Source organism: Panthera tigris, chromosome A2, assembly GCF_018350195.1.
Source record: "Panthera tigris isolate Pti1 chromosome A2, P.tigris_Pti1_mat1.1, whole genome shotgun sequence".
Lineage (NCBI taxonomy): Eukaryota > Metazoa > Chordata > Mammalia > Carnivora > Felidae > Panthera > Panthera tigris.
This window is the reverse complement of record NC_056661.1, coordinates 55717687-56003499: the sequence shown is the minus strand read 5'-3', so window position 1 is coordinate 56003499 and position 285813 is coordinate 55717687. Positions and strand designations below refer to the sequence as shown.

Sequence of the window (285813 nt, the reverse complement as noted above, 5' to 3'; positions counted from 1 at the left end):
ATAATACCTGTACCTCCTGCAGTTCAATAACAAGACAACCCAATAAAAACAGTGAGCAAGAGACTGGGTGACGCATTTCATAAGGGGGAAGTTCTAACGGCTGCGAAAGCTTCGACAAGGTACTCAAACCAAACCACAGTGAGATCCCAGCATACTCTCAGAGCAGCTAAGAGCCAGAAGGCCGACAACCCCAAATGTGGTTGAGACTCTGAAACAACAGGAACCCTCATTCTTTGTCGGGGGAGTGCAGAAAGCAATCTGGAAAACTGTTTCTATGAGAGCCCTTTGCAATTCTACTCCCAGCGCATACCCAGCAGATACCTGCGCGTGCATCCACCAAAAGACACGGAATACTGACGGGCCGTGAAAGTGAACCGGCCACGGTTATACACAAAAATTGGCACCTCTCTCACAAAGGTGCGTGCAAGAAGCCAGACAAAGGGCTATATAGCACACGACTCCATGTATGTTAAGTCCCAAATCACACAAAACTAATCCATGCTGCTGAGAGTCAAAACAGTGGTTGGGGTGGGGAGCCAGTGGCTGGTCAGGGGGACAAGAGGGTCTTCTGGGGCCCTGGAGAGGCTGTCGGTTTTCATCCCCATGGCAGGCACACAGGTGTACATGAAGGGAAAAACCAGCTAAGATGTGTGCCCTTTACTCTCTGCAAATATACTTTAATAAAAATTGTAAAATCATAGGAAACATTAAAAAAAAACTGGGGCACCTGGGTGGTTCGGTCGGCTGAGCGTCCGACTTCGGCTCAGGGCATGATCTTGCGGTTCGTGGGTTCGAGCCCCACGTCAGGCTCTGTGCTGACAGCTCGGAGCCTGGAGCCTGCTTTGGATTCTGTGTCTCCCTCTCTCTCTGCCCCTCCCCTGCTCGTTCTCTCTCTCTCTCTCTCTCTCTGTCTCTCTCTCTCTCTGTCTCTCTCTGTCTCTCTCTGTCTCTCTCCCTCAAAATAAACATTAAAGAATTTTTTTTAATACTTTTGTGTGCATGATGTACTAAAACAAAACCAAGGTGAGGGTTAGACACAAGACTGAGGACAGCGGTCACCTGGGTCATCCCGGCGGAGCTAGGGGTAGGAGGAGCACGTGTGTAGGTACAACTCACTGATAATATTCTCAATATTGCTGCTGTTTGCTGTGCAAACCTCATCTCTCTCAGGAAGCCTTCCCTGACCCCCAACAAACATCCCTGCCACCCTAGTCGTGTTGTCACATCACCCCGTGTGCTCTGCTTTGACTTTTTTTTTTAATGTTTATTTATTTTTGAGACAGAGAAAGAGCATGAACGGGGGAGGGTCAGAGAGAGAGGGAGACACAGAATCTGAAACAGGCTCCAGGCTCTGAGCTGTCAGCACAGAGCCTGACGCGGGGCTCGAACTCACAGACCGTGAGATCATGACCTGAGCTGAAGTCGGACGCTTAACCGACTGAGCCACCCAGGCGCCCCTCTGCTTTGACTTTTTACTTACTTGTCGACTCCATTTACCTACAGCATAAGTCCCAGAGACAAGAGATCTTTCTCACTGCTATATTCCCAGCCTGGCACACAGTAGGTGCTCAATAAATAGATCGTGAATGAATCTTGAATGAATAAGTCACTGAATATATATATATATATATATATATACGCACACACATATATATACATATATAAATAAGAGATTTTATTTTTAATATGTTATATATATTTTATTTTTAATATACATTAGCGTACAGGTTTTATTTTTAACGTATATTATATATATATATATATATATATATATATATATATATATATGTACTCTGACTCACCAAACACTTTGCCAAATCACACAACTTTAAAATTCAGGTTTTTAGAAGTATCTACTAGTTTGGAACCTAGTGAAGTTTGGGTGGGTGGGTGGGTGGCCAGAGAGGGATATGAGCAAAGTAAAGAGTGACAGTTAACTAAGCTTGGAAGAGCCACTCAAGGCTAAACTGAACTGGTCAAGCTGGAGAATAGCTCGGCAGAATAAATTCTTCCCAGGTTTACAGACAACTTCCCAGCTTTCCACTGCTGCAGCCAAAAGCACCACGTCCAGAGGGACCACGGGGCCCTTCAGCATCTGGCCACCAGCATCTTCTCCCTCCCAGTCCCCAGAGCTCTTCTCGGACCCTAATGTCATTGTTTACCCTCCCATGCTGTTCCCTCTGTTCCCTCTCACTCCCTGTCCACCGGGTGAACTCCTATTCACCTGTAAGAACCCAGGCCCAGGAACCCACCCGGGATGCCTCCTTTCATCTTTCCCAGCCCAAGCCCCTCAAACACACCCATGCCTCCATGCCTGCACCCAGGCTTTCTTGCACAGGTTCATTCATGTCCACCTTCCCGGTCAGCTCACGCCTGACCCACAGCCAGGGCCAGATAAACAGCTCCCGCGTGAGGGAACAAATGGAGGGTTTCCAAAGCGAAGTAGGTGGCTGAACTTTCCCCACCGTCCAACGGTGTGCTGATTCGGGCGAGCCTCTCCCCTCGCTCCTGTGTCTTATCCGCCTCCCTCCCCAGGCTGCCCACACAAGCCCCACACTGGTTTTCCAGTTGCTTCATATCCACCTCTTGAGGGTGGGGAGCTGGCAGGATTTGCCCTCTGATCCCTTCCTCCCGGGGAGGCAAAGGCCACATCTAAGTCAAGGCAGGGCAGCTGGACCAGGGTCACACCTGACCAGAAGGCAGACGTGGGGACAAGAATCATACCTAGACCAATGCTCTATGGGAAAAACAGCGTGTGAGTCACCCGCAAAGAGCGGCTTCCAAGGATGCAGTGCGCAACCCTGAGCATCGTCTACAGGCTAGCTGTCTCTGGCTGAAGCCAGGTGAAACAACATTCAGGGGTCAGAGCGCGTGTTGTCAGACACTGGGGCCACACTTGGCAGTCCACAAGCTTGCAGCACGCGGGCACCTGGAACCTAGAGACGCCGCTTCCCGACTCTGGACAGGAAAGCGCCAGGAGAAGCAGAAGCGAACAGTGTCCACTCTTTAAGTCGTCCTCTGTCTTTCCACCCCTCCCCTCTCCTCCAGTGTGGTTAGAGGAGCACAGACTAAACATGCCTGTGCTGCGATCCCCTGTAATGCATTCCTTTCTGGGTCCAGTTAAGCAGCCGGGCCACAATTTGCTGACCGCCTGTGAAATCATTCCCTGGGGCGTCTGTGGAGAAGCCAGCCTCCCTGAGCCAGCTGGGCTGGGCCCCTCTTGACCGGTTGAGTTTGGATGGTCTGGTAGGGTATCAGCTCTGGCAGCCTGGCCCACCCTGATGCCCTCCCCTGCCCACAGCTGCCCCCACCTCCACAACCTTCCTCGGGGAACCACACAGGAGTCTTTCCGGTGGCCTGTGCTGTGCGTTGCTCATTCCAGCAGCCTGGCGGCGGGGGGCTTTTCCAAGCTCACGGCACCTCCTCCTAACAGCCCAGGGCGGGTGGGCCTGTGCCAAACACCGCTGGGTTTTCTCCGTCGGCAATTTTCTTTCCCACTCTCCAGGTACTCTGCACGGGAGCCACTTGGTCCTCACACCCCCTGAGGCCACGGCTCCCATCCCCTTGCCACCTCTGGGTGTCGGAATGGAGCAAGGACATCATCCAGCCTTCACTAGACACGCTGCAGTGGAAGCTCACTGAGCAACGTCATTCGATGGCTGTGTGACCTTGAGCAGGTCGCTTCACCCCTCTGAGCCTTGGATCCTCAGCCGGGGTGGGGGAGCCTGGCAGGTGAGCATCCACCAGGTTTCGAATCCTGGCTCCGCCAAACGCCAGGGATGTGACCTGGGCAGAGTGGCTTGACCTTCCCAGCCCTTAGTCTTTGCATGAGTAAAATGGGGGGTTTAATAGCCACCCTCAGCTGGGGGATCCAATGAAGCAACACACGTGTCAAGTGCCTGGCGTATTCCCAATGAAGGCAAGTTGCCCTTATCCCCAGGCGACACACACAAGGACCTCAGTTCTGCCCCCATCTAGTCTCCCACATGCTCATGGTGGGAGGTGTTGCATGAAGCTGGCGGGGTCTGTACCTCCCTGTGCTGCTCTGGGAAGAAGGGGAACCCCAAGCCCCCCACCCCAACCCTGCAGAGGCACCAAGCTGCCAGGCCACCTGCTCCTTCCCTGGGATGATTGTGCTGAGCCCCAGGGAGCAGGAGCTAATCAGTGCTAGGGTACATTAACCCCGGGAGCCCCAGCTACTACTCCAGATGATTCCAATTTACAAGATGAAGCCTGGCCTCTGAAAACTGTAGGCCGACCCTGTCACAGCATCCAGAGCCTGCTACAGCCCTCAGGCACCTCTGCTCTGACTTTGCCTAACAAGGAGGAAGGCTGGGTGGCAGATCTCCAAGAGGCACAGTGGACACTCAGGGATCCTCAGGTACCATGTAGGGGCGTTCTTCGTATATTGCATCCCAAGGGAGACATTCCTGGGAGGAGAGGGTGAGGAGACTGGCCCCAAGGCCCTTTAAACAGATGCTGCCGTGTGGAGGGCTTGGCCTGCTTTGGACTGAGATGACAATTGCCTGGTTAATGAGGCAGGTCCGGGAGGTCTGGCGGGAGGGGAGCAGGCTGTGAATCGACAATCACGGTGGCACAGACAGCAGATACATCCCGCCTGGTAACATTCTCGCTCAACAAACATTACCAATCTGTTCCCAGTGCCCAGGGGGTTGGCCTGAGGCTGGAGACTGGGGACAAAGAGACAACAAGAGTCCCCTGATATAGAAGGACTTTGGGTGCTCTGCTCCCCGTTGTAGCCTCAACGTCCAGCACAGTGCCTTGCACATATTAGGTACGCAGTGAAGGTTTGTTGAATGACTAAGTGACCTCCACCCTCAGGCGCTCACAGTGTGAGGAAAAGACAGAAGAGCAGGAGAGCAGTGCGCCTCCATTTGATCACGGCATGCTGGAAAAGCACAGCGTGGAGAAGTGGGGGTCCAGCCCCTGCTTTCATACCTGTGGTGATGAGGGCCTCACTACCTACTGGACAGCAGTGAGCTCTTCTCTTCATCTTTTTGTTCCTGAACCCATTATTCTCAATAATGTTCGTTCCATAATACTTACTGAGTTAGGAAGGGAGGGAGGGCCTATCCCTGCCAGCGGTCCCTACCCTGCGCTCTGGGCCCCCACAGACCCACCTGCTCCCTGGCCCACATCACCTTACAGAGACCCCGACGCTGGGTCTGGGGCCCCTCTGGTGTCCATGCTCTGATTCCCTTTCAGGATTAGGGTCTTCGGCCATCCCCCCCTGACAGGTCCCTCCCAACCCAGGGTGGGTGGATGAGGCACTCTCCTCGGCTCTCCAAGGGCCCCAAAAGAAGGACTAATCCCCTTAGCACATCCCTGAGGGCCAGGCCAGGTCCCAGGGCTCTGTTACCACCTCAGCCCTGCTCCGTAGCCACCGACAACTCAAATAGAGCCGCCCTGCCGCCAGGCCTTTGCCCTTGAAATTCCCTCCTCCTGGAATGCCTGGCCAGAGCCTCCAAGGGGTGGGGGTGGCCGCGGCCCCAGGCCAGCTCCCAGTTTCCCTTTAGGGCACTTTTATAAGAATCTGCACAGGCAGCTACGCTCCTGTGACCCGGCTGTCCTCCTCCCTGGTCCTACTGCCCCTTCCGTCCCTTCTGCCGCCCCTCCCCCAGCCTCTCCCCTCCTCCTCCCAAGACTGCACCTGCTCCTCCTGGGGGCCTTCTGGCCCTATGTCAGAGACCTTCTGAGTTAACACTAAACGATCCCCTCCTCTGTGAGGCCTTCCCACCCCTGACTGGGAGTTCTTCCTCTCTTTCCGGCCTCCTTCTGCTGGAATGGGTGGTAAAGTTCCAACTCAGAGCCGGCCGCCAGCCTCCCACTCTCCCTGCACCTGGATGGGCAGGCCTGCCGTGCATCCACACCCGACGTGCACAGGTCTGGCGTGGAGTGGGTTTGTAGCAGGCAGGCAGGTCGGAAGGATGGAAGAGAGAACAAATGCCCTCCCATAATGGATAAGCCAAAAAGCAAGACAGACGCCAAAGACATCACATTTCTACCCCCTAGTCCCAACAAGAAATCACACATACCTCCCCCACTGCAGGGCTAGGCTGCAAACCCAGTGCCTTCCCTGATGACCGGCAAAATGCAACTCACCAGGGAGGTTATGTTTCACAGGGGACACCTGACGGGTGCCCTCCCTCAAGTACTAGGCAGCCTAGAGGTCACCACGCCCGCCACTGTGGCTCCGCCCCCCCAGAGGTACAGCTGTGTGTGTGCTCACCTGAGACACAGCCCTGGCCGAGCAGGCACGTGCCGGCCCCTCCACATCACTTGTGCTGTCTCTGGGGCCCAAGCATCTGGGGCTCTCTGTCCACCATGGAAATGGTTCATTGAGTGTCCATACAGCCCACTCCTCCAGCTTCTACATCGACAGGCCTGGGGGAGGCCAGGGTGGGGGGGAAGGGGGTGGTGCTCATCTGGCCTGCCCCAGATGCCAGGGAGAGCACAGCCATCTCCACAGCAGCGACTTCTGGCCCAGTGGCCAGGCCTGGGGCGTCTCCATGTGCCCCTCGCGATGGCTCCACTGTATAGGGTCATCCCTGCATGTTGCGGGCGGGGCGGGGGGGGGCACCAAGTGAAAGGAAGGGCCTGGCCAGCAGAGAGGTGTTAGACTCTGCACAGCTCCCTCCATAAAGCTCTCAGCAACCTCACTGTACATATAAGGAAACCGATGCTCCAGGATTTTAGAAAACCAGCCTGTGGGATGTAGGCCACGTGAGGTCGGAGGCCCATCCACATCTGTGTCCCCAGGTTCCCACGGCCAGCTTCAGCATAACCTAGCACGTGTTTACTGCCCCAAATACATCATTAATCCCATTGATCTACTGGTCAGCAAATCAAAGAGGTCAAGGTCACAGGGATCCCCTGTGGGGCTGGGAAAGATTGAAAAGTTGTATCTCCATAAAGGTGTTTTAAAATGTCACCCATCCAACTCCCAACAAGGCCAGGCAGGAATCTCCTCTACAGGGAGCCATGAGATGCTTCTTGAACACCTCTAGGGACGAGCAGCTCACCCTCGTTCTTTTTTGACAAACGCTTGATTGAAGTATAATTCGCATACCGCATAATGCACCCATTTAAAATGTACAAGTCAGTGGTATTCAGTTGATTCAGAGTTGTGCAACCATTGCCCAATTTTAGAACATTTTCATCATCTCCAAAAGAAACCCTCAATTCCCCCCGCCCCGCCATTTCCCCCAGCCCGGCCCCTGGTAAACATCAGGCTGCTTCTGTCTCTACAGATATGCCGCTGAACATTCCACATACAAGTGATCATATCGGACTTTTGTGCCTGGCTACTTTCACTCGGCATCGTGCTTTCTAGGTCCATCCATGTTGTAGCATGTGCTAGCACTCCACTCCTTTCCGAGCTGAGTAATATTCCATGGTATGGACAGGTCATATTTTTCTATCCATTCATCCGTCACTCACCATGGACACTTGAGCTGTTTCCACGTTTTGACTACTCTGAATAATACTGGCGTGAACATTTGTGTACAAGTTTGTGTGTGGACATAGGGTTTATGTCTCTTGGGTCTACACCTAGGAGTGAAATTGCTGGGCCATATAACTCTATGTTAAACTGCTTGAGGAATTGCCAGGCTGGTTTCTGGAGTGGTGACACCATTTTCCCTTCCCACCAGCAGAGTAAGAGGAATTTCTCCACATCCCAACACTTGTTATATTGCCTGTCTTTTTGATTTGAGCCATTCTATTGGGTGTGAGGTAGTCTCTTATTGTGGTTTTGATTTGCATTTCCCTGATGCTAATGATGTCAGACATCTCCTGTGCTTACTGGCTATGTATCCTGCTTGGAGAAACGTCTATTCAAGTCTTCAGACCATTTTAAAAGCCGGCTGGGTTTTTTGTTATTGTTTTGCTCACGTTTTAGTTAGGTTACATGTCTTCTTTTTTTTTTTAACGTTTACTTATTATTATTGACAGACAGAGAGACACAGAGCATGAGCAGGGGAGGGGTAGACAGAGGGAGACACAGAATCTGAAGCAGGCTCCAGGCTCTGAGCTGTCAGCACAGAGCCTGACGCGGGGCTCAAACTCACAAACTGCAAGATCATGACCTGAGCCGAAGTCAGTTGCCTAACCACCTGAGCCACCCAGGCGCCCCAGGTTATATGTCTTTTTAATATTCAATTGTAAGAGCTCTTTATATATCCCACATACAAGTCTCTTATGAGATCCATGAGATCCAAATATTTTCTTCTGTTCTGTGTGTTGTCTTCTCACCTTCTTGGTAGTGTTCTTTGAAGCATAAAAGTGTTTTTTTTATATTGATGGAGTTCGATTAAATTTATCTGATTTTCTTTAGCTGCTCATGCTTTTAGTATCATATATAAGAATCCCTCGGGCACCTGGGTGGCTCAGTCAGTTAAGCATCTGACTTCAGATCAGGTCATGATCTCACAGTTTGTGAGTTCAAACCCGGTGTCAGGCTCTGTGCTGACAGCTCAGAGCCCGGAGCCTACTTCGGATTCTGTGTTTCCCTCTCTTTCTGCCCCTCCCTGCTCATGCTCTGTCTCTCTCTGTTTCAGAGATAAATATTAAAAAAAAAAAATCCTTCGCCAAAACCAAGGTCACACAGATCGACCCCAAGTGTTGTTGTTTGTTTGTTTGTTTTGTTTTTGTAAGAGTTTTATCATTTTTCGCTCTTACATTCAGGCCTCGGATCACTTTGAGAGAGTCTTTGTTTATGGTGTGAGGTAGGGATCTGACTTCATTCTTTTGCATGTGGGTATCTAGTTGTCCCAGCACCATCTGTTGGAAAGACTCTCTTCTCCCACTGAATGATCTCAGCACCCTGTGGAAAACAGCTGGCCACAGATTTATGCATTTGTTTCTGGACTCTCAGTTCCATTCCATTGATCTATATGTCTATCCTTGTGCCAGTACCATATAGTCTAAATTACTGTTGCTTTGTAGTAAGTTTTGAAATCAAGAAGTGTGGGTCCTCCTCCTTTGCTTCTTTTTCAGGATTGCTGTGGCTCTCCTGGGCCCCTCGCAATTCCACGTGAATCACAGGGTCCACTTGTTACCCTCACTCTTGATCAACCTGCACCTGCAGGAAGGATTTCACCCAGGGCTCCTTTAAAACTTCATGTCCTTCACTTTGAGTCAAATGTTCAGCCATAAAAGATCCTATTAAACCTGATCAAATCCAATCAGTCGGCACATTTAGTAATGACCACACTGCAAATTAAAGTGACCGATGCCGCCCAGCGTGGGACTGAGAACATAAAGCTGTAAGAGATGGCTGGATGGAAAACAAACAGACGCCCGGGCCATGTCAGGAATGGCCATCACCCCCCACTCCCACCCCAGGCACCCAAACCGGGGACGAGCACCACCACAGACTCCAGCGTCCGCCTCCTACTGCCAAATAGCCCCAAATCCCCAACCTGACAAACTCCTCTCTCAGAGTTCATCTCTTCTATTTATGCAGCGCCCGAGTCAGGCAACATCAGTACTGGGGATACAGTGGTGAAAAGAGCTTCCTCCTTCATGGGAACTCCTTTCTGGCAGGTAAGACAGCTCACAAGTAGACACCTGAACCCAAGGAGGCGGGGGCACAAAGCACCCGTGAACTGAACGGGAGGAGTAAATGGCAAACAACTTCACCAGCCTTGTTGCTCTTGCCCCTGCAGAGGCCTGGGGGCTGCCCTGGCTCTTCCTCCTCACCAACTCGGTACAATCAGTCAACATCCTTCATCTTTCCTTTCCTTGATTACAAATGAAATCAAGGACGTCTTTGTTTGTTTCCCATGCATTTGCATATCTCCTTTTGCAAAGCCCCACCTTCCCCCGGCCCCAGGTAAGGTTGACTGAGTCCTTACACACTCTGTGCCCCCCAACTCACCCACAGAAACCTTCCTCAGAGGATCCATAAATGCATATCCCCCTTGGCTCTCTGCTGCCCACACCGCGTCTGCCAAGGGCCATTCGGCAGTTCTGTGTGCCCCGTCTGCTGCGACAAACCGCGGTTGTGACTTTTGGCCGTGACCTCGTTGCCAAGTTTGGGGGAACTTCTCTCCTTGTCAGCCTTCCCTTCTCTGAGGCATAAATGAGAAACTCGCTCTCAGAGACCCCACCACAGCTCAGGCACAGCACGGCGCCCTGCTCTGCCAGTCGGGCACACCTGTGCAGGAACTGGGCCAGAAACACCTGCCAGGTGAGGAATCCATCCCAGCAAGAGGACAGAACGTGACAGGGGAGACAGCTGGAGACCAGAGGGGCAGGGTTCCCAGGGGGCAGACGTGCCGTCTCACTTGGGTGCTGTCCCTGACCATGCAGCCAGATTCTCTGGGCCTCCCGGGGGGCACAGAGCACCCGACATCCTTCAACAACTTCTCTGCTTAAACTTGAAAGAACAGCTTCTGCCGTTGAATGAATGGACGGGTATCTCACTACACTGTGAGCCCCAGGGCCTGGCACGGAGTAGCCCCAGGACATGCTTGAGGGCTGGCGGGATGAAGAGGGAGTGCCTACAGAAGGTTCGGGGATGCTTCCCGAGGGCTGAGAGGAGAGGAACAGATGGCAGGGGCTCAGCTCCTGGTTCACCGTCTGGCAATAGAAAAGAAGGTGACTCCTGACTCGCCCGTCACTCCCATTTGCACCTACAGAGCAGGCAGTATGGCCTTCGTCCCCGAGAGACAGTCCCAAGGAAAGGCTCCCACAGCACATAAGACAGGAACGTGGGGAAAGATGAGCGAAAACCCTCAACCTGGGGAATGAAAGAGATTCCAGAATAAGCCATCGGCCAAGGTGCAGAAGGGCCAACCTGCGGATGTGCCCAGAGGACAGGGCGTGCCACACGCTGCCACCCGGTGAAATCAACAAGGACGTTAGTGAGAACAATCAGCTCAGCACCAAAAGCACCACCCAGGGCCTGTGCTCTGGACACACACACACACACACACACAGTGACAACGATCCCACCGAGCAAATTCGAGGTCATTGTGAAGATCATCCCGCAAACAGCAGGATTTTTATTTTAAAATTATTTGAAGCCCAATGGCTTCCAAGTCATAAAGAGCAGACGGAGTATTCTGCACACGTGAGGGTGTTGATAAGCGCCTCTTTGAGGCTGGGGCAGGGGGAGGCAAAGCCACAGAGACACCAAAAAGCCGATATATTATAACACACTGTCAGCAGCATAGATATGTGGACGTGTCGACAGCTCAGAAAAGGCACACACACATCCCCTGTATCTTAACCGCCAGTATGGCTGGGCAAAGGGCTTGGCACGGCCCATTCATTTCAACTGGCTCTACAATTCCGCAAGGCTTGGAGCTCAGAGCGGAGCCCTGGACCGCCAATGTCACATAGCTGGAGCGTGAGCTCCTTTCTACCTGGGCTTCGCCAGGTCCCTCCAAAACACCTGTGATTTACTGGCGCAGGGCGCTCGAGGCAAGGCCTGCGCGTGAGCTCACGGAACAGGCATCATTAAGGCTCCCGAATAAACTGGTCCCCCAAACCAAATTGCTGTTTTCAGTTGTCACAGCTGGAGCCCGTGTTCCTAAGGGACTCGGGGGACCCCAGGGGGTCCCAGGGGACCGTGCCTTGCAGTGGTGCAGTCACACCCCTGAAGCTGGGCCACCTTCAAGAGCTCTGTCCAATACCTCCTGGAAATACATTTAAGTGGGCATTCCTTCAGACATTCTAGGAATCTATCCAACGCACATAATCATTGCCCAAAGATGCAAAAAAATATTGGCAGTGGCCAGCTCTTCAACAGCAGAAGATTAAATATATAACGATACCACACGCGTGGTATGGGAAATGGTATGTCTACTTAAACGCTGCTGTAGAATGACCTTTCCCAAACGGAAGTCCTACACACCATCAGCCCATCTGCTCTCCTGGAGAAGAAGCACAAGGTCAACTACATTTAGGGTATGACACCCATTAGGGAACACAAGGCCCTCAAAAGGGAGGGTCATTGGAGCAAGCTATTTGAAGGGCTCAGGTTAGGGGAGCCAACCAGAGAGGATAAAGCTCGCAGGGATGGCACAAGTGGGGAGCTGCTAAGCCCCTTGTCCTAAGAGACAGGGGAGGGAGCATTTACAGAGCCTGAAAGGTTTGCAAGGGGAGACCGTCTCCACAGCGGCTGTGGCTGGACACAGAGGGACACAGCCGCACCCTACGCCTGACCCAGCAGAATGAATATTCCAGCCTTTTCTCATCCCGCCCACTGATCTTGCATCCCCGCCTCCCTGGGTGAGACACACAGGAGGTCAGTGGGCACAGGAGCCAGTGACAGAGGGTGTCCTTCCTGGGCACAGAGCATAGTGGAGGGGAGAGAACAGAGAATATCCAGGTGGATGGATCTCTTCCTCTCAGAGACTCAAAGCTCAAGTTCATCAGTGCATACACATTTCACTTTGTTTTTCCTCCAGCCTCTTCCCAAAGTTTTTGACCTGGGGCCTTTGGGTGACCTCAACCTAGAATAGTTGATGTCAGACACAGCATATCATTAAGGAAGCAAAATGAAGGAAGTACAAAACGTCACTGATGATGTGAGCTTAGTGTGGGGACAAAGTATTCGCCCAGGAGAAAAGCTCAAGAGGCAGTTCTCCCACATTATGGACGACTAAAGATAATTTTCATTTTGTTCTTAGTGATTTTCTTTATTTTTTCAACCCAAGCCGAGTGAATGTGACTCAGGTTTGTTGGCTGGTTGGTTTGCTTTCTTTTACACTTCAGTGATTTTTAGTAACATTGCCGAGTGGTGCAACCGCCCGCATAAATCAGTCTTAAAACATTCTCTTGCTCCAATAAGATCCCTCATGCTTAATTACATACAACCCATCCCGTTCCCATCACTGGTCCCTGGAAACCACGAATCTACTTCTGTCTCTACAGACTTGCCTAGTCTGGACTTTGATAGGATGGAGCCCTAAGGTACGTGGCCTTGTGTGACTGGCTTCTTTCACGGAGTATAAGGTTTTCAAAATTCATCCATGACATAGGATGTATCAGTAAGTAGTTCATTCCTTTGTCAGGGCTGAGTAGTGTTCCACGGTATCGATGTACCACATTTCACCTATACGTTTACACTACTTTCCAGACCATTTCTACCAGAAGCCACCAGGAGGGACCCCAAGGCCCAGAAAGAGGGCAGAACAGGGGCACCTCCACACCTGTCCAAGCAGCATTGGACCTACGCACTTCTGAATTGGGTGGCATTCACAACACCTGCTTCCCCAGCAAGAGGAAGGCAACCATCAGCGGACTCAAGAATGGATCATTCAACACAGTCATGGCGCCCACTTTGTCCAGGTGCAGAAATCCCTCCCTGGAGTTGCTCAGAGTGATGTAAGCCACACACACCCTCCCCCTGTGACCCCCAGGGACTTTCCCAAACTGGAAAACTGCCTGGTGACCCCAAGATGGCATAACCATGTGGCCTTAGAGGAAGTGCCCCCCCCAACCCAACCCTACCCTGGTGGGAAGTAACATTAAGCAGACACACCGTACATAATGCTGCCTCGTTATTCATTACGACCTCACCAAATGCCTGCCCTATCGGAGGGCCCTGGGGGAACTAGTGGAGGACGTGAAAAATGGACTCATTAAGATGTTAAATAATTCAACAGCAAGCAGACATTGCCAAATGCTCGGCAGCCTTTCTGCTCGGGCAGCAGCACCAATGCTTGTCCAGGGACTGGCCACCACGGCAGGACCTGCCCAGCCTGGGGGACTGTCCATGCCAGTCATGTGGCTATAAGAGAGGGTTGGCACCCTTCACGGGGAGGGGGATGGCACTTCTTTGTCCAAAGATTAACACTGGTTTCAGCAAGGCCCCTGGAGCTGCTCATGTTCATTTCAGTAACGCTGAGGCCGCCCAAAACAGCTGGGAAACTTCACTTTGGGATGTGAATGTGTTTGTGGATGACAGAACCAGGCCCGGTGGGGCCTGGGGACGCAAACCGGCCCTCCCAAAGGGACAGCACCGCCCAGCTCCGGCACCATATCCTTCCATCTCAAGCCTGGAAAACATCACAGACGATAAAGGCGGCCTCTCACCAACATCTGGGTCCCCAAGAAGGAGGATGCCCTAATAATTACCTCTTGAAGTGAACGACTAATTAATAACGGAGCCTATTTTCTGGTCTAAAGCAAGGGACAGCCTTAAAACAAAAGCTGGCTTACTCCTCTGGTGGACGTTATTACCTCGGGAGCTGTTCCCTGAAAAGCAGCCTCGCCTGAAATGTTCTCCGTCACATCTCAACCCTCGCAGACAGCTAACCTACTCCCCAGGTGTGAAGGGCAATGCCCATCTGGATGCCCACATCCTGGGACGTGTGGCTCCATCGGCCTCATTAACAGTCTGGCCAAACCACTCCTCACATATCCCTTCATCGAGATCCGCATGGATGGGTTTGGCTGCCAAACTCCTGTTACTATTAATAGCTACCAGCCGTGGGAACGCTCCACAAGCACTTACTCCACTTATGTTTCAAAACCACATCGTGAGCTGCTTACCCCATCCTTGGGTGGGGAAAAGAAGGAGCAGAGAGAGGCAGTGATGAGTCTGGGCGAGGCAGGGAGGCCAGGATGAGCCCAGAGCATCCGGCTCTGAGGTCATGCTCGAGACCATGCCCCAGGATCGGTCACCAGAATGACCCTGGGATGTCAACACCCTAGGAAGCCCTCAGGCGAAGCAGGTAAGACTGTGAGACAAGACGCAGGTGCTCGTGCCCCTGAGCACTGTCCCAGGCCCTGTGGGCAGAGGCAAGGCCTTCCCAACCTGGTCAAGGTGGGATCATCTCAAGGGTGAAGCCCAGAGGGTCCTGCCTGCCTGGAGATGGCCCCTGGGGGCATACATGGGACCCCATGCTTGCCTGCTCTCTGGCCCACTGCCCCTCTGCAGGCCCACCCGGCTCAACCGGAGGGATGACAGTTTTTACAATAGGTTCAAGACCCTCAGGGAGGAGCCAGAGAAAGCACACACAAAAAAGGGCAGCGACTCGGGACACAGGCGCCTTCCTCACAACTCACAGCACCTCTGAGAGGCACACGAGGAAGCTTCTGGGCAAGCCCGGGTGAAGGGCCCACCTAGTAAGCAGCAGAGCTGGCCTTCCCATCCCGCCAGCCCACCCTGGCCACCTGGCACCCAATTAGCTCACAAAACCCGGGCTCCCTGAGCGTCTGGGAACAGATGCCTGGAACGGGTGGTGGCCTTCCTGAGCCCCGCACAGCGCTTCCGTAGCTACAGTCAGGGCTGCATATGGCTCGGGGACGGAATCAAAGGGGCCGGGCCACCTCCGCGTGAAGCTGCTGGCACCGGCATCTGCCACAAGACGGGACATTCCACCTTGAGTGAGCGATCTGGAAAATGCAGCTCGGCGCCTATGGTGACCAGATTCATTTTAAAGGACCCCAGGGCCAGGCAGCTGCCTGGCCTCACAATTTATTGTGTTCCAGAGATGATTTGAGTTTCCTCGGCCAGGCCCAGTCCCTGCCCAGAGACGCAAGTCCCCAGAGCGGAGGGGTGGGAGGGAGGGGGAGCACTCTGCCCAGCCCCACACCCCTGCAACCCCAGAGGAGTTTCTTTCTTTTTCCTTTTTCTTTTTTTTTTTTTTTAAACCGTGGTTACAAGATGCCCAACATGAAATCTGCCATTTTAAGCGTAGATTTCAATGGCACTAAGCACACTAATATTGTTCAACTGTCCCCACCATCCATCCCCAGAACGTTCTCATCTTCCCACACTGAAGCTCTCCCCATTAAACACCGTCCCCCATTTCCCTCCCTCAGCCCCTGGCACCCTGCATCCTACTTTCTGTCTCTGTGGATTTGACTGCTCTCGGGACCTCCTCACCCCTTGTGACAGCTTATTTCACCGAGCACCAAGGCCTCAAGCTTCATGCTACGGCACATGTCAGAATTTCCTTCCTTTAAGCCTGAATGATATTCCATCGTATGGGGAGACCGCGATGGACACTCGGGTTGCTTCCACGTTTGGCTGTTGTGAATGATGCTGCTGTGAACATGGGTGTGCAAACAGCTGTTCAGATCGCCGCTTTCAACTATTTGGGGTGCAGACCCAGAGGTGGGATTGCCGGATCATACAGTGATTCTATGCTTAACTTTTTGAGGAGGTGCCAGACGGCTTTCCGCAGTGGCTACGCCACCTTGCATCCCCACCAGCAGTGTGCGAGGGTTTCCATCTCTCCACATCCCCACCCACCAGAGAAGAGTTTCTCGAAGCTCACTCTGAGGTATGGGAGGAGCTGTGACCGGCCATGGAAAAGCTTTCCAAGCCCAGCCAGGTTTGGCAACCGGTGAGGATGTTTCTTTCCCGCAGGGCTCCTCAGAACTACTAAGATGCCGGTGAACTCAGGGACCAGACAAGGGACAAGGTAAGTGGAGCTGCTCCAAACTCTGCTCGCTTCAGACCTATCAGGACCTATCAGTCCCCATGCCACAGGACAACAGCAGAGAAAGTACAGAAACCCGGGGTCAGCATCATTTGCAGAAATGTTTACAGCCATTCTATAGTGTTCTGACATCCTATGTGGGATTTTGTATTTGGCCAAAGTATCAGATGCAACAGATTGGTAATAACAAGAAAGGGGGTCTTTTTTTCAGAGGGAGAAGTTGAGAACTACTGTTTTAGAAGATGCTGTTACAGAGATTTGGGCAGGGGTGGGGGAAGACAGAACTCCCCAGACCCCTCGGCATTCCCACAGTGCTGTGATGCACTATTCTACCAGGCTCTCCATACTCTGTAAATAATTCCCCCGAATGTCATCGCTTCACAGAAAAATTAGTGCTTCTAACTTGGGCCTCTCCTGGGCTCAAGACATGGGCTGCAGGAGGAAATCCTAGAAGGACAGAAGCGCAGCTGTGGAAGGAACCCTACAGACTCAACTGCTTCCAAGAAGGAGAAAACTCCAGATTTCAGCCAAGTGGTACCCGGGCCCTGCTTCCCTGCCCGGAGTGAAAAGCCTTTCCCGCACGCTAAGCTGAACCCTCTCCGTGCACAGGGACTGCTCATGACCGAATTCCTTGGGGCTGGCAGACCTTCCAGGCCAGGGAGAAGCTGGGGATGGACAAGAGGGACGGGCGAGACCAAGTCCAGTGTCCCCGCGGAAGGATGTGCACACTGGCCTCCCATCGTGCCCTCCCCAGCCCTCCCTTGGGCACTCCAGCTCTGAGAATCTGAGCTGGGGATGGACAAGAGAGACGGACGAGCCCAAGTCCAGTGTCCCCGCGGAAGGATGTGCACACTGGCCTCCCATCGTGCCCTCCCCTGCCCTCCCTGCTGGGCACTCCAGCTCTGAGAATCTGAGCTCCTGCCTACCAGAGATATGTTAGGCTACCAGGGAGACCATGGCTGTCCGCAAAGGAAGTCAAAACAAAGACATTAGAGGGAAGAGGAAAAGCTTATTAATTTTTGGGCCCCATTCCAGATTTGACACCTGGCCCATTTCAGCATTTTCAGAACTGACAGATTCAAGCAGAAGGAGGGAAGGAAGGGGGACATCTTGTGCCCTAGAAATTTACTGCCCAGAGCCACCTACTAAGGCAGTGTTGATTTAGAATCACAGGACATTAATTAGCTTGGGAAGAGAATGGGAGGTCAGCACAATGCTGGATTCAGAGCCAGGCTCCAGAGCTGGATGGCTGGGGCTGAGTCCTCACTTGGCCACGTGCCTGCTGAGCAACCTTGAGTGAGTTACTTAACCTCCCCGAACCTCCAGGCCTTTACCCGAGAAACAGAGAGGATAGGGTGCTGACCTCCTGAGGCCAGTGGGAGGCTTAAGTGGGGAAAGAAGATGGAATCCAGGATGCAATCCAGGGCTGGCATGGAGTGAGAGCAGGTGAGGGGGGGGCCATTAGAACTTGCATCCCTAGCCCCCGACCCTGGCTGGGAGTCCCCTCCACAACCCCATCCAGGCAGAGGGAGGGAGATAACAGAGGCCCGTCCCAAGCCCCTCAGTGTCGCCAGGAGCAAACTTACCACACCTGGTTAGCAGACTGCAAGGGAAGCAGTGGAGAGGCCTGTAAGGGGAATTATTTCTGTACTGGGGGTCAAGGCCAAAGCCACAGGTCCTTACCAGTTCTAGGCCCAGTCTCGGCCAAGGCGAGGACCGCCTGCCCTCTGGGATGCGGTGGGGAAAAGGGGGCTGGACGCAACATGGGCCCTCTTCAGCCTCATGACTACCATGCAGCCAGACCATGCAGCCTTCTCTTTAGACTCCCAAGTGTTCATTAAGCACCACCTACTGACTCTCCGGTACCGAGTTATTAGGCAAGTGTTACAGTAGGTTTTGGCTATGGCCACCAGAGTGTCTGGAGTTCAGACTCAATGTTTGGGATCCCACAGCTACCTCAGGCCACCCTCTGCCCAGAAGGGCACGGGACAGGAACACAACCTGCCAGCAGGGTAGTTTCAAGCATCCCCCCCTCCATGGCAGCCCCCACAGCCACCTGGGGGGCCATCTCCATTGTCACCTCCACCCCTAGGTAACTGCTCAGGTGCGAGGAGATGAGACACAGCAGGCAGGTGCAGGAGCTGCGCTGGCATAAAAGCTCCATGCCCCACGGGAGCCAACAGCTCTATGAATAATTCCATCAGCAAAGTGTCCAGGCTCCCCGCAAGGGATACAGCCAGCACAAGAGCCACTGTGCTCAGCAAAGCCCAAGCACGGGGGCCCATTCAGAGCCTTAGCCTGTCCAGATGCAATTTACCAACCAGGGGACATTTTTCCATATGCAATGCTTCCCAGGGACAGAAGTGATATTCTGCTTTTATCTGTTCCCAGGGAAACAGCTAGAAAGTTAACCAGAGGTCAAATTCTCACATAGGAGAAAGGGTTTTGCTACTCACTGTCCACACCTATGACCTTTGGCTAACACCTTTCCATAGAAGTTAATTCACTTTATGACCGCCAGGATTTGCATTACCCGAGTGGGACATTAATGTCCCTTTTATCCCCTAACCAAGTAGACTTTGCTTGTGGCCAATTAGTTTTATAGCCCTCACAATATCTTTCGATCCTGGGGACCTAATGTAAATTTACATCGGGTAACATGAAATGTTTGTGTTTTACACACCAAAGCCAGAGCAGTATTCTACCAGAAGCATCTTGCTCTGAATGAGTGACGTGAAGAGTCATCATGAGACATGATTTTATGAGATTTAGTTATGATGTGGGCCCATTTTTCTCTCTTTGAAACATATGGACAGTGTTAAAATGAAGGTTCATCATAAACAGGATTGAATATGCATGTACTCACTTGGCAGGTGGTAAGGGCCAGAAACACTGCTAGTCACACATTCAACAAATATTTATTAGGCCCCTGACGTGTGAGACACAGGCTGGGAGACACAAAGAAAGTAAAACAAGGTCCCTGCCATGAAGAGACTCAAATTAAATAGAGATTCAGAAAGACACATAAATAGGTAGATTCTAAGGAACCTGACCAAGGTATGTCCACAGAGCAATGAAAGCAAGGAAGAGAGAGGAATTAAATACCTGGTAGAGGGGTAATTTAGCTTGGGTTTTGAGGAATGAATAGGAGTTCTCTACAAGAAAGAGCATCCTAATAAGCTGCAACAGCATGGCAAAAGAATGGAGGTGGGAAGGAGAATCAAAAGCAAGAAAAGGTTTGGTGATCCAGTGCACAGGGTGCAAGAAGAATCTAGAAAGGATAGAGAAAGTCACCAGTGGTTAATTAGACAGGCAATATAGTTTAGGAATTAAAAAGTCTGCCATTCAGGGCCTGCGTGACCCTGAGTTAGTTTATCTCCCTGTGCCTCAATTTACTCATCTGTAAACTGACAATAACCGTACCTATCTCCAATCATTCATTATTCATTCCTGAATAATTATTGAGCACCCACTTTTGCCAGGAATTGTTCCGGGCACTTGAGACACGTCATAATGAAACAAAGATTCTTGCCCCCTCTTGTAGCTCCCATTCTAGTAGGAAATAGTAGAAGAGAAAAAGGAAGAAGGGTAAGGCATAAGGTCACAGGGGAGACAGGGACAGATTATGCAAGGCCTGTATCCCTTTGCCCTGGTTGAAGCAGGAGTCATGGCAGGTGCTGAGCAGAGAGAAACAAGGGCTGACTTGGGTTCTCTCAGGATCTCTGTGGCTAAGAGTAGAGCAGAGAGACCTTTATAAGGCCACAATCAAGAGAGAGCTGGTGGCCCGGGAGGGGGCCGTGCAGGGGTGGGGAGCGGTCCAACTCCGGGCGGATTCTGAAAGGTGAGCCACCAAGATTCACTGACGGAAAAGATGAGTGTGTGAGGGACAGAAAGCGGTCGAGGACATTCAGAGGACTAAATAAGTTACTATGTAAACAGCAGACAGGGCAGGGCAGGCATGTGGCCAAGCCCCCAGGACACGGCAGGAAAATATTCACGGGGTGCTTGCTTTGTGCCAGACTCTCTGCTACATGAAGCCCTGAAGAATTCGGACAGCTCCCGTCCGGAGGCGAAGGGCAGGCTTCTGAGCCGGCCGTGCTGGGCCCAGCTCCAAGTGCAGGCCTGGAGGGGTGAGACCAGAGGCCAGGCAGGCCAAGTCAATGGCCACGGGGACTCTCGAAGGTGGCCTTTCACAGGAAGGAGTCCACACATCGGGAACAGGAGGGGTCACAGGCCCAGCTGGAAGCTGTGTGGGCACAAGTGTTGGGCACGGTTCCCTGTGTGGCTGCGGTGGCGGCCGGGGCCTGAGGTCTGACACCTCTACCCTTCCTCTGCTCCCTGCTCCTCACCCTGGAGTCCAGCCCCAGCCTCAGCGGCCTGGCCTCAGATTCCAAAAGGGATAAAGGCCAGAAGAAGATGCTCTGACTCTGACCTTCATGACCTTCCCTGTGTGCCTACAGCCGGGCTCCCCTCATTCTCCGGGTAGGGCTGGTACTCACCTCCCGACTGGCCGCAGTGACTCGGCGGCTGTAGCAGGAGCCGTGATGTCCTCATCCGCGAGCCCCACACAGCCTGGCTCCCACTACTAAATGACCTTAGAGGGCCACCTTTTCCGCTCCTGGACTTCCTGAGTGTCCCAGACCCCATCTCCTGGGCACAAGCTGATGTTTCCATGCCATCTGCTAAGAAGTTCAGAGTTGCTTTTTCATCATAAGGCTTGCAGGATCACACTGGTGTGAGAACTTGCCAGAAGCTGCAAGTTCATGAAAGGTCCCCATTTAACAGACAGGAAACAGAGGAGCAGAGAGAAGGACAGATTCTGCAAAGGGCTTGGTGGGCTGGAACCTGAGCTGGGCCCACCTCTCCCTCCAAACGGCTGGCCTCTCACTGGTCAAGCCCTCACATTTGGAAAAAGAATGTGGAGAACGTGCTTGTCACAGCCCTGAGCCCAGCTGTGTGGCCACGGGCAACTCACTGTGCTTCTCAGAGGCACTCTTTCTCATCCCTACGCTGCAGACAATAAGGACCTACCGTGCAGGTGTGGTCAGAGTGAAAGACCATGTGCGTAAAATGCTCGGTGAATAGCTGACATTAATAATTACAGCAATTAACAAAATTATAGCAGTTATTTTTATTGATTTAGTATTGAAATCTATTGCAAACTTTGAAAAGCCAAAACTATTTAAAAAAATTTTTTTAATGTTTACTTATTTTTAAAGGAGAGAGAGACAGAGTGTGAGTGGGGGAGGGGCAGAGAGAAAGGGAGACACTGAATTGGAAGCAGGCTCTAGGCTCTGAGCCGTCAGCACAGAGCCCCACGCAGGGCTCGAACCCACAAACTGCGAGATCATGACCTGAGCCGAAGTCGGACGCCCAACCGACTGAGCCACCCAGGAGCCCCCAAAAAAGCCAAAACTATTTTAACTTGCGAAGATCTTAACATCTTTAAAGAAACTGAAATCCTGTTTCAAAACATTACCAAACCCTTTGAATGGCCTTACACGTGCCAAATAATTGGTTCCTGCTCCCTTCTCCCTTCCCACCTCCTCTCTCGCACCCTTGCCTTGCATACTCCAACCTCACTGAGCTATTAAGTCCTCCAAACAAGAAAACTTAAGCTCACCTCAGGGCCTTTGTACATGCTGTTCCTCTGCTTGGAACACCAGTCCCTTCACTTGATACCTGGCAATTCCTTCCCTCTCTTTCCTCAGGCTTCAGTGTAAATGCTACTTCTTCACCAAGGCCTTCCATGCTGGAAATTTCAGCCCCTCCCATCTCACTGAATTTTCTTCTTTTGGCACTTGGACAATTTCTGCTTTGTCTGAGAACTCCCCCTAAGAGCGTCTGTTTGTCCGTCTTTTTCTTTTTACCAGTAGAGCCCAGCCTGGTTCCTGACACAAGGTAGGCACACAGTTCAGAACACAGCATAAATCAATGAATCTGGGATAACAGTTGGCATTATTTGTTTCCACACACACTTACACACACACATACATACAGTCAACATAGCACGGCATGGAGTCGAGTCCCAAGTTCTAGACTGCCTAGGTTCAAATTCCCCTTTTGCCCTGAAGAGCCCTGATTAACGTAAGTTTCCTGCAAATTTTAAGGCTAGAATATTGTTTCAGTTTGCCAAGATCTCAGCATCACGATATTATACCATGACCGTATGCCGTCTGCACACGGTACAGGTGATAACGGAATCTGACACATACTAACGGCTACGCAAATGTTAACTGTCGTTAGAACTGCGGTTCTCACAGACACAGACCGTTCAGGCCCTCAGTATCTACTGAGTGTCCACGGGCCAGGTACTGCCATCACGGGGACACGGAGGTGGCAGTTCCCCTCCCAGGCCCCTCAGAGTGCGCTCGTGGTCTCCTGTGTGACAACTTAAACACCAGTGCAAGAGATGACGGAGCGATTGAGGCAGCGAGGCTGAGCTGGGCCAAGCTGCCGGGGACTGACGGTCGCGTGAGTGATTGCAGACCAGCGCAGGGGACAGCGGGGGAGATGGCGGAGGGATCGGGCAGGGGCGTCTCCGAGGAGGAGAGTCGGCAGGGGACTCACCTTCATTGACTCACGCACCCACTCTTTTCTCAAGCTTCTGTTGCTCCAGATACCAAGCAGAGGGGCTCTGGTGCCCAACAGCGGTTGGTGGTGACAGGACAGACAGCAGAGGAGTGGCACCAGGGGTTTGGATCCTGCACTTGACCCTGGCCAGCCACGCGTTCTCAGATCTCGTCCGTGACGTGCGGATGGAATCCTTTGCCAAGGATTACACGTATTGGGCAGGACACCAGGTACAGCGATGCAGCATCGCCACCCTCTCCACCAGTGTAGACACCCCCCCTGCCCTGCAGTGAGGTCATGAGGGCCGGCAGATGGGGTCATGACTCTCGACATATTCTCCTAGTCTGCGGAGGTGATGACCCTGTGGTCTCTCCTGTGGGGCTGACTCCAGACCACCCTCCTGGCCATTCCATCATCACACCTGCCACCTGCCTGCTCCCCACAGGTCACCGCCCTGCCCAGAGACCTCCGTGCCTTGCCTCTCCCAACTGCCTTCCCGCCTGGCTCAGGAACGTGGGGATCTCACCCGTGGGTTACGACTCTCGTTACTAGCCGTGCTTGAGGCAGCCTCCCACCAGAAGGGCTGAGGCCACGGGGAGGAGGAGCGGCACAGTGGGGTGAGCCAGTGGAACCCGCTCCCAAACAGAGAGGATGGGCTGCGGGCAGGCCGCCAGGGGCGACCAGTGGAAAACACCCAATGCCTGTGTCCTCAGACCCGAGCTTTTCCCCCCAGCCAGCTGGGCACGCGGCCCATTTTCTTGGCCTCTCCGGGCCTCAGTTCCCCCCCCCCCCCCATCATGCAACGGTGGTGGGACTGAGGGGCTTGTGCACAACTCTCAGCCCAATCCGACTGTCTGGGATAGCAAACATTTTATGCCCCTGCTTTAATATCCTGCAAGAAAATCACAGCTGAAAAAGCATGCCGGCCAAATGACTTTTTAAGAACCAGTACGGTGCCCTAACTGTACCATAAAGTAGAAATCAAAGTCAAATGATTTATGACAAAAATAATACAGGTTTTAGGAGGTCAGCACACCATGTGCCTAATATGACCCTGCTGTGGGACAAAGTAAAGAAGCAATCACATCTACACGTGGCCGCTGCAGAGACCGTCAGGAACGGGCAGGTGTCCAACGGGGGCTCCCACGCCATTCAGGGCGTTGCCAAGGCGATGTGATTTTCCGAAATCAGGAACAGCTCCCAGTCAAGATCAAAACAAAAGAAAGTACAACTTCTCACAATTTAGAGACCAGCTGTGCTCCTGGGAAAGTCGGCACTTAGGCGGAAACCAGGTGGTAGTCTCTGGGGATTAAGGGCGGATTTTTCCCTTCGTGAAGGTCTGACGGAACCTTCCAAAGTCAGAGGCATACAGGATAATTCTCTACTCTGGGGATTGCCCCACGCATTACTGTATGTCCAGCATGTCCACCCCCATGAATGTCGGTCACCCCCATCCCCTGGACAGGCAAACAGCCCTGCCAGCACCCCTGCGATGGGGGCCACCTGGCCCCTGTAGCAGGAGTCGGGTAACGGAGGCTGACGGCCACCCAAAGGCTGCTGCTCTCCCCAGAGCCCTGGGAACAGGAAGGTGAGGGGTGAAGGCAGAGGCAGGGAGACCAGTGAGGAGGCTTCGAGAATAACTCAGGTGACAAATAAAGGGGTCCTGATTGCAAGTAGTGCCGGGCAACAAGGAACTATGGGGAAGGTGCAGGGGGCTCGGGGGGATGTTAAGGACCCATAACCCAGTGGTGAGAGAGAGCGGGGGACCCGACGACTCCCTGGGGCTGGCCTGGATGAGTGGGTGGGTGAGGCAGTTACCCCGAGGAAGGCGCAGATCTGGGGAAGCGGATGCCTGGCCGTGCCTAGTGCAGCCTGCGTGCAGGTGCCGGCAGAGGGGCCCCAGACTCAAGAGACCCACAGCCCCACGCCCCCACCGGGCGCCCAGCCCATTGCGAATATGCATAAAATATCACTACTCTCCCGACCCCTGCATACTGCCCCACTGAGTAACCCTGTTCCCATGTTCCACCCTGGGGAACCTCGGCACCTGCCCCACCCGCCAGCCCCCTCTCGCCATTTGCCGTGAGGATCTGCACCCGTGTCACCACCATCAGCCACGGGCAGGAGACCAGCCAGCCCCCGAGGGACAGGGCTTACAGAAGGGTACATGGAGGGTACTCAGCTCAGTTTCTCTCCCGCTCGCTTCCAGCCAGAGCCCGAATCCCAAACCCAGGACTGAGACGAAGCCAGAGTCCCTGGAGCCACGAGGAGGACTTTGTTCATAGGCATCAAAGCCACCCTGCTTGGCCCCAGCTCTCAGAGCCACGTTTCTGGGTCTGATTACCCACAACTAAGGCTGCCCTGCCAGGGCCCTGGGGTGGGGGAGACGGAAGGCGAGAATTCCTGGGGCGAGGTACAAGAACAGGGTTCCCAAAGGGCAGAGGGGAGCAGGCTCTGGGACATTAGAGCCCAGTACAGCGGTTCCTAAAATAATTCCACAATTACTGTATGAGCCGCCCGACAATCCTACTTCTGGGTATTTATTTACCTGACTGAATCGAAAACAGGGACTTGAAGAGAGATTTGTCCATCCACGTCCATGGCAGTGCTGTTCACAAGAGCCAAGACTGGGGGAAACCTAAGTGTCCATCGACGGATGGATAAACAAAATGTGGTCTATTCGTGCGGCGGAATATTATTACTCAGCCCTTAAAAAAAGGAAGGAAATTCCAACGCGTGCTACAATATGGATGAACCTCGTGGACACTGTACTCAGTGAAAGAAGCCAGTCCCAACAGGACGAACACTGGATGATTCCACTTGTGGGAGGCACCTGGAGTTGTCAAACTCACAGAGACAGAAAGCAGGACGGTGGTCCCCGGGACTGGTGCGGGTGAGGGGGGTGGGTTGGTGTTTAAGGGGGGACAGAGCTTCGGTTTGGGAAGATGGAAAGGTTCTGCAGATGGATGGTGGGGACAGCTGTACAATAGGAGTATACATAAAGCCCCTGAACTGGACACTTCAAAATGGCTACAATGGCCCAGCCTCTCCCCTGTCCCAGCCCCACACTGTCACCCCCTCCCCACAAAAGCTTCCTTCCTTCCTTCCACTTTCCTGACTTTTCTCTCAGCCCGTCAGTAAAATCCTCAACAGATTAGCCCAGAGTAGCCTGTTGTCTTATTTTCCAGTTCTTGTCTTAAAGAATCCTTTAAAAAAAAAAAAAAAAAAAAAAAAAAAAGCCAAGAGGCACTCAACTCCCCAGGGAAGAGCGTGGGCTCTGGGGCATACCCCTGGAGTTCAAATCCCAGCTCTGCTGCTTACAAGCTATGTGGCCTTGGGCAGGGCACTTGAACTCTCTGTGCCTCCCCTGCAAACTGGGAGTAATTCTAGTACCTAGCAACCCATACAGGGTGGCCGGGAGGGTTAAACGAGGTAAGATGTGCACAGCGTTCAGAACAGAGGCTGGCACCGGGTGAGTGCTATTTAAGGGTCTGCTGTTATTATTACTGACAACGTGAAACAGACGCTCTCCGAATGTTACTTCCGGGATCTTCAAAAAACACAAGCTTCCTCTAGCTCTTGAATACTGGGTTTATCTTAATATTAGACTTCAGAATTTGGCACAGATTGTGTGTGTGTGCCTGTGCGTGTCCCTGTGTCTATGTGTCCCCGTGCCTGTCTACAGGTGCACATATTTGCATGTGGTCTTTCTACAACCATGTTGGCAGGTGTCTTCCCAGGGAGGATATGTCTGCCACAAGCCTGCTACCAGCAGGACAGAATTGAGACACCACACCCTGCCCCCCACCCCCCATGCCCTTTTACATGGAGCCTGCCTTCCCTCCCAGGCCCCACGTCCTGCCCTGTATGCTGTGCTCGCCCACCACACACACACACACACACACACACACACACACACACACACGCACACACGCACACACACGCATGCACAGAGGCAGAGTATTGTCGCCTCAACATGGCAGGCACCATCAGGCCCTACCTTTGCTTGTGCTGTTCTTAATGAGAACCCTTTTCTCAGTCCCCCGGAAGATCCTGACTCCCTCTCCCAGAACCACCTCCAGAGGCCCCGCGGGCTACCCAGCCCTGCTCTGCCCACACCTTCCTGGCTCCGGGGCACTTCCTACACATCCCTCCTCTGAGAATCCTCCCCACAGCCCCTCCTCCCAGGGTAGGTACCCCTCCATCCTCTGCACTGTCCATCCCGCAGTGCTGTGGGGCTCCTGGAGAGACCCTGTGCTCAGGGTGGGGTGCGGGTGCCCCAGCCATGGACCGGCAGAGTTGTCCCTGCCTCTCCTGAATGGTCACAACCTCACGTGCCCTCTGCACCACGGGCCCTCCCCACCCACCCGTGCACCTGGGGCGCAGCTCCACAAGAAGGGACCCAAGACCACAGCTAAAGCTGCTCGTGGGTGTACCTCTCCGAGAGGAAGCCCACACACTTTCTCTTCCCTCCAGGAGTCCGTCCCCATCCTCCCTTCCTGGCAGCACACTGCATTTCCTCTAAATCGACTTCTCCCCTCCCTTGGTATCTTGTCCTATTGCTGGTGACACTAATTTATTCCTGCAGCTGGACTGGAGGGATTACCGCGGCGCCCCCAAACCATCCCTTCCAGGGGCTGGTCTGGCTGGGATAAAAAAAGAAAAAAAAAAAAAAATCCCGGGCAAGTTGTGTCTCAGCAATGACAAGAGGTGGGGCAAAATGGCCCAGCGGGGGCCCAATACCCAAGCCACACATGCAAAATCCGCTTTTCCTTCCTTCCCTTCCCCTGCACGCACCTCACAACTCTTGTTGTGCTTGATTAAAAACAGAAAATATTAGTGTTCCTTAATTCTTTCCCGGCATTTACAACTAATGAGAAATGTATCCTATTATTTCCAGTGCTTGCAGTTTCTCACCCCATGAAAGCTAATAAATCTCTCGCGTGCTTTCCCCGACCATTGCACACGGTGTTTATTTTGAAATGTGATTTGAGTTTGCCAGCAGTCAGCTACAAGATGTGGATTATGGCTGAGGCGCTGGGAAAAGACGGGAGCGGAAGGGGCTCCGTGTGTGGATTGGGGGCTCTGGGGCCAGGCTCTGGGGAGCCGATGAGGTGTACAGGCTCTGTGTATGTGTGTGCATTTGATTTTTCAGGGCTAAGATCCCCTGGGTTCTTCTGTGGGATCTGGGAGCCAGAGAAGGATTCAGAGGACTCCCCCCGTTAGAAGTAGGGCTGGGCTGCCCCTCTGCCTCAAGTATGGGGGAGGGGGTCTGGTGGGTGGCTTGGCTGGCACTCCCTCCCACCCCCCGACCCTGACCTGGCTTTCCAAGGAGGCTCCAGGGCCCAGCACCTGCATCCTGCTGTGGCCTCAGAGTGATGCACCTGTCTCCAGTGGATGCCACGGTTATGCGATCTGCCTCATTTACAGGTGCTGGTCCTGAGAGGACCTTAAGGCGCCTGTCTCCAGTGGCTCAGAAGTGGGGAGAGCCCAGATCCATCCCAAACATCCCTGCTCACAGTGGGGTCTGTGCATCCCACACCACCCCAACAGCAAAATCCCCGGATGAGACAGTCCCAGAGGACTCTCTCTGGGTACACGCCCCCTGCTCCAGGGCCTGTATCTCCAGGGTCAACCAGTATTCCAAGTTGGTCATGGGGTGATAGGGGCTGGTCGCTGCACCAGATGGGGGTGTGAAAATACGAGGAGGAGGGGATCCCCTCTAAAAGTGCCCTTCTGAGGAGGGAGGCTGTGCTGTCCACTGTAGCTGAGGCCAGCACCTCTCCTAAGGCTTGGAGTCTGCTGGTCCCTGCCTGCAGACATTAATCCAGGACCCCAAACGGCCTGTGCAGCCAAGGACCATGCTCCCTGTGCTGCTGACAAATGTCTGAGCCAGTTATTCTTATGTCTGTAAAATGTCTTCAGTCCCTGCTGCTACGGGCTGAATGTAGAGTGCTGGTTACTTGAAGGCGTGTGGCAGTAACCTCGAGAGAGAGGCAGGGAGGGGGGTGTGCACAACCAAGGACAACCCTGGTGGCTCTTGTCTTTACATCCTGTTCTCACACTGCCTCTCCATCCTCTGAAGCAACTGGCACATCTGAGGACATCTGAGACAGCGAGCTGGGGTAGAAGGAGCAGGGGCTTCACAGGCAGAAAGTCACTGCTGTCACTAGCCTGACCCCATGAACTCAGGAATGACCCCCTGAACTCAGGACTGACCCCATGAACTCAGGGCTGACCCCATGAATTCAGGACTGACCCCCTGAACTCAGGGCTGATCCCATGAACTCAGGACTGACTCCCTGAACTCAGGACTGACCTCCTGAACTCAGGACTGACTCCCTGAACTCAGGACTGACCTCCTGAACTCAGGACTGACCCCCTGAACTCAGGGCTGATCCCATGAACTCAGGACTGACTCCCTGAACTCAGGACTGACCTCCTGAACTCAGGAAACTCCTAGAAGCTTCTGCCTAACTGTCAATCTTACCTTTTAGAGACTAACGAACTGCTGGGACAGAAAAAGAAACATTTGAGGAAGACGCCTGTGCAGATGAATCAGAAAGTGCCAGAAAGTGCCTCAACCTCATTATAATGTTAAAATCCCCCTCTGAATATTCATCCTAAGCCCTAATGAAAGGAGTCTGCTTTCCCTAGTCTGGGGAGTCATGGGCTTGGGAAATTATCCCCTGTGATCTCCTTATTTGTACCAATAAAGTGACCTCATAAGGCAACTCTACCTGCTGCAGTCTCTTGTCTGCAGAGACCCACTCTGGTCCCGTAACACCACCTTCTAGATGGGGGCCCCCAGCAGGAGACACAATTTCTTTATGCCTTTGCTTCCCGCCAGGTGAGGCAAACGGGTCTCCCCTCCAAGGACCTGGTGAGGGTAGCCGTGACCATGCATGGAGAGCCCCGCACCGGGCTGGGCACTGCCGACATTCTCTAACTGTGGTTCTGTCGCTCCAGCTGCAGAGTTCAAGGGAGAGAGACCTCACGGCAAGTTCACAGCCAGAGAGCCGAGACATAAGCCCTCCAGAGGGGCCGGCTTGGTTTAGCAGATGAGTCCAGATCTGCAGCAGGGGGCCACAAAAGCTGATGTCTCAGGCACCCCGGCCCCCAGGGCTGTATCCTTCACAGTCTGGCCAGGCTGGACTGGAACCCCTCTGACAACCCCTATCACCCAGCTTTCTAAATGAAACTGGCCACCCTGTCTGCTCAGCTGACACTTCCAGGAGCTGGGCCCCCCACCGAGGGTGGGGCCCAAGTCTGCCCTACTTTCACTCATGGGGAAACTATGGTTCCAGGTGGTTCAGGGGTACCCCAAACTTTTCCTCCCACCTCACATCACCCGGGAGGTCTGGAGAGATTTCAGAAAAGAAGAAAGCTAGTGTCCTGTGTGTTTATTAATTCACTCCACCCTCACATCAGCCCTATGTGGTGGATCCCACCTTTACCCCTATTTGTCGGACGAGGAAACCGAGGTCACAGCATGGGTGGTGCCAGGATTGGTACCCAGGCCAACTGGCTCCAGACTCAGGTTCTAAATAACCACATCACGCTTCCTCTGGAGAAGAGCTTGGTGGAGAAAGCGGAGGAGAGGGAAGCTAGGCCTCCTGAGGCCCAGGCAAATACCTTCCAAGCCTCCACTCCTCTGTGCTGTGGACATGCGGCCCTGCTCGCACACACTCCAGTGACGGGAGGCTCACTAGCTTACAAAGGCTCTCACCCCATCTTCAGGCACTTTCAAATTGCAGAACCTTCTCCCATTAAGCCCCCTGGCAACCCACCCTCTCAAGGCAAGGACAGATCTTTTCCCTCTGCCCGTGACCGGCCCACAAAGATGCAAACCCATGAAGGGCCCCACTCCATGCCTGGCCTGGGCTGGGAGTGGGGATACAGTGGAAGGGGTAGAGTTGCTGCCCTCAGCCCCTCGGGCCGGCTCTCTGTATCTGGTGCCTCTGGCCTCTGCCAGAAGCAGCCCATGCTGTCCCCCACCCCCACCGGCTGGGCCTTGAATATCCTGAGGGCCTTGTGAGACGCTGTGTTGTAGATGTGACAAAATGCTCCCCAACCAGGTTTTGAGGGTTGATCTGCTTGTCCAAGGCTAAGGGCCTGATCTGGAGGGCCCTGGGTTGGCCAGAAGCTGCCCCAGGCCTTGCTAACCACTCCTGATGCTCCTGCCCAAGCAAGAACTTCCTAATGGTGGAGGGATGTTCCACTGTGCTACCCTAGATCCTGGGTCCAGGGGTGGGGCCGCCTTATGGGAGGCCTCCCCCCTGTCCCTGTCCCTGTCCCAGAGCATGTCTGCTGTCCTCTGCTTTATGTATCCTGGTTTCACACATTTGGAGGGAGGGTTCTGCTGATAAAAAATTTTTAAATATAAAAGTCTGGAAACCACTTCCATGGAAGATCCATCTGTATGGGGCAGGACAGTGCTGAGTCAAGGGTAAGCCAGAACAGTCAATAGGCTAACAGCGACTGCCCCATGGAGGGTGGCATCAGCACCCCTCACCCTCCTGTGGCTCTGGCCAGGCCCCCCATCTACATACAACTGAGTACCACTGGCCTCCCTCACAGAGTCAGGACTCAGGGACCAAATGCAAAACATTCCCCATTCTGAATTTTTCCTCCAACAGTCTTTGTTTACCCCTTCGGTCATCGGCCACCAATCATCTCTGAGTGAGTGCACCCAGATGACAAAATCATCCACCGAAAAACAAACATTAGGGCTCGCTCTGGAACAGCTTCAGGGCCTGGCCCACCCTAGACACGGTGTCGGACTGCATGCACAGAGTCTTCTGTGGCATGATGGAAAAGGAGAGGCTTTCAAATTAGCAGAACTGCATTTGGGCCGCAGCCTTGCCCTTGGAGGTGTGTGTGCTTGGGAAAGTTGTTTAGCTCTGGGTCAGTTTCATCATCTGTAAAATGGGGTTGGTACCTACCGGAAAGTACTCTGTGGAAATCAGATCACAGACAGTACCTCCTTTGGTTTCTGAGCAGATGTTTCTAACCCCAGCTCAGTTTAGTTTTAAGAGGAGGTGGGGAGCTCAACACCGGCCCCCAGAGTCAGAGGCAGCCCTGCCGTAGCTTGGCAAGCCCCCAAACGCTTCCTTAGTCACTCCCAGACCTGCCATGAGGAGCACCGACCTGTGGCTCTGCCACTCATATCCTGGTGCATCTGGGGCACCCCTGAGCTGAGAGTCCATATGCAGACGGGACAACCGTGGTTTGCAACCAGGCGGGCTTGCATCAACCCTGGCTCCCCTGTACCCTGGACCTTTCTGCACCTACCCCTGCTCATCTGGAAAACCAGCTACCCACCTGCCTCAGGGGTCCAGGACACAGGCACTGCCCGCGACCTGCTCTCCTCTCCTGGTCCTTCCAAGACACATGTCGGAGTCTATCATGCCTCCATGCAACCACAAGGCATGCACACACCTCTCTCTCCCTCCCTCCTGCCCCGTGTTTTCCGGGGGGTAGGGCATATGCTGGCCGCACTCTCCCCTCACCCTCAGTGGGCGACTCGAGCACAGTGACTCCGTGACAACCCTTCGCCCCGATGGGCGCTCCTGCTTCTTCAGTAAGCAGCTCATTTTGAAAATGGAGTATTTTGCTTCTGCTGAGCTCATTCACGGGCTTTACTTTCCAAGACTGGACTGGAGTCTCGCCTTGGGCGGATGCCAGGTTTTAACACCCACGCGTGAGGTGGGGTGCCACCGTGAAGTCATGCACAGGCAAAGAACCCTTGAAAATTCCTTAAATTACCTTCTGGGGGGGTGGGGGGAAGGGCTTATCTCCGGGCAGGTGCTGGGGCCTGACAGGAAACTTTAAATCCCCCAGCAGCGATGGGGATGGTGAAAGAAACGGAAAGTGTCCCAGTGGCCTGCACGGTTGACTACTTCTGGATAAGTTAGGTCTCAAAACCGTCCTGCACATAAGCTGGGAGCTAGTCTCGTCCCTGCGAGAGCTCAAGAGAAAATACAGGTAAGGGCCCCTAGCACAGGCCTGGGCTCAGAGAGGTGCTTAAAATGTTTCCTAACTTGCACACTCACCTCGCGGGGCCAGGCCCTCTGCCACAGTGCCTCGGTGGCCGCCTCTTCCTGCTGCCCAGTGGCACTCACACCTCCTTGGCCAGGGGACTCATGATGACCGTGGCGTGCCAGCTTTGAGGAAGGAAGAGGTTCGGCTGCCCATGAGCAAGCTCCAGACTGTCCGCCAAAGGCTGCCATCCGGCCAATGACCAGACGGAGGGCTGTCTGGACATCTGGAGCTTGCCGGGGGCCCCCTAAGCCACAGACTATCCCCCCCCCCCCCACACACACACACACACGCCGCCATCCAAGGCCAGCTAAGAGCTTCTTTGAGAGTGCACTTCTGACAGACCCTTCTGGAGCAATACCTTCCTCCTGTGGGTGGTTCTCGGATCCAGATGGCTGGAAGGAGGGGCTGCTGGCCTCGCACCCACCCTTGTCTCTCTGACGCTCACAGAGGCACCTGTACCCGGTGGAAGCTGAAGTCAAGCAGATGTGCTCAGCCGGGAGGTGGCTGGGGACTGACAGCTGGGCAGCCCCACTCCCCCAGCACTGGCCCCTGAGGACCTAAGACAAGTTCCAGGAACAGATCTGACCGTGCTGGGCCGGTTCACTTCCTGCAGAGGCATCCTCCTCACTGCCTGGGATAAACCGACGTGGATGGTCCCCTTACCCTCCAGTCTCCCTCCTAGAAGTGTCTGGATCTGTAGCTGTTCTCTGGGCGTTCTCTAGACTTCTGGGGAGGCAGCTCGGCAGAGCGGGACGTAGCCAAGGGCACCGGGGTTCCTTTCTGCTGCTTCTCCATCCTCATCATCCCTCTGGGCCAGGGCTTCCTTGTCTGCCGAGGAGGCCTCGCAGGCCACACTTGCAGATTCAAATTCAATGACACGTGACATCCTTTCATTTGCTCTGCACACATCTGTGCTTGTGTGTGCTCTGTGCCAGGCACCGTTCCAGGTGCCGGGGATACAGCGGTGAGCCAGGCAAAAGGTGGCCCTGCTTTGTGACCGGAGACCAGCCCCCAGCCTGTCTGACTCTGCAATACGCTGTTGCTTTCTTAAAAAGCAGCTGATTTTCAACCCTCTGCCAACTGCAGACCCCAGCTTCACACACCACTGATGTCTCCTGAGAACCTCGCTGGGGACACAGCCCAGAGTCCAGAGTCTTAGGAAGCACGGTGCATCAGCTCTCTGTTGCTAAGATGCCGCTGCCCCACGAGCTGCTCCAGAACTTAGTGGCTTAAAACAGCCACTATTTGTCATCTTTCATGAGTCTACAGGCTGGCTGCGTGTCTTGGGCTCATCCCGTCGTGTGTCTGTGGTCGCCCCGTGGCTCAGTGGGAGCTGGCCAGCCCTGGATGGCTGAGGTCCCATGACCCAAGTCAAATTCACGGAGACAGAAGTCAGGGTGGTGGGTGCCAGGCGCCAGGGAGGGGCAGTGGGGAGTTACTGCTTAACAGATACGGAGTTTTACTTCTGCAAAATGAGAAAGTTCCGGAGATGGATGGTGGTGATGGCCGCACAATACGAGCGTATTTGGTGCCCAGGACTGTACGCTTAAAAATGGTCAAGACGGTAAACTTTATGTGTATTTTGTCACAATTAAAAATAACAAAACAGGGGCACCTGGGTGGCTCAGTCAGTTAAGCGTCTGACTTCAGCTCAGGTCATGATCTCACAGTTTGGGAGTTCGAGCCCCGTGTCGGGCTCTGTGCTGACAGCTCAGAGCCTGGAGCCCGTTTCACATTCTGTGTCTCCCCCTCTCTGTGCCCCTCCCCTGCTCATGCTCTGTCTCTGTCTCTCAAAGCTAAATACACATTTAAAAAAATTAATTTTTTTTAATAAAAATAGGGGTGCCTGGGTGGCTCAGTCGGTAAGCGTCTGACTTCAGCTCAGGTCATGATCTTGCAGTTCGTGAGTTTGAGCCGCACATCAGGCTCTGTGCTGACAGCTCGAAGCCTGGAGCCTGCTTCAGATTCTGTGTGTCCTTCTCTCTTTGCCCCTTCCCCACTCATGCTTTGTTTCTCTCTCTCTCTCTCTCTCTCTCTCTCTCCCTCTCTCTCTCAAAAATAAACATTAAAAAATTAAAAAAAACAACAACAGATATAGTAGTCCAAATAGATAGAGCAAAGATCGTGATGGCGGTTTTCAGAAGCCTCTTAGTACAGACATCACCCCTATCCTATGAAAGTCAGTGCACTAACTCAGAGAGGCCTGCTCCAGCATGGCCAGCCCACGTGCAGTCACAGGCCACACTTCCGAGGTGACCTCCGTGTGTGCCCCAGCTCTCTGCACCTGCAGTCAAGTCCAGAGGCATTGCTAGTTAGCACAAGGCACGTTCAGGAGCAGGGGCTCGCAGATGAAGCCAGCGGCTTACTAACCAGCATGGCTGCAGTGGGAACAGGCTCAAGCTGCACCAGGGGTGGTCCTGCAGATGCACTGCCCTCCCGCACATGAAAGGGTATGAACAGCCAGCAAGCGGTGTCCTTGCAGGGAACGGGGGTACCCAGCTGGGTCCGTACACAGACCTGGCTCTGACGGGCGAATGGAGAGGATTCTCCCTGTTCTGCTGACCTGGGCTGCGACCGATCACCGAATCCTTTCCCTGGAACACTGACCTGCTTGCCTTCGGTGAGCCTTTCAGGTGAGGAGGTTCCACATGCCCAAAAGGACTTCTTGAGCTTTCATGGTGGGCTGAGTGACTCCTGGTGCCTCCTTGCAGCAGAATTTGGTCTAACACCCACTAGTGAAGTCTGCGGAGGGGCCTGCTAACTCAGCCTTGACCTCCGAAATCTACTAAAAATTACTGAATAAATCTGTCTGCCCCGACTGGCTTTGCCCGGGGTCCCACACCCCCACCCCCAGACACCCCAAGGGTGCCCTGGGACTCCATTCCATTCTCTCGGATAACATGACCACCTGATGGCTTGTCCTTGTCACCTCCTCCACTGGCTGCAGCCCCTCCTCTGGTCCTCACAGGCCGAGTCCTCACCCTCTGTCCAGGGTCAGCCCAAGGCGCACACTCAGGCCCCAGGATGAACGCGGAGGTGCCTGCGGCCTCACCACCCTCCAGGGCCCCCACGAGCCATGGGTAGTAGGGGGCTCACCCGTCTCTGCCCTCACTGTGTCGAGTGAGCACGGAGCACTTCTTTTCTTTCACATAAAGCTGGGCCAGATATTTATCTCCGATAATTTTCACTACATGAGCTTTTGCCCAGCAGTTAGGGGTGTCAAAACCACTTACAGTCTTCATTCCATCACATTATCTGCCTTCTCAGTTCTGTGTCAAGTGCAAATTTGATAATGAGCTTCTGTGGTCTCCGTTTGGATCTCCCAGGAGAGGCTCCAGGGCCAGGAGGGGGCGGGTTCTGGCGGCTTCCTCTGGACTGGCCCGGCCACCTCCAGAGCCACACAAGGCTCAGCCCCAGCCTTCCCGTGGAGGCATGACTGATGTGACAGCCTGGCTGAGGCCCTGGGAAAGCCACCTGCAGGGGCTGTGTCCTCCGGGTCCCAGGGCTCAAACTGACCCTGACCCTTCGGCCCAGGACCACGGCCATCTGCTTAACAGTTCTTTCCAGCATCCCACCTGAGGCCGAGGCCCAGCTCACAATAGCACGGGTGTTGATGTCCGAATGCCCCAGGTCGGGAAACAGTGCTCCCTGGAGTCTCCAGGATTGGGAGGATCCCCCTCTCCATCTGCCTTTTAGAAGCACAGGAAGGGAACGCTTCAGGCTTAGAAACTGGCGCTCTTTCCAAATTCCCCACTGCTCCTCTGTGGCCACTGGAAAGTCAGGGTGTGCACTGGTGCGGGAGCAGGGGGCTTCTCCCTCTGAACTTCTTAACGACGGCTCTCACCACATCACTGTGTGCTGAGCAAAATGGAGTTCTCCGTGGGCATTTGAAGCTGTCCTGCTCTGGCCTTCTGGCTCACCTCCCCTGCCTCCCCCCGGTGCCCAGACCCCAGGCAAACAGGCTCACATGTCTGCTCCCCAAACGTGCTCCTGACTCCCCAGTAGAATAACCACCTCTCTCTGCTGCGCTCCTCCCCACCCTCAAGGGGGCCTTTCTTGTCCCCTTATCCGGGGGGCTACAAACCACACGCCGTGACCTGCTTCCTCAGAACCCTTCTTGACCCTAGTAATGATGATGGCCAACATTTACTGAGTGATAAGTACACACCTCACTCACAGTATGTTACTCTCTACCATGACTCTATGGGTCCTTTTGTCATCTCCATATTATACACCAGGGACTGAAGCAAAGAGAGGTTAAGTGACTTGCCCGAGGCCACACAGCTGGTCAATACAGAGCTGGGGTTGGCCCCAGGTCCTCAGGCCCCAGCATCTGTACCTCTGACCCCTCTCCGCCTCCTGCCTCACGCTGGGGGCAGGTGTCTCGCTCTTCACTGAAATCACTGGTTGGGTCACAATCCCACCTCCTTCAGGGTAGGGCTTCAATGCATGGTTGTGAGAAAGGAAAGGTGAAATTCCTTTGGGGCATTTCACTGAACGAAATGTACTTCATGGATATTCTTCCGTCATTGTCGTCAGTCTATCCTTGCTTCTTTCAGTCGACCACAGGACAGTGTAGAACAGTGAAGAGGAGCTCAGCTCCTGCTGTGTGACCCTAGGCAGATGACTCCACCCGTCTGGGCCTCGTTTTCCTCTTCTGAAACATGGGGTAGAAGAGCCTAGGGGATGTGGGGATGAGATGCGAGGACGCAAGCACAGAACCTGACTCGGGGGAAGCAGGACGGTCAGCACAGCCGCCTTCATTCTCTCAGGTCAGGACAAAGACCCCCAGATTTCCAGGGCAGTTCAGCTTTGGCTCCAAACAGCCTCACGGCAGCTCACCTCTCTGGGGCTGTGTCTCAGTCTGTACGGTGAGGTCCCCCTTCTGCCTCCTGCACGTCTGAAGTCTGGAGATTTTGTTTTGCCCTGTGGGAGCGTCGTATTTGCTCCTGCCATAGCTAACTAGCTCACAGCAGGCTCCACGCTGCCCCAAACATCGTACAGGTAGGATATTTCCTTCTTGGCCTTTCTAGGGCTTGTCACAAGCTTTCAGGGGACAGAGCAAATAGCAGAAGGTCTGCAGATTCAAAGAAGACAAGCCAGGTCCCCCCAGTTTGTAGCAACCCTGGCGGGGATACCCCACTTGCCAGCCACCATCATGGCTTGCCTGGATTACCACAGTGGCCCTCATTGGTCTCCTGCCCTCCACCCTCATGCCCTTTGGTCTCTCCTCCACACAGCATCCAGGGAAGTCCAGATCCAGATCAGGTCTCTCCTCTGCACAGACACTTCCATGGTTCCCCTTGTCTGGGAGCCCTACACAGCCCCATGTGGACTCTCCTTTGCTTGACCTCTGTGTCCTCAGCTCCACTTCCCTCCTCTCACTCACCCTCAGCCGACCAGCCTCCTCACCATCCCTCCTACATGCCGGCCTCAGGGCCTTTGCACTGGCTGTGCTCTCTGCCTGGCTCGCTCTTCCCAGAGATAGACAGAGCTCACTCCTCTCTTCCTCTGGTCTTTGCTGTTCACTCTGTCCAAAATTCCAACAACATCCCACCCACCCCCAGCTCTCCTTGCCCTTGCTTTCTTTTTCTCCTAATCACGTCTCTTCTCGAACACACTAAATATTAACTATATTTATCTCAATTATCTGTTTCTCCCCATTGAAATGTGAGCCCACGAGGGCAGGGATTTTTGTGTTTTGTATACTGCTGTAACTGCTCAACAAACTGGAATAATGCCTAGCACATGTAATGCTTAATAAATATTTCTTGAATGAACAAATGAATGATGTTTGCTGAAAAAAAACCTAAGCACTCAGGAATATTTTAAATGTTGCCGCAGTTTACAGCCAGCAAAATGCACAGGAAAACTCTGAATAGCTGTCACAGATATTCAGAGGACTGAAATCACAGCATTTACACACTAGCATCTGAAAGAGTGAAATATGCCAGCTCAGAGCTGGAGCCTGGCTAAGGAAGACAAAGGTCCTGATAAGGACTGCAAATGATTCTTGAATCAAGGGGCAAGGAGGCTTCACCAAGGAAGGTTGAGCAACAACTCCCCCCGCCCCCCCATGCTAGAATTAGAGGCCAGGCAGGAGATTCAACAAAGGCACCCCTTCAGGGCTGAGTGCTGAGACTGTAAACTCCCAAACAGGGGGAATTCTGACCTCAGGCAGCTCAAAGTGTATTCAGTACAACAACAGCAACAGACAGGAACCCCAGGGCTCACTATAGGCCAGAAGCTATTCTAAGTGCTTTGCAAATATTAATTCAGTTAAGCCCTTATGGGGTAGGTACCGTGATCATCCCCCATTTTACAGATGTGGACACTGAGGCACAGAGAGATTTAGGAACTTGCCAAAGGGCACAGAAGCGAATACTATAAGTAGCAGAGCCAGGACTTGAACCCGGAATGTCTGACTCCACAGGGAGTGCAAAGCCCGGCGAAGGGGCATGGCACCCACCGGGCAGCTGACTCCTCCCCGGGAGTGATCACCTCACTCCTGAACAGCACAAGATGCACATCTACCCAACTGAGCTTGGCTGGCGGTGACCGGGAGGCGCGGCGGAGGAGGTTGGAAGGGCTTGCACCAAGGCCGAATGCAGCCTCGGTGGTACTTTATTACAAATGTCTTTCAACGCTGCCACGGAGAAAACTAAATTCAACTCTGTTTTCGTAAGAATTCCATCCATCAAAATATTAGATCAGAACAGTCAGCCTTTGATTTCGAAAATGCAAAATGCAAGAGCACACAGGGCGATAAACGTAATGATACTCTTAAGCGACTCTATTTTTGAAGTATCAATAGCCTCATTTTCTGGGTAGATGACTGTGTGTAGGAGAAGCACAGACGCCCTCAAGGCTGCTGCACGACCAGCGTCACGGGGGGGGGGGGAGGGGGGACAAAAGGCCAGGATTTATGAGACTAAAAGGTAACCCAACACCGGTGCCTTCCCAAGCACGGTGACGATCACCAGAGTCAAATGGCTCTGGTCCCCAGAGCCTCCCTGGAAATGGGACACCATCCCGACAAGGGAGCGACACGCACTGGGCTAGGGTCCCCAGTGCCTCCCGCTGCCACATGACGTGAGCATCAGAGCTACGGCTAATACAGGACTGCAGCCCACCTCTCGGCTTCTGGTCTAATGCGAGGGGCTGCATATGACTGTGACGGCCTGTGTGCATTTACCTACGCGTCCAGCCCAGCTTCCCGGGTCCTGTCTGTATTCTTTGCAGTCATTTGCTGACCTGCCCACGTTACAGAACACAATGGCCCTGGGGCATCTGTACACTCAGCAAACACACCCCCCCCCCACCATCCCCCTGGTGGGCCAGCGGATCCCTCCCGGCCAGAGGTGCTGGTGGCCGCGCCCGGAGGGACAAGTGGATGGGGACACCCCAGCAGTGCCCTGGGGGACACTGTGGGCCCCTGCCGGCTGCCTCAGCCACCTCTCCCCCACCGCCGCTGGCTCCAGAGCACCTGAGTGGTTCTGAGCAGAGGCTGCCCCAGTCACCGCGAATAAATGTGTCAGCGAGACATCACTGCGGGGAAAGAGGCCAGGATGCGGGATTAGGCAGCAGCAAACCCCGCTGGAGGCTAGGAGGATGGACAAGCTCACGTCCGGCACAGTGACAGGCTAGAGGGCGTGAGCAAAGCACATAAGCCTTTCAATGACAGGCCTCCGTGAGAGGCTCCTCCCATTAGGCCAGGTACGGGCTCCACTAGAGTGTGTGCCGATGCTCCGCGTGTGGGGCAGCAGAGCCCGACCCCCGGACTGCTCTCCGTGACCCCATCCACCCCCACGCCAGACGAGGAAACTCAGGTCCAGGGCTCCCCGGCTTTCCCGGGCCATAGGTTAACCACCTGTCACAACGGCACACGGCCTTCTTTAGGTCACCCGATATCCCGGCCAAGCTCTGCCCGGCCCTCGCCCTGGCTCCACTCCAGAGCAAGCAGAGAAACTGTCCCAGACAGCGGGCATGCTCTCAGAAAGCTCTAGAACCATTCGGAACCTCCACTTAGGGCAGCTCTAGAAGGTGCCTTCATTTTTATGAAAGACTAAGTTTCTGGCAACGAGATAAAAGCCAGAAGTTGGTCCTTTTCTTTCCAAACCAGCTGGGTTTACCCGACAGCCGGCAGGTGGGGGGCAGGCGGAGGTGTCTGGCCCGAGGGAGGGAGAGGGCACTGTGTCAGTGCCACAGCCTGGGTCCCAAGGACGGTCTGCCGTGTGCGATGGAGGCCTGTCCCTGCCCATCCGGGGACAAGGGGTGTGTAGCTGCAGGTGGGGGCGGGGTCACCCTGGCCCAGGGCCTGTGCCAGGATTTGAAAGGAAGCATGTGTGCCTGAATTCGAAGGCCCCCAGCACCGGCTCACCATCTCAGTCTGTGGCTGCCTCAAGGCCAAAGCTAACTAACACAGGGCAAAGTCCACACAAAGGGCCACAGGGCTCGAGGAGCCAAACAGTAAGGAAAGGGCTCTTCCTGGTGTCTGAAAAAGCTCTACCACGTGCCCGTGATTGATTTGCTCCCCCCCAAATGGGCTGTCTGGTTTCCCGCCGGCTAGCTTCAAGCTCATAAGCCAGTGGTTGCCAGCCAGAGGCAACCTCCAACCTAACCCGGGAAGCGCTGGGCGATGTCTGAGATATTATCTTCCCATTTATCTATTTTTAATGAAAAGGCTACATACGAAGGTGCACAGCGTGTTGATTTGGCATCCATTCACATAGTGAAACGATTACTACTGTCGGGATGATTAACACCCCCGCCCCCACCGCTGCCATTTGCGCGTGTGGTGAGAGCACCTGAAATCCCTCTCTTAGCGTATTTCCAGCATTCAGTGCACGCGACGAGACTGAGGACACTCTTCGCTGCTGCACGTCATTAGGTCTCCAGACTCACTCATCCCACATTACTGCATCTTTGTAGCATCTGGAGACGTTTTTGACCGTCAAGGTTGAGGAGGGGGCTCCACTGGCATCTATAGGGTCAAGGCCAGGGATGCTGCTCGACACCTTACAGTGCACCAGATGGATCCCACAGCAAGGAATTATCTGACGCAGAACATTAACAGAGCCAAGGCTGAGAACCTCTCTTAAACAGGTGGACACTGAGCTGATGTCACCTCAGGAAAAAAAAAAAAAATCATCGTGGACTATTATAATACAGTGCATAATGTCTGTTTAGCAGGGACAGGGCTTCTGTCGGGGAAGATGTAAAAGTTCTGGACATGGATGGTGGGGACAGTTGCACAAGAGTGTGCTCAAGAATGTCTTAATGCTAGGGGCGCCTGGGTGTCTCGGTCGGTTGAGCGTCCGACTTCGGCTGAGGTCATGATCTCACGGTTCGTGGGTTCGAGCCCCATGTCGGGCTCTGTGCTGCCAGCTCGGAGCCTGGAGCCTGGAGCCTGCTTCGGATTCTGTGTCTCCCTCTCTCTCTGCTCCTCCCCCACTCATGCTCTATCTCTCTCTGTCTCAGAGATAAATAAATATTATCTCTGTGTCTCCCTCTCTCTGCCCCTCCCCCACTCGTGCTCTATCTCTGTCTCTCAAAAATAAATAAATGTTAAAAACATAAAAAAAAAAAGAATCTATTTAATGCCACTGAACTTGACGTTAGGAGATGGTTAAAATCGTACCCTTTATGTTATGTACACTTCACCACAATACAAATCCTATAATTTGTCACTTAATGACATCATATGGTTATATACTACATGATTACAGATGTGTAATAATGTCCAGTGCTGACCATACACCCATCCCTATTATAACCCATGACTTTTATCCCTCCCTGTCCCCTTCGGAAGGTGAGCAACCTGAAGTCACTGCACAGACTGGACTGACTTGCCCACGGCCACTGACTGTAAGTGCCTGGGCAGGGCTTTGGACTTGGGCATCTGGCCTCAGAGAAAGGCTTGTATTCCTAGGGCTCTGTTCTCAACCCATCTGACCTCACCAACCCCAATGCAGCCTTCAGGATAGTCTGTTCAGCAAACAGGCACCAGGCACTGGCTCTGTGTCCGGCCCTGGGGCTGCAGAAGGAACTAGACATACAGACACCCCTCCCTCAGGGAGCCAGGCCAAGGTGGGGGGACAGAACATGAACCAGGAACAAAACCCATAGGCACACATTGGGAGGCAGGTCAGACAGTGCCATGGAGGCAAGCTAAGCTCTCAGAGGTGACAGACACCCCTGGGGAGAGGCCACCTACTGCGAAGGCATCATCCAGGGAAAGAGCTGCAGGAGGCCAAGAGCCCTACCCCACCCCCAGGGAAGCAGCCCCTCCTTCCTTCTCTGCTCCTCAACCAAGAGAAGGCACTCTGCACTAGATCCCAGCCAATCTGCTGTGTGTTCACAAGCAAGTTCCTTAACCTCTCTGTGCCCAATTTTCTGTTTATGAAAGTTTATGTTCTGAAAGTTTCTGTTATGAAAGTTTATGAAAGCTGAGACGGCGTGTAAACTACCTACCACGTTGTTGGTGTGCACGGGGTTCATGGGATGCGGTGCCTGATCATCTAATAATGACAAGAATGGCAATGCCACCCTCGCATAGGGGTACACCCCACTGTGGCTGGGGACTCAGGACCAACATCTCCAGATGAGTGGTCTCTTATCGTGATATCCGTATATAAGCTGTCCATGACGAGTTTCATCCTTGAGTGTACAAGACAGACAGACAGACATTACCCTGGCAAGCCCGGGTGTTTCCAAGGACACCCCCGGCTATTTCTCAGACCTTACTAAGTAATTGCCCACACCGTAGTCTCCTGTGCTGGGTGACTTTGTCCCCTTATGTAGCCCCCAACGGAGCAAGCACCTTAACCTTGCCTCCAAACAAGACCAAACACAGGCCAGCACCCATTGATTTTCCCTCCAAGCTTCCCTGCTCCCAGCCCAGTGGGACCCAAGAAAATTCAGAGACTGGGACACATTTTCCTTGTTTGTGCTTGCTTGAGACCATCACGTTCTGGTCTCCATGCCATCCACGTGGCTGGGGAGACTGGAAGGGGGCTCAGAGGGGTGGGGTGGAGAATGTACTGGGGGGGGGGGGATCTGTGAAGTTCTCAGAACAAGTACAGCCCCTTAAAGGGGTCGAAAATCTAGAACCCCAGGAGCACAAAATGGTACGGCCACTTTGGAAGACAGTTTGGCAATTTCTTACAAAACTAAAATTATTCTTACCATACGATCCAGCAGTCAAGCTCCTTGGTATTTACCCAAAGGAGTTGAAAACTTACATCCAAACAAAAACCTGCACATGGGTGGTTACAACAGCTTTATTCACAGTTGCCAAAACTTGGAGGCAGTCGAGCCATCCTCCAGTGGGGGAATGGATACACAAAGTGTGGTCCATCCAGACAATGGGATGTTACTCAGCACTAAAAAGAAACGAGGTACCGAACCATGAGAAGACATGGGGGGAACCTTAAATAATATACCACTAAGTGAAAGAAGCCAGTCTGAAAAGGCTACAATACCGTAGGAGTCCAACCATATGATACTCTGGAAAAAGTAAGATCAGTGGTTTCCAGGGGTTAAGGGGAAGCAAGGAGGAGCACAGGGGACGTTGAGGGCAATAAAAACACGCTGTATGACACCGTTAGGGGGGATCCATGTTATTACACATGTCCAGCCCCACAGAATGTACAACACTGAGAGTGAACACTCAAGCAATCTGTGGACTTCAGTTACTAATAACGCAGCAACACAAGCTCATCAACTGTAATGCCCGCCAGGGTGATGCAAGAGGTTAATGACAGGGGAAACTGGAGGGGCAAGTTCTAGCAATACCCTGTATGGACTGCTCTGTTTTCTTGTAAACCCAAAATGTTCTCAAAAAATAAAGCCCTTAAAAAAAAAATCTAGAACCCAGAGAAGATGACAGAGGCAGGGGACTCCAGCCAGTGAGCCGCACAACCAATAGGGAACGTGAAACATCTCACACACCCCCTCCTCCCGCCCCCTGGAACTGCCCTGACCCCCTCCCCCCATGGACGTGCCTGCGCCCAGTAGTGGCACCAACCACCCACTCGGTTACTCGAGCCAGAAGCCTAGGGAGCCTTCCACGATTCCAGACATCACCCCCTGGCCCATCTGTGAGTCTTGTGGGCTCGCAACACCCCCAAATCTGGGCTTCTGACCAACACCCCCTCCCCCACCTCTCTAGCCCAAGCCCCATCATTTCTCTCCTGGGTCACTGCTACAGCCACGTCTTGTGACCCTGTGGTCAATTTCCCACTACGGCTGGAGAGGTCTTCTAAAATGATACCTGGGACCTTGTTCCACAGCAACCAGAGCAAAACCCCAACTGCCCCAGGTCCCTGCTAACCTCTCCTTTTCACCCCGCACTAGCACGTGGTGTTTTCCACTAGAATAGGAGCTGACACACAGTAGGTGCTCATTAAACCCTACTGACTATACTACACAATAAATAACCCTGCAGTGTTCTGGACGGATGTTATCATCTGCGTTCCGTAAATGGGAAATCGGAGGAGTATCGCCAGTTCCCCTGGGGTTGGAGGCTTGCTGACGAATGGACCCTTTAAGCCACAACTGTTTACTAAGTGCTTATTATTAACTTGACGATCGCAGAAGACCCATTGCGCTTGTCCGTTGCCATGCAAAACTCACCCCTTTGGAGCCATCTCTTCTGGTCCGCAGCCCCACCCCACCCCAGCCCACTTCTGCCCTACCCCTCCTATGGGAAGCGTCCCTGGCTCACCTCCACCTGCTGTCGTCCTCTGATCACTGACAGACGCCTGAGGGGCCGGCAGACACCCCCGTCCAGCCGAGGCCACCCAAGAGGCGGTCAACTGGGCCCAGCTGCTGTGGCACTCAGCGGGAGAAGTTTCTGAATATATGGTTATTAATGACTTTATTTATATACCAATATTTAGTACTGCTCGCAATTAAGCAGATCTGCTTTCAAAATATGACTAATTAGAACAGTCGTGCTGGCAGGGAGACCTCAGCAGGGAACGCACTGCCTTCTAGCAAAAGTTGCCCCCTGCCAGCCGCAAAACCAGGTGCTAGGGCTCAGGAAGGAGGATAGGGAGGCAAGGGGAGGGAGAGGGAGGAAGAGGGCAGAGGAAAAGAAAGACGCAGCCTCCACCCAGAAGCCTTCATTTGTATGATGCTAGTTAACTACGTTCTCCGGCCTGACATTTTCTGCTACTTGGAAGCCAACCAGAAGGGTCTGGGCTGCCTAACTCCCCCGGCTGACATTTTGCAGGAAGCCAGAGGAGGGGGAACCTGTTCGGTGATGCGGAAACCCGGATCGATACAGGTTGATGTGTAAAACTTGCCGTTAATCACCCGTGAGCTCCTGTCCCCATGACACGCTCATGGATTTATACCCAATAAGGGTCAAGACTTCCTGGTTTTTCCCCGAGTGACCAGTTTTGGTCAAAATAGGCACATCCAGGGGTGCCTGGGTGGCTCAACTGGTTAAACACCCGACTCTTGATTTCAGCCCAGGTCATGATCTCTCAGTTCGTAAGTTCGAGCCCTGTGTCTGCACTGTGAGTGCAGAGCCTGCCTGGGATTCTCTCTTCCTCTTTCTCTGCCCCTTCCCTGCTCTCTCTCTCTTTCTCTCTCTCTCAAAAATAGCATAAACATTAAAAATAGGCACATCTGGCAAAGGGGCCAAAAGCTCAAGTTCCTGAAGACTGTTCCAGCCCTGGTGTCCCAGCAGACTGAAAACCAGCGTCCCTCCAGGGCGACTCCATCTAACTTCGCCTACCTGACCCACAGCCGCCTCCTTCCTGATGTCCAACTCGGGTCCCTATTCTGTGCCAGCCATAGAGTCCAAGACTCTGACCTTGACCCTGAACCCAAGGTCCTCAGGTGTGTGACACAGGCATAGAAACAGACAACCATCCTGCCCGGTGACCCTGGGGACAAGGCCCAATGGGGAGGCTTCCTGGAGGAGGAGGCCCAAAGCTGAGGTGGGGGGTGGAGTCTGCACTGAGCAAGCACAAGGCAACAGGAAAGCCCCATGGTGGGTGCAAAGAGTCTCCAGAATGGCAGGCCCTGGTCCCCAGGGGGCAGCTGCTGAGAGCAGTGGGGCACCCCTAGACCCCCACACCTGTCACCCCTCACTTCTGTTGCTCTCTGCTCAAGGTCACCCACCAGAGGCCCTCCCCAACCAAGTCGCCTAAGACCACACCCTGTCACTCTCCACCTCCTTGCCCTGCTTAATTTTTCTGTCTAGTGCCCGCCTCTGCTGGACGTTCCAATCCACGCTGACCTACTTCTCTCTCTAGTGCCTGTACCCCCACTAGAATGTAAGTTCCCCAGGACAGGGGAGACCCAGGCAACAGTGTAGAGCCTGGTACCCAGTCGGAACCCCACCCCCACCCCGCCTCCAGCCGCCACAAACATGGGCTGAGTGCATACTGAGGAGTAAAGAATGGAAAATTCATCTGCAGCCTGCAGGGGCATAACCGCAAAGCCCCTGGCAGGACCTGAGGGAAGCCAGTGGCTGCGGCCGTGTGAGCCGTGCCATCTAGGCATGGTTTGGGCCACCCTGCAGCCAGAGCCCCTCCCGTGCAAGGGCGGGGGCACTGCTCAGTGTTCAAGAAAAGCTGGAAATCTCAGGCTTCGCGTGAAATCTCCTGATCTGTAAACGTTGGCAACTAATGCAGGTTTTAAAAATACAGATCTATCATCTGGGCGTAGTCCGTGGGGCCGGATTTGCCAACTCAGAGGAAAAGAACACAGGAAAGGTTTTCAGAGCAGAAGGGATGTCCTCTGCTTTGCACACGGAAAGATCTGCCTGCCCAGATACAGTGGATGCTGTGGTGGCCACCAAGGTCCCACCTTGGCAGAGGGCTCGCATCCCACACCTGCCAGTGGGGCTGCTGGCTGGGGCCTCTCGCCTACGTCCCTTTCTGCAAGCCGCTTTTGACCAAGGTTAGGACTCGCTTCCCCAGGGGCAACCACATCCAACGTCTGGTCCATGCAGAGGGACAAAGGGCCAGTCTCCTTGCCTCAATTAGAGGCATCTCTGCAGGGTCATCCCAGCTCTGGAGCTGTCACTGGCATTGGTTGAGGAAGCCCTCTGCTGGAAGGGCCTCTGCATGGCCCAACATCGCCCCGGCCCTCCCTGCCCTCTGTAAACTCCCCACTGTGGCAACATGGGACCGTGCTCCTGTCCCCTGGGCTCCTGGGGCAAGGGGGAGATGCCAGGAACATGGGGCCCCACAAGAGCTGAGAGCCAAAGCCTTATCCCCAAGGTCTGCGGTGAATCTCCCGCAGGGTGAATCGTTAACGCCAGGGCCTCTGTGCTCACACTGAATGCCTTCCCCCTCCACAGTCTTCCGAAGCACAGCCATTGCCCCTAGTTTACAGATGAGGAAACTGAGGCACAGAGGAGTTAAGCGTGCCAAGGTCGCACAGCTGGCCTTGGACTGCAGGCAGTCTGGCTGCAGGGTGGACCCGCCCAGGTGGTCCTTCCGTGAACAGGTAGGAGCAGGTCTCCCTGAGCACCTACAGGGCACTGGGCCCTCCTGACACTCAGTAACCCACTGGGTCCTCCTTCCAGCCCTACGGGGTGGGCTCATTTACCCCCACTGAGCAGCAGGCAGGAGGGGAGGCGGGGGCACCCCAAAGACGGCTTTAAAGCCAGAAGGGGATGAGAAGCAGATAAACAGCAGGGAGGGGGACGATGCTCGGCACGGGTGTGGGGACACAGCCCTGCAACAGGAGCACAGCCTGGGCCGCCTTTCTGGAGAACCACCTCACCCTGCTGGGGGTGCTGCCCCTGCTACATGTCTACTCCTGTGAAGGAAATGCTCACACAGACCCCTGAGGGGACACTCAGCAGGATGGCGCTTCGTAAGCATAACCTGCTGTGGACGTGGCCCAGTGTCTGACCCCACGGGAGGGGCTGCTGGATCATGGCAGACACCCCACTCCCCGCCCCGGGGGATTCTGTACAGGGAGAAGCAACCAGTGGGGTGCACGTCAGCCTCACCACGAACCTTGAAAACACAGAGCTGAGGGGACACGAGAAGGGTGAGATGTTCAGGGCGGGCTTCCGGCAGCAGGGGCCCCGTCAACTGAGGGGGGCTCTCAGGGGACGCCAGGCAGGGTGGGGGCTCCAGGAGGGGCCACGGGGCCCAGACAGTAAAGTCACCGGAGACGTCCTGCCTGGAGGCAAGGCATGGGCCACTGGGGCCGGGTGGGGTGAGCCTATCTGGGTGAGGCCCCCCTCACCATTTCTTCCAAGAAGACCCGCCTCCCATCGGCTGCAGCCCCTGGGAGTGAGGGTGTTAAGGGGGTCTGCCCACAACTAACCAGACCCACGTACAGAAATCGTTATGGGTGCTGACGGCAGACACAGAGGGGCAGGGGCCTAGAAGAGCAGACGGCCACCACACCAGGGGCCAGGGGGAGGGGACAGTCCCACACGGAGCGGGCGCAGGGCGGGGGGAGAAACGAATGGATGAAGGCAGAGAGCGGCCTTGGCTGGACGGCGATGATAAATGCACCACGCCTGCTGAGTGTGATTAACTCTCCCTCCTCACGGGAGGTCAGCCGCGGAGCCGGGAGGGCTGTGGCCGCAGTCACTGTGCTGCGTGCACGGTGGGGACGCCCGCACACTGCAGATGGGGTCACTGCATCGCAGACGCTCTCAACCACCAAATAGCACCCCTGAGTCTGGAGCAGCCAGAGCCCCGTCGGAAGCCGAGTTAATAACCGGAGCGGTAGAGGGATGTTCGTCACCGTCAGCCCTGAGCGCAGGGCCAGGCGGGGACCTGCGAGAGGCCACCAGGCCTGGGCTGCCCTTGGCAGCTGCTCCAGGTGCAGAGGAAGGAGCTCCGTGAATGGGGACACAAGGCCAGGCGTCCCTGCAGGTGCAGGGCCCCTCAGCTGGGCTACCAGGGGCTCCCGCAGGGCCAGGGCTGTGCAGAAGCAGCAGGAGAGGGAGAGAATGCCCACTGTGTGCAATCGGTCACTGAGTATTTCCTGAGGGCCTACTGTGTGCTGCTGGGGCTTCAAGAATGAGCAAACAGGGACGCCTGCGTGGCTCAGTCGGTTAATTGGCTGACTTGGGCTCAGGTCATGATCTCATGGTCTGTGGGTTTGGGCCCCGCTTCGGGCTCCATGCTGACAGCTCAGAGCCTGGAGCCTGCTTCAGATTCGGTGTCTCCCTCCGTCTCTGCCCCTCCCCTGCTCACGCTCTCTCTCTCTGTGTCTCTCAAAAATAAACAAACATTAAAAATTAAAAAAAAAAAGAATGAGCAAATGGAAAATCCTGCCCCTATGAAACCAGCATCCTTCAGGGTAATAAGCAAACACCTCCAGAATATGGGGTGCAGGGCTCTGTGCCCAGAGGGAGAGCAGGGCAAGGGGGAAGGATCTGAGGGGAGAGCCAGAGGCTCAGACAGGGTGCTCAGGGAAGGCGGACCCCCAGAAGGAAGAGGGGGAGGGAGCCATGCACCTCCCCAGAGAAGAGCCAGGAAATGGAGGCATCGTATGGCTCCCCTCCAACCATTCCTATCTCCACCTGCCTTCTGCCCACTCTTCTGCCTCAGTTTCCTCATCTGTAAAACACAGACAACACTTACCTCAGCAGTTACTCAACAGCTCAGTTCCTGTATCTGAAAGTCTCTAGGGGCGCCTGGGTGGCTCAGTCGGTTGAGCACCGACTTCGGCTCAGGTCACGATCTCGCGGTCCGTGAGTTCGAGCCCCGCATCGGGCCCCTGTGCTGACAGCTCAGAGCCCGGAGCCTGTTTCGGATTCTGTGTCTCCCTCTCTCTGACCCTCCCCCATTCATGCTCTGTCTCTCTCTGTCTCAAAAATAAATAAACGTTAAAAAATAAAAATAATAAATAAATAAATAAATAAATAAAAATAAAAGTCTGTAGGGGTGCCTCATTGGCTCAGTCGGTTGACCACCTGACTTCAGCTCAGGTCACAATCTTGCAGTTTGTGAGTTCGAGCCCCGCATCGGGCTCTGTGCTGATGGCTCAGAGCCTGGAGCCTGCTTTGAACTCTGTGTCTCCCTCTCTCTCTACCCCTCCCCCACTCATGCTCTCTCTCTCTCTCTCTCTCTCTCTCAAAATAAATAAACATTGAAAAAAAATTGCTTTTAAGTCTCCAGCACATGCCCATAGAACCCAGAAATTCCACTCCTGGGCAAACACCCAAAAGAAGTGAAAGTATGATGTCAATGTCCACAGCAATATCATTCACAGTAACCAAAAGGTGGAAGCAGCCCAAGCATCCATCAACGAACAAATGGACCAAGTGTGGTCTCTCCGTACGGTGGAATATTACTCAGCCTTAAAGAGGAAGGAAGTCCTGACGCAGGCCACAGCATGGATGAACCTTGAGGACATTACGCCTGGTGAAGTCAGCCAGTCACAGAAAGATAACTATGGTACGATCCCACTTACACGAGGTCCCTAGAGGGGTCCGATTCCTAGAGACGGAAAAGTAGGGTGGTGGGTGCCAGGGAAGGAGTGGGGAGCTAGAGTTCCAGTTTTGCAAGATGGAGAGAGTTCTGGAGTCGGCTGGTGAGTACTGTGTGTGTGTGTGTGTGTGTGTGTGTGCGCACAACGCTGTGTGTTTAATGCCACTGAACTGGACACCTAAAAATGGCTACAAATGAGAAGTTTTATGTCATCTGTATTTACCATAGCTTTTAAAAATAGGGGCTCCTTAAAAAATAAAATAAAATAAAATAAAATAAAATAAAATAAAAAAATAGGGGTTCTGGGTGGCTCAGTCAGTTAAGCATCTGACTCTTGACTGTGGCTCAGGTCATGATCTCGCAGTTTGTGAGATTGAGCCCCACGTCGGTCTCTGCGCTGACAGTGTGGAGCCTGCTTGGGATTCTCTCTCTCTCTCCTTCTTCTGCTCCTCCCCAGCTCATTCTCGCTCTCTCAAAATAAATAAATAAACATGTAAAAATTTAAAAAATATTTAAAATAAACCACACTCCTCTGGACAAGAAAAGTACCTGGCACATAATAAGTGCTCAACTAATGCCTGGTCCCTGGCAGCGCCCCACCCCTGCCTCCCCCCTCAGGACAGAGAAACAGGAGCACAGGGCTTGGCACGCACAAGCTGGTGACTCTGGCCAAGTTCTCGGCCTGCCTGAGTTCAGGTGTGGATGAAGAGGTCCTTCTAGCCCTTCTCTGAATTCAGTCCTCGTCCCTCAGCCTGTCGACCCAGGGGGCCGGCGTGTAGAAGCCAGCACAACTCAGCTTTGCGCAGGATCACTGAGATCAAAAGATTTGCTGGAGTGGATATAAATAGCCCCAAAGCTCTGGCTTTGCTGCTGAGCCGGGCACTGGTGGGGCAGACCAGGGGGCCCCCAGAAAGCCCGGCAGCAAACTCGTCTACCCGGAGCGGCCACTGCACGGACTCCGGCTGCTGAGGCCGCATCCTCCTGTGTTCTCAGGGTTCAGGCTCCTCACGACCTATCACAATTCCTCTTTTAAAACTCAAATTGGCTTTTAAATCAAAGTAGTCTCTTCCCCTGCCCGTGGAAAACACCTGGTTTCCTATGTAAGGACACCTGGGGCACAGGGAAGGGATGGGGCTGGGAGCAGACAGTAAAAATGTACCCCCTTTCAGGCTTGCTTTTACCCCAACTCTTATAATGATTCTAATTAGTCTCAGAATCTTCTGGCACATAAGGCACCTCCAGAACAAGAGGCAGAGGCATTTTCCGATGGCTGTGCAGCAACCCTCCCCACCCCCACCCCGTCCACCTCCTCCCTCCCTCCCTCCCCCTCCCTCACACCAGCGGGCATCCCCCTGAGGGCTGACTCCAGTGTCACAGGCTGCAGGCTGGCACTTAGGAGCCTGGGTGAGTGCTGGTTAAGTGAATGAATAAATGAATAAATCAATGACTAATTCAACACACGTGGGAAGAAAAGAAGGCAGTGCGAGAAGGACAGTCCCAGACATGTGCTTGCCCACACATCTCGCAGCCTCTGCCTCTCCCTGGGTCTCCCTCTGTCCCTCTGTCTCTATTTCTAAACCCCGCCACAACCCATCAGGATCTGTCAGCCTGTCTGCCTCTCTCCCAGCAGGCAGCTGTGTTGCCCCTTCTCCTTCCAGAAGGTCTGTCCATCTGCCCACCTCCCCACTTTCCGAAAGGCCAGCCTCTTGCCCCTCTTCTTGGCCTGAGCAGCGGCCACCCAGCTAACCCATCGAGTCTTACCCTGAGAGAACCCTGCTGGCCCCAGCACTTCCCGTGGGTGCCACCATCCACCAGCGTCAGGGTCCACGGGCCTCAGCCAATCCTCTGCCTCTGTGACTCATCCTGTATGAAGTAACTGGCCTTCATTCACTCAATAAGATTAAATTTAGCAACTACCCTAACACTAGGGTCCCTGGGGGACCCACCTCCATTCCGAATGACTCAAACTCTGAAGCCTCAGGCTCTCAAGCATCTTCAAATCACGGCTGTAAAACCACCCTCACTGTAACCTTAGGACTGATGAAGAGAGGCCAAAACCAAAGACACTAACACGGCCTTCCACACATGGTTTTAGTCTCTCATGTAAGAGCCTCGAGGTGGGCAGTCCAGGGTGTGTGCTGTGGTTCCCCCAAGTTATCAGGGGCCCAGGCTCCCTGCAACTCACTGCATCCCTGTGGGGAAGCCCTTGTCCTCACAACCCATAATGGCTGCCTATGCATCAGCCATCACATTCTTACTTTAGCCAACAGGAAGGAGCAAGGGGCCAAAGACCCACCCCTTCCTTTTAAAGACACTTCCTGGAAGCTGCACACCACACTTATGCTTTCCTCTTTTTGGCCAGAACAGAGTCACACGGCCATCTCTAAGTACCAGTGAGGCTAAGAAATGCAGTCTGTATTTCTGATTGGCCTCGTGGCCATATTAAAAAACAAAAAACAAAACACATGCACACACCCAACAGAAGTTTCAATGTTAAAGAACACAAGGGAAAGCAGACCCTGGAGGTAGCTGTCTAGCTCATACACACCATCCTCATGCAGTACAAAGATCACCCCTTTTATCACCTCCAAGACCCCTTGTACCATTTCTCCCACAATTTCCCAAACAATAATGGCTGTGGGCTGTCACAGCCAGTGCTGGACTTCCTGGAACGACAGCGCCGTTCCCTATCATTGTGCCCCCTTTCCGGAGGAGGAAACTCACCCCAGCTGCTCAGGACAGAGCCAGCCTCCAAACCCAGACTTGCAAACACCCACCACCTCAGCGATTTTCATTCATCAAACTGCACTGGGCAAACGGGGCAGGCGAAGTGACAGTGTTCCATCCCAACCCCATGGCCCTTGACATCCCCCTGTGCGATCGAGACCACATCTAGGCCACTGCCTGAGACAGCGTCTCAACCGTGGAAAATAACCGAGGACCCAGCATGGGTCTCACTACAGCAGCACTGGCCTTTTTCAGACAGAAAGCCAAGCTCAGCCTGCAGCGTGAGAGGCACAGACCCCGGCCGGGGACTTTTCCATTGAACCCGGGAGCCCAGGCTGGCCACCAGCTCATACGTGGGGAAGGAAGTGGTTTGTTTCAATCAAATTAAAGCAAAGGAGAACCATTCGGGGAGAAAAATCGCAAGCTTCAGCTTCAGCTGTCACCTTGAGAAGAAAAAGAAAGTCAACCCTCCCGCCTAGAGGGACACAGGTAAAACCCAGGATGTGGGGTCCCTGAAGGGCAGTGTGGAAGGGCGTGCTAAGACTATCTGGGGCTCCCCGTCCCTCCTAACACTCTCCCTCACCTCCCCAGCCCAGCAGACTTTCCAGCAGACTCTCCTCACAGATGCCTGCACAGGGGAGAGGCCACCTGCTTCCCTACCAGGCCGTGAAGCCACCTCCCTGTGCCCTCAGACCTGTCCCCCTCCCTGGCACACATCTGCATGCACAAGGTTCCATAACCGCTTACTGGATTGGACCTCAAGTTCCAGTTCAGTAGAGAGATTAAAGACACTACCTTGTACAATAAAAACAGTCCTTACAAAGAAGAGGGGCTGACATTCTGACATGATAAAAGCTGCCGTTCCCATCCCTCTGGTCTCCTCCAGCCGAGGCGGACAGGGCTTTTGGCATCTGGTGAAGCGGAATCTGGGAAGACTCGATGAATGAGCTCCCGCCATCTCACCCCCATGCCGCCCTGAGCTCCCGGGGGCCGGAGTCTGCATGTTTCTTAAACAAGAGGGCCGTACCCAACAGACGTTCCTGCTGAACCACTGTCCTCCAGATCTGTCCGTGTCCTCTCCTCCTGGGCCCCTGCTTTCAGGTTTCTGGGTAGACGAAAGAGACCACGCTTGTGGAGTCCCGTCCACGAGGGAGAAGGCTTTGCATGCCACATCCAGACCATGGCTAGCAGGACCACCCCTCTCTCCCGGAGGCCACAGAAACACAGAGGAGGCCAGCTCCCATCACTGCCACCGCCCCACCACAGGCAGAGCCCGAGAGCTTGGCCAGCGGTGGGCCTCGGGGCCACCAGACACAGAGCAGAAGGGAAGAGCACTGGTTTGGGAGTCACAGTTCATGGTGGGCCCTGCCCTTACTAGCTGTGCAACCGCAAGCAAGATGCTTCACTTCTCTGAGCCTCAGGGTCCTCATCTGTAAAGTGGGGCCATGCAGATAAAGAGGGGATCAGCCAGCACATAGCAGGTGCTCAAGAAAGGCTTATTTCAACCGGTCTCACGGTGGAGGCCAGGAAAGTAGCTGCCTGGAGGAGGAAAGCAGTAGAAAGTCAGACACTAGACTTTTTAATGAGAGTCTGAACACACGTCCGCACAATAAACGTAAGCCCACTGATAACACACACATCGCCAGTCCACCAAAATGACATTGAAGGATGAAATTAAATAATCAAGGGAAATAGAAGCTCCAACATTTTTGTCCTGTACCTCAAACGATGGTGGTTTTTGCCCCCAAGGATGTGCCCACTCCATTTTGGAGACCCTGGACATGTCCACATAACAATCGAGGATTTATCTAAAATACCCGATTTTAGGAGCGCCTGAGTGGCTCAGTCGGTTGAGCATCCGACTTCGGCTCAGGTCATGATCTCACGATTCGTGGGCTCGAGCCCCGTGTCGGGCTCTGTGCTGACAGCTCAGAGCCCGGAGCCTGCTTCCGATTCTGTGTCTCCCTCTCTGTCTTCCACTCCCCTGCTGGCACTGTGTCTCTGTCTCTCTCAAGAAATGAACAAACATCAAAAATATGTCTATACAAAAAAGAGAGCACTGATTCTGACGTATATGAAATTATGAAGAGTTCTGAGATGGGAGCCTGTCCTTAAAGGACACGTGGGGTTTCTGGAGGCAGCCGTGGAGGTGTGGGAAGGGCATTCCGGGCAGAGGGAGCAGCGTGGGCAAAGGCACCAAGGTGTGACAACAGCACAGGTGGGCGTGGGTGGCAGGTAGCCGCCTGGCCACCCCACCTGGGCAGGTTTCAGAGCAAGAGAGATCCCCGTGCCTGTGGCTAGGACAAACAGGATCGGGGGAGGGTACACGGCCCCTGCCTGCTCATTGAGTGGCGGCTCAGGCCTCAGTGCACTCTGGGGCATCCTCTCCCAGGAGCTAGTCCAGGACGTGTGTGACTGCCCTGCCCAGAGAGTCCCCTGAGGTCCCCAGCAAGATGGGAGCAAGTCTGTGGGAACCCCCGCCTGCCCCCGCAGGACGGCAGCCTCTCCAGGCAGGAGTGGTGCTCACACAAGGCACCAGTGGGGGGGGGGGGGCAGGAGTGGGGGGAGATGGTGGGAGGAGAACGCCACGCTCTTAATTGCTGCAGTTATCCAAAACGCATTAGCGGCGATGATTTCCTCCAGACCCCCTTTCTCCTCCCTGGATGTTTTGGCTGCTTCGCCATATGGCGGGAGTTAAAAATACAGCTCAGAGGGAGGGGGGCCGCAGGCAAGCTACTAGGGAAACTTCTGACAGCCTTAGGTTGGGGAAGCGACAACACGGCATGAGCACACCTGACACGGCAGATTAACAGGGCCGGCTGCGGACCCCTGCTCCTCCTCCCATTGAGACCAGCAGGAGGGGGCAGAAGTGACCGTCCAGGGCTCCCAAGGTCGAGTCACACAAAGCCTTGCGGCTCCCACCAGACTTTTTGGAACACCGGCTCTGGGAGCCCCGGGCCACCACGCGAGAAGCCCGACCCCCCTGAGACCGCCGTGTTGGAGGAGCCACACGCACACCCTCCGGTCAGCAGTTCTGGCTGAGCCCGGCCTTCCAGACATGTCCACAAGTTCCCAGATACGAACATGAGGTCGTGCTGCACCCTCCAGACCAGCTCACCTGCTACGTGAATTCCACTGAGTAACTTCCATGGACAAAGAGAGCAGAAGAAGCTACTGATGAAGCCCGGCCCACCCCCTGACCTGCAGAATCTCAGGAGCATAATTTGTTACACAGCCACCGATGACCAGAGCTTTTGCAGCGAGTGGGAGAGTGAGTCATTCATTCATTCATTCGCTCATTCAACACATTCATTAAAACCCACCCTGAGGCAGGGCCCCTTACAGGAACACCAGAGACAAATCATTCTCCTCCTCCCCAGAGGAGCTTCTGGGCTGGATCATCAGCACCCACCCAGTTTGTCTGGGTCCATCCCATGTACCCGTCTCCCTGATAGGCAGCTTTCTCCCTGGGGGCCTGTCACTTCTGGCCTTTATGACCAACGCACTCTTGTCCAGTTCCCACCCCTGCCTTCATTCTCTCTGGGCAAGGAGATGTTCTGCCTCTCAAACAGGTTTTAGTATGCTTGGAAAAGCCATCTGCGTACTAAAACAACAAGGGTATTTAAATGTCGCACTAGAAAATACCTTTTACCAAAAAACAAAGTAGTAAGGGAGGGACAGGGGAAGAAAAGAAGAGATAAGACATACTGAGAATGAGTAACAAAGTTGCAGACATAAATCCGAACTTATTAAGGATTACTTGAAATATATGAAACACTCCGATCAAAAGGGAGAGACCAGAAGAATGGATTAAAAACACATAATCCAACTATGTGCTAAGAGAGCCACTTTAGATTCAAAAACACTATAGTGCTGAATATAAAAGATGGAAAAAGGAGGGTGCCTGGGTGGCTCAGTCAGATAAGTATCTGACTCTTGGTTTCGGCTCAGGTCATGATTTCGCGGCTCATGGATTTGAGCCTGGGCATCAGGCTCTCTTTATGGACGGCGTGGAGCCTGATCGGGATTTCTCTCTCCCTCTATCGCTGCCCCTCCCTGGCTTGCTCTCTTTCCCTCTCTCAAAAAATAAATACACATTTTTCAAGCAGATGGAAAAATGGATATCATACAAATAGCCAAAGAGAGCAGATATCAAACACAGATTTTAAGACAAAATCTGTTATTACAGACAAAGAAGGACATTTTATAAGGACCAAAGGATCAATCCATCAGGAAGATACAACATTTACAAACATACATGCACCAAGCAACAAAGCCCCAAAGCACATAAAACAAAAACTGACAGAAATAAAGCGAGAAATAGACAGCTCCCCATGGACAGTTGGAGACATTAATGCCCCACTTTCAGTAATGGGTAGAACAACCAGGCAGGTCAGCAAGGAGACAGCGGACTCGAACACTGGAAACCAACCAGACCTAGCAGACAGACACAGAACACCTCCCAACAGCAGGTGCGTACTTCCCTCAAGTGTACTTGGAACATTCTCCAGGGCAGATCCTATCCTAGCCCTCAATATGAGTCTCAAACCGTTTAACAAGGTGGTCATCGTACAAAGTGTATTCTCTAAGCACAACAGGCTGAAATTTAAAGAGCCCCCTACCGATGTCTGGATGATAGCTCTCGGGGGAATGTGCTTGGCTCATCCTTGCTCAAACCACAACCTTCCCCGCCACCCTCGCCTCTCTGTGCCTCAGTTTCCCCACCTGTACGACAGTGGTACCTCCCAGAGCTGTAGTAAGTGTGTGTAATAAACAAGTCAGCTGTCACTACTATTACTCATTGTCGACGGAGGGTGGCAATGACAATCCCTCACATTCCATCTCAGGGTGAGGAGACATTCATTCATACAACGGGTTACGGCTTTCAGAATGCCTTCGCTTTTCCTGTTTCATCTTGTCCTCACTGCAGTCCTGCAGGATCACCCGCTAAATGGGAAAAAGTTGGTAGTGGTGAGGCCCCAGTATGGTGGCACAGTGGGCGCCAGGAAGGGGGCAGGTTGGCCTATGGGTGGGCATGGCGTGGGGGCTGATCAGCTACCCGGACACCCCTTGTGGGTGTGGAGTATCTTATGTACCTCAAAGTTTAGAGGTGCTGAACTGGGTGACAGTAAAGCCTCAAAGAAGTCTAGACAGAGTTGTGAGCCTATAATGGGCTGGGGAGGGTGGGGGCAGGCAGAGCATTCCAGATGCCTCTGCTTTTTGTGGGGAGGCCTCCATTCTGTTGAAATAACGTAAGTTTCCCCTTTCACTGTGGGTTACAGGTATGGCCACGGCCTCTCTTACAAAGGTTTGGGTTTGTGATTGGCTACATTAAATGTGCAGAAGTCAGACAGACAATAGAGAGATAAACGCCAAACCCCACTCACTGGATCCTAAATCCCGCGACTTTTCTCGAACATCAAATTTCTTCTCCGCCTAGGTAAGAGGGAACAGCAGTGACAAAAGCTGGCAAGGATGAGGGGCAATGTGCTTCACCCGTAATACAGATTTATCCTCACAGCCCCTCTCGGAGGGAAGTGATATTTTATAACCCCGTTTTACAAGTGAAAACACTGAGACCCAGAGAGGCTGAGTAACCGGCCAGAGGCAGTACAGCCAGATCATAGTGGAGGGGGTGGCCTGGTCCCACAGTGCCTGTCCTGCGTATGAGCATGTACTATGTGTGTGCCCCGACCAGGAGCTATCTAGACCAGCCACCCTGGGGGAGCTGAGTGTCTCTGCATGGGCTGCTTCTCCAGAGGGGTGAGTGAGAGGGGCGGGCTGGAGGCAGGGTCCAGGGACGTCAGCCGGCCCCCACTCACTCCCCTGTCCAAGAGCACTGCAGGCAACAAAGACCTACATGCACTCTGCCATCTGGAGGCTTTTCTCCTGCTTAAGCAACACTCTCTCCTTCCCATCTGGACAGGTAGTTGTTGGGTGAGGGGAAAGGATGGGACTACGTTCCTTTTATCCACAACCCACGTGCTTCTGCTTAGCTCCACCAGCACCCCATGCCCCCAGTCCTGTAGCATCTCCTGAAGCCTCCTACTCGCTGGCCCCTGCTTCCACCGGGGACAGGGGTCCCATCCACACCTGAGTCCAGTCCTGGCCCTCCTCTGGGAGGCACCCCCCAGGGACGCCTGTCTCCCAAAGTCCCTCTGGGACTCTGCAGCCCTGCTCGCCCTGCCCACTGCTGTGCGTCCCGTACCCCTTCTCTCCCTTGTTGTCCCCTTGCTCACTCTGGTCCAGATACACCTGTCTCTTCATTGCATCTTGGCCATGCCAGGCACCCTCCCCTCTGAGGGCAACCCCAAAAGGGAAATCCAGTCGTCCCCCTGGATCCACTCTCCCCTGTTGGGGAAAACGAAGCCGAGGCTCAGAGAGGTTCATTTCGCAGGCCCGGGGACAGGAAGAAGAGCTTGGTGCCCTGGCCAGGACCCTATCAGATTCTTACCCCCAAGGTGACCACATGGACCACCGGCCCATTCACGTTCAGTTTCAGGCTGTCCAGAGACCCTTGCAACCTGTCCCCGAATAATCCACACTCATGCACTCGAGGATGTCTCTGCAAGGCTCCCTAGCAGCTGCCCCCTCCCCCGTACCTCTGGACACGGGCTGAGGACTTTCTGTGTGAGCACTGAGACCATCCGGGCAGGCAGTGGGGTCTCACACAGCACCGCATCTAAGCCTGCGACATCAGACACTTCACAGGCAGGTTGCAAATGACCTGCCGCGAGGCTCCTCTGGATCTGCCAATCCAGGACACCTTCCTCGGAAGCCCGCTTCCCTGTGGTTGAGGTGAGGGGGGCCAGGCCGAGGGGCCTTGACTCCCCAGAAGGCCTGACACTCTTCATGCAAGGGCAGCCTCAGAGCAAGCAGGCCCTTCAAATCAACAAGGGGAGGGAGCAGAGCCAGAAGAGGGGCACATATGTCCACCCTCCCGTACGACCAAGCATCCCAGTGTGTCCTGATGAATGAACACATGGAGAGAGGCCCGAGGCTGCTTCACGAAGAGCTCTCCAGCAGGCTAGCAAATGCCTGCATGTTCCGAGTGGGGAAGTGAAGCCAACTCAAGGCGGAATGCCCGGCACGGGCTGGGTGGCGCCTGACAGCTTAGAGAGACCCTTCCCCCGCACATGTGCACCTGCTGTCCACGACCACCCCGCCAGCGGCAGGCCTCCATCAAAATTTTGCCAAAAAGGGATTTGGGCTCCCGGCGGCGAAATAAATTCTCCAAGGGGACCACAACAACGAGAGGCCGATTCTGACACCTAGAGGGAAAAGCCATAGCCGTCCCCTGGGCGGGTGACCGTGCTGGAGTTAATTCTGGGTGGTCTGGGTGAACCGGCCATACAGATCTGGAAATGGCTCCACACGTTTCACAAAACACTTACTCAGAGCAGCAAACCGCTTCAAAGGCGCACAGTGTGGCTCCGTGAGCTGCATGAGCTCTGGCGGCAGACAGACCTGCGTGGGAACCCGGCCTCTGCCACTGGGTGATGGCGCACAACCTGCTTCAGAACTCCCTGAGCCTCAGTTTTCATATCTGCAAAATGGGATGTCAACAGCTCACGGCTGTCACAGGCTTGGTGCGTCAATGGAGACACAGAGGAACGGGCTCAGTTATTACCGCGGTTTGACTACAATCGGAGCATTCTAAGTTTAGGCGCAAAATAACCCAGGATTTCTGTCCTGCTGCTCTGTGAATCTCGCCTCCTCCCAGAAGGAAAGGCAAGCATTTCACACGCAGGGCTCAGACACGGCACGCACAGCTTGGCAGGGGGGAGCCGGTCTTGTTCACCAGCCCACCCCCACTACCCGGCTGAAATCTAGGCCCTAAGCAGGTGCCCCGGGGCTGGTCCCTGCCTGTCTGGACCTCACCTGGCCCAGCTGTTCCCACTCACAGGCCTGGCGTGGCCATATAGCACCTCCCACCCTCCAAACCTGCCAGGTGCCTCTCGCCTCCCCTTTTACATGTGCTGTGTCCCTGGCTTGATATCCTCCTCCTCCTCCTCTTTCTAGCTCAAATGTCACCTCCTCCAGGAAGCCTCTGTTGATGCCCGAGGGCGGCCATCTGCTTCCGGCTCTAGGGCGCCACACCACTAGACCCCACTTCCTACCCGGACCGATATCTCCGCAACCTTCTTTACAGGCTTATGTCCCTGTTCAAGGGTGTCCAAGTAGAGGCAGTGGGGGCGCTGCCCGGATCAAGGACAAGAATCGGGCTCAGGTGCCCGAGTGTTCGACAGTTCATGAATAAAAGGACATGCAGACTGCAAAGCACGTGTGCACTGTTCAGCCTGTTCCTGGTATACAACAGGCGCTCCATAAATGTTCGTTCTCCATCAGCGTGGTTCCAAATACCCTCAAGAATGGACAGGCATGTAATACAGCGAAGAGTACAACAAACTACGATTGCGGAAGCTGAGAGGGTGTTCTGCCTTGTACGGTTCTTTCCATTTCTCTGCATATTTGAAAATTTTCGTAATAAAACGTTAGGGAAAACAACCCTCAAAAGCAATCTCAGTATGCTAGCTGTTCTTGCCCCTGGAGCTACCAGCTATCAGCTGACTCTGATCTTACCAAACAGAAGCAGCCCTCCCCCACTTTACATGGGAGAGGAGGGAGATACTCAGCCTCAGGAGGCCAAGGGCAACGCTTTGCCTTACTTGGAAAGCCCGCGCTGCTGGGAGGTGGCTGAGGCAGGACGGGGTTCCTGCACACTGGCTACTGGAGCAGGGCTTAACTGCTCAGGTGTTGGTCACTGGGCGGCCTAGAGGGTCCTGAGAGCAAGGCCAGGGCAGCTGGGGTTGGGGACACATTTGAAAAACTCAAGGCTGCAGCTCCTCACCTTTTAAAACAGAAGCACTCGGCGTTTACAATAACTGGTCTGGCATATCCTCCTGGAAATATGAACCCTACGGAGGCTCAGGATTCAGACTCCAAAGGCCACTCACTGATGTTGCCACTCAGCCAAGTCTGGTTCACAGCCGGGCCCGTGTCAGCCACGGCCTGGCCTGGGTCTGCACCGGGTGGGGAGTGGCAAGGTCGAGGCCCAAGTTACTTCCAGGCCACGAGTGTGACCCCGGACCGCCTCTCGGCCTCATCCGCCGCTTCTGTTCTGCTTCAAGTAGGTCAGTGCACTTTCCCCACCCCAGTTCTTGCTGAACACCCAGCTTGTCTGTGTTTGTTTGTTTGTTTGTTTTCCTGCTGCTCTGTGGCAATTATTCAGATGACGCTTACCCTGACAAGCTCAGAATGGTGCCCTTCCCAAGTTAGGCAAAGCGTCACTCTTTCTTACACAAACAGCGAGCAAAGAACAAAAACCACGATCAGCTGTCAAAACACTGTCACAGAGAAAACAGCTGACTAGTAGCCACCCAGCTGACAAAAAATGCTGATGCCCCCAAGTTCCCGATGCTCAAACCGCCCCCCCCCCCACCACGGCACAGCCCCGAGATCTCTACAGGCTCCAGGAGGCCTGAACCCAGAGAGCCGAGGGGGAAACAGACATGGGAACGAGAACACGCACGGTACTGGTCCCTGTTTTTTCCCAAGCCTAGCCAGATAAAGAAGCTTTTCACGATTTATTTTCCAGGTTGTAAAATAATAATTTGCTTAGCTTGTCAGACAGCTGGGGGAGAACTTCAGAGAAACACTCTTCCTCATCTTTCTGCGGATTCTACCATCTGCTGGAAAAATCAGAGCGCCTCACCCCGCGCCCTCGGAGCTGAATGCATTTTGCCCAACCAGGACAAGCTTCTCTGAGCATGTTCTAGCTCGTTCTGGCCGGGGGACATCCTCCCCGGCACTGGGTACTCGGCTTTATCTTGGCCGGGAGAACAAGAACATTCTTTCACGAAGCCGTGAACACAGTATCTCCCTCTGCCACCTTCTCCGCCGCCCTCTCAGATCAGGAAAACCCTTGAGGCCTCTCTCAGCCCGTACGCAGTTCCCACTCTCTGCTAAGAGGGGGGAAAGGAGACAGGGACAGAAGGTTCTCGGGGCTTCAGACCCTGAAGCTCAGGTCTGGTACTTCCAGCTACCCTGAAGAACAGAACGGCATGCTTTCAGAGGCGTCTTGCCAGGACCCTCCCGAGTACAGCTTCTTGCGTCAGTGACTTCTTGCCTGCCACCCCCTCTCTCCGCTGGCCACCCTTAAGCTTCCCTCTGAACTGCTACACCACCATCACCACGAATGTCACCACAGACCCGGGGAGAGCGCTCGTTTGGTAAGTCAACAGAGACTGAATGCCACTGGAAGCCTCCCCCAGAGTGAGTCACCAACTCAGAGCTTCAGCAAAACGTCCTCTTGGAGTGATGTGACAGCTCTTGAGGGCCGGAGGGGACGGGAAAGCGAGGGAGGCCGCTTCACAGGGCCCTCTCTCCAACCTCTGCAGGCTGGTGTTTACTTCTGCCGGGAGACTCTGGAAGATCGGAGGCTGGGAGGGGTCACCACGCTCAACCCTTGCCCCACTCACTGCCACCTCGGGTGATGCTGAGGCCCGGACTCGGTGATGGGATCCCACACGGCAGGACAAAAGCCACGTATGCTGGGCTTCCTCTGGCACTGGAGGCTGGGAGTCACGCAGGATCCCGGCAGGGGGAGGGTCGCCTGATCATTCTGCAGCAGGGAGGGCTGTTGGGGGGTGGGTGAGAGCAGGGGGCTAGAGCCAGGCCACCTGAGCCCCAATCCCGGCTCCGTTACTAGGGGGTGGGAGAACCTGAGTAAGTCACATGACCTCTGAGCTTCAGTCTCCGCATCCATAAAATGGGAGCAGCAGCCATTCCTGCCTCGTGGTAGCGCTGTGCCCATGCAGCGCACTGACACATGCACATGCCCGCAGCAGTGCGGGGCACATGGGAGGCCTTTAGTGCATGTAGCCATAATGCACTCATCCCTGCTGACCAGAGATCTGGCTCCGTGTCAGTGGGGCCGGCTCAAGTTCAAGCTGACTTTGGAAAGGAAAACACAGCAGTTCTAATCAATCCTGCCTACCTTCATCCACTCAACAGGTATCTATTGAGTGTCTATTATGTACCCCAATCTCTAGTGGGAGGGAACAGTCCTAGAAACATCATGAGAACGTAGCCCGCTAAACACTGGATATGAATTCTGAGGTCAGAAAAAAGTCAACTAAATAATCCAATGGAAACAAAGTTACCCTCTTTTTTTTCCTGTTATCTTCCTGTTGTCCCCAAACTTGAGAAACTCACGATGGTATCTTCCAGCAGAGGACTTCCGAGGAAGGGTTTCAAGTTTGGGGTTTGAGAGTATCTACCATGCTCGGGGGAGGTGGTACGAGATCACTGTTGTCCCAGGATGAGCCTTTTCAGTGGTCTCTCCCCTGCATCTATCTGTTCTCCCTTCTGGATACGCAGGTGCAGCCTGTCCACGTGGTGGCGGGGGCCAAAGGGCTCCTGACTCCAGCCAGAGCAGCTGGCGGCTGCTGAAGAAATGGGTAGCCAGGCGTGCCTTAGCCTGACACGCTCTGTGCACCCTTGCCTACAAGGACCCCTGTCTGCAGGCAGGAGGGCCTGGGAGCCGGCACGGGCAGTGCCCACTGGTGGGTGCACCAGCACTGGGAGAAGGTGGAGCCAAGTGCCCCAGCAGGAAGTCATCCCGATGCCGTGGTCTTGCACTGCCCGTCGCCTCGGGAAGCTCACGCGCAGGTGTTCCCTGCTCCATCCCAGGTGGCCAACCCCAAGTTGCCCTCGAGGTCTGGACAGCCGTTCTAGCTCCACACCCCCTGCACCGGGCCCCAGGGGGTCTCAGGCAGGTTGTCAGGAAGTTCACTCACCTCCTGCCAGGGCACCATGGGCCCCAAAGAACGGAGAAACCGATGGACAAAGGAAGAATCTGAAATGCATTAGGCACCTACTGTATACCAGTTTCCTCCATGCCCATTATCCTCCCTTAACCCTCAGAAAAAGTATGGGAGGCAGCTGTGATCGTCCCTGCTTTGTGTGCATTAAAAACAAAAACAAAAAAAAAAACAAAAAACAAAAAAACCCTGAGGCTAAATGAGGAGGCATGACTTGTCCCATGGTCACTGGCTGAGAGCCGGCCATCGGTCCCAAGTCTGCACGTGTCCCCTTCTCCTCTTCCTCTGTTCTCTGCCCTTGCCTTTGTGTCTCCAAGCACATCACTAACAGTTCTGCACACAGTAGACACTTCATAAAAGTTGGCTGCTCTCAAGGGGGTTGGTTAAACCATGCTCCTCAGGCATAGATCATTTTGCTACATAGATGGACAGTGGGTGGGCACGTCAAAACCAGGTGTGGAAAAGCAGCCCTCAGCTCACTCCCCCTACACGGTCCAGTGACCCAGAATCCCAAGGGTGCGAGAAGGCACGTATGATACCACGGCCCCCCAAGAGCCTCCTATGAAGGGAGGGAGGCGGCCTCCCAAAAGGCTGGGACATGCAGTGGATGCTAGAAATGGGCCGGCGCGCTCCATCTCGAGGGACCAAACTGTTCTGTTAATATGCTGGTGCCACACAGTCTCGTTTGTCACGGTGCGTTCTGGGGGCCAGCAGCATCTACAGCTTCTGGGAGCTTGTGTGCCTGCCCTGGGCCTACTGGTCAGAATCTGGATTTTAGCAGGATCCCCAGGCACTTGGTGTGCACATTCAAGTTGACTTAGAACTTGACTGGTTGCGGTTCCTCTGAAAGGGGATGTCATCACAGGCTCTGGCTGTATCTCAGTGGAGGGAAGCCAGTGTGACAGAGCTGGGGACTTGTGAAATAAACCCCACACCCACATCCCCAGCTCCCCCCTCCAAGGCCACTGCCCAGATGCAACGCTGGGGATTCCCCACAGCAAGCAGGACTCACAGTCTCCATCCTCCCTCTTGGTCACCAGAGGTGACTTTGAAGAGAAGAAAGGAATGCATTCCCCAGGACGGTGCTGGGAGGCATTTGCCAACAGCGTGTGTCACTGTTGCCTGTGAAAGTGGACCGTGCGTCCCTGCCCTTGTGTGTCGCCTTCCTGAGCTGCTGAGGACCTCACCTGGGCCATCCCCAGCTTTTCTTTCAGTCCCTGCATGAGGGCGCGGGGCTCCGTCTCCTGCAATAGCACCAAGTAATCCACAGCCACTGTGGGAGGGACTGAGTGACCCCTGAGTGACACCAGAGAGCCAGGGGTGGGGCGCACGGAGGGAGCAGGGTCTCTGCTTTCTCTCGCTGACACCAGCTAGGAGCTATCCACAGGCCTCGCGAAACCTTCCCAGGATAAAGAGAAAGCAGGAGTTTGCTAGTGGGCCTGCCACCCCAGAGCCATGAGGCTGACCCACGCCCTGACCTCACCCTCACAACCCTCCTTCTTCAGAGCCCACAAGAGCCCAGAAGCACTGCCCAGAACCGGTGCAGGAAGCAGGGTGACAGGCAGGGGTCCTCTGTCCCACCACCACAGCCTGGCACAGCTGCTCCTGGTGGGGGAGATACCAGGTCTGAGATGGCTGTACCTGGACTCTGGGAATCAGGAGCCCCTTCCCCACCACCCCCAGCAGGATTTGGGAGTCAGGGTCAACTCCTCCCCCATCATCCCTGCCTACCCCCAGCCTCCCAGGAAACCTTTCCTGAAGCTGCTGATCACCATCCTCCTTCCTCCCTCCGCCCCCCCCCCCAACAGTGTTTTTCTCCTCTGCCCCTGGTCCAAACCATGGAGTGTGGCCAGGTGGTCCCAAAGACAGAAGGACGGAGACGGCAGACAGGCTCACAGCACCCCGGAATCCAACCCTGGAGTCACCTGAAGCCCCCGTGCCCCCTGTCTCTCCCCAGAAAGGCACCCGGACTTCTGCGGAGAGGAGCCCCGCACCCGACTTGGGCAACCCTGGAAAGCGAACGGGCTGCTGCACGCAAGCTGCGAGCTCACCCCAGGACGCCTGGGGCCAGCGCGGCCGGGCAATCCCGCCCCCATTCTGTCCCCCGCTTAATCCTTGGTCCGAAATAGCCAGGGGTAATCCCAGGGTGAGGCGGGCGGGGTATAACCCCCGGGCGGCGAAGGAGGAGACGGAGGCGTCCAGAGGGAAGAGGCTCGCTCATCTCCGGCTAGAGGGAGTATAAGGTCCCTCCCGGAGGGACAGTGACCCGCGAGTGACCCAGGCCCGCTCGGGGGCGGGATCTGCGCCTCCCGCACCCCCTTCCCACTGGGTCTCGGGCTCTCCGGGTCAGGAGTTCTGGCCCCACTACCCAGAGCCCCAGTTCTGCGCGCGGACAGCAAGCACCCCGTAGCGAGGCCGATCCCGCCACCGAGCCTCGGGGGTCGCTGGAGCCGGAGTCCGGAGCCGTCCGTCTTCGGAGAGCGGGCCGGTGGAAGCGCCAGGCAGCGCCCCAGAACCTCTTTCCCAGGGAACCCGGTCCCCGCCCGAGCTCCAGCCCCGGGTCGGGGGTCCCCCGGCGCGCCCTCTGGACGGGCTTCTCCCCGCCTCCGCCCAACTCCCCGCCCAGCCCCGAGGGGAGCGGGCCCCCCTCCCCAAGAAGTTCGCGCACCCTCGACACGCCCGCCGCCCCCGGTGCCTGCTTACTTGTCGCGGCGGCAGCCGAGCTCCGGGATGACGCCGAGCGGCTGCGGGCCGGCGCCGGGGCTGGGGTCCGGGCGGCGGGCGCACGCGGCCAGGTGTCGCCGGTGCCGCTCCAGCAGGCCGGCGTTCTCGCGGCTCAGCCGCGCCACTTGGCGCTCCAGCTCCTCGATGCGCCGCCGCCGGCGCGCCAGCAGCTCCTGCTGCGCCGCGACGATCCGGGTCAGCTCCTGCAGGTACTCGGCCGCCTTGCCGGGGGGCTCGGCGGCGCTGGCCATGGCCCGCGCCCGGCGGCCGGCAGCGCCTCAGGCCAGCGGGCGGCGGGGCGGCGGCGGCGGCGGCGGCGGGGCGGCCATGGCTGCGCGGCGGGGACGGCGGCTCGGCGCGGCGCGGCGCGGGGCTCGGCCCGGGGGGCGCGGCGGCGCGGGGCTGGCGCGGCCCCGCCTCGGCTCCCGCCTCCGCCGGCGCCCGCCCCCGGCGCTTCCGCGCCTCGCGCTCCCCGCGCCGCCGCGCTCCGCCGCCGCCCGCTGTCCCACGGACGCGCCGGGGCGGGCAGGGCGCGGAGCTGCGGCCGCCGCGGGCAAGCGAGGAGTTTTGCAAAGTGCCGGCTGCGACGCGAGGGGGAGAGGGAGCCGGAGCGGCCGGCGCGGGAGGAGGCGGGAGGGAGGGAGGGAGGGCGCCGCCTGCCGGGCCCCGCGCCCCGCGCCCCGCGCCCCGCGCCCCGCGCCCCGCGCCCCGCGCCCCGCGCCCCGCGCCCCGCGCCCCGCGCCCCGCGCCCCGCGCGAAACACTACCGCCTCATCACCCGCCCCCTCCCAGCCGCTCTGATGTATACATTTAATTTAAAAAGAAATTCGGCAAAATATATCTTCATATTGCCATCAGCAAACGATTTTCGGGGTGAGTAGAAAAATAGTTAATAAATTCAGAAGAACTTTGAATTTTTAAAAACATCGATCTCCTAAGCGCCGGGTTTGTTTGGTTGCAGACCTCTACAAGTTTCCTAGACCATCCATTCTGCGTTCTAACGGGTTGGTGGCCCTGATGCCTCCAAGATGTCAACGTGGACGAGCCACCAAGATTCAGGCATGGTCATTCCAAAGGCACCTCGAGTTCTGGGAGCCCATGGGACTGTAGGGCAAACACCCACCCAGACACTGGCGTTGAGACCTTGGGCAACTTGTTTTGCCTCCCAGCTGCTGTTTCCTCAGCACTGTTTTCTAGTTCTTTACTTTTTGTAATCTTTATTATTTTCATACTCCAGATTTCCTTGGAGCTAAACCTATTTTTCGATCTTTTTGGCTTCAGGAGTTAGGTTCTTTCCATTGTTGTTTTGCAGCAAATGCCTTTAAGGCTATACATTTACCTCTGGGTGAAGCTTTAGCTACATCTCTTAAGTCTCTAAAACTCTGTTATAATGTACATTTGATGGTTTTTTTTCTTTGTTAAGGGTCGCACTGCACTGGCTTTGCTGACTCTTGATATTCCATACCCATGTTTGTTGATATCTCTCTAACTCCAGGAGAGGATGGTCCCTGCATGGAGTTCCAAGGTCCTAAGCCCTCCGTGGGTATCCCCTGGACACGGCCTGTGGAGAGGGAGAGAATAGAAGGGCCCCATTTATTTGGGTCCTCAAATTCAAGAACTATTACATCAGGATAAGGTTTTATACCCACACCATGGTGAATGAAAACTCCCAACACTTAACTTTAAACTTGGCTCTTGTTACTAGACCAGTAATAGTCCTCTAGAAATTAATACTCTTTTTAAAAAGTCCTGCACTTGCAGTGGACTAGAAATTAATATTATTTTTCTAAATCCTGTAATTATCCTCTGAAGAACACAATATTACACTCTACTTGTGTGTGTATGTGTAAAAAGTGTTCGTCACTTCAGTCTATACATTTCCAATATACCAACGTCTTTGCAATCCTATTTTAATATTTCTACATTTTAGAAATATGCCAAGAGCCTCCCAAAAAGGGAGGTGCCCCCAGCCTCTCCTGACTTTCTGGGGGGGGGATACCTGACCCCAGAGTCAGGCGTGGGGCCTCTGCCAGTATTGGGGAGGGAAGGAAATTCAATTCTAAATCCTGGCGCATGGCAGTGAGGATGGCAGTGAGGAGATGGAGTGGTGGACCCCTCTCCCAGCCCCAACCCAGAGGCTCCTCCTAGCGGTTCCAGGAGGAAGCTGACCTCCCCTCTCCATTTCCACACTGACTCCCTGCTCTCCGAAACCTGCCCCCTCTCCACTCCACAGTGCCAGGCCCTCGTGGGTGCTGGAGACCCTGAGCAGATGAGGCTCCATCCGTGCCTCCCAGGCGCTGCCAGGCCAGGCCATCCTGCAACCATGGGGGCCTCAGGGGACCTGCACCTATACCCCGGGACTAGGCAGGACCCTTTCCTTCTGGACCTGCCACCCCCAGCCCCCCGAACCAAACAGAGATGTCCACGGAGCATAAAGAGAACACCCATGGGTGGCAGGAACGATGGCGAGTTTTCCGATGCATTTCTCTGCTCCTCCCAGCTGCTATCACTGAGCTCCTCGGCCTCAGGCAATGGGAGAGGTGAAGGGAGTGAGGCATCGCTGACTTGCCATCTGCCTTCGGTCTTACTCATTTTCCTTGACCTCCATTCTTGGCACTCTGGGGCGTTCCAGTCAGTGCCAAATCCCTGACACGGGTGGTTACAAGAGAGTCTGTCACGAGCAATGAGGCCATGTACACCAGCCCTCCCAGTTCACACGCAGGTTCACACCCACAACAAAGGCTGCCCCCTCCCCCAAAGGCCTCTTCCTCAGAGCACATCACCTGGTCGCTCAGTTTGCTAATGTCACTGAGCAATGACTCGGGCCAGGCTCTCGGGACCCTGTGCATGACAGACAAGCCCTGCTCTCCTGGAGCGCCCCTGTGAAGACAGACCCTGATGAGTAGGGTGGGCGGGTGTGTGCTCTGGGCAGTCAGGCAGGGCCCGCTCCCGTGTCACCATCTTAATGGTCTTAATTTTTGGACAAGAGGCCGAGCATTTTAATTTTGCACTGAGCCCCCTGAATCATGAGGCCAGTCCTGGAGGAGTGCAGTGGCGTGCTGGGTGAGCATGGGACAATCAGAAGAAAGCACTGTCTGTGGCATTTACTGATCTTTGTCGTGTAAATGCTCCTACCACGGCCAATTCCACCAGACTGCAGTGAACGTGGAGCTAGGGGGAGGCATGCATGGCAGTGCAGACGAGGTACCAGGCATTGCAGAAGCTGTAACAAGTGCTTGGCCTGTTTGAGATTCAGCAGAAACCTAATAGTAATAATAAGGTGCCAGCAGAAGAGTTTCGCCTTTGGGTCAAAGGACTTGAGAGCTGAGAGCAAAGATTCCCACCACAGAAGTCTCCATGGACACCTCCACCCTGCTCCAAGCTAGAGAGTGTCCCGCACCCCCACATTCCTTAAATGGCTGGGGGGACTGAAATGCTTACGTACAAGGTCATGTAGGCTCGACCTTGGAAGATGGTCCAGCAAGACCTGCCTTACGATAAGGTCTGTTGCCACATGCTAGGGTATCCCTGGCTTGGATCCCCACTACTAGACCCCAGTGTTGTGAGAAAACTGACCTCTCTTCTGGGCAAGACACTTAGCTGTCCAGGTGTCTCTTATGATCTTCCCAGGTAAGAACACTGACTTTGTCTGTACACCATGACTTTTACCTGATTATGATTTGTGGGGTTTACATGCTGTTCCATAATTCTAGTTAAGGTCTCCATGCTTTGTATACATATCGATTCTAAACTCTGAAAAGCCAATAATTGGCTTTTCCAATATTGTAATTATATAAATACAGGGCCAAATAGTTTACAATGAACTTCACAGAAAAAGATGTAGCTATGCATTTAAAAGAAAATACAGGTAACAAAAATTTGGAGGAGGAAACAGGAATAAGCCTATTATGATTATTTATTCATTTTCACTATTATTATCCACATTCAGCTTCTCAGTAAGGTCATCTATCTTTTTAAATATTACCATCAGTTGCAGCATATTCATTTTTCTTCTTAAAAACGTTCCTCTGAGAGCTCTCTGATTCACTGTTGTAATTTGGGCTGGCTGCTTCCTTGGCCTGCTACATGGCTATCATTGGAGAGTTCTTGGCATTACACTTCTGGATTGGGTCCATGGTTTCTTGGATCCTATGTATTCTCTTTCTTGGAATCATTTTTTTATTTTGCCAGGTACATCCTCTAACAATTCTCCCAGTGATAGCCTGTCAGAAGGTCTCTGAGTCTTTGGGTGTCTAAATGTATTTATTTTGCCCTCCCACTTGACTGACAGTTTAGCTGGGTATAGATTTCGAGACTAAAAATCAATTTCCTCAGAACCTGGAAGGGTTTGCTCTGTTTTCCTCTATCATGTAGCATTACTAATGTTCATCTGATTATTGTTCCCTTGAATAAGAGATTATCTTTGGGAGGTGGAGATGGTACTGACCCTAATCAGGACATGTGGAACTATGATGAGGGAAATTTTTGATCATCACAATGATTGTGAACACTCTGGTCTTAATGGGCAGGGGCCTGGGATACACTGTGCAAAGTAGTCCCACTCAACCCAAACTGTCCCACTCAAATTGTCAAAAAGAGAAACAAAGTCAGAGGACTCATGCTACTGATTTCAAGACTTATTGTAAAGCAAGGGTCATCAAAACAAGTGGTACCGGCATCAAGACAGGCATAAAGATCAACAAAGATACTAATAAGGCACCTTGATGAGGGAAAGGATAGTTTTTTAACAAATGTGATTGGAAAATAGGATATTCACAAGCAAAAGAGTGACCCTTTGACCCATGCCTCTATAGAGCATCTGTGAAAATTAACTTGGAAAAGAAAGTAGACCTAAATGTGAGAGTTAAATGCATATAACTTCTGGAGGGCGGAAGGGAAAAATCTTAATGGCCTTCATTTTGGCAAAGATTTCTTAAGTCTATGGTACCAAAAGCATGAACTTCAGAAGAAAATAAAATCAATAAATTGGACTTCATTGCAATAAAAAACTTATTTTGGGGGCCATCTGGGTGGCTCAGTTGGTTAAGCATCCGACTTCAGCTCAAGTCATGATCTCATGGTTCATGAGTTCAAGTCCCACATCAGGCTCTGTGCTGACAACTCAGAGCCTGGAGTCTGCTTCTGATTTTGTGTCTCCCTCTCTCTCTGCCTCTCTCTCTCTCTCTCTCTCTCTCTCTCTCATGAACAAACAGTAAAAAAAAAAATTAACTTATTTTTTTTTGAGAGCAAGAGAGGGCACAAATGAGTGAGGGGCAGAGAGAAAGACAGAAGTGGGGCTTACCTGAAGTGGGGCTCAAGTTTATCCTGTGTGGGACTCAAACTCATGAACTGTGAGATCATGACTTGAGCTGAAGTCAGATGTTTAATGACAGCCACCCAGGTGCCCCAAAACCTTGTTTTTCCATACACACTGTTAAGAAGAAGAAGAAGAAGCAAGCTAAGTATGGGAGAAAATATTTGGCAACATGTGTATTCAATGAAGGACTTGTATATAGAATATATGACGAGCTCTTAAAATGTAATAATAACAAGACAAAGAACCCAATATAAAATGCATCATAAGATTTAAACAGACATTTTACCAAAGAAGACAAACAAGTGGCAAATAAGCCCATAAAAAGATGCCCAAGGGGCACCTGGGTGGCTCAAGTGGTTAAGCATCTGACTTCAGCTCAGGTCATGATCTCACAGTTCATGAGTTCGAGCCCCATGTAGGGCTCTGTGCTGACAGCTCAGAGCCTGGAGCCTGCTTCAGATTCTGTGTCTCCCTCTCTCTCTGCCTGGAGAGAGATAATTCTCTCTCCGATCTCTACCCCGATCATTCTCTCTCTCTCTCTCTCTCTCTCTCCCTCCCTCCCTTCCTTCCTCCCTCTCTTCCTCTCCCTCTCCCTCTCTCTCCTTCTCCCCCCCCTCAAAAATAAACCTTAAAAAAAAAAAGATACTCAACATCATTAGTCATTAGAGAAATGCAAATCAACACCACGGTGACTTATAAATGACACCCAAACCGTAAGCAACCAAAGGAAAAGCAGATCAGTTGAATATCACCGAAATCAAAAACGTTTGTGCTTCAAAGGACACCAGTCGAGAAACTGGAATTGACAACCTACAGAACAGGGAAAAAGAGTTTTTGCTGATCATATATTTGATGAGAGACTTGTATCTAGAATATCTAAGGAGCTTTTATAGCTCAATAACTAAAAAGGCGGGATAACCCTGATGTAAAATGGGTAAAGGATCTGAATAGACATTTCTCCCCAAGCAGATATAATAAGCACATGAAAAGATGCTCACCTTCAGTAGCCCTCAGGAAAACGCAAATCGAAACCACTAAGATATCCCTTCACACCTCGTGGGTGTGGCTAAAATTAATTTAGCCCGTAGGTTGGCTAACATTAATAATACAAAAAATAATAAGTGTTGGCAAGGATGTAGAGAAATTGAACACTCAGACACTGCTGGTGGGAATGTAATATGGTATGGCTGCTTTGGAAAATAATCTGGCAGTTCCTCAAACATTTAAGCCGTATGACCCCGAAATTCCACTCCTAGGTATACAGCCGGGAGAACTGAAAACATACATTCACACAAAATCTTGTACATAAATCCAAAGGTCCGTCAATTGAACAATGGATACATAACAATGGTATATCCATACCATGAGTATTATTTGGTAATAAAATGGAATAGAATACTGACATGTGCTCTAATATGGATAAATCTTCCAAACGTTATGCTAAGTGGAAGGAGTCATGCACAAAAGACTATGTATTGTATGATTCCGTTTATGCACAATTCCCAGAACAGGTAAATCCACAGAAACAGAAAGCAGATCTGTGGTCACTTAAGGGCTGGGCTGGGGGTAGTGGGTAGGTGAAGAATTCTTTATGGGGTAAAGAAAGTGTCCTGAAATGGACTGTGATGGTGTTTGTAAAACTCCCTGACTGTACTGAAAGTTGTTGAGTTGTATACTTTTAAAGGGTGAACTGTGTGGTATGTTAATTGAACCTCGACGAAGCTGCTAAAAGGAAAAAAAAATGATTATTTACTAGAATGGCTTTAGTTAAGAAGACTGACCATTCTTCCAGAGTCCCCATGCGGTGCAGGGTGGTGGGGTGGGGAGCTAGGGGTGGGTAACCAGTTTCTCCAGGCTCAGCATGAATCCCTCCCAGAACTCCTGCCCAGTTGGGGACATCGATGTGACCATGGGGGAGACCCGGCCTGCCTGACCCCAGTGCACATCTGCAACCTCCCGCCAGAGGCCTGGCCCAGAGAAGCCGCAGATCATTGTGTTCCTGTTGAAGAAATAGCATCGCTGGCCTGTCACTTGGACACATTCTGTTGGCCAAAGTCCTGAGTCCAGCCAGGTTCAAAGGAAGCCCCTGGATGGGAGACGCCGTGCACCGCCAAGGGTGTGGAGACAGGAAGGGGGCAGCATCAGGCCGTTGGTGTAATTGTGGCTTACGTGGCACCAGGTGCGCAACAGAGGCTCCGTAAGTGAGGCTCACATTTCATTTCAAGAGCACATCCGTCGCTTCCTGCAGCTTGAAGCCAGGACTGTGGTGGGATGAGGGAAGGGGCTTTTTCTCAGGACACCCAAGCAGCCAGGGCCCCTTGATGGCATCGTAAACCGGCCCCTCCTCGGCAGGACAAATCTCTGTTGTAGCTGTCGCCTTCCATATGCCATCACATGCCCTCCATTGATGTCGGTGACGATGATGTTAGGTGCTACTGCGGCCGTCTGCCTACCTGGGGGGACACTGTGTCACGGGGCTCCCTTCCCATCTTCCCACTCCCGGCAAGCGTGAGGAGCTAGCGGACCTGCTGAAGCACGCAGTGTCTGCTTGGTAAGTTGAGTCTCACTGTAGAAGGCCATGGGAAGAGCGCAGAGGGCTCTGGAGGTGGAGGCAAGATGAGTGGAGCCTGAGGAGAGCTGAAGTCCCCGCATGCCAGGACAGCAACTGCCTGCTAAACTCCGCCTCCAGCCACCTTCCCTTCACCCCGAGCTGGGGCCGTGTCAACAAGCCCAGCATGGATTCCTGGGTATGGATGACGAGGTTGAAACCCAAGGCAAGAGTCACTTGCCCAAGGCCACCCAGCAGGCTAGAGGCAGAGGGTTTTGTCCTTGAACTCCAGGCTCTATATACATGGTTTCCCCCCACCCTGCACCATTTCCGGTGGTTTATTATTTCACAAGACCTCACCTTGAAGTGAAGCCTTCTTTCATACTCTATCATAGAGGGGACAGAGAAAAGGGGTCAAGGTACAGCTACCAGTGCCCCCCCACCATTACTGGACACCCACATTCCCTCCTCTCCACTCTACCATTCTGCATTTCCTCACATTAGACACGTCACATGCTCTAATGCCTTTGCTTTTTTGCACATGCTGTTCCTTCTTCCAGATACTCCTTTCCCTTTCCCGTACTCCCCAGACTGGCAAATTCCTACCCATCCTACAAGACCCAATCCAAGTGACACCTCCCTCCAGAAGCCCTCTCAGACTTCTTCCCTGGCCCACTTGAAGCCTCCTTTTGGTTCTTCGTGATATTTAAAAGATGGTCTTTACCAGTTTGATGGGGCTGTAGAGAAACAAGCACTAACTCTTAGTCACTGCTGGAGTGACAATTGGCACAAGCTCCTTGAGGGACAACTGGAGAATCGAACTGTCCTCCAGATGTCAAATGCACGCACCCTTTGACCCGAAAGCTCCAGTATTAGAAGCCTAGCCCATGATAAACTCACTCGCGTGCTCAAAGGAATCATGGAGAGTCTGCTCTGAGGACCTTCTGCGGCCTTAGAGGACATTGGGTGGCTCCCTATGGATTGACGAGAGTGACCTCAGGATAGAGGGAGTGACAAAAGTTGGGCACAGGAACGGTAGACACGGATGTTTCTAACAGTGTGACGATATGAAGGGATATGCAGATTGAGTGCTTGAATATGTATAGACTATTTCCAGAAGGATACACTCCAGATAGTGCTGAAAGTGATGCCTCTGAATTCTTCTACTTCCTCATGTATATTTTACCATTTTACAAAGTGTTGAGAGCCTAGCAGCAGGAAGAAGACTGACCCTATAGACTTTCGTAGGGGTCGGATATCGTTTTCCATTCACACATGTATTGCCTTTTCAAAACACAGCCATAATTAACTGACAGAAAACAAAAAATCTCAGGGCATTACATTCTCTATGCACATCTGTCTGTCATTTCCACCACATTCTTCAGGCTGGAACCATGTATGATGAATCCCTGTACCTCCACTCCCACATCCTGCCACAAAGAAGGGCTCAGGAGATATGTGATGAATAAAGAACGAATCAATGAACAAACGAATGTACGAATGCATGGGGGAGGGAATAAGTGACCGAGAAGCCTGCAGTGTTACGAGGCGGGGGCAGTCCCTGAGCTCCTAGTTCAGACCTGAATCCACACAGGGATCCTTCCCAGAGCTCTGCTGGGCTCCCTGGTTCCCTGAACCCTCGCTGGCAGGAATTAAGGGCCAGACGATCAGGGAGGAAGCTCCATCCTCCCCCTGCACATCCTCATCCCTACCCCTGGCATTTCTGTCTTCACTCTCTGCTTTGCCTGACCCTTTATTAAGTACAGACAAGTAGGAGAAAGTACAGACAGGCAGACAAACAAAAAGTGGTGGATCAGGACTCAGAAATTCCGTTTGGCCACCAACTTGCTATTTAACCCAGGGTAACTCTCTTCTCTCAACTGTCTCTTTAAACTTTACGTTCCTCATCTGTAAATGGGCAGACTCAGCCCCCTTTCCAGGCTGCTCTGACGGCAAAATGGGGTCACGTATGGAAACGCTTAGAAAGAACCTGGCACATGGTAGATGTTGTAACATTGTCCCCTGCTCCACACTCTGATCTCCGCACTCCACACTCTGATTTGTCAGTGTCACCACGATGGAGTTGGAATAGAGACACCACTAAACAGTAAGCATGATTAGGAAACTAAGTACGTATGTCAAAAATATCAAAGTAGCCATTAGAAAAATAGAGAGAGAAGGCATGATTTTCAAAGCAGTAGGGGGGAGAAATGGAACAAAACCAGTTTGATCGGTTTACAAATGAAACAATGAAATTATAATTAAAAACATAAACTAAGGTGGCCAAATGAGTCCAAACAGATCAACAAGTGCAATAAACATTAATGTTTTCAACTCCCTTATTAAAAGGCTGAGACTCTCAGGACTGTCCCGATGCCCAGCTGCCTGTATTTACAAGAGGAAAGGCATCGCAAGACCCCCTCCAGGTTGGAGCTCCCGCCTCCTGCCCCCCTCCCCCCCCGCCTCACCTGTGCTGATGTTCCAGACCTCCAATTCTCAAACTTGGCCATTTGGCCCTGCCCAGTGGAGGGCTGGGGAGCACTTTGTGGTCAGCCCAGATGAGGGCCCGCTGGTGGATGCAGTCACCTTGTCAGTCATCATTTTTCTGCGAATCAGAAGGATGCTTATCCCTCAGCTGTCCCGCCTTTCACAAACAAGTAACTGCTTTCAGGGCCCCTGGGAGCAGCTGCCCACAAGTAGGATTGAAGACCCTCCCGAGGTCTGACACCCCCAGTGCCAAGCTCCTGGAGTGTGTGAGCACAGAGCATAGTATCAGGACTCAGGCCTGTTCTAAGTGCCCCTGGTCCACTGTCTGCTGGGCCTAAGTGGAAGTCTTTGATCTTCCCTTCAGAAAAAGGAATCTTCAGAATTACATTGTTAGCACTGACACCTGTCTAGGCAAACAATCCCTTTATGACAAATGAAGAGGCCCAGAGAGGGGGTGTGGCTTGTCCGAGGACACACAGCCCACCCTCAACGTAACCCCAAATTTGGTCATTAATGCTGCCTTTGTGAATTTTGCCATCACCAGATACTCCTAAATGCATTCTTGATTTTTTTCTTTGATTTACTTTTCTTAACAAAATACTTTTAATTTAAAAGTTTTGTTACCAAAACATATTTAGTCTGCAATAAAGCTTTGTTGGGGCACGTGGGTGGCTCAGTTGGTTAAGTGTCCAACTTTGGCTGAGGCTGTGGTCTCATGGGCTGTGAGTTCAAGCCCCGCGTCGGGCTCTGTGCTGACAGCTCAGACCCTGGAGCCTGCTTCGGAGTCTGTGTCTCCCTCTCTCTCTGCCCTTCCCCCACTCGTGCTCTCTCTCAAAAATAAATAAACATTAAGAAACTTTTTGAAATAAAGCTTTGTAGCACTTGCCATAATTAGAAGTTTATCTATATAATAAAACAGGATGGAAAAAATGTTAGTATCTGGATAGAAAGTGTTGTCATTCTACGCTGTGAGTTGATGGCTGTTCTTTCTAGATTAACAAGGGCTAGAGAGGTGTTAAAAGCCCAGTAGCATATAGCTGAGCCCTTCCCTTCATATAATCAGAGGGACTGAAGAAGAGAGACCTTTCTCTCCCTATGACCCTATGCTGTTTGGTGTGCTTTTGTCCACATCTCAAACGACCTTGGGGACTTGGTCTCAGGTGTATGAGGGCCCCGCAGGGCTGGTCCAAACCCCACCCCAAGTCTCCGTCTTTCATCTGTAAAATGGACGTAAGAATATCTACTTCTGAGAGCTGGTGGAGGCCATACAATCGAATGAGGAAATAGGGGCACTCAAGTGGCTCAGTCAGTTGAGCATCTGACTCTTGACTTCGGCCCAGGTCATGATCTCATGGTTCATGGGATCGAGCCCCACGTCGGGCTCTGCGCTGACAGTGAGAGGCCTGCTTGGGATTCTCTCTCTCTGCCCTTCCCCGACTTGTGCTCTCATGTGCTCTCTCTCTTTCTCTCTCAAAGTAAATAAACAACAAAGAGAGAGGGGGGAGGGGAGAAGGAAGGAAGGAAGGAAGGAAGGAAGGAAGGAAGGAAGGAACACGTGAGTTGCCCAGCACAGTGTCGCCCTGGGAGGGACTTAGAGTTGCCATTGCTGCAATAAATCTGAGGGGGAACAGCTTTAACAACACCCACCATGGGAGGCATGCGTATCTCTCCCCTTTTACAGACAGGAAGCCTGAGGTCCTGAGACAAGGCCTTCTCCCCTAGGCGTCTTCAGCCAGGAGCCTCTCAGGGGCCCATGAATATGTTTGAGAAGGGGAGTGGGGAAGGGAGGAAAGAAACACACTGACAAACACGTCAAAATGAATGAATGTTTAATTAAATGTCCAGAGAACGTAACATTAGTCAACTAGTCAATGGCATTTCAACTCAGCTCTGATACAGTTATATATAAATTCTATTTAATGAGGCATGTGGGTGCCTTTTAATACGTTTGACGTGATGTGGTGTGGATGGGCCAAACAGGACCTGGCAGAAGCCTTAAGATAGGCCTGCCCACACAAAGGAAGAGGTTTGTCAAGGAGTCCACTTGCATTCATTCATTCACCCATTCATTCATTCGCCCAGCAAGCCGAGAGTCTGCGAACTCAGCAGAGCCCACATGACAGTCCCTGATTCTGCTGGGTGGTCGCTCAGAGTCACTGCCTCCCTCCAGTGCTCATCTCTTAGTATCTCATCCTGAACTCGATTCCTCCCTCCATCTCCCCCCAGTGCAGGGTCCCTCCTGTACACATGGGGAAACGGAGGCTCGGAGAGAGCAAGGCAGGCATGAGGTCACGGAGGCTCACCCCGTCGGTGGCAGAGCAGGGATTAGCACCCACGCCTCCCCGCTGTGCCTCTCCTGCAAGCAGGCAGGCCTACGTCCCCCAGGGACCCTCTCCTGGATCCTCATGAATATGTACGCGGCTGACCCCATCCAGCCTCCCCTCCTTCCAGAAGTCTGCGAGGAAGCCCATTACAGATTCATGTGGCACCTCCTGCATTTCTAATTAAGAGAACACGGTTGTTCTAATTTTAACATCAGTCCCGTACTACCTCTGACCCTCCCTGTCACTTCTACAAGGGATGTTTTCGCCTCCAAAGACCACGTGTGGCCCTAGCTCTCTTGTCTGGTACTTGGGATGAATCATCTTCTGGAGGGCTCTTGGTAACGTGGGCGACTCGAATCCCTTGTTCTGGGGTCCCCGACGGATGCGTCCTCCATTAAGTGAAGAACACCCACCCAGTTAGCACCTGGACCAGGGTGGGGGCTGGAGGCCACGGTCCCTGTTAACCATGACCCTAGGAATAAAACCCAGCCGCCTCCCCAGGCCCGCCAAGCCTCTGCTGCTGACTTCTCTCTTCCAACTCTCCCTCCTGCCCCTCCCCCCCAGCCTAGGATTGCCAGAGGAAATACAGGGCGCCCAGCTACATTGGGATCTCCCAAGAAGACCAAATGATTTTTTAGTATAAGGATGCCCTGTGCCACATTTGGGGACATACTTATACTAAAAGCTCTTTTGCCGTTTATCTGAAATTCTCATTTCAGAAATGTAACTGGGGGCTCTATGTTTGTATTTGCTAAATCTGGCAGCCCTATTCCAGCCACACTGTCCCCGTGCTATTCCACGATCACACCCGCTAGCATTCCCGCCTCAGGGCCTTTGCACGTGCTGTTCCTTCAGTCCGGAACACTCTTCCTACCCCATCTTTGCAGATTCCTCAACTCAAACGTCACTGCTGCAGAAATCCTCCCTGACCACCAGACTGGAGCACTATCCCACTGTCACTGCCATCTTCCTCTCTTCCGCGATCCGGTCTTACGCCTCTTGGAGCGTTCAGCGTGATCTCTGAGGTGATCTTACGTGTCTGTGTTTTTCTGTCTCTCCCCCCACGGCGTCAGCTCCACGGGAGAAGTGAGTCTGCCCAGCAGGGGGCCGGGCACGTGCCTGCATCTTGGATGTTGTTCAATATGTACAAGTTACCCCCCCTTGCAAGGAGCTTTCGTTTTGTCTACACTGTAGCACCAGAAACCCGAGTAGGGGGGTGACTGATATGTCCTTGGCCTCCAGCTGGCCCTTTGTAGGCCAGCAATTCCGCCCAGTACTTTCCATTGGTTGACTCATTTAACCTCAATCAGCCCAGGTGACGGAGGCACCACTACTGCTTCTATTTCCCAGGGGAGGCAACAGAGACACAGAGAGATTCAGCCGCTTGCTCATAGTCACAGAGCTCAGGAGAAGTGGAGTCAGAATCTAAAGCCGGGCCTCCTGATTCCAGAGCCTGCACATGGTAAACAGCGGCCCGGCCCAGCCCCTCGCTTCATTCTCTTACGTGTTTACAGCAGACTCCCAGAAGCCCCGCCCCCCGCCGCCCAACCTCAACACCCTCCCGACCTCAGCCAGACACTTCTCTTCCCCCACCATCGCCCACCCAGCGCCCACGCAATCCCCTGTCTTGTCCCTGTCAACTTAGCAACTGCCGCCCCTCTTCTTGGGGACCCTTCTTTCTCTTGTTTACCAGAAAACATTTTACTATTTCATCGAGATATCTGACAAGCGTCCCCTCTTCCAGGCAGCCCTCCCTGACCATCCCCTCCCTCCCAGCACTAGGCTGTGGCCTCCTCCGGGGCTTCCTCAGGACTTCTCCCACTCTGGCCCTGGTCCAAGCCTGGGCTCTCTCCGTGCTAGACCATGAGCTCTGGAAGGGCAGAAGTTAGCTGGAGGCCTCCCAGGGCCCCAGCACCCAGTGCAGACCGGGCTGAGAGGGTAACAGAAGTTCAGCACTGTGAGCACCACCCCTCCCATCAGCAGGGAACCTCAGTTGCTTCTGTCCCTTCTGTCCTCAGCAGGACTTTGGTTCCCATCTCGGGCTGTCCCTGGCCACCTGGAGCTGACTGCCCCGGTCGAACTGGAACAGGGACAGCCACTGAGTTGGGGCAGCTGGTTCATGGAGGGGCTTCCAGAAATTACATCCAGGTTGGGACTTTGGCTCAACAACTCTCAACACCCACCCAGAGGAAAGCCCATGCCCATATTTAGAAAGGTATCCTAGGGAGGGGCACCTGGGTGGCTCAGTTGGTTAAGCATCTGCCTTCGGCTCAGGTCATGATCTCACTGTTTGTTGAGTTCGAGCCCCATGTCGGGTTCTCTGCTGTCAGTGTGGAGCCCGCTTTAGATCCTCTGCCTCCCTCTCTCTGCCCCTCTCCTGCTTGCATGCCCTCGCTCTGAAAGACAAACATTAAAACATTTTTTTTAAAAGAAAGTTATCCTAGGGAAATAATCAGACAAGTGCACAGAGACGAATGAGGATGTACATTTCGGGGACCAGCAAAACAGTGGAAACATTTATAACAATAAAATGGTATAGGGGCAGCCGGGTGGCTCAGTCAGTTAAGTGTCCGACTTCTGCTCAGGTCGTGATCTCGCGGTTCGTGGGTTCGAGCCCACACCGGGCTCTGTGCTGACAGCTCGGAGCCTGGAGCCTGCTTCGGATTCTGTGTCTCCCTCACTCTCTGCCCCTCCCCCACTCACTCCCTCAAAAATGAACATTAAGAAATTTTTTTTTTATAATGATAAATAAAACATCGGAGACCAGCTGCTGCCCACTCCCCAGGGACTGGTTTTCTGACTTGTGCTGCATCTATGCCAGGCCACTGGCTCTGCCTGCATCAGCTGTTTCTCTTGTACCGTTTTTGTCCTGTTCTCCGTCAGCCACAATAGCCACATCCCCTCCAGCTAGAGCCTTTGCTCACGCTGTTCCCCCTGCCCGGATCACTCTTCCCTCCCTTCCTTGCCTGGGTCACTACCACTCACTCCTCAAATCCCAACCCAGTCCTCACTTCCTTGTGGGGGCCCTCCCTGCCCAGATCACATCCCGCAATAACGTGGGCCTCCCAGGAACCCGTCATATGCGCCGTGGTCCCTGGATTGGTGTGATTCTTGGTTTATCTTTTTCCCCGATTAGACCGTAAGCTCCACAAAGGTAGGAACTGATCTGTTTCACTTCCTCATCTAGCGCAGCGCCTGGCACACAGTGGGTGCTCAATATTTGTTGAAAGGATGTTTACATTAATGAATCACTAATGGATACAGACCCACACTTGCCGACGTGGCAAGATGCCTGTGATATATTTACATGCATGAAGAACATAGGTTACAAAATCTCTACTGCTTGCTGATGCTTTTGCAAGAAACACAATTTTTCTGTAGGCATTTATATAAAAGAAAAAAATCTTGGAAGGAAGAACAGGAAATCGAAATGCAATCAGCAGAGGGGCTGTGAGGGGATGTTTCTTTTCTTCTTGCTTATCTATAGTTTCTGCTTCAACTAGCTCAGATTACTCGGTAATTAGAAAAGTGCACACGAGTCCCCGGGGGGTCTCGTTGAAGCACAGGTTCTGATCCAGCAGGTCTGGGGCGGGGCTCCAGGTGACGCCCATGCTCTCAATCTAAGGGCTAGTCTCTCTCTCTCTCTCTCTCTCTCTCTCTCTCTCTCTCTCTCAGATGTCCGGAATCAGGCAGGGAGAGCCAGGGGCTTCAGCCCCTCACAGTGGTCATTATTGGGTAAATGGGGCCGGGGTTTGGCGGGGAGCTGGCCTGCTGGCCTGTCCAGCCCAGCTCAGCTATCCCTCTGCCGTCTAACCTCTCTGCTGCGGAGGACAGGGCAGCCCCTTGAGGACAGCAAATGTGCTGCCTGAGGACCTGGCTCAGAAGGCAGCCTGGGGCCTGGGCACTGGGGCTACTCCTTCACTGGACCCTCAGCACTGCAGAGCTGGGAGCACCTGATCAGAACTGAGGGGGACACTGAGGCCTGGACAGAGGAGGGGACTAGACAGGACCAGAAGTAGAAGCCTGGGGAAGAGAAAGGGGCACAGGCGAGACAGTGTTTTCCCCAGATACAGCCCGTCCACTCCCTTGATTCACCAGTCATCCCGCCAGCTACCACCGAAGCGATTCAACCCTCACATTCACCCCTAGGATACCCTTATTAGCCCAAACATATCAGGCTCCTGCTCAAGCACCATCCATGGCTCCCCATTGCCTGTGGGAGAGGTTTTACAACTTTTTTGTTGACTCTCACAGAATTTTCACAGAACCCCATCCCCCCAACCTTTCTAAGTTAGCATCTATGACTTCTCATGTTTAAAGATATACTTTCATTAATAGGAAATAGAACGTATGAAACATTTCATAGGATGAAATGTGATGAGGATCTACCATAGTTAGAATACTTTATGATATGACTTGAGAAAATAGATTTTAATCAAATTAAATACCTTCCTCAGGATCTGAAATTAGGCAAAAATTTTATTGGATGGGTTTTATCCATTTTGTAACTCAAAATGGATAAAATGCAGGAAACCTCAAAAAGAGTCTGGGGAAATTGGAAAGAATCATTTTTGCTGACTTCTCTTTGGCTGCCCTGAATTCAGAACATGTTCACCCAGGCCACATGTACCCAGGAGTGGATATTACAAGACTGGAAGAGACAGGGAGCCTGCAGTTTGAACATAGTGATCTCAATCATCCCAAACCAGCACCATCATCCCCGAGTCTGGGGGCCAGGAGCTTTTTATACCCAGCACAACATACCACAGCTGCATTCCAAACAGGTGAGGATTCAAACCCAGGCCACTACGTGTTCCTCCCTACTGCTCAATGCTGTCCCTACCTGAGTTTCTGACCTTGGGCTCAAACTGGCTCCTATGCTGAGATGTCCATTGTCCCAGCCCAGATTCTGACTTACCTCTTCCTGGGACCCTCCTCTGACCTACCAACCTGGAACAGTCCCTTCCCTGAGGTTCCAGCACTTTCCATACCATAGAAGGTGCATATCTGTCTCCCTCCCTGTCCCTCCCTAAAGAAGCCCCATCTGACTCACACTCTGTTCCTCTCCCCCTCATCCCCGCTGGCTCCTTGGGAAGCTGCCAACACATAACTTGAGCTAATAAATGTTTAGAGAATAAATACATGGGCAAGCAGGGCATTGATAAAGGGTGCCAACGTCCCTTGGAGGTGATAACAGCAACTCAACCTTCCTGGCTTAGGGAACAAAATTAGTGACTTGGCAACCAACATGAATCTGCCTCCAACCTGGGTGTCTAAGAAACAGCCCTTGATAATTGTCCTTTGATTTAGATCATGAGCTCCCATCTGCCCTCTCCCCGCACACTGCCCCCCCCCCACCTCCACGAATAGGAAATGTCATTTCAGTGGTTCCTGAAAACAGCAAAATGATTACATTTACATACATTTGCACACCCTGCCCCCCCACCCCCATGCAGTCCCTTTGCCCACTGCCTCTGGGGCCTGTGGGGAGTAGGGGCGGGCCGCTGGGGCTGCAGCCATTGCCTGTGCCTTCCGCATTTTAAGATGCTTCAGCTCCAAACCTATAATTTTGAACGAGGGTAAAAAACCTCCAAGCATACACAGCAGCTTTTAGCTTCTATCTGTGTCCATCCCGGGCAAGTGGCCAGAGAAAAGCTAACACGTTCACATCTTTGGCTACGGGTGAGCTAAAACCAGTCCTTCTCCACCTCTAAAACGAAGGGCTCCTCTGTCAACACCAGATGACTGGCTGTGGCTTCCCAGAACACTGGATGAAGTCCTGCTGGAGCGGAGTGGGAAGGAGGGGAAGGAGTGCTAGGAGCAGTTAGCACTGTCTGCCAGGGTGATCGGAAGGGAATGTGGAGATACACACACTGAACGTTGCCATTGATGAAATTCAGAGAAGATCGAAAAGCGGTGGTCTGAGGGCAGGTTTCTTTGGCCCACACAAGTTGTTTTTCCTATTTAAATTTTTTTTTTTGAGGAGAGAGAGAGAGAGAGAGAGAGAGAGAGAGAGAGAGAACGAGCAGGGGAGGGGCAGAGATAGAGGGAGAGTGAATCCTAAGTAGGTTCCCAGCTGTCAGCTGAGAACCTGACACGGGGCTCGAACCCATGAACCGTGACATCATGACGTGAGCCAAAATCAAGAGTCAGACGCTTAACCGACTGAGCCACCCAAGCACCCCTGTGTTTTCTACTTTTTAAACTTGAATTTTGTTACCACTATTTATAAAGAGGAAGGTTTTACCCCCAACCTCCCCCCCCCCCACACACACCCAAAATTGGATTTGGGGAAATCTCTAGAAAACCACAAAAACTAGCTCCATGGGCCTTTATTCTCACGTGGCAGCTGGGGCAAGTGGTAAGGCTGTGCACTCCAGGTCACTGCCCCCACCGCCAGCTCCTCAGGGGTATCATCTACCTGGCCTGTCACACTCATGTTTGTAAGCCTGGGTTGATCACCAATTTGCTCAGCTGGCAGGTGGCAGAGGGGACAGCTGGAAAGACTCCCAGAGGGTATGTGTTGTGGCCCCTGAGAGAGTGAGGGTGGCTGTCCCGGACCACCCAGGGAGAGAGGAAGGAAGAAAAGTTCATGTTTTTGAGCATGAACTATTTGCTCCCACGTGCTGGGGGTTTCTATGCAGGAGCTCGTTAAGCCCACAGAGCAAACCGCTGGATGAAGTCATATGACAATCCCCATTTTACAGACAGAGAAACTGAGGCTCAGAGAGACAAGGTCAAGGTCACCTGTCTGGTGAGAGGCAAAGGCAGGAGCGTCTGGGCCCTGTCCACCAGGCTCCCCAGCTTCTCTCTGGGGGAGGAGGGACGGAGCCCTGCTGCCCTGGGGTGATTGTGCCTTAATGCAGTGAAGCAATAGGTCTTTCGGATTCCATTTTCCTGGTGCTTATAAATGGTCTTTATTTGCTTTCAGTAAATACTCCCCACATGAAAGTGGTCACCTGATGAGGCTGCTAATGAAACCCTCCACAGAATTTTATCTGCTAATTACATACAACATAAAACTTAACAAAATAATAGACGATCGGCAAACCCGTGGTCTTGGGTTTTGTTTTCCTCCTTTTTCTCACTCTTGGAATTGCTCACTTTATTGGATGTAAAAATTGTGGCTCTAAACCAGCTCCTTGAGAATTCATCATAGGCTAAAACGCTCACAACGATCTATCGAAACATCCACATGAACTGTCTTAGTTGCGGTGGCCAGCATGGTCAGGTGGGGGCCTTAAATGTCAGGGGAAGGGGCTAGAACATGGTGTGTTACTCAGGTGTGACCCTGGGCGAGTCCCTTCCCGTGTCTCAGCCTCAGTTTTCCCATCTGTACGATGAGGGAATCACACGGGTTTCAAAATTTTATTTCAGAAGCAGAAGATCTCAGACAAAATATCAAAATATAAACTATCAATGTGCACCTTGAATAGAGGGCTACTGCCGATGAGTCAAAAAAAAGACAACCATGACAAATTTGCATTGATGATCTTGATTCTTCACCCCTCCATTCACACCCTATCCCTTGTGGCTTTGTAGGTCCTCCCATCAAAGGGAGAGTCTATTCCCGAAACCCTGATTTTAGAATCAGACATGTGACTTGTTTGGTCCAATACAATGAAGCACAGATGATAGCATGCCAGTCCCAGCCTAGCCCTCAAGTAGCTGTATGGCAATTCCACCTGCTCTCTTACATCAAGGTTGTCACCCTGAGAGGGACATGTCTCACCTGGCCTGTGGGTCCTGGAAGGAGGGTGAGAGACACAGTCACTCCCAGCTGAGCCCAGCCTGGATTAGCTGACCCTGGATTCATGAGAAATAATTAATGTTAGCTGATGTAAATCATTGAGAATGGGGGGGGGGTAAGTTTGTTACACAGCAATAGCTAACTGATACATTGATGACAAAATTGGGCATATGACTAGGTTTCTTATAGTATCTCTCTTTTGGAGTGGCAAATAAGCTTTAAAAAAGTCAACATTTGGGTGGAGGACAGAGAAAAATATAAATGGACGATAAACAAAAAAAGTTCACCTTCCGTAGCCATCCGAGAATTTGAATTCAACTTATCAAATTCAAAGTCACCCATCAAACCAGTAAAACTAAATATACATAGATATGACAATGTGATGTGCTGACAAGGATAGGGGAAATCGAATCTCTCATATCCAGCTGGCAGGTGTGAGAATCGTGCAATGCTTTGGAAATCAATTTAGTAGCATCGAGGCAAACTCATAATGGGCACACCCTTTGCCTTGGGAAACCCCAGCCCCTGGGCCCATGGAGGCTTGTACAGGAACATTCACTGCAGCACTGTTCAGTATAGCAAAACTCGGAAATAAGCTTCTGTCCAACAATAGGGGAAGAAAGAATTCAATTGAAATGAAGCTATATGATAGAATAATACAAGGAGGGGAAAAAACAAGAGTTGAATGAGACAAAGTATGACCAAGGTCATGCAAATGTATAAAAATACACACAAAACAGCAATACGTATATATATTTTTTACCGATGCTTATTATTAACAATAAATGTTGCTTTGGAAGGACATGCTGCAAATTTATAAAGGTAGCTGCCTCTGAGAGGGGAGAGAAGGGGGAGAAGGCAGAAGGTAAATTAAATTCAAGTCATATTAGGTTTTTGCTCTTCTGTGTTTTTAAACACCACCACCATATTCAATTTTTTTCCTTGTGAAAAATCAAATGACCCATGAGACAGCCTGAAGCAGAGCTGCTCGGAGGGGTGTGGGTGCCGGCCCTGGCTCCCTGCGCACAACAGCCTGCCCCTCTGGGATGGATCCCCCACTGCCCGCTCCAGGTGGGCAGGGGCAGGAACTGGTGTGGGACAGCGAACCCTGCCGCCAGTCTGAGTGGATTCGGATTCTGGTTCTGCCACTTGCCAGTCGTGGGACGCCAGAAGGGTGGCTTAACCTTGTGTGCCTCGGTTTCCCCACCTGTCAATAGCTGAGGTGAGGATGAAGCGAACTAGAGATTAGAAAGGGCTTTGCATGTGCCTGGTGGTGGGGGGGGGGGTGCAGTAAATGTCAGCAGCTTTGCTCGCCTGTGCAGCCCCAGGCCTCTTCCGTCACTCACGCTGGCCACAGGGAGCCATGGCTGGCTATAGGAAGTGGTGGCTACCTGCCAAGCTATCTTTCCTTGGCCCTGGTGCTTGGTCTGGTACCCTTGCAGCCATTTGCCAGAGCCACCCAGAAAACCCTGTGCCAGCAGGAAGGGCCGAGGGGGCCCACCTCAGGGTTCAGCCATGTCATTCAGACTCTGTGACAAGTGGCAGGAAACTTGCCTTCGATGGTTCAGCCAGAAGGGAATCATATCATGCTTTGTATCAGCCACCTACTGCTACAGTAATGCTGCCTAACAAACCGTCCCCAAAGTCAGTGGGTTTTCACACCTGTCATTTATTCCAAGTCATGGATTTGCAGGTCAGTTGTTCCAAGATGAGCAGATCCATATCAGGTCCCCCTTTAGGTGTCTTTTTCCCTCCTTGCACCAGCAGCTACCTGGGCTTCCTTATTATTACGTCAATGGCAGAAGCACAAGAAGGGTGTGTGGAAACTTCAGGTCCCAGGCTCTGAGGCTTCAGGTCCCTCCCACCACATCCTTCCAGCCAAAGCAAGTCACAGTACCATGGCCAACTTCCACGGGGAGGGGATATACTTAGCCTCTCGTGGGAGGTTCTGCAGTTACATGCCAAAGGGTGTGCATGCAGAGAGGGAGGAGCCTGGAATAATAATGCACCTGCTTCCTGCTGGCAGCCATTTGGGGTGATGGGCAGGACAGATGCCAGCATGGCCATTTCGTAGAACAGGGGACTGCTGTGGCCCAGAAAGGTAAAATGATTTCTCTTCAGCCCCAGAAGGTAGGCCTACACTCCTGGTCACCTGATCTCTAAGCTTCACGCATTCCCCACTCACCTAGACCTTTCCCGCCCATCCTGGATGTCCCGGGTCCTAGGCTTTCTTCTAGCCAGTCCATCAGACCTTGAAATGTAACATTTCCAGACTGCACAGAGAACAGGAAGATGCAGACACAGAGAGTTAATTTTTGCCCAAACTTAGGAATTCTGGAGGAAAAAAAAAAAACCTATACGCAATACTATATTTTTAGCGCTAAATGGTGCTAAAAGCATTTTTTGGCACCCTTTGGGCGGTTCGTTTGGGAGCGGAAAGCTGAATGTGCTGTGCGTCCCCTGGTTTTGTCAAAGCACTCCCTTCTGGCAAGGTGGGCCTGCTTCTGGCAGCCCGTGCATTCACGGTCCTTTGTATGTGCATTAAAATGGTGGTCGCCTCTGGGGAGAAGAAAGCCCGGGCCTCTCACCTGTATCTGGCTCTCTCTCTAGAGTATCTGAGATGGGTAAAGGGAAGAAAATGCCATCATCACAGAGAAAACCAGCAGATGCTGAGACCTTTCTATTTTGATCTGAAAGAAGTTGAGCGTGTTGATACACTGACCTCCACTCAACTGTGAAGGATTGCCATACATGGACGTGATCATCCTGTTGCCCTCACTAGCCATGGGGCAGGAATGGCCAGAAGAGCCAACTCTGGCTATAGACATGACGGAAACCATCCGCTGAGGATCCTTCCAGGAAAGAAATCTTCAGTCCTTAGAAGGAGACAGGAAGAGATTATCCCTCTGCTTCTCTTCTTCTTCTGGATGCTGCCATGTCTGGACATGCTGTGATGCCTGGATCTTGGCAGCCATCTTGCATCACTGAGGGGGACCTACCTGGAGGCAATACTGTCATTATTGTGCGCTGCATGCCAGGCAGGCCCTGTGCTGAACGTAGGACATGGATTGAATGCTTTCTAGATCTTCTTAGGTGCCAGGTCCTGAGGACACAGAAGAACAGGCCTCAAAGAGGTCCCAGCTGGGGAGGGATAACAGGGTCAGACAATGGCAACACAGCACAGGGAATGACAACAGAGGTCCAGGGGGCTGGGGGAGCACCCTCCCTGCTGCTCACCTGCTGCCTCTGCATCTCGCCATTCTGTAAACAAATGTTCTCCCACCATCTGGGCTCCTCATGGGCCCCGTGCCAGCTTTCCCCAACAACAGTGACAGCAGCATATGTGGATTAGCACCTCCTATCAGTTCATTTTGTCCTCCCAGGATCCTCATGAGGAAAGCGTCCTCCCCATTTTCCAGTCAGGGAAACCAGGCCCAGGGAGGTGACGACGCTTTTAGGCTTTTAGCTTCGGCATTAACTTCTCAGTGTGGGCGGACCACAAGGGCTTTGGTGCCCTGGAGTTGTCACTTGTCCCCCAAGCGCTTCTGTGCCCAGTCACCCCCACTGCCCAGGGCCCTCAGGACCGGATCTGCCACACAGAACGTTCCTCATTCCTCGGGGAGCTGGGCCCTCCCCCTCGGCTTCTCCCTCCCCTGCCGTCCCCTCTGACAGTCAGATCTGCCGTTCCCTACGGGAGAGGAAGGCACCCCTAGTCACCAACCCGCTGCCCAAAGAGAAGGCCCCACACATGGCTTCTGGTTTACGTTTACAGTAACTGATGGCACCGCCGTGCCCACTTTGCAGAGGAGAAAACTGAAGCCCAGAGTGGGGGAGAGCAGAGCAGGAGCACACAGGTGGGAGAGGGTGGGTGCAGGACCACCCCAACCCTGGCTGGTGTCAAAGCCCCAGGGCCCGGGGGTGGGGTGGCCTGGTTGGCTGCTTCTACTAGAGGTGAAGAGGTGGTGGGGGGGGGAGCTGGTGTGAACAAAGGGACCGCACCCACCCCAAGGGCAAGCTGGCTGCAGCAGAGTTTAAGCAGGAGGGTGTGAGCGGTCAGATCTGTGAGCAGCGGGTTGGTGCAGGGGACACGGAGGCTGGCACCTCATCCCAGGGGAGGCTCCCTGGGCCAAGAAGAGGGTCGTGGGGAGGGCAGATTCATGGGAACTTGGAGACTGGCCACACGAAGGGTATGGGAGAGGAAGGTCTGAGGGGGGGACCCGAGTTGTACAGGAGCAAGTGTGTCCACAGAGGGGGGAGGGGGCAGGGGGGAGAGCTCTGGTGGTGGCCAGATGTGGGGGCGTGGCTACAAGAGGGGGCCCAGAGCTGGGCTGCCAGGCTCGTGTTGGGGCGCTGCCATTGAATTGGCTGGGATTCGGTTCGGCTGTGGCAGAAGACTCACTGGAAGCCGCTGGGAGTGTCCTTCCTTCCTGTCAAGGGAGGCCGTCCTGGGCGGGGCACAGGCTCCAAGGACAACGGCCGAGCCATTCTGGTGGCCTCCTCCCAGCCAGCTCAGCCAGGGTTGGGACAACGTGGTGCGGAGGGCACCGCCTCCTGTCAGTCCAGTTCCTGGGCTGCCCGGGACACCACTGCTCACATTCTGTCCCCAAAACATAGTCACATGTTGGCTTCCAGCAGCCAAAACGGCTGGGACACCTCGTATGGATTCTGGCCGCTGTCTGCCCAGCTCTGAGTCAGGAAGAAGGTGGATGATGTGGGCGACAGGGGGTCTCCGCCAGAAGCGCCTTCCAATAGCCTGCTGCCTTGGGTGGCCACCTGGTCTCTCTAGGCATCTGCCTGCGACGTGGGACAGGAGAACCTGCCTCAGGCACTTGGGGTGAGCCTGCGTGAGAGCTCCGCGATGGCAGAAGCCAGGGCATGAGGGGGCTGTGGAGGGTGGGCAGAGGACCACCCCGAGGGGAGTGGGAATGGGGAAGGCGGAGGGTGAGGGGCTGGGGAGGCAGGAGCGGCTGCCAGCGAGCAGTGGGGCGAGGTCCAGGCTGCAGAGTCAGTGAGAGGATCAGTGACACCAGGGAGGTCAGCCGGTGCGGAGAGTGGGTGCAGAGACCAGAGTGACACGAGGAAAGGACAGCTGCAGAGTGAGAGGCGCCAGAGAGAGAGAGAGAGAGAGAGAGAGAGATAGGGGTGGGACACGTGGTGATACCTGGTGATGTGTGAGCGGGGCTGCGGCATCCCCAGGCACCTGTGGGGGCCCCGTGGGAGGGGGGTGTGGCACAGAAGGGCAGCGGAACAGACCCGCTCCCCAAATCTCTGTAACCGGAAGGAAGCCAAGTCACCGGAGCCTGGGTCACGTCCAGGCAGGACACATGCAGATCCGGCAGTGATCACGCCCCTCTTAAGAAATTAGATAGAGCTTTATTAAATAAACCAAGTAGAAACGCAGCTATTTACATCCAAGTCGTCAGTTTGAGCTCAAGTGATAGGCAAGGCACAATTCTTCCTGTCTCCAGCTTTAGAAAAATAAATCGCACGGCCCGGACCAAAAGGCCTGTGGTAGGTTCACGCTTGTGGCTCAGAGTCCAAGGGGACGACTCCCCCCACACAGCGACCCCGTGGGCCGGGCTCGGGGTGCGCCTCCAGTTCTTCCTGAGAGCGGCACAGCTCTCGGCCCAGGGCGGAGAGGCCGCGTTCTGGAGGCCTCGGGTGCTGAATGAACGAGGGGGCATCTTCTAGACATCTTCTCCTTCCCGGCCCCTTCCTGGAGGGCAGGCCCACCCTCCTCACTGGCCGGGTCTGGCTCCGTGGCCTGCTGGGGGGCTGCCGCGGGGAGACTGGTGCCCACACGGGGCAGGCCAGAGGCTCAGGGCTGCTGAGGTGCACGACCGTGGTACAAAAGGAGGAAGGGAGAACACTGGGTTTTGGTCTGGTGCTCGGGCGGAACACAGTGGCTTCTCAAAACAAACAAACAAACAAACCAGAAGAAAAGGTCCCAGTCTCTGGCTCAGGGATGTTTTCCTAACTACGACTCCGAAGTCCCTGTGTGGGTAGAGAAGCCGGGATAGGGAGGAGGAGCCGGACCCCAAAGAGCACCTCGATGGAGCTGCGGCCAAGTCCAGGAGACGCTTCCACGTGCAGGAAGCAACCACAGAGGACGCCGTCTATATTCACAGTGGCCCCCACGGAGGCAAAGAGCAGCCCGGCTCGTGGCTCCTGTGGCCCGTCGGCGTCTCCCGGTGAGGCTGAGCCAGTGTGGGGTTGGGCCCCGTTGGCGCCTACCTGAGGCCTCCGTGCAGTCACGGGGCCAGCTTTGGACATCATGTCTGCTCGCTCCCCTCATTTCCTGGCAGGGGCCGGAGTAGGGGAAAAGTAAAGTTTCCAAGGAGGGGAAAAAAAAAACCCCACAAATGTTAAGAAAAAATCAAAAAGTCCTTTCCCTGAGGCCACTTCAGGAACATCCCTTACAGACCACTAGTGAAGGGAGCTTCACCTGCTCAAAGTCTCGAGAAGGGAGTGGTTCCAGAGACTGCGGGGAAGGAAAAGCGTAAGTGCACGTTGTCCAGAAACCCTAGACAACCGGGCACAGAGGAATGAGCGAGAGTCTTAGCCTTTGTAAGATTCTGAAGTAAGAACAGAACAGAAAACAAGAGCCAACAGAAAGCCCTACACGGAAGGGTGAGCTAGCGGGCACAGCCTAAACTACAGGTCTACAAGAACACAGCAGGCAGCGACACAGGCCTGGGCCAGGGCTCGGGGCCCAGGGGTGCTCCAGGCCGGGCCCACCGTGGGGGCGCAGGGGCGTCAGGGCCCGGCCCACAGACTAGTGGGAGGGGTACGCGGGGCTCCACAGCCCCGACGGAGGGCTGGCTCTGCGGATGGGAGGCAGTGCGTTGAAAGGCGTCGGCGATGAGGCAGCAAAATCTAGGGAGAAAAGAGATGAGGTGACCAACAGAGCATATGGGAGAGCTCGGTGCTCCACAGGGAGCCCTCCGTGCCTGCACCGGAACAGCCGCTGAGGACGCATCCGCTGCCCAGCTCGGCCATCCCCCTGACCGTGCCCCCAGGCAGCCCTGGGCCAGTGATGTGAGGTCACCCAGGGAAGGGGTGACAGCTGGACGTGCCGAGAGGCTTGGAGCGTGAGCCCTGACCTCCCGCAGCTGCAGAGTGAGAACAAGCAGTGGGTCTTAAAACCACATGGGCGCGTCTGTGGGTCCGTGGGGCACGCAGGGAGCGGGGCCTGTCCATCTGGGCAGGAACAGCCTCTTGGGCAGAGAAAGCCGCATGAACAAAGACTCCAGGGCCTGGAGCGTTCAGGAGGTAACGCAACTACTCCACTATGGCTCCGACACACAGAGGGAGGGGTTGGAAGATGGGATTAGAAAAGGTGAGTGCCCGTCGTAAGGATGGCTGAATGACATTTGTGGAAGACTATGATTCCAGGGGTCCAGGATGCATGTGGGATCTGGTTACCCAGGAAAATGTATCTATATACATAACTGCATCCTTTTCCAAAAAGTTTCAGACTCTTTGAAGCCTGGCCATGCCTCTTTTGGGTCAGCAGACACCATTCAAGGATTCCTCCTATAGGGGAGAGAACCCTCAAACGGAAAAGATATAAAGGCCACCACGTGCAGCTGTGAAGGTTGGGCACTACACAAGGTTCAAGGGACACCGCTCCCAGAGAGAAGTGTCCCCTGGAGTTGTGTAGGATCACCAGGGCCTCAGGGTCACCAGAGACAACTGGACTCGAAGAGGAATGGCTCCTGTGATTCTCCCCCATCTGGGAGATCCATCAGCGGGACTGTCCAGAATCCTCACGTCTGAGTCAGTCAGTTCAACCCAGCTTAGAGCCCTCTGCAGCAGCCCCAGCAGGTAAGAACCAGTCCCAACACACACCCCTGCAGAGACGGCCCCCCGCTACCAGCCCTCCACCCTCCACGGTTCTGCCGGGGGAAAGCTCTCCTTGCCCAGTACCAGCTCCCAGATCTGCCTTCTGGGCCTCACACCCCAGCTGCCACTTTTGTGTGGGGCCAGAGCTTCTGAGACCTGGGGTTCAGGGCCTTGATCCCCACAACCCTCCCTCGTAGCCCCGGCTCTGCCTGGCTGCATCCGCAGGGTGGTGACTCACAGTGGGGGCTGTGGCGAGGGCTGGCTCCGGGGGAGAGGCCTGGGGGTGCAGTGAGCTCCCGGGGTGTGCAGACCGTGTGGTAGGCTGCAAGACAACATGGCTGGTTAGAGTTGGGGTCGGGGGGGGGGGGGGGCAGCCCAGGGGACACAATGCAGCCCGCCTCACCTATGATCATGACAGCAGTCCCAGCCAGCAGGGCAAAAAGTGTGAAGAACATGACCTGGTAGGAATCCAGGAAGTGCTGGAAAAGGCTGGCTCCATCTGTAGTCAATGGAAAGACAAGTTACCAAATGGCCACGTGGAGTCCCCTTGTGTCTCTGTGCGTGGCCGGAGGGCGAGGCGGCCTGCCTGAGGCCTGGGGCAGCAGCCGGTCCTGTGGGGCTGTCACTCCAGTGGTCCGTCCTATTCCATCTTGGGCCACTTGAACCAACCCGCGTCCACCTGAGGCCCTGCTGGGAGGAGGGTTTGCTTTCCATACCCATTCTGGGGAAGAGCAGAGCTGTCTGGGGGAGTTCGGAGGGTAAGGGTGGCCCGGGAGTCAGCCACGTGCCCGGAAAGGCAAGGCAGTGTGGAAGATGTCAAGCCAGGAGCTGCCGTCATGAAAACGGAGGTCAGGGTTGGGCAAAGGCTCTGGACAGGGATGTTGCCGCCCTCAGAACTGAGCCCCATGCACCACGGGAGCCCGGCATCAGCTGTCCCAAAGCCACTCCTCCTTTGGGGCCCTGCCTTGGGGTGGCCCAGACTGTGGCTTCCTCTTGCATCTCCCTCTGCCTCAACCTGGGCCCCTCCTCCTCCCCTAAATGGGCTGTCCTGAGTCAGGACACATCCCTGCTTGATGGGAGGAAGGAGGTGGCCTCTTCAAGTGCCCCTGACATTGGCCTTAACCCCTCAGGCTGTTCCTCTCCAGACCTGACCAGGCCACTTCCCTGCTCTCAAGAAAAAGCCCAAGCCCCTGGCCGGGGGTTCAAGGCTCCTCGTGGCCCGCCCCCTCACCCTGCACCTCACCCCAGGGCCCTTCTGACTGCTCGGCCCTCCCTCTGGCTACTCATCCTTCCAGACCTGAAGGAAGCAGTCCCTTTGAACCACACCCTCAGGCCAGCAAGTGTAAAATCACCCGCTCCGTGTGCCCCCCACTTCTTGAGCCCCATGTTTAGGATCATTCCTTTCTCGCTGCGTCTGTAATATTCCATGCCCTGTTTGAGGTGGGGGCTTCTCAGGCATCTGCCCAGCACACGCGCTGCTGTGCAACAGGTGCTCGTACACGACTGCGGGATAAATGAGGCATCCGTTACTGAGCACCTACTGTATATGCTAGGTAGGCCCTGTTCTAAGTGCTGTCCCCACATGCAGTACTCAGCTCCCAGTTGGGGAAGACCAGCGGAAATTATAATTAGTTGTATTAATTATTCCCTAGGCTGACGGTGGGGAACAGGGCTATGGAAGAAGAAGAAGGATTTACGTGGGAGTAAGGTTCAGAATTTCCTAATATCTGAGCAGGGAATGTGTGAGGAAAGGTGGGTTTGACTGAGGTGGGGACGTGGCCAAGGGGCTATCGGGGAGAGAGGTGTCCCAGGCAGAGGGAACAGTGTATGCCAAGGGCTTAGCTGGGAGTTGCACGTGTTCCCAAAGTAGGAAGAAGGCCAGCGTGGCTGTAGCAAGGTGCCCAAGCGGGGAGACAAGTCATCAATGGTTTGGGGAGGCAGATTATGTGGGGCCGGCCTTTCAAGACACTGGAGAGGCTTGGGCTTTACCCCCCAGGGGAGGTGGGCGCCAAAGCAGTGTTGAGCAGAGGAGGGGGTACAATCCAGTCACATTTCAACAGGATCCCTCTAGCTACCCGAATGGGCCAAATCCACTTTGTGGGACAATCTGCATTTCTGAGTCCTCCAGGTCTTGACCCGCCCCCCTCCTGCTCTCCTGCCCAGATTTCCACCCACAGCCAAGACCACCCGGACCGGCCCTCCTCGCCCAGGTCCATCCCAGCGGTGTCCCATCCCATGACTCACGAGGACCAGGCCCTCGGCGATCCATCACAAAGGCCACGGTGACCGGAATGGTGAGGGCTTGGTTAGTCATGGGGCTGGAGAAGGTCAGGGCGGTGGACAGAGGCCCCTGACTGCCAGCTGTGGGATCCGAGATGCCGACTGTGTATGTGATGAAGCTGGGGAGCCCCAAAGACCTTTCCTTCTCAAAGGCCAGCACAGCCGGGGACCCTGATTTCACCTGGGAGAGACAATGCGGCTGGAGAGCGGCACCCCCACCCCCACTTCCGCCTGACATGCTGTGCTTCCCTCTGGGGCCCAGACGGTAGGGGTGGGGACCCTTCCCTGGGCCACCTTCCTAGGTAGGCGATGACGCCTGGGTACTTCTAAGTGACAGCATGAAATCTGCAAAGTCAGGGAAGGAGCATACTGTCTACACTTGGGAGTGTTTTTAAGGAAAGGACAAATCAATATCATTGAATTCTAATCAAGTGCTCTTTAAAAAAATGCTAAACCAACATGAACTACCACCAAACGCCAACTTTCCAAGGCAGCAGCCTGGAGCTCTGTTAATGGCCGATCGCCAGCAGCTCAACCCCTGGACTGGCAGACCCTCCATCAGCAGCAATGAATTCATCGCCGTCTCGCTCCAAGAACGTTCATCCACGTCCACGTTTGCTGCAGTGAGACCAGGGATACGGCAAACGAAGGAGCCAAAAACCCCTTTGTCACATCACCCCAGATCTCTTACCGGCCTGCTGGGCTGCGGGACCTAGGACATCGTTCACCCGGCATTCAGCAGATGGGGACACTGAGGCCCAGGGCTAGGGACTCGTCCCCAGTTGCGCGGGCGTTGGTGATAAGTTAGGGATTATAGCGTTTCTTCCTCCCCCATGTCAGTGTACGTTCCTGCACTGACTTCATTCACTGAACATACTAAGTGTTCACTGAGCACATACTATGTGCTAGGTACGCTCTGTGCTAAGTACTGCCCTCACATACCAAGCTCCTGGTTGGGGAAGTCCGGCAGCATTCCCAGTAACTAATTCAATGATACAAGCTCACAGATAATGGTATGGGGGAAAAGAAAAGGTTAAGGGTATTTACGTTTAAAAAATCTTTTTTTCACTTTTAAAGAGAGGTGGTCCATGACTTCCACGTTTCACCTCGTCTTCCCTGCCTTCCGGTCCTTTCCAAAGCCCCCGGCTCATGCATGGACGCCACTCACCTCCAGGTTCTCGAGAATCTCCACGGTACCAAAGACCTTGACCTCAGAGCTGGTGAAGTGGTTGCTCAAAAGGATTTCAGCCTGGTCAGTGTAAAGCCCTGGGCTGAAGGGCACCTCGGCACCAACATGCTCCCCAGAGATGTGGCTGCCGGGGATGGAGGCGGTGACCAGCAGCGCCGTCTTCTTCATGCTGAGGTGTTTCAGCTGCTTGTCCGTCAGCCTGTGCATCGTGACTGAGCAGAGGTACCGGCCTGTGGAGACAAGCAAGCTCTGAGTTGTCCCCTCTCCCACCCACGCCCGGACGCTGCACTTTCTCCTTGCTCTTCTAACTGCAAAACTCCTACGCATCCTTCAGAGCCCAGGTGAGGCGTCACCTCCTCCAGGGACCTCCAGGGACGTCCCTCTTCAGCACCCCTGATCCAGCTTGGACACCCTTTCTGTGACCAGCACTCTCGCTCACTCCTCAGAATCCTCTGCTCGCCAGATCCCCACTGCATTGACGTTGCCTGGGGAAGGAACGTCTGGGCCAGCTCTGCACTTCAGGGCCTAGCCATCCTGGCTCTCAGGATGGGGGTGAGTAAATAATGAACGGATACTGTGACCCGATGCTGAGCTACAGGCTGAGCTGGAGCGGACTCCCAGGATGGCCCGTGGCCCCAGATAACAGCAGGAAGTCCTGTGAAGGTGTGGATTGGGGCTACCTTGGTGTTTGTTGGACCCTCCACGCCTGGCCCTGGGTAGATAAATGAGTTCAATGCACACTGTTGAGCAATGCCCTGGAAAGTACCTGGAACCCGGATGCCTGGGCTGGAGTCCCCTCCGTGCCCTTGCCAGCCAAGTGCCCCTGGGTGAGTCAGCCTCCTTGCTGGCCTGGTTTTCTTGGATCAAGTGGGAATAACTTCACACCCCCTCATGGGGCTGCATTAGCCAATAAACAGGGCACGGGACCATCAAATACCTGTTCTGTCCCTGCACTTGGGCCCCACACAGGTGCCCTGAGGACATACCTCCTACATCTTAGGCAGCGGCCTGGGTGCTGACCCCGGGCCATGGCAAGCTGCAGGCTGGGCTTATTATGGTCTGGTGTTGTGCCCTCGCTAACTCCTCCTAATTAAGACTGGGCTGCATGTTCTTGGAAGGAACTGAAGAATGGTCCAAATGCTCATCGACACTCATTATCATAATGACACTGAGCAGCTACTGTCGAGGACTCGGTAGTATACGCTGGGCACTGTGCTCAGCATATGGCAGGAACTATCCTACTGAACCCTCGAAGCACCCCACGTGGGCACCCCCCTTCTCAGACACTCCGCACCACGTGGCCGGCATGCCCGGGGCCAGGCAGTCACTCCAGCCCGTGGCGCGGGCATCAGGGGCAGTGGAAGTTCTGTTTGGACACACTGTGGGGCCCTTGGCTAGTTAACAAGGGCCCTTCTGCCCAGCTCTCGCTTGCACCGCTCAGCTCTAAGGCATCATCCTTCCCATTTCACAGAGGGAGGCAGCCTTAACACCCACTGGCCCTGAGGTAGGAAGAGCAGAAAGGGACCTAAACCCGGGCTTTCCAACTCTGAAATGTGTCCTGCCTGCTGCGTGTAGGTGGGTGCCGAGGACAGCCAGTGCCCAGCATTGGACCGCCAACCCCGCCCGGCGGCCAAAATGAATGACAGGCTAGAGTTGTGGCATCGACCGCCAGGCTGGGCTCCTGACAGACATGGCCCTTCCGGACAGATGGCTGCCGTGAGCCCGGCACGCCAACAGGAACCTTCCATGTAAGCCAGTCGTCCCATGCAAACCCCTGCAAACGTACCCAGGGTGGCGTCAAATCCTGGTTCTGCCGTGAAAACGTCACGCGCTGGGAAATCGAAGACATCTTGCTTGAACTGGAGGTGGCAGCTAATGAGGGATTCTGGGTGCAGAGTCTCAATGGTTTCCATCTGGGAGGGAGAGCACTCACCTGGAGAGGGGAAGGGGTGAGAAGGGCATGGGCCAGACCTACTAGGCGCCCCACCCCGGCCCCCCTGCACAGGCTTCTGCATCCGTCTGTTAGAGCCCCGAAACGAGGGAGCAAGAGCAGGCCAGGTGCAGGCTAGCCGGGCCGTGAAACGCCCCACATTCCTTCCACACAGGGCCCCCCGAGGGCTGCCCAAAGCTTCGTGACAGCACCACAGTTTATAAGAGCTAGGGAGAATTCTACGGGGGAGGAGGGTCATTCCGAATCGTGGGCAATTTCAGATCAGAATTTCAGCATTTGGGCTACAGAGCCTGTGTCCCGCAGCACAGCAGATGGGTCGGGCCCACTAATGCACATCGTCTGTTCCTGTCGGCAGGGGGAAAATGGGCAATTTATTTCTGGACTTCAGGAGGGCAACAGTTTCCCACTAATACACTGAGTATCATCTCGGCAATTGTGCAGTATTGGCCCCGTGCCCTGAAGTAGGAAAAGAGAGGTTATATGATGCAGAAAAGCTACCTCATCAATCAGAACAAGAACAGTGGTATTTAATTCCACTGGGTACGTGGTTTAAAAAAAAACAAAAACAAAAAAAACCAAACCAGCCCACATCGATGTATTTACTTCTGGAAGTTGCTGTCCAGGGCTGTCACGGGCAGGGCCAGGGTCAGATATTCTATTCATGACTTGGAAAAGGTAATTACAAAAATCAAAATCGGCGGCGAGGCCTGCTAAATCATTACTTTCTTGGGATTACCAGCAGTCAACTGGGGCTTTCTTTACTCGGCTGCCAGGCAGCTTCTGGGTGCTGGGCTCTTTTAGAAAGAACACTCGGATTTCGAAAAAGCTGGAAGGAATGGGCCAGCAGGGGTTAAATGCTCTCTCTGCCTTTGGCGTGAGTTTAAGCAGGGCCACGGGGAGCCTCCTCCCTGCTCGTGTGACTGGCGGGGCCCCTCCCCAGACCAAGCAAGCCCCTCACTCTTTACCTCTCAGGTTAGAGCCTCTGTCTCCCAAGGTGACGGTCACTTTGGAGGCCTCCTGGAAGCTGGTCTGGCCTGGGCGGACGGAATGCGCCACGATCCTTTGAGGGACACCGATCGCTATCTGGGGAGGGAGCCGAGGCAGCTGCACTGAGCACCGACCACGTGTGGGCTCAGTGACGGGCATTTTTGTGACCTCACCCCGTTGCCTGGGATGCAGGCACTGCCCATTGCACAGGGGACAAAACTGAGGCTCCACGTCTTTTTGAGACTTGGCCAGATGTGGCAGATCTGGGCTTAGACCCCAGGCCGGTCAGACTCTGCCTCCCTCTGAACGAGCTGCTTTTCCTAACAGCAGAGTGCGGTGCTGAACAGCAGGTCTGAATGCATTCAGTCCGGGGTAGGCTGTGGGGTTTGGCTCCTGGGACAGCGGCAGATCACTTCTCTGTTCATCACTTTGCTTAATTAGTCTTTCAGCAATGAGAGAAGGAGCCATTTTACTTTACTGTCATTTATTCAAAATAAATCAACCTGACCAAAAGGCAACTCACATAGCCTGGGTATTGAATGCCCCTCCAGACTCCAGTCTTCCCAGACTTTCCCCTGCTCACCCCCCTTGGCCCAGCCTGCACTGGCTGCACCCAAACACCCCAGTCGTGTGACCCTCTTAAGCTGGGATCACCCTCCCCCCTCCCCCCGCAGAGCCTGACCCCATGGCCCTCGCAGGCCCAGCTCCAGCATGGTCCCCTCCAGCCGGCAGGCTGTCCTCCCACCTCTGGGCAGGCGCTGAGCACTTCCTGCCTCCCACAGGATTTCTAGCGGAACGTGATCTCGTAAAGAGCAGGGATGGGGTCTCACTCCTCCCCAAAGCCCAGGGAGCTCCTGTGGCTGACACAAGAGCACAGGCAGGCCATCAGGCTGGCCCCATCACCTCCACGCTCACCGGTGGGCACCCACATCCGGGCCCTGGTTCTTCCCACCTTCTCCTGTACTCCTGGCTGCCTGCCATCTTGTCCCTGCTTCCTCTGCCTCCTCCCCCCACACCTGGCAGAGGGGGCCCAAGGCCTTGCTGTGGTATGTGCTGCATGTATGTGCACCCATCCACTCTCAGGTCTTCCAGAACCACGTCTGTACTGTGGACTCCCACCCCATCTCCAGCTTGCTGTCTTGGAGTTCCAGAAACACCTGCTGCCTCATCACCGGCCTCACCTAGAGGAGCTGCAAACGCCTCCAACTGGCCACGCCTCCATCCACTCATCATCTTTCCCCAGCGCCGGCCCCTCCTTCTGCAACCCCCTACCGCCATCAGGGCAAAGGACCGACATCCACCTTGTCACTCAGTCTGGACGCTGGGGAGGTCATCCCCCAAAGGGTTCTCCCTCAACCCCTACTTCCAAATGGTCACCAAGCTCTGATGACCCTCCCTTAGTTTCTGCCCACCCAACAGGGCCAGCAGAGTGCCCATCCTGTCTCCTGGCTCACTACCCCTGCAGCTACTCCCCATCTCTTGGGCTCTTAGACTCCACCAGGAACTGGATACTCATTCCAAACATTACCTCTGATTGTGATCACTCTTTACTTAAAAAAAAAAAAAAATTCTGATAGGGATGCCTGGGTGGCTCAGTCAGTTAAGCGTCCGACTTTGGCTCAGGTCATGATCTCACAGTTCCTGGGTTCAAGCCCTGCATCGGGCCCTGTGCTAACAGCCCAGAGCCTAGAGCCTGTTTCAGATTCTGTGTCACCCCCTCTCTCTGTCCCTCCCTCCAAATAAATAAACATTAAAAATTTTTTTACAAAATTAAAAATAAAATAAAATAAAATAAAATAAAATAAAATAAAATAAAATAAAATAAAATAAAAAAACCCCAAAAACCCTGATAAATCCCTACTGGGTCTGGCATAAGCTTCTCCTCTTTGCTCCAGAATAGTAACAGGTGCAGCTAATACCTACTGAACATTTGCTGGGTGCTGAGTACCATTCTAAGTGCTTCACACAGGTTAACTCTTAATCCTCTTAGCCCTCTTACCTCCATTTTACAGACACAGAGAGGTGAAATAACTTATCCAATGCCACACAGCCTCTCAGTGGCCTGGCTGGGATTTGAACCCAGGCAGCCTGGCCCCAGAGCTCACGTGCTTAACCAGGAACTACCCAGAACACAATGTGCATCACACGATCTGACTGCAACGCCAGCCTCCACACTCCCCCCACTGCCTATGTTCCAGCCACCGGGGCTTGACTCTTGAGCCCTGCACACTTTTGCCTACGCTGTGCCCTCTCCTCCAGCCCCCCTCCCACCCGCCCCTGCCCACTCTCCACGGCTCCTCCTGGGAGAGCACAGCTTTATTAGTCACAAGGTGCCTCTATCTGCAACCCGCTCACCCACTGCAGAGCCCCGGCACTAAATATGCAAGCTATTAGGTTAAACTGTTGGATTCGATCACGTGCACGCTGGCTCTAAAATGAGACACGTTTGGAACGCAGCCAGACGCTGCTCATTGATTCATTCTCGGCTGGAGATAAATAGAAGAGAGAACGGTTTTGTTCACCTCCAGAAAGACTCAAAAAGTGACTTGCCGGGGAGGCTTAACTTTGCCGGTGATGCCAAATGGCCACGCCGGCCCGCCCGCCCCAAGACTCCTGGGGAAGCGCCCACAGGGGACACCCGTGCCCTTACGCCAGCGTGCGTGGGAGCTGGGGGGGCGGCCCCAGGAGGTCAGCCCTTGTCATGACACCATTTTGAGCGTGGGAGGCAGGGGCCTGGGAAGGAAAGGGCACCTGTTCCAATCCCGGAGGAAGTGGGGAGCAGACCCCAGACTCACAACTCCGGATCCTGACTGCCTAGCAGGGTGCTGATGCTTCTTTTTTTTTAAAGGGAAGGGTGCCATTCAGGATAGAAAGCCGAGGCTTTTACCCCAAGAGGCTGAGCCACGTATGCCCCGAAGCCCTACCTCCTTGTAGGTTCTCAGGTGCCCAGCAATCTCGTAGTAAACCGTCACAGATCCCGCCTCTTGGGCCACAGCCACGCCCGTCCTGGGGTCGATGCGGAGGATGCTGTGAGCTGAAGAGCTCCAGGTTCCGGAGAGGCCTGGGAGAGAAAACCCTGGCTGTCACTCATCTTTCCCATGTCGGCCATTCCCGCCCAGCCCTGTCGCCTGGGTGACACTGCCCCACCACCATGCTCCACCCTGCTCCCGGGGGAGCTCACTCATCACCCTCAGGGTAGAATCCACGCCACTGGCCTCTGCACCCTGGCTCTCGCCCCCGCCCCCCACCTCCCCTGGCTCCTGGCTGCGGCCACCCGGAGCACACCTGCTCTCTGCCCGGCTGTGACCCTGCCCAGAGGGAACCTCTGGCCCTATGTTCACTCCAGTGCTTCCCTGCTTGGAATCTCTCGATCACTTCCTTGTCCTGGGATGACCCGGGTGCTGAACCTCCCCACGCACCACCCCTGCCCACCCCTGACTGTTTATCAACCCCTTTGTGCAAACAAAGCAAGTGTCAGGTTCAAGAGCGTTTCTCAGTTAAAAGCCAATTGCATTATATAACAGATACAACAAAATAACTCAACACACGTTCTATTTCTGGCAAATTGTATTTGCTTTCTTTTAAGGGCAGTGTTGAACGTCTTTTTTAAAATGAATTTAATTAGGTAAAAAAAAAAAAAAAACAGGGAGTCAAATTGAAAAAAGAAGTTGAGTAACATAGGTGGTGAATCTACAGGTGGCATGGGAACAGGCCCGAGAGCTGTTCTCTCCTTACATTTCCTTCTAGATGTAGGCCGTTGGCAATACATGGTAACCACTAGCCACCAGATGAATTAAAATGAAACACATAGCTCCTCGGTTGCATTAGCCACATTTAGAGTACTGGATCGTGAGTGCCCCGTGTCAGACAGTGTAGATATGGGATGTTTCCACAGTGCTAGAAACTTCTAGCGGACAGGGCTATACGAGCGCACGGGTTGGCCAGCCTCCTCCACAAAGGGCCAGATGACACATCTGTTGGGCCGTGCGGGCCCAGAGGTCTCTGATGCCAGCGCTCAAACCGGGCAGTTGGAGGGTAAAAACGGCCCCTGACAACATGTAAATGAGGGTGTGCCAGAGTTCCCAGGCACTTGTGTTTGCAAAAAGAGACAGCATGCTGGATTTGGCCTGTGGCTTTCTGACTCCTGCTCTTGAACGTCATGCCAGCCCTGCTTGTCTCACCCCCATGACAGGAGCCCGCTCCCATCTTTGGGGCTGCCCCGGACTCAAAAGGAAGCCCCTCACCCTGACCCCGGCCAGTATCTCTCTCTCTCTCTCTCACCTTCCAGGCCGACAAGAACTGTGGCCAGACAGAGGACGTCCCCCACCACCACCGCTCCGGACAGCTCCGGGGAGATGGCCTGTAGGACGGGCAACGGGACGAAGTCGGACAGGCCCACGTGCTCCGTGTCCCGCACGCTGAGCAGCGTCAGGCCCACACTGATGGTCCGGACGATGCAGGTGTTGTTGGCGACGCCCTTCCCAATCTGCACGAACTCGTCTCTAGGCACAGGAGGGGGATGCAGGCTCTCAGTCTCAGGAAAGAGCCCCCAACTCCAGAGGGAGAAACGTAGTTGAGTCCTCTGCTGGGCGAAGCTTCTTGCTAACGGTGGCTCCAGGGCGTCCCTCCAGCTTAAGTTTACCAAGCAGCTGCCCAAACCTGGTCTCATCTCATCTCCTCCGGGGAGGAGCCCATGGCCCACAGCACATGCCCCACGTCCCAGGAGGGAAAGCTGAGGTCAGAGGGCAAGGCGAGCTTCGAGATGCTTGCTGGTCCCTTCCCAACAGGGAATAAAGACATTCTCAGGAGGCATGGCCTCTGCCCACTTCCTCATGGGTAAAACGGGGATAATATGTACCCACGTCCAGGGCTGGATGTAAGCGCTAAACCAGGTCAGTAGCTATAAAGCACCGAGACCAGTGCCTGGCACAGTGAGTGCTTGGTCAACACCAGCCAATGTCGCTCTGGTGGAAAGGCCCAGACCGGCAGCTCTGAGGGGTAGGGTCTCTGGCTTCGTCTCCTCCGCCACGCCGTCTCTCTTCGGAGCTCCCGCTGGTCTCTAGGAGAGAGGCTCAAGGGCTGGCGGGACTTCTGTGGGGTAGCTGAGGGGCTGGGAGGAGCTGGCTCCATTTCCTCCAGGGTGGCCTAGATCCCAGACTCATGGATGGCCCATACAATGTGCAAAGAGCTCCACACTTTGCCAGACGCCTTCACGACTATGGCTTCAGCTGCCGGCCCCGAGGACTAGGCATGTTCCCCGCATGACAGGTGTGGAAACAGAGGCCTGGAGAGGTGAGCCGCCTTGCTTGGGAAGGCGCCACAAAGGCCAGAGCTAGGGCTTGAACAGGCTCCAACTCCAAGCCCCAGTTCCCCACCATGCTAAGCCCCCCTACACCTGGCCCTGGGCGCGCTAAGCAGGCCTGTGAGGAGGCCAAGTTGCAATGGTCACCCACACCTGGATACAATCTTCTGCCCCCCATAGGCCCTAGAACCCCTGCCCAAGCCGTCCTTCTTCCTATGCCTGATGCTTCTCTCTCCTCCTCTGAGCTAGTCTGCATGCCCCCGGGGCAGTAGTTCTCAACCTTTAGAATTGCCTGGAGGTCTAATTAAAACAGACTGATGGTGGGGCCCCTGGGTGGCTCAGTGGGTTAAGCGTCCCACTTCAGCTCAGGTCATGATCTCCCGGTTTGTGAGTTCGAGCCCCGCGTCGGGCTCTGTGCTGACAGCTCGGAGCCTGGAGCCTGCTTCGGATTCTGTGTCCCCCTCTCTCTGCCCCTCCGCACTCATGCTCTGTCTCTCAAAAATAAACATTAAAAAGAAACCCCAGGTTGTTGGGGTATTTACAGGGCCAGCCAAAATGAACCTCATGTGGAGCCTGGTGTTCAAACCCCACGTGACCCTGAGCAAGTGGCTTGACCTCTCTGGGCCTCTACAAACAGGCGGCAGTGAGGAGTCAGCGAGATGTCACGTGGAAAGGCCTGTACACCCACAAGGGGATGCAGTGAAGGTCAGACCCCTTCCTCCCCGGCACCAGAGCATTGGAATGTGTGTGCCTTGCTCTGACCAACTTTTAAAAAGTCTGTGATCACTGATTTGCATCCGCTGATCACAGGGCCAGTGCAATGGCCAGGGAGGCTACCTCTCCCCTGCAGTCGGCTTTCACGGGTACACCAAAGTTTATCACAAACCCCAACACCTGTGTCTCACCTCCGGCCCGCCACGGGACATCGCCAACAGCTTCCCGCCACGCGGTAGTACAGGCTCTGTGCCCTGCCTTCCCCTCACCGCTGCCTCCTGCCCAAGCCCAGTGCTCCCCCTGGGGTCCTGCAAGCATGACACGCTCCCTCCTCAAGACTGCAGGGAACAAAGCTCTCCTTCCAGTGGCACGGAGGGTCTAGTGGACTCAGCCACCCCCATACATCAAATCCAAGTACAACTGACACACATCTTCACGGGGGAGAAGAGCCTCACCCACACCCTACCTGTTGGTCGCAAAGCTGAGGACCGAATTGTGAGCATGGAAGCTATCTCCGGAGTTGTCGTGGAAGTGGACGGTGAAGGTCACGGTCATTCCCAAAGGCAGGGCTGCCAGAGCCTCCTTGTTCTGGGTGTGCAGAGTGGGGCTCATGGAGAGCCTCAGGTAAGACACAGGAGATACCTGGGGACAGTGAGCAGGTGTGGTGATGACTGCCCTGGGGACCAGCCTCCCAGGGAGGAGTCACTTGCCCCCAGTGGGGCCCGCCTCGGGAGGGATCGGGAGGCTGATCGACTCAGGGGTCATGGAAAGAGAAAAGGCCTTGATCCGCTAAGCGTCCCAACCTAGCGACAAGAATCCCACCTTCCCACACAGTGGGCTGGCCTCACTAGAAGAAAACCCCCCAATCTACAAGAGTCAAAACCCATGACTTTGAAAAATTAGATCGTTCTTCACATTGGCAAAAATTCCCCCTGGGCTTTCGATGTTCGGTTTCCTTCGAAAACCTGGCTCTCTGGGTGTTTAAAGTGGAAGTAATGCCCACTTGGACGGCAGAGGAAGTATTAACCAGGAGCCACGACGTGCTGACAGGTGCTCCAGGGAAAGAATCCCAGAGCCCAGAAACCCAAGCTCCAGGGAGAGCAGCCCTGGCCCTCCAACTCCGGGTAAAATCTATCCTGGCCAGAAAGTTAGCTCCGCTCAGAAGACCCAATTTCTTGGATAAAGATCGGCGGGTGCAGCGACCTCTACTCAGCTGGTGCTCAGTACATACTTGCTGAGGTAGGATGAGCAGGAAGCTGCTTTCACCTACTCAAAAACCAGGCTGAAGGTTCCCTGCCAGGCATTAATTACGGAAACAAAAAGACATTAATTAAGGAAACAGATCTGTGACCACGGCAAAATCTCGAACGTGAAGTCATGTATCTTGTCTGTCACCCAGGATTCAGAAAGTGGCTATGACGAGATAGTGGAAGGAAATTCCGGGGACCCGACCCGAGGATGCTCGAGGAGGAGAAAGTCCCCGTCACCACGGAGCACAGAGGGCAGAGGGACATGGGAAGCGCCGTGATGCGGCCGGATGACCAGACCCTGACTCTCCACCACTGAAGTGACTCACTGAGCGAGTCATTTCCATGGTGAGTCCCAGTGTCCTTGCCTGTAAAATGGGTCACTGAACTGCACATGCTGCCACATGTATAATACAACCATTTCTGTGTCGGGTGCCCAGCACATGCAGTCAATGTGCATAGGCACCTATCACGTTCCAGATGCCGGCTGCCCAGTCAGGACATGGGTGCTGGTCCCAGCAAATCACGGGCCTCGCTGGGCCTCAGTTTCCCCATCTATGAAATGAGGCCACTGCAATCAATCTCCAAGGATCTTCCGCTCTGACATCTAGAAGATGCTAGAACTTTTCAGCTAGGACCTCTGCTCCCAAGTTATTCTTCAATAAATTCTTACCTACAATTTCTCAGCTGGAAGGTGATAGATCTATTTTATACCTGTGAGGGGAGTTTTTTTTTTTTTTTTTTTTACCTCGACACAATTGCTTTTATTACTCCAAAAAGCAGGAAAGCATGAACCTACCTTTACAGCAAAGAGGATGGTCTGGTTGGCCCCAAAAGGCTCTTGGGCAGTCACTTGGATTGTGGACATCCCAATCACGGACCCTGACGTCAGGCAGCCTTTTTCGTCAACATGCACGACAGGAACCTTCTCCGGCCCGTCCAGGACGCGGTAGCTCAGAGATGCTGCTCCGTCCCTTTGGGAAAAAAACAGACTCGGTTTTTCAGAGTGTGGGAGCGGGTCCCAGCAAGGGGCCCGAAATCCCTGCCCTGAGATCCAGCCATCTGGGCTTCCCGATGGCTCCTGGGAGAAGGAAAAGGCCTGATCTTATCCCCACTGTGCATTAGGACCTGGGTGCTCAGCTCAACTTCAGCCTCATCAGTCACCCACGGGAAACTTAATTTGCAAAACCGATGGTTCCAAAGAGGGCGCTGCTTCTGGGAGAAGAGGCTGAGGCCTGAGCTCCTCTCATCAGCTGCATGGGACATATGCTGTCAAAGATCGTTTCTGGGGCAAACTTCCCCATTTGCTGCCATAAGGCAGCCTGGCACAGTGAAAGACCATCGTCAGGCAGAAGCTGAGTGCAGTCCCAATGCCCCGCAAACAGCTGCGTGCCTCCTCTCTTGGCCTCGGTCTCCCCAGCTGTGAAAGGGAAGCAATGGTGTTGCCCTGTCCTGTTTCCAAGGGCAGGGAACGGGATGCAAATGGGCTGCTGGCTCAGAAAGTGGTTTGGGCTGGGTGGGAGACACATCTCACAGTGTTTCATACTCTCTTTCAGGCTTATTACAGAACAAAGAAACAGCAGGGAGCAAAGGTGTTCAGCCCCCAGGGCCCGTCCCCCTCCCCGTGCTCTTTGGGTGCAGGCCGACAGACCCTCCTCAGATGACCTTAAAGTAAATGTTACTGCTTCTGCTTCAACTTTCTCCCCCATCAGTAACCCCTTGCCTGGAACCTGCAGAATTCCTCTTCATCCTTTAACAGCTCAAGCCTCACTATCTCAGACAGGCCTCCCCTAAATCCTTGCACAGAAGGCCCTTCTTTGGGCCTTGGCTTAACCGTTATACCTTGTTTCGTTGTCCCCTTCTCGTGCCGTACTTCTCGCTTCCCCACCAGCACGTCATGCACCTGTTCCAAGAGCCTAGCACACAGCCTGGCATCTAGACACGTGCACGAATGACCACCACATGTGTGCGCTCCACAGAACACGCAAGCACTCCTGTGGTCCTTACAGCCCCTCCCCCACCGTGCAACTGTAGGTCACGTGCAAGTCATTGCCACCAAAGGCGCCCCATTTGAATGCAAGGTGGGAATGACATTTGCAGACGTGTTTTACACCTGTGCCTTGTAGACAACGATGTGCATCCCCATCGAGTGGGGGTCTTGTTACGTGCAGGTCTGGGGTGGGTCCCGGGGTCTGCATTTTAACCGGCTCCCAGGTGATGCCCATGCTGCTGGGTCAGGAATTTTATTCACACTGAACAGCAAGCCTTGAAGACAAAGGGGCATTTGAAAATTTAACTCTTCCTAGGTAGCACTTCTTTCCCTTTAAGGTAGCGGGTTTGAGCAGCGGGCATTAAAACCTTTTGAGGCTAGGGGAAGATAAGAAGGACCCTTGGGAACACGTGATGCGGAACAGCAGAAGACAACATCCATGGCGGAGGGAGGGGGAAATGCAGAAGCCGCACCCACTTCAAGCCCAGGAAGATGCCGTTTGCTTGAAGCACCTGCGGCTCCTGACAACTTTGACAAATGAGCCGTCGGGTGCCGAGCGCAGCGTCTCGGCCCAGCTGCAAACAAGCGCTGAGTCACGTACCTGTTTGTCTGAAGCTTTATAAACGAGTTGGGCGACATTAATATTTGCTCTGCTTCTATTTCAGGGCTCAGCAGCAGCAGCTTTTCGAATACCTAGAATGGAGGGAGTTTTGTTTCCTGTCATGCGACTGGAGTCACGGCCAGGCACCAGCTCCCCTCCAGGGAGGGAGACCAACGGGGTGGAGACAGGAGGATCACTGTTGCCAGCACCTGTCAGGTGGCTGGGGATGGGACGGGGAGGGCTGACTTTTAAGAGAGGCCCCGACGGCATCTGCTTCATGGAGCCAGGAAGCACGGGCCCCTCCCCAGATTCCCGGTGGTGGGGACGTCTCTCTGGGCACGGAAGGCAGCGTAGAGAGTTACAGGACCCAGGGTCTTGCTCAGCTGCTCCTCAATGTGACCATCTCAGAATAACCCCCATCTCACTCCCTCCTGCCACGGTCCTGCGGGATCCGCACAGTGTGGGTACGGGGCATGTTGGCGAACCAGGGCAGATGATAAACCTGGTAATGTCCGAGTGAATCTGATCATCGCTCCCCAGGAGCCCCGGGGCCCTCGATGGCTCCCCAGCCCATGGTTGCTGCACTTATGGTAACTCCAGACCCCTCCCTACATGCACCCTAACTGCCCACCACCCTTCCAAGTCCCTTTCTCTAGGAACCCTTGGAAGGACCTTCCTTGGCATCTGGGTCTGGATGCTGAGCACAGCTCTGAGCTCCCCACTGGCTTCTGATCTGATCAGACTGGCTGGATCCCAAGGGCTTGGTTTTCCAAGAAAACTCCCTCCCTCCCAGCACTGCTATGTTCTGATCGTATATGTAAGTCTAGATTTCTTCATCTGTAAAATGGGTCTAAAACTAATAATCCTTGCCATGTCTGTCTCAAAGAGCCGCAGGATTCTAGTAGCAATGTGCGTGGCAGCACTTCCGAAATGGTGAATGATAAATGACCTTGGGAGCTAGATGAGGTTCTGGCATCAGGGGAGTCCTTCCACTAGGCAGGTGGCACCCAGAGTGGAGCAGCCTGATTTTGACTCGGATGCATGCACTGCACAGGAAGTACATGCAAAAATGTCTCCTCCTACTTCCTATTTGTCTTAAATGCATATTCTTTATTGTCCCTCTTTATTTTATTTTTTTTAATGTTTATTTTTCAGGGAAAGACAGAGAGGGACAAAGCATGAGCAGGGGAGGGGCAGAGAGAGAGGGAGACAGAATCCGAAGCAGGCTCCAGGCTCCAAGCTGTCGGCACAGAGCCCGACGCAGGGCTTGAACTCACGAACTGCAAGATCGCGACCTGAGCCGAAGTCAGATGCTTAAGTGACTGAGCCACCCAGGCGCCCCTATTGTCCCTCTTTAGAGGTAAATTAAGGTGCAAGAGAGATATTACTTTCCTGTTAACTCAAGTTTAAGAAAAGGAATAATGCAAGCACCAGGGTCAATGGCAACTGACAGGTGGTCTCACCATCGGGGAGAAGCGGGGGGCAATGGGGCCAGGAGGGGCTGCTTCCCATCTCCTGCTGATTTTGGCACATGTGGAAAAATGCCATGTATCTTCAGGACAAGCTGCCTATTGGATTTTTATACATCTTCCTATTTTTAAATGTTCGCAACAAATAAAAATGGTTTCAGAGCACAGAATGAGCCAAATCAAATACATCTGTGGGCTGGATCCAGCATCGCTAAGTCTCTGACATACCCAAACCTCCAACTGCTATCAGCTAGGGAAACTGAGGCACAAAGATGCTCAGTGACTCATGCAAGGTCACAGAATTCGAAGGCTGCAAAGCCCCGTCTTTATCCAATGAGGAGGTGCCAGACATGCTTTCATTTTTAACTGGGAAGAACATCTATTTGCACGTGTCTGTGTTTGTATTTATCTGTGTATACATACGTGTCTGTGTCTCTGCATGCGTATGTATGTTACATGTCTGTGTGTGTTTGTGTCTGTGTGTGTGCATGCACACATGTGCACCCCGAGGTGAGGGGGGTTGGTAAATGACAGTTTCTTTCTTTGAGAATCTTTACCCCTGACTAGGTAGGCGCCTAGGTTAGAAAATGCTTTATTTCTTCTTGAAGAGGGGACCTGATCTGTTTCTTTTCTCACGTTCAGGAGCTGCTTTCAATTTTTTCTTGCAATTTTTTTTAACGTTTATTTTTGAGAGAGAGAGAGAGACAGAGCATGAGTGGGAGAGGGGCAGACAGAGCGGGAGACACAGAATACGAAGCAGGCTCCAGGCTCTGGGCTGTTAGCTCAGAGCCTGACGCAGGGCTTGAACCCACAAACCGTGAGATCATGACCTGAGCTGAAGTCGGACGCTTAACTGACTGAGCCACCCAAGTACCCCCAATTTTTCTTTGCCATTTAAGGCATCCCAGAGGTTATTGGGTCCCAGATCCTTAGTTTCACTGAGGGGCTCCGATAGTCAGGGGAGGAAGGAGGGCAGACTGGAGAGAAAGACACAGGTACTGAGGCCTGGGTGGGAGAAAAACTGCTGAGCTCCTGGTCCTGACTCAGTGGGGCTCCTCTGGGGGCTTGGAGCAGGCCCCCTCCCTCTCTGAGGCTCGGTTTCCATCTGTGAATCGATGGGTCACACTGTCTCCCAGGCCATACACACAGCACAGCCCTCCAGGCCTTTCAGGACCCACCACCCACTCACTGCAACCTGGGGGCACAGTCTGACCCCTCCCCCCTAAGGCCTCGGGCTCATCATCAAGCAGCAACGCCCACAGCGCCTGCCCCACAGGCTTTGGGAGGCACTTCACAGGTGAGGCAACACTGGGGACTGGGGAATGGCAAGTCCGCCTCTGGTAAGTGGTCTGTGAGTGTTTGCGAAATAAACACAGACAATTCAATTAATGCCCCATTCAGACAGTTCTCTGGCTTCTTTCTACCATGAAGGTGCCTCAGACTCCTAGCTCAGGACTACCCGCTCTTTAGGGAATACATCAAGCTATTTCAGACCTCCTGGACTGCCAGCCACCCGCCCCCACCCTATGCCCTCAGGCAGCCCCATCTTCGGGCTCCCCCGCAGCCCGAGAACTCCTCAGGTATGGGGTGGCAGAAGGGCTGATGTGCCCCCGAATGGTCCCCGGGGGGAGAGGCTGCTGGGTTGGCACCTCCTCTCCCTCTGACGGCGGCTTCTGCCCACGTGTCCTTTACCTGGATTTGGATCTCGTCAGTGAGCTCTTTGGCGAGGCCGTGCAGCTGTCCAGCAGCGGGGTCCAGAGCCTTGACCACCACCCTCAGCCCGGTCCGGCCTTTCACCCGGCCGTGCACGTTCATGGCAAAGTTGTACTGTGACGGCAGCCGGAGCGAAGCCTGGGATGGACACCAAATAGGTTCTCAGGGAGGGCCAGGGGCTCCAGTCCCCCCGACATCCACCTGCCTGTTCTCAAAGGCCGTCGCCTCACCGCTCCAGCCAGGGCCCGCTAACCCGTCACGGGTGCGGGAGGCAGAGTTTCACGAGGTTCACGGGTGCATGTGGGGGATGTTGGCCCAACCCAGGCGGGCAGAGCTTCTCAGAGCCCTTAGCATGTGGGGTGGGTGATGAACCGAGAGGTATTTGCTAGACCTGGCAGTTTTCCGCGAAGGGACCCTCTATTCTGGGATGTCCGTGTTATGGGAACAGTCTGAGGAAGCCCCTGGCACTGGAGACAGGACCCTCCCCACCATGCACAGACAAGGCAAGAAGAAACCTCTCAAAACCACCCCACACTCGAGTCCTGTATGACCCAGGGAGGGCAGACTAGAATCACCAGGGCTGGAACCTGGTCCCATTGTCCCATTTCCCCACTGGCTCCCTGGGCCATACAGGCATGTCCCTTCTGTATGGACTCGTCAACACAACGAGGGGGTTATAACTACTCATCCAGCTCTGAGGTCTGAGGAGAGGCCAGGGTCCCTCTAAGAAGGGCTAAGGGGAGGGGGGGGTGGTTGCCCTCTGGGGTAAATCTGGAAAAAGCCCCAGGGCTGTGAGGCATGGCCTCAGAAAGAAGGTCAGAAGTACAGAGTAGGGGCCCTGACCAAGACCCTGTGACGGCCTGGAACTTTTGTGACTTCCCCACAAGGCTGCCTTCTGAAGCGGGTTACCCGCGACGCCCCTCTCTGGCGCTTAGCAAGAATGTGCTTAAAGGGGAAAGGGTTGCAGGCAGTCCGGGACCGGGAAGGAGGGAGAGCTAGGAGCCCATATTCCTGGTCACGAGAGGACTGGGAACAGAGGCAGGTCACTGGGGGTGGGGGGTGGACAGTGCGGTGGCAGGATCTGGGAGAAGGTGTCCCAACAAGCCCTGAGAGAGAGCAGGACAGGGCCAGGACCAGCCTGGGAGGGAGGGGGCAGAGCTCACGTGCAGAAACGTGGGGAGAACCCTCCCGGCTCCGGACACCGGTGCATGCAGGGGGCAGGGGACGCTGGGGGGGGGGGGGTTACCTCCTGGTGCCGCCCCCGGATGTCCAGGATGTCCCGCTTGGTGACAGACCAGTGGAAGGTCAGGCCCGGCACGGCATTGCCAAAGGAGAAAGGGTTCTGGCTGTTGGTGATCCCAGTGATGTAAACAGGCATCTGCAGGAGAGAAGCCAGGCCCGTGACCAGCAGGGTCCCACCGCCAAGAGTGCCCCCCCAAGCCCTGGGGAACCTCCAGCAGCCCGGGCGCTTTCCTGTCTCCTTTGTGCAACGGGGGCCCTTCTTCCCTAACCAGAGAAGGGCCTGGCACAGGGGCGAGAAGCTCTGGTGAAATAGCAAATGAGCAAACAAGAGACAGTGCCAGCCCCTCCGCACGCGGTCCTTCTTGAGCTGTGCACGTCGTCTCACCTTGGCTGACAAGACCGCCTTGGTGACGTGGCCCCCTACAGCTCCAGGGGGCCTGCAGCCCCCCGGGCAGCCCAGCCCAGGCCACCCTGCCATCCGTGCCCCTGATCCTCTCTCAATCTAGCAGGGGCTCCCTGCTCACGTGGAATGGGCACAGGTGGGGTTCACGGGCTCCCTCAACCCGTGCTTCCTGAGTGCCCACCAGGGGAGGCAATACCGCTAACGGGAAGAATGGACTCCATGCCAGGCCGCCTCGGTCAACTTCCAGTTCTGGCACTTACTAGCCATGTGACCTTGGGCAGAGGCCATAAGCTTTCTAGGCTTTCATTTCCCCACCCGTAACATAGAGACTGACACCAGGAGCCACCTCACAGCTTGTTGATGAGTGTCCAATGAGTCACCGCACAGAAAGCCCTGAGGTCCTGCTATCCAAGCGTTGGCTCCTGTTCCCTGCCAGGTGCTATTCCAGGTGTGGAAGGGTGACAGACTCGGGGGAGGGAGACACAGGCATCACTCAATAACTGTGCTGAGGGAGGGGGACCCAGAACTGGAGAGGGGTAAATGCTATCTATGCCCACGAGGGCTTTGCACTGGGAGCGAGAACACACAGAATGCCTGCGAGGACTAGAGCAGGAAACGGTAGGGCTCCGTCCTAAAGCTCAGTCTGACCCCAGAGATAAGCGGGGGTTGAGCAGGAGAGGAAACAGCGACCTAGCAGCGACTTCCACTCCCCACAAGCTCAGCCTGAACCAGAACTCGGAGCCTGAGACCCTCCAGGGGGCTGCTCAGACAGCGACACCGGCAGCAGGTGCTGGAGGGGTCCCTGTCTCACCTGGGTTCCCGTCCTCATCCGAGTGATGGGGGCACGGATCCTCACCGCCTGGAGAAGCAGCACCTCCACCTCCACGAGGTCCTAGGGAAAGGGCTTTGGGCTCAGGCTGGCTGGGGCAGGGGGGTACTATCAGCCAACAACAGGTGTTTCACCAAGGGACCCCTCCAAACAGGGAGGCTCTTGCCAAGGCCAGCTTGGGAGCTGCATGGCTGGAAGGTGCTCACGGATGTCCAGCACCACCCTCCTCTTCCCAAGGCAGCCTGGTTTTGTGGGTGGCTCACCCCACACAGATCTGGCCACTGTTCCTCCCGTTCCCTTGGGGCTCCCAGCCTTGTCCTCTGAGCCTGCAGACCTATTAGATGGAGTTGTTCCGGGTCAGCACCAGAGAGACTAGGGGGCAGTGACCGGACACTGTTCTTCTCTAGGTTGGGTGGCCCTCACAGGACAGGATTCCAGATGCTCCCGACCCTAAATCTAATGTGTTACTCTCCGTCAATGATCAGGATATTGGGACAAATGCGGGATACAGATAGAGTCTGGTTAGAGCAGACTGTATACTCTCCTTCATTCTGAAGTCTATACTCTTGTTAATCTGGTCAAAGATTAACCTTATCAGGCTTCTTTATAGTGCTATTGACTCTGTTGAACCCAGGCTACTAAAACCCTTAAGCCTTTTTTATATACTGAGCCCACCCTGTGTCTTGTGATCCGGGCTAATGCCTGGCATATAGTAGGTACTCAATAAACACCCATTCTCTTCCTTCTCTTCCTTGTCTTTGTCCCTTTCACTGCCCAGTCTCCTTCTGCCAGTGCAGGCCCATGCTTTGGCCATGGGTGCTGATTCTATGATCTGGTTTAGAAAGATGAACTGGGAGCTTCTGAGCAGAACCCCCTACACTTTGTGGACACGTGGGCCTCAGGCTGAACCACTGCCTGCCTGGGCTCTAGGAGGTGGATTTCAGATGGAACTGCTGGCAAAGTCGCTCCACCTGCCCAGGGGTGCCAGACCCTCCCCCAGTTCCTCTCCCACCCCACCCGATGAGACACACGGAGAGAGGTGGCCCAGCAAGGTCAGACCACAAAGAGAAGTGGGATGCCTGGGTGGCTCAGTCAATTGAGCGTCCGACTCTTGGTTTCGGCTCGGGTCATGATCTCACGGTTGATGGGTTCAAGCCCCACATTGGGCTCCATACAGACAGTGGGGAGCCTGCTTGGGACACACTCTCTCTCTCTCTCTCTCTCTCTCTCTCCCTCTGCTCCTCCCCTCATTGCACACTTTATCTCTCAAAAAAAAAAAAAACAATTATTTAAAGAAAAGAGAGAGAGAAGTGGCTGGGAGGGAAATGCATGGCCGTCAGCTCCTCTGGCCATAGTTCCAGCCAGCTGCCATCTCAGCCACCTGGGCCCCCAGGGGGAGAAAAATAGGCTGGTTCCCGAAGCCCTAATCCTTTCTTCAGAAGAAGAGAAAAAAAAAAAAAAAGGCAAGGCCTCGTTGGTCCTTCATCTTCTCCTCCAAGACGTCTATCTGAATCCTGCTGTATTCCACAGGGCAGATTTCACATTCCCGACACTTTGTCTTTATAAAAATCAATAGGTACAATCAGGGCATCTACCTCCACGATGCAAAAGGACTTTGTGGCTTAACCGGTTACTTGCAGAGACACTGAAACTCGGGCAAACAGGAGTAAATCGATGAACTCAATGTCAGATCAAAGTCAGCCGCAGGGAAGAAGGGCACATCTCCAGGGCAGTGCACAGAGCCAGCTCCCCTGGGTGCCCTGTGTTCAGATGCTATGAGCTCATGGGAGCTCATGGACTCCTTCCAGGGGGCCCTGCATGCTGGACAAGGAGCAGGGTGACAGGGTTCTGAAAAGGCTGTCCACAGTCACGTTACACAAAACAATGCTCTTCTTAGAGCCCAGATTTCTGGCACGGTCAAGTCCACGCTGCAGTCTCCCCTGAGACGCTTCCACAGGGCACCGTCAGGGAGAATCCGAGCACTCTGAGCCCTGCTCAGGAGGTGGAAACCATCTCCCGTCTCCCTTCCGGACCCCGGTGAGGTCTCTACCCCCTGGGAAACAAGGGAAACTATCGGACTTAGAAACCGACTTTCACCCGCCTAGTGTCAGTGCCACTAATGAGGGGCAGGAAGACCCTCCTGGGGGGAGGACTCCCCTAGCTCGGCCTTCCATTGTCTCTGCTGATCCAGAAAAGCGCTTAGCAAAAGTCCCCGAGTCCAGCCGAGAGGCTTGGGGGATAACTTAAGTTCATTGCTGTGTGATTCAGGGTCTCCTTTTCTCCTGGAAATAGAACTCTGGGTCTGAAACACTACTGATGTCCGATCGTCCACATGCTTAGAGCAGCCTGGCTACACACGCCCCTGAAAACACACACTGCGATCCACGAAGCGTGTCGGAACTAACAGTAACCCCTCTTCCATCAGAATGTCCCCAAGCCCTGGCCCACTAGCTGTGCCTCAGGACCATCGTCTGGAAACAGGGTAGCCGTAGACGCCCTGGGGCAGGGGTGCTGAGAGGACTAGAGGGCTGCAGGCTGCGTGACCATCGTGCACTGGAATGTCCCCAGGGCAGGGACAGGGTTGGAGACCAGGCCCTGTCCCTTAAGGAGCAGCTGGGGAGGGGCGCCTGGGTGGCTCAGTCAGTTAAGCGTCCGACTTCAGCTCAGGTTATGGTCTCACGGTTTGTGAGTTCAAATCCCATGTTGGGCTCTATGCTGTCAGCACAGAGCCTGCTTTGGATCCTCTCTCTCTCTCTCTCTCTCCCCCTCCACCACTTATGTGCTCTCTCTCTCAAAAACAAACATTAAAAAAAAAAAGAGCACTTGGGGAGACTCAGTCTGGAGAATTCTGAGCGATCTTGGGGGGCCCCAAGTTGGCCAGGCTGGCCCTGGTGGGGGGTCAGGTGGCAGACAGGGGCTGTGGACTCAGAGGGCAGAAGCAGGACCCTCAGAGAGGGGTGGTCCTCATGAGCAAAGCCAGAACCCAGTTAACAGACTTCCTCCCCATCCCAGCTGACCAGCACCCCAGCTCTTGAGGGGCACAGTGCACCCCAGCACTTAGAGGGCTCATGCCCAGGGAGGCTTCGGAAGCACCCACGTCCAGTGGAGCCCACGCTCGTTACCTGAGACACGATGACAAGCTTGCCGGTCTCAGCGTCCACGGCCTGCACGACCCCAGACACGGTGCCATTGCCGACCGCCAGCCCCCGCACCAGCCCGGCACTGTTTACCACGGCAACGGTCTCATTGCTGATGGAGAAGAGGATGTTGGACTGGGGCTGGGGGCCACCCTCCGAGGTGATCTGGTGTAGGGAGAAATAGCAGTGCCCATCAGCCCCCGCCTCATCCTCAGAGCTCAGGGCCCGGAGCGCCCCATCTTAGCCCTCTGGCGCCCAGGAGGGCAGGCCAGCCTGGAGCCAGGCAGGGGCCACGGGTGGGGGTGGGCGAGCACGCGGCCTTTGGTTCCTACCTGCATCATAGCCCCGATGATCAGCGTCACCTTCCTGGGTATCAACCTAAACGGGGGAAAGACCTGCGTGTGGAGACACAAGAGAGAAGGGGGCCATCGTGTTCCAAGCTCGCGCAGCTGGGCAGAATTCACCCCTGAATATTTTCAGGGAGGCACGGTGCCTGGACATCCCTCCTCTGTTAGAAGGGACTGGCGAGGGCCTGGGGTCCTGACCAGCTCTGGGCGGGGGGGGGGGGGGGGGGAGGGGGCTGAGCGCCCCCCCCCGCCAGGATTTCAGCCCGCCCATGGGCCTGAGGATCTGTGGTTCTCAGGGGCATGTTCTGTTGTTTACAACGATGCTTCATTTCACCAGATGTGAAACCCCATGAAAAGAAAGACAATTTTATTCATGTGAGACCCCTGCGTAGAGCAGTGGTTCTCACGGCACGGTCCCCTGACCAGCAGCACCAGGGTCACCGGGCAATCGTTAGAAATACACATTCTCCAGCCCACCCCGGTCTATGAAACCAGAATGAGGCAGGGCAGTGGGGGGGGGGGGGGGGAGTCCTGAAATCTATGTGTTAACAAGTCCTCCAGGGGATTCCGATGCACGTCAAGGTTTACATTCCAGTGCCTTCAAGATGTTCCATTTCACTGAACTTCTCCAATTTCTACTGATAAATTGCCTGAGAATAGTGCTCTACTTCGATGCCCTCAAAACTTCTCAGATGAAGAAAGAGGGGTGTGGGGGGTCAAGGACAAGGATGTCCTGGTCTCTGCAGCACAAAGAAGCCCAACACCATCGTCCTGCACCCCCCCCCCCCCCCCCCGCAGTGCCCGCCCGGCAGGAGCACAGGAAGAGCCTGGTCGGCCAAGGGGCTGCTTTGTGCATCAGGATTAGTCTCCGCAGGGCTGAGCTATTTATAGCAGAAATGAATTCTTCTTCACCAGAAGAAAGGAGCCCTTCCTTCTAGAGGCACGAACCAGAACCACCAGCTCCGGCACAGTTTAATATAAAGTCTATCCGCCCCTGGGTGGACGAGACCCGTGGAGGACGCTGGCAGGAGACAAGCAGCTGATGGAAAAACTTGGCCGGGAAATTTTGGCCAGCGGGGACTGGGAGGCTTGTGTGAACACCTAATGCCACAAGACGAGTCCCAAGTCACACACTGAGATGACCGTGGGGTGCCCCAGAGCTCCCTCACTCAGGACCTGCTTGCTCCAGGAGCTCACGACAAAAGCCCACTGCTTCTAAGGGCGGGTTCAGACCGACTGTCAAGATGGGCTTCCACACAGGAGCCTAAATCTGCCCACGGCTTCTACCCAGCCGCTCCCTTCTGGCACCAAAGGGTTTCAAGAGTGTTCTTCCACTCCCCGGCTGTGTGACGAGCGGCTCCCTTTCTCTGAGCCACATCCTGCCCACTCTGTCCCAGAGGGAGGTAAAAATCACTCAGGTCCCTCCCTCTGGAGCTGCCTCCCCAGATCCCTGGGACTGGTGATGGCTCCCTTTTAATCAGGGGACATTGCAGGGTATAGATTTTAACCTGGTTTCTCCACGGCAGCTTCCTGGGCTACCCCCATAACTCCCTGGCTCGCCACAGAAATGACACACTTCCCACCCCGTGCACGCATGCAGTAAGGGCAGGAATGATCCCACACAGGAAGGTGGGAAGGGAAACAGCTTTACCTCAATCTGCTGCGGGGCTGAGTTGATTCGCTGTCCAGCTTTATCACTCACGGTTGCGGTGAGGCTGGTCTGGCCAATGGCCACACCGTGGACACGGAACGTGGCGGTATAGTTATCAAGGGCTTCATCGAGGGCCCTGGAACAGAGGGAAGGGCTGGGACTTCTCCCCTGGACCTGCCAGTCCTGTCCCTGTGATGCCTTCCTCTGACCCCTAGGAGGACTCACACCAATGTAATGATCTGGGAGGCTGCTCGGAGCTTCAGGTCCATGAAGGCGAAGTATTTGGCCAGGAAAGGCTTCTTGTGAAAGTCCAGCACCCGAACATATGCCTTGACCGTCTTTCCAATCTCCACCTGCATCATAGGGGACAGAAACTCAGGGTAGCCTTTGAATGACCAGTTTCATCACCTACTGTACCCTAAGGCTTTCTGTGAAAGCGTCATCAACTTTAAACCCACAGACCTAGCTTGAACTCCAGACAATCAGCCAATCAACAGATGAAAATTAATCAAGTGCCTACTGCACACAAAGAGCTTTGGGGATCCTTAAATGCAAAACTTACGCTCTCCGCTCTTAAAGAATTAAGAATCTAGTTAGAGTGAAAAGACACAGCCAGAATGGCATGCAGTAGGAGCTCCATAAGTGCTCACTGACTGAACAGCTCACATCTGGCACCATATAATACGTACAGTAAGAACTTTAAGATACCAAGAGTCAGAAATGCTTAGTGACGAAGTAGAACTCTGATCAGCAAATTACCAGTGGAAGTAAAACCACAGAAGGAACATTTGAGGCGGTGTGAGAGAATATTGGCTTTTCAAGCACTCTCAGCTGCTCGAACATTCCCCTTTTAATTACTAACCATTCTCTCCAGTCAGGAAGATAGGAACCTGACAGCAACCCTCTATAAGCCTGGCTGCAGCTCCTTCAGGTATTTGCAGTAATAAAAATTCCCTGTTTACGTTAAAGAAAAGCCTAGACCTCTTACGCATTCCTTTTGCAAAAGCACTTGGCATAGCTCATTTTACTCATTTGCTGATGAGATTCCAAAACCCTCACACTAGGGAGAAAATTCACCATCGGCAAGGGGTATGTCTGGCCAGTTAGTAACTACACCAGCTAGAGACCGAGAATAGAATCCCCAAGTCGGGGCTCACGAGGAGACGACGTCGGGCGGGATTCGCAATTGAGCTTTACCAATGTCGACTGGCAGGAAGAAGTATAACCTCAGAGGTTGCTTGACATCACACACGCGGAGTGACAGAGGTGAGACAACATCATAAGCTCAAAGCAACTTGGCGGGGTGGGGGTGGGGGGGCAGGCGGAGCTGGGTACAGGGACTCAGAAACAGGGCATGAGGAGGATAACTCCCACAGAAACACCGCTCTCCCAGCCTCTGTGAATCAGCAGCGAGGGGTCTTTTAGGGAGTGGCTACTGACCTTGTCAACCACACGGACGTACAGCTCCTGAATGTCCGAGACGTAGACATCGGCCTTCGCCGGGGCTGGGAAGGCCAGGCACAGGTCATGGATCATGATGGTCGACACGCCCGGGAGCAAAGGGAACACCTGGAAGGTTGGAGTGGGGCTCAGTCGTGCAGCTGCTCATGGCATCAGCCCATTGCCCATGGGACACCATCTCCAGGAGACGGCTGGGCCAGGGCTCAGAGGAAGATCCTAACCCAAGCATTGCCCTGCCCACCCCTCGCCATGAGCCCCCACTGCCAACCAGGGGAAGTGCTTGAAATGTAAAATGGTAGAACTGGGATGGATCTCCGAGAGCATTTACTCCAATTTATGAGAAGGAGAAAACGGAAGCTGCTTAAAGCAGGGCAGTCGATGGCCACGGGGCACAGAGCAATTCGGAGGTAGAATGAGGATTCCAAACCGGGATTTCCCAGCTTCTGTGCAGGCCACCTGCCTCTGCAGCTCTGGTGACGGAAGAGTGTCATGCATGACATAGCTCCTTTCCAAACAAACCTCTCACTCAGAAGTCCTAACCTGACCTTGCAGAATCTCAGAACCTGCAAAGAGACCATAGAGGCCACCACAGTCTCAAGGTTTAGCTCTGTGAGTCTCATTCATCTCTGCCTCAGCCGTGCTTGACATAGAGACCTTGTGAACATTCCGAGGAGATGGACACACCCGGGTTACTGTGTTCCGGTCTTCACTGCAAAGACCCCCCCACCCCCAATTTTAAACCTCCTTCTTTCCCTATCTGCTTCCTGGGACCACACGTTCAGAAGCATCTCTCCCCAAATAAACTGCACCATAATCACTCTCCCACGCTGTAGATGCACTTGTAGTGACGTGTTGTATTGTTAAGGCGTGTATCTCAACTACGTGGTCTGGGGGCTGGGCAAGTGGGGTACGCCACAGAGCTGGTGGGTGAATCCAGAGCGGCGCTTCCTGTCTCTAACCCTGGCTTTGCTGCCTGCAGCTTGTGGTGTTACAGTCATGGGGGGCAGGGGATGTTGACAGTGAATGGTTCAGTGCTTGCAAAGCTAGGATTTCAATATCAAGAACCAGTGGGGGAAATAAAAAGCAGATTTCTGACCCTAATGAGAGAGCCAAAAATGATCACATCATATCCAGGTTAAAATCCTTCAAAAAATGGGGCACCTGGGCAGCTCAGCTGGTTACGTGTCTGACTTCAGCTCAGGTCATGATCTCACGGTTTGTGGGGTTGAGCCCCACGTCAGGCTCTGTGCTGACAGATCGGAGCCTGGAGCCTGTTTCAGATTCTGTGTCTTCCTCTCTCTCTGCCCCTCCCCTGCTCACACTCTGTCTCTGTCTCTCTCAAAAATAAATAAGCACTCAAAATTTTTTTTTCTAAATCCTTCAAAGACTGCCCAGAGAGTGAGTCCAAATCCTTAGCCCATCCTGGAAGAACCTGGCACGAGCTGGCCCTTGCCCATGGCTCTAATGTCACTGTAAACCATGATCCCTCACCACTGTCAGGCTCCAGCCACAGTTCTGCTCTGTTCTCCAAAGCCAGCTAGCACCTGCCTGCCTGCCTGCAGACCACACAGTCCATCTTAATGATCTGGGGTTCTTCCCCTGCACCCTGTCTTCACCTGCTGGCTCCTGCTCATCCTTCAGGCCCCTGTTCAAGCATCCTTCCTCAGAAAAGTCTTCCCTGACCAGACAGCTAAGAGCTACCTCTGTTCACTTCTCCTAGTGCAGCTTTACTGCATATAATTTGGCCATGACGGAGACCGTGGTCTAGTGTCCATCCTCCCTCAGGCTGTCTTCTCGCCAGCTGTAGCCTCAGGGCTGAGCCTGGCACCCAGCACAGTACCAATAAACATGTACCAATCAGGTCAAGATCCAGGATCACAGCTCTAGGTCACTGCAGTTACGGCAAAGAAACCTGACTTTCCAGCTTGCTTCCTTAGCTTTACTTTTAGCTTTGCTAAAACCTAGAAATTCTAGGGAAAAAAAAAAAAAAAGTCTGCAAACCCCATGTACCCTCATCTCTTTGGGAAGTGCTGTGATCCAACTCCTTCAATGCACATATGGGGAAACTGAGGCCCACTCAGGACGAGAACCCAGCCTTGGAGGGGCAGCACTGGGGAGAGAACCCAGGTGCCCAAGCTCCCAGTTCAGGGCTCCTTCTGCCACACTCTGCCAGAGCAACCAAAATGGAACTGGGGGCAGGGGAGGAGGGCGGGGCAGGCCGGAAAAGGCCAGAGCTGAGGCAGGCCCCAGCCCCATTAGCAAGCTCGCCAAGCTGGAAACCCTGCCGGTGTCACTGAGCTCAAGGGCACATCAACCCGGATGAGGGGTGCCTGAGTTATTCCACACGATGACTTAGAGTCGATTAACAAAGATCCCGTGGTGGAAATCACACTCGCCTTCCAAAGCGATGCCTGTGCAATTTGAGCCATTGCCACACGAGTCCGGAATTAAATACAGGCCGAGGAGTGGGGTCTGGAAACCAGGGGCCTCCAGTTTTGCCGAGGACGATTCATCCTGGCTTATTCTCTTTCCCTCAACGGAAACTCATTTAAAAACTTGAGAGAGAAATGAGAGCTTTCTTTGAAAGCCTAACGCGAGGCTCCGATCTAATCCTCCTGCAGAAGTTATTGCTGTCAGGACCTGGCGTGTCCTTCACAGCGCGAAGAAATTACACGTTGCACTGGCTGCTGAAAGACCCGCACAGGGGAATGCACGGAAAGCTTTCTCGTTTTCTTTTTTTCTCTCCTTCAAAAGGACCATTTTGCACATTTTAAACAAAGACGGAAAGTGGCGAGGGGAAATCAATTCGTCTTCCGCTTGATTTCCCAGAGGCTGGAGGTCCGGCCACCTTCCGGGTGACAGACGCGGAGACGCTGCATGGCCTGGCCGGCCGGCCTGCCTGCTGGCACCCATCAGCTCGCCTCACCCCCCCTGAACAAAGCTCTAAGGGAGAGAGTTCACCAGGCCCCTTGGGAGACGAAGAAGCTGCTCTGGGGGAAGCGGGGGGACCTGCCAGGCAGCTGGAGGCAGAGTGGGGGCCTGCCTCACTGCAAACTCTAGACTGTGCACGTCTGTTTCTGCAGGCATTCCGGGTCCACTTGCTTCTTGACCGACATTGAGGCACGAGTATGAAGGAGAGGAGGAGGAGAAAAATCCAAGCCCAGAGCGAATTCTAATTTCCAAGTGTTGAAGGTGCCACCTGAGAACTTCAGCGAACACTGAGCCCAGAGGAAAGTCCTGTCATCTCTTCAGAGGCGATGAATGCATTACTGCTCATTAAGACACTGTCAGTGGCACCGGAGGCAGCTCGTGAGTGGGTTGGAGCCGTGACGTCTACTGGCCCCCGTCAGGCCCCGAGGGTCTGCCCGCATCATCCCGGTTCCTCGCTTCCCTGGGCCCCCACACACTTCAGACTTGTCCCTTGATGGGTAGCATTCATAGAAGAGTAAGGACTGTATAAATATTTGCACACGTCACAGGAGCCATCAGCTCCTGCTTCCTATTATATAGCGTGCTTGTCAATGTTGTGCGGTGGGTCAGGCCGTGCCACGCAAGCACTGGGGTCTGTGCCCCCGACTGGATGCCATCAAGACCCCGAGGGGGTGACCACGAGCCCATGAAGATCACAGACACCGAGAAGAACCCTGGCTTGGATGCTGGGTGGAAATCCAGCCAGGGACCCCAGCCAGCCCTATGCCTTCCTGCAGGGCCAGGACTGGGACCGGTACCTCTGTCCACGGGTCACACTCAGGGGGAAAGCAGGACACACCCAAGTTCAAACCCTGAGGCTCATACCTGCTACCCGCCTCATCTTCCTTCCTGACGTGCTTCCACAGACGTACAATGTCACCATGATTGGCTATGCATCACGGGACCAAGGAAATGGGCAGAAACACTGTAGCTCATGAGGTGTTCCCCACGGACTCCCAGTGCCTGGACCGGGACCAGGCACATGACAGGCACCAATCTTTGCGAGATGAATGCATTAGTTACAGGTACAAAGTGCTTGGCGCACAGTAGGGCCTTCCCCGCTGCTCTTATAATCGCATGATTATAAGATCCTTCTGTTGGAACGACTTGGTTTGAAACATAAAGAATCGGTGAGAAGAAAGAAACCCTAAGTTTAACTCGGGTAAACACTCCTAGGGGCAACCCAGCCAAAACTGAAACGAAGGCCCCTTGCAGAGTTTTAGGGGGTGTGAGCAGAATTCCGCACAGCCCTCCATGCATTGTGGGGACATAATAGCCTCCACAATGGGCCCGGTGCGTGAGCTCCGCGGCTGCCTTCCAGAGACAGACGCTCAGAAGCCGAAACACCCAGAAGCCATTCTTGCATCCCGAATGTGTATCAATAGGAAAGAAAGAAACATTTTCTATGAGCTAATTGAAAAACTCCTGTGGGCTTTCTTGTCTCTGTGATTAAGGGAAATGAGAATGTTGCTAATTAGCAGCTGGAAAATGCCAAAGAAATGTGTAAACGTCCTTCAGAAACAACCGTCTGAGAGAAGCTGCTAGGATCTGTCACAGATTGTCAACGCTCCATGAAAAACTTCCCTGGCAGGTTACAGAAGAGGCAAGGGGGAACCGGATCCCAATCTCCACCTCAAGGTGCAGAGGTCTCTGCACAGGTGATGGGAAGCAGAGACACCAGGGCTCAAGGTGCCTTCAGGACACCTTCTGGGGCAAAAGCGACTCTTGTAGGGCCTGTCACACGGGCTGCTGCTGGTACGTCCATAGTGTGCTAGGCTTGTCCTGTGGGATGTCTGCACTGGGCACCGTGTCCCATTCCATGAGGGCCACAAAGCAATGAGACATGCGAGCAAAGGGCCAGTCCACAGGCAAGAGAGAAGGGCTATAGCTCTACTAGAACCATCTGTAAAATGGGGACATTAATATTTGTCTTGATTGGAGAATCCTAGCATCTGTTGCTGAGGGGGACTGCACAGGGAACTGCAGAATTGTAGGACTGAACAGGGGTTCACAGGTCGCCTGGGGAAACTTGCCTCTGATGCTGAAATCCCATCTCTAGTCTTCCAGACAAGGGTCCCAGCTCCCATTTGGTTGCCTCCAGAGACGGGGCACTCACTATCTACAGAGGCAGCCCAGTCCAACACGGGCTCTTCAAAGCATTTGTTCTTGGAGGAAAGTTCTCTCTCTGGCTGTAGGTTTATCCTCAGGGCTTACTCAAAACGTATGGTGCGAGGTAAATATGAGTAAAGGGGTCCCCAAGTATTGTTGGCACTGTGCACATTTTTCTGAACTGCAACTTCCCTCTTCTTTATTTTTTTTAATGTTTATTTTTGAGAAAGAGAGAGAGCGAGCAAGCACGAGTGGGGGAGGGGCAGAGATAAAGAGGGAGACACAGAATCTGAAGCAGGCTCCAGGCTCTGAACTGCCAGCACAGAGCCCGACGTGGGGCTCGAACTAGTGAACTACGAGACTTGAGCCAAAGTTGGACACTCAACTGACTGAGCCACCCAGGGGCCCTGAAACTTCCTTCTTCCTGATAACAGGGGAGTTATTTTTAATTTCCAGAAGTAAAGCAAAGCAAGGCATATCTCAAGCAGTCAGAATTATTTACGATTTGAGCTTTTCCTTTTAATATGAAGGATGTGACAGCAAACACTCATTTACATGGCAGGAGGGATGGCCAGGGAATTATTCTTTCTTTCATAAAGGGAACAAAAATGCTCAGGGGACAGCTTCCTATGATCTCGGGCTTCTAGCAGCACACATTTATTCCCAGGTGCTGAGAGATCGTGTTTTCTTGTTCTGATTTACGGCCACACACCTCAGAGGTCCTGCCATGTGAGACTGTGCCTCTGAGAGGAACAGGAACATTATGACGTGTTTCCTCACCCTTCACTGAAGGGCCATACCAGGGAAAAGCGTCCTTTCCACAGACAGGTAAAGACCAAGGCCGACCACTGGAAGAATGTAAAAAAATGTAAAAACAAATAACAAAAACAAAGAAAAACCTCAACTGTCCTCAAAAGACCCAAGCCACCAAAACTGACTCAGAAAGAAACAATGTGAATAGGCCGATAACAAACGAAGAGACTGGATTTATAATCAAAAAACTACCCACGAAGGAAAGATGATGGCCCAGTGGCTTCACCGGTTAATCCTACCAGACATTTAAGAGTAATTATTAGCTGGGCGCCTGGGTGGTTCAGTCAGCTGAGCGTCCGACTTTGGCTCAGGTCATGACTTCACAGTTCATGAGTTTGAGTCCCACATCGGGCTCACTTGCTGTCAGCTCAGAGCCCGCTTCAGATCCCCTGTCCCTCTCTTGCTCTGCGCCTCCCCTGCTCTCTCTTTCTAAAATGAATAAACATTTATTTTTTTTTAAAAGAGTAATTATTACCAAGTCTACATAAACTGTTCCAAAAATAAGAAGAAACACTTCTAAGCCATTCTGTGAGGCCAATGTTACCCTGATACCCAAACCGGACAAAGAAATCACAGAAGAGAAAAGCACGGACCAGCATCTCTTACGACTCTTAACGACACAAACCCGCCAAAATATTAGCACGCGGAACCCAGTTCCATATAAAAAGAACTATATGTCACGATCAAGTAGCGCTTGTCCCAAGAATGCAAGGTTGGTTTAACATCTGAAAGGCAACTAACACCATTCATCATATCAACAGAATAAAAAACAAAAAACCACATCAATATTTCAAGAGACACAGAGCATTTGACAAAGTCCAACACTCTTGTGTGTGTGTGTGTGTGTGTGTGTAAAAGCAGGGAGGAGATGGCTCAACCGTCCGGGGTTTCTGTTTGAGGTGATGAAAACACCCCAGAACTGACTGTGGTCATGGCTGCACCTGCCTAGGAATGTATTAGACACCACTGAATCGCACACTTTAAATAGGTGGACGGTATGGCATAGGAATTATACCACAATATTAAGCTGTTGTTAAAAACCAACAGAAAGGGATGCCTGGGTGGCTCAGGCGGTTGAGCGTTGGACTCTTGATTTCAGCTCAGCTCATAATCCCGGGGTTGTGGGATGGAGCCCTGCCCTGGGCTCTGCACTGATCATGGAGCCTGCTTGGGATTCATTCATTCATTCATTCATTCATTCTCTCTCTCTCTCCTCCTCTGCCCCTCACCCCCCCTTGTGTGCTTTCTCTCTCTCTCAAAAACAAAAATAAAAACCTTTTTAAAAATAACAAAAGGCCACTAGAGGCACACCGCAGCTGTCCCTTAGACACAGTCTCTGCTTTCCACTCTGCCACAGTCCCCACCACCCCCTACTACTCTCTGACACTGAAACTAAGCCTCTCCCACACTTCCAGGTATGTTCCTCATGGGAAACTCTGCTCATGTCCCTCATTTACTTTCCACCTATCCCACTCCAGAGGCAAATAATTTCGTGACACCCGTGTCAAGATGGTCAGTGAATGCAAACCGAGAAAAGGACCTCTGGAGCTGCCCAAAGGCAACAGCACAGTGGCAATTTAATGACACGACTTAGGTGTCATGTCTTTGTTCTTGGCCGCCTACATTTATGACTTCTGGTAGTGGTCTGATACGTTCTCTGACACATTCCGTAGTGAGTTTATTTTAAAGGAAGTTCGGTTTTCATAACTGCAAAAATAACTCATTGTGCAGATATGCAGACATTTAGGATACTGGTGTTTGCTTTTACCCTTTGCTACAACTATACGGCTATTCAAAAAGAGAGAGAGAGAGAGATTTAAACAACCGAAATGCTCTACAAAGAGAGAATGGCTAAGTACAAATGATAGCATAGAAATAATCAGCCAGCCTACAGAGCAACACGGGGGGGAAAAAAAAACTAAGGGTGTAACCAGTGACCAAAGCAGAATACTAAGTTCTTCCATATCACAGGCACAGCTAAGTCAATATTTGCAAGAATAGGAAGAAGGTCAAGAAAGGAATATGGAAAAACACGAAAAGCAGATACATCTTTCAAAAGCAATCTTCCTGGGGGGCCTGGGGCGGCTCAGTCAGTTCAGCGTCCAACTCTTAATTTCGGCTCAGGTCACGATCTCACAGTTCGTGGGATCGAGCCCCGTGTTGGCCTCTGTGCTAACAGTACAGAGCCTGTTTCCCACTCTCTCTTCTCTCTCCCTCTCTCAAAATAAATCAGTAAACTTTGTTTTAAAAAAAGCAATCTTCCTTACGGTTGTCAGACTTGTGTTTATATGATAATGTTTTAATTCACAGACTGATTGACAGGAAACCATTAGCTAACTAAGAGTGTGGGTAGCTTGCAGAGAAGGAACAAAAGTCACAAATGATGGAAGTTTCGTGAACAATGAATCAGAGACTCTAAAGACGTTACAAGTCGCATCTGCTGCGATTGAGCACCTGCTTCTGACACAACCAATCTGATAACCACAAGGCACCGGACGAGGGATGACAAGGACAGTGGAGATGGGCCCGTACTCACCGTGGCCACGCCCCTGGTCTCCTGGTAGGTCACCTTGATGATGTCTGTGGTGCTGGTGTTGAGGAAGAAGTAGCCAGAGCCTTCTCTGATGTGCAGCTCAGCCTGCAAGGAAGGGTGGGCCTGGGTGTCGAAGGCGAGGCCCCCCCGTGGGCCACGCCCAGGTGGCAGGTGGAAGGGACCGTACCTGCACATCGGGGTGGTTGTAGATGGTCACCTCTTCTGGGCTCACCCTCACGTCCTCCACCAGGATGAGTTCTATGGAGGCCGACACAGGCGTGAGAGGGTCGTGCTGAAGGGGTGAGGCAGTGCTATTAGATCCATAGGCAACGGCCCAACCCTGGCCAGTCTGCGGGTTGCCCCCCCCCCACCGACCCCTGCCCTGAAGGAGCATGGAGACCCCAGGTCCTGGCGTCACCCCAGGGCACTCATTATGTTGGGGACATAAGCCCCAGTAAAACCATCATGTTTCAAGCCCAGCTTAGAGGACACATTCCTTTGAGGCAACCAGAATTCTGCCAAGGCCGGTGCCCCACCCCAGGTGGCCCGGCCCCATGAGAGTGGTGATTCCCACGCACTCCAGGAAAGTGGGGGTGCACAGCAGATGACCTGCTGCAGTGCCCTGTGTGAGGGACGGGGACACGGGCAAACAGCATACAGGTGCTGAGAGGAGGGGGCGTGGAGGCGTCCTCACGGGGGGCTCATGGGGGATGCAGCACAGCCCTCACTCCCCTGGGTGCTGCCCGTATCCGTATGCGAAGCTGCTGCCTGTCTTTCCAGGGAGACTGCTGGACCCAACCCGGCCCTGGACTCACCTGCTTCAGCACCCGTCCCCGCCCAGCCCTGTGCTAGCCCTGGGGGTTCGACAGCGGTCCTCAGGCAATGATGCAGATTTAATCCAATGTCAGGATTACATTATAAGGGACAGTAAACGAATGGCCTGTGTCAGAGCATAGGACAGGTTGTGAAGGCGACGAAGGGCCAGGTAGGCGCGAGGGGGGAAGGGGGGGGACTCTCAAATGAGCAGACACCCAGAAGTGAAGGCGTGAGCAGTACTGCTAGAGAAAAGCCCACAGGCCAACGAGGCTAAGTGCAGATGCCCTGGAGGGGGAGGCCCGCGAGGCCACCCACAGCCAAAGGACTCCCTGTGCAGGTGGGGACAGACGACCTCGGGCTGAAGCCACCAGGGGCGTACAGGTGTGCTCCTTCAGGGCCAGCCTCAGTGCCGCTCCCACTGGGGTCTCCACCCCCTTGCTCCCCCCCCCACCCGGGAGACAATTTCAAGCCCCATCTGCTGGAACTTAGGGTCCCTTGGAACCCCATCCCACCCTCTCCTTCCAGCCATTATCTGCTGCCTTCACCCTACTAAAAACCCACGTTGGTGTGGGTATCATTCAGCAGGACCGCTCTTGGGGAGCCCTTCCATGCACCCATTTGCCACCCAGGAGCAGTGCCTCTGCGGGGGGCCCATGAGATGCCGGAGTGGGGAGGCTCGGGTCAGTGGGCCTTGACCCAAGCGTATGCAGACGATGGCAACAGTCTGTATGTGCAGGGATATCTGTACCATACCAGGGGGCGCACAGGGGGATCTGAGGCCTTGGGCAGCTACTGTGTGCCCAGGGTTCAGGGACTGCTTCCCAGAGGCTGACACTGTGGCTGAGCCTAACAAACAGGAAGTAAGGGAGTGAGGGGACAGCATTCCAGGCAGCGGGGACTGGAGCTGCAAAGGCACAGAAGCCCGAGCCACCTGGGCACAACCTCGGGCGGGGTCTGAGGTCAGGGCCACGGGTGGGGGGCGGGGGGAAACAGGCTGGACAGACGAGGCTGAGGGCTCCCAAAGCTGTGCGCCGGGGCCTCGAGGTGACAGGGCCAGACTGCCTGAATGCCAGGCGTGTGGGGCAGGGGTACTGGCGGCCAGAAGCCAGAGGGAAGGCGCTCGATTCAGGGATGGGTTAGTGAACAGAGGGTGCGACCCAGCAAAGGGACTCAGGACACTGGGAGGCCGGACAGGATGCAGGCAGACGCGGGGGCCTCCCTGCCACCGGCGGGCCTGGGGACGTACCGGCTGCACCACTCTGGCCGTGCTGAGGTGGGACTGCTGGTAGCCAGTCGCGGTGGCAGAGATGGCTGTGGTTCCCGACGCCTCGTGCACCGAGATGGCCTGCAAACCTGAGTCCAGGGAGAGGAAAACGGGTGTCGGGTTTTGCCCCCTGCCTCCCTGTGATTTGCAGTCTTAAATCTCCATAGTCCTAAACATACATCACTGAGTCTGTTTAAACTGCATGCACCATAAGAGTTAGCTGGCCCTGAGCAAAAGGCCCACGGTGCAGCTTCGGGGAGCTGCACAGGACTCCATGTGTGGCTGCCGAGGGGTCTGTGAAGGCAGCATGACTCAGAGCAGCACGGGTCCCAGAGGCTGGCTGATCCGTACAACCGGGGATGGGAGACACACCTGCTGTGCACCCTGAGCCCGTGTCCCCATCCCTGAAATAGAGATTCCAGTTCCTGCCTCACGGAACGTCTATGCAGGATCAAAGCAGAGGAGTGAACTTGCTTCCTTTCCGTTCTGGATAAAGGGGAGTCCCCGATGAAAGCCCCCAGCAGCCGCCAGCCCTCCTCAGCACCCCTCTCGTCTGTCTGGGGTTTCACAACACCCTGTCCTTCTGACCTGGGTCGTCGGGCTCACCACCCAGCTCACCGTGCAACTTCTTCTGGCCGCTCCCATCATCCCGGGCCACCAGCTGCATGGGCAGGTCAAGGTTGATGCTGGCCAGCGACGGCCTGGTCGACTCCCACTGGATGTTCAGAGAGCTGAAGTTGTCGAATCTGCGGCCCTGCTGGTCGTAGGCGGCCAGGTCCAGCAGGGGGTTGCGGTGGCTGGAGACTGGAACCTGCGAGAAGCAAAAGTCAGACGTCATGGCCAAGCCCAGGCCTGGACACAGCCGCTCTTGACCATTCGGTGCACCCTGAACCTGGCTGACTGCCTTCGGAAGGGCTCCCGGCATCCTGGCGATGGAGGGGGGCAAGTCACTAACTACTGCTGTGCAGCGGTCAAGATGCTTCATAGGCTGGTCCAACCTGGTGTCTTAGTCCACCCAGTGGTCCTTTAGGGGGGACCGGTTTGCCCTTTCCTTTTTTTTTTTTTTTTTCAACGTTTTTTTTTTTTTTTTTTTTTTTTAATTTTTGGGACAGAGAGAGACAGAGCATGAACGGGGGAGGGGCAGAGAGAGAGGGAGACACAGAATCGGAAACAGGCTCCAGGCTCCGAGCCATCAGCCCAGAGCCTGACGCGGGGCTCGAACTCACAGACCGCGAGATCGTGACCTGGCTGAAGTCGGACGCTTAACCGACTGCGCCACCCAGGCGCCCCCCGGTTTGCCCTTTCAAGGAGGCCTTGGCGATATCTGAAAGCATTTTTGATTTTTATAGCTGGGTGGGGGTGCAACAGGCATCTAGTGGGTAGAGGTCAGGGATGCTGCCTAACACCCTCTAATGCACAGGACAGCCCTCAAGAAGTAAGGATCTGGCCCCAAAGGTCAGGAGTGCCAAGGTCAAGACACCCCGCCCTAGAGCCCTCCCCCAGCCAGGCTGCTCTCTCCTTCCTCTCTTGGCCTCACCTTTCCAAATCCTTGCTACCTCCTCCCTGCCCCACCGAGCCCCTCCAAGAGGAAGGCTGCCCCACCTGGGTTTCATAGGAACGCCAGTTACAACCTCCAAAATGTTCCAGAGCCATTCGGCTTGCAAGGCTCCTTGCAGAGCCAAGTTCTCACCTGATCCTTAAATATCCCAATGAGATGGGAGCTGTCGTCCCTATATAAAGGGTGAGGAAGCAGAGTCCCAGGGAAGAAAAGGAACAAATAAAAGGCAACTCCGAGAATGAGTGGCACACCCTTCGGGGTTCGGCTCCAAACCCTGAATTACTAACCACTCTACCATTACCTCTTGTTCCCCAGGCAAACCCGCCCTGGGCAACCCAAGCCAAGTCGCCCTCCTTCCTCCCAGATGCTGCTTCATCCCCCACCCTCCCTGCCTCCTGGCAAGGGGGCAGGTGGGGCAGGTAGTGAAGCAGGGACCCTAGGTACATAGGCATCCACGTCCCCCTGCCTGGCCTGGAAGCTCGGCCTGTCACCACCCCAGGCAAGCCAGTGGAAGTCACAACAGGGCCCACCTCCCAGGACTCTGTTTTAACCAAGGGTCGTATGAGACCATTTGCAGGAGGTCGGCTCACTGTAACAAACGTGCAGGCAGGGACACAGGCGGTCGTGCGCAGTGTCCCCCGGCGTACCCACCGATGCACGCACGGGGCCAGGAGCGAGGACCACACTGTTTTGGCCTTTGCAAGTTAGGAGTGACCGTATCACTTGCTTTGACCCGTGAAAGGTGAAACGGGACTTGACAACAATTCCGGGGGGAAGCCTTAACGGCCAGAACACAACCCACCAGGGAGTGCCGCCTCCTTCTCTCTGCAGTGGCACCCAACCACGTTCAACACGCCCTGGAAGGATGGGAACAGCGACATGAAGCAGGGTCCCCCCGCCACCACGGTGCACACGCAGGACGAGCAAGAAGTGAACCGTGCTGTGTGAATCCACCGCGATCTGTGCTTGTCTGTTCCCGCAGCCTCGCCTCGCCTGTCCAGACCGATGCTGTCACCGAACTACCGACCGGCACCGTGAGGGCTCCGCCACAAGTCCTTCTAGCTCTCTTGCCCCCAGAGAACACTGAGCCCAAGCATGCTGCAGATTTTCACTGCAGGTCACAGCCCAATCAATTGGGGATGCTGGCTTCGGTCAGGAGCTACAACCACGGACAGGGATGGGAGTGGCCCCACTCTTTCCCCGAGATGCGTCCTGGGTGGGAAGCCGATGCCCTTCCCTCCCCCTGTGCTCCCAGGGAAGGATGTTAACAGTCTGCTCCAAGCATGCTTGGATCCTTCCAGTGGGCATCTGAGGGAACAGCATCATCCCCATTCTACAAATGGGAAGGCGGAGGCTCAGAGACATTAAGCAAGTTGCCCGAGGTCACACAGGTTTAGGGGTAGAACACTATTGGTCTGGTTTTAAAGCGCACAGGCCTCCCCTGTGACTGTGCAGCCTCCCCTGACCGTGAGGCCTCTCCCCGGTACACCAGTCAGGCTCCATCCGAGCTCCCACTAATCAGTCTCCTGGCACACGACGGGTGCTCAGCCATAGTGAGCTGAACACAGGACGACCCGTGCAGAGGGCTGGGGTCAGGCCAGAGTCTGGTTCCACTTTGTCACTCTGACTGGTCAGCTCCATTCTGGTATGTGGCCTCGCCAATAATTTACTCAGCAAACACGTCTCGGGTGGCCTCTGGCTTTGGAGAGGTATAAAATTAAATTGATACTGTACCCAGGATGCATGGCAGGGATACAGCTTTCTCAAGGTCCCCTAGTGAGATCATAAATCGCAGGGGCCGTGCCCGATCGGCTCACAGCTCTGGAACTCTAGGGCTGATGGATCACACGGCAATTCTGTGTTTGAAGTCCATTATTTCCTGGCAAGCGGGATCTACGACACACGCAAGCCAATTCAGATCCGTGCTCTGCTGCCTTGACTGTCGTCTTTCCGTCAAGAGAGACAACCCCGCGCTGACCCAGAGGTCACAGCCAACAGATGGCCAGACACGGCTCACTTGGCAAATGCCCGACGTGCAAAGACAGGGAAGATACATATAGATCTGCCTGGTTTTTTCTTTGAAAATAAGAAGGTTTGACCAGCCTGGGGTTGAATGGGCTAGAGTCGAGCTGGGCAGACCGTCACTATGGAGGGGCACCTGCTCTCCAGGTCTGTGCCACCCACCCCCCTACCCCCAGCCCCCTTTCTTCAGCAGTGCCCCGCTTGGCTTCTCCAGACGTTTGAGCCTGCAAGAGTCAGGGCCAGAAGGCACAGGGACACTGGCATGGTGTGCATGTTTCTGTGTTCATTCATCCATCACATTTACTGAGCTCCTACCATGAGCTGAGGTCTTTTCTAGAGACTCGCAGAGAATAAGATAAATATGTAAATTCTACAGCATTAGATGATGTGCAGAGCTTGGGGGCAGGGGAACAGGGAACTGGAATATGAAATGTTGAGGGAAGGGAGAAACTTTAGGTAAGGTCTAAAGGCTGAGGACTCCCTACCTGCAAGGGGTAACATTTGAATAAAAAACTGAAGGAGGCAGGGAGGGAGGCTTGGGGACACAGGAGTAGAGAGAAGCCAGAGGGACAGTAAGTTCGGGATGCATGCAGGGCACGTTCTGGTATGCTCAGGGTATGACAGGGTGTCCAAGGACAGGAAGAGCAGGGTGGTGGATTAATGGGGACCGGAGCTCAGAGACTGCGGGTTACAGAAGGGGCTTGGCTTTTGCTCTGGGGGAGCGGGAAGCTGTTGGCTGGGTCTAAGCAGAGGATAAGGTTAAAGTGTAACATTTACCACTCACGCTTTTCCCCTACAACCCTAGGGGACCGCTGTCACCCATTGTCATTCAAGGAGGAATTCAGGCCCAGCTGTCAGTGCCTACTGATGTCAGCTGCTGTCTGGCTTGTGACCTCACACTCGGTGGACCAGCAGAGCGGCTTTTCCAGAAGAGTCCAGACTTAGCAGGACTATACTCTTTATAAAGAGGTAATTTGTTAATACACAAAAGTGTTGGGGTGCCTGGGTGGCTCAGTCAGTTAAGTGTCCGACTTCAGCTCAGGTCATGATCTCGCAGCTTGTGGGTTCAAGCCCGGCATCGGGCTCTGTGCTGATGGCTCAGAACCTGGAGCCTGCTTTGGATTCTGTGTCTCCCTCTCTCTCTGCCCCTCCCCTGCTCATGCTCTGTCTCTCTCTCTCTCTCAAAAATAAATAAACATTTAAAAAAAAATTTTTTTTAAATACATAAAAGTGTTTTAAAATGTGACCCTTTCAGGACATTCGCCTCAACAGCCCCCAAAGTCAGGAGGCAGAAAAGTCCTGAACACACAGATTTTCAGCTTGGGAATGACAGCCACCTGCTCCCTTCCAGTAACACCCAGGCCTGAGCTAGGGGTAAATGAGGTGTCATGGTGACAAGTCTCCAGAGGGGCTCTAGGCTCGGGGCCAGTTCTCCTCACCTGTCACGAGGGAACATGGGTGCCTGGCCCCCACGGGGTAGGTGGGAGAATGCCCCGACGCTGGGCGCAAAGCGTCCTCATTTGTAACTGATGCTGTTGAGGCACAGACCCATAAGGGACCGGCATTGGGGGCAGCAGAGGGGCTCACACACCCATGTGTCTCCGAGCTGAGCAATCAGGAAAGCCTGAGAGAAGACAGAAGCCCACCAGAACAGCAGGAAGAAAAGCCAACTAAGCTCACAGGGGACATGGAGGCCAAGAGTCACACGCCAGACAGGCAGGAGTGGTCCCAAGTCTTAGACACTGGAGTCTGGGACCTCCCGCAGAGCGTCAAAGAAATGCACTTCAACAAAACACAAAGCCATCCTCCTGCTTCACCCACGGGGAGCCAAATCCCAAATCTCTCTGCGGGTGGTGGGAGAGGCTGCCCACAGAAACAGCCTCAGAAAGCTTCCATCGGGTGCACACAGGAGATGCGCTGAGCACTCTCAGGGCAAGCAGCAAAGAGGTGAGGGGCTCCCATCCCCAGAACGGGGCCCTCAGGAGCCACCAAGGCAGGGGGCAGCTGGACATGCCTTGGAGCGGGGGGAGCTGATCACAGGGCTGGGGCCGGGAGAAGAGAAGTAGCTGCGAGGACCAAAGAGGGGGCACTGAACTTGGGAGCCGGGCGGATGTAGGGCCTCTGGCACCCTGCCCACCTCCGGGCCTCATGGACAAACTCGTGAAGGGGATGCAATGAGCCTGGCCTCACAGATGGTCCGACGATGGGGAATAAGGCACACAGGTGAGAGCTGTGTGAGAGAACACACAATGGTTCTGATTGCTGCATGGGCAGCAGGGATGCAGGGACCCCCAGGCTAACCCCAGGGCCTTTGCACTTGCTGTTCTACCTGCCCGGAACACCCTTCCTTCAGCTCTTCTCGGCTGGCATCTCCTGACACGGTATGTGCCCTCCTCGCGGAGGCTTTTCCTGGCTCCATCTGAAGCGGCCTCCCGTGGCAGCCGTCCCGCACCCTGCCTCACTTGCTCCACGGCGCTTCCCACCTTCTGTCCATCTTGCCTACTGTTTGCGGGCCTCCTGCTCTTGCTGTCACCTCCGTGGGGCAGATGTCTCACCAACCGGAGTACTCCTGTATTCTAGAACCCCGAGTTCTGTGCCTCACACTGAGAAGGTGCTCAACAAATACACGGTGAAGGAATGAAGGGAAAGAAACCTGCCTAGTCTCCGCCTCTGTGAAGGGGCCGGGGGCTGGGGCTGGCCGGGAGGGTGTCCGTACCCCTGACCCTGAACAGCAGGGCTTCTAAGTCCTCCACATCTGTCGCCCGATCTCTGGGTGTCCTGGCGTGGAGGGCTAGACTGGCCAGAAGCCCAGGTGCTCCAGGCCCGTGGGTTCACCTTCCAGTCCCACTCGTCAGAAGAACCCCCGAGTGACTTTCCTCCCCCTCCCACATTTACATTTGAAACATGGCCCCCCGATACGTAAAAGCCGGACAAAAGCAGGCCCCGTGCACGGAGGGGAGGTGGCACAGTGCTGACCCGTCCTCGTCACCACACCCCCGCCGCCCCCCGCGAGAACTGCCCACTCACCACCTGCTTGTTCTGCTGCAGCAGCGGGCACGACAGGTCCAGCTGGGGGCTGGCGTAGACGGGCGTCAGGGTGAGCCTGGAGGGCGGGGCGCAGACGAACTTCACCACGGCGGGCTCCAGTGCGGGGAAGGGGTTGGTGACACTGGGCTTGTTCCCCACCGAGAGGGCGATGACCTGGCGGGGCACAGGAGCACTCAGGGTCCGAGTGCCTGCTCCACCGTGAGCCTGGCCTCCCCACCCAGCAACCTTGGACTCGGTTTGCTGCTCCGTAGAATGGGAAGGTGAGAGCTACCCCACCAGGGGGTTACAAAGGTCCAGTGACATACGTGTGGCAGCGTGCTCTTTCAACATGCGAGAGGCCTTCCGCAGGGGCTCTGATGCCCTCTACGAATGCCGGCCGAACGCCTCCTGCTCCGTGAGCCAGGGAGGAGGAGGATTGGTGATGCCTCGCGGCTGCGCAGGACCCTGCGAACACCTCATAGTTGACTGAGCAAATTCACAAGCCTGTGGATTTTCTAAAGGAGGAGCCCACACCGACTTTGGAGGATTCATCACAGTAAGGCGCAGGTGTGGGAGGGCGTGTGCCGACGGACAGAGGCCCGCATGGCAGCCAGACGGGAGAAGGGCCGTGGGGGGCCTCGGCCTGCACACCTTCCTTCTTGAGAGAAGCTCGGCTGGCCGCTGCAGAGGCCAAAATTAAAGGTGCCAGAGAAGAGGGAAGCTTGAGTCTGCTTTGAGAGCTGGGGCATCAGAAATCAAGCCCAGGCCCGAGTTTTATGACCGCAGCTAACGGTCCATCCCCAGAGAGTGCCCCAGGCCCCTGAAATGACACGCACTTTCTTTAGGACACGTGGTCCGGCCCAGAGCCCCTCAGCCTTCCTGATCCCAAGACAGGACGGAGGGCGGTTTCCATGCTGCACTGCAGGCTCTCGGCCTCCACCCCGACGTCCCAAGGAACTGAGGCACACGGCATGGGAGTGGAAGGGTCCCGGAGGCGCCTCTGTTCAAAGGCCCAACCCTTATAGCCCAGGGGGTCGCGGATGAGCAAGCCGAGTCAGGAAGAAGAAAGTTCTCTAGCTTAGTTCTGGACTGGGTTTATCCTCATGGTATTACTTACATTTCTTTTACTTATTAGTTAAAAAAGACAAAGCCAGCGGGAATCAGGGTCTTTCACTGTGCATCTTTTCTGCTCACACCAAGGGAGTCTCAGTGTGGCAAGCTTCATAAGGGTACCTTGGAGGGGGGTGTGTGTGTGCATGTGTGTTTTAACACCAGCTGGCACTATCAGACATGCAAAGGGATTCTCCACTTCCCTGAAGACGGGTTCTCTTTCTTTTTTTTAATGTTTTTTTTTTTTTTTTTTTTTTTAATTTTTTTTTTCAACGTTTTTTATTTATTTTTTTGGGACAGAGAGAGACAGAGCATGAACGGGGGAGGGGCAGTGAGAGAGGGAGACACAGAATCGGAAACAGGCTCCAGGCTCCGAGCCATCAGCCCAGAGCCCGACGCGGGGCTCGAACTCACGGACCGCGAGATCGTGACCTGGCTGAAGTCGGACGCTCAACCGACTGCGCCACCCAGGCGCCCCAAATGTTTTTTAAATTTTATTTTAGAGAGAGAGGGCACAGAGTGGGGGAGAGGGGCAGAGGGAGAAAGAGAATCTAAGCAGGCTCCATGATCTGTGCAGAGCCTGACACGGGGCTCGACCCACAAACCTGGGATCATGACCTGAGCCGAAATCAAGAGTTGGATGCTCAACCGACTGAGCCACCCAGGCGCCCCTCTCCTTCTTTCTTGGGTCACGTTGGCCTCCCACCCTCTTTCTGTTTCCCGGCTCTGGGGCACCCTGTGAATGGAGGGCTACATCCCTGCTAGAAGCAAATTAGTGGGCGGCCCTGAGCCTCCGGAGGACCAGGCACAGGGACCGGATGGGCAAGCTGCCACCCCGTCCAGCCCAGTCCTTCACACAGGGGCTCTGGTGTGGCTCTAGCCCCACGAGAGTTCGGCCACAGACGTGTTGTGTTTGGTCCACCCAGTCTCCTAATTTTTTTGGTTTTCATTCAGCATTGTGGAAAACAAAAATCAAGAGATTTCACAGAAAAAAAAAAAAAGAAGAAGAAAAACTATGGGGATTCCTGGCTTATCCTGAAACACCAAAAACAATCTCCCAAATCTGGGCTGAAGCCTCACTCGTTTATGATATCCGCCTGAACCCCGGAGGCCTCTGACTGTGACCCCCGATCTCGTCCCATCCTCTGATCTGGTGGCAGGAAACGCAGTCCAGAGAGACAACAGGTCCCCCCACTAGCGTAGAGGGAGCTGAGACTGACTGGCTCTAGCAAAGCCGCCATGTGTCAGGAGGGTCCCAGCTGCTGCCCCCAGACCAACCTGCCTGTGTCTACTCAGTCATTCCACCTCACTGATCCTCAGTTTGCCTGTCTGTGAAATGGTACTGTGAGCACAGCAGGGTACTCAGGCAACACGACTTTGCACCCCTCCCTCTGGGCAAGGTGGGTCTAGGAACAGCCATGTTCTTACCTGCTCGCCCAAGGCCTGGCAGGTCACGAGGATCCAGTGTTGCTGGTAATTCCGGGAGGTAGAGGGCCCAAAGAGAGCCAGACTGATGCTGTCTGTGTCTTCAGAAGTGATGTTCCGGAAGAATTTGGAAGGCTCGAGGACCCAGGGTCTGGGACCTCCTTCGAACAGCATCTCCTTTGAGGAGCCAAGGGTCACCAAGGCGACGGAGGAGGGGTCAACAGCCTGTGGGGGGGAGGTGAGGGGGAAAGGAGAGGCAGCATTCCTCTGGGAGGCCTGTGCAGGGCTTGCCCTGCTGCCAACTCGCCCCTGCAGAGGTCAGGCAAGCCCCAAGTCCTCTCTGGAACTCAGTCTGCTCATCAGCAACACTACCAGGACTGTTGTCAAGATCCAAAGGCATAGGAAGGCTCTGGGAAGAACTGTGTCCTCACTCTCTGATATGCCGCTGAGGGGAGGGCTAAACAGACTTGCCTCTTCTGTGAAATAATCAGTAAAAGCCTTGAAAATACCCACAGCACTTGCCCTGGAACCCAGGAACTCCTCACCTGGAACCTAACCTAAACAGAACAGGAAGGACAGAAACAGATTCACCCACAAAGAGACGTTCGTCACACTATTACCTATAATAGCAAATCATAGGCAACAATCTGAAATCCACAGTGCGGGGCTGGGTAAATAAACGTGGTACATCCACACAATGGGAGGTTCCACGGGTCCCCGAGGCAGCATGTACAAAGAGCCGGATACAAAACTGACTCCAGTTTGATCACAGCCGCGTGGCTTTAAAAAGCATAAAGCCATCCTACAAAGAAACACACCAGAAGACGGAGGGAAACGCAGGCAGCCTGTCCTTGCTGGCGGTTTGTTTCCTTTTTCCTCCGCAGACTCTCCCACACTTTCTACAACGTACGGATAAGCTTTGGGGGGAAGCGGAGGGGGCAAGACTTTTTTGCCTGCTTTGTCCCCAGCACTTAGAACAGTGCCTGGCCCATAGTCGGTGCTCAATCATTATTTGCTGAAGGAAAGAGTGAACGTTAAGTCCTAAAAGTACTCAACAAATAAGGACAAAGTAAAATAATTTTTTAGGAGCGCCTGCGTGGCTTAGTCGGTTAAGCGTCCGAATTCAGCTCAGGTCATGAACTCGTGGTTCGTGGGTTTGAGCCCCACATCAGGCTGTGTGCTGACAGCTCAGATCCTGGAGCCTGCTTGGGATTCTGTGTCTCCCTCTCTATCTGCCCCTTCCTCACTCACTTGAGCACGTGCTTTCTCTCTCTCTCAAAAATAAATAAGCTTTAAAATAAAACAAAATAAAATTGTTTTTTTATAAAAGCCCTCATCTGCTTTCACAATCTTTGTGCTGAGGGTCCCAGGGCCTCCCTGCACAGACAAGGGCAGAGCTTAGAGTCTATAAGAAAGGGTGCCATTCCCATCCAACATCAGGGAGAGGGCCAGCTCCGCCAGGAAGACGTGGTTTGCTCTGCCCAAGGACACCTCCCTCCACAGACACAGCTGGGGTCTCTTTGAGGGGTCCTGCAGCCTTGCTCCCTGGCTCCCTGCTGGGGCTTACCTGCTCTGCTCCAGAGGGTCTCGCTGAGGTTGCCCCAACTACTTACTTACCAGCGGGCTTCCCTGTTGGACCCCACTCTACCCTCCAAGAACTTCCAGATGTCCCTTCTGAAAGCACAGATCTGACCCCGTCACTCCTGCACTAAACCATTCTGTAGCACCTGCTGTCCTCGGAAGAAAGCCTTAGCCCAGGATTCGGGCTCTTCCAGGGTAGCCCTCGCCTTATCTCTCCTAGTCCCACCTTTAGACTAGCCCTCACAGAAGCCACCCCACTGACCCTGTCCCCTTACCTACTCCTTTCTCCAAGAAGCCCCCACTTCCTCCCTCACCCGATGACGTCCAGCCTGCCAGGGCAGACAGCTCATTCTCTGGTCCCTGCTTTGCCTCGTGTCAGCATACTGCAAGGAAATGATTGGTCTGGGGACCTACCTCCCTGATCAGCCTAAGGGTTCATTAAAGGTAGGGCCTGCTTTCTTCTATAACCACAGCAATCAAACTGTATGAGAAATAAAAAATGTAGAGAAAACAAGAATATTTTTTTTAAAAAAGACGGGAAATTACAATGACTCTGGTACTATTTCTTTTTTTTTTTTTTTTAATGTTTATTTATTTTTGAGAGAGACAGACAGAACGTGAGCAGGGAGGGGCAGAGAGAGAGGGAGACACAGAATCCGAAGCAGGCTCCAGGCTCTGAGCTGTTAGCACAGAGCCCGATGTGGGACTCAAACTCACAAACTGTGAGATCATGACCTGAGCTGAAGTCTGATGCTTAACCAACTGAGCCACCCAGGAACCCTGCCCCTAGATTCTTTTTTTTTTTTTAATTTTTTTTTAATGCATATATATTTTTTGAGAGAGAGAGAGAGAGAGAGAGAGAGACAGACAGAACATGAGCAGAGGATGGGTCAGAGAGAGAGGGAGATACAGAATCCGAAGCAGGCTCCAGGCTCTGAGCTGTCAGCACACAGCCCGATGTGGGGCTTGAACCCATGAACCATGAGATCATGACCTGAGCCAAAGTCTGATGCTCAACCAACTGAGCCACCTAGGTGACCCCGTGATACTATTTCGTAGCCATATGATTAGCAAGAATCTAAAAGTTTGAGCACACACTCTGCTGGTGAGTATGCAGGGAAATGTGCACTCTTTTTAAAGAATTTAGTTACTTTTTTACTTAACTTTTTATTGAGATATAATTGACATATAACATAGCATTGGCTTCAGATGTACAGCATAACAATTTGATATTTGTATAGAGAGTTGACCTTTGAACTACGCAGGGGTTAGGGGTGCTGACCCACCCAGCATGTCAAAAGTCTACATGTGACTCTTGACTCCCCCAAAAAGGAATGGAGGTGAGATTTCTAAGTATCTCTCTTTTTTTTTTTAAGTTTTATTTATTTATTTTGAGAGAGAAGGGCAGAGAGAGAGGGGGAGAGAGAATCTGAAGCAACCTCTGCACTGTCAGCTCAGAGCTCGATGCGGGGCTCAAATTCAGGAACCATGAGACCACGACCCAAGCTGAAACCAAGAATTGGATGCTTAACTGGGCCACCAGGCACCCCTAAGTATCTTTCTGATATAGCTTTAACTCTGGAACTATATAACTTACATATACATAATAGTAAAAACAAAAACCAAACCCTAAAACTGACACCTGGAAACAGACCAATGTGTCTGACAGATGGGTCATTACAAAGCTGCAGTGACTAAGTGTGTGCCTGTCCCCTACTCTTGGCCTAAACGATACCTTAACCTCTCATGATTCCCAACGTCTTTTAGAACAAGAGTTACAAACACCTGTTCCTCTGACTGCCTTTCAACAGCTGGCGAGGGTGGGGGTCCACGGAGCCGGTTCCTAAGGTGGAATCAGCACCAGGCAGTAAAGGGCGCCAGGATCCATCAGCTATGTCTGCTGTGGGCACAGCACAGATGCACACAGGTGCCGTGCCTGCATTAGCCCGGAGTCCACCTGGGCAGGGGCCGCTTCTGGTTCAGAATGGCCAGCATGCTGGGAGTATGGAGGCTACCGCTAACACAGATCGAGGGAGTCCTTAGTTTAATGCCTATAACGTAGTGTACTTGACAGCTATGTCCAGGTCCGGTTCTCCCAAGCTCTCCTCTCCAAGAATCCTTGGAGCCCTGAGTGTTGGTGCTGCTTGAGGCAGAACATCCAGTCTCCCACCCCTCTGCGGGTAGAGACCAGAATGTATTGCTGGGATGTCATAAAGCCTGGGCTGAACCAAAGCATCCCAGCGCTCAGACAGTGCCAGCCCCTTCCATTTTGGACCCGCATGTGTGAACTCCACTCACTGTAGGGTGTTAGTCTATTTCTGTAGTCACCTGCCAGGACTGGGGTGACGGACCCACCCCTCAAGGCCCCCTGACCCTTCACCTAGCTCCCTCCATGCCCTCACCCCCACAGCGGCTGTGTAATTCCTCAACTGCCAAGAACCTGACGTCCTCACAGATTCAGACAACCACCTGGCTGTCACCCGTAGTCCTGGACCCAGAGCAGTGCCCCAGCCAGTTGCCACCTCGCTATGGAGGGGAGTCACTGGAGTGACAGCTTTAAGATGCACACGCCCTCGAGGGGCACAGGGTGACGATCTGCTGAGGCCTACGGGGCACAGCTTCTCTTGGCTGTGGACTTACATTAAACCCTTAGCAAAGAAAGGGAATCACTTGTCAATGAGAGTTCTGTCCTTTTAACTTTTTTTTCCCAATATTTTTCTGAATTTGCTATTGGTTATCAACTCTCCAGGAATCCCTCCCTGCACACATATGCACATGTGTAGACGCAGGCAATTTCAAAAAACCTGGGGCGCCCCCACCCGCAGACTCTGCCTTGTTGCATGCCCAGATTTTGAAACCATCAAGATAGCCCTTTTTCTGCATGTGAATGGCCAAGCATGACCAGGGCCTTTGACTTTTCCTCCCTGGCCCTCCTACTCCACTCAGGCCTCTTTGCTCAAACATCACCTCCTCCAAGAGGCCTTCTCTGATCCCGTAAGGCAGAACCTCTTGTCACCTGCTACCTCCTTTCCCGCTCAACTGCCCTTATTACTACCTGCCATCACTTTGTATGTAGTCATTTGTTTCTGTCGCCACAACTAGAATGAAGCTGTTACTGGCTAGCTGTGTGACCGCAAGCAGGTTAACCTCTAGGAGGCTCAGTCTCTGCATTCTGTAAAATGGGTATAACAAGAACTTGCACCTCGTGGGATTTTACCACAGAGATTCAAGGAGTTGGGGGCAGGGGGTGCCTGGGTGGCTCAGTCGGTTAAGCCTCTGATCTTGACTTTGGCTCAGGTCATGATCTCATGGTATGTGAGTTGGAGACCCACATCGTGCTCTGTGCTGACAGTGCAGAGCCTGCTTGGGATTCTCTCTTTCCCTCTCTGTCTCAAAATAAGTAAATAAATTTTTTAAAAAAGAGATTCAAGGGAATGTGAATGAAAGCCCCAAATACATGTCCAGCAACACGGGCTCAATAAAGGACCTGAGCTAGGGCACCTGGGTGGCTCAGTCATTTGAGTGTCAGACTTCACCTCAGGTTGTGCTCTCTCGGTTCATGAGTTTGAGCCCTGCATCCGGCTCTGCACTGACAGCTCAGAACCTGCTTCGGATCCTCTGTCCGGTCTCTGCCCCTCTCCCACTCGCATCCTGTCAAACATAAGTGAACATTAAAAAAAAAAAAATGGCCCGTGCTATTATCAACTATCCTTATCATCCCCATTTTACAGATGGAAAACATGAATCCCAGCAAAGTGAAGCAACGTGTCCAAGTGTATCCAGTCTGTTCCGACTGCAGATCCCCTGTTCTTCCCCGTGTGTCAATGCTACAACCAGCAAAACTTCACTGCGGGCAAAACAGGTCACTGTAAACCCTGCCAAAGGATTTTTTTTTCCACCACCAGCCCAAAGGGAAAGACTGTGTAAAGGCACCGCACGTCCTATAATTAACAGCTGCCAAACTATGAATTACCACCTTCACGTGTAATTCTCCTCCCATTCAGGCATAAACGGGCCAGAGAATTCTGTGCCAGGGAGAAAGGTTAATAATCACCACTGCTAACGAAGGACGCTCATAAATCATAAGGGCTCCTCAGTGGATGTCAGAGCACAGATAACTTGAAGGGGCAAACCAGAGAGGAGAGGGTCTGTGCACGTCAGACCAGATGTCTACTCTGGGCCTCAGTCTCCTGATTTGCAGAACCAAGAGGGTGAGTCTAAACATCCAGAGGCCCTTAGCGCAGACGGTTTACATTTCTAGCAGATGGAATGCACACACCCCTTCACAGGATACTCACGCTTGGTCTAGGACCAAAAGACAGCAGGAGAGGGGTGGGGTGGTTGGAAGTGAAGGCCCCACTTCCCCCGGCTATCCCAGCGGCTCTGGGGTCATCGTGTTCAGCCGTACTGAACAGCTCCATTGTGGGAACGGGGAGCCAGGGGGGGGTCCTCACACCCGGGCACTGGGGGCTCCCAGAGAGTAACCTGCATGGGGGTCAAGGGTCTCCAGATCCCTGCAGCAGACAAAAGCTGAAGAGTACCTGGGGTGCGGACCGCGGAGGGAATTAGGTAGCCAGCAAGAACAAGGCCTCCATAGTCCAAACAGACGGAGGAAGGTACATGTAAGTCGGGGGTGGGGGCCAGAGCTGAGCGGTGCCCATCTTATGTGTGGACCTGATTTTGTCCTCCTCTGACCTTCACCAGCTGCCCACTGCTGGGTGAGAACAGAATAAATATCTAGCCCCTAGCCCAGCATTCAAAACCCTCCTTGATCTGACCCAGGGAGACTTCCCAGCCTCTTATCTCACCCGAGATATACTATTTCTAGTGCCCTCAGCAGCCAAGCTTCCTGCCTCCATGCCCTCCTTCTCCTTCTGTGTTCGCTGGTGACCTGTCCCCCTCGGGACTCTTCCTTATCTCTGTCATGCTCATTGCAGTTGTCTGAGCAGCTGCCTCCCCCACAGACCAGTGGCCACCCAGGGCACAGTATGGGACTTCACCTGGGATCTCTGTCTACCCAGCCTGGACTGTACCAACAAAGTGCCCAGGGACAATCTGCAGGGTAAATTGATGGATGGACAAGCAAACAGTCACTGATAGTTGCTTTCCTAGTTTCTATGCTCCCCTCTTCCTTAAAGAAAAGAACCCTCATTTTGTCAGGGTAGAAAAGTATCTAGCTAAAATATTTCCTGGTCTCTGTTGAAGCTAGGTATGGCCAATGGATTTAGTTCTGGCCAGTGAGATGCAGGTAGAAACTGTTCTTTTAAACTCCTGACAAGGCTACTACAAGAAGCTAACTTAGCTGAAAGGAAAGCTCTTTCCTCTTTTAGCTATGTGGGATACAGATGTGATAGCTGGAGCTCCAGCAGCTATTTTAGACTGCGAGGCAAACGTGAGGATGAAAGCCACATACTAGAATGAGGAAAGACAGAAACCTAGGTCCCTGATACTATGGAACTGCCACACTAGCCCCAGGCAAGACCTCTCACATGAAAGAGAAATAAACTCTCTTTTGGCTAAGACACTGTTTTAGATTTTGTTACATGTAAATAAACCTGATCTTAACTGTTATCAAGACAGAAGAAAGATAAAAAAAGAAAGTCATATCTTTCTCCTACAGCTTGTCTAGTCAGGAAGCCTTGACTGGGGACACGTCTACATTATCTTCACCCTTAATCCCACCTCAGGACAGTGAGCTCATTCGGTGCCCTCTGATGCTTCAGCCACACACCCCAGATAATTGGGATGTCTGGTCATGAAGCAAGCACCCAGGAAGAGCCCTGAAGAATCTCTCCTCAGGGTCCTAGGGAAACCGCACCTCATGGAAGGCTCCGGCAGGGGTTCCTCAAGAGTGACTGACGCCATCCATCTTAGGGAGGTCGATCCTCTTGAAACCTGTTCTCTGAGCCCTCAGTGCTTCCTGATCAGTGAGGGGACCCTGACTTCCTAATTTTACATTGCCACCCTCCCTTCTACTACCCTCCCTATCACCCTCTCCTTCCTTACTTTTTCCATGGTATGCATTGGCTTATTACTGTCTCCACCGCTGTCTCTGCTAGAATGCCAGTTCCTGAGGGCAGGGATTTCTGTGTGTTTTTTGCTCTGTTGTATTCCTAAGGTGTAGAGCCGGGACTGGTGTAGTAGGTATTCATATAAATTTTGGTGTGGGGGGGTCAGGAGACCTGGCTCCAGTCCTGGCTGGTAAGCCTGGACACATTTGCCCACTCATTCATTCTAAACAAAACAACCCTTCTCAGATAATACCCACTTCTGGGTATTTAACCACAGGAAAGGAAAACACTAACTCAAAAAGATATTTGCACTCCCATGTTCATTATAGCATTATTTACAATAGCCAAGATATGGAAATAACTTAAGTGTTCATTGATGGATGAATAAAGATGACACACATACACAGAGAGGAATATTATTCAACCATAAAAAAGAAGGAAATCTACTATTTGCAACACCGTGGATGGACCTTGAGGGCATTATGCTAAGTGAATTAAGTCAGACAGAGTAAGACAAGCACTGTATGATCTCACTGATGTGTGTAATCTAAAAAAAAAAAAAAGAAAAGTCATAGATACAGAGAACAGATTGGTGGTTGCTGCGGAGGGGTGTGGGGCAAGAAATGGGTGAAGGGAGTCAAAAGGTAGAAACTTCCAGTTATAAAATAAATAACTCACGGCGATGTAATGCACAGCATGAAGCCTGCAGTTAACAATACCGTATTGTATATTTGAAAGTTGCTAAGAGTAGATCTCAAAAGTTGTCACCACAAGAAAAAGATGTGTACCTTTGGTGCTGGATATTAACCAGACTTACTGTGGCGATCATTTCACAATATACACAAATATTGAATCATTATGTCATACACCTGAAACTAATATAATGTTATATGTCAATTATACCTCAATTGAAAAAAAAAAAAGGAAAAAAAAAACCTGTTGGTGGTTATCTGCTCTGTATCAAACACCATGCTCCAGGCTAGGGTTTCAGAGGTGAAAGGCTCTAATCTCACGGACCCTGCTTCTAATGGGTGAGAGAAACATGGGGGAAGAAAACATGTTGCCGAAAACCAAGGGGACTAGAACTGTCCTGCAGGCTGGAGCTGGGGGTCAGGGAAATGTAAGCCCTGACTGTCCCAGCCCGGGAGGCCCCTGGGAGGCGCCCCGGGACAACCCTTTTGCCCCCTGAAGGGGGAGCTGACACACCCTCTCTGGACCTCCTGTGTGAGAGGCAGGCTTTGCATTAGGTCCACTTCCTGCGGCGGGGCCTGCGTGAAGCCTTCCCATCCACCCTTGGAGGAAGGTCTGGTTCTCTTTCATCTGTATTTTAAACTAACCCTTACGGAGCACTCACTACCTCCCAGGCACTGTTCTAAGCCTCTCTCATTCACTAGCCCCGCTAATCCACACCATAACCCTATGATTTAGGTGCTGTATTAGCCCCATTTTACAGGCAGGGAAACAGAGGCCCAGAAAATTAAACTAGTCAATGCCACCGAGTTGGTGTCAGACCTGGATTCAAACTCAGCAGTCAGTGTCAAAGCCGAGGCAGTGAGTTCTGAGCTCTGAAGGCCTCTCGCCACAGAGAGATGAAGGGGGACTCACACACCAGCTGGGTACCTGATGTCAGGCAGGCACCAGAATCCTCTGCAGACAGCATTTCATCCCCACAGATGTCAACGATCACCTTCCGCCATCAGGGAGGCCCTGCTCTTTCTACACACTTCCTGATTTCAGCTTGATGACAAGAGGGAGCGGTAGCTATTCCAAAAGCTATTCTGACCAATCAGGGTTTAAAAAAAAATTTTTTTTATGTTCCATTGTATACTTCAGAGAGAAAGAAACAGAGTGTGAGCAGGGGAGGGGCAGAGAGAGACAGAATCGGAAGCAGGCTCCAGGCTCCGAGCTGTCAGCACAGAGCCCGACGCAGGACTCAAACTCACGAACAGTGAGATCATGACCTGAGCCGGAGTCAGACGCTCAACCGACTGAGCCACCCAGGCGCCTCACCAATCGGGTTTTAATACAAATTTGCCAGAGCAACTGAATTATTCGCATCAAGGGGAAGAGGTGGGCTCACCTTGAGGGGCAGGTAGGCAGCGATGGTGATCCGGGCACTCAGGTGGATGTGGCCATGTTTGTAGCTCACGAGGAGTGTGGTGTAGCCCTGGGCCTCCGCTCTCACCTTGACCCCGCTGCAGTGCTCAGACCCTGGCTGCAGCCTCCCTGTAAGAAGAGAACCAAACGATCCCTGTGAACTTGCCTTTGCCAAGAAAAACATGACAGGCTGACAGCCCCTCCTTCATCCTGGGCTTGATACACAATCTAACTTTTTTAACTAAAAAATCTGAACTGGGGCGCCTGGGTGGCTCAGTCGGTTAAGCGTCCGACTTCGGCTCGGGTCATGATCTCACGGTTCGTGGGTTCGAGCCCCGCATCGGGCTCCGTGCTGACAGCTCAGAGCCTGGAGCCTGCTTTGGATCCTGTGTCTCCCTCTCTCTCTGTCCCTCCCCCACTCGCGCTCTGTCTCTCTGTCTCAAAAATAATAAACATTAAAAAAATTTTTTTTAAAAATCTGAAGTATAATTCCCATACCAAAATACACTTATCATGAGCATACCATTCATAATGATTTTTTCCCCCACCAACTGAACACACCCTGTATCTAGAGAAACACTATGACCTGTATCCCTGAATCTCCCATAAATCTTTCTGGTCACTAGCCCTCCCCAGAGGAAAACCACTGCCACCTGACTTCTAACAGCTTAATTTTGCTGACTTCTATATTTTACATGAAGGGAGTCACTGAGCATAAACTCCTGTGCGTCTATCCTCTTAAGCTCAACACTGGTGGTGAGAGCTCTCCTTACACTTTGCACAATGTACATCTTTTATCTGCATTTGTAAATATGACTTCACTGTATGAATATGTAGCGACCGATTTCCCCATGCTACTGCAAACATCTGGGTTGTTTGCAGAGTGGGGCTTTGAAGCAGGGTGCTGCTGTGAACACGTATGCGTGTTTTCTGGGGTGGACGCATTTCGGCATTTCTGCTGGGCGTATCCCTAAGAGTCCGGTATCTTTACCCCTAGTCCTTATTCCCCAGGAGCACGGGTATGTTTGTATATCACCATCACTGCCAAATATGTTCCCTAAAATGGTTACATCAAGCTATACTGTTCTTAGTTGCTGCACAGCATCCCTGCCAATACTTGGTATTTTCCACAATTTTTAAAAAAGGCATTCTAGTGGGAGTGTAACGGTATTTTATTGTTTTGTTTCCAAACATTTAGAAAAAAAATCTGTGAAACCCCACATACCCATCCCCTAGATTCTACAATGAATATTTCGCTATATTTCTCCTACCGCATATCCATCCATCCCCCTACCCATCTACCCACTGATCTTATTTTTTTTATGCATTTAAAAGTAAGTTGCAGGCATCAGTACACTTCATTCCAAATGCTTTAGCATACATATAATTATCCACAGTCCGATATTTCTTCATGGTTCTCTTTCCCGAAGGTCAAATGTACACATAGTGAAATAGTACAGATCTTAAGTGGACCATGCCATGAGTTCTGACAGACGCGTCTACCTGTGAAGCCCTAACCTCTACCAAGATGCGGGACACGACCTATCCCCACGGTTCCCTCCTGCTCCTTCTCAGGCAATCCCCGCTCACCCCTTTCCCTGGAAGCAAGCACTATGGCATTCGTTTTACACCATGGTTTAAGGGTTTTGGGGTTTTATTAAATAATAATTTTATTGAACTATAACTCACATGTCACAGAATCACCCATTTATTTTTTTTTACCTTTTTTTTTAATGTTTGTTTATTTTTGAGAGAGAGAGAGAGAGAGAGAGAGAGAGAGAAGCATGAACAGGAGTGGGGCAGAGAGAGAGAGGGAGACACAGAATCTGCAGCAGGCTCCAGGCTCCGAGCTGTCAGCACAGAGCCCGGTGCGGGGCTCGAACTGATGAACCACGAGATCATGACCCAGGCTGAAGTCTGACGCTTAACCGACTGAGGCACCCAGGCCCCCCAGAATCACCTATTTCGAGTGCACACACAATTCAGTGGTTTTTTAACACATTCACAGAGTTGGGCAACTACCACCACTAATTCTAGAACATCTCATCTCCCAAAACGAAACCTGCACCCATGGCCAGTGGCGCCCTCCCCTCTCCAGTTCCCGGCAGCCACTGCTGTACTTTCCGTCTCTCTCTCCATGGAGATCGGTGTGCCCCCCACTGCATGCCAATGAAGCGCATTCTTTGGGTCTGGCGGCTGTCACGCAGCATGTTTTTGAAATTCATCTATGCTGTCCCATGATCAGTAAGCCGGTTCCTTTTTATTGCGGAATACTGTGCTGCGAGGGTGCCCCACAGTCAGTCTGCTCATCCATTCACCAGCTGAGGAGCACTGGCGATGTTTCCAGGTCATGGAACAGAGCACGCTGTTGTGTCAATGGCCACCACTGTGGCCAGGGCAGAAGTCCCCGTACCGCCAGGAAAGGTGGGCTATAGAGTTCACGGGCAGAGCCCACGAGCCCCGGAAAACTGCAGCTCTGCCCAGTGGGCCTGTGTCCACAATCACACACAGCGAATAGGGCAATGCTAGGTCTGAGTGTGGACCCTGCTGGCTTCCGGTCGGGTTCAGAGAGGCTGGGCGAATGCTCTCCTGGACTCGGCCCTGAATGTGAGACAGGACGCCGGGTCCTCTGCAGAGCTGGGAAGTGGGTGCTGGGGAGTGGGGGTGGGGCGGCCTGAGCGTGATGCCCTCTGCCCCCTGCCCCAGCCTGCCTGGTGTAGAGACTCAGCACTCCCCGAGTGCCAGGCTCTCCCGTCCCACGACCTCCGCCCTGACCTGGGGCCGAACTTGGAACGTGTCACTCCCTCTGCGGTCTCTGGCTCCTGACCTACTCTTCCTGCTTCTCAGAACACTCTTCTCCCAATTTTCCCCCTCCCATCCTTCAGGTTCAGCTCTCACTTCATTTAAGCAGCCTTCCCAGACATCCCCAAACTGGCTCAGGCACCCAACTTCTGCACGTTTCTGCCGAGGAATATGTTCAGGTTTTCCTGCTGAGTGCACGCCCAGGGGTGGGACAGAACTCACGGTCCCTGTGCTCGCCCACCGGCCCACTCCGTCCCAGGCACCGTAAATGCCTGTGGAGCCACCTGTCTTGGTTCTTAGTGGGCCATGAAGGAGACACCACGCGTCTCGTGTTCACCAGGAACCCCCAGAGCACAGCACTTACTAGGTGCTCAGCGAACAGGCTGCTGAAAACCAGCCGAGGCTGGGAGCAGAGCAAGGGCCAGGGTGGAGCAGGAGCCCAGGTGTCGCAGCACCCCGCCAAGCCCAGAGCCCTGGGGCTCCATCAAAGGCTTGCAATGGTGCCCACGGCCAAACAGCTTCCAAGGGGGTTTCAGCGATGAGGACAAGGAGGAAATGGGACCCCAGCTGCCAACTCCAGCAGGAAGAAAGTGGAGCCCCAAACTCACCGAAAGGGGTCTTGGGGCCTGGGGCTGCAGCCACTGAGGGACCCATCACGTGTCCTCTCAACCAGGCAATCTCACCTGAGACAGAGAAGGAAGCCTAACGTGGGGATACATCTGCCCCCAAGCACCTGTCCCATGACCCTCCTGGGCCCTAGACAGATGTCACTCAACCCGCTGGCCCCACCTGGTCACTGGCCCCACAGATCCTCTGGACACCTGCATCTCTGTGGCCAGGCTAGGCTCCAGGTTAGAAGGTATGTATTTCTCATATAGCCTGGACCCTATATGCGAGGCTTCAACAAGCCACATGTACTCTACACCAAGGGACATTCCAGGAGCTTTCTGAGGGAAATTTTGACACCACGGGTTTTGGTCTCAGCTGCCACCTTCAGAACCAATCTCCTTGAAACATGCTTCTTGCACTGGGCTGAGGGACATTCATTCGTAACCCTCACAGCTAGTGAGGAGCAGGTATCCCTATTTTACCCATAAGGATTGTAGGTTCAGAGAGGCTGGGCAACTTGTCCACCATCACACAGCCAATGTGAGGAAGAAGTGACGCTCAGACCCATAGCTGTGAATCCCAAACCTTGTCCCCCATTCCCAGGACCTCCTGGGTGCCAAGCCGGTGCCTGGGCCGTGGCCTGCAGGCTCCCCTCCCGGACACACATCGGGGGCAGCGCAGGGGGGCAGCTCCTCTCCTGCCTCAGTGGGCCTCTCTCTCCCTCACGCAGAGGTCTTTATCCCAGGCAGCTGACCACCGAGGCCCTGCCCACCTGTTACTTCCAACCCCTCCCCAAACCTTCCTCCCTCACTGGATTGTCAGTCCTTGGCTTTCTTCATCCACAGGAATCCCCTCGCTGCCCCGTCTCCACCTCTCAGGGGATGATGGCTCCACGGTCAGTGTCAGACACACCCAGGTCTGTATCCCTCCCTCACCTGTGCCCTTGTGTGACCTTGAGCAGCTAGCTAGTGAAGAGCAGCTCCCTGTCTCTTCATCTGACACGTGGGCCAACCACAGCCCGCCCTCCCACGAAGTCTGATGAGTCACACACACACGCCGAGTGCTTACTCTGCACCTGGTGGGGTTGACATTCTTTAAACTGACTGCCACCGCCACCATTACCACCGACATCACCACCGAAGCCCCGTGGGGCAAGCCAAAGAGAAAAGGTCAATGTGCATTGAGGGGTGGACACGCTTCATGCCACCAAGGTGTCAGGATTCTGTCACCAGCCAAAATCCCTACCGACAGGTATCCCGAGTACCTACTGCAAATCCAGGCACTGCAATGGGCACGAGGACATGTGATTCTATTTAAGATGACACCCATTTTAGAGATGTGGCAACTGAGGGCTCCCAAAGCCCAATGACAGGGTGGGTCACACGATGGGCAGGAGCCGGACCAGACCACTGCTGATGGTGGACAAGGGGACACATGTCATTCCTCGTGCTATGACCCGCCCCCCCCCCCCGCCCCGATGTCTCAAACCCTCCAGTGGGCAATCGGGGGCAGCCCCTGTTGAGAACTTAGGCATTCTGTCTGGTGCCCCCTCATCAGTGCTGGCTCACCTGGGAGTGGCTGGAACACGCCCTGGTTCTCCACCTCGATCGCCAAGTCGAAATGGGAGCAGTCGCTCAGGGTGACCACCTCGTCGGCCCCACCAGGAATGAGGCCGTTGATCCTCAGCGGCAGCTCCAAGGTCTGGCCCACGCGTGCCTCCACCTGGCACGGTGCGAACTCCATGCTGCTGGGCTCGATCACGTACACCTGTGGGACAGTGGCGTGGACTGAGGTCATCGGGTTCCGCGGGAGAGGAAGGGCATGTGCTAGTGTTTCCTAAGAGCTGCCGTGCACTGGGCACTGAGGACACGTCAGTGAAGAGACTGAGCTGGGAGGACAGGTGTGTGCAGTGAATTGGGGGACAGAGCTGTCAGGGAAGGCCGCTCTGATAAGGTGACCCAGGAGCTCAGACCTGAGAGCCATGTCAGACGCAGCCAGACAGAAGTGTAGGGGGAAAACATTCCGGGAAGCAGAGACAGTCGGTGCAAAGGTCCTGAGCCACGTACCAGCTCAGCTTGCTGGAGGAATATAAAGAAGGCCACAATACAGGGTGAGAGAGGCATCATCACCCACAGATGACACTTCTATAAAACAAAACTTGTCACACTCCAGGTTCTGTTCTAAAAACACTGCTAATTCATTCAGTGCTCTCAGGCCCTTTGTTAAGATTTTATTAGCCACCTCTACTTGAGAAAACCTGGACGGTGGGTCTGGGCCGGGCAGCCTGGCCTCTGGGGCCATTACACAGTCTCTCGAGGAACCATCCCCAGGCTGCTGAGCAACTGGATGAAAGGTAGCACGTGTACTGAGATTAAAGAAACTCAGGGGGAGGAGGACAGTGGTCACAGTTCATCCATAATTTGACAATCATGCTGTAGCTAAAGGGTCTCGGTTACGACCCTTTTTACGTGAGAATGAGATCGATCCTTAGACAGGGGTGTGTGTGTGTGTGTGTGTGTGTGTGTGTGTATCTATGTGGATGCAGATATAAAGACCAGGACAACCTGTCCATCCACGTCCCAAATAATATACGAGCAGGTTGAGACTGGACACGCTGTGTAAGGAGCTTTGACTTCTGCCTAAGTGAAGTCATAGAGGTAGGTGGAGGTCGGGGTCAGGGTCAGGAAGTCAGGAGGCCAAGGTGGGTGGCAGTGACTCACACCCACCACCCACGGCCTTCGCCACGTGAGCTGGTCCTGCACCACCTGGGGTCAACAGCCAGGTGCAGGGCTCCAGTACAGAGAAGGAAATGAGTCAGAGCCAGGTCTCACGGAGTCTGGGACCTCCCTTTGACCATGAATTTGCCAACGCTCAGCAGCACTTCTGACTTGGAGGTTTCATTCCTTTCAGGTCTGAGGACTTTTCTAGAATGGCCCCTTGGTTACCTCATGTCTTCTGTGTTCCCTGGTCCCCCTTCCAGAAACTCTCACTATGCTGACCCTGCCCCTTCTGGTCTCATCCCCTGCCTGGTGGGGGACATCACACCCATCCCCCTGCTGTGACCTGAGCTCCTCAAGAGTGGGGCTGGGGCCTGACCCCCATCCCCCTGCCGGCCACCAAAACCCAGTCCAAGACTGAGGGCCGAAGTGCTTCTGAATAAGCCTGAAGGCTGGATGTGAGGAGGCGGGCTGGAGACCTCCGTCCTGCACCTCTCCCCACCCCCAACCCCGCCCCCAAGCTGTCCGGGGCCCCGAGGTCTCACCTTCATCTCCCCAAAGTGGAGCGGGTTCTGCACGTCATGCGCCTGGATCACACTGAGTCCAGTGTTACTGCCTGTGGTCATGACGCCCTTGACGGTGACCATGGCCACCATGTGGCTTGACGAAGACCAGCTGAAGTTCCCACTCCCGCCGTGGGCCTGGGGAGGAAAACCAGTGCATCAGCCCGCCTGCCTGCCCGCGCGCTCTCTCTCTCCCTCTGTCCGTCTCTTCCTGCCGCACACTCACGCTCGCTCTCTGACTCTCACGGTCAGCGGCCTCTCACCACCTGCAGCACCAGCTGACCCCCGGCTGGAGGCCGCCTCCCCACCTCGCTCTCTCTACCGGGTCTCATTTCCAGTCCTCATGCTGTGGGGGCCTTGTGGCCGACACACACACACGCACACGCCCGTGACACTGGCCCCAGACCTGGCGGCACCCGCAGACCCGAGTGGGAGGACCCTGGGCCACACGGCAAGGTCCAGGAAGCTGCTTCCCCAACCAGGCACAGGCTCCCTCCCGGCACACACCCCTCCTGCTGCTAGCCGTCTCCCCTGAAGTACAGGCAGTCCAGTGGCTCCCCACATCGGAGGCCAGCACCCCAAGCCCTGGACGGGGACACACCTGAGTGAACAGGCAGCAGGTGCCGGTGACAGTCGTCACGGCCAGGGAGACAGCAGGGACAGTGCTGGCCACCGGGGCTCGAGCTCCCATGGGAGTCGGTCAGTGCCCGCTGACTGAGGCCAGGTGGGCGCGTGCATATCAAAGACCGAGAACACTTGATAGGTGACAGTTAGAGATGTTCTCGCCTTGAATTTCAAATTCTTCTCCAAGGATATTTACACTGCTTTTGGAAAACAACCTTTTTTTATCATTATTATTTTATTTTTTAACAAAAACTAATGCTGAAGTTGAATGTGCCCTCGAGGCTTTCTTTATTATGCTTCCTTGTCTGTTGATCTGCGTTTGTTTTTTTTTTTCTGATTGCCAAAATATGACGCTGTGACGGACACCCCAGAAAGTAGAAAAAGCATAAAAACTCCCCGATTTTAAATTCTCTCCAACCACTAGAAGGTAACAGTAAAAGACACAGAATAGACAAAAAGCCCTAATCCCATGGAAACCCCCAAAGGAGCGAACCCAGATGTGGGGTGTCAGTTACCTTTATTGTGTACTGATAGGCGCCCGTCTTTGGTTGCCACGGAAACGTCAAGATGCTCGGATAGAGGGTGATGGGGACGTGAATTTCTACCTCCTGCTGGTTCCACACAGGTACCCGCAACGTGTGGACCCCTCCATCCTACAAGGGGGTGAGGGAGCTGCACGTCACCATGACAACCAGGTCATCAGAAGTTTTTGCACCCAAGCAGACCCCCACCCCTCCCCGGAGATCAGGTCACAAGGAGATTTTGTGATTGTCGGGGAGCAGGAAGGATGATGCCGGATACCCTCCACCCTCCTCTGTCTCCATGGAGACAGCTTTCCACGGCTCTGTAACAGCCACTCAAGTAAATGCTGCCTGACTTCATCTTCACGGCACCCCAGGTGGGACGATGTGGTTATCCCACTTTACAGGCAGGAAAACTGAGACATGGGGCACGAAAGCAACTTGCCCAAAACCCCCAGAGCTGAAGTGAGACTGGTAGGAATCGCTGTCTAACCCCCAGGCCGTTCTCTCTGCTGCCTCTAGCTGCCTCCTCCAGGTCCGGGGCAGGTTTGTGCAGGGTAGGAAGAGATCACCCGTCACCCATGCCAATTTCCCAATCAGTAAAAACCTGCTCACACCTAAAACTGACCGGCCTTTTAAATGAAAGGACTTGGAAGGACCCAAGCAGCCAAACGGCCAAAGGGATGCTCCTGGCTCCTGGCTGTACCACAGCTAGACACACGGGCCCAGTGTGGTTTCCCCAACAGGGTTTCTGCCCCAATCCCAGAAGGGCAGACTCACCTTCACAGGGGCTGGCAAAGGGCAGGGGAAGAGGGGCACCCAGTATGGGGACGGGGGACAGGGAAAGCCCCAAGCCCCACCACCAGACAGCCCTCGAGAGCCCAGACGGAGGCGACCCTCACGGTACCCATGAGAGCAGCACACCAGGCTGATCCGGGGGTCCCCGGCCTCCCAGAGCTCATGTCCGGCCTGGGAGGGCGCAGGGGGTGAACACAGAGGGAGGTGCCAACTCACCTGGTCCACCACGGAGGTGAGGGCTGCCTCGATAGCCGTCTGGCCCTTCTTTGTCGCCCTGACGTGATGGTACGAGCCATTCTGGGAAGAAGCGAGCACCTCAAAGAACTCAGGAGGTAACACGGTGTCGATGCGGAGATTCTGGAAGGGGGGCAGGATGGGTGAGAGAGGCGCTTCTGGGACGAGTCCGGAAGTCAGAATGCAAGAAAGGAGCGAGGTCAGGCCACGGGGCCGCCTGAGGCCCAGGGGCCTCAAAACCAGCAGAGGAGCTGGGCGAGGCCCCAGAACTGAGCTCTGACCACTCTGGCCTTGGAGCCCTCCCAGGCCACCCTCCCCGCAGGGCCCGGGACCCAGCGCTCCTGCTGTGATCACCCAGTGGTGCTCAAGCCCATGTCAGTTTTCTCAGACCCTGAGGTCCCAGCAAAGAAACCACTAAACACCAAACCACAAAAAAGGTCGTGAATATCCACGAGAGCCTGACCCCCCTCACCCCTAAAAAAGGGTGATCGTCAGGGTCCTTGTTCAATAACACAAAGAAAGCAATAACCTGCAAAGCTGCCTAAGGGGGAACCTTGCCTCCTTCTTCTCAAACCTCAGAAGCCGCCAGGAAGGTCCCAGATGGTCCAACTGAGGATCCTGGAAACCTCTCCTGAAGGAACAAAACGTGCCGAGACTCCTCTCCCCCCACCTACGTCTGCCATTCCTTTCTAGAGCCAGAAAGCTAAGGGATGTTGGCCTTGGTCACCTGGGACTTCCAGACAGAGTTATAGGTATTCCTGGCCCTGCAGGAAAAGATGCATCCTCAGCAGAGTGAGGTAAAGTCTCAGGCTAATGACAAGGGAGCAGGAAGGCAGCTGGCAGACAACGCTTGCTTCCCGTCACCGCCTCCTTGGACTGTGCTGCCTGTGGCTTCCTCTCCCCGCTCCAGCCCTACAGGGAGAGGGCCAGGGGTGCAGACTCCCAGGCTCACAACGTCCTGAGAGGCCCCCGGGATCCCACGGTGCTGTCTCCCATGGACCCGGCAGCACCACCAGGAATCACCGGACTCAGCTTGCCCGCGTGGGGGCCCTGCTGCTTCGGGCGCTGCTCTGGGAGACGCGTCCCACACCCCGCCGGGCCCCGAGGCAGGCACTCACGTCGGACAGGTAGACCTTGTTGCCGGACTTGTCAAGCACTTCAATGGTAATTTCATACAGGCGGCCCGTCTCCAGCACCCACCTGTCACCAGGCTGGACGGCAAACCCTACAAAGCAGGCAAGCAACAAAGCCTGACCACCCGGACCACAGGGGCATGCAGCTGAGGAAGGGGATGGTACCAGGCACCATCAGCCCCAGGGCCCCGCAGCCGCTCACAACCTGCTCCCCTCTGAGGAGAAAGAAGAGCTGTTGATCATGGTGAGATCTGACGCCCACCACCAACCTGAGCCCTCAGAACCTGAGGTGATCTCTCAGATGCCCAGGACCAACCTGAGCACATCCCTCACTGGCTGCTCAAGGGCTCACTCACACTTGATCGGACGGTCCACGGATGCTCTACACTGAATCCACAGTAGGTCTACACTGTGAATCTGAGTAGGTCTGAATCTGAATCTGAATCCACATCTGAATCCACAGTAGGTCTACACTCTGAACCCGCAGTGAGTCTACACTGAATCCACAGTAGGTCTATACTCTGAACCCGCAGGGAGTCTACATCTGAATCCACAGGAGGTCTACACTGTGACTCCACGAGTCTACACTGAATCCACAGGAGGTCTACACTGTGAATCTGAGTAGGTCTGAATCTGAATCTGAATCCACATTGAATCCACAGTAGGTCTACACTCTGAACCCACAGCGAGTCTACACTGAATCCACAGTAGGTCTACACTGTGACTCCACGAGTCTACACTGAATCCACAGTAGGTCTACACTCTGAACCCGCAGTGAGTCTATACTGAACCCACAGGAGGTCTACACTGTGAATCCGCAGGGAGTCTACACTGAATCCACAGGAGGTCTACACTCTGAACCCGCAGCGAGTCTACACTGAATCCACAGGAGGTCTACACTGTGAATCCGCAGGGAGTCTACATCTGAATCCACAGTAGGCCTACACTGTGACTCCACGAGTCTACATCTGAATCCACAGGAGGTCTACACTCTGAACCTGCAGTGAGTCTATACTGAACCCACAGGAGGTCTACACTGTGAATCCGCAGGGAGTCTACACTGAATCCACAGGAGGTCTACAGTCTGAACCCGCAGTGAGTCTATGATCCAAATCCAAAGTGAGTCTACCTCTGAATCCACTGTGAGTCTATGCTGTTAATCCGCAGGACTTCTACCCACTGAATCCCCAGTAAGTAATGCTCTGAATCCACAGGGTTTCCCTCTGAGACCTGGCACTGAGCATTCTACCCGGCACTGAGCGGCCCTCCCTCCCAGGCCTCCGGCTGTGTTCCCACTCGGGGCCACAGCAGCTGCTGGCTGACCCCCAAGAGGCCACGCGCTTTCTCACCACACCTGCGCCCGGGCTGACCTGCCTCGGAAGGAGCCCCTCTGAAACGCCTGCCTCGAACATCATCTCCCAGAGGCCTTTCCTCTGCACTCACATCCACTGGCTCTGGACCCCTGTCCTGTCACCATCCGTTCACACTGGTCTCTCCTGCGCGAGGACCTAAGCTTCCTCCCTCCAGAGCCCCGATGCCCAGCAGAGGCCAGACTGAGGGAAGGTACCAAGAAAACCTTTCTGAATAAATGAAGTCCCTGAGACACACAGGGCTCCCCTGCCAGGTGTCACTGCACGGTCAGCTGGGGTCCGCACCAAGCAGCAAGCTCATGTGGTGGCTAACAAGAGGACCTAAGGGGTTGCCGCGTGTCAGTCAAGTGCTGTCTGGCCTGAACCAGTTCGGTACGCTCAACAAGGAGTCAACTCCGAGGAAACACAAAGGAAGCACCGTCACTGTGACCAGGGGTGACACGTGTCGCGGACATCTGCCAAGCCGCGGTCAGTTATGGCAGCCCCTGGGCCCCGGCTCTGCCCCTATAGGTCCTCCATAAGTGCAGATTCCTCCCTTCCTCCCTCAGTCAAACACCTCCCCTTCCTCCCCACTGAGACTTTTACCGAGTGCCACACTGCTTTAGGGGCTCCTTTGTAACTGTGCTGCCCACTGGGGCCCCCAACCTCCAAATGGCCACAGCCACGGTCAGGTCTGGACGGAGGCTTGGAATAAAACCCAGGAAGGGACAAAGCCCTACTGACTCGACCGAAATATTTCTGTCTCTGTTGAGCCGGTCGCCTACCCTGACCTTGGCCTACCCTCTGCTTGTCTGTGCATCAGTGGGGGAAGGACTAGGGAGCAGCCGGACAAGGACTGGCAGAGCTGGCCAGACTGAAGCACTTTCTAGGGAGCCGTTCCCTTTACTTGTATTTTTTAACTCCTATAAATAAACAACATCCAGGGGGACCCACGATGACCCAACTCACCCAGGTATCCAGGTTCAACCACGTAGATGGTGCTGTTGGGTAACCTAGAAGCACCCTGCATGCGGATACCTGAATTCTTAATTAAGGAACAAAACATAGGAAGGAAAACAGACTGGCTGGCAGGATTCAGCTGGCTTGGATGACTTGATTACCATCTAGACATCACAGGCAAAGGAGAGGGGATGAAAGCTTGCTCGCCTGAGGCCAAATAGAACAAGGCCGTTTTCCAGAACCCAAGGGCCCACACTTCCTATATGAGCAAAGGTAGATCTCTGCAAGAGACACTGGAGACCACGGGAGCAGGTCTAGGACAGGGAAAACCCATGTGCCAGTGTGGAAACAGCCGCGGCCAGGCCCCTCGGATGAGGCTACCCACGCCCAAGACGGTTCCGGAGGCGAGGAGCACGGCTCAGCTCCTGCCACCACCTCCCATCCGGGGAGCCTCTCCGGTGAGTCACCCACCGAGGTGAGCAATTCTACACGGCCGTGTTGCTATTTCGGTTCCTTCTGATTGTCAGACCTTGAGGGAAAGCAGGATTATTTTTAGCCTAGCCAAGCTTTCAGGGAGAAAAAGGGCTTCCCAACAGCAGATATCCCGCGTGGGGCACACATATGCACTTGCAGACTGGCCAGGGAAAAGGGTACTCCTGTGGCTGAGAACCAGGTTGCTCTGTCCCAGCTGCACTGCAGTGACCATCGACGTGTCCTGGTCCAAGACAGCCACGGGCCGGCTCGGGTCTCCCTCGGGGCTCGGGATGCTGTTCTGAAGCTGCAGCTCATACTGCTCGGAAGGCATTGAGAGCTCTGACCACCCGGAGTCAAAAAGGGGAGACAAGAGCAAAGACAGGAAATGTTAGTAGCCAATGTGGCAGTCCCGCCCCAAATCCCTGGAAGCGTCTCCCAGGGCTGCTGCTTAACGGACGGACTTTCCTTGTTTCTTCCTTCCTTTCTTCTTTCCTTCCTTCTTGCCCTCCCTCCTTCCCTCTCTGCCCCCCCTTCCTTCCCTCCCTCCATTCCCTCCCTTCCCTCTCCTTCCCTTTCTTCCTTCCCTCCCTCCTTCTTTCCTTCCTTCCTATTTCTTTCTTTTGCTTAGCTTTCTCAATACTTTTTTTTTAATTCCAGTATAGTTAACATACAGTGTTATATCTTATCAACCCTTTTAATTTTAACATTATGCTCAATGCCTGTGGAGAAAGCTGACACTCTCCATGAATTTTCAGAGACAATCAGTTTTTCAGTGACTGCTGTAAACTGCCTTTTTTTTTTTTTTTAATTAAGCACGGCTTCCGACTCCAATTGCAGACTGCTTACAGCAAACAGGAGTTAAATGAACTCTATTACTGCACTAAGGGTCCAGCATGGGGCTCACTGGATCTGTGCGTCCTCTGGGAGTTTCCAAAAAGGCACCAATCCGTGGTTTCCTACCGGGTTTTGGGAGCTCAGTCTAGAATTCTCTCTGTTGCCATCCTGCCCATCCATCAATGCTTCCCCTCTCTGTGTCATGTTGTAGAAGAGAACTCACTCATTCTGGACCAGGATGAAAAACAATTTCCCCAAGGACATAAGGGGTTCCACAAAATCCACCACCCCTGCATCCATTTTCCACACTACGGTAGTGACCACGAGCACTTTTGATACAAATGGCTGCCACTGACCACGAAATTGAGATGTGGCAGGACTGCGCCTGGTGTTTGATGTGCACATTACCCCATTTTATCCCACAACAACCCTTGAAACAGGCACTACTGATGCCCACACCCTCAAGGTGGTGGTGCTGCAGAAGTCAGGACAAGAAGCCCGCCGGAGGTCCCACAGCAGGCAGCGGCAGAGCTGGGATTCAAACCAAAGAGACCACAAGCACTTTCCCATGACTTCTTCCTGGCCCATCAAATTTCCTACCCAGCAACCCACCCGTGGAGCCTGTAGGTGCTGCCACGTCCCCGCCCTCCAGCAAGAGAGAAAAGAAAGCAGAGAACCGCTGACAGCATCCCTGCTTGTTGTTCATCTCTGGGCCCCGGCTCAGGGCCTTGCCCCAGGAGGCATCCAGGACAAGGACCAGGAGGAATTGCAGCTCGAGCATCCTTCAGAATTCCCAAGGATTCCAATGGGAACTCTAAAAGGGAGGCAACTGGTCTATTTCCAGTCTTAGGGTATCTTCTGTGTGTTCCAGTAAGCCCCCAAGAACTTGCTCTCAAGCAGAGACTCTCAAAGCGTGGTCCCTGGACCATCTGCGTCACCTGCCAACTACAAATGACTGGCCCCAGCCCAGAACTTCTGGATCAAACTCTGGGGGCCCAGTGCTCAGAGTTTGAACAGGCTCTCCAGGGGATTCCAGTGCACACTAGAACTGAGAATCCCTTAGCGAACACACAGCCCATTTCTTGTCTCTAACTGGGGGAAGCCCAGCCAAGCTGGGCTGTGATGCTTGCAGACCGTATGTTCAGAAAATAGCAGCAGCACGTCAAGGATCCATGCCATGATAAAATAATGCCGCTGCTCAACAGAGCAGTATTACTTTATGTTGTTTTATGAAGCACTAGCTCCCTCCCTTATTTAAAGTTCTCCAAACGAATAGGCCATTTTGGGAAGGGAATATACTGCTTCTCACAAGATCTTGCACGACGACGTATTTACAAAAGCCTAAGACAACGAAAATAAGGGGCTTGTCTGACTCCTTAAACACCTCTTACAAACGCAGAACCAGCTGCTTCTAAGAGGCACTGAATACTAAGGGTCACTATCTGTCTGGAAACATAGGAAGGTTGTTCTTGGGACACGAGACCAGCCCGTCTACCGTCTGCAGAGGGGAAAGGGCCATCCCCAAAGGCTGCCCCTCTGTAAGCCAAGAGGCCCACATGCTTCTAGGAGACAGGCTCTGTGACCCCTCCGGACCCCGTCTAATGCTCCAGACATGCTCCTAATCCACCCACCCCGTGTAGGCTCACGGAGCTCCTGGGGAAGTGGGCCTGAGCCCATGACCATGGGGGGCTCACTCCCCTGCCTCCAACTCCAGCACCTGCTCACATAGCCCGTGTGACTCAGTGCTGGGAAGCACAGCTCAAGGGTGTGCTGGGTTCCAAGTCCTTCACCACCTGGGACACAGACACCTGTCTATGCGGTTGGTTTTCCCAGCTTCAGTGCATTTTAGCTCAGTCATTTCCACTATTCCACTGCCCTCAGTCAGCATTGTCCTTTCTAGGGTTTCTTCTGTCTGATGGTGTGGTTACTGTGCCAGCCAGGTCTGCAAGCAACACAAACACCAACAGGGTGGAGAACCGAGGGGAGAGGCCTGCGACCCCCACTGGTCTGCAGGCAACACCGAGGCTCCTGTCATGAGCTCCGAGAGCCCCTCTCCTCCCTCACCGGCCCCCGCTTGTAACATGTTTGCAGGGTAATCATTGGATTGACTGCTGGGCTGTGCGCTCCAGGAGGGCAGGGACCTGGGCCGCACACACAGCACCCAGCAGGCTGCGGCACACAGTAGGTGCTCAATAAATGGGCTTGCAAGACAGCAAGTCCCCAAATAAAGAGAGGCGGGACATAGGGAAACATGGAAGAAAAAATAATTATATTTTTAAGGAAGGAAAACCGCAAAAAAAAAAAAAAAAAAAAAAAAAACCCAGAAAGAATAAACTTGGGGTTACAATTATCTACATGCTAATAAATCCACATGACTGTCCTCTAACCTATAATTCTCCGAGCCAAAGCAGGATGTCATGCAAGACAGACAGTGGCTGAAATTCATGTCCCCTGTAACACCATCAGTCCTGGCTTTCCTGTCTAGTCAACTTGTTTCGGATGACAGTGATGTGAATTATATCTCAATTAAAAAAAAAAACAACAAATTCATCTAAAATGAATGGACAGAGTTTCCGTTTATATGACTCGTTCACGGTAGGCCTTTGCTGGCTCAGTTCTCAAGGCATCTGTCTGGAATCCTCTCCAGAGCTGTGCCAACCACAACCCTCAATCACACAGGTGTGTTTATCTTTGGAGGAATTTTCCATCTCATTACCTCACTGATGAAAGGGAGGCAACATGACTATTTCCGGTCCTGGGGTATCTCTTGTGTGTTCCAATTCTTTGATGTCTATAGTAGTCACTAAACCCACAAGCTTCCTGGGTACTTGGGATGTGCCATTCCCCTGAACTATGGCCCCTGAACTCATTCAGGGTGAGCTCTTCAGACGTCTTAATTAAATCACCCACCCTTGGGGAGCCTGGGTGGCTCAGTCAGTTAAGTGTCCGACTTCCGCTCAGGTCATGATCTCGCGGTCCGTGGGTTCGAGCCCCACGTCGGGCCCTGTGCTGACAGCTTGGAGCCTGGAGCCTGCTTCGGATTCTGTGTCTCCCTCTGTCTCTTCCCTCCCCTGCTCACACTCTGTCTCTCTCTCAAAAAATGAGTAAATATTGGAGTGCCTGGGTGGCTCAGTCGGTTAAATGTCCGACTTCGGCTCAGGTCATGATCTCGCGGTCTGTGGGTTCGAGCCCCACGTCGGGCCCTGTGCTGACAGCTCGGAGCCTGGAGCCTGCTTCGGATTCTGTGCCTCCTTCTCTCTCTGCCCTCTCCTGCTCATGCTCTGTCTCTGTCCCTCTCTCTCTCAAAATTAGATAAACATAAAAAAATTTTTTAAAAAAATAATCCACCCTTAACCATGTTCACTACCCTCCCTGGTTGGGGCTCAGCCCTCAGGCCCCGCCCTGCGTCCTATGCAGAAGGGGTTGGTTTCTCAGCTTCTGTGGTCTGAGGGCAGAGAGCCACACAGTGGCTTCTGACCGGATCCACTGCTCTGAGGTGAGGCAGTCTCTTTGAGGACCCCATCTATGCCACAAAAACCCAAATTTCTTGGATACTGAAGCATCTATGCACCCCACATCACAGAGTGACCCTCCAATCTAGGGGAGGCACCTGCGCAGACACACATCAAAGCCCTCGGATGGACGGGTGACACTCCTGTGCCCAAGATCTTAACATCCTGTGCTCTGACCATGAAACATGGGTAAATGTTTTTAAAAAAGGATAATAACAGTAATAATTCTTAGGAGGACTGGTGCTGCATGAAGAATGCTCATCACATAAAATGCATCCCAGGTCCACGGCCGTCTAGAACTTCCAGAACAAATGCACATCCGTTAAGTAGTTTTACCCTCACAGCACAGACAGAAAGGCCTCAAGGGCTCTGATGGAGAAACTGAGCCCCAAGGGGGGACAGTGGCCTGCCAAGGCTGCCCGGCACTCAGTGGCAGGCCGAGGGCAAGACTCACTCCCATGTGAGGTTCACAGCTCCTGACGTTCTGAAAACAAAGGGACGGACACACACCCAAGAGGACTGAAAACAGCATCTCGCAAAGATATTTGCACTCCTGTGCTCATAGCAGCTTTACTAACAGTAGCCAAGGCAAGGAAGCAGTAAGTGCCCATCAGTAGGTGAATGGAGATAAACATTCAACAGACGTGAACACCCATGCAGTGGACTACTCTTCAGCCTTAAAAAAGGAAGGAAATTCGGACACTGGCTACAACAAGGACGAGCCTTGAGGACGTCATGGCTAAGTGAAATAAGCCGGTCACAAAGGGACAAATATGGTAGGATTCCACTTCCTGGAAGTCTCTAGAGAAGTCAGATCCACAGAGACAGAAAGGAGGATGGTGGGTGCCAGGGACTGAGGGAGGCGGGAGGGATGGGGAGTTGGTGTTGAATGAAAACAGAGTCTCAACTTGGGAAGATGAAAAAAGTTCCAGAGCCGGATGGTCGTGATGGTTGCACGACAACACGTGTGTACTCCATGCCACTGAACGCTTAAAAAGCATCAAAATGGGAAATTTTATGCCATGTGTATTTTACCACAATAATAAAAAGGGGAGCCTCTGCCGTGATTCCCCCGCAGAGTCAGCGACCCACCTGTAATCTTTCCTTGTCTGATTTTCTGCACCTTATAGCGAATGGAGGTCCCCACCATCAGGTAGACGTCGTACGCTGGGTTCAGGAGGATGTTCTCCAAAATCAGCAGCCTGACCTCCGCAGGGTGCACGTGCTTGGAAGACGGAGGAGGGCAGGGAAGGTGAGGTGAGGTTGGGGAACGGAGAGCAGTGTGGGCAAGAGAAAGAGAATCTAGAACTTTTCAGGATGCTCGTGTGCGGACCGAGAAGTTAGGGAGACAGAAACAAGGCAATGCTCCCAGCCCCACACCTTCAGTCCCCCGAACCCCCAGGGGAACCGGTGTGAACAGCAGGCACGTATTCAGTGGCCATTGCCACACGGACCGAGCAAGTCGCCTCACATTACGCACACTGTAGCTCTGGGTACAATCTTAATTAAATGGAAAGAAAAGTGAGGAGTGAGATCCACGGACACTGTGGCCAACAGGAGCTCGGGGGCTCCCCCCGCAAAAACCCAAAGGCCAGGGAGGTTGGGAGGCCACTGGCAAACCTGAAAAGGGGCAGAGATGCATGTCCCTGATGAGTGCTCGGCCCATCCTGCCCACCTCTCACCCCACGCTGCGACCTCCTCACCAGGAAAAGGCACGAGAGACTTGAAACGGGAGAAAGACCCCATCTCGAGTCCAGCGCACCCCTCCGGTTACCAGTCTGCGGGGGCCCGCACCTTCCACCGCCTTTGATCTGCTGGCAACTCTTCCAGTCGGAGAAAACTTGGCAAAGGAAACAATTCTCATCCACAGAAATGCAAATACATTGTCTCAGGTGGAGATGTGGCTGATTTTCATCCCGTGGATTTTTTTTTTATGAGTATTTATTGATTTTGAGAGAGAGACAGAGACAGAGCGTGAGCCAGGGAGGGGCAGAGAGAGAGACAGACACAGAATCCCAAGCAGGCTCCAGGCTCCGAGCTGTCAGCACAGAGCCTGACGCGAGGCTCGAACCCACAAACCGCGAGATCATGACCTGAGCCCAAGTCGGACACTTAACCGACTGAGCCACCCAGGCGCCCCATCGTCCCGTGGATATCGTGGATATTGACAAGTTCTGCTTCCATTTCTAAATTCTTGGGATTCTCCTTTGACCCATTTGTAACATCTTACAGGTTTCGTCACTTAATGCTAGCTTAAATAGTATCTTTGACTCATCAAAAAAGAAAAAAAAAAAACAGGCCTTGGGCTGGGCTTGGTGGCGGTACTTTCTAGCACGACAGGCAGAGAAGTCACTTACAGACAGCAGGCAGGACAAGGGTGCCTTTCCAGCTCAGCAGTGGGGTGGGCTGGGCCGGGGCTCCGAGAAACGGAGGCAAACTGTCTCCAAATACTAATTGCAGGGTGCTACAGGATAACGCCTGGGATATGGCATGTCCCGTGCTTCTAAACCTCCCCAGGACCCCCAGCCTACTGGCTAAACCATGAAAAAGAGTGAATCAGGAGGAGTTCTCTCACCTGCCGCTTTAGAAAGTAAAGAAAGACATGGGGTGGGGTGGGGTGGGGTGGGGAGCCCTCCACAGATGGGACCACCAGTCCCGGGGCTCAAAGTGGGACCCAAGAAGAAACAGCATGGGGGACACCAGGAAGCCCCCAGTCTTTTCAGAGCCCCAAATTCTTGGACGCATCCCTCTACTGGGACAGGTGGGTATTTGTTGAAAATCTGCTAGTTAATGAAAATCCTGCCGCTCCTGGTCTCCCTCAAAACTGACAATGGACCAGGGCGCCTGGTGGCTCAGTCGGTTAAGCGTCCGACTCTTGGTTTTGGCTCAGGTCACGATCTCACAGTTCACGAGTTCGAGTCCCGCGTCAGGCTCTGTGCGACAGTGCAGAGCCTGCTTGGGATTCTCTGCCTTCTTTCTGTTCCCCTCCCCCACTCGTGCTGTCTCTGTCTCTCTCAAAATAAATAAATAAACTTAAAAAAAAAAATGACAACGGCCCAACTACTTTGTGACTCTGGGGACGGTGTACTCCAGTTCCCCCAACTACCTCTCTCAAAAGCTGTGGCCCCCAAAAAACCAGACCAAAGAAACAGAAATATAGAACTACAGCCTGAAGTTCCCATGGCACCAACGATGAAGCCTTCACAGTAGAGCAACTCATTCCCACTCCTAAATGTGTGCATGGGTGTGAGCGGCATGGCCGGCCTGGTGTCCCCCCAGGAAGCCTGGCACCTCCCCAGCCCCAGGGCCCCACCTTGTAGACGGCCTCCTGGATGCACGCCTTGAGCTTGGAGCTTCCAGTCTTCATCCCGGACACCAGGATGGTGTCCCCCTGCTTGGCCACTTTCTCCATCTCGGAGATGTAGGAAGGAGGGATGTATGTGGACTCCAGGAATGTGAGGATTCTGGAAAGGGAATGTGTCATCAGACCTGGTATGTGGAACCAAAGACCCTAACATATTCACCATCTATCGGCGCCTCTAGGAGGGCCAGGAGCTAACAGGGAGTGGCGTTGCTTAGAAATGTGTCCCTGAACCTCCTACATCGGAACTGCCAACCTCCTTGGAAAAAAATGCAGACTCTTGGCCCCTGGCCCAGGTCTTTGTCTACACGAAGCCTGGCGATCTGCCTTGTGTCAAAATGTGCATGTGGTTATGGGAAACACCAAATTAGGAGGACCGCCTGCTTAGTCGAAATGCTTCTCTCACAGATGTGGCAGGTGAGGTCCATGGAAACTGACAAGCGGACCCACGACCACAGAGCCAGCCGGGGTGGTGCCAGCCAAGCCACCAGCCTCCCAGGGCTCCCTGCTCCATTCTATCCACCCCTCTGGGCCAGCTCCTATCGCTGGGAAATGATTCTCAATGACCCCCCCCTCAGGTGTCAGGACGAGGGGATCACACCCATCTTATTGTTCTGGGGGTTGGGCTGTGGGGAGAAGCCCCAGGTCAGGAGAGAAGTCAGGATGCGGTGACCCTCCCTGCAGTGTAGGCTGGAAGCAGGGCTTGAGGGACCCTTTCCATACAGTCTCTCTCTTGCAGCCTGTGATCTACAAGTCAGCCTGCCTTTCCACTTGAACAAGAGCATCCCCTGGAAATGCTTTCATTCTCCCAAGACCCACCGGGCGCTGCACTACACTGTGATGTATTTCCTTGCCTGGTTTCACTAGGTGTCACATCCTAAATTAAAAAAAAATTTTTTTTTAATGTTTATTTTTGAGAGAGAGAGAGAGAGAGAGAGAGACAGAGCATGAACGGGGGAGGGGCAGAGAGAGAGGGAGACACAGACCTCGACACAGGCTCCAGGCTCTGAGCGGTCAGCACAAAGCCTGACGCGGGGCTCGAACTCACGGACTGTGAGATCGTGACCTGAGCTGAAGTCGGACGCTCAACCGACTGAGTCACCCAGGCACCCCACATCCTGAATGTAATGAAAACCCAGGACACTCTGGTCACAATGTGCCTGGAAGTTCGGGGGGCTTGACGGGAAATGCACCTGGCGGCACAGAACGGGGCAGGGAACCAGTGTTCTCTGAGCATCTGGGGCGTCAGGCCCAGAGAGGGGCTCTGAATACCAGTCAGCATGCTAACCCACAGAGCTGCCGCAGCCCAGATGGGTTGCGTTCCTTGACTAAGGCCACAGGCAGGAAGTGACCGGGCCAGGATTCGGGCCAGGACTGGAATCCAGGTCTCTTTGATGCACAGCCCATGTGCCCGGCTTTATGAGACACCAGAAATTCCAGAGCTCATTCAGAAGACAGAGCCTGAGGGCCCCATTTCCCAAAAGACCTCAGACCCAAGAGGGAAGCCCAGCTCGCACAGCGTCAGGGCAGGAGGATGTGTGCCATGGGGACAAGCGTGAGCAAAGCCAAGATGTTCCCTAAAGCCCAGAGCTGCACTTTTAAAAGTATAAAGCAAAGACCAGACCCTTAACTCCCCACAAAATACTAACTGCAAAGTGGTAAGAAAGTGACTTCACAGTGGGGCAGCCAGGCAGACACCATCTCGCCCAAGTGACAACAGGGAACATCGTTGGTGACAGACCCACAAAGTCATGACAAGATGCACTCGGGAGAATACAGAATCTCGCCTCGGTGACATTCCCGCCCAAGACGCAAAGCTCTGAGTCTAACCAGGAGGGAATATCAGATAATCCCGAAATGAGGGACATTCTGCAAAATAACTGGACTATAATCTTCACAAGCACCAAGGTCCCAAAAGCCAAACAAAGACCAAGAAACTGTCCTGGGCTGATAGAAACTAAGAGACCGGACAGTATACAGCAGGTGGCTCTGGCTGGGGTCTTTGCTTCACACGAAGGATAGAATCGGGATAGACCGCCAAGGTTTGACCGGCATCCGATGCCTGCAGACGGTGTCAATCTCCTCACTTTGATGACCATCCTGTAGATGCACAGGAAAATGTCCTTAGCGGTTGTCAGTGCACGGTCCATAATTAGGGACATGAGGTCGACAACTTGCTCTCAAATGCCTCAGGGACACCACTCTGTGTACCGTACTTGCAACTTTTCCGTAGGCTGAAAATAACGGCAAGTTTTTGTTTTCTTTTTTAGTTAAGTCTTCCTCAGAGCTCGAGAGCATGACGCTAAGCGACACACGTCAGCCAGAGAAATACAAATACCGTATGACTTCACTCATATGTGGAATTTAAGAAACAACCAAGGAAGGGAAAAAGAAGAGGGAGACAGAGGCAAAGCAGGAAACAGACTCCTGACTACACAGAACAAACCGATGGTTACCAGAGGGGAGGTGGGTGCGGGGGGACGGGTGAAACAGGTGATGGGGATTCAGGAAGCCACTTGTCATGAGGAGCACCGGGCGAGGCACGGAAGGGCTGAATCGCTACATGTGCACCCAACACTAACACAACGTTGTACGTTAACTGTGCCGGAATCAAAATAAAACAAAGTAAAAAAAAAATAAAGGTTATAACTGGCTAGTCACAATAAAAAATTAAGTCTTCCCCCCCGCAAGAGGGACTTTGAAATTTTACTTAATAAGGCATGAGGCAAAGCAGTATATAGTAGGGGATATGAACCCCAACCCTGGGTCTGCACCACCACCTCTCTGGCCAACAGGACTTCCTGGTCCACACCTGCTCTGTCCAATGGGTAGGAGCCACTAGCCGCATAGCTAACAAGCGCTTGAAACACAGCTAGTACAGCTGAGGAGCGAGAGTTTTCATTTTATGAATCTAAATTTAAAGAGCCAGGGTTGGCTTGGGTTAGCGGCTACCATATTGGATAGTGCAGATGTGCGTAGATCCGAGTGCAAATTCTAGGTCCAGCCACTTATCAACCAGACAAGTGGCTTACACCTTTGTTTCTAGGTCTGAAGAATCGCAAAAAAACAGTGGGATGTGAGCCCACGTGGCTGGTGGGGGGACTGAGTGAGGCGGGATCCTGAACGAGCCCATCGCATAAGGAGCCCGTCTGCATCCCCCAGCGCTGAGGGACGCAGCCTCTTGCGCCTGTGAAGGGCTGGCTGTCACTGCCGGAATGTCCTCCTGGCCGAAAACTGTCTCCCCTTTAACGTATCCCCATGGGAGGGCTGCCCTCTGAGGCCATGTGCCACTGTTCCCTGCGCCCCGTGACAGCCTTCCATTACCTGGGACAAGTTTTCTGTTTCACAGCCGGGCACCCCAGCCCCCTCGACCACTTCCCACGGAGAGCGCCCCAGCAGGCTGCAGAGGCTGTAAGCTTCTGGCACGGCTGTGTGAGCCGAAACGCCCTGCCTCAGTCAGTCATGGGGAATGCTGGCCAGCATCCCGGGAACTTTCCTGGGCTCCTTGCTGAAGGTGGGATGGTGACGGCGACGATAAAGCCCCCAGCTGCATGCAGCCAACCGACGGCCCCCCTCCTGCTTCCCTGCAAAGGTGGGGCGCCTCTTACCGCAGGGCGTTGTGGGAGTCTGAGAACCCGTTGGCCTCCGTGTCCTTCACGATTGTCCAATCAAAGACGAGCCCAGCGAGGGTGCTGAACGTGTTCCCTGTAAGAGCAGGTGGTGGGGGAGCAAAAAATGCATCAGACCTAACTCCCTGCTGCCAGGGGAAGGGGCAAAGGCACTCAGCACCACCTTCTGCAAAGCAGGCGTCACACCTCCATTTCAGGAAAGGGAAACTGAGGCATAAAGGGCCAGGGTCGTGTGACTGTGAGGGACTAAGCTGGGATGTGAACCAAATCTGTCTCAGGTGAGCATCTGTGTTCTTCCCACTGTACCTCCAGCCTCTGCTCACGACAGGCGCGGTGAAGTGCGTGACACCATCACCCCTCACGTCTGGAAGCACTTTACAGTTTAGACGCAGCCTCTGAGACCTGAGCCATTGGTTCCTCCTCACCCTCCCTCTGCGGGGAAAGAAGCTGGGGATGAGGGGCAGCGTCTGGTCTCTCCACCTAGGCGCTGAGACTCCCAGGGTCCCAGCATGGAGGAGGTGGCAAGCCACCCAGCTGGCCCGAGATCTGAAGTGCCAGCTTGCTGCCCGTGAGCCTTCTGATAGGACGTCAGGACGATTGGAGCCCAGCCAGAGCGACCAGGCGATGGTTTTTGGAGACAGGACCCAGTGTGGGTCCTAACACGCCATAAAGACCTTCTTAGTCTAAGTACCAGATCTGGTCCCGCCTGGAAACCCTGCAACAGGGCAGAGGGTGGAAACTGGTCACTCCGAGGCCTGATCTCCTAGGAGCTGTGGCTTTGCTGTTACCCAGTCAATGCTTCTTTTGCATTTTTGAGGTATTTCCCACCGTTTCAAGTTAAGAAATGCAACCTATAAATCCAACTTCCGTGTTCTCTTGAAGAGTCTGCAGATCCAGCCTCCTGGGCCCTCGTCCCTCTGGTGACCAACCAGTGGCTGGCCCAGCCTCACTAGAAGGGATCATGATCTCCGGTTTGCCACAGTCCCCACCATGCTCTGTTGTCCCACCCCCACTCTGTAGTCCTCATCTACATTCCCTGTCTTGCCAGCTCCCAAATAGAACATCGGAGGTCTAGGAAAGCTCTTTCTACAGAGCAAAGGGTAAGGCATTTAGAGTCATAGGGGTCCCGCCCCTCCCCACCCATGTGATTTTAGAAGCCAGATGAAACAGTGCTCAGCAAAAGCTCCAGAAAACGGGGCCGCCTTTGCCATCACTTTTAGGGCAACACAGAGGTACTCTGTGACCCAGCAATTCCACCCCTGGGTATACACACTCAGGGGAAACGAGAAACTACGTCCACATAAAGACTTGCACACGAATCGCCCCAGCAGTATTATTCACAACAGCCAAAAAGTGGAAACAACCTGAATGTCCATCAACAAATGAATGGATAAACAAATGTGGTCCATTCATACAGCAGGATATTATTCACCCATAAAAAGGAAGGAAATCCATGCAACTACATAGATAAACATTATGCTAAGAAGTCAGACACAAAAGGCCATACATCGTACGATTCTATTTATACGAAACGTTCACAACAGAGAAATCTATACACGGAAAGCAGCGGTTGCCAGGGGCTGGAGAGAGGAAAGAATGGGAAGCAACCGTTCTTGGGTCCTGGGTTTCATTTCTGTAGTGACGAAAATGTTCTAAAATTAGTGAGTGGGGACGGTTGCACAACTCTGTGAATATATTAAAAGCATATAAAATGAACTGGATGAATTTAAATTTAAATGGATGAATTTCATGGTATTGGAATCTCAAAAATAAATAAATCTTTTTTTTGTTTTAAGCAACATAAGACAGGAAATAAAACAGAGTGGGCTAGAGCAGGGCTTGGCAAACTATGGCACACTGTCAGTTTTTGTAAATAAAGCTTTATTAGAACACAGCCCGCGAAGCATCCTCTATGACTGCTTCAGAACGACGGCTCGGTCAAACATCACGTCCCTAAGAAACTGTCCTGACTTCTGTCCCCCACGCACCAGCCTCCAACCTTCCCTGGGGTCGGTTCCCCCAGCTGTGCAGCGCTTTCACACCTGCATCCAAGGTGATGAGAAGCAGCACCTGCTGAGATGCATGTGCCCCTCCCCCCTCCCCCACAGCCTGAGCTGCGGGGGCAGAAGCACCTGGCAGGACACCCAGCAGATGGAAACGCTCAGCCGCCGGCTCACTGAGAACCACTACCTGCCGCCCGGCACTAAGCCCCGCACACACTTCCCACCAAATCCTTGCAACCCCCCCGATAAACACCACTATCTCAGTTTCACAGACCAGACAACAGCTCGGAGAAGTGAGGCGGCTTACCTGATAAATAAATAGGAACAAGGGAACTGTCAGATGCTCTAGAGCAGTGATTTCACCCCCAGGGGGCATTTGGCAATGGCTGGAGATACTTTTGGTTATGAAGCTTTGGGGAGTTCTCCTTCCCTCTGGTGGGTGGAGGCCAGGGATGCTCCTGAACTTCCTACGACGTACTGGAGCCCCGACCACAAATCATTATCTAGCCCCAAGTGTGGATAGTACCCGGGCTGGGAAATTCCAATCTAGAGAATTCTTTGTTTTGTTTTGTTTTTTTTTAAAGCAGAGGCAGCTGAGATGGTCAGGGAAGATTTCAAAGGCAAGGTGCGCCAAGGTCTGGGCTGAAGTTTTTTGGGAGATCCCTCGGCCTGAAAGACATCTATTGCCTGACTTAGTTTCTCCAATAGGAATCTCAACTGGCAGGTTTCCCTCTGCTCCTCAGCCACGAGGTCGGGCTACAGCCAACACAGCCCACTTGGTACCAAGAACAGATCTTCTAAGAATCCCAGGACAATCCAGTATCAGACTCCAGTGACACAAAGTGAAGGATGGTGCAGAGGCCGGCACAGGGACATTTCCTGGCGTGCACACATGCGCACACACACACACACACGTGCGCCCCACAGTCTGGACCAGGAAGCCAACTCCGGCCCTCAAAGCCAGGCAGGGAGAACACTGCCACTGTTTAGAGCGTACTGACCCCATGACCCTCCCCCACCATCCCACAGCTCCACGACGCCGGATGTCAGCTTCCCAAAGACGCGTTCTACCCAGCATGACCCTGTGCACAGGCGCAGAGTCCCCCTCCAGGAAACGCCAAAGCTCTCATCTCACAGGCACTGCTGCAGAGGCCGGGGTGTGCCAGGCACGGCCATGGCCCTGCTGCCCCCGAGCGCCTGGGGGCCACTCAGAGCGATCCCGACCTCTTCGGTGTCTTCCCAGCGCCAGCTTCACCATCCTGGCTGGGGCAGCCCTCCCTGGGGGACAGCAGGGTCAGACGAGAGGGGACAGAGAAGCAGGGGCACCTCCTCACCTTCGGAGTCCAGGGCCTGGATCTTCAGTTCCAGGGGCGAGTCCTCCAGGTACAGCTCGCGGGTGGTGGAGACGATCTGAATGCCGTGGATGAGGTCGACGATGGCATCGCAGCGCAGGACCTGGCCCGTGGCTGGAGGGACGGGAACGGACCAGTCAGCACAGAAGGCGGCGCCCTGACCGCCAGGGTCTCGCCGGTCAGGTGCTCTTGCATTTTGGCAAAGATGAGAGCAATCAACAAAACCAGCACCCCGAAATGGGGCCGGGAGAACCACACTAACCCTCAGAAGCCAAGCCGCTGACCAGCACACGGGCCTCCTAAAAGGCAGCACGGACCTGTGCACAGAAAGGGCTCAGAGACATTTCGGGTGCCCATCTCGTACTCCTCCAACGTGAGCACCAGCATTTAAAGCAGTGTGCGAGAAAACTCCTCCGAGAAAATCTAGTTTTATTCAGGGTGTGACCACTAAGTTAAATGACCAGGGTACATTATGAGGAGTTAGCATCCAGAAAGCTGAGGCTGTTCTGAATGCTCGTCCCCACGCTGAAATCAGGAACTGCGCCCTGAGTCTGTCTGTGCGTTTACATGGGTGCTTTTACACAGACTATCAACTGCACTATCGAATACATGGGTTATGTGAGCAAGCACACAGACTTTTTTACGTGCCCCATAAAGAAGATACACAAATGGCATTGCCTGGAGAATTCTCCAGTGTAAAAATCACAGCATGTGACACAAAATCATTCTGACCATTCTCCAGGCACCATATAAAACCCTTTGTGCGCTGTTAATGGTACCTTGTTAGAAAGCAGTCATCAAAATCCTTACAGATAATTCATATGTAAAACTGGGACTCTATCCTTGGTAGTAAATAACTTAAAACAACCCAAAAGTGGGGCGCCTGGGCAACTCAGTTGGTTAAGCATCTGACTCTTGATCTCAACTCAGGTCTTGATCTCAGAGTCTTAAGTTCAAGCCCTGCATTGGGCTCCATGCTGGGCATGGAGCCTATTTAAAACAAATTTTTTTCTTAATTGTTCTCTGTATAAATATAACACTGAAACAAGCAGCTGAAAACAATCTAAATGTCCAATATAAGAGGATCCTTACAGGACAACCCCCCGTGGGAAGTGTTATTCAGCTGTTAAAAATGACTATCAAAATGAAAACTTTTCATATCACGTTAAATGGAAGAAAGCATGACAGAAAATAGCATTGTCTTCTAAGCATTTTACAACTATGATGTGGTCGATTAAGTATGGGGCAGTAAGAGAATCACAAAAAGAATCACAACAATTTTCTTCGTTTTGATTCAACCCCCATTGAAGAGTTATTTGGGTAACAAATAATAATTTAGAAAGGAAAGCCAGGGGTGCCTGGATGGCTCAGTTGGTCAAGCATCTGACTTCGGCTCAGGTCATGATCTCACAGTCCGTGAGTTTGAGCCCCACGTCGGGCTCTGTGCTGACAGCTCAGAGCCTGGAGCCTGCTTCGGATTCTGTCTCCCTCTCTCTCTGCCCATCCCTGGCTCATGCTCTGTCTCTCTCTGTCTCAAAAATAAATAAAAACATTAAAAAAAAATTTTTTTTAAAGAAAGGAAAGCCAGCCTCCCTCCGTGAGGGGGGAAACAGGACACAGCGCCAGGGGGAGGGACGGGGGGCGGGGGGGGGGGGGGGGGGGTGTTGCCTGCATGGCCTCTCCTCCTGCCTGAGCATCCTCTGACCCAACAAAAGAGAGAGGAAGCGCTGCCACAGGCCCGGGCAGGCTGTGTGGCCGAGGTCTCAGTGGGGTGCTTCCCGCCTCTTGTCCCGCCACGGGTCCCAGGGCACTGAGCTCTTACTGATGTCCTCGGCGAAGATGATGCTGGTCAGGCGGGCGGGCTGGGACAGGCGGGCCTGCACCACTGCCTTCTGGGAGCACTGTGCTTCGTCCACGCCCAGCGGCTCTATACTGGCCACCTCCGGCCGGGTCGATGACCTACAGCAGGAAGATGAGACTTCACTCTCTGGGGTGGGGCTACCCCGAGAGGCACAGCTGGGACCAGAAGCCAGAGCTGCAGGTCCCCATCCGGGGCCCCGTCCCAGACGCCAACACAGAGTAGAGGTGGGCGGTGTCCAGGGGGTTTCACACCCAGGGGAGAAAGGGGGCCCGGCTGAGGCCCCTCTAATGCAAGCATGACCACCGAAGGACATGGGACCTCCCCTCCCGAACACACACACACTGAGCAAATCAAACAGGGGACCAAACACATGGGAACACCTTACAAGCCTTATAAGACTTCTCTATGGAAGAAATAATTCTCAGGGCGCCTGGGTGGCTCAGTTGGTTAAGCATCTGACTTCAGCTCAAGTCATGATCTTGCGGTTCATGAGTTTGAGCCCCACGTCGGGGTCTGTGCTGACAGCTCAGAGCTCACTTCAGATCCTCTGTCCCCCTCTCTCTTTGCCCTCTCACTCTCTTTCTCTCTCTCTCCCTCCCTCTCAAAAATAAACACTAAGAGGGCCACCTAGGTGGCTCAGTCGGTTAAGCGTCCGAGTTCGACTCAGGTCATGATCTCACAGTTCGTGAGTTTGAGCCCCGCATCAGGCTCTGTGCTGACAGCTCGGAGCCTGGGACCTGCTTCGGATTCTGTGTCTCTCTCTGTGTGTCCCTCTCCCGCTGACGCTCTTTCTCTCTCTCTCTCTCAAAAATAAATAAACATTAAAAAATTAAAATAAATAAATAAATAAACATTGGGGGGAAAAAGGAAATAATTCTCTATCATTGGGAAAACTGCCTTTGCTGTCAGGTGAGGAGGAAACACCATGGATCTGTGCTGACCTCTGGGCCGGGCCTGGCACAGAGCAGCCAAGCATTAGCCACCCCCCAACAGGTCCTACGAAACCTGGAGACCACCAGCTGTGAAGACAACCACAATCGTAAAGTCCCAGTGCACACAGAGGTGCCATTAGGGGAAAGACGAGAAGAAAGGCAGATAAGCTCAAATAAACCAGCAAAATCTAGGAGATGGCTTCCCATGGAGAGACGGGGCCCCACGACAGGATGAAGGGACGGCGTGATTGGGGGAGTGACCCAAGGCCGGTGCCACGGCTCCCCACCTATGACAGGCTGACGACAGTTCCTGGGCCAAGGTGGGATGAGAAGTAGTGGGGGTGAGCAGAGAGGAGACTCCACAGAAAGTGCTGGGTGAGCATGTGCCATTACAGCTCTCTGCAGACAGGGTGCTCATGGAAGCTTCCAGGGAAGGCGTCTCGGTGAAGACCACACAAAGATCGGGGGGTTCGGGAAAGGCCCGGAGGTGGGCAGCAGCCAGGAGGGCTCCAGGAACAGAAAAACTAGTGTGATCTGAGGCCTGGGACGCCATTCCAGGAGACCAGAGGCGTTGGCCAAAGCCTGTGCTCCTAACCACCACCCCAAGCCGCTAATGGCCTTTCTTGAGCAGTTTTCAAAATCTGGAGTCGCATCATCAGGAAAACGTAAATCAGAGCCACAATGAGATTATCACCTCACGCCCGCTAGAATGGCTATTATCAAAAAGACAAGGCGAGGATGTGGGGAAAAGGGAGCCTTCATGCACCATCGGTGGGAATACAAATTGGGGCAGCCACCGTGGAAAACCGTATGGAGGTTCCTCGAGAAAACTAAAAACACAAGTCCCGTAGGATTCATCAATTCCACTTCTGGGAATATAACCAGAGGAAATGAAATCACTGACTTGAGAAGCTATCTGCACGTGAGTACTGCAGCACTATTCACAGCAGCCAACACACTGGAACAACCTCAGTGACCATCAGTGGTCAAGTGGATAAAGAACATGTGGAACACACACACACACACACACACACACACACCCTCCCCCCCCCCCCACACACGAATATTACTGAGCCATAAAACAGAAGGAAACCCTGCCATTGGGTGACAACATGGATGGACCTTCAGGGTGTTATGCTAAGTGGAGTAAGTCAGAAAGAGAAAGACAAATACTGTATGATTTCACTTACACGTGGATTCTAAAAGCAACCAAACTCACAGAAACAGAGAATACACTGGTGGTTGCCAGAGGCAGGGGGATGGAGGAAATGGGTGAAGGGAATCAAGAGGTACAAACTTCTGGCTATAAAATAAATACATCCTGGTGATGCAAGGTACAGCATGGTTACTACAGTTAACAATCCTGTATTGCACGTTTGAAAGTTGCTAAGGGAATAGATTTCAAAAGTTGTCAACACAAGAAGGAAATTGTAACTATGTATGGTGATGGATGTTCGCTAGATGTACTGCGGTGATCATTTGGCAACATACACCTGTATCAACTCATTCTGTTGTCCACCTTAAACTAATACAATGTTCTGTGTCAAATATAGCTCAATAAAACCGGAAAAAAAATCTTTGAAGGAGATGGTGGGGGTTGAGGTCAAAGAGATGGCAGGAACTGAGGTCAGGGAGGCTCGGGGAGCCACAAGTAAAGAGCTCAGATTTATTCTGGGAGCCATGACAAGCCAGCAGGGGATCGTCAGCAGGTGCACGATCTCCTCTGATTCACTCTGCAGAGCAGAGAACAAGGTGTTGCGCTCAGGGAGCGTGCAGGACCCAGGGGAGGGGTGCCCACCCAGCACTGTCCTAGGAGCTGCACTCTGCACAGAGCAGGTTCTACCAGTCTTAGCTCCCCTCCCAGCCCTTGGCTTAAACTCACTGGAACTCCATTGATCTGGGGTATTCAGAAAGAAACTTGTAAGAAACCAAAAATGCCTGAGGCTAAAAAGCAATGGTGTGAAACCACAGCCCAAAAGACATCTATCTCCACTTGTCACCGAGTGCCTCTCCCGGGGCCAGGCAGGCACAGTGGCACCTCCACACACACCTAGGGATGCTTGTGTGGCACAGACATCACGAGCCCACGCTGAGCTGCTGGCAGGATGCCTGGAGATGGACCAACACCGCCACCGGAAGTACTCAGAACACAAACCTCACCTACCGTCAAGGGAGGGAATCCAAGCCCCCGAGGACACAGAATCCGAAGCAGGCTCCAGGCTCTGAGCTGTCAGCAAAGAGCCTGATGCAGGGCTCGAACCCACAAACCGTGAGATCATGACCTGAGCCGAAACCAAGAGTCAGACGCTTAACCGACTGAGCCACCCGGGCGCCCTAATAGACTGTTTAGAGCAGTTTTAAGTTTGCACACAACTGAGTGCTAAGTGTGGAAAGTTCCATACTCTCTACCCCCGCACACGCACTGCCTCCCCCGCTGTCAACACCCCTGGACAGAAGGCACACTTGTGACAACTGGGGCGCCTACACGGACACAGCGTCATTACCCAGAGCCCATCGTTTGTGGGGGGTTCACTCCTGGGGTTGTACAGTCAGTCTGTGTATGAGGACACGTATCCACCATCTGTAACATCACACGGAGCAGTCGACTGCCCTAAAAATGCTGTGCTCGGCCGATTCATGCCTATGTTTTGAAGTTCCTATTAAAAAGCCCTATTCAAGCAACGGGTGAATTAACCTTAATTATACCTATGATGTAACCCAACATACCCCAGGCCTCATCATTCCAACATGCAGACCAGCTGCATCCCAAGCTGCCACTGTCACACGAGGTGAGCGGTGAAGGCATGCGACGGCCAGCTCAGAGGACTGAGAGCCAGGCAGGCAAACACTACTCCCAGCTCACCACTTGTCCTGGGGATGTCCTCTAATCCCCCCCCAAGGACCAGCTCTGGAGTTGGTGGGTGCTGAGAGCTCTTGCCCCTCTTGAGAAAGTTCCCCGTCTTCACACTTAGGGCTGATACAAGGGCACGAAGTGCAGCCTCCAGATAAGAAAAGCAGCGTGCCTGGCCTCCAGCTGCCTGGAAGGAGGTGCCCACCCCACCCACCCTCGGGCCTGCAGTGAGCGGGCTGTCCAGGGTCCCAGCCAGAAGACAGCGCGATCCGCGCAGGCAAGGGAGGGCAGCCTCCAGCGCGGGCATGTGGTGGGATGTGAGCCCTGCACCTGCTCGCCTCGGCTAAGCTGGGACAATGGGAGCCAGGCTCCCTCCTCACGGAGCAGCTGGGAGGGCCAGAAGGCACCTCATAAAGTGACAAAGAACATCAACAGATGTGGCAGACAGCCAGGATTGGGACAGACCGCACCACGTTCCCCTGCCCGCCCATTTAACCTGCGAATCTTCTCTCAGCACCAGGGGGCTGCATGTGAAGCTGGTAAGGCTCACGCCACCCCCCTACAGGAGGGCTTTAGACAGTCATTCCAGTGGTGTTTCTGTTACCAGCAAAAGGGTTCTTTTCAGTTATCTGAGTCTTTCTGGGGCGTCCTGAGGCCTGCCTGCTTCAGCCATACTTTTCTTTTTTTTTTTAAGTTTATTTATTTTGAGAGAGACGGAGAGAGAGCACAAGTGGGGTAGGGGCAGAGAGAATCGCAAGTAGGCTCTGCACTGTCAGTGTAGAGCCTGATGCGGGGCTCGAACTCACGAACTGTGAGATCGTGACCTGAGCCGAAGTCAGATGCTTAACCCACTGAGCCACCACCCAGGTGCCCCTCAGCTATACTTTTATGAGGCACAAAGGAATTATGTGCCCCTGTCATGGTGAAGTCCAAGTGGATTCTGGATGAAACAGCACACTCAAAGTGTTGGGAATTACAAAGGGAAAGGTACCCTCAGGACTCGAGCTCCGAACAGAGACTGCCAGGGGTAAGGGGTGAAACATGGGGTGGCGGCAAAGGGAACTTGAGCTTTACTGGCAGTGTTGGATTTCTCACCCAAAAGAAACAGACTGGAAACAAATACATAAATTGTAACCCATGGCTAATTCCAATGGTAACATTGTGGGTATGCATTATGTTATTCTTCGTTATTTTCTATACTATTTCAACTTTGTTCTTTCTTCCTTTATTTTGAGGGAGAGAGACAGAGAGTGAGCGCACATGCAAGAGGGAGGGGCAGAGAGGGAGACAGAGAGAATCCCAAGCAAGATCCGCACCGTCAGCACAGAGCCTGACGCGGGGCTCAAACCCACAAACATGAGATCACGACCTGAGCCGAAATCAAGAGTCAGACACTCAGCCAACCGAGCCACCAATGTGCCCCAGAACTATTTCAGCTTTGAAATGCACATACTTCCCCCTAACACTGGACGCAACTTAGAAAACTACTGCTGTGCCCTCTTTGTACAGGGAAGCACACTGAGGCTCAGAAAGACAAGGGGACCTAGTTAAAGGTCATGCCAGGGCCAGGATACACGTGATCAAGGCTGGGTCTGGGTGTGTTTTGCTACTCGAGTCCCCTCCCAACTACACAGAAGGGCTGTGTCTGCATCTCACAGCTCTCTAGGGTGGGATCATAAAACCCCACAGATGCCCTGGAGACTCAGGCTGGCTCCTCCCAGGGCTGGGAATGGAAGAGTTGGCCACACATATGCAATTCTGGAATGTTTCTGCGTCTAGGATCCAGCAAGAGAAGACTCGCTTTTCCAAAGGGGGAGGACGGGCAATTCTGGAGACACAGTGGCTAATCACGCCGAGGCAGGCAGACAGAGACAGGGAGTGCCAGAGGAGATAACAGAGGTGATGATGGGCAGGCGTACCTCACATCCGGCTAGTGCTGAGACATCCAGGGACCATGTTTCGATTAAAGTATAAAAGCGGTGGGCACCTGGTTGGCTTAGTTGGAAGAGCATATGACTCTTGATCTCAGGGTCGTGAGTTTGAGTCCCATGTTGGGTATAGAGATTACTTACATAAAACTTAAAAAAAAAAGGGGGGGGGGACGCCTGGGTGGCTCAGTCGGTTAAGCATCCAACTTCGGCCCAGGTCATGATTTCACAGTTCATGAGTTCGAGCCCCACGTTGGGCTCTGTGCTGTCAGCTCGGAGCCTGGAGCCTGCTTCGGATTCTGTGTCTCCCTCTGTCTCTCTCTCTGCCCCTCCCCAGCTCATGCTCACACTCTGTCTCTGTCAAAAAAATAAACTTAAAAAAAATTTTTTTTTAAATGTGTATGTGTGTGTGCGCGCGTGCTGAGGGAATATGGTAATTAATCTTAGGGGTCAGCTTGACTGGGCCACGAGGTTAACTGGGCAAACATTATTCTGGGTGTTTCTGCAAGGGTATTTTTGGATGAGATTAACATTTACACCAGTAGACCGAGTAAAGCAGATTGCCCTAATGTCGGTGGGCCTTACCCAATCAGTTGAAGGCTTGGAGAGCCCAAAAGGGCTGATCCTCCTCCAAGAAAAAAAGAATTTCTCTTGCTGACTGCCTCTGAATTGGGACATTGGCTTATTCTTGCCTTCAGACTCAAACTGAAACATCAGCTTTTCTTGGGTCTCCAGTCTGCCAGCCTTTGGATGGGAATTACATCATTGGCTTCCCTGGGTCTCCAGCTCGCCAACTCACCCTGCAGATCTTGGGACTTGTGAACCTCCATAATCATATGGGCCAATTCCTTGTAATAAATCCCTTCGTATATAATAAAATTATGTGCTATTGGTCCTGTTTCTCTAGAGAATCCTTACTAACACAGGGAGGGGCTAGAAGATAAGAAAGGGGATTGTGCACCACATGTTAAACCAGGGTTGAATACTTACATCCATCAGATTACTTATCCTCCAGCTGGCCTTCTGGGAAAACAAAACTGAGGCTCAGAGAGGTCAAGTAATTTTCCCCAAGCCCCACAGCTGTCAGTGGCAGGGCCAGGGATCACAGCAAGGTCTGTGCAGCTCCAGGTCAGATACTTCTCCCTCTTCATAAGTATTTTCACCGGGGTATGATACACACAACAGCAAAGAGGAGTCATTTACAGACGAACTATTTTTTAAATGAACTCTTTATGTATTTCAATTCTTATTCTTTCACTTTATTTTTTAAAAATTTTTAAAAGGTTTATTTGTTTTGAGAGAGAGAGAGAGAGAGAGAGAGAGAGAGAGAGAGAGAGAGAGAGAGAGAATCCCAGGCAGGCCCCACAATGCCAGCACGGAGCCTGATGCAGGGCTTGAACTCGCGAAGCACGAGATCATGACCTGAGTGGAGGTTGGATGCTTAACCGACTGAGCCACCTAGGTGCCCCTCAATTGTTATTCTTTCATGGTAAAGTGTGTTACGAAAAACAAATGTATCAAACTCATGAGTTCATAAATGTTTATACTAAAGACAGTATCAATTTCCCAAAAAAGTGAGTCATTTTGTAGGAAACAGTAAGCAAATTCCAATGCAGGTCATGAGTAAGACAAAGCCAAACTCTGACAGTGGCCCAAAGCGTCTGCAGCTTCACGGCGTGGGAGACAAGGGGCAGAGGGAGAGCGACCTGGTCCCACCACGCCAGCTACACCTTCTCTCTGGCACTACTCTATCAGCTGCCATTTCCCCATGCTTCCAGAAAAACAAGGACAGAGCAGCCTCACGCACTGACGTCAGGGGCTCTGGAGACCAGCAAGTCCCCTCTCTGGTTGGGCAGGTCCCACGGCGAGGAGCGGAGGAGGCGATGAAAGATGTGTCCCATGCCACAAGACCGAACGTGGCGGCCGCAAACATCCAGGCAACAGTGCACGGGATCCTCGGGACAGACCCCGGGGGACGGGGCTCAGAGACAGACAAGCACTAACAGCCTAGGAGGCAGGTCCGCGTGCAGCCCAGACAGCTGAGACGCCCTCTAGGCAACCTGCCACCCACGGAAGCCAGCTCTCTGCGGCCACAGCCCAATTCATTTGCACATATGAATGAATGAATGAATTTGCACAGCCCAATTCATTTGCACATAACACCGTGTTCCACCAAAGAGACAAGTCCTGGCTCCTACGGCTTTTCTGCTGAAGAGCCTTCCTCTGACCCCAGTTTAAATTAACTGTCAGTCCACTGACAGGATTCATGATGCCCCAGCTCACACGTGCACGGTCCTTCCATACATCTCAGCCGGTGGTTGGTGGGCCCCGTCTTCCCACTGACCGGCACGCCCCAGAGCGCACAGGACAGGCTCCCAGGGCTCCCCCGGGCCCCTGGCGCAGCGTGGTAAGCAGCACTTGGTGATGGTGACAGGCCTCCCTCTGTTCTCTGTTGGTCTCTGCTACAAGGTGTCGTCCTAAGACAGCAGGGTGCTGCCACTCACCTGCTGTGTGGCCTTAACCAAACAATCTAATCTCTCCAGGCCTCTGTCTCTTCATTTGCACAGTGGAATAAAAATAGTTCCTGCCGCAAAGGATCGGGGTGGATTAGATGGGATAGAAGATATAAAGCTCTCATTATGGGCCTTGAACATAGCAAGCTCTCAAGTTCAGGAAACACAAGGTTCTCAAATGAGAGGCCTTTCGTGCAGTGCTGACCACGAGAACTTAGCTTTTTAAGGGAAGGAAGACAATGCAGGTCCTTCTAGATCATGACCATTTATGCCTCACCGTGTCCATCCCTTTCCCTGAGCGAAGCCGGACCCTGGTCCCTGTTGTCAGGCCCCCATAGCAGCTTCATCAGGGACCCCCACCGTCAACGGTGGAGCCAAGGCAGGGTAACTGGCCCAAAACCACACCGCCAGCAAGATCCCGACCCATCAGACTTCAAGTCTAGCCTCTGCCCGGAATTCCCTCCCACCCTCCCCCCCAGCTTTCATACCTCCATTCCTTTGCTTCTGCCGTTCCTGCCACCTCACATGCCCTTCCTTCTCCCAGCTCTCAGGCTACCGGCCTTCATGGCTTCGTGGCTCGCGGTAAATGGCAGCTCTTGCACGGCCCCATCCCCAAGCCTCCTCACCCCCTCCTCTCAGCCCCCACAGCCCCACTGGTCCTCATGCATTCATGCACCGAATCCACATTTGCTGGGTTATATGCTGTACTCCAGGTTATCTGCTGCTCTAAGTGCTGGGGATACACCAAGGGACAAGATATGCATTAATCCCCATCTTCATGGAGCTTACATTTCAGTGCGAAGAATAAAAACAAGTAAGTGAATGCAGGATCTTACACAATAGGGCTGTGGACAAACATAAAGCAGGGACGGGAAAGGTTGCGATTTTTGGGAGGATGGTCAGAGGAAGCCTTAACAGAGAGGGTGACACGAGCACAGACTGAAATGTCTCTGAAGGAGAGGCAGACGTTGGCCCTTTGAATATCTGAGGGAAGAGCATTCAAGGCAAACAGCTCAGCAAGCACAGATGTCTCCAGGCAGCGGCTTGGCAATGACCTTTTCCTGTCCAACTTCCCTCAGAGACAATGTGAAGACCGAGTCCGCGGCTTGTGGACTCCTTGGGGACTTCTTGCCCCCAATACCTTTAGCACAAGACTCTGGTACAAGGTTTGGCAGGTGCCCTGTATCAGGTTATACATTCTCTTCTATGCCTAGTTTACTACAAATGTTGAACCGTGAATGGGTGTTGAATGCACTGCACCTATGGAGACAATTATATGGCTTTTCTTCTTCATTCCATTGATATGGTGACTTACCGTGATTGTGAATGTTAAACCAACCTTGCATTTCTGGGATTTATCCCAGTGGGTCATGGTGACTCATCATCCTTTTTATAGTTTTCTGGATCTGACTTGCTACTATTCCGTTAAAGAATTTGTGCTTTTCTCCTGTGGATTTCTTATTCTTGTAATGTTTTTGTCTGGTTGGCAATAAGTGGAATGTTGACCTCATAAAAATGACCTAGGGTATCATCACTCCTTTTTCTTTCTTGACTTTATACAAAACATGTACTATCCATCCCTTAAGTGTTTTGTGGGATTTACACACAGGCCATCTGGGCTTGGAATTTTCTTTCTTTCTTTCTTTCTTTCTTTCTTTCTTTCTTTCTTTCTTTCTTTCTTTCTTTAATGTTTATTTATTTTTGAGAGAGAAAGACAGAGCATGAGTGGGGAGGGACAGAGAGAGAGAGAGAGAGAGAGAGAGAGAGAGAGACAGAATCCCAAGCAGGCTCCAGGCTTATCAGCACAGAGCCCGACGTGGGGCTCAAACACACAACCTGCGAGATTGTGACCTAAGCCGAAGTCGGACACTCAACCAACTGAGTCACCCAGGTACCCCTGGGCTTGGACTTTTGTGAGAAGGTTTTTTTTTTTTTTTTTTAATTTTTTTTTTAACCTTTATTTATTTTTGAGACAGAGAGAGACAGAGCATGAACAGGAAAGGGTCAGAGAGAGGGAGACACAGAATCTGAAACAGGCTCCAGGCTCTGAGCTGTCAGCACAGAGCCCGACACGGGGCTTGAACTCACGGACTGTGAGATCACGACCCGAGCCGAAGTCGGACGCTTAACCGACTGAGCCACCCAGGCGCCCCTGTGAGAAGGTTTTTAATTAGAAACCTAATTTCACCAAATGTCCTAACTGAATGGAAGGCAAGGAGGATGTCATTCCCATTGGTGGCCCATGTTGGATTTTGGCTGGCCAGCCCCCATCCACCTCTCTCAGTAACAGTACCCAGCTTTTCTGTGGGTGCTGCCTCTCCTCACACTCTCAGACCATAAGGCTGCAGAGAGTTCACCCTGCTCCAGACTCTAGGAGACAAGTAGCTGGGGCCTGGCCAATCGGCTCTCTGTGTTCACCTGCCTGGAGAGGGGTTCAGACCCAGGCACGTGCCCAGGTGAGTCAGCCCGAATGGGTGCTGTGGCCTGTGCCCCCCTAGACTGGACTCTGGGGGCTGTACGGCTGGAACTGTGACCTTGACACCCCAGGAGGGTACCCGGCCAAAGCCAAGACCCAAGGACCGAGAAGCCAGGTCCTGCTGACGTCACACGAACCCCTGCAGCACAGAAGCGAGGGCATTCAGTTCAGTTCCAGAAGCCAAAACAACATTCCTTGGTTTTATTTAAACTATTCTGGCTTGAGCTTCCTGTTGCCTATAGGCAGAAGAATCTGGACGAAAGAAACACCCCTGACTGAATTCTTCAAGGCTTATTGCTTTATTTCATTCAAAGTACTGGTATTTTTTTCTCTTTTTAAGCAAAACCCCAAAAAAACCCTTGTATTCATTATGTGTTTACTCTGCCAGGCACAGAGTGAAACACAACGCAACTGTTTCATTTGCTCCCAGCATCCTGGTAAGAGCCCCTTTTGACACCTGAGATCTCCACAGAGATGTTAAGTCACCAGCCCAAGGTCACATTCCTAGGAAAAAAAAAGGCTCAGCCCAGCCTGGCTCTGGACCCGGTCCGGTCCGGTCCCAGTCCAGACAGGGCCCTACTCCCTCCTGCCGGAGGCGCTGTTATTCAAAACAGGGCCAAAGGCCTCCCACCCGCCCTGGGGCTGCCCGAGGGGAGGGCCCGGGCTCCCAGACTCTAGCAGAAGAGGCCTCAGCCCCCTCCTGAATCACAACCCCACGTGTATCCTTTATCCTGCTTCTGAAAAGTGTCCTTGATCTTATTAAGGCCTATTGAAGGGACCCGGGTGAACCACCCACTGGCTGAGAAGCACTGGCACCATCCCGTGTGGTCCCGGGAGCGAGCTGGCTCTGGGGACGGCGACCTGGTTCTTCCAGTAACCAGCTCATCTCCGGCTACCAATTTGCACAGGAAGTAGCCCTTCTTACCAAAAAGGGTTTTTTGTTTTTGTTGCCTTTTTTTTTTTTTTTTTTTTTTTTTTTTTTTTTTAGGATTAAGTGGGGAATAATATAAAGGGATTCGCAGAAAAAAAAAAACAAAAAACTGGTTCTGCTATCTTGGCTCCCTCTGCCACACACACCCTTCGATATCTGAAGCCTCTGGATGTGCATGCCCGGCTTCCCCGGCAGCTGCCTGCACAGCTGCGGTCTGCCAGCCCCTTCCCCACCTCCAGGCCCCTTCTCTGTATGCTGCCCTCCAGGGGTCCAGTCACGTCCAGGTAACCCTTGCATCGTTTTCTTATTTTTTTCTTCTAGATGGATTCTTCTTTAAAGAAAAAGCACTTTAAAAGGAAACCCTGTGGGGTGGCTCTGTCGGTTAAGCGTCTGACTCTTGGGCTCAGGTTGTGATCTCACCGTTCGTGGGTTTAAGCCCCACATCAGGCTCTCTGCTGACAGCGTGGAGCCTGCTTGGGATTCTCTCTCTCCCTCTCTCTGCCCCTCCTCTCTCTCAAAATATGTAAATAAAACATGTTAAAAAATAATAATTTAAAAAAATTTTTTTAATGTTTTATTTATTTAGAGAGAGAGAGACAGCAAGCAGAGGAGGGGCAGAGAGACAGGGAGACAAAGAATCGAAGCAGGCTCCAGGCTCCGAGCTGTCAGCACAGAGCCCAATGCGGGGCTCGAACCCACAAACCGCAAGATCATGACTTGAGCCAAAGTTGGGACACTTAACCAACTAAGTCACCCAGGCACCCCCAAAAATAATTTTCTTAAAGGAAACCTTGTATCACTAGTGAAACCGAAAAGCCCATACCGTTTGCCCTACATCTCTGGTAACCATAAAAACAAATGTATCAAAACAATGTTACCAGACTCTGGGGGGGGGGGGGGGCATGTCTGCTCTCAGGAGACACGCAACTATTTAAAGGTGTTAAGGAAAGCAGAATGGTGGTTTCCAGGGGCTGTGGGGGGAGGAGGGGGGGAGTTTCTGTCTGATGGGGCAGAGTTTCAGTTGAGGATTAGTTCTGCACATGGACCGTGGGGATGGCTGCACAACAGTATGAATGTGCTTCAAGCCACTGAACTGTGCACCTAAACAGGATTAAGATGGTAAATTTTGCAAGATGCGTATCTTTCCACAATTTAAGAAACAAACAAACAAAAATGTAAGCTGCATATTGGCACCAGAGATCCACTTTTATTTTGAGGAAACCTAACGGGCTGACAGTGGCTTCTGGAAGGGTCAGTCTTTCCCATTCCGCGGGACAGAAGGCCAGCTCACACACACTGCGTCAGGCGCTCTGGGGCCCCACGGCCTTGGGGGAACCACTCACAACTCCTCAGAACACAGGAACAGGAGCTGGGCAGGGGAACCCAAGGCCAGGCCAGAAAGAGAGTCCAAAAACGAGAAGTGAGAGATGCACACGAGCAGGGGGTGGGTGGGAGTGGAGGGAAGCACAGCCCGCCTCCCCTCCACCTGCAGGCTCCGGCCCCTCTGGGGCAGAGGCAGGGCCTGCAGGGAGGAAGCCACCCAACTGTGGCGGCAGAGCAGGGCAGAGCAGACCGCAAAGGAGGCAGGAAGAAAACAACCCAGCACCAGGTCAACTCAAGTCAACACACATTTCCCGGCACCTCCCTCTGTGAGTCGTCGAAGGGAACTGCACGAGGCCCCGGCCGACCTCGAGGCGGGTGCAGAGCAGAGAGCAAGGCCCTAAGAATGAACTGGTCCCAGGCTAACACGCCCCAAGTCCTGACCCTGGCAACCTGCTTCCTGTCTCCTAACCACAGCCCACAAGGTCCCACATGGCCCGGCCCCTGTCACCCTCTCTAACGTCGCCCTTCCCCTCACCAAACATGCCTTGTCTGTGCTCCTCCCCCAGGGCCTTTGCACTTGCTTCTCCCTCTGGCTGGTACCCGTTCAGGTCCCAGGTCAGCTTCAAGAAGGCTTCTCCTGACCACCCTGCCCAACATCGCATACCGTCTTCTGCGGCCCTTGTCACAACGTGTTGTTTTATGTCCTTCGCAGACTTCTTACCATAGGAAATGCAGCCATTCATTTCATCTCGGTTCATCATTTAACTCTCCCAGCCAGCTACAAGCTCCAGGACAGCAGGGCACCAACACATCTGCCTGTTCACGATCCCAGGCCCCAGGCCCAGGAGTGGCGCCTGGCTTGGGTAGAAGTCACAGACATTCATCCCCTGCTAAGTAGACCCCCAGGCCTCATCTGTGAAATGTGTGTTGCTGACCAGTGCACTTGGGCAGGATGGCCCTTCACAGTGAGCACTGATGGGCCTCCCGCTGAATCAAGCCCACTTTTGTGGTTAAGCTTCCACATTGTCAATTTTTTATTTCGATTTCAGGGCCTGATTCTCCAGTTTCCCCTGGGTTCTACTGCCTCACCTGTCCAGCTTCAAGCATGTGAACAGCCTCCGTCCTTCAGGCCGAGTCCGTGAGCTCGGCAGAAGGCAGCTGGCTGGCTGACTTTCCTCCTTGGCTCGGTGTGCAGAAGGGGCCCCGGAAGAGCCAGAGGAAACCCCGCCCCTCCTCTTTCTCTTCCACTTTCCCCAGGCTGCAGCGGGACTGGCCGAGAGGCCCTGGGAGGTGCGCTGCTGGCCTTGGACTTCACACAGCCGCGGGTCAGCAAGGGCAGAGGGACTGTCGGCTCTTACGTGCCCCGATTCGCCAAGGGTCATCTGAGGTGCGTGAGACGCAACACACGCCAAGGACAAGGGCCACTGTGTGGGGACCGCCACAGCAGGAAGGGCTCCCATCTGCCTCCCAAGAACCCTAACACCCGTGGCCGAGAAGTGCACGCTGGTTCGGGACCCAGCCTGGCCAACACGCCAGGCAGCTTCAGGGTGCCCTGGGAAGGCTTCTTCGGGCACAGGGAAGGAGGAGAAGTCTGGGTACAGCAGCTTAGTGGGGGCTCTAGGATGCCCTGCCTAGATGCCCTTTACCAGGCCGACCCCCCCCTCTCAGCGGGGGGCAGGCTGCCTCTCATGGTGTGCACGCATAACCTTACCCACTCAAACACCCCTGGCCAATAGGGCTGCTTCACCCAGAGCCCCAGAAGGTTGCACAACACCCCCTTCCCCAGCGGCAGCCACTGGCTGACTGCGGGTGCGAGCTCAAAAGCTCGGCTTCCCCTGTACCTCAAGGGAGATGGCCGTGAAGTGCGTTTCAACTGCACAAGGTCACAAGAGTCACACAGACTTTCTCTGGGACCACATCCTTGCTCATGTCCTTCCTCTTCCCTATCCTGCCTCCCAGGAGAGCACACTCTCCAATAAACCACAGGCAACCAAGTCCTCGTCTCAGGCTGCACTGGGAAGCTGACCTAAGAAACTCACTTTCTCCAAGACAAGCCCAGGGGAGAAAGCAGAACCTGGGACTTCAATCACAGGGGAACGTGTGAGCAGATGATGGAACACCAGAATGGTGCTCAGACACTCAGAATTTTGGAAGATAATGAAACACCCTAAAGAAATACTTGAGACCTGGGGCACCCGGGTGGCCCAGTCAGTTAAGTGTCTGACTCTTAATTTTGGCTCAGGTCATGATCTCACCGTTTGATTCATGAGATCAAGCCCTGTGTCAGGCTCCATGCTGAGATTGCAGAGCCTGCTTGGGACTCTTTCTCTCCCTGCCCCTCTGTCGCTCACATTCTCTCTCTCTCCCTCTCTCTCTCTGTCTCAAAATAAATAAATAAACTTAAAAAAAATAAAAAGAAAAGAAAAATACTTGAGCCTTAATGTGAGCTGGTGGTTAGCAGAGAAAAAGATACCAAATGACCCAAGTACCAAGCATGAGGCAATGTTAGAAAGGAGCTCCAGGGGGGGAAATTAGTGACTAAAAGGAAGCTCAAATAGTGACTGGCCGTGTTACGCTGAAGGATTAGGGCCTATTTCTCTTTTTCTATATTTTCCCAATTGTCTATGTAATGCCATTTTGTATATAAAAGGATACCTTAAAAAAAAAAAAAAAAAAAAAAAAAAAAAAAGACCTGAGGCTCCTGGCTGGCTCAGTCGGTGGACTGTGCAACTCTTAATCTCAGGGTTGTGAGTCAATCAGTGGCTGGCCAATTAGCCGGAGGCCGCAAGTCCCGGAAGGAGATGGGAATGGTGGCATCCCGTGAGCTCCCACTCAACTCAGAGACTATTGCCACAGATCTCCCTCGACTTACGATGGGGTCAGGCCCCGATAAACGCATCTCAAATTGAAACTATCGGGGCGCCTGGGTGACTCAGTCGGTGAAGCGTCCGACTCTTGATTTTGGCTCACGTCATGATCTCATGGTGTGTGAGTTCAAGGCCCACATTGGGCTATCAGAGGGGAGCCTGCTTGGGATTCTCTCTCTCCCTCTCTCTCTCTGCCCCTCCCCCACTTGTATTCTCTCTCTCTCTCTCTCTCTCTCTCTCTCTCTCTCTCTCTCCCTCTCTCCAAAATAAACTTCAAAAACATATGTATTACAAGTTGAAAGTGCATTTAATACACCAAATGTACCAAACATCATAGTTTGGCCTGGCCTACCTTAACCGTGCTGGGAACACTTATATTAGCCTCCGGTTGGGCAAAATCCTCTAACAGAGACCCATCTGATAATGAAATGTTGAGTGTGTCCTATAACTGTTGAATACTGTACCTGGAAGTGAATAACAATGCTTGTAAGGGTATTGAGTGTTGACCCATGTGATCGCATGACTGACCTGTAGCTGCTGCCTGCTGCCCAGCTTCGCGGAGGGAGCGTCAGACTGCATGCCGCTAGCCCGGGAAGTGATCTAAAGTCCCAAGTACAGTCTCAAAGTCCCAAGTACAGTTTCTGCTGAATGCCTATCGCTTTTGCACCATCATAAAGCTGAACAATCTAAGTAGAACCATCGCTGGTCGGGGACCACCTGTGTTTATGCCACATCACAGAGCCCTTCCTTCTCTGAGGCCCCGAGGACAATTTGCATTACGATCTCTAGGGCTCCCCGGGCCAAACACTGTCCGACTATCTGATGCTATAAAATCAAGAAAGAGGAAAAGTGTCAACTTTAAGGCACTGGCTGAGGCATGCAGTGGTTTCAGGGTAAACGTGGAACCTGGCTCCAAATTCAAACGATTGAGCAAAAGTTCCCCCAAGGTCCAGGAGAGTTTTAATTCTTTTGTTCTTCCATAGCAGACTTAACTTCCTGGATGAAGGGGATAGTTTCCTCCCAGGTTTAGATACCTGCGGACGTACAGCTCATCTGCATGCCAACTCTTAAAACCTCCAGAGGAAATTCTTCAAAAACTAAAGCAACAGAGAACTAAACTAGGAACAGCACTACTAAAAATAAATATTTTCAATGCTTGATTGATGGAAGATTTTCCTGTGAAATTAAGGGGAAAATCACCACCACCAAATACCTCTGAAGAGACACATAAGCTAAGCAGCCACACATTCACGATGAAAATGGTGGATCAGATGCAAAACAAGTCATAAGGTACTTAGCACTTCTCTGATGCATAGGAGGTTAGGAATGTGGTTTTTTTCCCCCCTTCCTCCTAAGAAGCTTTACAAGTAAATTAAAAATCACCAGCCCCTCTCAGAAAAGAAAATGTACTTAGGCGGGGAAAAAAGCGTAGCTACAGAATCTCAAAGGAAGCAGCACACAAATACATCCAAAGGGATTCATTTGAAGCCAGCTGTTTTTAACAATCAGCTTCCTCTTTCTTGCGCATATATCAAGAGAACAGACAACCTCCACCAGAGAAAAAGCATGTATCTCCTGGAAAGCATGGACTAGCAGTTCATCTTCCCACACAAGACAAGGCCCTAGTCAGGTATATAGAAAACTTTTGAGCCAAAGGCCAGCCTCTGGTACCAAGCCAGAAACAAGACCCTCCCGGGGCATAAGGCACTAAGCCCCAAATGCAATTGGCTGACTCAGCATGGCTTTATTTCACAAGGCCGCTTTCAGAAAACACATAGCTGCAAACAGCATCCTTGAGGAGGAAGACCGCTGCTCTGGGCCAGGGTGGGGGGTCAAGCATGTCTGCCTGATAGGCACACACTGATATCCAGACAGACTCAAAATATACATACGCACACCTGTTCTCTGAAACGTGATCACACCTTGTTGAGCCTCAGCACCGGCCCAGGCATCAAACAGGAAAAGGAAGGGACAGGCAAAAGCGCCTCATGGAAGCCAGCGGGCAGAGAACCGCCTTTTTTCATCTCTAGCAAGGTGGGGCCTCAGTCACACCCTGGCCTGTCTCCACCCGCACGAGTAGAAGCTGAATTCTCTGGCGGGTTAGATGGACGGTCTGAGCCACATTACCCTGCCCAGCCAGGCCTCTCGGTCTAGGGGGTAAGAGGGAACAAACGGAGGCCTCTAGTTTCATTCTTTTCTGGGGTTTCCGAGATCCCACCCCTCCACAATGAATGTAGAATTCCTGATGCCCCAGGAAGCGCGGAGGGGACAGAAAAAAAAAAAGCCTGAGTTTTGAGCATAAAGGCTTAACCCCACTCTGGACAACCGGAGGTGAATCACCAACCAGTCCTTGCGTTTCATTTCTCATCTGTAAAATGGGTCCCTAGGGTTTCCTTCGCAAGACCTTTCATCAAAGGTTTATGTTCCTCCCAACGATGCCGAACGGGTATGATTCTTCCCACGCACGCCTTTCATACTTCCCCACAAACCCAACTCCCACGCCAGTCCGGCGCCAGGGATGAGTCCCCCATCACCGGCCAAAACCAAGAAACCTGCGTCTCCGGGCTAGGGCTTTGTAGGGCCTTGAGCATCCCCTCCCCAGAGTCCTGGACACGAAGGGGAAGAGTAAGACCACGCGGACCCCCATCCCCGGCCCAGGAGCTCCAGGGCACTCCTCTCCCCACAGGGGAAGTCCTGAAGACCCCTTTCCCTGGTAGGGCCTTCCCGGAGCCCTTCCTCAAGTCAGGCCGACTCTCGGGCTCCCTCCTCCCGCACAAACAGCTAGCTGCGGCCCGGGCCCCGCTCCCTTCCAGCCGGAGGCGCGCGGAGGCCCAGGCGGCGCCATGCGCAGTGACGGCGACCCGCGCGCAAGCCGCCGAGCTCCGCGCGGCCGGCCTCTCCGGCGGGCCTGGGCGGCCTGGCAGCGGCCCGGGTGCCCAGAAAGCGCGCGCCGGCGCACCTGCTGCGCGCGGGCCCGCTGGGGGCGCGCCCGGCCGCCCCGCCGGCCCCCGGGCGCCCGCCCCGGCCCCGGAAGCCGCGCGCTCCCGCCGGCCCCGCGCGGCCCGGCCCGGCGAGCCGCGGCCGCGCTCTCCCCGCGCCGGCGCACCTGCAGCGCGCGCCCGCCTGCCGGCCCGCCCGGCCCCGGGGCCCTCCCTCCTCCGGCCGTGGGCCGCGCGCCTCACCAGCGGTAGCAGCCCTCCGAGGCCTCCAGCGTGAAGTTCACGCGCGTGGCCCGCGTGAAGGGCAGCAGCACTTTGGGGATGTTGAGCTTGGCCGCCGCGGCGGTGGGGCCCAGCGCCAGCAGCACCGAGAGCGCGAGCAGCAGCGGCGGTAGCCCCGGGCCCCGCGCCGCCATCCTCGCCGCGCTTCACCTCCGGCGACCCGGCTCCTGGCCGCCCGCGCGCTCCCCCTGTCGCCCTCCTTCCCCGCCCGCGTGCGCCGGGCCAGCAGGTGATAAGCGCGGGCGGGAGGAGGCGGGGCGAGGGCCGCGGCCTAGGGCCACTTCCTGGGCCTCGGCGGGGCCCGAGCGCGGGAACTGAAGGGGCCGAGCCCGTGGCGACCCCACCCCCGGCCCCGGCCCGCGCGCCCCCGACCACGCGGGGCGGAGGGAGCATCTAGAGCGCGCGCGCCCTTGGCCGCGCAGTGCGGGCGGGGAGAGGGTGGGTAATGTGGGACACGCGCCCCGGGACACGGTGGGGGTTGGGGCCCGTGCCCGAGCCACCGTAAGGCGGGGGATGAGAGGCTAGGGCGCGCGCCCACGTGGGGTCAGCCTGAACGCGTGCGCCTGCGGGCCACCCCTCTACCACGCGGGATCCGCTGCCCGGTTTTCTGGTCTCCGCGCTCAAACCCCGAGGTTTCAAACTCTCCAGCTGTACTGGGCGCCAGTGTGGAGCCTTGCGGCCTTGCCCGCAGCCACTCATTCAGCTCTGTTCGCCTCTGGCAATTGAGCCGGGCCTGGACGCGGCTCAAACAAGGCCGTAACCGTGAACTCGGTCGGGGAGGCTGACCGTCGACACGCAAAGGGTCAGGCACCCCGGAAATCTGGGGAAGCGGAGTGCCGAGGTGCACTTCACCCCGGTCTGTGCTTTCCAGAAGAGGGACCCGGGTTCCACAAGGGGCAGCGACCTGCTGAAGCACTGAGAGCTGTCTGGGTGCTTCCTCCCACTTCAGCCTCCACACTGCCCAGCCGGAGAGAGATTATGATCCCCATTTCTCCTGGAGGAAACAGGTTGAGTGGCCCGAAGATCACCCAGCAAGCAGTGCTAGGGCTCTAAGATCCCAAAGCCCTTGTCTTCTGGCTTCTGGAAGTCAGGGAGGTTACCCAAAGGGCAGATTTGGAGCACCAGCACTGCCGGAGCTCACTCTACCCCCTCTCCCCTCCAAAAGAGAAGAATGTTCAGCATCACTGAATTCATCTGCATGCAGAGATCTTGGATCTTACATTCAGTCTACGTCTTGTGCTCTGTGGTTTGTAGATGTCTTTGTCATGATTTGCATGAGGGAGTGGGTTCAGCAGACACAACGCGGCACCAGTGCCTCCAAAATGTCAATCTATTGCAAGGTGGGGGGGGGGCGGGGGGGGGCGGGTGAGGGGGGCAGTCTAGTGGGAGGTCAGGAAAGGGGTGGGGTGAGGGTGCACCAGACCAGCTTGTGTAAAAGTTTCAGGAAGTGTGCACTGAATTGTAACCAAAAAGGCACGCATTAATGCCACTGCCTGACAAGGAAGGAGATGCTGAATTTCAGTCAGGCTGGGAAGGCTTCTTGGAGGAGGTGGCCCCAGGGCTGGGTATAGATGGATACCCGATTGGACTTCAGAGAGGCCCAGGGGTCATCAGGCTTTTGGATGATGAGGAGGGGTGTTTGGGGGTCAAAGCCTTAAAACCCCAGACCAGGGAACATGTGCATTTGGAGAAGCTAGATCCCAGAGCTAGGGGCTTTTTGCCTGTGTGGAACCAGGTGCTCTGGGAAGGGGAATTCCACCGGATTCTCTTCTCTGAAGAAACAGAAGAGTTGTAGGGGAAAAGCGGTGCCAGAGGGGCATCTGTGAGGAAATGTTAGTGTTCTTGTTTGCACATTTTATTCATTTTTGTGGTCATACAGTCAGGTGGCTTAAACTACAAAAGCCCCAAAGGGCTCGCAGTAACAGTGATTCCCCCTCACGGCCACTTCCCCATAGGCAACCAGTGTTTTCTGCTTGAGCAGAGAAATTGCAGACATGTGTATATACAACACCCATCGTGTTCCAATTCTGCCCACTTACTTAGGTAAACCAGGAGCCTTGGCAGGCAGGTAAATAAATAAAAGGGACTAGGCAGGACATAAGGGGACTGGAATGCTCTGACCCATTAGGATCATGAGTTGCTGTGCCTTGTCTTTCCAGATGTTGTGATTAGGGAGGAGAAATCAGGGACATGGATTTTTTTAGGTGAAATCTCTTGACTGGAAAATATGACAACTAATTCATTAAAAACAAACATGTATACTCTTGGGCATTTATCCCAGAAGAAAAAGAAAATTTATGTGCACACAAAAACCTGTACATAAGATGTTCACAGCAGCTTTATTCAGAGTAACCCGAAACTGGCAACAGCACAGGGGTCCTTCTGGGGATGACGGTTAGACAGACTGTGACCCACCCATGGCATGCAATACCACTGGGTAGTAAAGGAGCAAGCTATTGATACATGCAACATCTCAGGTGAATCTCCAGGGAATTTCACTAAGTGGAAAAAAGCCAGTCCCCACAGGTTTCATACTGTATGATTTCATCCATACGACATCTTGAAGTGGTAAGATTCTAGAAACGGAGAGCGGACGAGCGACTGCCAAGGCTGAGGGTCTGGCCAAGCGGGCCTGGGGGTGACGTGACTCTAAAAGGACAACAGGGGAGATCCTCGAGGTGATGAAAATGTTCTGTATCGTGACTGCATCCGTGTCAGCTTTCTGGTTGCAGTCCATCGGTGGGTAAGGGTGCGTGGGATCCTTCTGTATTATTTCCTACTGCAGGTGGCTCTAAAATGATCTTCGGGGCACCTGGGTGCCCAGTTCATTGAGCTTCTGAGTCTTGGTTTCAGCTGGGGTCATGATCTCATGGTGGGTGGGTTTGAGCCCAGTGTCGGGTTCTGTACTGACAGCGGCGTGCCTGCTTGGGATTCTGTGTCTCCCTCCCTCTCTGCCCCTCCCCTGCTTTCCCTCTCTGTCTCAAAAGAAACTTTAAAAATTAAGCTTAAAAATAATAATAATGAATAAAATTATCTTAAAAAATAAAAACTATAAAAAGTTTGGGGTGCCTAGGTGATTCAGTTGGGTAGGCATCCGACTTCGGCTCAGGTCATGATCTCACCATTCATGAGTTCAGGCCCCGCGTTGGGCCCTGTGCTGACAGCTCAGAGCCTGGAGCCTGCTTCTCATTCTGTGTCTCCCTCTGTCTCTGCCCCTCACCCGCTCATGCTCTGTCTCTCTCTCTCTCTCTCAAAAATACACTAAAAACATTAAAAAATTTTTTTAATTATAAAGATATCAAAAGTTTAATTACACAAAAACAAACATACAAAGAGCCCCAACTAAATAATCTGGGTAAACACAGCTTGCTGACTGCCTGTTTGGTTCACTTAAGGCAGTTAGGAAATGTCCCCAGCAGAAAACAACCAAAGGGAAACAAAACGGTGGATAAAAATAGTTTCCCCCTTTAAGATTTTCCCCTTTACGCTGTCCTTGCACTCACCCCCTCCCTCGTTTTAGTTGGTTCCGAACCTGGTAATGGATGGCGTCTGATGCCCAGCTGGGGTCCATTCTGGCAGCCAGCCTTCCCTGTGTGATCTGCGTCCGCTGCCTGCTCTTGGCCTCCCTTCTGTGTGTCAGGTGCTTCGTCTGAAATTCAGGGAGACAGTAGGCCTGAGCAGACCATCTTGCCCCAGGCACAGAGAACCTCCCAGATGGAAGGGACCCAGGATTTTGTTAAGACAGTTGTATGTTTCCTGTGACTGCATTGGTGCCTCCCGTGCTTGTCATTTCCTGCCACCCTAAAAAAAGTCCTACAATATCTGAGTACCACCTGTGCTAATTCTTGTCTTCAAATCAAATTGTTTACATACATTTAAGAAGAAAACTTTGTCACTTCTGTAAATAGGAAACCAAAATAGTTGCTAAAATAGAGGTAGCCAAAAAATAAATACAATGAAGCAAAGGGAAGCCATTAAGTTACAAACAGACACTGCTTCCCCCCCGCCAAAGGCTTAGGGCCCAAGGCCTACATCTCCCGGGTGGGGCCACGATCAAGCACGAGACAGGATCACAGACTGGCCCAATGAAAGGGCCTTGCTCTTGAGCAGATGAGGGTTGAGCGATCATTTAAAAGGCAAGTAATTTTCTTCCTAGTGGGATGTTGTTATTCGAGCCTATCCACTATCACTCTGTAACAATTTTTTTTTTTTTTAATTTTGCAATGGAGAATCTCAAACATTCACAATAGTAGATAGGGTAGTATACTGAACTCCATTGATAACAGTCCACGGCCAGTCCGATGTCTTCTGCAGACAACCCCAAGCTGAATGTCCCCATATCATTCTGAAACAAATCCAGGAGATCCTGTCATTTCCTCTGTATTTTAACACGTGTATCTCTAAGAGAGAAGGACCCTTTGATATGTACACTATAACCACAATACTATTATCATCTAAAAAACTAACAATAATTCCTCGGTTATATCCAGTCAGTTCAAATTTCCAACTGTGTCATGAATGTCACATTTTCCCCCCAGTGTGTGTTTTAAGAATCAGAATCTGGGGCACCTGGGTGGCTCAGTCGGTTAAGCGGCCGACTTCGTCTCAGGTCATGATCTCGTGGTCTGTGAGCTCTAGCCCCGCGTCGGGCTCTGTGCTGACAGCTCAGAGCCTGGAGCCTGTTTCAGATTCTGTGTCTCCCTCTCTCTGACCCTCCCCTGTTCATGCTCTGTCTCTCTCTGTCTCAAAAATAAATAAAACGTTAAAAAAATAAAATAAAAAAAAATAAAAAGAATCATGATCTGTGGCGCCTGGGTGGCTCAGTTGGTTGAGCGTCAGACTTCGGCCCAGGTCATGATCCTGCGCTTTGTGGGTTCGAGCCCTTGTGGGTTCGAGCCCTGCACCGGGCTTTATGCTGACAGCTGGGAACCTGGAGCCTGCTTCAGATTCTGTGTCTCCCTCTCCCTCTGCCCCTCCCCCACTCATGCTCTGTCTGTCTCAAAAATAAAAACATTCGAAGAATTTTTTTGAAGAATCAGGATCCAAGTAAGATTCAGATACGTTGCAGTTGGTTGAAATGAGCTTTTAATTTATAGGCTCCCCCTTTATCTCTATGTTGCCCCTGGTGATTTCTGTGTTTCCCCTCTATCTTTGGAGTAGAAGTGTGTACTTTGGAGCACCCTCGTGCTGAGTGTGCCTGCCCTGTGACACACTTGTGGGCATGTCTGCAGCAGCAGTGGCTTCGTGTTGCACGAGGCTGCAGCTAGGTTTTGGTTGTGGGTCCCTGGAAATTTAGGAAAGGGGGACTCAACATGAACTTTCGGGCATCTCTGAGCAGGAAAACTCAGCATTTTAGACACTTAAAAATTAAGAAAGATGGGCGCCTGGGTGGCTCAGTCGGTTAAGCATCTGACTCTTGATTTCAGCTCAGGTCATGATCTCACCCGTCGTGAGTGAGAGCCCTGCATCGGGCTCCACGATGACAGTGCAGAGCCTGCTTGGGATGCTCTCTGCCCCTCCCCCGCACTTCTCTCCCTTTCTCTCTCTCTCAAAATAAATAAATAACTTAAAGGGAAAAAAAAAAAAGGACTGTCACCCTTTTATATTAAAAAAACAATTTTAGGGGCGCCTGGGTAGCTCAGTCGGTTCAGCATCCAACTTTGGCCCAGGTCATGATCTCACAGTTCGTGAGTTCGAGCCCCATGTCAGGCTCTGTGCTGACAGCTCAGAGCCTGGAGCCTGCTTCAGATTCTCTGTCTCCCTCTCTCTGACCCTCCCCCATTCATGTTCTGTCTCTCCCTGTCTCAAAAATAAATGAATATCAAAAAAAAATTTTTTTAATAATAATTATTTTAAAAAAGAGGCTGGGAGCAGTGGCATGGCTTCAGCCTTTGCAAAATGATTTCCAAAACATCATCTTGTGTGAAATAATCATGCTATTTAATTACAGAAATTGCTGTTCTCTATGTGTGTGCAGACAAGCTGCCTGTTCGTGGGATCCAACATCTGTTTGTGCATTTACTCTCATTCGGGAAGGTCTTCTCACATGGGCCTCATTCGTCCTCCATCAGGATCACTGGGTGTTTCTTTCAGCCCATCAGCTTCTCCTGGGCTGCTGGAGCCCCTGGTCCCTGAGCCCTGGACTGATTGCAGCTCCACACTCGGAGACCCTCAGGAGCCCAGGTGCATGTATGTTAGCCCAGCCAGCCGAGCCTGCCTCGGGCAGCCCTGGCTGGACACAAAAGGGAATCCCCAGACATCTCCAGGGCACCAAACCTGGAGGAGGGCAGAGCCTGCTCCTGGCTTCCCAAATCCACCCCAGCCAGCCGGGCCAGTCCACTCAGGTGCCTGAACAGGCAACACAGATCATAGCCGCTGATGTGTGTTGTTGTTTTTTAAACTTACATTTACATAGTGGCCTATTGCAATAATGAATAATGTGAGAGTAGTATACTGGCCACTAAATAATAAGTAAAAAGTAAACAATGAAAAAAATAAATTTCCATTGCAGGCTAATATGGAGATTCAGTAGAATAGTTCAAGTATGAGGTTAGACTTGCACTTATCAAAAATATCACCCCTTGCAGGGTGCCTGGGTGGCTCAGTGGCTTAAGCATCTTGGCTTCAGCTCAGGTCATGACCTCCTGAGATCAAGCCCTGCATCAGGCTCTGTGCTGACAGTGTGGAGCCTGCTTGGAATTCTCTCTCCTGCTCTCTGCCCCTCCCCCGCTTGTGCTTGCACTCTCTCTCTCTCTCTCTCTCTCTCTCTGTCTCTCTCAAAAACAAATAAGGAAACATTAAAAAAAAATTACCCCTTGTGGTTGGCACTCTATCTCACATTTTAAGATTTAAACCAGGGGTGCCTGGGTGGCTCAGTTGATTAAGCATCTGACTTTGATCTCACGGTTCAGGGGTTCAAGCCCCACATCGGGCTCTCTGCTGTCAGTGTGGAGGGAGCTTCAGATCCTCTGTCCCTTTGCCCCTCCCCTGCTTATGCTCTCTCTCTCTCTCTCTCTCCCAAAAATAAACATTTAAAATACTAAAATAAAATTTAAACCAAATAAGAATTCCAAGTGGCTTAGAATGGCTGAATCACAAAAAAGGGTTTTTTTCTTTGTCTTCACAGTCACTGTACTATCATTGTCTATTTTGAAATTACCATTTAAACACAGGAACGTGTATTGCCTTAGGGGCTGCAGACAAGCACTGTCCCTGAAGCAAATTCAAACGATGCCCAAAAAGTTACAAATTTACTCTGGGAACAAACACATGAGCTAAATCCATGTATCTGGGGAGCCAACTGTGTAACTAGGAGTTTTCTGGAAAAAAAACAAAACAAAAACAAAAAAAAACTCCTAGTGTTTTATTAAAACGTCAGTTTTGTAAGTGTGTTATTTTAGAGCATATATGTTACCAAAATTCCATAGTGCACAGGCACGAAAAGTAAAAACAAATTGGACTACATCAAACTTTAAAACTTCTATGCATCAAAAGTTATGATCAAAAGAGTGAAAAGGCAACCTTCACAATGGAATGAAATATTTGCAAAGCATATACTCACAAGGGGTTAACATCCAGAATACACAAAGAATTCCTATAACTCAACAACAAAAACCAAACAAGTGACCCAATTTAAAAAACGGGCAAGAGACTTAGACATTTCTCCAAAGAAGATCTGTAAATTGCCAATATGCATGTGAAAAGATTTTCAACATCACTATTCACTGGGGAAATGCAAATGAAAACGTACAATGAGATAGTACTTCATACCCATCAGCTACTATAAAAATAACACGCGCGCGCACACACAAAACCACAAGTGTTGATGAAGATGTGGGGAAATTGGGACCCTGTGCACGGCCAGAGGGAATGTAAAATGGTGCAGCCAATACGGAAACAGTCTGGCGTTTCCTCAAAAAGTTAAAAATTGATCTACCAGATAATCCAGCGATTCCACTTTTGGGTATTTACCCCAACAACTGAAAGCAGGGACTCAAGTAGATATTTGTACACTCGTGTTCATAGCAACACTATTCACAATAACCAAAAGGCAAATGCAACCTAAATGTTCCACAGATGAATGTCCTCAGTGTGCAACAGGTGAACGGGTAAGCAAAATATAGCAGAAACATACAGTGGAATATTATCCAAGCTTCAAAAAGGAAAGAAGTTCAGGGGCACCTGGGTGGCTCAGTAGGTTAAGCATCCGACTTCAGCTCAGGTCATGATCTTTTGGTTCCTGAGTACGAGCCCCACATGGGGTTCTGTGCTGACAGCTCAGAGCCTGGAGCCTGCTTTGGACTCTGGGTCTCCCTCTCTCTCTGCCCCTCCCCAGCTCATGCTGTCTTTCTCTGTCTCTCAAAAATAAAAATAAATGTTAAAAAAAACTTTTTTTAAAAGGGGGCGACTGGGTGGCTCAGTTACACTTCAGTCTTCAGCTCAGGTCATGATCTTTCAGTTGGTGGGTTTGAGCCCCATGAGCCCCTGCTTCAGACTCTCTCTGTCCCTCCCCTGCTCATGCTCTGACTCTCTCTCAAAAATAAATAAATGTTTAAAAATAAATAAATAGGGGCGCCTGCGTGGCTCAGTCAGTTAAGCATCTGCCTTCAGCTCAGGTCATGATCTCGTGGCTCGTGAGTTCGAGCCCCACATCAGGCTCCATGCTGCCAGCTCAGAGCCTGGAGTCTGTTCAGATTCTGTGTCTCTATCTCTCTCTGCCCCACCCCGCTTGCGTGCGTGGCGTGTGTGTGCGTGTGTGTGTGTGTGTTCTCTGTCTCTCCAAAGTAAATAAACATTAAGAAAATTAAAAAATAATAATAATAAATAAAAAGGAAGGAAATTCTAACACATGCTACAACATGGATGAACACTGTAAGTAACATAAGCCAGTCACAAAATCCAAATACTGTGTGACTTCACGTACATGAGGTCCCTACAGTAGTCAAGCTCACAGAGACAGAAAGCAGAGTTGGTGGCTTCCAGGGGCTGGGGGAGGGGGGCGGAGAGTTACGTAATGGGGACAGGGTTTCCATTTTGCAAGAAGAGAAATTCTGGATATTATTTGCGAACAATGTGAATAGACTTAACATGGCGAAGATGATACATTTTATGTTATGTGTATTGGGCATACACACAAAGATTCTTTTAAACCCTCAGTAGTAGCCACTGCAGTTCCTCAGAACTCAGACCCACAGCTGTGTTTCCCAGGATTTGTGGATTTGATCACTGTGATAAATAATAAATATGCACTGACATTATTTAATAGGGCCTGTGTGTGGTGATAATAAAAAGCAGAGACCTTCATTCAGTCCATTTTTATTACTGACTTTTTTGTTTGTTTTTATTTTTTTTTTATTTTTTTATTTTTTTATTTTTTATTAATATATGAAATTTATTGTCAAATTGGTTGCCATATTATTACTGATTTTAAATGCTCTGTAGACGATACATCCTCTTACTACCTGCACCTAGAGCAGACCACTCCTACTGCCCACATTTGGATACTGATTACTTTTTTAAAAAATACTTATCTATTTATTTTGAGAGAGAGAGAGGGAGGGAGAGCACATACCTGCCTGTGCAAAGTGGGGAAGGGACAGAGAGAGAAGGAGAGAGAGAATCCCAAGCAGCCGCTCAGTCAGTGCAGAGCGCAATGTAGGGCTTGAACCCAGGAACTGTGAGATCATGACCTGAGCCAGAATCAACAGTTGGATGCTTAACTGACTGAGCCACCTAGGCATCCAGGATAATGCTCACTCCGATGGCCTTTGCACATGCTGGCCAGATCCCGACTCTGCTACCTACCTTTGGCTGTGTGGCCCTGAGAAAGTTAGTTACATTTTCATCCCATCAGGAATCGCCTGATCAGCACTGGCACTAGTTCGAGCCCCGCGTCGGGCTCTGTGCTGACAGCACGGGCTCTCTGACCCTCTTTCCCCTGTAGGAAAGTAACCTTGCAATAACCAACCTGCTTTTTTGTCTAGTAGAATTTCCCTCTTCCCCCTCCCTTCGTCCTGTAAAAATCTTTCATTTTGTACAGCTCCTTTCTATCTGCTAGATGGGATGTTGCCTAATCCCCGAATCACTGAATAAAGCCAGTAAGATCTTTTGAAAATTTCCTCCATTGAATTTTTGCCACAATGTCAACAAAATGATTGTAAGCTCTTGTAACTATATGAAAGATTAGCTTTAGACATCTATTCATGCAGACAGCATGCTTTAGAAACAAACAAACAATGAAGCCAACAAAGTGCTGATTCACTTAGTAGATGTTTGTTGAGTGTCCTGGTGGTTACTCCTCCAGTGGGTGAACTGGGCATACAGAGAAGGACTGAATGGTGTCTCGGGTTTTTACAGCGCGTGAGATAGTATAACTTACAGGAGATGCGTATTTTATCTTTCAGATGACCAAAATGTATTTCTCATGTATGCTTGCTCTGTGTCCATAGTTCCGGGCTCACAGCTGCCCAGACTCTTGAAACTGCCTGACCGATAAGAGCAACTTGGGTCACGGTATTTGGTCTCTGGTCCTCAGTTGCCAACGTTGCTTCAGAGCCCTTGCAGTAAAATGAGAGTCTTGTCGTTCCCAAGCCCCTTTCCGCCACAAGTGGGTTTAGGTGATGAAGTAACTTCTGGGAAGCACCTAAGGGTGGGGGCTGGTTGCCATGGGAACCAACCAGGAATTGAGGGCTGGAACTTTCAGTCCGACACCCTGACCTCAAGGGAAGGAAGAAGGGCTGGAGGGTGAATCAGTCACCAATGGTCAATGATTTAATCAATTAACTATGTAATGAAGCCTCCATTAAGAAAAAAAAAAAAAAAAAGGAGGGGATTTGCAGCTTCCAAGTTGGGGACCAGAATGCTTCCATGTGCCCCAAAGTCCATGAGGACAGAAGTTCCTTCGTCTGGCACCTCACCCCAGGTATCTCTTCATTTGACTGATGTTTTTCCTTTGTAATAAATAATATCCTTTGTAATAAATATCCTTTAATATCCTTTGTAATAAATCGACTATCCAGTCAGTAAATGGGCTTCCTGAAATCTGTGAGCTGCTCCTAGCAAATTAACAGAAATTCAAGGAGTGGGTTGTGGGAACCTCTGATTTATAGCCAACTGGTCAGAAGCACAGGTGACAACCTGGACTGTCGACTGGCATCTGAAATGGAAGCCAGTCTGGTGGGACTGAGCCCTTAGCCTGTGGGATGGCACTATCCCCGGGTAGAGAGCGTCAGAATTGCGGTGAATTCCAAGACAGCTGGGCTGGCATCGGAGCATCGCTTGGTGGTGTAGGGGGAACCCCCCCCCCCAACAACTCCTGCCCTATATCAGACCCGGTGACCAGAACTTTGAACTGTCTAGCGGGGAAGACTGACCACCAAGGCTTTCATTTGGGGCATGGAACAGTAGGTGAGCTTTTGTTTCCGCCTGCATATTTTCCTAGAGTTTGGGTTTTTGCAAGGACGTGTCTAATGGTTGTTAACAAAAATACAATAAAGTTCAAAGTAATAGAGTGCACGCTAGCTTAGACAGTGGAAAACAGAGGCTGTTCTGGGGGCCCATCAGACACCTCCCAACCCAGTGTGAAGTAGGGGTGGGGAAGGGGGACGGTGTCCCAGAGGACGCTTCTAAAGCAAGAAGCATGGACCTTTTCTGCTGGGTGGTGAGCTCTTTACAGGGTTAGGACTGTTCTCCTAGTGTAATTCCCTCCTCACAGCTCGGCAGCTGTATAGACAAAGCGCTCCTGTGCTTCTGCATTACTCTCACGCTGCTACCACACTTCACTTCACTTCTGGTGCCAGATGTGTGCATTTTCCACCCATCGGGCAATTCTACACCAGCTGGGTGTCCTACAATTCAATTTGCTTCTGATGCTATCGACCTGGACATAGTGTCAGATCCCACAGGTTAAGGGCTCAGTCTCACGAGATCGTCCCCTACTTCAGACACCAGTCACGAGTTCGGCTTCTCACTTACCCTTCTGACTGATCAGGTCTAAACTGAGGTTCCCGTGATCCCCTCCTTGGGTTTGGTAATTTGTTAGAATGGCTTCCAGAACGCAGGGAAACAATTATTTACACTTCCTGGTTTAGTATAGAGGCTACAGATGGATGGTCAGATGGAGAGGTGCATGGGGCAAAGTCAGGAAGAGTCCCAAATGTCCCCGTGAATTGTGGTGTGCCATTCTCCTGGTACATGGATGTGTTCAGCAACCCGGAAGTTCTCTGAACACTCTGCTTTGGGGTGTTTATTCAAGCTTCATCATGCAGGCGTGATTGATCATTAATTCAACCTCCAGCTCCTCTTCCCTCCCTGGAGGATTGGGAGTGGGGGGAACAGAAAGTTCTAAGTTTCTGATCATGGCTTGGTCTTTCTGGGGACCAGCCTCCAGGCTGAAGCTAGCCAAGAGATCACCAAGAGTCACCTCACTAGAACAAAACACGCTCCTATCATTCGGGAAGTGCCAAGGGACTTAGGAGTTCTGTGTCAGGAACCAGAGTCAAAGACCAAATATTAGAACAAAGGATGTTCCTAGTGCAATTCTTACATAGGAAATCACAAGGGTTTTAGGAGCTCTGTGCCAGAAACTGGGGGTATGTCACGGCAGGTAAGTAAAACCAGTCCCCTCTACGGATTTGGAAACCGAGCAAGGAAAATAGCTTCTGAAGGGTCACATAACCACTCGGTTGGTAGAGCGAGAATTAAAACCCAGTTCTCCTGACATTCAGGCCACTGCCAAGGATATTTCCAAGGACGTGATTTTTAAAAATCAGAACTCTTTTCTTGTTTTTATTCTCTGGGTTGGAGATGTCCACGAAAACAGGAACTGGTCCCATCTGTATTATCTCCTCTACACTAATTAGTCTCCGTTTTATTTTGCTAGGGTCAGCCCAGGGACACACCGACCCAAGGAGATTAGTCATTAAAAAAAAAAGTAAAAAGGCTGTCTGGGAGCTGCCATGAAACATTTTGTTGTTCTCAAATGCCAAATTCTGATCCCTGAGCTGGGATGAGATGTTTGCCTGTCACGAGACTAAATGCGTCTTTTGCCAAAAATGGGCTGCATTCGGATGCTGAAGAGACGTTATCCCGTAAAGCTTCGTCTTTAAAGTTCAGGATTCTTTCCCTCCCAGGCAGGAGAAAATTACACCCTCTGTGTGCACTCAGCTTTCTACTTTTCAGAGGCTGCTTTTCCTCTGTGATCTTTTTATCCTCGCTGAAAATCAAAGTGCAGGACACAGCAATTGGGAAGGTGCTTTAAGAGACCCAGCAAATGCACACTTTTATGATTATACCTATCTTACAGATGAGTGCACTGAGACCTAGAGAGGTAGAGTGACATGCCTGTGATCCCAGAGCCTGGGCCCAATGTATTTGGGGGCTGAGACTGGGGTGAAATCCGAATGCCTTCTCCATACTCCTGAGGACAAGACCATTTTGTTTGTTTAAGCATTTCTTTTCAGACAGGGAAATGGGCCATGTTCCATTTAAAATATCCTCATGGTCTGGGGCACCTGGGTGCCTCAGTCAGTTAAGCGTCTGACTCTTAGTTTCAGCTCAGGTCACGATCTCACGGTTTCATCAGTTCAAGCCCCGCATTGGGCTCTGCACTGACAGCAGAGCCTGTGTGGGATTCTCTCTCCCTTTCTCTCTGCCCCTCCCCCACTCGTGCTGTCTCTATCTCTATCAAAGTAAATAAACAAATCAAAAATTTTTTTCAATAATAAAAAAATAAAATATCTTCAGTCTTTAGACCAAGAACCAGAAAATTATAACTTGTAAAAAATAATCCTTGAAAAAAAACAAGACAAATTAGGCAGAACATGATAGCTTCCTGAGGAGTGTCCATTAAATCCTGGTTTGAACATTAATTATAGGGTTTGCCTGTGCACAGTGACAAGTTAGTGTCTGACTTTGCTCTTGAACACGTCCAGGGACAAAGGACTCACTGCCATCTCACCCGCCTGTCATGCGTTCTGCTGTATGTCAATCCCAAATCTGCCTTGCCAGCTAGAGCTGTTCTCCATCCACCGGTCCAAATTCTGCCCTTGGGAATACCATGCCCCTAGAGTCAGCCTGACCACTGGCCTCCATCTGACTGACGTCCCCTGCAAGCATGACACAAGCCAACGGTAGGACCATAAGCTGAGATGCAGCCTGGGGGTTAAGCCCTAGATCCTGGAACCTGGCTGTCTGCATTCACCTGGCTCTTCCCACATACAGACTGCCGGACCAAGTAATCTCAACTTTCCCCCTGGCCTTAGCGAGTTGGTTCTGTACTTTATTAAAAACTTATTCTTGGGGTGTTTGGGTGGCTCCGTCAGTTAAACGTCGGCTCAGGTCATGATCTCATGGTTCGTGAGCTCGAGCCCCACATCAGGCTCTGTGCTGACAGCTCAGAGTCTGGAGTGTGTTTCAGATTCTGTGTCTCCCCCCTCTCTGCCCCTCCCCCATTTGTGCTCTGTCTCTCTCTCTCTATCAAAAGTAAATAAACATTTTAAAAAAACAGAGAAAACTGTTCCTTTAAAAAAAGAGTTTATTCTTTTCTTTCTTTTTTTTTTTTATTTATTTACATAATCTTTACATCCAATGTGGGGCTTGAACTCACGACCCTAAGATCAAGAGTCACATGCTCTTCTGAGTGAGCCAGTCAGGCACCCCAAAGTTTATTTTTTTCTGATATAACTGTTTGGAGCTGTATTAGCGGGGCTCTCCAGAGAAACAGAACCAATAGGATATGAGTATATGTGTGTATGCATGTCTAAAGAGATTCGTTGTAAGAAATGACTCACAAGATTAAAATTACGGAGGCTTGCAAATCCCAAGATCTGTGGTCGGCAAGCTAGAGACCCAAGAGAGCCAATAGTGTTCTGGTCAGAGTCTGAAGGCCTGGGACCAGAAGAGCTCTCAGGGGTGAGTTCCAGTCTGAAGACAGGAGACGGGATGTCTCAGCTGAAATAGTCTGGCAACTTAAGTTCCCTCTTATTCAGCTTTTTATTCTCTTCAGGTTTTCAACTGATTGGATCCCCCGCTGGGGAGGACAATCAGCTTTACTCAGGCTACCCAGTCAGATGTTTTTTGTTTGTTTGTTGTTTGTTTTTTAAGTAGGTTCCATGCCCAGCATGGGGCTTGAACTCACCACTGGTGGGATCAAGAGTCAGACACTCTACTGACTGAGCCAGCCAAGGCGCCCCCCCCACCTTTTCTTTTCCACATATTAACTTTACCCACAAACACGCTCACAGACACACGTAGAATACCCTTTGACCAAATGTCTGTGCGCCCCCGTGGCCCAATCCGGCCGACACATGAAAATTAACCATCGTAAGGGCTTTGAATCTCCTCTAAGCCTCTTGGCTTCTCACAAATTCAAAACGCTGTGTTTTCACTATCATTCAAGTTCAAAATACTTTCAAATTCCCTTGTGGCTTTTTTATTCATCACTTACCTAAAAGTGGACTGTTTAATATTCAAGTGTTCTTGAGATTGTGTAGATGGCCTTTTAATTTTATTTTTAATTGTGGTAAAATAAACATAACACGAAAACTACCTTCTTCACCATTTTTAAGTGCACAGTTCAGTAGCACTAAGTACATTCACAGTTTTGTATGACCATCACCACCATCGGTCTCCAGAACTCTCTTCATCTAGCATTATTGACACTTTGTCCCCATGAAACAACACCTCTCACTTCCCTCTCCCCCAGGTGCTTGGCAAATGGCATTTTACTTTATATCTCTATGAATTTGACTCTAGGAACTTTATATGAATGGAATCGTACAGGATCTGTCTTTTTGTGACAGACTTATTTCACATATGGCACAGTGTCCTCAAGGTTCATTCCTGTGGTAACCTGGGTCAGAATTTCCATCTTTGTTAAAGCTGAATGCTATTCCACTGGGTGTATAGACCACATTTGTTTACCCATTCATTGGCCTATGGTCTCTTGAGTTGTTTCCCCTGCTTTGCTACTGTGAATATGGCTGCAATAAACATGGGTGTGCAGGGGCACCTGGTGGCTCCGTCAGTTAAGCGTCTGACTTCAGCTCCGGTCATGATCTCACAGTTCATGAGTTCGAGCCCCCTGTAGGGCTCTGTGCTGACAGCTCAGAGCCTGGAGCCTGCTTTGGATTTTGTGTCTCCCTCTCTCTCTGCCCCTCCCCTGCTCATGCTCTGTCTCTCTGTGCCTCAAAAATAAATAAAATGTTAAGAAAATTTTTTTAAAAATGGGTGTGCAAATACCATCTTTGAGGCCCTGCTTTCGATTGCATTCGCATCAATAGCACATAAGGGTTCCAACTTCTCTACATCCTCGGCAACACTTGTTAGCTTCTGTTTTTGTCTTTACTGTGCCCATCATAGTGAGTATGAAGAATAGCTTATTTTGATTAATGTCTAATTTAATACAATTTTTGAGACTTGTTTTAGGGTCTAGCATGTGGTATATATGCGGTGAATACTTCACGACACCTGAAAAGAATGTGTATCCTACAAGTATTCGGTATAATAGTTTACAAATACCAATTCGGACATGTTTGTTGATAGTATTATTTAAATATTCTATATCTTCATGATGTTTCATTTTACTTTCTTGTCCACTGAAAGGAGATGTTAAAGTTTTCAATATCAGGAACAACTTATGCTGATAAATTTGGCAACCTAGATGAAATTAACAAATTCCTTGAAAAACACAACTAACCAAAACAGAAAAAAAAAAAAAAAAGAAATTAAAACTCTGAATGACGCTTTGGCTGGTAAAAAAAAAAAAAAAAAAAAAAATTAAAATCACAATTAAAAACTTTCCCGCAAAGAAAATTCCAGGACAAGATGGCTTCCCAGTGGGAATTCTATCACACATTTAGGGACGAAATAATTCTAATTTACACAATCTCTTCCAGAACATAGAGGAGGTGAGAATGCTTCCCTACTCTTTTTAGTGGGCCAACATAATTCTGACACCAAACATCACAAGAAGAGAAAATTACAGATTAATATCCCTCTTAACTAGAAACATAAAAATCCTTACCAAAATATTGGGAGAATAGAAGCCAGGGCCTTATCCCAGGAATGCAAATTTGGTTTAACATTCAAAACTCAGTCAATACACATCATCACATTAACAAGATAAAAAGGGAAAATATTGGGACCATCTCATTGAGGCAGAAAAAAGCATTTGAGAACATTCAATACCCATTTGTGATAACAACCGTCAGCAAAGTAGGAAGAAAAGGAAACATCTTCAGGCTAATAAGGTGCAGTATGAAATGCATTCAGTTACCAACATGTTTGTTGTTGGTGAAACTTGGAAATACTGAAACACGGAAGGCTCTTCTCCATCTCAGCAAAAAGACAAGGATGTCTAATCTTATCACTTCTATTCAACATCGTTCCAGAAGGTCTAGCCCCGTGCAGCAAGGTAATGTAAGGGAGAAGGATTCATTTTCAGAAGGGAGAAGTAAGGGAGGGATTCATTCTCAGAAATATCAAATAGAAGCTGTGCTGCCTAGTTACCAGTAGATTTACAACTAATGGAAATATGTACAACCAACCCCCCCCCCCAACACACACACATATACACACGCACACACACACAATGGAGTCCCAAACCCTTAGACACTTCACTTCCTGCTTCTTCTTCCCCTGTCCATTTCCTGGGCTTATTTTCACCAGGTTGTTTTCACGGGCTCTGCAATGAGCATACACCAAAGAACAAAGGAAGGAGGGACTGAGTCTGTGCCTCACCTCAGGGAATGTACATTTGTTCCAATCAGACTACTTTTTGCCTTACATGGGCATAGGTGACATCCAGGTAAGGCTGTAAGCTCTGTAGTACTCAGCCAATGAGGAACCAAGGGAGGGACTTACCTCTGTAGTGCTCAGCCAATGAGGAATCAGGGGAGGGACTTGCATGCTAGGAGATAAATTGTCTGCTGTAACTGCCCCAAGTGGGTCTGTCCATCAGATACCTGCTTTTGCAAGAATGTTGATTAAAGTCTCGCTTCACTGTGCTCCGAGTGTCTGTGTCTCTCCTTTGATTAGGTCGGTGGGCCTATTTCTCACAGGTAACAACAATAACAACAACAACAAAATACATACTGGAAGGAAGAAATAAAGCTGTTTCTACTCACAGGCAACATGATCCTGTATTCAGAAAACTTAAGCATCTTAATAAACAAAAAAAAACTAGAAAAATTAAGTGAATTTCGCAAGGCTTCAGAATACAAGATCGATACATAAAGCTCGTGTTTATATATACTAGCAACAAGCAAGTAGAAGAGAATGTAAAAGGACACCATTTGTAATAGCAACGAAAACATAAAATATTTAGAAACGAATTTAATGAAATAGGGGTAGGTATGATCTCTACACTGGAAACTACAGAACAATGGTGAGAGAAATTAAAGATTTAAATAAATGGGCAGATACACCACTATGTTCATCCATTAGAGGACCGAAAAGTTTTTTTCCAAATTCACCTAAAATTTCAACACGAATCCAAGGAAACAATAAAACCAACAAAGCTGGTTAGTAGATATTGACAAGCTGATCCTAAAATGTGTATGAAAATGCAAAGGGTCTAGGATAGCCAAAACAATTCTGAAGAACAAGTTCAGAGGACTTAAACTTCTGAAAGACTCACTATAAAGCTAGCAATCAAGCTTTCTGTAGTCAAGCATTTATGATACTGACATAAGAGCAGACAGATAGATCTGTAGAACAAAGACGGTCCAGAAATAGACCCTTTACAAAGATACTTTGTCCTTATAAAGATATCTTATATAAAGATAACTCAAGTAAGAGATGAAAACTTTTTAATGAATGATGCTATAACAACGGAGTAATCAAATCCATACATAAAAAATAATGTGCAATCTATTGTGGCTGGAACCATAAACCTTCTACAGGAAAACACAGGAACATACTTTTGTGACCCTGGGGCAGGCAGATATTTCTAAATAACAAAACCAAACAAGAAAAAAAATGGATAAACTGGTCTTCATCAAAACTTAAAATCTCTGCTCTTTGAAGACTCTGGTAAGAGAATGAAAAGAATCCACAGACCAGGAGAAGGTATTTGCAAATCATGTATCTGATAAAGGACTGTGTATTCAGAACACATAAAGAACCCTCAAAACTCAATAAGAAAACTCCAGTAAAAAAAATACATGACAGATTTGAACAAACACTTCACCCAAGATAAACAGGTGACAAATAAGTACATGAAAAGACACTCAACGTTATTAATCATTAAAGAAATGCAAATGGAAACCTCATTGAGCTACCATTACATACCTATTGGAATGGCTGCGATGAAAAGGACCACCAAATGTTGGGGTGGATGCAGTGGGATTGGAATCCTATCCTGGCAGGAATGTAAAATGTCACAACCACTTTGGAAATCAGTTTGGCAGTTTTTAAAAATTAAAAAAAAAATCTTTTTAAGTCATCTCTATGCTCAATGTGGGACTCAAACTGACACCCCCAAGATCAAAAGTTGCACACTCCCCTGACTGAGCCAGCCAGGCACCCCTAGTTTGGCAGTTTTTAAAAAGTCAAACATACACCTACTACATGTTTTGGCAATCTCACTGCAATCCTACTGTTAGGCATTTACCCAGAAAAAGAAATTATATGTCTCACAAAGACTTGTATATGAATGTTCATAGGGGCTTTGGTTGATACAGCCAAAAAACTAAAAATAATCCAAATGTCCACCAACAGAAAAAGGGATAAACAAGGAGTAGTGTATCCATACAATGGAGTCCATTTCAGCAGTAAAAATGAATGAGGTATTGACACTTACTATACCACGGATGAATTTCAAAATAATTTTACTGAGTGAAAAAAGCCAGACATAAAAAGAGTCATACTCTATGGTTCCATTTATACGAAAATCTAGACAACACAGGGGCACCTGGGTGGCTCAGTCGATTAAGCATCTGACTTTGGCTCAGGTCATGATCTTTCGGTTGGTGGGTTTGAGCCCCATGTCGGGCTTTGAGATGACAGCTCAGAGCCTGGAGCCTGCTTCAGATTCTGTGTCTCCCTCTCTCTCTGTCCCTCTCCTGCTTGCACTCTGTCTCGCTCTCTCTCAAAAATGAATAAATGTTAAAAAAATTTTTTTAATCTAGACAGTATAAACTCATTTGTAGTAACAGAAAGTAGATAAATGAGTATCTGGGGCTGGGTGGCAGGAGATGGGGGGCACAGGAGGAAAGAATCACAAAGCAGCACCATCAAGCTTTTGGGGATGACAGATGTATTTGCTGTCTGAATTATGATGACGGTTTTCACAGTGTTTCCATATATTTATATATGTATATATCAAAATGTATCAGTTTATATGCTTTAAATACCTGCCGTTTATTATTTATCAATTACACACCAAAGGGGAAAAAAAAGGGAATAGGCAAGACATAAACTGGGAGAAAATATTCTCAACACTTATATCTGACAAAGGAATTGCTTCTGGAATATATTTAAAAAAAAAACTCTAGCAAATTAATACTGGAAAGACAAACAACCTAGTTTGAAAAAAAAAAGTGGGTAAAAATGAGCAGACACTTCATAAAAGAAGATACACAAATGGCCAATAAGTACGAGAAAAAGTGTCCGCCATCATTCATCAGAGAAATGTAAAGTAATGCCACAGTGAGACATCATTTCCCACCCACCAGACCAACTAAAACAAATATGAGTGACAACCCCAAATGTCCCCAAGGTTGTGGAACAGCTGGAACCCTCCTTCCTTGCTGGTGGGGACAAAACTGCTTTGGAGGACTGTTTGGCGGCTGCTTATACAATTAATTATACAATTGTTTATACCCGGCAACTCCGCCACTAGGTGTTTACCCAAGTAAAAAGATATGTCCCCCACACCCGTCTTGCACACGACTGTTCACAGGAGCCTTATTCCTCTTTGCTCCAGGCTGGAAGTGACCCAACTGTCTGACAACAGGAGGACACAGAAATAGTGGTGTATTCAGGAAATGGAATGTCAGTCCGTAATAAACGTGAAGTCACGAACCCCACAGGCATAATGCTGAATGAGAGAAGCCAGACACAAAAACAGTGCAATCTGTATGCCTCCGTTTCCTCAAAGTTCAAGAATAGACGAAAGTCAATCTATCCTTTTAGAAATCAGAGCAGTGGTGGCCCCTAGTGGGGAGGGAAATTCATCGGAAAAGGACAACTTTCTGAAGCGGGACAGGCTCCACACCGTGATTTGGCAAATGAAGACAATATTTATTTTAAGTCTGTGCATTATACCTGAATTCAGATTTCAAATTTTATTTTAATGATGAATCAGCAAGACACGTGAGGACCCCAGCGCATGCCCATGTATTGTTTCCTGCAGGAAGCTGTTGAAACCTCACAGCGCATGGTGAAGCAGGTGCCATTCCCATTCCCACTTTACAGATGAGAAAACACATCTGTAAGCCTATAGAACGGCTGGACCCCTGCCCATGATTTTCAAGGTGGGACGGCAGGTACGGGCGCGGAATCCTGGGAGTCTGATGGGGGCGGGCTGTGCTCTTTGTCACCACGACCTGTTCTAGGTCCTGTGCTAGCTACTGGGAGACCTCTGTGAGCCTGTGGGCTGGTGAAGGAGATGGCGAATGTGTGGGTGCGTGCCACAAGAGTACCTCAGGGGCCCATGGGAGACCATCAGGGCCAAGGCCTGACTACCTGGGAGGATGGTGAGGGGGGCAGGGTGTGGCGGGGGAGGCCTGTTAACCCAGTGAGCATGCTGGTCACCAGGAGGAATCATTCTAAAACATGGATCTGACCTGGTGTCTCACCTGCTTGAGCCTTTCCACAGGCATCCTGACTTTGGTTCCCAGACCAGGGTGCATCTTGGATCCACCTGGGGGCCTAGTGACAGTAAAGATCTCTCCAGCCCCCGTGGAGGGTCTCAAAACTGGAAGCAGCCACCTATGGGGAAGTATGTTCTCTTTCCTCACTTTCATTCACCTTCAAAAGGGCACACAGAAGTTGGCATGGACCTCAGTCATGCTTGGTTAATGACTGCCTGCCTTCTGGGGAGACAAGGAAGATAAGCACGTGATGGGTCCTGAGGCCCACATGAGGACTGAACCAAAGGCATCCCATTAAGGGCAGTAATTAAGACTGGGATTCCAGGGGTGCCTGGGCAGCTCAGCTGGTTGAGCGTCTGACTCTTGATTTTGGCTCAGGTCATGATCTCACAGTTCATGACAGCGTGTTCTCTCTCTCTCAAAATAAATAAATAAACATTAAAAAAAAAATACTGAGATTCCAGAGAGCCCAGAAATAAGCCCAAGTATATTCAGTCAACTAATATTTGGAGGGACAAGGGAGCCAAGAATATTCAGTGGAGAAAAGATAGTCTCTTCAATGAATGGTGCTGGGAAAATTGGATATTCACATGTAAAAGCATGAAACTAGGTCCTTATCTTACACCACGCACAAAAATTAACTCACAATGGATTAAAGACTTAAATATGAGACCTGAAGCCATGAAACTTCTAGAAGAAAATATAGAAAAAGGCTCCTTGACATGGCCATTGCTGATGACTTTTTGGATATGACGAGCAGCAATATTAAAAATACACAGGCAAGGGGCGCCTGAGTGGCTCAGTCGGTTGAGCTTCCGACTTCAGCTCAGGGCATGATCTCGTGGTTCGTGAGTTTAAGCCCCGTGTCGGGTTCTGTGCTGACAGCTCAGAGCCTGGAGCCTGCTTCGGATTCTGTATCTCTCTCTTTCTCCCCCTCCCCTGCTCACGCTCTGCCTCTCTCTTTCTCTCAAAAATATAGAAATGTTGAAAAAAATTTTTAAAAATAAATAAAAATACACAGGCAGGATTACATCAGACTGAAAGTTTCTGCAGAGCAAAAGAAACCATCAACGAAGCGAAAAGTGAAAAGACAACCTACAGAATGGAAAAAAACAATATCTGCAAACCACATACCTGATAAGGGGATAATATCCAAAAAATATAAAGAAGTCATATAACTCAAAAGCAAACATAGTAATAATAATTTTTTTTTAAATCCAATTAAGAAAGGAGCAGGGGTGCCTGGGTGGCTCAGTGCATTAAGTGTTTGGATCTTTTTTTTTTTTTTAATTTTTTTTTTTAATGTTTATTTATTTTTGAGACAGAGAGAGACAGAGCATGAACGGGGGAGGGGCAGAGAGAGAGGGAGACACAGAATCGGAAACAGGCTCCAGGCTCTGAGCCATCAGCCCAGAGCCCGACGCGGGGCTCGAACTCACAGACCGCGAGATCGTGACCTGAGCTGAAGTCGGACGCTTAACCGACTGAGCCACCCAGGTGCCCCAAGTGTTTGGATCTTGATCTCGGCTCAGGTCATGATCTCACAGTTTGCGGGACTGAGCCCTGCGTCAGGCACTGTGCTGACAGTGCAGACCCCGTTTGGGAGTCTCTCTCTCCCTCTCTTTCTCTGTCTCTCTCTCTCTCTCTCTCTCTCTCTCTCTCTCTCAGTAAATAAATTTTTAAAACTTCGCTTTAAAAAAAAAAAAAGCAAATGGGGTGACTGGCTGGCCCAGTCGGTGAAACATGCAACTCTTGATCTTGGGGTCATGGGTTCATGTTGAGCGTAGAGCTTGCTTAAAAAAACAAAAGGAGCTGGGGCGCTTGGGTGGCTCAGTCGGTTGAGTGTCGACTTCAGCTCAGGTCATGATCTCGTGGTTGACAAGTTCGAGCCCCACATCTGGCTCTGTGCTGACAGCTCAGAGCCTGGAACCTGCTTTGGATTTTGTGTCTCCCTCTCTCTCTGCCCGACCCCGCTCATGCTCTGTGTCTCTCAAAAATAAATATAAACAAACAAACAAACAAACCAAAAAAAGGAGCAAAAAACCTGAATAGACATTTCCAAAGAAGATATATGAATGGCCAACAGGAACCTGAAAAGATGCTCAACATTGCTAGCTGTTAGGGAAATGCAAATCAAAACCAAGAGGGATATGGCTTCACACCTGTTAGAATGGCCATCACCAAAAAGACAAGAGATAACAAACACTGGTGGATATGTGAAGAAAAGGGGACCCTTGTGTACTCTTGGTAGAAATGTAAATTAATTCAGCCACTATGGAAAACAGTATAGGTTCTTCAGAAAATCAAAAATAGAACTACCATATGATCTAGCAATTCCACTTCTGGGAATATATCCAAAGGAAATGAAATCACTAACTTGAAAACGTATCTTCACATTCAGTGTAGCAGTATTCACAATAGCCAAGACACGGAAACAACCTAAGTGTCCATCAACAGATGAATGGATAAAGAGGTTGTGCATATAGGAGGTAAGGGAAACAAAAGCAAAAACGAACTATTGAGACTTCACCAAGATGAAACACTTCCGCACAGCAAAGGAAACAATCAACAAAATGAAAAGGCAGCCTAAGGAATGGAAGAAGATACTTGCAAATGATATATCTGATAAAGGGTTAGCATCCAAAAATCTGTAAAGAACTTATCAAACTCAACACACACAAAAAAAAAAAAAAAAAGAAAAGAAAAGAAAAGAAAAAAGAAAGAAAGAGAAAGAAACAAATAATCCAGTTAAGAAATGGGTAGAAGACATGAGTAAACATATATACAATGGAATATTCCTCAGTCATTAAAAAACAAGACCACATGCCTGGACCCTGGCAGTACTATGCTCAGCAAAATGAGTCAGAGAAAGACAAATACTGTATGATGTGTGTTATATGTGGAATCTCAAAATCACAAAAAAACAAGAAAACTTCTAGAAAAAGATTTGTGGTCACCAGAGGCAGAGGGTAGGGAGGGGGGACTGGAAGAAGGTGGAAAAAAGGTACAAACCTCCAGGTGTAAGATAAATAAATACAAGGACTGTGATAAACATTACAATGACTGTAGTTACCACTACCGTGTGATATATCTGAAAGTTGTTAAGAACCAAGAATTCTCGTCACAAGAAGAAATTCTTTTTCTTTTTTTCCCCATTTCTTTTTATTGTATCTACGTGAGGTGAGGTGATGGATGTTAACTAAACGTATTGTAGTGATCATTTCAAAATATATGGAAGTCAAGCCTTCATACCACATGCCTGAAACTCATACGGTGATGTGGGCCAATTGTATCTCGATAGAACTAGGGAGTGGGGGGCGGGGGGAAGACTGGTATTCCAAAAGAGTCCCTCCACCTCTGTGGGCTAGATGCCAGAGAAGGAGCTGGTCTTGTCTTCCAGGAATTAAAAAAAATTTTTTTTAACGTTTTATTTATTTTTGATACAGGGAGAGACAGAGCATGAACGGGGGAGGGTCAGAGAGAGGGAGACACAGAATCTGAAACAGGCTCCAGGCTCTGAGCGGTCAGCACAGAGCCCGACGCGGGGCTCGAACTCACGGACCGCGAGATCACGACCTGAGCTGAAGTCGGCCGCTTAACCGACTGAGCCACCCAGGCGCCCCATCTCTTCCAGGAATTAGGTAAAAGTTTCACCTGTCCTAGATCAGGAGATCTAGGTAAAAGTTTCACCTGTCCTAGTCTCAGTCCATGGAAAGTGGAGAATCAAACCCCAGGGCAGGAGCTCGGACACCGATAGATCAGTGAGCAATCGTTACACAGCAAGCCATTCTCAAACTTAGTGGCTTAAAAAACAACAAAACCCAATCATTTATTGCTCGTGACTCGATGGGGCAGCTGGGTGGCTCTGATGTGAACCAGGCTTGGCTCCTCCTAGGTGCAAGTGACCGCCTGGCTCGGCTGACACGTCTAGCATGGCCACGTGCACACGCCTGACAGTTGGCCAGCTGTCGGCTGGGGCAACAGGAATAACTGGGCCACACGTCTCTCATCCCCCAGCAGGCTAGCCTGGGCCTGTTGACATGGTAGCTGGGCAGGTTCCAGGGAGAGAGCAGACGCGTGTGGGGCCTCTTTCGGTCCAGGCTTGCCACGGAAAATAACCACCAGTAACCACCAAAGCAAAGCATAAACCAGCACAGACTCCACCTCTTGATGGGAGGGTTCCCCACATCACACTGCAAAAGGCACAGACTAGGGAAATGCATATCAAAAGCATAATGAGGTACCACCTCACACGCATCAGGCTGGCTACTAGGAGAATGACAGAAAATAATAAGTGTTGGCAAGAACACGAAGACATTGGAACCCTTGTACGCTGTTGGTGGGAATGTAAAATGGCGCAGCCACTGTGGAAAACGGTAGGGTGGTTCCTCCAAAAATTGACCCAGCAATCCCCCCTCTGGGTATATACTCCAAACACAAGAAAGCAAGGCCTTGAAGAGGTATCTGTCCATTCGTGTTCCTAGTGGCATTATTCACAATAGTCAAAAAGGTGGAAGCAACTCAAGTGGCCATTGACAGACGGATAAACAAAATGTGACATATGCGCACAACAGAATATTATTCAGCCCTAAAAAGGGAAACCCTGACATGTGCCAGGGCTGGGGGATGGGGGGGGGGCATGGAGAGGTGTTGTTTACCGGGTAGAGTTTCAGCTTGTAAAACTGAACCTTGTAAAGGTGGAGAGTTCTAGAGAATGGCTGTACAACAATGTGAAGGCACTCGGCACTACCAAACTGTACGATTAAAAATAGTTAAGACGGTCAACTTTACGTTATGTGTATTTTACCAAAAATTTTTTTAAACGGTACAGGTATGGAGATTGGTTGAGGATTGGAACCATTCTTGCAAAAGACCCGCCACACTTGGGTTCTGAGCTGTGGGAATTTCCCAGGTTACCTTCCCCTCTCTGAGCATCGGTTACCTTTGAACTGATGATGAACCTCATTCTGTGTTACTTCCATTTTGTGGAGGAGAACGAGTTGATGTCCTTGCCCTAAGATTAAAACCCTGGTCTTGGCCTTCTTCTGGGTCATGTGGTCCTTCGGCTGCTCCAGAACAACAATATCTGGAGGATAAACATCACCAATGAACCAGTCCCACAAATTCAGATGGCCATGAAGAGTGGGATCCACCTGGAGCCATGCAACAGCAGGGCGAGCTTTGCCCAGTACCATGCCCTGTCCACGAGAGACCAATGCAGTTCCCTCTTGTCCTCCACTTCTGTGCTGAGTTACACCCAGTAAGTCACTTTCCCTCTCTGGGCCTCAGTTCCTCTACCGGTACAATGAGGAGCCAAGAGAAGGAGTGGGCAATGTCTGGAGATGCTCCGTTAGGTCCGTTTTGGGAGCCCCATTTTCCTCTGCTTTACCCAGTGACCTGCTTCCTCCACCAGAAAGTGACCAAAAACCATGAGATCTGCCTAAAGGATGGGGAGACACAAGTCCCCAGAGCTGGTTGGAAAAGGGCAGTTGCGAGAAAGAATAAAACTGCTTCCTGCTTATATCTCATCTACTGGGCTCCACGGTGTGTTTAAAAACACAGTCACACCCTGACATTCTTCTTTCAATGAACCATCTTAGAGGTGCCCTGAGATTAGCGGCTTTGGGGCTGCAAAGACCAAATATTGACTCTGGCTGACTTAGTCCTGAAGGGGGGCTTATTGTAAGGATTCTAGGAGATCCGGGATATTTGGAGGAAAGGTTTCCAAAATGAGCCACAACCCAGGGTACCGGTGGTAGGGAATTGGGCAGTGGGATCTTTAGCAGATGTCCGCTGCTGGAGTGGGCCCTCTGCCTGTCCCTATTCCTCAACAGTCAGTATGGCCTCCAACTACCCATAACCACGGCTTCCTGCTGCTGAAGGATCCAATCCTGGATGACGGCATGGGATTGGCCAAACCTAATTCCACGCCTTTCTCTGCTCCCCTGGCTGGGGTGGGGTAGGAAAAGAAGGATGCAACGGACGTTGTAGCTCCCGAGCTCTCTCCACCACCTGCTCCCCAATCCTGGCATCCCTTGAGGCATCTTTTTGCAACTGTGTGGCAGTTATATTTCTCCCAACATGCGTTGCTGCTTCCTTCGATCCCTGATGCCCTCCTGGGTGTCATCCCCCAAGGCACTCCCGAACGAACCTCCTGCACACAAATAGACCTCTCAGAGACTGCTTCCCTGAGAACCCGGCCTGCAACCGAGAACGTGGCTCTTCATTGTTTTCACTGGTCGGCTCCATGTTCTCCCATCAAAAATCCACTCCACGGGGGTGGTAGGGAGGCCCCTTCATCCCCCAGGACCCTGTTGCTCTTCTGGCCTTGGTTACAGGAGCCCAGGCATTTTGGCCCAGCTCGCGGGTACCCCGTGAAACACATTTCCCAGAATCGCTTGCAGCTGCGGCCACGTCATTCCGTTCTGGCCAATAGTATGTAAGCAGGGTCATGTGAGCTGCTCCTGGCCAATAGTATCCAAGCAGAGTCTGTAAGCAGCCTGTGGGCGTGCCCTTTGAAGGAAGGTGCTTGCCCTTCTCTCCGCTTTTTCTCTTTCTACAGTGGGGACCGAAGGCGCGCTGTGGGAAGCAGGAGCGCCTGTTTTAGACCCAGAGCCCTGCTTGAGGATGGCAGAACAACGGTTAGAGCTTGGATCGTTCCTGAGCTGGGTTACCTGTTCTGGACACCCCCCCCCCCCCATAAAGAACCCCATGAGACAGGGAAATAAAATTCTAGCTAATCTAAGCTTGTTGTTGCTTCTGGTGTCTCTGTTATAAAGGCCAATTTTTCATCCTAACCAATACAGAGGATTCAGTAAAAGGAAGGCTGGGTATGGAAAGATCAGTATATGGAAGAGAGGGTTCTGATTTCCCGGAACAACCTGGACACAGCCCCTTGAGGACGTGATCTCTCTCTGCCAGCCCCAAAGCTCAAGTTTCCCTCGCCCTGCACAAATTCCAGCACAACCAAGGCTTCCTGGGAAACGGAACCACGATTAGAAGGAATTCAGATGTATTGACAAAGTGATCAATTTAGCAGTCCTGGATGGATGCCGAGGCTGGGGAAAAAAATTGAAATTAGTTACCTTACATGCCTACCTGGTCTAGTTTACACTTTCCATTTCAAGTGAGAGGTAATTAAACCTTATCCCAATAATCAAACCCATGATTTTGCAGTCACAGCTGCAGACCTAGGAGCAAACAAAAAAGGAAAAGAGAATCCTCAGGTAGGGACTGTGACAAAAGGGGGGGGGAGGGGTCATTGAAAAGACAGTTTAACAACAAAATTAAGGATAGCTTGTGCTTAATTTAGCAGTTTGGGAGTACAAAGGAAGTTCACCTCTAATTTTTCATATTAAAACAGACTTGAGTCTGCCTATACTAGATAAGTTGTTTTTCTTCCTGAATTGTTGGAAAACTTTGAGGAATTACTCAGTCTAGCAATTCAAGGGAACTCTCCTTTTTCTTTTTTACCCCCAAAGGAACTCTTTTTTAACACAGCTTTTCTTTTTATACTTTTTATTAATGTTTATTTATTTTTGAAAGAGAGACAGAGCGCGAGTTGGGGAGGGCAGAGAGAGAGAGGGGGAGACACAGAATCTGAAGCAAGCTCCAGGCTCTGAGCTGTCAGCACAGAACTCACAAACTACAAGATCATGACCTGAGCGGAAGTCAATCGCTTAACCGACTCAGCCACCCAGGCACCCCTCCCCAGAGGAACTCTTGAGAGTTTGACCAAGCCCGTGGCAGTGCCCGGTTTTTAGCTGGGATTATTTCTGTCCCTGCCACAGGGTATTTCTGTTGAACGTTGGTCCCATGCAACCTGATCCTGTGCTGATGTTCTCACTGGCCTGGATCCTTCAGTTGGCCACAGCACTGTCCCACACTGTTTGAGGCTGTGGTATATACTCTCATGTTCAGCCATCGTCTTCAAATCATGCCCACCATGCCAGGGTTCCTAGTTCTGGTACAAGTCTTCCCTCCATCCACACATTGAACATTGAGTCAATATGTCCCAATGGTGATTTCTTCATGTCCATTCTTGCAAGGGGTCTTTAGTCCAAACACCTCAGTCTTCCAGACAGGTTTACTATAGTGGAATCTCTAAAGAGAACAGGATGGGATCTTGATTACTATGTGCCCAAGAGGTAATTTGGTGCTAATGCAAATTTCCCCAACTTTTCCCCAGCCACTAGCTTTGATTAGCTGGTGGGTCCCCTTGTAATCTCCTCCCAAGGCAATCGGTACCCTCCACACTTGCTTTTTAGGTAAGCTAACTTTGTAACTTAGGTAAAATAAAAGGAGGCACTTAATAAATCTTCTGAAAATAAACACAATTTGCTCTAAAGTGACTTTTTTTTTTTTTTACTTCATTTGGACTAGGAAGTGAAATACAACTTCTAAACAGCAACATCTCTTCAAGACAAAACCAAAACCCTAAATCCCTCTAATTGGGCGACTGCAACACAGAGTAAACGACCATCCACCATCATGGCACCCTGTCACAACGTAGAAATGATGGCTGTGTGTTTCCTTCTTGTCCTTGACCACCACAGGCAGACTTATCTTTACAGAGCTATTCAGGCATCAGGGCCAGGAGAGAACTGGCAAGGCAGAAAATGAGCTTCCCCCAGACTTTGCAGGGCTGGTGTCCACAGTTCAGGCAATGGAGCTATGGATGGGACTTGGCAGCTGGCCCTCTCTTTGCCTGGCCCTCTCAGCCACCACAACTGAGGTCTTTGGACTAGCCTCCAACACCCTAGATCCAGCGGTTTGGCAGAGGAGGCGACTGGAGGACATACAGGAACTTCTGTCTTATGCGGCGGTTATGTTCTAAAGCCTGCATGTAAGACTCAAAATGCATTATAGTCAATTTTCCATTGAGAAGTCCTGAAATTAACAGAATTTAGGGCCCTCAGAAGTTCAAAAGCTAATCATTAACTTCTTATTTCTTTGCATTTTGACTGTGGCCTTGTTTTCCTTGGGACAGTGAAGACAAACACCCAATTTGCATGGGTGGGAACTCAGGGAGTGTTAAGGGGTTAATTTACTGAAAGTGAATGTGCATATGATTTAACCCCTGCATGTAAATGCTAATGTATGGCGGGATATAGTAGTCATGGAAAGCTTATGTTACTTAATTTCATCACAACTATATGAGGTACATAGTATTATTTCCTTTCTTAAAAAAATGTTTATTTTTTTTTGAGAGAGGGAGAGACGGAGCACAAGCGGGGGACATGCAGAGAGAGAGTGAGACACAGAATCCAAAGCAGGCTCCAGGCTCTGAGCTATCACTACAGAGCCCAGTGTAGGGCTTGAACTCACAAACCATGAAATCATAACCTGAGCTGAGGTCGGACGCTTAACCGACTGAGCCACCCAGATGCCCCCATGGTATTACTTCCTATCCACCCTTTGTAGATGTGGAAATTGAAGCTCAGAGAGGGCCCATATGTAGGTTCAAGTTTCGAGAATGGCCACTTGGTGACTCTTCTTTAGCCCTCTTGGCTTCTCAGATGTGCCTGGACCACTCCGAGCCCAGGGCAAGCTCAGCATAGGCTCAGGCTGGGGCTCTGATACTTGAGATATTCCAGAATGCTCTTTGCTCCAGGTTCAGACCAAGGGCTCTTGGAGGCTGTCAAACTGGGTCGGCTAAGTGTCAATTAGGGGCACAGAAATCAAGGACATGTCTCCGAGGGGATGGCAATGTGCTATGTTTGTGTAGATAGTCAATGAGTGAAAGATGGGGATTAACAGGGCAGAAAGGCTCATCAGGCAGAAGGAATAGGAAGAGGGAAAGTGGAGAGGCTGGGAAGCAGAGCCCATCTCCTGGGCTTTAGAGTGTGGCTGAAATCACATGGGTGGGGAAGGTTCTGCGGTAGAGAGCTGGGGGGTTGCCAAATTAGGGTGAGCCTTGAGTGCCACCATGAGGGGTGAGTTTGGGGGAGAGGGCATGGGATATGGCTCACATTCCTAAAGCCCTGTTCAGGTTGCCCACAAAGTGTGGCTATTGGATCCCAAACACTGGTGGAAATTGCCTGCCTTGAGGTTTGCCTGTTTAAGGCCTGAGGGGAGCAGGCATTCAATGTATAGGAGTTGTGTATGAATCCATCAGTAACATGGGGCTGAGCCACTGGAGGCTTTTGCCCTCATTTGAAGCCTCTCTCTGCATATCTTAGCGGAATGGAGCCTTGCATCCATCAGTGGCGAGTGACAGAAAATCTAGCTCAGACCAAAACAAAGGGAGTTTGTGGACTGCAGGAACTGATTGCAGGCCTTGAACTGGCTTCAAGCATGGCTCAAACAATCTGGGGTCTTGTCTCTCTGTCTCCCCACTTTGCTTCCTGATGAGTTGGCCTCACTCTCAGCTAGGCTCTTCAGATCCGGAGGCAAAGGGCTCACCAGCAGTTCCCGGTGTACGTTCCTCATCCATTAATTTCGCAGCCTCCCCGGAGAAGCTGTCTTTTCCAAAGGCTCCAACCCCAGTCCCAGAAAGGGTTTTCACTGGTCCAGCTCGGGTCGTACACCTGTCCCGGACCAATCATGGTCTGCGTGTGAATTAAATGCCCACCCCTGGAGAACCTTTTGGACTGAAGTGGGGGTGGGGGCTGCTTTCCCAAAGGGAAAGGGTTCTTTCGTTTTTAACCCATTTGGGCCACTTCCTTACCCCTCATTGTATTTCACTGTGGTAAAACACACATAACATAAAATTTGCCATTTAACTGTTTTTAAGTGCACACTTCAGTGGCATTCAGTACCTCCATGTCATTGTGCAGCCATCACAACCATCCACGCCCATACTTTTTCATCCTCTGGAACTGAAACTCTGTCCCTATCAAACACTAACTCCCCATCCCCCTCTCCAAGCCCCTGCCAACCATCATCCTACTTTCTGTCTCTGTGCCTTTGACTCCTCTAGAGACCTCATATAAGCGGGATCATACAGTGTTTGTCCTTTCGTGTCTGGCTTGTTTCACTTCGTACAATGCCTGCAAGTTTCACCCATGTTGTAATGTATCAGAATTTCCTTCCCTCTTTTTTAGTATATGTGCTGCTGAAGTGAACACAGAATTTCCTTACCTCTTAAGACTGAATAATACTGTGGGGTGCCTGGGTGGCTCAGTCTGTTACACATCCGACTTCAGCTCAGGTCATGATCTCCCGGTTCACGAATTCGAGCCCCACGTCGGGCTCTGCGCTGACTGCTCAGAGCCTGGAGCCTGCTTCAGATTCTGTGTCTCCCTCTCTCTCTGCCCTTCCCCTGCTTGCACTCTGTCTCTCCAAAATGAATAAATGTTAAAAAAAAAAAAAAGACTGAATAATACTGCATTGCATGGGTATGGCCACGTTTTGTTTACCAAATCATCTGTCAACGGACATTTGGTTTGTTTCCACCTTTTGGCTGTCGTGAACAATGCTCTGAACATTGGTGTATAGATACCTTTTGGAGACTCTGCTTTCAATTGTTTGGGGGTACATATCCACAGGGGGAATGGCTGGATCATATAGTAGTTTTATGTTTAATTTTGTGAGGCGCTGCCATACTGTTTTCCACAGAGGCTGCACCAGTTTACATTCCCACAAATAGCGCATGAGGTTCCAATGACACCACGCTCTTACCAACGCTTGTCATTTTCTGTTTTTTGTTTGTTTGCTGGTGTTTTTTTTAATTATAGGCATCCCAACGGGTGTGAAGTGGCATCTCACTGTAGTTTGACTTGCATTTCCCTAATGATGAGTGATACTGACCATCTTTTTGTGCGTTTACCGGCCGTCTGTGTATTTCCTACGGAGAAATACTTATTCAAATCCTTTTCCCATTTTTGATTTTTTTTTTTTTGAGTTGGAAGAGTTCTTTGTATATTCTGGAAACAATCCCTTATCAATAGATGATTTGCAAATATTTTCTCCCATACTCCGGGTGGCTGAGAGAGTTCTTTTAATAAGAGGCTGTTCTGGGCTGGCAATTCCACTGATGTGCACCCCATCAGTCCAGGCTCCTAGAAGGTGGGAATCAAATGCAGCTCACCCCAACAGCAGAGGCATATCCAAGGCCTGAAGGTGAGATGGGAAAGATTCTACTCGAACCGAAGCATGTGATCACTGGATTAGTCAGGTCCCCTCCCCAGTGGAAATTGGAAAGCCCAACTTGTCCAAAGACACTCCTTCTCTTTCTGGAATCAAGCCCAGGCATGACTCTTTCCCAGCACGTCACAGATTTTCCCCTAAAGTGTCTAATTCCTTATCAGTTCATAGCAGGCCAAATTGAGGTTCCTGACGAAATTTCACTGTATGAAGGAATTCTGAAAGGCAGTCTCAGGCATTTCGTTTCTTACACAAACGTCTTCCCAATTGCACTGCCATCACTATGTCTTATAATAGCTGGTGGAGTGTGTCACGTGCAGTGGGTTCTTAAAAAATGTTCTAGCTTGTAGCACATTTTGCAGTCTATAAGAGGCTAATTATACCTTTTCACTTATGCTCACCTAGTCTTGAGAGAAAACCAATCAGAAATTAACATGTCCGTTTTGTAACTTAGGAAACTGAGGTTCAGAGAGGGCAAGGGACTTGCCTAAGATCACAAAGGAGCAAGTGACAGATCTGGGATTCATACTTAGCAGCAGATGCCTTAGCCCAACCTCTCTCTGCTCTGAGTGCTGCACCAGGCAGCTTATAGAGAGCAAAATGGAATGGAATTTTCCATTTGGGGTAGAGTTACACAAAATACAAGATGCCCGGTTGAATTTGAATTTCAGTTAAACAACAACAAAAAACTTTAGTATAAGTATGTCCCATCCTGCATGAATATACTTACGCTAAAATATTTATTGTTCACTGATATCCAAATGTAAATGAGCATTTTATTTTTATTTGCTAAACCTGGTAATTTTTTTAATGTTTATTTATTTTTGACAGAGAGAGACAGAGACAGAGACAGAGCATGAGCATGAGCAGGAAAGGGGCAGAAAGAAAGGGAGACACAGAATCTGAAGCAGGCTCCAGGCTCCAAGCTGTCAGCACAGAGCCCGATGCAGGGCTCAAACTCACAAACCATGAGATCATGTCCTGAGCCAAAGTCAGATGCCCAACAGACTGAGCCACCCAGGTGCCCCACTAAACCTGGTAACCTTAATGTAGGGGAGACTTTTAGTGGTCACTGAGACTGAGAGAGGGACAGAGATTTACCCAAGATTACACGGGAGGTGAGTGGCAAACCTAGCATTGAGCTCAATCTGCCTGTTGCCCAGTCCTGACCCTCCTGGTGAGGTTGTGGATTGTTCAGAAGTCCCAGGAGCAGAGGGTGGTGGTGAGAACAGCCACGCTCTCTCCAAATGCCGTTTGCAAGCCCTCTCCAGTCCCCAGCTGTCCTACTGGGCGAAACCATGAAGCAAATCCCTGTACGGAAGACATGAGAAGAGCGAGGTCACACCAATTTAGAGATGATGATGTTGATTGAGATTTCCAAACAGGGAGCACAGGCTGCTCAGGAAGCAGCTAATTAAGCAGGAGACTCCAATTAAGAAGCAATTTGAGTGTTTGCAGCAAACCCCAGCAGCAGCTCAGCATAGCAGAGAGAACCACAGGCGGGTTCTCACCTCCTGCATTATTAGCTTGCCAGGAGATCTCAGACAAGTTATTTAACCTCCCTGAGCTTCTGTTTCCTGGGCTCTGAAATGAGGGGATTATGCTGGTTGATATTTAAGGACCCTACTGGTCCCAAACTGGCAATTCCAAAGGAATGGGAGGCTTCGTATCCCTCCAACATTGGAAATTTTTTCATAAGATGCTAGTGTTTTCCTGCCCTCTCTCCATTCTACCCGAGGCCAATTCTTTTCTCATTCATTGTGCATTTGAATGCTAGTTGCTAAACTCAGGCATGTAAGAATTGTACTTTTCTTTATTTTTTGTCCCCCAACTTAATTTTTCCTTCCAGATCTCATTCCTCTAGGGTGTTGATTCAAACATTCCACCCTTCCTATTCCCGCAATGCAATGCAATGCAATGCAATGCAATGCAATGCAATGCATGTGTTGAAGGCAGGTCAGCAGCCTCCACTGAGATATTGTCTTCGTACCTTCTGGGCCTCAGGAGTGGCCCTTGCTGGTTGCTATGGCGATCACATTCCCATCTGCCGAGGATGCAGCTTGTGGTAGATGGACTGTAGCAAGGGCCCCCATGTTTCTTGCTTCCTACTAGTCACATCCATTGGTAGTGCCATCCCACACTGGCCATAGGCTTGACCTATGTCAAGACCTGTGTCTTGCTTTGGCAAGTGGAATAGAGGGAGACTTAATACAAGCAGAAGCTTGAAAAAGCCCTTGATTGTTGTGGCTTTGTCTCTTGAATCCTGTCACTGCCATGACAACATCCCTGGGCTAACTGGTTGGAAGGATGTGAGAGATACACTTAGTGAGTTAAGAGTAGACAAACTCAGGGGCGCCTGGGTGGCGCAGTCGGTTAAGCGTCCGACTTCAGCCAGGTCACGATCTCGCGGTCCGTGAGTTCGAGCCCCGCGTCAGGCTCTGGGCTGATGGCTCGGAGCCTGGAGCCTGTTTCTGATTCTGTGTCTCCCTCTCTCTCTGCCCCTCCCCCGTTCATGCTCTGTCTCTCTCTGTCCCAAAAATAAATAAAAAAAAAAACGTTGAAAAAAAAATTAAAAAAAAAAAGAGTAGACAAACTCAGAAGGTTGAGTCATCCCAGCCAAGGCATCCTAACTGACCCCAGCCAAGATCACCAAAGCTTGACCCAAATTAGCAGAACCACCAAAGTGATCCATAGGCTCACAGGAAGTAATGAGCATTTGGGTTTTTTAAAAACATTTTTTTAATGTTTATTCATTTTTGAGAGAGAGAGAGAGAGAGAGAGAGAGAGCGAGCATGACTGGGGGAGGGGCAGAGAGAGAGGGAGACACAAAATCCTAAGCAGGCTCCAGGCTCTGAGGTGTTAGCCCAGAGCTTGATGCGGGGCTTGAACTCATGGACCACGAGATCGTGACCCAGGCCGAAGTTGGAAGCTTAACCGACTGAGCCACCCAGGTGCCCCGAGTATTTGTTGTTTTAAGGCTTTAAGTTTTGGATGCAACAATAGCTAATGGATGCATGGTTTTTTCCTGTACTCCTATGCTTGCCCCCAGGAAATGAGCCCTTCTGCCTAGACCCACTGGGATTGTTGACATTTTATGTCATGTATAAGAGCACTTCTCCTATCAGTTAAGGAGCTTTATAATCCAAAGCATAGAAGGTCCCATCCTTAGTGGTACGACAAGGTCCTCTCATGAGGTTCTGGGAGTGTAAACAGGTTCAGTAGTTATAGGATGTAATTTGACAATGTATACCAAGGACCTTTAAATTATTCACACCTTTGGTTCAATTTAGTTAAAGAAGTAATCTGAAATTCAGGAGGGAAAATCCTATATACAAAAAGATTTTAATTATAGCATTAGTTATACTAGCAAAAAAAGACCTGTTTAAATGTCCAACAATAGATTACATCCAGTTGATGATATATTACGCACAGCCATCCAAAACATTATTTATAAGGAATTCATAAGCAACATGGAGAAATTGCGTGCTATGCTGTTTGCTAAAAAAGCAGATTATAAAATTATATAGGATACAGTATCACATATTTTAAAAATGTGAGGAATGGTAATAGAGCTAAAATTTAGGTAGTGGGATTATGGCTGATTTTTATTCCATTTGTATATGTTTCTGGATTTTCCGTATTTTGCACAATGAACACACACCATCTTTACAATGTGAAAAAAAATTTATTTTTCCATCAGTGTAGGTATCAGCCTGGGTATAGCCAGGAAAACACAAACCGCTCAGATGGAATTTAATACAGGGAATTGGTTCCTCAGGTAGTAGAGCAGTTGGGAGCCAAATGGGTGAGGTATCCCACTGATTAGCCCAGAAGGAAGCCACCATCATTCCTCTGGACAGCGACAGGCATCAGTGTTCCATGTTACCCAGGAGCTGGGGTTGCCTCTCAAGAGCTAGAATCATGGGAGGAGCCTTCCTGGTAGGAGCTAGGGCCACAAAAAGTCCCTGGGGGACAAGAAGGAGAAGCCACAGAGGAGAACCACCTGCCACATTGCCAGAGATGTCACAGGGAGCAGAGAAAAGGAGAAATGCTTTGACTTCTCTCGCCTTCCCATCCTTCAGTGTTGTTCCACTGCTGACCGTTGGCTGCGTGCGATGCCAGAGGGCAGGAGAAGGGTAAAAATGGCTGTGAGCACATGTGAGAAGTTGACCAACACGGTATAAATGGCTTTTATGTAGTCAGTGTTTATTTATAAACGGGTTCCACACAGTCCTGCTAGGTTAGGGTATGCATTTTTACGTCTCCCAGAGCCGTCATGGGATGGATTTCCCTTAACTGCAAAGGATTCCACTCATCGGTCTAACCATTTCCTTATTGTTTGGTATTTGGGAACATTCCAACCCAATTCCAAGCCAATGTTCGTGGCTACTCCAAACAAAGCTGAAAGCAGCATTTTTATATATAATGATTTAAAATTTCGTTAAAATTGTTTCTTTCAGCTCAGTTCTCCCAGGATGGATTGTTGTATATACCATATGATTGTATCAGCAATTTTTAAAAATATTCATAGAGAGGAAAACCTCAGTATAGAAGGAAGAGTTCTGCAGTTAGAATCATACTTGGGACGTGAGGATACCCCTAAGCTTTCCATTTCTTGTCTGCAAAAGGAGCATCCTTCTTGGCCTGCCCACCACCCCCGATGGCCCTTGGGAAGATCAAGGTAATGCGTGCTGCCTGAGTGATGTACATATGACCTTGTGGATAATGGTGGGGGTGATGAAGGTCTGGCGATTGCTGAATGAAAGTCCCTAAGATGAGGACCAGTGGGCATCCTCACTGGTACTGGGGAAGGGCCCGTCCCACCAAAGATGTACCAGCCCTGTGATCCAATAATCTGATGAGAACGGTGTCTAGGCCCAACCATGGCCAAGTGTCAGAACCTCAATTTTCCTGAGGCCCACATACTTCTTGGCCACACAGAGCATGTTTCATACACAAAACCTCACACGCTAAAATGGATAAAAGACCTAAACGTAAAACCCAAAACCATAAAACTCCTAGAAGAAAAGATAGGGGGAAATCCTCATGACATTGGATTCGGCAGTGATTCTTTTTGGATACGACCCCAAAAGCACAGGCCGCAAATGCAAAAATAAATAGGACCGCAGCAAACTTAACAACTTCTGTGTAGCAAAGGACACAATCAATAGAGTGAAAACACAACCTACAGAATGGGAAAAAAATATTCTCAAATTGTATGTCTGATAAGGGGCTGATATCCAGAATATATAAAGAACTCCTAAAACTCAACATCAACCAAGTAAAAAATGGGCAAAGGACAAGATTGACATTTCTCCAAAGAAGATATACAGATCTTATATATATGCTTATATATATGCTTGCCCACAAGCATGTGAAAAGATGCTCCACGTCACTCATCATCAGGGAAATGCAAATCAAAACCACAATGAGAAACCATTTCACGCCCATTAGGATGGCCACTATCAAGAACAAACAAACCAGCAAATGACACGTGTTGGCAAGGATGTGAGAAATTGGAACCATTGTGCACTCTTCTGGGGAACGTAAAATGCTGCAGGCACTGTAGAAATTGCTCAAAAAATTAAACATATGACCCAGCACATTTCACTTCTGGGTGTATATCCAAAAGAACTGAAAGCGGGCTGTCAAAGATGTATTTTCACATCCACGTTCATAACAGCATTATTCACACTAGCCAAGAGGTGGGCACAACCCAAATGTCCATCAGTGGAAGAATGGATAAAGAAAACAGGAATACTATCCAGACGTAAAAAAAGAAGGCAATCGTATCACATGCTACAACATGGATGTGTCTTGAGGACAGTATGCTCACTGGAATAAGCCAGTCACAAAAGGACAAATACTGTATGATTCCATTTCTGTGACATCCCTAGAGTGATCAAATTAATATAATTTTACTTTAGAGGAGCAGGCATTTCAAGAACACTAATAGTTAGCATCAGACAAATATTATTTGTCTGGACTCACATGCATACCTTTTCCGGATCAAGGAGGCCACAATTACTCTTGTTTTGATGCATAGAAAATAGGACCTATTTGTTACTGAAAATAAACAATGTATATATATTTAAAAAAAATTCACACACACAGAAAGTAGAATGGTGGTTACCAGGGCTAGCCGGGGAGGGGGCCAGGGAGTTGTTTTTTAATGGGTAGAGAGTTTCCAATTTATAAGATAAAAAGTTCTGGAATTCCGTCGGATGACAATGTGAATATATTCGACACTACTGAGCTGTAAACTTCAAAATAGTTATGATTAATCTTGTTATTTTTTTAAACCATAATTAAAAGAAAAACAGAGATGCTGGTGCCCAGATCTTGTTAAGTTTTAGAATGGTTCCTCTACTGTTCTATGTTGCCAAGTCATTCCTACTTGTTTGTTGAATTTGCAATGTCAAGAACATGGATGGGTTATTTGACAAAGCCCCCGTGGAGGCTGTATCAGGAATGCTTTTCAGGCATAAGTAACAAAGTCCATCTCTCTTTTTTTTGTTTATTTATTTATTTTGAGAGAGAGAGAGAGAGAGTGAGAGAGCATGTGCAAGCGGGGGAGGGGCAGAGAGAGGAAGAGAGAGAGAATCCCAAGCAGACCCCATGCTATCAGCATGGAGCCAGATGTGAGGCTTGAACTCATGAACTGTGAGATCATGGCCTGGGCTGAGATTAAGAGTCAGATGCTTAACTGGTTGACCCATCCAGGCACCCCCAAACAGTCCATTTCTTGGTGACTTAAACGCAAGGATTTATTTTCTTCACGCTACTAGAGGTAAGCAGTTGTTGGCATTGAGTCAGCTTTTCTTGTCTTTGAATGCCATTTGGTTTAGTAATCCCGCGTAATCTGGCCTCCTTGGCCAGAACTGTGTGCAACAGAGCCCGGGAAAACGAAAGTGTCACCTAGGCAAGCCACATTGCTGCCCTAAACAAAGCTGGGGTGTCGTCAGCAAGGCACAGGGGAAGGGGATGTTGGGGAGACCACTGCCAGGCCTGCCTCCTGGGACCAGAGATAACATGCAGACTAGACTCAGACGTCGCCTCCTCAGAGAATTGTTCCTGGACCGCACTCGCATGTCCCTTTCCAATAGTGGGTGAGGTCTTGGAAGGCAGAAATTCTTATCATGTTCACTCCTCCATCCCCTAGTGCCTGGCAAGTAGTAGGTGCTCAATAAATATTTGTTGACTGAAAATAAGATCAGTGTGGCCTAATTTTTAATAACAGGCTTTTTTTTTTTTTGATGATGATAATAAAGTTCATCTGGAAAAATGCAAATGTGAAAAATGGCCAAGGTCATTCTGAAAAAGAAGAGTCACGGCAGGTCCAACCCTATTAAAACAGAGTTTGGTAGAAAAGAAGAAAGAGGGGCGCCTGGATGGCTCAGTCAGTTGGGCGTCCGACTTCGGCTCAGGTCATGATCTTATGGTACGTGAGTTTGAGCCTCACCTCAGGCTCTGTGCTGACAGCTCAGAGCCTGGAGCCTGCTTCAGATTCTGTGTTTCCCTCTCTCTCTGCCCCTCCCCTGCTCATGCTCTGTCTCTCTCCCTCTCTCAAAAATAAATAAAACATTTAAAAAAATTTAAGAGAAGAAGAAATAGCTGGAAGAGTCAGTGGGGTGACTAGTTCCTGGGCCTGGCTTTATATTAGGACCCATATAGTGCTTCCAAAAAAAGCAGATGAATAAAACAAAGCGATACTTGGCCCTACCCCCCAGAGATTCTGATCCAATGGGTGGGATCCGGATATTGGTGCTTCCTTAAATGCCTCCACATGATTCTGATGTGCAACCAGGATCGAGAAGCACTGCGTTGGAGGGTCTTGAAGCAGGTTTGAAGACACTGGAACATGAAATTTATGGTAAAGTGCTAAAAGGTGAATTTACGGTAAAGAAATTTCAAACTGGTGGTGACGAGAAGGGTTCTTCCATCAATAATGTTGAAACGATTATTTCACCATCTACAAAGAACACTGGATTTTTATCCCTGGCACCAGAATAAACCCCACGTAGATCCAAGTTTGAATCGTTACAAAAGAAGAGGGAGGAGGAACGAAAACCAGGATGTCATGGATAGATTTATCATCGTGGTGGGAAACACCTGCCTAAGCTGGTTATAGGCCTAAAAAAAGGAAAGGCGAGTAACTGTGAACACATAAAGAATGTTGATGTTTGAATGTCACAAAATACCACAAATGAAGTCAAAAGACAAATGGCAAACTGGAAAAGTGTGTTTATGATACATGTGCCAGACAACGGACTACGTTTTCTTGATTAACAAAGAGCTCAGATCGATAGTGTGATTCCAACACCAGTTATAATCCTGCTCCCCAAGTACAGTGTGCGGGTGTTTTCCCCACTCCCAAGCCATTCGCAGACACCAGCTGTGAATCCTACAGTTCAATCCTGCCACTCTCTACCAGGAGACAGCCTCAGATGCCTCTGTCCCACAAGACTGCCCCACTTCAGATGCCAACGGCAAGTCTAGGTTGTCACCTGTGCTTCTGATAGATTGGCCATAAATCAGAGGTTCCCATGACCCCACCTTGTGTTTGATTAATTTGCTAGAGCAGCTCACAGAACTCAGGAAAAGTTTACTTACTGGGTTATTATGAAAGGACAGAACTCGAGAACAACCAGATAGAAGAGTGAGCTAAAGGGCAAGGTGTGTGGGGAAAGGGTGAGGAGCCTCAGTATCCCCCTCTCCCCAGATCGCCACATGTTCATGTGCCCAGATGCTCTCCAAACCCAGTCCTTTAGGGTTTTTATGGAGGTTTCATTACCTAGACATGGTTGATTAAACCTTTGTCCATTGGTGACCAAACTCAATCTCCAGCCCCTTTCTCCTCCTTGGAGGTCGGAGTTAAAAGTTAAAAGTTCCAGCCCTCTCATCACATGGGTCCCTTGGCAACCAGCTCCCACCCACAGATGCTTTCCCAAAGTACCCCTATTAACATAAAAAAGACACCCTGTATGGTTCTCATTGCTTAGAAAATTCCAAGGGTTTTAGGGGCTTGATGCCCAGAAAGGGATGAAGACCAAATATATATTTCTTGTCATAAATCACAATATCACAGATAGAAAACATGCAGACCACCTCACAGTAAAATAGGCAATGCATTTGAACAGGCAATTCTTGAAGATGTTCAACCTCACTCAAAATTAAAAGAAGCGCCTATTAAAACGACACCAAGTCCTATATACCCAGGAGAAATGAAATCACACATGCACGCAAAAATGTGTGTGTGCATGTTCACAGCAGCCTTATTCACAAGAGCCCCAAAGCCCCGAAACAACCCAAGCGTCCATCGTCGGATGAATGGATACGCAAAATGTGGTCTATCCACATAACGGAATGCTGTGCCATAAAAAGGGAGTTAGTGCTGATGCGTGCGGCAACTTGGAACAACCTTGAAAATGTTATGCGAAGTGAAATAAGTCAGACGCCAAAGACCACATACGATATGATTTCATTTTTAAAGTTTATTTATTTTGAGAGAGGCAGAAAAAGCGCGAGTGGAGGAGGAGCGAAGAGGGAGGGAGGAGAGAGGATCCCAAGCAGCCTCTGTGCTGTGGGGCTCCACACCGGGCTTGATGCGGGGCTCGAGCCCACCAACCGTGAGACCTTGACCTGAGCCAAAGTCAGACGCTCAACCCACTGAGCCACTTAGGCGCCCCATAGGATTTCATTTTTATGAAATGTCCAGAATAGGCAAATCTAGAGATGCAGAAAGTGGACTGACCGTTGCTAGAAGCTAAGGGAGGGAGAAAACTGGGCAGTGACTGTTAATGGCTGCAGGGTTTCTTTCTGGAGTGATGAAAATGCCCTACGATTAATCATGCTGATGGAGACCCAACTGTAAACACCTCACTGTAAACACGTAAAGCGGGTGAACTGTATAGCATGTGAATTATGTTTCAGCAAAGCTGTTAAGAAACACTGAGATCTGACTTTTCACTCTGTTTGACAAAATTGTTAACAGTGTAGGGAGACAGACTCTTTTGTATATTGCTGATAAAAGTGCAAATTAATGCCACCCTTCTGGAGGGCATTTTGGCAATTTCTACCGGAATTAAAAACCCATATACTCTTTGATGGAGTGCCTCTGCTTTAACTGGCCCTACGGAAATACTAATAGTACATCGAGGTACAGTGTTTAAGAGCAAAGAAACTGGGAATAAATACACCTTGACAGAGAGCACAGACCATGGAATAAAGCACAGCCATTAAAAAGAAGGCAGCAGATGGGCCATGTTGACGTGGACAGATCTGCAGAGATGTGTTTTAGGTGGGAAACTGGCAAGGTACGAAATAGTGGGCAGAGTGATTCTCCTCTTTTCTTCAGTAAAAGCCAGTATAGCAACGTATTCGGGAAGGAAATGCAAAGAGTGATCATCTCCGGGGAGAGGGACTGAGACAGCAAGGAAGGTTCGGGTTTTCACTTTGTAATCTTTTGGAACCGTTTGCATTTTCTAAATGTGTGCCTGCATTATTTTTAAAATGCCACTGGGATTAGCTGCACAGCAGCATTACAAGCCATTTTCGTTTGCTTTATGCTTTCCTGCATTGAATAAGAAAACCTTTTATAATCTTTCGCATTCCAGAAATGCTTGTGATGGGTGTGTGTGTGTCACATACTGCTATTCCCCAAGAGAACCTGCACAGGGCCCACGACCTCCCTGCCTGGGCCTCGGTGTCCCATCCTTGGGAAAAGGCAGTAGAATGTGTTGGGGAGGCATGCTGGGGGGTGTTGCCGGCTCTAAGGGCCAGCAGCTGACGCTTCACTGAATGTTGGCCAAGCCCCTCTCCGGAGACAGCACCCACCTCATCCCCCTGGCCCTGTGGCGTGAAGGCAGCTCATAGCGGGCAGGAAGGCATGGGTTGGGGCTCCAGGTGAGGAGGCAGGAATAGAGTCCACTCCTCTGAAACATCAAAGTGCACACCTGGGGGTGGGTCCATCAGCACACACTCATTTGATGTGCAAGCAGCTGGGCCAGGGCCTAATTTCTAAGTGAGGGCTGCAGGGGCCTCTGAAGACTGGTGTCCAGAGGGTCCAGCTGGAGAGCAACCAGAGCCTAGAGCTGTGCACACGTGTGTGTGTGTGTGTGTGTGTGTGTGTGCATGTGCATACGTGTCTGGGACTCCAGGCTTCTAGTGTCTGTGTTCCTGAATGTGTTAGAATGTTAGTATTAGAAACATGTCCATGCTTCAAGCATGTTGACAGGTGCAGATTTCCTGTTCAGCACCAGGGCCCTCACTTACACAGGCCCCTTCCAAGGCTCTTTCTCTCATCAGTATTCATCATTTTGGTCTTCCTAGTTGAAAAACAGCTCCCCTCCCCCATTGTATAAACACAGGGCCCAACAAATCCTGAATGGGCCCTGGCATATTTACATCATACTGTCGCATTTTATCACGATTAGGTCTCTGCCTCCCTCCATTTGTTCCCCGTTCCTTCCCTCTTTCCTTTCTTCCTTCAATATTTGTGTTCCAGGAACTTCCCCTTCTGGGGCAGAGGGACAGTGACGAAGAAGACGACCCATTCCAGGGAGGTTCAGGGATCCACAGGAGCATATGGCGGGGCATGCCCTCTTCATCCTGGGACCATCCGGAAAACCGAGGCGGGAGGGGTCGAAGAATCAGCAGGGTGGCCGGACGTGGGCTGGGCCGTGGCCGAACACACAGCTGGTGCATGTTTGCCTGTGAGCATCTGTGCTTGTGTCTGTGCATTTGTGTGTACATGCCTGGGGGTGTGCCTGTAGCTGTGGGGTGTTTGTGTCTCCCTCCGTGTGTGCAGTTGAGGGAGAATCTGGGTGCCTGTGTGCTTTCTTGTTGGCCTCACGTGCCCTGGAGTGAGTATCCAGACAGCACTGTGAGCTAATAAGTTCTCGTGGCTGTGGAACACCCTCAGGGCCAGTCCTCCCTGGCAGAGAGGATCCCCAGTACTCCCGAGGCCAGGGGATCTCACAGGTGCCATGATTTCTCCACCTTTGGGCATCACCTGGTCACCTGGCTGGACCCGCTCCAGGGCTGGTGGTTTGGATGGTAGGTACCGGTGACCAACCCTGAGTATCAGGTTTCCACAGTGACAGTCCCTGTTAAGTGCTCAAGAACAACAAGATGCTTGCAGCCAGTATTAGCAAGAGGGGAAGTTTTCAAGTAATCCATTTCTGTTACAGAGTTGGCTCAGAGAGGGCTGGAGAGATCTTCAAGGTCATCTAGAACACCTCTGGTTATTCTCCACTTAGCTCCCACCTCCCAGATCCATTGGCCACAGTTTTCACCTGCTCTGTGTACCCCCAACAAAGCTGATCCCCCTGGATGCCATCACCTGGGCATCCTTGGTCTTTGGCTCCCAGTTGGTTTCGGCCAATGGGAGGCACCGACGGGCATCAGAGGGTGGGAGGAGAGAAAAGTTGGGGTATTGCCCTGACTTACTCCCAGTTTCGGCAGTGACTGTATCTCTCTAGCCACAGCTTTTCACCGGGGGGGGCCCTCACCCCATCACTGAGTCTCCTGTTGCTTCTAGGAAACCGCTCCCCCTCCTCCTTCCTTCAGGTTTCGGGGCTAGTGGCTCCCCACTATTGCCAGCCCGGGGACTGCACCAGCCCATTGATGTCCTTACAACACCATCCTCCCCATGCCCACACACGGGGGTAAATCGCCCCTTTGCTGAACTCTTTTCATTAAACCCTACTGAATGGGTCTGCTCTATCCTATTGGGACTCTGCCTGGTATGCAGTTTCCCATTGTGGTAGGAATAAAACATACACTACCTTCTCCTGCTCCACCTGGCCTCTAGTCTTTGCACTTGCCGTGTCTTCCGCTCATTGAAACATCATCTCTTCCTTTCCCGGCTGTGCTGTCCCTGTCTCTCTCAAATAAATAAATAAACTTTGAAAATGATCTCTTCATCGGGGTACCTGGCTGGCTCCGTTGGTTGAGCGGCCCCCTCTTGATTTCAGTGCAGGTCATGGTCTCAGGGTCATGGGATGGATCTCCCGGTTGATCTGCCCATCGTCAAGCTCCCCTTAAAGCCCCATGCTGGGTGTGGAGCCTGCTTAAGATTTCTTCTCTCTCTCCCTCTCTGCTCCTCTCCCCCACTAGCTTGCTCTCTCTCTAAAATAAACATAAGGAAATAAATCATCTCTTTATCAATAAAACAGATAATAAACCACATTGCATATGTTTAATAGTGCTTGGCACTCTTAAGAGTTTAAAGGACACTAGCTAATATTGTTGTTATTGTTGCAAGGGACTGGAATGGAAATAGAGTGCTTACTAGAACTTAAAGGGCCTGGTTTCAATATTATGCCGATTTAACTAATATTAACTAATATTGAAATATTGGATCCATGCCATTTATTATTCCTCTTTGGTGCATTTCTGCAGTTAACGTTGTCATTTGCATGCCTGTATTTTCCAAAGGGGGTGTTATGTTTTCAGGGTTTTGTATTCATCTGAAGATGAAATATATTCTAAGATTGCAAAAAGGGGGGGATAAGTCTGTAATGTGCAATAAGTCAGTGTCTTGTTACATCACAATGACATTTTAAAATAAGGTAGACATGATTAAAAAGCGAAAACAACCATCTCTTCAAAGGTGCTTCATGACCACTGCCTAAATCAGGGGGCACCTTCTTTCTCTGCCACTCCTCGGCTCATGCCCTGATTAGTTTGCAATTTGATTGTTTCCTTGTTTAACATTTGTATCTGCCACTAAACCAAGCTTGACCAAGGCTTTCAGATCTTGCCTGCCGGGTTCACGTTCACGGCTGTGTCCCAGCTGTGTCCCAGCGCAGTGCGTTGGCTAGGATACTGTAACAAAGAGCCTCCCAAACACTCAGTATGAACAATAACATAGTTTATTTCTCCCTTGGGTGATAGTGTGGGTCAGTGGTCCAGGCTGGCATGCTGTTTGGAAGGTGTTCCCAAGCCCCCGGGCTCGTCAGACCACCTCCCTCCTCAGCCACACAGGGGACAACTTAAAAACCCTCTCACCCAGAGCAATCTCACACTCTTTTTGGTTGTGGCTTTCCTCGTTCCAGCCTGCCCCACGCCCTCGTTCTCCCAACAACGGGCTTATTTGTCTGTGTGGCTTTCCAAACCAGACAAAGTTCCCAGAGATGAACTTCTCACAATGAAACAGGGTCACTGCACACACTTTCTTGCCTCTTGTTATTAAATATTATTTTGGGGGGGGGGGTGCCTGGGTGGCTCAGTCAGTTAAGCATCTGACTTTGGCTCAGGTCATGATCTCTGTGGTTTGTGAGTTTGAGCCCCGTGTCGGGCTCTGTGCTGACAGCTCAGAGCCTGGAACCTACTTTGGATTGTGTCTTCCCCTCTCTCTGCCCCTCCCATGCTCATTCTCTGTCTCTCTCTATCTTTCAATAATAAATAAATGTTAAAAAAAATAGATATTACTTTTTTCCTTCTGTGGCTATGGTTTACATCTGTCTATATCCTTGACCTTTGGGCAAGTTATTTCACCATTCTGTGCCTCAGTTTCTTCATCTGTAAAATGGGAATAACCATAGTTCACCTCCTAGGGTTGTTACAAGGATTAAGTGAGCATAGCTCTTAGAATTGAACCTAATACATACTAGGTGCTCTTTAAATAATAATCAGTATTATGATCTCTTTTGATGATCTCAACTTCCCCATGAGGTAGGTGGGAAGGCATCACCCCATTTTCACATGCAGAAATGAAGGACTAAAGAGCTAAGCAACTTGCCCAAGGTCATGGTGCTGACAGGTGGCCTAGTCTAGGTTTAATCCGGACCTCAGCTCACCTCCTGAAAAAACTGAGGTGATGACAGCAGCCCCTCATAGGATTTGGTTGTGAGAATCCAGTGCCATTATGCATTCAAGTGACAGGCACTTGGAGGGCACTGTTGAAAAGTCTGGGTCCTTCCCCTTCGCGGTGCCCCACTCTGTCACGCCCACGGGCGCCCTCACGGAGCCACCAGGGATCCCTGTTCCTGGCAGCCCTCAGGTCAGCTGCTTGTTTGGCTGGCGGGGACAGCTGGGCCTACAGAGAGGCCCATTGTCTCTGGCCTCTGGGGCTGTATTGTTGGAGCCTCCTCCCAGGGTCCAACCCCAAGACACTCCCAGCTGTCGCTCGGGCTTGGCTTGGTTTGGGGAGGGGAGACAGGGGAGTGAGCACGGACACCCGACTGTCCCCTTAAGACTGGATCACCAGCCCAGCTGTACTGACGAGGAAACTGAGGCTCAGAGAGCCCAAATGACGTGTAGGGAGTACTTGTCTCACCTGGGAGTCCCCACAGATGGGGCGGGGAGGGCGCGCGTGCGGCCTCAAGTCGGAGAGGTCATGGATTCCAGTAGGTTCCAGATGGCAGGGCCAGAGCACCACACCATCCCATTTTACCCGTGGAAACAGAGACCCCAGAGCGCGCACGCTGGCCCAAGGTCACACAGCGCGCCAGCCGCGGAGTCCGCCGGGAAACCAAGCGGCCTAAGTCCCAGCCTTGGGAGAGCGCAGGAGAGCCCGGCCGGCGGGGGGGGGCGGGGCATAGGGTGGCCCCTCCCCCGGGGCGGGGAGATCCCGCACTTGGCCAATGTCTGCGGCGAGCCTGGTGAAAACTCGCGCGGCCCTCCCCTTAGGGGGCGTGACTTTCCGAGCAAAGCCAGATTCTACTGGGCATTTGTCTGCGCAAAGCGGCACGTCGCGCTTGATGGGCGTTGGAGGCGTGGCCCCCGATCGGCCGGCGAGTGCGCTGCGGGACTCCATCTCTTTGTGACGCAGGCGCGGGCCCGAGCGGGGCGGAGTCGAGCCTGCCGGAGCTCCGCCCCCAGCGGAGGAGGCCGAGGCCGGGGGCGTGTCCGGGGCGGGGCCGTGCCCTGCCCCGCCCGGTCGCCGAGCAGTGGCCAGCGCAGGGAGGGCCCGGCCCCGGGATGTGAGTGAGGCAGGGGTGGGGGCGCGGGGTGGGGCACCAACCCAAGACCCCGGGGTTCCCAGGGGTCCCTGTGGGCGGGAGCGCGAGTGCGCGGGCTACCCGGCGGGCCGCCAGGTGCGTGCCCAGGTATGGCGGGCGAGGGGGCGCTCGGGCCGGGTGCGCCCAGGCCGGCCTCGCGCCACTTCTCTGCGGTCCGAGGGACCGGTGAGGGTCGCGGGGCTCCGACCCGGGCGAGGCCCGGCGACAGGCGCGGGTCTGACGTCTGCCCTATCCCGGGCTCCACCAGCTGTGCGGAGGCCTCCCGCAGTGGCAACAGCTGGCGCCGGGTTTCTGGTCCCTGTGCGGAGGTGTAATGGGGGGGGGGGGGTCAGCTGCGCGGCTAGGCTGAGGTGATCTCCATTCCTGGCTGCGGGTTGGGCCACATTCTGCGTGAACCCCGACCTGCTGTTTCTGGGAACTGTCATCCCCACCCCCAGCTCTCAGGGATAGGGCGCTCTCTGTGCTCAGCTGTTTCGGTGCATCATCTCGCTACAGCCACATGTTTTACTTAAGGAAACTGAGGCCTAGGGCCACACAGCTTTTTAGGATAATTGTAATAATGTGGAGGGGACGTGCCGAGGCCTGGCAGCCAGATACACCTGGGTGCACAGCCGGTGCTGCACCCACCTGCAGTGTGACCTTGGGCACTCCTGGTTCCCCCTCCAAGCCTCTGTTAGGACCGGTGGCGCCTACCTCCCAGGGCTCCGGTGAGGTTTGGGTTGGACAGTGCAGGGAGAGCCAATGCTCAGTGAGGAGCTGCTCTCATGACCGTTGTTGCTGTTGCTAAGAGGCCCTTTTCCTGCGGCTGTGGAGCTGTGTGGTCAAAGTCAGCCGGCAGCGAGGAGGAGGCTGCTTTCCACACTGAGACTGCCCCTGTCTCTGTGTCTGTCCTTGTGCACACGGAAGGCCACACACAACTCAGCTGTACCAGCATGTGCCGGAGACACGCTGGCCCATCGTGTATTCACCACGCTACAACATAACCTTCATGGGCCTGGAGAAACTGCACCCCTTTGATGCGGGAAAATGGGGCAAGGTGATCAGCTTCCTGAAAGGTATGGAAGGCCCTGTCAGACCCTACTGCTGCTTCTTCCAACCCACCCCTCTCTCCCGGCCCCTCCCTGTGTCTTCCCTGACACAAGCCGCAGTCTCCCACCTCCACTCTCAGCCCTCAGACTGCCTTCCACTCACGCGGGCAGAGTCTTTTCAGTACAGGCGTCTGAGCATGATATGTCCCTGCCTCAGACCTTCACTGCTCCCCATCACTGTGGGCTTAAGTCCTGTCCCTGTCCGTGGAGACCCAGTAGAAGGGGGGCTGATTAAGGATGGACACCAGGAAGGTGAAGTTTAGAGCAATCCAGTGTCTGTTCCCCATAAGCTCCGAGAGTCCAGGAACTAGAGAGCCTTTGCTCCAAACCCTACTGATTACAGATGGAGGAAATTGGAGCCCAGAAAGGTTAGGAAACATGTCCGAAGTCACACAGCTACCAAGTAGCAGAGTGGGGTCTGGAACCCAGAGCTTCAGGCTCGCACCTGTCACAGCTCATTCCACTGAGCAAGGTGGTGCTCCGGATTGTGCTTTCTACTTCGGTTTGTAATCCAGGGGTCTGGTTTAGGTGGGAAGTTCAGGCATCACAGCAGGCTAGTGCAAGAATATTCTCCCTTTTCCCTGCATTAGTGGTTCCTCAGTTAACAGAAGTAGGGAACATTACCTGGCATAGGACGAGGCATTGTGGATCTTTAAATCACACAATCCTGATCATGCCACGGAGACAGTTTCGCTTTGGGGCTAGCCTGTCTTTAACACCTAAGCCCATCTCCCTTTTTAACAAATCTAGAGCGAGCCACACTGTCGCAGAAAATAGAATCAAATTACAGATTAATAACAGTTTGTTTATATTGCATATGTTTTCTATTTTTGGTTTTTCTATTTATGGCAATTGGTTTGGATTTTCCATTTGCAATAGTAACCAGAGTGAGTATTCAAAGAAAACTATTAAGTAAAAGAAGGACAAGTGGTGTGCCAGGATGGTGAGAATAAGCGGGGCCAGCCTGTTGCTCGTCTTGCTTCCCTGACTATGGTCCTTCATGCACTGTTTCCAGCAGACTCAGCCTGAGTCACTCCCCCCATTGCCCTTTCTTGGGATCCTGCGTTACCCAGTAGCTCAACATAGGATTCCTTGTCTCCCTCATCTCTGAGCTGACAGTCCTCCTGAGTTCCCTCCTTCCTCCTCGGAGGATGTGGGTGGAAAGGAGGCAGGGGCCACATGGTGCTGCCAGGAAAAGAGCTGGCCCTTTGCCTGAAGGCAGTGGGGAGACTTGGAATGTTGTTGGGGGGAGGGGCGATGGAGAGTGCCTTCTGTATGTGGAGCTATGTGCGGGAAATGTATGGGGTCATTTGCTTTCTAAGGGTTACACATTAAAACAGTTTCTTTGGATTCTGACCTTGTCCCTTTGATTCCCTAGAACCCAGAGCATCATGGTCCTATTCTCACTGTGCCCCAGACCACTTCCTGTTTCTTCTCTGGCGAAACAGAGCAAATCTTGTCTGGTGGATGTGAGGGGTGATAAAATACTGCAGTGTTTCCCCAACATCAGTTATTTGCAAACCACTCTGGGGATCTTGCCGTTTCCTTATACCACCTGCTCCGTTATTTACTTCATTTTTTTTTTTTATTGACTTAGCCTCTGCTTAAAAAAAACTTAAGTAAACTTGTTTTAAAAGGAAACATTATATCATCTAAATGGGAAAAGCCAGTTTCACTGGCCATAAATAGAAGGTCGTGGTAAAAAAATAAATGCAGGAAAGCTGTGATTCACTTCAGGGTGCTGCAGTCTGTGAGGTCGCTGCTTTTTGGGTTAAGAAGGGAGATGAGCGAGGGTTGGGCAGGCCTGAAAGAGAGACCGCACCACCTTGGGCCTCCCGTGACATCACCAGAAGGTGGAGAGGGAGAACTGATAAGGCTTTTTCTCATTTTGAGTCCCCCTTACCAACCCATGTGCCACCTCCTATGAAAGCTGTCCAGCTCACCTCTCAGCTGTTGGTGGCTTGGGAAACCCAAGGATCGCCTCATGCCCAATGCCTAATGCCCTCTGGCCATTGTCCACACTGGCCTGGGAGGTGACCTGTTTTCAAAAGCCAGCCGTTTCCCACCTCCTCTGGGGCAGGGCTAGCAGAGGCTAAGCCTGCAGCCTGTTCCGAGGGGTGGTCTGGAGCCGGGTCGGCCATGAGGCCATCAGGGAAGCAAGGTGCCCACTTTGTGGTTTCAGAAGAGAAGCTTCTGTCAGATGGCATGCTGGTGGAGGCACGGGAGGCTTCGGACGAGGATCTGCTGGTGGTGCACACGAGACGCTATCTCAACGAGCTCAAGGTACAGGGTCTGGGGCCTGGGGAGGGCTGCTGACCAGGAGGGGTGGTCAGAGCTGGGGCAGCTCTGTCTGGGGAAGCACAGCCCCAAGGGGCTCCATTCCTGCCCCTCATGCAGGGGGATCATGTGAGTTTGTGGTCCCCAAGAGAAGGAGAGAGGTGTCAAAAAGGCAGATACCAGGGATGGGTTAGGCTGCTCCAGGGGGTAGTGAGCTCCCCATCCCTGGGGGTATGAAAGCAGGGATGACCACTCGGCGGAGTTTGCACCTTCATAGAGCTTCTACATTAGTGCCTTTCAATCTGTGTTCTATGAACAGGCTTCGGAGACCCTTGCTGACATGCTGCGTGAGGGGACTCCAGCCCCTTGTCCTTATCCAACCAAAGCTGTCCCACACAGGTCTATTTTTATATCGGGCTGACGTTTGAGGTTCTTTTCTAAGAGCTTCTGCTGCTAAAGACTTGTTGAAAACTGTTGGGCCAAAAACTAGTGTGAAACTCCCCAGGTCTGAGCAAGGGATATACACAAGTGGCCAGGCAGGTGGTAGTGGTGGTGTATGGGGCAAACTGGGGGGCTCCTGCCCCTTCCCAAGTGGGTGGCTGCCTCTCAGCTGCCCTGGGGGCCCCACGTGGCCAGAAGGCCTGGCTTTCAAAGAAAAGTGAGAAATTCAGATTAAGTGGCAGTCCCTGGTTTCTTAATGCGGCAGCTCATTTCAACATTTGTAAATCCTACCTGCAGACCAAACTGGGCCTCCGGGCTGCCTGCTTGTGACTTTTTTCTAGAGGAGCTCGTGAAGCTGTCATCAGTGCTGAGGTTCTGAGGCCTCTGCGTGGGGAGCTCGCCTAGAGGGGAAGCAAGGCTGGGGAGGTGCGTCAGAACCTGGTGCTGCCAGCCTGCCCTGGCGGGGGCATGGTCGGGGATGCCACAGGTCCTCTGCCAACAGTGTGGGAGCCCAGAGCCCCGACCCCCTCCTTGTCTTATACTCAGTGCCACAGCACGTGCCAGAGGTCACCAGGCCCCTCCCCTCTATAGGTGGAAAAGCCTAGGCCCTGCTCAAGGTCACCCAGGAGGTCCAGCAGCCCTCAGGGAGACCCCAAGCAGGGCATCCAGAAGCCAGTCTGTCTTCCTGGTTCCTGGTCACGGCTGCTACCCGCCCTCCTCCCCCACTCTGGCTGGAGCTGTGAGAATTCTAGATGAAGCCGTGGCAGTGTCAGCTCATGAAAGATTACCAGGAAGAGGTTGCAACCTGGCTCCTGGGAGAGAGAGGTGTGCGAGGCCTTGGCAGGAAGCCCAGTCCTTGGCTGCCCTGGTTTCCTGGGGCCTGGACATGCGTGGTCACAGTCCACAGCCCAGGAGCTGGGCCAGGAGGACATGCCTTCCAGAGTCCAGAGGGTGAGGGTAGGGAACAGGGACCGATGGCGACGGGTCCGGGCAGGGAGAGACCAGAACAGAGTGGGACCGGGGTGGATTGAATGTGAATGTGCCAGAATAAGGCTGAGGGGGAGGGGGGGCTAGGCTCCAGGATGCCACCTGCTTGAGGAGCCTTCAGGGGAATTGTGCAGGGCTGACTGTGTCCCTGGCCTTGGGCCCCCAAAAGCCTAAAGGCAGCTTACTATGTGATAGGTAATAATTAAAAAAAAGTATTAACAGGTTGAGACCTGAGTAGGCAATTGAGGTCAAGGGCAGCAGGAGCATTCAGACATGCCAACTGAAAGGATTAACCAAGATGCTATGGTTGAGCTTATATATTTGGCTTGGAGCTCCCTGGCAGCAAGAGCAAAAAGAGAAACAGGCTGATTTCCATCGCACCTACTAAGGTGAAGCATTCAGTCATTCAACACATCTATACCAAATACTGACTGTGTACTGGGTACAAAATGAAGAATAAGCAAGTTTCTCTGCTCCCATGGATTTGCATTTTTGTTGTGGAAGACTGGAAATAAAGAAGTAACGACCCGAGAGGATTTCACAGAGTACCAAGGGCTGTGAAGGGGAAAAAAATAGAGGGTAACTTAAGTGGAGGGTGGAGGGTGACTGGGTGGTCGGGGAGGGCCTCACAGAGGTGAGGTTTGAGCTGAGACAAAAGAATGAAGAGCGTGTGGAGCTTTGAAGGAAGAATGTTCCAGAACCACATACCTACAGGGGGAGGGGACTTTGCCTCCTAGAGGGAAGAAGGATGCTCAAGGGAATAAAAAGCTGAGGTGGCACAAGATGTGGTCAGGGAGGCCAGCAGCACCAGGCCATGCCGTGTCTTGCAAGCCATGGGCGGAGTTTGGATTTTGTTCCAAATACCGTGGGAGAGCCACATGGTGTGATGTGCCCTTGATGCTCAGGCAGGAACCACCATGCCCATTTTGGCACTTAGGGGCTGCAGCTCAGGAGCATTCCCCTTGCCTCTATTCATCCTCATCCCCTTCCCCTCCCCCCCCCCCAGCTCTCTGCAATGTTCCTTTTCTTTTTTTTCTCTGCTGCGGGCATCTGGAACGTGCCCTGGAGAGTTCCTGCTGGTCTCCTCGGCTGTTCTGTGTGCACTGTGGGAGGTCACCCTCTCCCCTGCGCTGCCTCACCCATGTTCCAGGGCTCACGCCTGGCCCTGGCCTGGTGTGGCCTTCGATGCTTAGTCATTCAGGCATCGAAGGGGATACAGTACCTGATGTTTGCCAGGTGATGGCCATTCAGGGAAAGAAATGTGTATTGAGCGCCTACTGTGCGAAAGGCCCAGAGTTTGCCCCACTGAAGGTGCTGGTTGGGTTGGGCCAGGACCAGGCTCCTGCCTTCTGCTAACCCCAGTGACAGTTTGCCTGGGGTGTGGGGTGGCATGACACAGATCTGACATCTCGTCCTTGTGCACCCTGAGCTAGGCAGTGCTCGGGATACCTTTATACGGCAAGTGTTTTGTTTTTTTTTTTAATCCGGCAACTGTTTAATGAGCACCGTGCTCTGTTCCAGGGGAGGCAGGATAGAACAAAAGAGATGGAGTCCCTCTCCTTATGGAGCTGACATTTGGGGGAGTCAGCCAATAGACACAATAATCAAGTCAATGATATGGTGTGTTAGAAGGCACTCAGTGCCATGGATGAAAGTATAGCAGGAAAAGGGGGAGTAGGGGCTGCAGTTTGAAATAAGGAGGTCAAGGAGGGACTTACTGACATGTGATCATGGACTGAGGGCAGTGAGGGAGTGAGCTATGTGGGCATTTGGAGGGAGTGCATTCCAAGTATAAGGATTAGCAAGTGCAAAGGCCCTGAGGCAGGAGTATCTGCAGTGTGTTCCAGTATTGCCACTGGATCGGAGGGAATGGGAGGGAGACTGGCAAGAGATGGTGTCAGAAAATGATCAGGGGCCAGACCACACAGGGGCCTTTTGTGCCACTGCTGTTTGCTCTGAGGGAGGTGGGAGCCAAGGAGTGTGTTAAGCCGAGGGACGTGGTCTGATCTAGGGTTTAGCAGGATTGCTTGGCAGCTGTGATGAGAAGAGGCTGTCAAGACAAAAGCAGGAAGATCAGTGAGGAAGGAGGTCGTCGCAATAATCTGGTGAGAGATCCGGGCTCTCAGACGAGGCTGGAAACAGCGGCTGTGGATTTTGGGGGAGTGGTAGGAGTTGGAGTTTGCAAAGAAGAGGAAACAGTAGAATTTTCTGCAGTTCAGACTGGGTATGCGGCATGCGAGAGAGAGAGAAGCCAAGCTCACCTGAGCCTCAGGAAGTCCGGACACCTCTTGGGCCTGGTCACCGACCTCCCAGCACTCGGAGTCCTGCCTGGGAGGGAGACAGACCCTCGCACCAGAACACCAGGCGGCTAAAGGCTTAGAGAGTCTCTGGGGAACTGGGCCCCCTCCCCGGGCCTCTGATTTCTCTCTCTCACTTCTCTCTTCCCCGAGGGGGCTCTTGTCTCCTTTTCTTGTTAATTACAGTAAAATTCAGATAGCATAGCCAGTAGCCATCCTAAAGCGTAAACATCGGTGGCATTTGTTACATTGACAGTTTGGTGCGACCATTGCTGTTTAGTTCCAAAATATTTTCGTCACTCCGACAGGAAGCTGGTACCCACAAAGCCGTCGCTCCCATTCCCCTTCTCCCCGGCCCCTGGCGACCACCAGCCTGTGTTCTAGCTCTCTGCACTTGCCTTTTCTGGATGCCTCACATGCGTGGAGTCACATAGCACGTGACCTTTGGCGTGAGGCTTCTATCAGCAAGCACAAGCGTAGCGTTTTCAAGAATGATCCATCCCATGGCGTGAGTCTGCACTTCATTCCTCATTGCGGCTGAATAATATTCCATTGTGTGGATAGACATTTTGTTTATCCGTTTCTCAGTTGTTGGGCATTTGGGCTGCTTCCAGCTTTTAGCCTTTTGTTGCTATGAACACGCATGTACAAGTCCATATCTGAGTCCCTGTACTCAGTTATTTTGGTTATATACCTAGGGGTGGAATTGCTGGTCATAGGGTAACCAAGGGGCCAGCAAAATGACCCCCACAGCAACTGCACGTTTTACATTCCTAACAACTGTGCACAAAGGTTCCAATATCTTTACATTCTCACCCACGCTTGTTATTTTATGGTTTTTGTTTGGTTGGTTGGTTGGCTGCAGTGACCTTAGTGGGTATGGAGCAGTATCTCATTGTGGCTGTAATGTGCATTTCCCTGTCGGTCAATAGCACTGAGCATCTTTTCAGCCACTTGGTGGACATTTATATCGCCTCTTTGAAGACGTGTCTGCTCAAGTCACGGGCCCGATTAAGACATTTGGTTGTGGAGTTTTAAGAGTTCTTTGTATGTTTTGGATTTTATGTGATTTGCCAATAATATCTTCTCCCATTCTGTAGGTTGTATTTTCGCTCTCTTGCTGGTGTCCTTGGATGCATAAAAGTTTTGAATGTTGCTAAACCTCAACTTATCTTTTTCATCTTTTGTTGCTTGTGTGTTTGGTGTCACATCTAAGAATCCATTGCCAAATCCAAGGTCATGAAGATTGACCCCAATGTTTTCTTCTAAGAGTTTTAGCTTGTATTTAGGTCTTTGGCCCATTTTGACTTAATTCTTATATATGGTGTGAGGTAAGGGCCCAACCTCAATCTGCTGCATGTGGTCTCCAGTTTTCCCAGCACCATTTGCTAAAGACACAACACTTTCCCCATTGACTAGTCTTGGTACCCTTGTAGGGAATTAGTTGGCCACAGATGTATGGATTTACTTCTGGACTCTCCATTCTATTCAGTTGATGTATATGTCTCTCTTATGCCATATTGTTTTGATCGCTGAAGCTTTGTAGTAAGTTTTTAAATTGGAAATTGCGTGTTCTCTAAGTCTGTTCTTTTTCAAGGTTTTTCAGCTATTTGAGGTGTCTTGAGATTCCATATAAATTATAGGATCAGCTTCTCTATTTCTGCAAAAGAGGCCATCAGGATTTTGATAGGGATTGTGTTGAATCTGTAGAGGAATCCGGAAAGTATTGCCATCTTTACAATACTAGGTCTTGAACCCATGAACACAGGTTATTTTTTCATTTGTTTAGATTCTTAAGTTCTTTCAGCCGTGTTTTGTAGTGTGTAGTATACCGGTCTTGCACCTCCTTGGTTAAATTTATTCCCAAGTATTCTATTATTTCCATTGTTATTTTAAATGGAATTACTTTTTAAATTTCCTTTATGGATTATTTGTTGCTAAGGTATAGAAATACAACTGATTTTTGTGTTTTGATCTTGGATCCTGCAACTTTGCTCGATAAGTTCTTCAGTTTAATAGGTGTGTGTGTGTGTGTGTGTGTGTGTGTGTGTGTGTGTTCTTTAGGATTCTCTGTAGCTAACATCATGCCATCTGTGAATAGAGATTAGTTTTACTTCTTCCTTTACAGTTTGGAGACCTGTTATTTCTTTCTTAATTGCTCTGGCTGGAACTTCCAGTGTGAGGTTGAACAGAAGGGGCAAAAGTGGGTATCCCTCTCTTGTTCCCGATCTTAGGCTGAAGGTTTCCAGTTTTTTAGCACTGTGTATGGTGATAGCTATGTGATTGTGTGTGTGTGTGTGTGTGTGTGTGTGTGTGTGTTTGCGTGTGCACGTGTGTATGATAAATGCCCTCTGCCAGCCTGGCAGAGTTCCCTTCTGTTTCTAGTTTGTTGATGGACTTTATCATGAAAGGGTGTTAGATTTTGTCAAAAGCTCCTTCTTTATCAACTGAGACGATGGTGTGGATTTTTTTCCTTTCTCTCCTTTTGCTCCCACTTCCACTGGTGGAAAGTTCTGACCCAAACCAAGCAGTTGGGGCCTCCACATGGGGTTGCAGCCAGTCTCTACTGGGGAAGTTCGGAGGCCAGGCCTTTTGGTGGGCAGTGGGCATTAGGCTGGGGTGGTAAAATCTCCTCATTCATTCATTCATTCATTCATTCAGCACTATGGGCTCAAGTTCGCTAGAGCAATGGTTCTGCAACTTGCTTAAGCATTGGAATCCACTGGAAGGCTTGTTGTGATGCAGATCACTGGGGCCTACTCCCAGAGTTTTGGATTCGGGAGGTCTGGAGAGGAGACTGAGACTCTGCGTTTCTGACAAGTTCTCAAGTGCTGGTGTTGCCGGTTTGGGAACTATACTTGGAGAAGCACGGCCCTAGAAGCAGAGCCTGTGGTGGGGATGGAGGTGCAAGGGGTTCCCTGAGGGCAAGCCTCGGGTGACACCTGTAAGGGGGGGGAGGGGAAGCAGCTGGGCACACGTATGGCTTCACCTGACCCCAGGAGGGCTCTGCATTTGTGCTGTCTTGGGAGCAGAAGGCCAGACTGTCCTAGCCCCCTATCAGCTAGTCATCCAGCTCTCCTGGGCGGTGCAGGGCGCAGGGGAGGTGGCCCCCTCCAGGGCATGTGTAGGCAGGGAGGGGTCTGGGCAAGGGTGGGCAGCACGCGCTCTAAGCACCTGCTGTGTGCAGGCTTCACTCTCGGCATCATCTGTATAGCAGGAATGAGAATGAGTGTGTGCTTACACTCCTGGCTGTGGCATCCTTCTGGAACAGGCAGATAACAACTGAGACATATCGTAATGCCAGGTAGAGACAGGTGCTGTGCAGAAGGATGAGGCAAGGGCAGGGGTCGGGGTGGAGCCGGGCTGGTCTTCAGATGGGGAGTTGAGGACAGGCAGATTGGTCTAAGGCCCCGTTTTAGGCCTGGTGGGGAGGGGTCCCTGTTTCATAGATGAGGAGATGAGACGGAAGGGAGGGTTGTGTCCAAATGGACACAGCAGTGGCAAAGCCCAGAGTCAGACCAGTTTTTACTCTGAGGAGGACTTCTGAGCCCTGTCCCCACCCTACTCCCATCTAGCCCATCCCTCAATGCCCTTGCCTGGGGCCAGGCTCTCAGAGGGCCTGATCTAGGTGCCCTCATCCCAGCCTGCTGCCCTGCACGCCCCTGTGTAGAACCTCCCCGCCCACCCCCTCCTCCAGGGCCCAGCCGCCAGCCTGCCCCTCCCACCCCGTCTATTTTTCACCCTGGCCACTGGTGGTTTTTCTGGAGCAGCTCCGTCCAATAGAACTTTTTGCCACGGTGCACATGTTCTGGAGTGGCCCTGGCCAGTAGCCCCTAGGCACACGTGCCTATCGGGCAGTTGAACTATGGCCAGTGAGACTGAGGAACGAAATTCTATTTTCTTGATTGAAGTAACAAAATTCTAATAAAAAATTTTTCATTTAAAATTATACCCAAGTAGCCACGTGTGGCTGGTGGCCGCTGGATGGGACAGCACGAGTCTAGCTCATCAGTAGGCAGCACCACTGCCTTGCACAGAGGCCACGGCTGGGCCCGGGAGAGGGCTGAGCCATCTGGCACCATCTCTCACTGCCGGAAGTGGAGAAACGTTGGCAGACGTGACCCTTCCCCCAAGGGGACTGGTCCCCTTGGCTACATCCCAGACGCGCTTCTGGTGACTTTATACCCGGCCCATGGAAGATTCATTCCCTAGTGTGTCCCACGTGATTGCAGCTTTCCAAAGGTCAGTAGGCGTTGTGTAAAAAGTAAGGCAGGCCGGCAGAGGTTTGTGGCCAGAAAACTCGGGCAGCGGATAGGATTCTGTACGGCAAAATTTCGAGCCCTTTACATGTTTCCCATGTGAGTTTCCAAGAGGTGGACAACATAAGCAGTGTTTCCCAGAGTCATTTGATGTGGAACCCTTTCCTGATAGTGCGCTGGGCTAGGCAGTTGCTGCGGAACATACTTTAAAACATGCCCCCTTCGTGGTTTTGGGTCTATATGGGACCCCTCAGGAGGCTGGGATAAGCTTTCATTTTCTTCCAATCCTTATTCCCTGCTAGCTTGCTGAGGGAGAGAGGGAGGCAGTGACTTAACGTGTTCCTTCAGTGGCTGAGTTGTTGTTTTCACTGTTTATTCATAGAAAACTGTGGTTCTGGGGCTCCTGGCCGGCTGGGTCTGTAGAGCATGCAACTGTTAATCTCAGGGTCATGGGTTCAAGCCCCACATTGTGCATGGAGCCTAATGAAAACTTAAAAAAAAGGAAGAAAACCATGGTTCCATGCCTCCCATAGGCCAAGCCTGTGTTGGGCAGTGGGATTGGTGTGACGAACAGTCAGAGCTGGCCACCTTCCCTTCTCTGGGTCTGTCCCCCACCACACGCACACACACGCACATGGACAGGTCTTGGAGCATTCCAGCCTTCCTGGCTGGTCTCAGCTCTAGCACCCGTACCACCTCCCAGGCCCTGTGATGCCTCCATGGTGCAGCTGGGAGGCCGGGGGTTGAGGAAGGCTGGAGGGGCACCTCCCTTTTCAGACTGCAAGTGGTCTGTGGGCCATAGGCCACGTTCACCAGCTCCTTCACTTGAGTGAGGGCTTCCCCAGCCTACAACTGTCCTCAGCCTTGGTGGCCTGGGTGGGGGCTGGGGGGTGGCCACACAGGTATTCAGTGCAGTTCAGGCAGCCTGGGTTTCCCAGCACATCTGGACCCTATGGAAGTTGACATGGGGCCTATCCTGCCTTCTCGCCCTGGCCTCAAGTAGTGCCCCCTGGCTAAGGCACCTGCCAGGACCTTCCCAGGCATATGCCCTTTCTGCTGTCCTACCTCATCCTTGGCCCATCCTCTTTCCTCTCTGCTGACTCCTTGCCCTTACTGAACATGCCTCTCCTGCCCTAAATCTCCTCCCCTGGTGGGAGAACCCAGTGGCCATGCTCCCCGTTCTCAACACCTCCCTTGGCTTACTCCTTCCTGAAACTCCTCTCTGCCTGGCCTCCTGAGGGCCATACCTCTGCCCCACCCCCACCCTGTCCCAGGACAGCCCTCAATTTTCACAGTGGGCTACCCTTCTGGCCCTTGCCTTCAGGGTTGGAGTCTTGGGGTTCCAACCTTGCATCCTGGACTCCTCTGTCTGCCCATCCCCTACGTGCTATCTGCTAACCTTCCCCATCTCCCCTCCTCTGGACCCTCATTATTTCTCGCTTCCTTCCTGGGGCGGCTGCTGCTTCTATTCAAGTTCTCCTAATTGGTCCTCCTGCTGCAGCCAGAATAGCTTGGGCAAGCACCATCTGATGGCTCCCTGCCGCTCTGATGAGGCTGTCTGAGAGAGAACATTCTCTGGCAGCACAGGCCCTACGGGACAGGCCCGGCCCCGCCCCAGTTGTACCCAACTTCTCGTGAGCGCGGACTCACTTCCCTTTGCCAGTAGTTGTCTTTTCACCTTGACTGTGACATCCGGGCAACTCCCGTTCACCTTCAGACTCAGCTTGGAGGTCACTGCCTCCAGAAAGCTGCCGTGTTCCCACCTGGACCCAGACCATGTTCTCCATCAAAAGGCTTTGCATATGAGTGCCTCCCTGCTGGGCTGTGGGCTGTCAGAAGGACAGGAGTAGCCCCCACCTTGGAGCCTCAGTAAATATTTACAGAGTGCCCTGGGCCCCTCTGAGGCTCTGCCTGGGGTCAGAGGAGAGCAGGGAGCACGGATCCAGGTACATTCTCAGCCAGGCAGCAGATGGTTCGGGCTCTGGGCCCATGGACATTTGCCCCGGGGTCTGGGAGGGTCACAGGGAAAGCTGTGTCCTAATCTTCGTGCGAATGCCTTTTGGTTACCCTAGACCCTCCTGCCTCGGTAGCCAGAAACGAGGGCCTGATACGCCTTTGGAAGGGAGGACCGATTCCTAGTGGATGACGAGGTCATGTGCCGGGGAAGCGGACCTGGGCTTTCAGTGCTGGCTCTGCCAGTGACTCACTGTGTGATGTTGGAAAGAAAGATCTTCCCAGCTCAGGGCCTCAGTGTCCTCCCCCTTCTGTACAGTGGGTGGGCTGGGCCAGGGCTGGGTCTTCCGCCCCTGTGACTTGGCGTCCTCTGCAGCTCTCGCTCTGGGCGCAAGAGGGCAGCCAAGGGCTTTGGAGGAATGTGGGCCAACAGCTTTAAGGCAAGGAACTGTTCTTACTGAGCCCAAAGCTGGGTCAGGGGCTCTTACTTCTTACCAAAGGAACTGCACTTGACTGGAAGTTCTCCCAGGTCACCTGGAAACTGGCAATCTGATTTCCCAGCTGTTGCCTCTGCGCTCTGGGCACAACGGCCTGTGTCTCCTTCCACAGTGGTCCTTTGCTGTTGCCACCATCACAGAGATCCCCCCTGTCATCTTTCTCCCCAACTTCCTTGTGCAGAGGAAGGTGCTGAAGCCCCTTCGGACCCAGACGGGAGGAACCATCATGGTAGGTGGGGATGCAGGTGGGAGGAAGGGCTGGGCTTGGGACCCCACACCTCCGGGTCTTTGCCCACTCTGGGCTCTCCATCCGGAATACTCTCCTCCCACTTTGCAGTTGAACAAAATCCTAAATAGTCCTCAAGGCACAGTAACAATAACTCTTTCTCCCAAAGCCTTTCCCACTTGGGGACATTAGAATTCCTTGTTCCTTCCCCCATGACCTCCTATGAGAGTTACCGTATTTGCTGGTGTATAAGATATATCCCCTTTCCCCAGGGGGTGTATCCTCAAGCTATGGCTATAGTGTTCTCAAGTCAAGATGGCAAAACCAAGCCCCCATGGTTTCAGTGATGGGCGATGCTCCCCTCACTGCCCATCATGGGGGTGACAGTAAAGAATACTTACAGCAAAAGTAGCTTCTTCATCCCATATGTAGTTGTCTTTAAAATTAGCCACAGGCTGCCGAGTTAATTGGAGGTAGAGAAACATTTCAGATTTAGATGTAGGATAATCTTTTTTTAAAGAATATTTCATAAATATTTGTTTTGAGAGAGAGACAGACAGAGCATGAGCAGGGGGAGGGGCAGAGAGAGAGGGAGAGAGAGCGAATCCCAGGCAGGCTCCGAGCTGTCAGTGCAGAGCCCAATGTGGGACTCAAACTCACAAACCGCAAGATCATGACCTGAGCTGCAAGCAAGAGTCAGAGGCTTAACCCACTGAGCCACCCAGGCGCCCCCTAGGTGTGGGATGAATTCATCCAGAGTCAGATCAAGACCTATTGATCTACAGTTTTCTTTTTAGCTTTGGAAATTTTTTTTTTGTTTTTTGTTTTTTGTTTTTTTTAAATGTCACTGCCCACTCCCAAACCATGATTTCCTACAAGATTTTGGTATTCAGCCTACCGTATTTCTGTGGGTCAAAAATTATCTATTTTTCCACTGAAAGCCTCATCAAAATCCTTGTCAGCTCGCGTGTGATCATAACTACTTAACTTTGCTTTCTTCTAGTCGCCTCTCAGAATTGCAGTTCTGCGGCTTTGCAGTTCTCATACAGCAGCCAGTCTGGTACTTCCAAGACTGAGTCTGAGTCTGCTGGAGGGTGGGGGTCTCCTGAACCCTACCTCATAGATCATCCTATGTCAGAGCTCTCTGGAAATGGCGTTTATGGAATGAATGAATGAATGAATGAATGAATGAATGAATGAATCAGTGAATCAGTGAATGAATGAGTGAGGGAATTGGTTGCCTGTGCCTCTCACCTTGTGCTTGTCTCCAAAGGCAGGGAAGCTGGCCATGGAGCGAGGCTGGGCCATCAATGTGGGTGAGTGCCCCAGCCGGTCTGGCTTGCTAGGTCCTTAGGCTGGGAGGGCCAGGAGGAACCTGAAGGCAACCACTGTGAGTTCAGATGCTCTGGTGCCTTCAGAGCCACCCTGAACCTCCTTCTTGAGTGGTCTGGGGGGGGGGGGGGCGGGGATTCAGCCATCTGGTCCCTGGGAGGGACCAACCAGTGCCTCCATCTGGTGTGGGATTCTCATCTAAAAGAGTTCCCCAGATGGCTCCCCAGCCCTGCCTTTGCATACTTCCAGTGACAAGGAGCTCACTCTGTCTGCAAAAGCCTGTGTCATCCCCTGGGCAGCCCTGTGTGGGGCTGAAACCTGCAGAATTTCAGAGTCTTTCCTGAAAAATTCCATCAGCCTCCCGGGGCCCAGGACAGCCTTCAGGGCCACGGTCACGTAATGGGCAGACAGGCCCAGGGTCAATGCCGTGTCAGGAACCCGAGGGCCAGCACTCCGGAGTCCCCTGGACTCTCCCCCAAGACTGGCTCATGGGAGGGTTACACCGACATTTTTCCTCATCCCTTCCTTATGTGTCCCTCACTGAGGTACAGCACTTCACAGTTAGCAAACCTCTTTACTGTCTGGCCTCTCATTTGAGCTGGGCATTATCATGTCAGCCCCATCATATCGATGAAGAAATGGGTGTGGGAGAGAACCCCCGCCTTTGGCTGTGAGCTGCACAAGGCCAGGGCTCGGTCTCTTCCATCTTGGTATTGCCAGGTACTGAACATCGGATCTGACATCACCGTGATGTGACGGTCTACTGCTGAACAGATGGATGAAAGAGGCATGCCCTGTGTGTGTCTACAGCGGGGTCCCCACGAGGGCCTCGGGAGGCCCTTCCCCCGTGGAAGATGTTATGACCTGATAGAGGTTAAGAGGCCAGGTCTTGATCCAGCCTGGGTTTGAATCTTGGTTCTGCTGTTAGTGAGCTGTGTGATCCCAGGCAGGTTGCTTGATTTCCTGTGTGCCTCAGTTTCTTCATCTGTAGAATGGAGGTAATGGCAATAGTGTCCCCACTGGGGGCTATAGGGAGGTTTCAGTGAGCTCTGTGCCTGGTTAGGAGTTCATTATTGGCTATTATCTTGTTAAGATCCGTTGACAGCCTCTTGGCATGAGAATAGGCAAATCCTTTGTAGCTGTGGGCCCTGGACCCTAACTGCTGGGTGGGGCAGTTGTTGGGCTCAATTTCAGAGGCCCCCGAAACTCAGGTTGCAGGGCAATGGGCTCTCAGGGGGGAGGTTGTGGCCGGACCCTGGTGTCTAAGGCCTTCCCCATGGCCATGGGTGGCCAAGACCATCAGAAGGTGCCCTTCCTGACCATCCCTTTCTACCACCTGCAGAATCTGGGTGGTCCCAGGGTAAATGGGTCCCCCATAGCCCCACCACCCCTCCCTGGCATGGAAAGTCACTTGGAGGCCGGCCTGGCTCTGCAGAGGCAAGGGACAGTTTGGGGAAAGATAAGCTCCTAGCCCTTGGGGGTTGTGACAGGCACTGTGGACTCACTTGTTGGGACAGCCTGCGAGGTTTCTTGCTCCGGGTAGGGATGGCTGTGATGGCAAAGCTACCTCCTGACCCAGGGATGGTGACGCGCCCGGGTGCTCAGTTCAACTTGCCGACCTGGAGTCCCGGGAGCCTGTCCCTGGGAGCTGAGCAGGGATGGGATGCGGGGAGGATGTAGGGGCGGGGCAGTGCCTGGCCCTGACCACGCTGTGTCTGCCCTTCCGCAGGTGGAGGCTTCCACCACTGCTCCAGTGACCGAGGCGGAGGCTTCTGTGCCTACGCGGACATCACACTGGCCATCAAGGTGCGCCCGAGCGTGTGGGGGGGCTCGCCTCCAGGAGCCCTCCCTCGAATCCCCCCCACCCCCAACTTGGGGTTCTCCTCCACATTACAGAGAAGGGAACTGAGTCTCAGAAGGGGAGGAAGCTGGCAGGGACTCCAACACAGATCTGACACTTTCTGTGCCTTTTTTTTTTTTTTTCCGGGGTGGGGGAGAGAGAGAGATGGAGGGAGAGACAGTGGGAGGGAGGGAGGGAGCAGGAGAGGAGCAGAGAGAGGAGAGAGAGAAGTCCAAATAGGCTCCGTGCTCGATCCCACTAACCATGAGATCAAGAGTCCGATGCTTAATCGACTGAGCCACCCAGGTTTCCCTCATTTAATCCTCATGTGTGCAGATGAGGAAACCCAGGCCTGGGGAGGTAAGGTCACACGGCAGAAAGGTGCAGAGCTGGCATTGGCCGACACCTCTGCTGGATTGCAGAGCGCCCCTTAACCACCCTGTGCCTGGCCTTGTTCCGGGCATCAGGAATGGACTGACGTGGCCCCTGTTCTCCCAGGGCACACAGACTAGTGGTGGGAGTAAGCAGGTCAACAGACCCTGGTCATTCAGAGAGGGTGACACACACGAGACCTTCCTGGGGGTAAGGAGGGGAAGGAGGGCTTCCCAGAGGAGGCATGAGAACTTGGCCTTGTGGGATAAGGCAGAGGGCACAGCCTTGGGGAGAGGTTTCACCTTCTTAACCCGCATATATTCCTCTAGGAATCCCGGGCTTTCTCTAAGAGCTAGCCCAACTGCCCCACTCCTAATCTCCAGCCCTTCAGGGCACAGCACATGCTGCCTCCTCCAGGGAGCCTTCCTTGACCACGCACACATGCTTCTCTTGAGCCACACAGTTCTGAGCATGTGAGGTCTTTGCCCGGTGGTCTGATTGCCCACAAGCCTGTCAGGCCTCCCACCTGACCCCTTGCCAACTGGGAATCCCCAAGGGGCTATGTCTTCTGGCTTGTCTGAGTCCTCACCTCCCCCTCTCCTCCCCTGGCAGTTTCTGTTTGAGCGAGTGGAGGGCATCTCCAGAGCCACTATCGTTGATCTCGATGCCCATCAGGTGAGTACCCTGTGGGGGCTGCAGTCTCATGGCCCCGCCCCCCCAGTTGATGCCCATCAGCTCTGTCCCACAGCCCCCTACTGTGGGGGGCTCCCTTCCCCCAGGGAACATTGCCAAGCCCCAAGCTGGGCCTCTGCTCCCCCCACCCTGATCTGCCTCTCCCCTCGCTGCTCATCCTCTGTGCCCCAGGCCAAAAGTGGAGGGTCGGTCTTTGTCCATCTGCGCCACTCAGCCCAGCCAGGGCACGGGGTCCGCCTCATTGCTTCGGTCAAACCAAAGGATCCTTCCTCCCTTCTGACTGCCCAACACACCTGGCTGATGGCTCTTCCTAAAGCCCAGGGTGGCGACACCACTCTCACGCCCTGAAGCCTACTGTGGCTCCCCAGTGCTTCCTAGTCAGTTTGGGGTGCCACCCCTGCACGGAGCTGAGGACTACTGTGGGGCTGCACCTCAGACAGATGCTCACACGCATGATTTCAGGCTTGCTCAGGTTCTGGGTTACTTCTTCCTCAGGGCTCCAAATAGGGGGCTGGCTCCTCCACTCAGACCGGGCAGGGTGTCATCTGGGCTCTTGAGGACACCTCCCCCCCCACTGCTGTTGTGCCTGTGTGCCGCTGGGCACCCTGTGGTGGAGTCCTATGACACTGAGCTCTGGAACTGAGCCATACCTGCACAGCCCTTTACAGGTTCCCTTTCACGTCCCTGATCCCAGCCGATCCCACCACAGACTCCAGAGGGTGGCAGGGTTAGAACTCCTTTCTCATTCCATGGAGAGGAAACTCAGAGGGCTGGGCCCTGCTCAAGGTCGTGCTAGAAGATCATGGGGCTGTGTTTTGAGGTTGAATTCCAACTCTGCTACTTAATAGCCATGAGACCCTTTGCCTCCAGGGACCAGCTGAGCTCCGCAGGCTCATGGGGCATTTCCTGGGGTGGGCGTGTGCAGGCTTCCTGGCCTTGCTGAGGGCCCCTGTGTGCAAGCAGCTTTTGTGTCCTCTCCACAGGGCAATGGGCATGAACGGGACTTCATGGGTGACAAGCGCGTGTACATCATGGATGTGTATAACCGCCATATCTACCCCGGGGACCGCTTCGCCAAGCGTAAGCTGCCCCCTCATCCCTCAGTCTTAAGTGCGGTCGTGCTCATATGGAGCTCTCTCCTGAGTATTCTCTACATGCTGGCCTCTGCAGAAGTCACTTCATTTGTCCTCAGCAGCCCTGGAGGTGGGGGTGTGTTCCCATTTTATAGGTGAGCAAACTGAGACCTAAAGAAGTCACTTGACCCACCTGAGATCACATAAACCTCTCCGACAAACACATGTGCGGGTCCTTACATCAGGGTACCCACCAGGAGAATAAAAATAGACCCCTCCTGGGTATGTATTTGTCTGGTGGCAAATAGGGAATGACAAAAAAGAAATGAGAGGAAAAATATGAGAAGTCGAAAATACAAAATAGAAGTCGAAAACACAAAATGCATTCTCAGATGTCAAATGTAACAGTTGTGAAAATAAATGCAGGGGGGTTAAACTTACCAGCCAAAAGGCGGAGACTCTCAGATGAACTTTGAAGACACAGGGCCCCGCCCGCTTTGCAAATAGGGGACACAAGTGCAGGAAGGGCATCTGCTCAGGGTCATTCAGCCCCAGGTGTGGCCCAGGGGCCTGGTTTCTGATTAAGGTGCTGGATTTGGGCCTGAGGGCACAGCAGGGTTCTCATTTCTGGGCAGAGGCTGCAGATGTCATCGACAGGGGTCTGGAAATCCCCAGGGCAAAGTGTTTCTTCTGCACTCCCTTCTCTCCCTTGGCCGCGCCTCCTTTGCGGTTCTTGGCACTCTTTAGTTTCATTTGGGGCGGAATGAATGAGGGGGAGCAGTGCTGGAGTCAGACTGCGTCCGATCCCGCTGGGGCACTGGCTGGGCCCTCCTGAGCTTGTTGGCCTTTCTTTGCCTACGGGGCTACTCCTGTCTCTCCCTCAGAGGCCATCAGGCGGAAGGTGGAGCTGGAGTGGGGCACGGAGGACGACGAGTACCTGGATAAAGTGGAGAGGAACCTCCAGAAAGCCCTCCAGGAGCACCTGCCGGACGTGGTCGTGTACAACGCAGGCACCGACATCCTTGAGGGCGACCGCCTTGGGGGGCTGTCCATCAGCCCCCAGGTGCGTCCCCGCCCTGAGGGGTGTGCCAGGGGGGCGGGGGTGCAGCAGGGAAGGTGGGCGGAAGCAGCGGCGATCACAGCGGGACTTCCGGAAGCCGCGGAGCCCTGGCCGCCCACCCGAGTCAGCCTCCCGCTTCCTCCCACAGGGCATCGTGAAGCGGGACGAACTGGTGTTTCGGCTGGTCCGCGGCCGCCAGGTGCCCATCCTCATGGTGACCTCGGGCGGATACCAGAAGCGCACGGCCCGCATCATTGCCGACTCCATCCTTAATTTGTACAGCCTCGGGCTCATTGGGTCTGAGTCCCCCAGCGTCTCCGCACAGAACTCGGACACCCCACTGCTGCCTCCCGAGGTGCCCTGACCACGCCACCCTTCTGCTCTTCTGCGCGGTTCCCTGCCTGCCTCAGCCCGGCCCGCCCCTCAGCGCTTCTCCTTTTCTAACCACGGGGTGGTGGGGGCAGCTGCCAGGAGGTGCCGAGGGGCAGGGGCCCGTCCCCGACCGGGCTGGCCTTAGGGGCAGCCCCTCCGCTCTCCCCATTGGGTGTCAGAGGGTCTCCAGGCCCCTCTGTGGGCGGGGGCAGAAGGCAGGGCCTGAGTCCCAGAAGACCTCCCGTGGGGCCCCAGGTCTGACCAGGCCCTGCAGAGGCAGGCAGTTTCCCGAGGAGGGAGAAGGGCAGGTGAGGCTTTGGGGGCAGGAGTCATGTGATTTGCCCCACCCTTTCGCCCTCACCTCGGGCAGGGCATGGAGAGCCATGGGTGCCCGTGTCCGTGTGGGGGGGCCTGAAAGCTGGGTGCTGCAGCGAGGCCTCTGGAGGGGGACTCTGGATTCCCAGCCAGCAGGCAGGACACCTGGTCCTGGGTGTCCTGGATGTAAGGGGTGGCGGGGAACGGGGCTCGAGTGGCGTCTCCCCTCTGGTGTTCCCCTTCAATAAAGCAAGGGCTGGACCTGCTTTCCTAGGGCTCCTCGGTGCTGATAAGGAGAGGAGAGGCCTGAGGAGCTCCAAATCTGTGCTTTAGTCATGGTCCTGCCTGTCAGAGATGGGCCTCAGCACTGGGGGCTTGAGGGGGCTGCCAACCCCACTGAGGAGGGGACAGAGGAGGGTGAGGCCCAGAAAGGGACACTGGGGATGGGGACAGGTGGCCAAGCCGGGTCCTACAGGACCTGAGGCCCCAGATGAGGACGGAGGTGCCGGTGGTCAGGCTGGAGTTCTGGGAGGGAGGGCAGACATATCCATCCTGGCCCGTGGGTTGTAACAGGTAGGACCTGGGGCAGGGCCTTAGGTGGGGCTATTGCTTCCAGTGTCCAAGGTCCCAAGTGGGCCCTGACTTCTGGTCTTTGAAAAACCCCAGACCCTGACCTTGTTCTCAGCTCTAATCTGAAGGGGACACCCTGGGCCCCCCGCAGAGAGCTGGGTGGGGAGAGCATCCACCCTTCATTACCTGAGTGTGTTCTTAGCGATCAAAGGTGGGGTGGGGAGAAAAAATGGGCCAGCGGAGGCACATCCCGGTCCCCAGTCAACTGCACCTGGGGGACTCCCGTTCATTACCATCTGGGGGTGCTCCTGCATTTCCCCACTTTCTCCCTTACACTCCCTTGGTGCTCCCTCTGCTGGGGGACGGGAGGAAGGGCTTGAAAATCGTGAACTGTCAAAACGGCTGACCTCCTGGACTAGACCTCGAGGCACTAACCACGCCCTTGGATCCCCTCACCCGCCCCCTGCCCTTGCCGTTGGTTTCTCTGCATCTGACTCAAGGTACCTAACGTCCCCTCATTTCCACCTGGGGCCTGTGACACGTGGGGGCAGGCAGTGGGCTGGCTTCATCACCGTTGAGCTTCTGTTTGTAGAGAACCATAAAGGCTCTTGATCGGACTGGCTGCTGTGTGTTCTTGAGATGGAGCATCCTTACCTCCTAAGGATTAGAGGAAGTAAAGATTTAAAATCCACATCGAACGAGGCCGGACATGGCCTCTCTCCTCTCTCAGAGAGAAAGAGTGCGAACGGGGGGAGGGGCAGAGAGAGAGAGAGAGAGAGAGAGAGAGAGAGAGAGAGAGAGACGGAATCCAAAGCAGGCAATACGGGGCTCGAACTCACGGACCGTGAGATCATGACCTGAGCCAAAGTCGGACGCTTAACCAACTGAGCCACCCAGGCGCCCCTAGTATCTGTTCTTAAGACCTGAGTTGTCTGCTTTTGGTAAGTGATACCCCAAGTTATAAAAACCCAAGGGAACGTGCCAACTTTGTGAAGTGCTGAGTCTCTAGCCGAGCACCTTGCTGACCAGGATGGGGGGGGGGGGGCGGGTCCTGCAGCCCAGGGTCAGAGGGGGGACAGGCTGGGGGAAGTCCGGGGTCGGACATGTGCTATAGGGAGAACTTGGGGGGCAAGAAAGCTTGGGAAAACACTCTCTGGTGGAGCCCGCTGGGAGCAGCCCTGATGCCCAGGAGGCGTGAGATTTCTGCAGGAGACTCCATCCAGAGCCTCCTGGAGATGTGGAGCATGAACATCTGGTGTGGGAGGCAGGGCAGTCCCTCCCCCCCAGCACACAGGGGAGCGGGCAGACCTTGGAACCCAAGCCAACGTGGGAGCCATGCTCTACCTGGGCCTGAATGTGGGGCCTTGGACAAGTGGCTTAGCCTGTTAGAGCCCCCTCCCTGTTCCTCCTGTAGACCCTGGTGCCACGTCTGGCTGGTGGGCTGGCTGAGGCCTAGGGAGAAGGGGTTTCATCTGCCTAAGTTACAGCTCTGTTCTCCATTGGGGCCGGTTGGGGGGCACTCAGACAGGCGTTGGAACGGCAGCGCCCAGCTATGACTAAGCCACCCGCGGAATGCCCGAGGCTAGGCTAATACAGCCCTGGTGGGGGGCATAGGCCGGAAATGAATGCACCAGCCCACTGCCTTGGGCATAAACAAAGGTGGGTGCTGGCCCAGGGCCCTTCCCTGCCTAGCAGGACTCCCAGGCAGATCTGAAGGAGACTTTTAGGACCCTCCCTGGATCCTCAGCCAAATGCTTAGCGTTTAGGGCCAAGACCTCCTGCAAGCAGCCTGTTCTTGAGTTGGTTTCATTTAGGTCAGCCAGCACTGGCTGGGGACATCCTGCTCTGGGCCCAGGGCCAGTATGGGGAGGCTCAGTGCCCTGTCCTGGGAGCGATACGATCCCGTGATGGTTTTTGAGGCTGCAGGGTATTTTGATTTATTGATTTATTGATTTAGAGAGCAAGAGAGCACAAGTTGGGGAGGGGAACAGAGAGGGAGAGAGAGAGAGAATCCCAAGCAGGTTCTGCATGGAGCCCAATGCAGGACTCGAACTCACAAACAGTGAGATCATGACCTGAGCTGAAGTGGGTTGCTCAACCACTGAGCCACCCAGGCACCCCAGAGGCTGCAGGGGATTAAAGTAGGAGCTTCCCATCCTTCACCAGCCTGGCTTGGAGTCCTGCCTCCTCCCCTTGCTAGCTGGGTGATGCTTCCTCTCTGTGCGTTAGTTTATGTCTCTGTAGAATGGGGCTGATAGTACCTACCTCACAGGGTTGTCATGAGGATGAAATGAGTTTGTAAGGTGCTTAAAGCAGTGTCTGGCATGGAGTTGATCTTAAAAAGAAACCCGTTATTTTGCCAACAAAACTGGGTTTATTTGGGAACGGCAGTAAATTTCAACTTGGGACGAGCAAGCTATGGCAAAAACCATAGAGTAATCTGACCAAGGAGAGGGAACATTATTTTATGGAGAAGGAGAGGAAGTTGGGAGGGGTTGTTTTGAAGGAAGGCCCAGTTGGAGAGAAGCATGAGTTCAGACAGTTTCTCATTGGTTGAGTTGCTGGGGCAGTCAGTTTCTCGTAGGAGATGTGATGTGCATCTTTTTCTTTTGGGAGCTATAACTGAGGATTCTTTGCTGTTGGGGATTCTTCCCTTGGGACCTAACTGACCCTTCTTCCTGTAATTGGCTGCCAGTGGTGTGGTGTGAAAGCTCCCCCTTCTGGCCTCCTGGCTCCATTTTAGCGAAGCTTTTCCTTTATTAATTTTCAGAGTAAGTCCTCTACATAGGTTAGCCATCATCATGATCACCATTTAAAAAATGGGGACATTAGAGACTCAGAGAAGTAAAGATCACAAGTCAGGTGATGGAAAAGCCAGGGAATGGACCCGTGTCCATGTGACCCCCAAACTAGTGCCCTTTTCCTATAACCAGACCTGTCGGCAGGGGTTTGGAATGAGAATATGTGGGGGAGCTCGTGTCCTGTAGCCCACCTGGACCTGTCAGCCCCTCCGTGGCTCACACCCTTACTAGCAATCCTGGGAGAGGCACATGTCAGCACCCCAGAGTCCAGACGAGACAAGGAACCTGGAGGGGAAAGACAGCCTCTGTGGCCCCTGGACGGTGGGGCAGGGCCAGGCCGAGGGCACTGTGGCAGCACGTGGGTAGGTGGCTGTCTGTCTGCTTTTGAGCTGGGGCCTGGAGAGATGAACGGCTTCCCTGTCCTGCCCTTGAGATGCTCTTTGGCCGGAGGATGCACATTGGGCTTTCTGCAGCTCGAATTTTGCAAGCAGAAAGTTAATTTTTAAAAATAAAACAGGGCAGGCAGCTGAGAAGTGCTTTGTGAACTGGCGTGTGCACAGTCAGAGCCGAGGGTCCCCGGACAACCTGTCCCACCTGCTCATTGGGCAGACAGCACACGGAGGCCCAGCCTCGTGCCACCGCAGCTGGCTGGGGCGTGCTGGGCTGGAGGAGAGGGAAGGAAGGCTGCCCTTGTCCGAGGGCCTGCTCAGATCCTGGCTCGGTGCTGGCAGTCACCACCGTCACTTTGTCTCTAGGAAACGTGAGGCCCACGGAAGGGTGTTAAGGAGCCTGACGTCCTGGCAAGCAAATGAACCAGAGCCCAATCCTGGCTTTCCTCCCTCAGTGTTCTTCTAGGGGATGGCAGGAGGGAGGGACAGAGGGGCCATGTCGAGCGTGTGCAGAAAGTAGTGTCCGGAAGAGGACCTGAGGAAGCCCTCCCACCGTGAGCCACACGACCTCTGACCTCCCTGTGTTCATGCTCACAGTGGCCTCCCTGGGAAGGGACCTGGAGCCTCGTTTTACAGGCTGGGAAACCAAGCCTCAGAGAGGCACACGGCACTTGCCCAAAGCCACACCCAGCCAAGTAGTGGAGGAGAATGGGCTCTACAACCCCCCGCCCCCACCACGTGCTTTCTTCTGCATTCCCTTGTCACTATTAGGGTTAAGACGCAGGTGACAGCATGAGTAGGAGCCATGAGCTCTGCCGAGGAGGTCTCCAGAGAAGGGGCACAGGCTTTGGAATTGGCCAGCCTTGGGCTCGAACCTGCCTCCACGACCGGCCTGCAGAGTGACACTGGGCAGGTAGCATCCCTCAGGTAGCATCTGAGACCCACTTCTCCCTCGACAAGGACCGAGCGAGATGACGGAGGAGGGGCTGTCGTATGGTCCCTGGGTCATTCGAGGACAGAATTCGGATCCACAGAGTGAGGGTGGGAGGGACCCTCCTGCCTCCCTGTCCAGCCCCTTGTTGCACAGGCAGTGCACCCGAGGCCTGGAGACGCTGGGCCCCTGGGAGGCAGTGTAAACACAGTGGCTAGAGCCGGGATGAGCTTCCCCGCGGGGCCACTCCCTAGCTGTGCGCCCTTCGGTGAGACAAATCCCTGCCCCGAGCCCGCATCTTTTCCCCCAAAAGACGTGCTGGCATAGGCAAGTGCTCAATCAATATCAGCTAATGATGCTCTTCGGACGGGAATGAGGCAGGACGCTTGCTCTCACAGTCAGAGCTTTCCAAAGATCATCAGGATGGCGGCCGACACAGCGTGGCGCTTCTGGGTTCGCGGCACGGTTCAAGCACCAGCCGTGCACTGCCCGGCTTCATCCTCACGCAGCCGTGTTCGCAGACGAGGAAAGGGGGTGCGGGGAGGGTCTGTGTCCCAGCCGGGGTATGCTCCGCGGCTCGCCCCAGAGCCTGGTGCCGAGCCACTGTGTATGCTCCACCTTTGGGTGTCCCGGGGGGGGGGGGGGTGTGACCTCCTCCTTCTGGAAGGTGGAGTGGTGGGGGGAAGGATTTCACATCAGGGGGCCCTCTGGCTAGGCCGTTTCTGGGACTTCCCACCCCTTTTCCTGCTCTGAGTGTGCAATGGCCTTGGAGCTCAGGGGAATGTGTCACACGCAAAGGGGGAGCGGTTCCTGCTGGGCCAGAGGCCCACTCCCTTCTGGGACCCTGGAGCCAGAGCGCGCAGCCTGCTGGTCGTCTCGGTAACCGATACCCAGGCGGCCAGACAAAGTTATGGTGTGTGGCTGGGAGGCTATTTTGTCTAATATGCTAAAAGGCCTTTGGAAATTCCTGGAGCCCATCTGGTCCTAGTTACACCACAATATTGCTGTCTCTTCAACTCACAGACAAGGGAACACTTTTTATTTCTCCTTTCGGAGCTCAGGAATGTGCCTTAAACGCAGCCCGCAGCCGCCCATTTGGTTCCCCGAGTTCCTTGATCATGTGTCAGACCCATCATCCTTTTAAATGCCCACCGTTCCTTCCCCTCGGCTCCCCCCGCCTCAAACAACCCCTTCGAATCCTGAGGGCACCACGGGGAGGGCTGAGGCTTTAGAGGTGGGCCTGCTCAGCTTTGCGATATGCCCCCGACCTCCGTGCTTTCTTGGCCGTGCAGCAGAGACAGGAACCCCCGAGAAGCGGCATGTGGTGGTTGCTTAGTAAATGCAGGTTTCCCAATTAGCGCCATGAATTTGAGAAAGTTCCTTGACCCATCTAAGCGCTGGTAGCTTCTGTAAAATGGGCTCCACAGCTCTAAGGGGTGTCGGCAAGCTTTCTTTTTTCACCTGGCACCTGTCCACCCACTCGCGGCCGCCCCAAGAACTGCACAGGTAGAGGTGCTGCATCTAAAACAGCTCTGAGGAATCCAGGCAGGGCCACCTGGGCGCTTCTCCCTGTGCTGGAGTCTGTGTGTTTCTTCCCTGGAGTTCTGGTCCCTGTGGGGCCCTCGGGGCTCCTGCTGGCTACAGTGTCCAGGGGGGCTGGGTGTGGCTGCTCTGCGCTGTCTGGCTGACACACGGCCCTCCCACCCTGCGCTGGGTGGCTCCTGGCTGCTACCCTGGGCAGTTGTTGGGGCAGCCGGTACCCTCCCTGCTTCCTGAGGAACTCCTACTCCCCAGTCCCAGACTGTAACAATCACAGTCTGCTGCCTACTCCCAGCCTAGCTGCCCTGCCCCAAAGGTAACCACGTGACTCAAGTTCAGAGCGTCCTCATGCAGACCCCTCCTTCCAGGCCAGGGCAAGGCTGTACCCCGCTCCCCACCCCACTGTCCTCTGAAGTTGGATGTAGCCGTGAACTTTCTTTATGGACTGTGAGCTCAGGGGCTTGTGCACCTCCTGGGTGGAAGCTTTCCGAGCCAGTGGGTGATTTTCTGGGTCCTCCTGTCCCCTTTGTCATGGTGATGGTAGGAGCACATTTTGAGCCATAGCATCTGATAGTCTGGGTCCCTGAAAGCCCAAGGTGAGCAGAGTCCCCACTCAAACAGGGGTGGACATTCAGTATGAGTGAGAAATAACCCTTTGTCATTTAAGCCACTGAGGTCTTGGGTGGCTTCTTACACAGCATAACCTCGCCTGTTCTGACTGACACACGTCCCCTTTCCATGATCACAGAGGTGGTTTAGTGATGCAATGTTATTCAACCTGGACCAGAGTCCTTACCTAGACTTTTTTTTATTTTGGGGTGAGAAGGGAAGGGACCTTGTTTCTTGAGTTATAGAGCAGTCATATTTTGACCACAAAGATAAAGCCCATCTAAGGTATGAAAGAGTAAAATGGAGGCAGAAAAAGATAAAATGTGATAAGATGTGATAAAAATTCTGGTGACATCAAAACAGAACTGCCATGAACAGCTGTACAAGTTGTGCACTACACAATTCTAAATAGGGCTATGTGCATTGCTATCACAATGTATTTGTGTATTTATCAGGACAATTTCCCAGCAGGTGGCAGTAAAGTGTCTTAAGGAAGTGGAACTTTTCTCTATTTGGCACGAATTTGCTATACAGGCTAAAAACCATGCTGTGTCAAGTCCCCAATTTCAGTCATTAAGTGCCCAGAGCTTCCTGAGCTCAAGCTCAGTAGAATTTATTCTTTTGATAAATTGCCTTTGTTGTTGAGCCGTGCTCACAACAGAATCATTGACACTCCAGTCACCAACAAGATGCATCAAGCTTGTTTTTCACTTTCCAGAGCAGACCTTGAAGTGCTTTTATTTTTTTTTTTAATTTTTTTTTTAATGTTTATTTATTTTTGAGACAGAGACAGAGCATGAACGGGGGAGGGTCAGAGAGAGAGGGAGACACAGAATCCGAAGCAGGCTCCAGGCTCTGAGCTGTCAGCACAGAGCCCGATGCGGGGCTTGAACTCACGGACTGTGAGATCATGACCTGAGCCGAAGTTGGACGCTTAACCGACTGAGCCACCCAGGCGCCCTGAAGTGCTTTTAGAAATAGAGTCCAGGGGTGCCTGGGTGGCTTAATCGGTTTAAGTGTCCAGCTCTTGGTTTTGGCCCACAGGTTCGTGAGATCAAGCCCCGTGTCGAGCTCTACACTGAACAGTGCAGGGCCTGCTTGGGATTCTCTCTCCCTCTCTCTCTCTCTCACATAATAAGTAAATAAACTTAAAAAAAGAAAAGAGATACAGTCCAACAACAAGAGAGGACACAGAACAACCATTAAAAGCAGACCTAACGGGGGTGCCTGGGGGGCTCAGTCAGTTAGGCATCTGACTCTTCATCTTGGCTCAGGTCTTGATCTCACGGTCATGAGTTTGAGCCTTGTGCTGGGCTCCACACTGGGCATGAAGCCTACCTAAAAACAAACCAGAACAAAACAAACAGGCATAACAACAACAACAACAGAATCGGTTTGAGGCCATTTGTGTAGATACAAGTCATTTTCTTATCTCAATAAGCACCTCGGTTCTTACCCTATGGTGCTGTGGCCTAAAAATGGTTTGCAATAGTCATTTTTCTAGGGACACAGAGCAGACATTGTATAGACTTTGGTTAAATTATAACTATGTTGTTGCTTAACAACATTATCTGGAGAGTTCACATATGTGTGGCTTAAGCTGGATAAACAAAGTATCATCGTAAAAGAAAGGATGGTGTCCAGTGAGGTCCAGCCCCCCTGCCATTCCCAGCACCAGGGGAGGCTTCCCCACCAGCCGGGGCCCTGACCCCGCTCTGCCCTGTGCGTGATAGCTCACTCCCACGACCCTAAATGCCAGGAGTTTCCAGGAAAGGTTTAGGGGAGGCTGTGGGCCCAGGCGTCAGATGATCTGGGACGGGGTCCTGGCACTGCCTTTTTTTTCTAGCTGGGTGACACCAGACAAGTACCCCCCACCCCCTCATCTGGAGCCTCAGTCGCCACTTATCAAAAATGGGAATGCTGACACCCACCTGCGGGGTCGTTGGGAGGGTCAGGTGGGTGTGGGAACCACCAGCCTGTAGTTGGTGCTCAGTGAACAGCCTTCGTCACTCATCCCACTGTCCGCAACCCCCCCCCCTCCCCCCCCCCCCCCCCCCCCCCGCGGCCAGGCCGTGAGGGGGCGGGGATTGGTCTGCCCTGCCAGCCTGCACTCACAGCAGGGCCCGTTGCCACCTGGTAGGTGCTCCATAAACACCCTGTCACTGTTCCAGTTGTGAGGGAAATTGGCTTGTGCCTGTCGGGGCTGTCCCTGCCCTCCAGGCTTCGGGGGAACAGGCCAGGAACTGTCTTTGCCCGGTCAGGCTAGAGATCCACTTCTCCCTGACACTTCTGGGGGCATGGGGCCCCCGTGTCCCCTCTGGATCCATGGGGCCCCCACCCCACTCCTGAGCAAGCACTCCCCATTCCCTACGCCCCTCTGGGCCCTTCCCTGCTCTCCCAGTCAGCACCTCTTGGCAGCGGGACATAGAGAAGGGGAGCTCCCAGGCCCCTCCAGGAGCCCTGGGCCAACACAATGGTTTTTCTGCCTGAGGCTTCTGGTTTGCTGCTGGCAGCCAGCCTGGGGGGCTCCGGGTGAGACGCCAGTGGGCGTGGGAGGAACCAAATTCTCCCTCTCCGCCCAAGAGGGAACTCTGGGATCCGCTGGACAGCATTGGTTGGGGTCCACTTTCCTTTGACCTTGGGTGAATGACTTAACCTCCCTGGTCTCAGTTTCTTTATCTGTAAAATGGGATAATCTCGGTACCGGGGGTGGGTCTTAGCCAGGCTGTGAGGGATGGATTAGTGGGCCCAGGCCAAGCACTTACAACAATGCCTGGCATGTACTGAATGCTCCAGAAATGAGTTGTCACGATTATTATGACCGTAAGTCGTTCCTGGCAGGCTTCTAGTGGCGAAGGGCTGTCATTCCCCATCTCTGAACCTCAGTGTGCCCAGCGTGTGGGAGGCTGTGAGTGCCCCGAGGCTGTGCGAAGGAGGCGGAGTGTAGGTGAAAGTTGCCTTCCTCCCTCCCCTCCCCCCCACCCTTCCTCCATTCCTTCTTCCTTTAGCCTGGGAACTGCCCCTGAGGCAGGGCGTGGGCCACCTGCCCCCTGGGAGAGTCTGCCAGCTCCATCAGCCACAGAAAAAGTGGACCCGTGGGCCCCGGGGTATTTCACGTCCCACCTCCCTTTGCATGGGATTAAAAATGGAGGCCTGAGAGGAACAGGGCTGGCTGCTGAGCAGATGTTAGGTCCAGCAGAGCTAGGTGTGGTCAGCCAGGTTCCCCTGGGCCCAGCTATGGGAACAGGCTGTCCCGACTCTCTGGCTGCCGTCCCCTGCTGTTGTTTGGAAGAGAGAGCAGTTGTCAGCCGCAGCCCTGCCCGCCCCTTGGCTCCCCTGTCTCCTTGGCCTGCGCGGCCCCTACCGGTGGAGGTCATGCTAGGTGACCCGGGTAGCCCTGCTGCCCCCAGGACCTCGGTCCTTCACCTCCACCTGAACACCAGTGCACGGAGCTGCTGTTCTCTGAGTGCCCCTTCCCCCCAAGACCGTGGGGAAAGAGGACAGGAGGCGTGGCGCAAAGGGCCGACACTTGGCGAGTGCCCGCTGGGCACCAGGAGCCACTCGGGACTCCACACCCCTGATGGCATCTGGGAGGCAGACACAGGCACTGCCCTTTTATGAGTGGAGTGTGCACATCCGGCGGGTGGGGCGTCTCCCCTACCACAGCCTCAGCCATCGCACCTTGTCCACCACCTACCCCCTGCCCGGACCCAGCGTGGGTCTGGGCTGGGCAGAGCGGCCCCTGGGCCGCGCGGATGGACCACATTCCCCAGAACCGCGCAGGGTTGCAGAGCGAGCCGCGGGGGCCCTCGGAAAGGGGAGGGGCTGGGGGAGCGTATCCTGGGTCCCGGGCGGGCAGATCCGGGGGAGGCAGACCCCAGTCTCATTCCTGTGCGCTGGAACCGGGAGAGGCAGCAGAGCCCAGCCTTCTCAGCAGCAGGGGAAACTGAGACAGGAGCCCCCTTACAGGCCTGAGGAACATGGCTCCTGTGTGGACACGCGGGCCCCAGGGTCACTGTGAACCCGGGGCTCCAGGCCACTGACTCCAAACCCTACCTGCTGGCGGAAAGGAGGCTGTGGCCCGCTCCGTCACTGGTCAGGTCAGGCCCAGCCCCAAACAGGGAGAGGCTGCCTTGAGGGGCATTGGAGACTGGGTCCTGGGTTCAAATCCCACCCATGTCACTTCTTAGCTGCGTGACCTTGGGCAAGGCCCTTCTCCTCTCTGAGTCCCCACGTCCTCTTCTACAAACAGGAGAGTCATGCCCTCGATGTGTGAACTTTGGACACAGTGCGCACGAAAGGCCCAGGGTGTAGTCGGTGCTCCGTGCCTCTGTCCTCCTCCACCTTCACTTCCCTGTCTAGGGTGCCCGAGGAAGCAGGCACGGGTGATGCTCGTGCTGGCATCGGTTCCCAAGTCCCTGGCAACCTCTAGGCCAGGCCTCAGCTGCCTCTCCCAGACGATGCCAGCCCAGGGACACGTTCTCTGCCCATGGGAACTTGGGCCCATCCCAGGAACGTGGGCCGGATGGTGGGAAAGAGAGGGCAAGGTGCAGGCTTGACCGGGGCTCTGCCAAGGTCTCCTGGTCACAGGATGGAGAGTGGGCCCTGCCTGCTGAGCGCAGCGCCAGGGGCTGGCGGCCAGGGTCCAGTGCAAACCGTGGCACTCCCCACTGAGAGCTGGAAACGGGAGCCTAGAGAAGCCTGCAGGTGGTGAGTAAATATTTTCCCAAAGGATGCTGGAACAAAGCTCACTCAGGGAGCTCCCTATGGTGGCTGG

At 52.4% G+C, this 285813-nt stretch overlaps 2 protein-coding genes and 2 long non-coding RNA genes across 9 annotated transcripts; 2 read left to right on the top strand and 2 right to left on the bottom strand.

The window, feature by feature from the left end:
• Window positions 1-22683: 22683 nt before the first annotated feature.
• Window positions 22684-26157, top strand: LOC122236740. Of its 2 annotated transcripts, none has more exons than XR_006214992.1 (2): window positions 22684-22738; window positions 23032-26157. It is a non-coding gene; the product is annotated as an uncharacterized LOC122236740 (long non-coding RNA). The 2 variants fall into 2 exon arrangements; XR_006214991.1 differs by having other exon boundaries at window positions 22703-22901.
• Window positions 26158-94526: 68369 nt separating this feature from the next.
• NUP210 (nucleoporin 210) lies at window positions 94527-203433 on the bottom strand. 5 transcript variants are annotated; one of them, XM_042979607.1, is made up of 40 exons: window positions 203207-203433; window positions 184165-184301; window positions 182325-182456; window positions 178967-179063; window positions 175311-175461; window positions 173090-173222; window positions 167832-167990; window positions 167187-167255; window positions 164854-164960; window positions 163718-163858; window positions 162698-162835; window positions 161541-161696; window positions 159847-160045; window positions 154851-154996; window positions 145182-145403; window positions 142644-142817; window positions 136655-136847; window positions 136019-136125; window positions 134144-134248; window positions 133960-134061; window positions 125511-125639; window positions 124296-124423; window positions 124071-124206; window positions 122405-122467; window positions 122058-122237; window positions 118918-118998; window positions 117708-117839; window positions 116441-116599; window positions 113280-113371; window positions 111488-111662; window positions 109908-110083; window positions 107707-107927; window positions 106350-106486; window positions 103404-103521; window positions 102274-102420; window positions 100467-100717; window positions 99263-99479; window positions 97422-97517; window positions 97257-97340; window positions 94527-96049 (listed from the first exon to the last, which is right to left on the bottom strand). In XM_042979607.1, the coding sequence occupies exons 1-40, from the start codon at window positions 203377-203379 to the stop codon at window positions 95949-95951; spliced, it is 5664 nt and encodes a 1887-aa protein (XP_042835541.1). In that variant the 5' UTR covers window positions 203380-203433; the 3' UTR covers window positions 94527-95948. The 5 variants fall into 5 exon arrangements, 4 of the variants coding, with proteins under 4 accessions (XP_042835541.1, XP_042835538.1, XP_042835539.1 ...); XM_042979604.1 differs by lacking the exon at window positions 203207-203433 and adding an exon at window positions 198247-199376; XM_042979605.1 differs by lacking the exon at window positions 203207-203433 and adding an exon at window positions 198247-199376 and having other exon boundaries at window positions 142647-142817.
• A 2194-nt stretch (window positions 203434-205627) lies between these two features.
• On the bottom strand, window positions 205628-231407 carry LOC122236407. The gene is made up of 3 exons (XR_006214465.1): window positions 230003-231407; window positions 206778-206894; window positions 205628-205894 (listed from the first exon to the last, which is right to left on the bottom strand). It is a non-coding gene; the product is annotated as an uncharacterized LOC122236407 (long non-coding RNA).
• A 21549-nt stretch (window positions 231408-252956) lies between these two features.
• On the top strand, window positions 252957-275384 carry HDAC11 (histone deacetylase 11). The gene is made up of 10 exons (XM_042979603.1): window positions 252957-253076; window positions 254022-254170; window positions 256386-256486; window positions 267027-267143; window positions 268414-268456; window positions 270202-270278; window positions 271297-271359; window positions 272361-272457; window positions 273335-273513; window positions 273659-275384. Coding segments are annotated over exons 1-10 (1044 nt in total). The 5' UTR covers window positions 252957-253074; the 3' UTR covers window positions 273875-275384.
• The last annotated feature ends 10429 nt before the right edge of the window (window positions 275385-285813 follow it).

Bases quoted from the DNA above. Each gene is read 5' to 3' on its own strand.
- HDAC11 (XM_042979603.1), top strand. The intron at 256,487-267,026 runs GTACAGGGTCTG...CTCCTTCCACAG, and splicing joins GCTATCTCAACGAGCTCAAG to TGGTCCTTTGCTGTTGCCAC. The intron at 273,514-273,658 runs GTGCGTCCCCGC...TTCCTCCCACAG, and splicing joins GGCTGTCCATCAGCCCCCAG to GGCATCGTGAAGCGGGACGA.
- NUP210 (XM_042979604.1), bottom strand. From the start codon at position 198,617: ATGGGAGCCCTTCCTGCTGTGGCGGTCCCCACACAGTGGCCCTTGTCC. The intron at 182,457-184,164 runs GTAAGAGCTCAG...CCGTCCCTCCAG, and splicing joins CATCTTCGCCGAGGACATCA to CCACGGGCCAGGTCCTGCGC. The intron at 111,663-113,279 runs GTACGTGACTCA...TTTTTCCCAAAG, and splicing joins ATAAAGCTTCAGACAAACAG to GGACGGAGCAGCATCTCTGA.